This window comes from Cetorhinus maximus, chromosome 17 (assembly GCF_964194155.1).
Source record: "Cetorhinus maximus chromosome 17, sCetMax3.hap1.1, whole genome shotgun sequence".
NCBI lineage: Eukaryota > Metazoa > Chordata > Chondrichthyes > Lamniformes > Cetorhinidae > Cetorhinus > Cetorhinus maximus.
In genome coordinates this window covers 38,856,388-39,107,169 of record NC_135895.1, presented here as the reverse complement: position 1 = coordinate 39,107,169, position 250,782 = coordinate 38,856,388, and the positions used below count along the sequence as shown (strand labels likewise).

At 42.3% G+C, this 250,782-nt stretch overlaps 1 protein-coding gene and 1 long non-coding RNA gene across 3 annotated transcripts; one reads left to right on the top strand and one right to left on the bottom strand.

The window, feature by feature from the left end:
• Positions 1–15,499: 15,499 nt before the first annotated feature.
• plpp3 (phospholipid phosphatase 3) lies at positions 15,500–162,165 on the top strand. 2 transcript variants are annotated; one of them, XM_078561038.1, is made up of 6 exons: positions 15,500–16,292; positions 69,272–69,426; positions 103,318–103,598; positions 107,015–107,072; positions 146,237–146,413; positions 161,184–162,165. In XM_078561038.1, exons 1-6 carry the CDS (start codon positions 16,166–16,168, stop codon positions 161,301–161,303), a joined length of 918 nt encoding a protein of 305 aa, XP_078417164.1. In that variant the 5' UTR covers positions 15,500–16,165; the 3' UTR covers positions 161,304–162,165. The 2 variants fall into 2 exon arrangements, with proteins under 2 accessions (XP_078417164.1, XP_078417163.1); XM_078561037.1 differs by lacking the exon at positions 69,272–69,426 and adding an exon at positions 70,721–70,878 and having other exon boundaries at positions 15,778–16,292.
• A 22,256-nt stretch (positions 162,166–184,421) lies between these two features.
• Positions 184,422–233,153, bottom strand: LOC144692754 (uncharacterized). Its single transcript, XR_013579385.1, has 3 exons — positions 232,852–233,153; positions 228,548–228,683; positions 184,422–184,448 (listed from the first exon to the last, which is right to left on the bottom strand). It is a non-coding gene; the product is annotated as an uncharacterized LOC144692754 (long non-coding RNA).
• Between the last annotated feature and the right edge of the window lie 17,629 nt (positions 233,154–250,782).

Below are 250,782 nucleotides of genomic sequence, written 5' to 3'. Positions count from 1 at the left end.
ATTCAAATTACTACTATCATAACTTTTAACAAATTCCCAAACTAATCTCCATTAAGGCAACAGCAACCCATAGACTTAACCAAACACCAGACAAAGCATTTTCACCTTACAAATTCAAAATGAGGTTCTTTCACTTTGGTTGCTGTGGAGCCAGTTGGAGGCTTGCAGCTGCCTTTGGCTCTCACATTGCCTCTGCTCTGCACACGTGAAAACTACTGAAGTTATACCTACTAGCCCCATTGAATGTTAATTCTCATTGTATCAACGACCTCTGAACTAAACCTCTCTGACAATAAAACCCCTTTCATAGTACCAACTTTATTAGTAATATAAACATATTGCTTGGTAGCTGTTTTCACCCCACTTCCTGAATGCTCTATTCAAAAAATGCAAATGCACGCTATCTCTCTTGCATCTCAAAACTAGTACCCAGCAAAGCCACCAGACTAGCTGGCTTTAATCCAATTAAGACACACCCACAGACTAAACCTTTATTTTAAAAGAAAAATATTTTCTAAAATAATATCTACATTAATAGCTTGATGACAGAGGCAAGTGCTAGAGCACACACGCCTGTGGGTGTAAAGGTTATGCTGGCCCTCATCTATGCCACAGGCAGCAACAGGTGAGATAATATCAATCAATTTGTTGTTCGTATGGCCGTAAGGCAGATGATGGATGTCCTCTTGGCAAGGAGAGAGCAATATATAACCTTCCCAATTCAGTGAGAGCTCTTGTATTTGTCCACATTGCTGGAGTTCCTCTGGTGCAAATTCTTATTAACTGCACATATGTTTTGAATTCTCTTTTTCAAAAACCGTTGCTTTATAAAAGCAAGGGATTCTGACCTGAGACCACATGCATCGAATAATGGAGCTCTATATTTGGTTTCTGGGCAATAGCCATGATGGCTTCATATCACACAAATCCTCAATCCTTGCCATCCGAACCCAGACAAGCACACACCAGGCTAGCTCCTTGGAAATGGGGTATCTCCTTTAAATCTGGCTCATGACTTCTGTCAGGAGCGCACGCATTGATGTGGAGTGTCATTGCAAATCAGAGCTCTCATTGAGCAAATTATAGGCATTGTCAGAGAAAGATTCCAGTGCCTAGACCCTGTAGACCTGGAGCTCCACTGTGTACCCACTTTCTTCTGGGCTCCTGTACATGTGTATTTTTTTTCATTCATGGGATGTGGGTGTCCCTGGCAACATCAGCATTTATTGCCCATCCCTAATTGCCCTTGAGAAGGCGGTGGTAAACTGCCTTCTTGAACCGCTGTAGTTCATTGGTGTAGATACACCCACAGTGCTGTTAAGGAGGGAGTTCCAGGATTTTGACCCAGTGATAGCGAAGGAACAGCGATATATTTCCAAGTCAGGATGGTGTGTGGTTTGGAGGGGAACTTCCAGGTGGTGGTGTTCCCATGCATCTGCTGCCCTGCCCTTATAGATGGTAGCGGTCGTAGGTTTGGAAGGTGCTGTCTAAGGAGGCTTGGTGACTTTGTGCGGTGCATCTTGTTGATGGTACACTGCTGCCACTGTATGTCAGTGGTGGAGGGAGTGAATGTTTGTGAATAGGATGCCAATCAAGTGGACTGCTTTGTCCTGTATAACGTTGAGCCTCTTGAGTATTGTTGCAGCTGCACTCATCCAGGGAAGTGGAGCATTTCCATCACATTCCTGACTTGTGTCTTGTACATGGTGGACAGGTTTTGGGGATCAGGAGATGAGTTACTTGCTGCAGGATTCCTAGCCTCTGACCTACTCTTGTAGCCACGGTATTTATATGGCTAGACCGGTTCAGTTTCTGGTTGAAAATATTACGTATTTAGTGATTTTGTCTCTCCTACTAAAGTATGGTTACCATGGTGCCGCACAAAATAACTTACAGGTTATGATAGACTGCAGAATGATCAAATCACCCCTTAGCCTACATCTTTCTAAAGTGTAAAGTACCAGTTCTTTGAACCTAACCAGGTAATTAAGCTGTTTTAAACTGGGAATTAAATTTCTGGTCCCCTTCCGTATCCTTTCCAAAGTCTCAATATCACCCACCATTTGAGGAAACTAAAATTGAACACACTGTTCTAAATGATGTTTAACCAAGGTCTTGTACAAGACAAAATTATATGCTTATATTTTTGCAAAGCTGCCCTGTAAGTATACCCTATTTGCTTTAGTTATAGCTCATGATATTAGTCAAGAACTCTTAGCCATTTTTAGATTATGGAGCAGTAATTTAATGAGAGAGCCAATCCAAGATTTTTAACTGCTTTAGCACACTTTACAAAAACACCTGTTTCTATATACAAACTACATTCGATTTAGATGATTGGAAGACTTGGGTATGGGCTAAACCTCATGCAATCCCCCAGGGATTCATGGTTCACAGCAGTCTGTGTGTTGGCTTGTATTAAGATGTAATATTATAAAGAAGCAATGATTGTCAGCATGCCTCACTTGGCAGCTGTTTCAAAATCTATTCTTTGATCAAAATCAAATAAATTGATTACTAATTTCATTGATGTTTGTGGGATCTTGCTGAGTGCAAAGTATGTGATTCATTTCATATGAGGTGCTTCTAAGAAATAAGCTAAGGTGGTATCTAAGTACAAGTCTTTGAGGTTAAATTACAGTGATTTTTAATTTTGCTTGAACTTTGCAGTGTTCCTCCTGTAAAATTAAATTCTTCAAGATCAGTATTTTCCAAAGACAAAAAATTTTATTTTAGTATAGTTTCATTGTCTAAATAGTTACCTGTAAAATACATGTGGAAAATCAGTTTCTAATTCAGATGTCAGAGTACCAGAGTTATTCTCCTTTTCCACCAGTAGAGAGTGCTGCTGAACTGTGATTGTTGCTGAATGAATTCCTATTATTGAACTACAATAACAGTCTGATATTAGCTTCAGGATAAAGGCAGGACATTTCTTACTTTGACAAGATTGGGTTCCACAGTATTTGCTATCGTGGGAAGATGGCATGCCAATGTAACAACAGTCATTGCACCTCACATATTAATTTTGTGAAGCTCTTTGAAAACTATTGCATGTCTTAGGTGCTGTTGAAGTGCAGGTACATGCAAATGTTGTAGTCTTAATAGTACAAACCATTACATAGCTTCTTGAAAGGATATTGGCAGAGGTGAAATGGAGAAGGAGTTGGAAGGCTAAATTCTTGAAACATGCTATGCAAAAGACTTTTTGTTTGGTATACATTAAGATAATCTTTCACTATAACAGACACTAGATATGTGCATTGCAAACTTTTGTAAATAAAAAATAAAAAACAATTGAACCATTTGTCAGGGCAGTTAACACTGTTGTTGTGATGATGGATTATATCACCAGTCATATCTTAACTTTAATCTTTGTTTTCATACAGCTAAAGTATTTCTGAGACAATAGCTCTTTCGAGAGTTTTCATCATGTGATATCCCTTGCTCGGTGGCGCAGTGTGCTCTATAACCTTGCCCTTTCACATCTGTGGCCTGGTTTTGAATCAAACCTAGTCACTGGTCAGGTGACATTAAGTATGAGAGTGGTTTAAAGGCTATCCGAATCCCAGAAATTCTGTTAACGCTTTTAACTCATTCAATACCTAATTACTTTTAATCATATTATGATAAATATTATTTGACTTGTCTTAAATGCATTGTACATACTGAGCAAAAGTGGATGGCTCACACATCTGAAACTCAATAGTTTCTATATGTATATTTGTGGGTATATTTGAACACCAGATAAAAGCCGAATTTGTTCACAACTGCTACCATGTGACCACTATGTTTCTGCATCAAAAATATATGCACTGGAGATTAAAAATTCTCAATTATTTTCAGAGCCTCCTAAAATTATCAATTATGCAGGGCCTTGGGATAGAAACAAATATGCTATTGGTCATTAAAGCAAAATACTGCGAATGCTGGAAATCTGAAACAAAAACAGAAAATGCTGGAAGAACTCAGCAGGTCTGACAACATCTGCGGAGAGAGGAACAAAGTTGACGTTTTGAGTCATGCTAGCTCTGAAGAAGAATCATACAGACTCAAAACATCAGCTCTGTTTCCTAATCCACAGATGCTGTCAGACCTGATGAGTTCTTCCAGCATTTTCTGTTTTCTTTTCATGCTATTGATCATGATTGGTGGAACAGCTATGCAGTATATTTATTGTAGAGATATTATAGCTGAGTTACTAGCTTTGCTCCATGCCATGTAAATGCTGATTATGCAAATCAAAGACGATTCATTATATGCACGTTTATGCTATTTGTTTCTGTGGTATACATCATCTATATGAATACCATATTTATTTTAAATACTAAAAGAATATTGACTCTTATCAGCAATGCATCCTATCCTACTTTCAAAAATTAACATAGAAAAATACCAATTCACACAGCATATGTTGTTGATGCAGAAACATATAGTACACAGATACAAGGTAGCAGTTGTGAACAAATTCAGCTTTTATCTAGTGTGCAAATATACCTGCATAGAGACATATACAAACTATTGAGTTGCAGTTTGAGTGAACCATCCACTTTTGCTCAGCCTATACAGGAATTGAAAAATTATAAGTGCAGGCCAAAGCATATCAGATGTTACTAAATTCTCAGCTTTCATTCAATATGTATTGCATTGTTATAGATCAGTAATGTAAGCATCCCTGGACTAAAACAAATTAATTCACTTGCAGAAATCAAAATAATGCATGCACTTTCTGTAATATAACATCAGCATAAAGTAATAAAGCTATAATCAATTACCTAAATTTTATCCAGGAGTGGGGGCAGGAATTTTGCAGAGTACAGAAATCTTTGTATCCTCACTGGCTACGAGTGAGGTTCCAGAGGACTGGAGAATGGCCAATGTTGTTCCATTGTTTAAGAAGGGTAGCAGGGATAATCCAGGAAATTACAGGCCGGTGAGCCTTACGTCAGTGGTAGGGAAATTATTGGAGAAGATTCTTCGTGACAGGATTTACTACCATTTGAAGCAAATGGGCATATTAGTGAGAGGCAGCATGGTTTTGTGAAGGGGAGGTCGTGTCTCACTAACTTGATCGAGTTTTTCGAGGAAGTGACAAAGATGGTCGACGATGGAAGGGCAGTGGATGTTATATACATGGATTTCAGTAAGGCCTTTGACAAGATCCCTCATGGCAGACTGGTACAGAAGGTAAAGTCGCACGGAATCAGAGGTAAGCTGGCAGGATGGATACAGAATTGGGTTGGTCATAGAAGACAGAGGGTAGCAGTGGAAGGGTGCTTTTCTGAATGGAGAGCTGTGACTAGTGGAGTTCCGCAGGGATCAGTGCTGGGACCTTTGCTGTTTGTAGTATACATAAATGATTTGGAGGAAAATGTAACTGGGCTAATTAGTAAGTTTGCAGACGACACCAAGGTTGGAGGAGTTGCAGATAGTGAAGAGGATTGTCAAAGGGTACAACAGGATATAGATTGGTTGGAGACTTGGGCGGAGAAATGGCAGATGGAGTGTAATCCGGACAAATACGAGGTAATGCATTTTGGAAGGTCTAATACAGGCAGGAATTACACAGTAAAATGGCAGAATCCTTAAGTGCATCGACGGGCAGAGGGATCTGGGTGTACAGGTCCACAGGTCACTGAAAGTGGCAACGCAGGTGGATAAGGTAGTCAGGAAGGCATATGGCATGCTTGCCTTCATCGGCAGGGGTATTGAGTATAAAAGCTGGGAAGTCATGCTGCAGCTGTATAGAACCTTGGTTAGGCCACACTTGGAATATTGCGTGCAATTCTGGTCACCACATTACCAGAAGGATATGGAGGCATTGGAGAGGGTGCAGAGGAGGTTTACCAGGATGCTGCCTGGTCTGGAGGTTATTAGCTATGAGGAGAGGTTGGAGAAACTCGGATTGTTCTCACTAGAGCGATGGAGATTGAGGGGCGACTTGATAGAAGTTTACAAAATTATGAGTGGCATGGACAGAGTAGATAGTCAGAAGCTTTTTCCCAGGATGGAAGAGTCAATTACTAGGGGACATAGATTTAAGGTGAGAGGAGAAAACTATAAAGGTGATGTGCGGGGCAAGTTTTTTACATAGAGGGTAGTGAGTGTCTGGAATTCGCTGCCAGAGGAGGTGGTGGAAGCAGGTACGATAGTGGTGTTTAAGAGGCAGCTTGACAAATACATGAATAGGATGGGAATAGAGGGATAAGGACCCCGGAATTGCAAAATGTTTTAGTTGACGGGCAATATGATCGGTGCAGGCTTGGAGGGCTGAAGGGCCTGTTCCTGTGCTGTACTTTTCTTTGTTCTTTGTTCTTTGTACACTTGATGAGTTGACCACATGGATTCTCAATTTATTCAGCAGGACTTTATTACTTTGTTTTTTAGCTGTTAAGAAGAATGATATAATACATGATGAGTTTGTTTTTCTGATGTCTTTTTTCTGCTTGAATCTTTTAATGTTTAATAATAGGAATTTATTCTTAGAATGTTGATACATTTTCAGCCTATATTTCTTTACCAGGAACTTCTTTACCACACATACATTCTGTGTATTTTGTCCTAAATCAAGGTGAGCAGTATTAATGATATGGAAGGGGAAATGTTTTCACAGCTGGCATCCAGTGTCAGCATCAAATATCCCAGATTAGATAAAGAATGGATTAAACAAAGGGTCAAACTTTTTCTAGACTGCCTGATAATTGAGTGAGAATTACTTTGACCATTAAGTGGCATTGCAAATTTAAGTGTCTGTTATTTCTAGTGAGATCATAAATGTGTTCTTTCAGAATGTGTTTAGAATTTTCATACTATTTGTGAACAAAGAAAATGTTCATAAATGCATTTACTCTGTTGTACAGTGCGCAAAGGATTTCATATACCAGTGTGCTTTAACTCCAACTGCAGACCTGTCCTCTTGGACCAGGAGTGACATTTCCATTTCCTATACCGGATACTTTTAAGGTTCTCTAAGAAAACTGCCAGTTTAGGACTAATTATAGCACTCTTGTCCACTGGAGTAAGAATGGCTGAATTTATTTTCACTTAAGGCCTTGTCAGATAACAGTAATAAATTTTCACCCCATTAGTTGCATGCATTTGATTTCAGATGTTAAAGTAACCTCCAACTCAGTAGCACTCTGCCACACAATTAGAAAGTGAGGGCTCGAATCCCACTTTAGAACCTGAGCACTTAATCTACTTTGAAACTCCAGTAAATGTGCTGTTTGGTCAGAGATGCTATCTTTTGGATGAGATGTTAAACCCTTTTACTTGTGTAGGTGGTTCAGAAAAATTATGTAGATTCCAGACACTACTGAAAAGTAGGGAGTTTTCCTGGTGTGCTGGTCAACATTTCTCCCACAACCAATAAGAGATTAGCTATTCATTTATCTCATTCATTTGACTTTGCCATGTGCAAGATATTTGTTGTGTTTATCTATATAACAAAAGTCCATGCAGTTCAAAATAATTCATTATCTGTGAAATGCTTTGTGTCACTTATGAAAGATAAGGGGGCTGGATTTTACAAGGGGGGAGTGTACTGCTCCCTTCCCTGGAAGAAAAGTCTGTGTCTGAATGACTTTAAAAAAAGGCCACCCCGCCCCACACCCCGCGTAGTGATAATACGCTGTGGGTGGCCTTAGCAAGCTCCTTCTGACTTCTGCCCCTCAGTGGAAGAAAGTCCCACCCTCAAGAGCTGCTGGTCAATAAGATTGGCTGGCAGCTCTAGCAGCAACTTTTGTGAAGAAACAACCTTCCCACTCTTGTCCGCCTTCCACTACACAGCATATTATGGCAGTGGAGGCAGATTGAGGGCCTTAAGTTGCCATTAATTGGCTATTTGGGGCCTCATTGGGCCTAAGGGTGGGGGGGCTAGTGGGCACATTAACCACTCCCCGCCCTGTATTATGGGGACCGGGTCAGGGTGGGCAGGATGGTGGTAGGCTAGCCACCTGACATATTTTGCATGCTCCAACCCGTGCTGAAAACATGCCAGGCAGGGAGTTGTAAAATCCAGCCCATGAGAAAGTGCTATATAAATGTCTTATTTTATGATCTATTCCCAGGATCTTAGATTTTACATGACCGCTGAATAAACAAATACTGTGTCGAACATGGTGGTTCTTCAATTATTGGGAACTTTGAATTGTCATACCATGAAAGACAGTGAGTCAAGGATGTACAATGAAGGAGGTAAACTTCAATAAACATTCTGGGGTTTTCCTTGATTCATCTTTTGGTGCATGGAGAAATTTTGCAGAACTTTTCCTCCTAAGATGACCTAGTGTACCATACAGCAATTTTTTATGATCTGCAACTGGATTAGCTTAATGGATTAAATACTGTTCAATGTTCAAAGCTTGTTTTCATTTTTATCTACTTTGTTCCTATGTGTTGGTCAGAAACGACTAATTCCCTGCGAAGTCATATGTACAAAAATTCTAATTTATTAGTAACTCCCAACTTGATCAGGGGGTACTAAGATGGCTAGTCAATAAAGGATATAGCTTTTGAGTCCATTGGATCTTCCAGAGTAGGAAAACACGAGCTCAGGAAATTACTTGACAATTATTTCAATAATTAAACAGTTTTCCATGTCCTATTCCAGGCAAGAACCTGCATATTTTGCACTGGAACACAGCACAGCTTACTTAGAGTCAATTTGAGTCAAAGTTAAAATAACAACTTAGGTGTTGTGTACCAACGTCCGCCCAAGACACCGCCCCCCCAACCATCTCTGACTAAACACATGGGAACAAAGAGTTGTGTATGTTGTGCTCATTACGTATAAAAAAAATTGTAATATATTAAAATGTTGTAACAAAAGACAAAAATGGACACTAAGTAGTAGAGAAAGAAACAACTGGCATTAATATATGCCTTTCACAGACCCCAGGCTCTTCATTAGGACATCCCTAAGTGCTTTAAAGGAAATTAAGTACTTTTGAAGTGTAGTCACAGTTGCAATGTAGGGAAACATGGCAGCAATTTGCATAAGGCAAGATGTTGGCTGAAGGATAAGTACTGTAAGGCAGTAAACTGTGAAAATCCTGGCTTTCTTCTCAGTTTAAAACAGCGAGAGGAGAGCCGGGATTTAAAACAAAGCTAAAAGCTGAAATACTCACCAGCCAATCACCTGCCTGCTCTCCTGTGACATCACTCTTTGTTATCTCAGTGTTGGTTTGAATCGCTGTTTTAAACTGTGAAAACTTCGAGTCTCCTCTTGCTTTAAACTGTGAAAACTTCGAGTCTCCTCTTGTTTTAAACTATGAAAATCTCAGGTCTCCTCTCGCTGTTTTAAACTGAAAATCCCGGCTCACCTCGCGCTGTTTTAAACTGTGAAAATCTTGGGTCTCCTCTCATTGTTTTAAACTGTGAAAATCTCAGGTCTCCTCTCGCTGTTTTAAACTGTGAAAATCCCGGCTCACCTTGCGCTGGTTTAAACTGTGAAAATCTTGGCTCTCCTCTCGCTGTTTTAAACTGAAAATTGCAGCTCTCCAAGGAGACTCGAGATTTTCACAGTTCAAAACAGTGATTCAAACGAACAGTGAGATAACAAAGTGATGTCACAGGAGATCAGGTAAGTGATTGGCTGGTGAGTATTTCAGCTTTTAGCTTTGTTTTAGATTTAAATTAGCAGCTGAGTAACTATCACGTTGATTATTATTAAATTAGTAACTTAAGGATAGGGGGAAATTAAATAAATAATAAAGGTAAAACAACAAAAAAGAGTGGGAGCGGAGCGGCTGTATCAAGGGTGGGAGTTTACCTGTGAGGGAGCGGAGCGGCTGTATAAAAAGAGGAGTGGAGATTACCTGTGAGGGAACCGGTTCTCACCCAGAAACTCGGCAGTGCCTGAATTTGAAAGGAGTGATGTCAGGACAAGGCAGAAAGCTGATTGGTAGGTAGTGGGTAAGTTGGTTTTTTCACACTTTAAAGCGACATTACAGAAGGTAAGAGTCTCAGCATTTTTTTTAAGAAAAACTAAATAGGTTTCTACTTGGCTTAAATTTAAGAAAATAGTCTTTTCATTAAAAACAAACAAAAAGTATGGAAAGGGAGCTCAGTCCCGTGTGTTGTACGGCCGGCAGCATGTGGCAATTCTTAGACACTCCTAGCAGCCTGGATGTGCAGGAAGTACCACCGGCTTGGTCAGCTTGAGCAATGAGGTTCAGAGCTTGAGCGTCAGCTGGAGACACAGTGGTGCGTCCACAAGGCTGAGGGTTACATGGATAGCACGTTTTTAGATGTGGTCACTCCGCAGTTTAAGTAAGTGCAGTCAGAGAGGGAATGGGTGACCACCAGTCAGAAGAAGGGAGGCAGGCAGGTAGTCATGAAAGCCCCAGAGTGCATCTCACTCAAGAACCATTTTTCTGTGTTGGAAAACGGTGAGAGTGAAGGTTCCTCTGGAAAGTGCAGCCAGAGCCAAGTTCACAGCACTGTGGGTGGCTCAGCTGCACAAGGCGGGATGAGTAAGAGTGTGAGAGCAATAGTGGTAGGAGACTGACTAATGAGGGGTGCAGACAGGCACTTCTGCGGCCGTAGACGTGACTCCAGGATGGTGTGTTGCCTCCCTGGTGCCAGAGTCAAGGATGTCACAGAACGGCTGCAGGGCATTCTGAAGGGGGAGGGCGAACGGTCAGAGGTCGTGGTTCACATTGGTACCAATGACGTAGGTAGAAAGAGGGATGAGGTCCTGCAACAAGAATTTAGGGAGCTAGGTAGCAGATTAAAAAGCAGGACTTCGAAGGATTCCCTGGATTACTCCCTGTGCCGCGTGCTTGTGAGTATAGGAATAGGAGGACAGAGAGGACCATAACTCTGTAAGATTTAAGGTAGTTATGGATCGTGACCATAACTCTAAGATTTAAGGTAGTTATGGAGAAAGATAAATATGGACCGGAAATAAAGGTCCTGAATTGGGGGAAGGCTGATTTGCCTACATATCTGCTCGTCTATTTCCCCCTGACTGTTTGGAGGCCTATAGTACACTCCCAGCAAAGTGATTGCCCCCTTTTTGTTTTTAAGTTCTATCTATATGGCCTCATTTGAGGCTAAGAGATGGTGCTAGAGGGAGGGCTTTAGTTTCCTGGATCACTGGGTCTGTTTCTGGCGTAGGTGGGGCCTGTACAAGTTGGATGGGTTGCACCTGAACTGGAACGGGGCCAACATCCTTGCGGGGAGATTTGCTAGTGCTGTTGGTGGGGCGCGTTTAAACTAATTTGGCAGGGGACTAGGATACAGAGCGGAGGTACAGTAGGGGGTGATTCACAGCCAAATATAGAAGAGAAGCTAAGTCAGTCTGGAAGGCAGAGCAAATATAGACCTGTTAAGGCACAAGGGAATAATGCAAGGCTAGATTGCTTCTATTTTAACACAAGGAGACTTACAAGTAAGGCAGATGAATTGAGGGCATTGATTAACGCATGGGAATATGATATTGTTGCTATCACAGAGACATGGTTAGGGGAAGGATAGGACTGGCAGCTCAATATTCCAGGGTATAGAATCTTAAGGCATGATGGCGAGGTGCAAAAGAGGAGGTGGCATTGCACTATTGATCAAGGAGTCTATTACAGCAGTAAGGAGGGATGGCATCTTAGAAGGTTCCTCAAATGAGGCCATATGGGTAGAACTTAAAAACAAAAAGGGGGCAATCACTTTGCTGGGAGTGTACTATAGGCCTCCAAACAGTCAGGGGGAGATAGAGGAGCAGATATGTAGGCAAATCTCAGAGAAGCGTAAAAATAATAGGGTAATAATAGTAGGGGATTTCAACTTCCCCAATATTAACTGGGATAGTCTTAGTGTGAAAGGCTTAGAGGGGGGAAATTCTTAAAGTGCATCCAGGAGAGCTTTTTGAGCCAGCGAGTAGAAAGTCCTACAAGAGAAGGGCGGTACTGGACCTAATCATAGCGAATGAGGGTGGGCCAGTGGTAGAAGGGTCAGTGGGGGAGCATTTCAGGGATTGTGGCCAAAACTCTGTAAGATTTAAGGTAGTTATGGAAATGGACAGAGATGGACTGGAAATAAAGGTCCTGAATTGGGGGAAGGCTGATTTTAATATAAGACAGGACCTGGCCAATTTCCTACTTGTAGGAAAGTCTACATCAGACCTGTGGGAGTCATTCAAAAAGGAAATAGTGAGAGTTCAGAGCCAACATGTTCCTGTAAAGGTGAAGGGTAAGACCAACATGTCCAGGGAACCCTGGATGTCAAGGGATATAGAGGATTTGATAAGGGGAAACAAGGAGGCTTATGACTGATACAGAGGGCTGAAAATAGCTGAAGCCCTAGAGGAGTATGGAAAGGGGGGTACTTAAAAAAAATAATTAGGAGAGCGAAGAGGGGGCATGAAAAAACACTGGCGGGCAAGATAAAAGAAAATCCCAAGGCATTTTATAAATATATTAAGGATAACTAGTGAAAGAATAGGGCCCATTAGGGACCGAAGTGGCAATCGGTGCCAGAAGGACGTAGGTGAGGTTTTAAATGATTACTTTTCATCTGTGTTCGTTATGGAGAAGGACGATGAAGGTGTAGAAATCAGGGAGGGGGACTGTGATATACTTGAACAAATTTGCATTGAAAAGGAGGAGATATTAATGGTTTTAGCAGGCTTAGAAGTTTATAAATCCCCAGGCCCAGAAGAGATGTATCCAAGGCTGCTATGTGAGGCAAGGGAGGAGATTGCAGGGGCTCTGACACTCATTTTCAAATCCTCTCTGGCCACAGGAGAGGTGCCAGAGGACTGGAGGACAGTGAATATGGTACCATGATTCAAGAAGGGTAGTGGGGATAAATCAGGTAATTACAAGCCAGGGAGTCTAACATCAGTGGTAGGGAAACTATTGGAAAAAATTCTGAGGGACAGGATTAATCTCCACTTGGAGAGGCAGGGATTAATCATGGTTAGTCAACATGGCTTTGTCAGGGGGAGATCATGTCTAACAAATTTGATTGAACTTTTCAAGGAGGTGACTAGTTGTGTAGATGAAGGTAGTGTAGTTGATGTAGTCTACATGGACTTCAGTAAGGCTTGAACTTTTCAAGGAGGTGACTAGTTGTGTAGATGAAGGTAGTGTAGTTGATGTAGTCTACATGGACTTCAGTAAGGCTTTTGACAAGGTCCCACATGGGAGAATGATCAAAAAGGTAAGAGCCAATGGAATCTAGGGCAATTCGGCAAATTGGATCCAAAACTGGCTTAGTGGCAGGAGGCAGACAGTAATGGCCGAAGGTTGTTTTTGCAATTGGAAGCCTGTGACAAGTGGTGTACTGCAGGGATCGGTGCTGGGACCCTTGCTGTTTGTAGCATACATTAATGATTTAGACGTGAATATAGGAGGTATGATCAATAAGTTTGCAGATGACATGAAAATTGGTGGTGTCATAAATAGTGAGGAGGAAAGCCTTAGATTACAGGATGATATAGACGGACTGGTAAGATGGGCAGAGCAGTGGCAAATGGAATTTAATCCTGAGAAGTGCGAGGTGATGCATTTTGGGAGGACTAATACGGCAAGGGAATACATAATGAATGATTGGACCCTAAGAAGTACAGAGGATCAGAGGGTCCTTGGTGTACATGTCCATAGATCCCTGAAGGCAGCAGCACAGGTAGATAAGGTCCTTAAGAAGGCATATGGGATATTTGCCTTTATTAGCCAAGGCATAGAATATAAGAGCAGGGAGGTTATGTTGGAGCTGTATAAAAATGCTAGTTAGGCCACAGCAGGAGTACTGTGTGCAATCCTGGTTGCCACAGATGTGATTGTTCTGAAGAGGGTGCAGAGGAGTTCACCAGGATGTTGCCTGGGCTGGAGCGTTTCAGCTATGAAGAGAGACTGGATAGGCTAGGGTTGTTTTCCTTAGAGCAGAGAAGGTTGAGGGGAGGACCTGATAAAGGTATACAATAGATAGGGCATAGATAGGGTAGATGGGAAGAAACTTTTCCCTTTAGAGATGTCAATAACCAGGGGGCATAGATTTAAGGTAAGGGGTAGGAGGTTTAGAGGGGATTTGAGCAAAAATGTTCTCACCCAGAGGGTGTTTGGAATCTGGAACACACTGCCTGAGGGGGTGGTAGAGGCAGCAACTCTCGCAACATTTAAGAAGTATTTAGATGAGCACTTGAAACGCCATAGCATACAGGGCTACTGGCCAAGGGCTGGAAAATGGGATTAGAATAGATAGGTGTGTGATGGCTGGCACGGACACGATGGACTGAAAGGCCTGTTTCTGTGCTGTGTAACTCTATGACTCTATTGGCTAGGGCACTAAAGCAAACTCCCTTGCTCTTCAGTAGCATGGATATATGTCTGTAGTAAATCATTGAGGTAGAGTGGAGTGCAGCCATGGAAGGAATTGAAATGAAAACAAAAAAAAAAAAATCAATGTGCAGAGGCAATAGAAGCTCGTTGAGCTTTGTAAGCACAGGGATGATGAGAATTTGGGTCTTGGTACGAGTGAGGACATGAGCCGTGACATTCTACGTGAGCTGTAGTTGGCAGAGGCAGTGAGAAATTGAGCCTTGAGTTGATAAAGGCAAAGATAAGAATTTTAAATACTATGGGGAGAGACATGGAGTAAATGATGTTTAGAGTCGAGGTCAGATTGTTAGTGATTGCAATAGTGGCTTTTATTGATGGTTTGGAAGAGCAGCACCTGAAGTTCCATTAAATTTACTTGCAGTATTTCATTGGCATACAAATTACCAGAGAACGAGCTGTCGATGAGCTTACTGTGTCAGTTTACCTCACATTCTCTACTCCCACCACTCCACCATTGCTAGCTGTTCTTTCAGTTACAACAACATTTCCCTTTGGGATTTTTTCCCTAGATCCCTCCACCTTATCACTTCCCCCCTTGCTTTTAAAAGCTGCCTAGAAGCACTTCTCTTCCATATTGCTTGCATTCCACTCCAATCTTCTGTATTTTTCCTATTTGATATGTACCTTTCTTCTACTTTGAAAAGTGCTCTGTTTCTCCAGATGTGAGGAACTGCTGGCTACTAATATGTGGGCCTTACACAGCCAGTAATGCTGTAAAATTTAAAAAAAAATACTGTCAACCAGCAGAAATCTCAGTTACATGACTGTAGGTGACTAAAGGCCATGGTCACCTAAATCTTTGGATTTAAACCTACACTAGTGCATTATTGGTATAAATGCAGGAACATTGTTTGAGCTGGAATTTACCATGAAGTGGGGCTATTAAATGAGCAGCAGAGGGTTTTGATGGACCAATCTCAAATCTAGGGCAGTCTAGGAAATTAACGCTTATCGATGTTTGGGTGTAAAACCAGAATAAATCAGTCTTGCTTGGTCATGATGCCAAAAAGTTCAGGCCATATATCTCTTTTGCTTTGTTTTGACCAAAATGCCAAAACATTTATAAAGAAGTCTTGCCTGGTGATCTTAGGTGTCCTTATGTATGAAAATTATTAAAATGTCTTTTGTATAGTGCACATTTAATATTTCATTATATAATCCTTATCAGAATGTAATATATTAATTAGACACTTTTACATCACCACGGGGTTTGGATTTACAGATAGGGCCTCCTTGTGATACGGATATTCTGAATAAATATTCTAATATGATAAAAGTGTTTAAAAATAATGGGAAATCAAAGTCTCTTTCCATTTTAATATTTTCTGGCAGCACTAGGGGCGCTCTAAGCCTGACTGAGGGAGGACAATGTGTTTAGAAATCTGTAGGAAATTGTAATCATCATCAGGAAGGGGGCTGAGACTGACTGGCAACTGATCCAAGTGGGTTACGTTGAAGAGCAGTTCAGGAATAAAACAGGAGTCCAAAGCTTTTGCAAACACACGAAAGAAAGGAGCCGCATTCATCACATCAGTGCAGCGCTGCATTGTGTCCGCAAAGGAATTGTTTTCTTTTTAAAGCGAAACCTCTTCATTCATTCTTTTCGCAAATACAAAGAGAACCATAAATTTGTTACTTTCACAAGTTCCTTAGTTCACACATTCCACAACCAGCGCTTCCTTTCAGGACGAAGTTTTGTGCTGAAGTTGCTAAAACAAAAGTACAGAGTTAAGGAAAAGGTGGAACGTCCGATAGGGATAACGTAGGCGAGAGACTCAAAAAGAAGTTATTTTAACATTTCGGCTGCGGATTTTACAACAGTCCCACACATGCAGAGCTATAAATACGACAAAGCTATGCCTGCCGACAACCGAAATGGTGGGAATTCAACTCTGAATAATAAGGATCACAAGAAAGTCATGTTAATCTGCTTGGATCTGTTTTGCTTACTTCTTGGTGAGTACATTTTAAAAGCAACTATATTACAGTAGTACTCCATGCTGTGTTGTGTTTACATATTGTCGGGGCAGGCAGTAGGTGTTGCCACTGTTCTTTAAATATTGCTACAAAATAAAGCAAAGACGCAAACTTTAATATTGATACGTTTTTTGAAAATGATGACTAGCCCAAGCTAATATACATTCCACATGTAATTATGATCAGTCGCATTTAAGTAGATGCATTTTCACTTTTGGCTTAAGCTTCACTCACAACTTGTAGGTTTTCTAAGAACTTGTATAAGCACTAGTCGTCTTAAGGGGGAATCAGAAGCCAATAGAATGTTTGTACATTGCACTTAAACCAGTAGTTTAATCTGCGCGTGTTTTGAATTTGTGAGTATGCTGTGTACCTTTATTTATATATATATATACCTGATAATAGCATTTGTCTGTGTGATAGTCATTTCTATGCAGAATTTAATCATGCAGTGCACCCAGAAACAGATGTGACCTCGTTTTATTACATATTCATGCACAGTATTTCAGAGTTTTGTGTGTGTATATACAGAAGAGAGAAAAACAGCTAGAGAGGAATTCATATGAATAAATTTTATCGGTTAAGATTCCACTGATGTATTCACATATCCAAGTTTAACCCTTTAGGAAAATGCTATTATTTTCACAAAGTAGCACCATTAATATTGCTCGCAATGCTTTGCTTTATGTGGACTACCTGTGTGAGTGTAAAAAGATTACATGATTTAGCTGAGATTTAAAGTGGGTATGACATTACATGTGTTACCTCCATGCTACTGTAGGCTCTGATTATTTTGTCTACAACCAATCAAACATTTTATGCGAATTTGGATTATTCCAATTTGTGACTGTTTATAATAAATTTTAGAACATCAGAGGTCATGGTGAGAAATTAAAGTTGATTTTGCACTCTGCCAATATTTGGCTCTTTAAACTCCTATTTAATCACATTAGTGTCTGAACCTAAGTGGATAAGAGAGAGCTGACTGTAATATTTGGTAATAGCCTAACCTTGTAACCTGCATAAAGTTCCCCAGAAAGCTCAATTTTTTGGATTTTGCAGTTTTTCAGTGATAGTTGTCTTGAAATCATTGTGGTGCAGGTCTGTAGTTCTGAATGCATTGAATCATAGAATGCATTGGCTACTGCTGATAAAATGTATCTTTGGAATAAGCATCTGCTTTCCAGCAAAGGTCACTTTATCATAATAATTGATATGTAATTGAAACAAACAACTTCATGTATACAGCTGATATGAAGCTACATAAAGTTCCTGTTTATAAGCATATTTTAACCTTTTTGATAATGGTGCAGCCATTTATGGATCTAGTATTAAACAACTTCTTTACCAGACCCAAACGCCTGTTAGGCAGTACCAACATTCTATTACTTTTCTAAACATAAACAGAGGCCTGGAGGGCACCATCGTGAGTCTGTGTTTTGACAGTGTTTGGACACAATATGTTTCATGTGGTTAATGCAACAAGCCCAGAATTTTGTTTACTTTTGAAGGCGGTAAGTTTGTGGCACGAGCTCCAGTCACTTTTATATTCTGGTGATGATAAGGCAGTAAAAAAACTACAGTCAATTAGCATAGCCAATGAAACTAGTCTGATGTGTGAATTCTACTAATTGAACACTTAGTTGAGATTTGGGTGCATGCTCCAATCAAGAACATCTGTGTTTCATACTCATGAAAATGTTACAGGGTTTTGTTTTTGTGTGTGAACCTTCTATGCTGAGCAGTGCAATGTTGTGCTCTGGCAACTGCTGCAAGTCTTGGAAACTCTTTTACCACAACAATTGGGCTGTTCCCACATAATTTAAATCGGAAATTAAGAATGATTTCAGATTTGGGAACCATAAATCTCAGTGTGTGGACAATCCACCTGCTGTCACTCACCAAGTTGTTAGGTGTAATCAGTTTTTGCAATTGCACAGTTAGTTACCTGTTTTTATATGGTGCAATCTTTGTTATTGAGAACTGACTAGAAATAGGGTTGTCAGTTTATTTATAAACATTTGCAAATAATATAACTATTCAGCCTTTTTGATTGTTGAAGGAAGGAGACAGAGAGACACACACAAACTATTAACATAATTTTAACACTTAAAAACATCTAGGAGGAGCTTGACTATTTGGCACTGAATGGGTGCCTCACAGTTCTGCATTACTGTGGAATTCTTCAGATGATTCCATGTAAATGAAATAAAAGCTTCCAAATATACCTTGCATTTATAATAACTTGTGAGAAAGAGCAAAAGACCTAAAGATATATAAAGTCTGTGAAGGGTTTGCTTTAATATGGTCAGGACAGAATTATTTCTATGTGTTCTTGGAATAACCAGGTTCCATTGTGCTATAAGCAGAGACCCATTCCCTGTATCTTCTGCTTTGATTGGTGATACTCTAATTATTATTTTTGAAGATCTTTTCAAGAAGGGATCGAGAGAAGGCCTTGGAACTTTTACTTATAAACAATTGATGAAGAGTGCAGTATTTCTATTAAAATAATTACTGATAGATTGATCATGATAGAAGATTAACTTCTTAACCACTAACACAAACAGCTCTTGGTTCAGATTGTCACTGAGAGCTACCGTTTTTGTCCTCGGAGGAAGGATTGGCCATGATCGATCAACCAACTGAAAAAGACAGTATAGCTTCCAAGATCTACAACAATACAGTTTATCCTTAAACATGAGTCCTAAAACTGGTAGACATTGGGAATAGAAAGAAAGTTTCCATTACTTGGTTACCATTGCTGCCACTCTTTCAAACACTTTGAAGTGGTTTTTGTGTGGTGTCCACTTACTGAGCGTCAATCACTGATCTGATGAAATGTGGCATATTTCTTTAATTAAGTTGCTTAAGATATCCATTAAGTGAACTTCATCAAACCCTATGAACGTCTTGTAAAAAGGCTATTAGTCTTACAAACAATATAACAAGCTGAGGATATTTACTCAGATGTTTACATTGCAATGGCACCTCATCATTCTCTCTCTCAGATATAATAAGGCTCCATTATCAAATCAGAAATTCCTCTCTCCAATCAATTTGATGGCTTGATGCCATCAGATTGCTCCATGTGTTAGACAATAGCTCTGGAGGAATCAGGCTAAAATTGGTATGTGGCCACTGGCAGCATACTTGAAGCTGTCGCGTGGATATCATTACACAGAAATAGCCACACTGGTAATAGATAAACTGCTTTAACTATTGCGTTACTATCTCAAACTTCTCCCAATTTCATTAACTGATAGAACTCTTCTTATGATTAGGTTGTGTCAAATATCTTCAGGAATTTTGATATACAAGGGAGTCCAGGGTTATGGGGGCAGGTAGGAAAGTGGAATTAAGGCTACAATCAGATCAGCCATGATCTTAGTGCACAGCAGAGTAGGCTTGAGGGGCTGAATGGACTACTCTTGCTCCTATTGAATGATTCAGGACGTGCTGTTTTTGGGTAAGGTATTTTTGAAAAACGTTCCTCTAAGTGTTTACAGAGCTAATGTGTCTTTCTAATCCATTTCAGATTGACATTGCAGTTTTTATCTTAAAGAAATATGGATCCTGCAATCCCTAATGCCGCAATATAAAAGGCAAGCTCATAAAGCTTTGTTAGTTAACCTATTTTAGGCAAAAAGTAAACTTATCCTGGTCCAAAGATTCAGCTGTTTGTTTACTTTATTAAATGTTCTGCTTCTGACCTTTTCTATAAATCACTAGCAAAACTGATGTGCTTGTTACAAGTTTGATACTGATACCACATCGGGCAGGCTATAAATTAGTTTCTAATGTGAAAGACCCTGAATATGTTAAGCAGTAAGGCTTTCCAGCTGTGGTATGCTTAGGAGTAATGACAGCTGAAGTCATACATATCAATTACTCTATTCATTAGTCTAATTTCACTGTAATATGTTAGCACAAGTGAAAATGGAGTAACAGCAGTGAAGCTGATGGTGCTTATGGCATGATTCATGTGTGGGTATGAAAAGCTCCCAATCGCTATCACTACAGGTAGCAATGGTACTCTGTAATCGCTGTTTGGAAAAGCATGATATCAGCTAAGTTCAAGTAATTTGTTTTCTTTTGTTTATTTATTTATTCCCATCCTTCCAAGTGCCTTGCCTTTGCTTATCATGGGAAGAATTTTTGGGTCAGCGAGCGGGGGCGGGGCCTGTTCGCTGACGTGTAAAATGACACGCGGTGACATCGGGCATGCATCCTGATGTCACCGCGCGTCATTTAGATTGTCCGTTTGGCGGGCACGCAGCAGACCCGCCGAACTGTCAATGGCCTATTAAGGGCATTAAGAAAGTAATTAAAGTTGTTAAGAATGCTGCCCATCCAACCTTAAGGTTGGCGGGCAGGCGAAGAGCCCAGGCGGCCTTCACATTTTTCATGAAACCTCATCCACGGGTGGGATGAGGTTTCATGAAGGGTTTATTAATTAAATAAAAAATTTTGAAAAAATTAATGGACATGCCTCAGCTCATGTGACAGTTTCTCATGAGGGGACATGTCCTTAAATTTTATTTTTTACCTTTCTTCAATGTTTCATAAATGAAAGCAATCTCCCTGAGGCATGCATGCGCGCGAGAGAGCGCAGGCCCTTACTCAGGGAATCCCCCCCTGCCCGCACAGGGAGCGCACAGCGCTTCTGGGTGTGCATCATGCTGGGTGGGCCTTAATTGGCCTGCCCACGTAAAATAGCGGCGTGGCCTCGGTTGGGGGTGCCAATCGGGTTCACGCCCGCCCCCGCACAACCCCCCCCCCCGACAGGGGTAAATTTCTGCCCCATGTCTTTTTCCAGCTATCTCACTGAAAGGCTCCTTAAAGAGAGATTCCTTTCTTCAGGATAGCTTCCAAAAGTCAAAGGTGAAAAGGAATTTTGACAAATTCATTAACTTTGTTTTTCCTTTTATTAATCCCTCACCCCTAAATATCACTTATGAGTGACTGTCCATGACATAAGAACTGGATTTGAAGAGATGTTGAACCTGGTAGCACAAGAGTGCTAAACTAAGTATCCTAGGCTGACTCTAAATCTGCTCACTAAATTCTTTTAAGTCAATTCCCAGGTGATGCTATCAGTCCTTATCATTTATTGGAATCCATTTGTTTCACATAGAATAAAACAATGGCTGTTAAAAGTAATCAACTATTTAATTGGTATAAGGTTGTTTAAAATCAATTTTGAAGAAAATTTTGAATGTGAAGTTAAGAAAAACCTCTTTACTCAAAAAGTAGTTAGAATGTGGAGCTACTACTATAAGAAGTAGTTGACATGAATAGTATAGATGCAGTTAAGGGATGCTAGATAAACACATGAGGGAGAAAGGAATGTAAGTATATATTGGTAAGTTAGATAAGACCATAAGGCATAGGAGCAGAAATTAGGCCACCCATTGAGTCTGCTCTGCCATTCAATCATGGCTAATAAGTTTCTCAACCCCATTCTCCCGCCTTCTCCCCGTAACCTTTGATTCCCTTACCAATCAAGAACCTATCTATCTCGGTCTTAAATACACTGAATGACCTGGCCTCCACAGCCTTCTGTGGCAATGAATTCCATAGATTCACCACTCTCTGGCTAAAGAAGTTTCTCCTCATCTCTGGTCTAAAAGGTCTTCCCTTTACTCTGAGGCTGTGCCCTCGGGTCCTAGTCTCTCCTACTATGGAAACATCTTCCCCACGTCCACTCTATCCAGGCCTTTCAGTATTCAGTAAGTTTCAATCAGATCCCCCCTCATCCATCTAAACTCGAGTATAGACCCAGAGTCCTCAAACGTTCCTCATATGTTAAGCCTTTCATTCCTGGGATCGTTCTTGTGAACCTCTTCTGAACCCTCTCCAGGGCCAGCACATCATTCCTGAGATACAGGGCCCAAAATTGTTCACAATATTCTAAATGTGGTCTGACCAGAGCCTTATAAAGCCTCAGCAGCCTGCTTTTTATATTCTAGTCCTCTCGAAATAAATGCCAACATTGCATTCGCCTTCCTAACTACCGACTCAACCTGCAAGTTAACCTTAAGAGAATCCTGGACTAGGACTCCCAAGTCCCTTTGCACTCCAGATTTCTGAATTCTCTCCCCATTTAGAAAATAGTCTATGCCTCTATTCTTCCTACCAAAGTGCATGACCTCACACTTCCCCACGTTGTATTCCATCAGCCACTTCTTTGCCCATTCTCCTAACCTGTCCAAATCCTTCTGCAGCCTCCCCATCTCCTCAATACTACCTGTCCCTCCACCTATCTTTGTATCATCTGCAAACGTAGCCAGAATTCCCTCAGTTCCTTCATCTAGATCATTAATGTATAAAGTGAAAAGTTGTGGTCCCAACACTGACCCCATGCGGAACTCCACTAGTCACCGGCCACCATCCTGAGAAGGACCCCCTTATTCCCACTCTCTGCCTCCTGCCAGACAGCCAATCTTCTATCCATGCTAGTACCTTGCATCTAACAGCATGGGCTCTTATCTTACTGAGCAACCTCCTGTGCAGCACCTTGTCAAAGGCCTTCTGGAAGTCCAAGTAGATAACATCCCATGGCTCTCCTTTGTCTAACCTACTCGTTACCTCCTCAAAGAATTCTAACAGATTTGTCAGGCATGACCTCCCCTTGATGAAACCATGCTGACTTTGCCCTATTTTACCATGCACTTCCAAGTATTTTGAAATCTCATCCTTAATAATGGACTCTAAAACCTTACCAATGACTGAGGCCAGGCTAATCGGCCTGTAATTTCCTGTCTTTTGCCTCACTCCCTTCTTAAACAGGGGGGTTACATTAGCGATTTTCCAGTCCTCTGGGACCCTCCCTGACTCCAGTGATTCCTGAAAGATCACCACTAACGCCTCTACTATCTCTTCAGCTATCTCCTTCAGAACTCTGGGGTGTAATCCATCTGGTCCAGGTGATTTATCCACCTTCAGACCTTTCAGTTTTCCTAGCACCTTCTCCTTGGTAATGGCCACCATACTCACCTCTGCCCCCTGACTCTCTTGAACTTTGGGGATGTTACTCGTGTCTTCCACCATGAAGACTGACGCAAAGTACCTATTCAGTTCCTCTGCCATTTCTTTGTTCCCCACTACTACTTCTCCAGCGTCATTTTCCAGCGGCCCAATGTCCACTTTTGCCTCTCTCTTACCCTTTATATATCTAAAAAAACTCTTGCAATCTTTTATGAAGATGAAGATAGGAGGGAAGAGGCTTGTGTGGAGCATAAACACTTGCATGGACTTGTTGGGCCAAATGGCCTGTTTATGTGCTATAAACACTTTGTAATGCTTTGTACCTTTGTAAAAGGAAAATGACACCAACTCCAAACCAGAAACCACAATTTGCTACTTATAAAACAGTCCTTTTAGTGTTATATATTTTAGTAGATGCATATTGTTTCCAGTAGAAATTAACTTGCAGAAATGATTTTATGAAGATTCTTAGAAGCCTGCTATAGAATATCTCACATAACTGAAACATTCTTATATATGTGCAGTAAATTTCAGCGACTGATACAAGCATGAAAGTCAATTTTAAAGTCACTTATTTTCCTCCATCTCCTGCACAAGTTAAATTAAAATATTCATAAAGTATGTGAAACAGCTTTTATAAATGTACAAATTTCTGAAATCATTTTGTGTCTGCACAAAAAGTATGAAATAAATTGGTGAATGTCTCACATTCCATATTGTCTGTGGTTTAAGTCCAATGAGTGGCATCTGGAATTATTTTGAAAGGGGAGGCTTCACAATATTGGTTGTAGCTGGTGGAGTTATGCTGGCAATGAAATGCAGCCAGTCTTGCTCTGAAACGCAAAACTTTATTGCCCAGCCCATTTCTGTAGTATTCAGAGCTAATTGGTGAGTAATTATTTATGGCAGAGACTGTTTGGCAGAATTCTAGGGACCTGTTAATCCTGTAGTGGTCCCAATTGATTGCATTCAGTGACTCTGAAAATATTATCTCCTCTCTTGCGACCCCCTGAGTCACTAGCAACAAGCTAATGTTGTAGGCCCATAGAAATCAGTATTAAAGGATTGGTTTCTATCACTGTAAATCCTACCTTGATGCGATTTCAAAAGGCTGAAAACTACACATTGAATTTATCTACTATTTATGAAGAAACAGTTCCGAAGAAGAGTCATATTGGACTCAAAAAGGATCTGTTTCACTCTCCATAGATGCTGCCAAAACTGCTGAGCTTTTCTAGCACTTAAACTGCTGTTTTTCAGATTTCCAGTATCCACAGTACTTTGCTTTTATCTCAAAAGCATTAATGGGCTTTATGATCTGGTTCGGAGGAAGTGTTATTTTCAGCATTAGGATGCAATGTAATTTTTGTAAATAAATCTGGAATTAACATCGCTTTATTATGTATTGCCAATATAGTGCAGAACCTTTTTATTAATTTTACAGGGGTGATTCTGCGTCTTTAAAATTTGCAGTGTTACTGTTTCCTTATCATCGTTTTAAGATTAGAAGTCATTCAAAGAAGCAGTTGTTATGACATGGCAGATGATGTGTGCCAGGCAGATCAAATCCATGAGGGAAACTTGATCATGTGGTCACAACTGCTTTGCAATTTCTATTTTATTTTGAGATGTGCATCCTGAATTCAGCTGTAATAAGACTACAACAACTTCAGGGGTTTTTAGAAAACTAAATTAAAAATTTATTAACAAAAGAAAAGATTTCAAACACATACATGGGTCTACAAATAACTGCTACAATAACTCCTAAAACCTGTAATTAATCTGACTTCCAATTACACCCCCTTTAAGGCAACAGTAAAAACAAATAGAATTAAACAGACCCAGGTAAAGCCACACAATACCCTGGACAGTTGAATTCAAAGTGCTTTTTCTCAGCTTCAGTTCCTGTAGACGGCAACTTGATGCACAGATGCTGGAGGCTTTTCACCCTTATTTTAGATCTTAGAATGCCTTCCCCTTAACACAACCTCATTTCCTTTATACATTTATCTCCCTTTTTAATGCAAATTCCATTGTTCTGACATGTCTTTGGAACTTGACCTATCGCATAATATAAATCTTTTCATAGAGCATATTTTATTAGTAACCTTTGGGAAAAATAAAGACACTGTTTGGCTTAACTTCTTCTTGCTAGGAGTAACATCCTACCATCTGTTTGAAATTCAAACTAACCTAATTTATCTAAAAATGCAAATTTTCCTCACACCTCTCATTCTAAAACTTCAGCTATGTTTATGTATTCAGCATTTCAAACCTAGCTTCTCTTTGATGACTCAAAAGCCTCCAAACCAGCTGTCTCCAATTCTGTTAACCACACCCCCCCAACACACATACACACAGAGAAATTATCCAAACCCCACCATTATGAGAATTATTATATTTTCATGACACAATATCCTCTTAAAGGTATTTTTTCAAGCATAGTTTAATTATAAAGGCCTCAATGAAAGCTGAGTTGAGTTCTGTTTAAATACCACAACCATTTTGGGTAATGGGTATCAGTTGGTGAATCTTGTATTTTAAATAGCTGAGCTATGTGATCAATTGACTGTGTTGCTCCCCTCTGGAATTCCTTACCCTCTAGAATCAAATCCCACTTCAGGATTTGAGTGCATAATCTAGGCTGATACTTCATTGCAATACTGAGAGGCCACAGTAATATTGGAGGTGCAGTCTTTCAGATGAGATGATAATTTGAAGCCCTGAATATCTGCTTAGGTGTATGTAACTGACATCAGAGGACTTTCTGGAAATGTCCTAGCCAACTATCCTTCCTTAAACAATGTTACTGAAAATGGATTAACTGACCTAAATGCTGTTTCTGAGGCTTTGTTTTTTGCAAATTGTCTGCCACATTTGCTTGATTAGCTGCAGTGATTGCACTTTAAATCTCTTTTTCTATCCTTTCACGGGATGTGCGTATCATTGACAAAGCAAGCATTTATTTCCCATCCCTAACTGCCCTTGAATAGGTGCTAGGGAACTGGAATTGGAACTTGAACTGCTTCAGTCCATGTGTTATAGGTACCACTGTACTGTCTGGAAGGGAGATCCAGGATTTTGACCCAGTGACAGTGAAGAAATGGCGATACAGTTCCAAGTTGGGATGGTGTGTATCTTGGAGGAGAACTTGCAGTCCAATTTTGGGTCCAATATGACTCTTCTTCAGAACTGTTTCTACATAAATAGTAGATAAATTCAAATATAGTTTCCCATGCATCTACTGCCATTATCCTTCTAGGTGGTAGAGGTTGCGGGTTTGGAAGGTGTTGTTGAAGGAGCCTTGGTGAGACGTTGCAGTGCATCTTGTAGATGGTACACACTGCTGCCATTGTGTGTCGATGGTGCAGGGAGTGAATGTTGAAGGTAGTGGATGGGGTGCTAATCAAGCAGGCTGCTTTGCCCTGGATGGTGTTGAGCTTCTTGAGTGTTCTTGGAGCTGCATTCATCTAGGCAAGTGGAGAGTATTCCATCACACTCCTCACTTGTGCCTTGTAGATGTTGGACAGGCTTTGAGGAGACAGGAAGTGAGTTACTTGTGACTCTGATCTGATCTGACCTGATTGGTCCAGTTCAGTTCCTGGTCAATGGTAACCTCCAGGATGTTGATAGAGGGGGATTCAGTGATGGTATTGCCATTGAATGTCAAGGGGAGATGGTTGGATTTTCTCTTGTTGGAGATGGTCATTGCCTGGTACTTGTGTGGCACAAATGTTACTTGACACTTGTCAGCCCGAGCCTGAATGTTGTCCAGGTCGTGTACATATGGGCACAGACTGCTTCAGTATCTGAGGAGTCGTGAATGATGCTGTGTGCAATCTTCAGCAAACATCCCCACTTCTGACCTTATGATGGAGGGAAGGTCATTGAAGCAGCTGAAGATGGTTGGCCTAGGATACTACCCTGAGCAATTCCTGCAGCGATGTCTTGGGACTGAGGTGATAGACCTCCAACATCCACTACCATCTTCTTTTGTGCTAATTATGACTCCAATCAGTCGAGAATTTGCCCCCTTATTTCCATTGACTCCAGTTTTGCTAGGGCTCCTTGATGCCATACTTGGTAAAATGCTGCCTTGATGTCAAGGGCAGTGACTCTCACCTCACCTCCTGAGTGCAGCTGTTTTGTCCATGTTTGGATCAAGGCTGTAATGAGGTCAGGAGCTGAGCGGCCTTGCCGGAACCCAAATTGAGCAGCAGAGAGCAGGTTATTTTGAGTAAGTGCTGCTTGATAGCACTGTCAGTGACACCTGCCCATCACTTTAATGATCCCCAAGAGTAGACTGATGGGGCGGTAATTGACCGTGTTGGATTTTTCTGGCTTTTTGAGGATAGGACATACCTAGGCAATTTTCCACATTTCTGGGTATATGCCAGTGTTGTGGCTGTGCTGGAACAGCTTTCCTAGGGACACAATGGTTCTGGAGCATAAGTCTTCAGTACTGTTGCCAGAACGTTGTCACGGCCCATAGTCTTTACAGTACCCAGTGCCTCCAGCCGTTCCTTGATATCACGTGGAGCGCCTCATGGCTGCCTAGTCTTGAGTTGCTAGGTCTGTTCAAAATCTATCCCATTTAGCACGGTGGTAGTGCCACACAACATGATAGAGGGCATCCTTAATGTGAAGACGGGACTTCGCCTTCACAGAAGGACTGTGTGGTAGTCACTCCTACTGATACTGTCATGGAGAGATGCACCTGCAACAGGCAGGCTGGTGAGGATTAGGTCAACTAGGGTTTACCATCTTGTTGGTTACCTCACCACCTGCTGCAGACCCAGTCAAGCATCTATGTCCTTTAGGACTCGACCAGCTCGGTCAGTAGTGGTGCTACCGAGCCACTCTTGGTGATGGACATTAAAGCCCCCCTCACCAGAGTATATTCTGTGCCCTTGCCACCCTCAGTGTTTCTTCCAATTGTTGTTCAACATGGAGGAGCACTGTTTCACAGCTGAGCAGGGGGAGGTATGTGGTAACCAGTAGGAGGTTCTCTTGCCCATGTTTGACCTGATGCCATGAGACTTCTTGGAGTCTGGAGACAACGTTGAGGACTCCAAGCGCAACTCAGTGCTAAAGTGCTTTAAGATGTCTTAAGGATATGATAAGACACTATATAAAGTTTATTCTTTTTCCTTAAAGTTCCAAAGAACTGTCTGAGAGACAGTTTCAAACTCTCTAGGGGAGAAGCTTCTCCTGGCATTGCAGTCCTTGTTCCAGCTGCTGGTGAGTGGACTTTTTTGAACACAGATCAAGGTCATAGGAAGAGCTCAAGATGTGAGCATGTTAAGAATCAGGGCATTTTAAAATTAAACAATATCAAATTCATCCAGCAAATATCCAAAAGTGTTGCAAAGAATGGTTGAGTTTGACACTTCACTGGTTTAAAAACAGTTAGACTTGGTTTTGAGATCATTGTATATTTGTGAATAGGATGTTTAAAAATTTCAGCACAAGAAGACCTACATGGATGGTTACAGATAATGATGTATTTATGAGAACCAAAGTGTAGGTTTCCTGTGAAATTAGGAGGGCCTCTCATGTCAAACTCAATTATGTCTGAAAGCTTGATTATTTTTGACACTCCGTGTTCCCTGCTTGCTCTGCTTATTAGCAAGTTATTGTTTTGGCATAAGCTTACTATATATTTTTCCCTGCTCTTTAGTACAATCTTACTATTTACACTTGTCCTAGATTTAAAACAAATGTATCCCATTCCCATGTTTTCAGTTGTAATGGTGAGTTGCAATCTAATCCAATTAGATTGAATGCTGAAGAGGTCCTGTTCTAGTACATAATCTAGTTTGACTAACACACTATATGACTGGTTGCTGATTCGATGGTACTGCAAATCAAATCAACAATCCAACAGAAGAGGCCAAATTTTTGTCTGGGTGTGGAGGCTCATTTCAGTGCATGAATGGCCTCACTTTGATTTTTTTTTAAGAACATAAGAAATAGGAGCAGGGGCAGTAGGCCATTTGGCCTCTCAAGCCTGCTCCACCATTCAATAAGATCAAGGCTGATCTGATTATGGTCTTAACTCCACTTTCCTGCCTGTCCCCTATAACCGTTGACTCCTTATCAATCAAAAACCTTGCTAACTCAGCCTTGAATATATTCAATAACCTAGCCTCCATGCTCACTAGGGAAGAATACAAACTCTAACAATCCTCTTGAGAGACAAAATTCTTCCTCATCTCCATCCTGAATGGGAGACCCCTTTATTTTGAAGTTGTGCTCCCTAGTTCTAGATTCCCCCACAAGGGGAAACATAATTTCATCACCTACTCTGTCAAGCTCCCTCATTATGTTATATGTTTCAATAAGATCACTGCTCATTCTCCTAAACTCCAGTGAGCATCGGCCCAACCTGCTCAACCATTCCCCATAAGACAACCCCTTCATCCTGGGAATCAGCTTAGTGAACCTTCTCTGAATTTCTTCCGATGCAAGCAAGTCCCTTCTTAGGTAAGGTGACCAAAACTGTAACAGTACTCTAGGTGTGGGTTCACCAATGCCCTGTACAGTTGTAACAAGACTTCCCTACTTTGATACTCCATTCCCTTTGCAATAAAGGCCAGCATTCTGTTTGCCTTCCTAACTAAATGCTGTACTCGCATGCTGACCTTTTGTGATTCATTTATAAGGGTTTTAATTTGTTCATGGGATGTGGGCATTGCTGGCTAGGCCAGCATTTCTTGCCCATCCCTAAATTCTCTTTGAACAAGGGCATTTATAAGGGCTTTGGATGAAATTCGATTTTTCTCCACATTCCTGACCCCATGCCATTTTGTGGATTGAGACTGCCTAGTGTGCAAAATGCACACCCACCATTGCCGAGGTTGGGTTACTCATTTTAAATGGGAGTGAAAATAGGATTTGCTCCTGCATGCAATTTTCACCTGGTGGTACGGAGCTTTAGAAGTCCATTAAAAGCACTCCAGGTGTTAGTTTGTGAAGAAAATGGAAAGCTGCTGAGGAGCTGGGAACATTTGGAAAGGTAAGTGTAAAATGCCTTCACACCTTCTGTACTGTATTGTAATGTGGATATGTTTTTAATGCAGTGATTCATCTTAGGGATCTGTCCTGCAAAGATAAGTCCCTTATCAGTATTGTGTAACCGTTCACATGCATAACAGTACTTTTCCAATGGAGAAAGTACCATAATGTTTTTTTTAATTTGTTCATGGGATGTGGGCGTTGCTGGCTAGGCCAGCATTTATTGCCCATCCCTAAATACCCTCTGAACAAGGGCAATTAAGAGTCAACTGCATTGCTTTTGCTCTGGAGTCACATATAGGCTAGACCAGGTAAGGACAGCAGATTTCCTTCCCTAAAGAACATTAATGAATCAGATGAGCTTTTACCACAATTGGCAATAGTTTCATGGTCATCATCAGACTTTTAATTCCAGATTTTTTATTGAATTCAAATTTCACCATCTGCCATGGTGGGATTCAAACCTGGGTCCCCAGAGCTTACCCTGGATCTCTGGAATACTAGCCCAGTGCCAATACCACTATACCACCGCCTCCTCCCTCCACTGTCATATTTTTGTGCTCTGATTTACTGGAGTAGCATATCTGGCAGTGTTTTTTTTAAAATAAATCTGCTTCTGAAGGTAGAAAAAAATGGCCTGTACCTGCTTCCCTTCCATTGATTGAGAGGCACTCTAATTTGAAATGGAAATGGATTACTGTTCTGGCAACAGAGCTGGAAGCATTTGTTATGACAGTTGTTCCATTAGGAATGATTGGCTGGGTTTGAAAAGCTTCAGCTCATTAGATGGTTTTATTGATCCAAGCATTATTGAAACTTTTAGGAGCCTATAATAACAGAATATGTCTTTTTGTTTGTTTACAAACCTCGTGTGCACTTAAAGGATTATAACATTTTCCCCTTTTTTTGGTCCAGTATCAGTGATGGTGAGTTATGATTTTAAAATAATTTCCATTGCTATTTCATGGGCCCTGAGAACTGAGCATACTGGGTGAGTGGCTGTGGAGGAAATGGGAGCATAAAGGTGGTATGGTGGAATGTGAGCTGACATAGGTGGCATGGGGAATATGTGGGGGCATAAGATGGCATAGGGGAATATGAGTGGCATGGGCATGTAGGGAATGTGATGGGGCATAGAGATGGCATGGATTAGCATGGGGAATGTGAGGGGCATAGAGTGGTATAGGAAATTTAAGGGGACATAGGATGGCATGGGAGAATGTGAGGTGGTATGGGTGACACAGGAGAATATGAGGGGGCATGGAGTGGCATAGTGGAATGTGTGAGGGAATGGGGTGGCATACAGGAATGTGAGGATGCATGGGGTGGCATGACCAGCTCTTTATTTTGCCTTCTGTACCTGATTTGACATCAAATTAACTATTCTAACGGATACTCCCTGGTTAAGACTCTGCACTGCTCATTAAATACTCTTCAGTCTGATTGATTAAGTAGTTACACTTAAGGAGATGCTTGCCCTGTTCACACAGGTACCAGGTTCCCTGTAGAGGACGCTGCGCTGTTTTGATAGTTGGTTGACAGGAACTTCCAGTGCAAATGTAATGAGTGCTGGTGATGTTCATTCACCACTGATGGCAAGATCCAGACCATCATTCATTCTACTTATTTGGACTATGCTTTTTCTGTTGATTAATTAATCAATTTCAAGCTACTGATATCTCTCTGAACAACCCAAATCAGCAAATCAGAGCTGCCATTTGGACAAATCAGTTTGCCCTGTTTCTCTTATTTTGTATCTGGTGCTCTGTCTGGATGGCTTCCTGTGAGCCACCAGGAACAAGTAAATTAGAATGACCCTGTACAGTAGCCTCCTATCTTCTCTCTGGGAACCCAGATTGCTGGACTCACTGGCATACCACAGAATATTACAGCTTTAATGATTTATTTTGGCTGCAGTTTAAAAAAAAAGTCTAATATAAATCAGTTCAATTTCATATATAATGCCTATTTTCCTGATCAAGAGGCTTTTACTTTTCTCCCGTCCATTCTATCACTAGTTAAATATATTTTCCTCTTCCAGGTGAAAGCAAATTTTGAATTTCTGTGCAACTTATTTACACAAGCATTACATATCTGCCTTGTAAAATCCTTACTGCTGATTTTCTGCCATACCAATTCTCCTCTTGTTCTTGCCTTGATCCATATTCAGCAGATCATCACCCACCATTTCTGCCACCTCCGATGTGAAGCTACCACCAAACCCATCTTCCCTCCCAAGAGCCTTTTGGTAGTCTGAAGGGACTGTCCCTCAATCTACTTCTCAATCACTCCAACACATTGTCCTCTTTCTGCGGCACCTTCCTGTGCAAGCGCAGGCGATGCAACATCCCCCCTTTTTATCTCCACACTTCCCATTATCCAGGACCCCAAACATGGTTTCCAAATGAAAGTGATTTACTTGTATTTCTTTAAATTTAGCATACCGCATTTGCTGCTCACCATGTTCTACATTGGCAAGAGCAAATGTAGATAGGGTGATCACCTTGCAGAACACCTCCGTTTGATCCACAGGCATGATCCTGAGCTTCTAGTTGCTTGTTATTTTAATTCTCCACCCTATACACAGACTGATTTCTCTATCCTTGGCTTTTTTAAGCTTCAATGTAAGCTGGAGGATCTGCACTTTACCTTTTGATTAGGTACTTGCAGCCTTCCGGATTCAACATTGAGTTCAACAATTTATGATCATAACCATTTCTCCCAATTATGTGGACTGCAGCTGCTGGTAATGATTCTGCTATAGCCACTTGCACCTCCCCAAGACCATTTTCTATCTTTTTATTTGTTCCATTACCATCCATCCCCTTTTGCCTTGCATCATCATCCCTTTTTCATTTAATCCCTCCATCCTAACACAGACCATCCACTTTGTTCCTTCCCCTCCACCCCTGTCTCTGTACTTGCTTACAATCTATTATAGCTCTAACTATTTCTAATTCTGATGAAAGGTCACTGACTGAAACTTTTTGTTTTATTCATTCACGGGACTAGCTAGCATTTATTGCCCTTCCCTAGTTGCCCTTGAGAAGGTGGTAGTGAGCTGCCTTCTTGAACCACTGCAGCCCATAAGGTGTAGGTACACCCACAGTGCTGTTAGGGAGGGAGTTCAGGATTTTGACCCAGTGGCAGTGAAGGAACGGTGATATATTTCCAAGTTAAATGGTGAGTTGGCTTGGAGGGGAATTTCCAGGTGATGGTGTTCCCATGTGTCTTTTGCCTTTGTTCTTCCAGATGGTAGTGGTCATGGGTTTGGAACATGGAGGCTTGGTGAGTTCCTGCAGTGCATCTTGTAGATGGTACACACTGCTGCCATTGTATGTTGATGGTGGAGGGAATGTGTTTGTGGATGGGGTGCTAATCAAGCAGGTTGCTTTGTCCTGGATGGTGGCAAGCTTCTTGAGTGTTGTGGGAGCTGCACTCAGTCAGGCTTGTGGAGAGTATTCTATCACACTCCTGATTTGTGCCTTGTAGATTGTGGTCAGGCTTTGGGAAGTCAGGAGGTGAGTTACTTGCTGTAGGATTTCCAATTTCTGGCCTTAACTTTTATTCTCTCTCCGGAGATCCTCCCTGATCTGCTGAATATTTTAACCTTTTTGTTATATTATTGTTACGACTGGTCCCCGGGAGAGGCTCCTCCAATTTGTTGTGATCCTGGGCAAGGTACCCCAAATTGTTATGCTCCCAGGTGAGGAGGGATGATCTGGCTCTCCTTTATTCAACTCCCTTGGCTGGTCACAACAAGGTTAATTTAAACAGGATCCCTTTCCTCGTGGATACCTTTTCCCAGTCCAAATGTATTTATGTTTTAAAAGGAGCCAATTTAACCAGGCTTTCTTGAGTTAAAGAAAAAGTGAGTTTATTAGTTACTAAAATGCGAGAAAAAAATGCAACACACATACACACAGATTAGAAATGAGAAGTGAGTCCAGAAATAAAAGTTAAAAAGATATATGAATCAGTCTTTGGCTAGTCTTAAGGAGTAGATGATGAAACATTGTGGCCGTTAAGTTGGCTGATTCCAGTAGAGCTAACTTTGGGCAGTTGAGCAGTTGGTTTGGAGATTATTGGTTCTGCAGGTTAGCTGAAAGGAGTTGTCCTGTTTCCTTTTTGACTGTGATTTTGCTGACTTGTGACTTGCTTCCGGCAATCAGAGAGGAACTTTTTTACCTGCAATTGCAGGGATGCCTAGTTGATGTTCTTCAGCTGTGACCTTCAGAGCACACCCTCGCACACCAGGCCTGGAACACCAAAACTAGCACATACAACTAGGGTTGCAGTTGGCTTTTTAATCCCTTTTCTTGTGTATTCCTGGAAGGGAAAAAACAAACAAGTCTTTCACTCAGAACTGCTTTCTTTTCTAATCACATCGTGTCCACAGTCTGGGATATAACTCTCAGGTGCTGGCTTCTGCTGAGATGGTAATCAGCCTTCATTATCTCTGCAACCACAGGAGATTACAGTTCAGTTTTTGCATTGCATCTTTTCCTTTGAAATGTCTCTGCCTGAAGTAGGCCTTGACACCTTTTTAGGTGTGACATTTTGTTCTCTGGACTAGTTGGTCAAGTGTAATCTACATAGGGATTTTCCAACAAATGGTTACTTTACAATCTCAGCCAGCTTTTGCTTGTATATCCTTTTTTTAAAAACCACATGTCTTATTTAAAAGTTCAATATGTCCATAAGTAATTCGGGACTATGACCCGTTGCCTTGACATATATCTCTCGTTGTCTTTATCAGGTAACTCTTCAATCAGTGAAGTGGTAGATTTTTTATGGATGGTTTTCAGATGAGACCATAAAAAAACTATAGATAAAGTACTAAATAATACAGATGTTACTATATGAATCATGGCATGCTCCCCAGCATTCAAGCATATTTGCATCATGTGAAAATGGGAAGATTTACCATATCGATTTCACAGACTCATAATTTGTTATTTACACATTCCATATTTTCCCCACACGTCTGTGCCAACTTATATAGGATTGGAACATTCCCATATTTGCTGTTAATAGGATTCTCTGAATAGTTTGCAATATATTAGTTCATACTTGCAGCAGAGAGATGGTAAGAACACAGATGCCCAGTTTCATAAAGCATATAATAGCCACCAAATTAACCATCAAAATTGGCCAGTTCATCAATATGGAAAACAAATCTGTGTTGGTACTGAAACCTAGCGCTTTTACCCAGGGTATTTTAAAATCTATCCTTTGTGATTTAAAGTTTGGTACGCAGGTGATAGCACCAAAATAGAGTCCTGATCCATACTAGAACACATGCCAAACCTCAATGCAGGGTTACCCTCTTCTGAATTTGCCTGGTGTGCCTTTCAGCCAAGAGTCAATGGTAGCATTCTTGCCTTTGACTCAGTATGTGTGGGTTCAGGTCTCACTCCAGAGACTTCAGCACATCATCCAGGTTGATGCTGAAAGAGTGCTGCAGGTGCTGTCTTTTGGATGAGATGTTGAAACAAAGCCCTGTCTGCTGTATCAGGTACACGTGAAAGACCCTATGATAGTGTTGAAAAAGATCAGGGCAGATCTGTTGGAATTCTGGCCAACATTTTTCCTCAACCATCATTACTAAAATGGATTAGCTGGTCTTTGTTTTTTGTGGAATCTTGAGTGCAGGTTCATTGCTATATTTTCCTACTACAACAATGCTATACTTCAAAAAGCATTTCCGTAGCTGTGACACACCTTGCGACATTCTGAGTTCCTGAAAGCTGTTATATAAATTCAGGTCCTTTTCTTTTCTCCGTAATTCCTTCTGTAGTTAGATAATCTATACCTCCATTTATTTGATAATGTTTTATTTCAGGATTATTCATTGCATATTAATCTTTGGAAAATGAGCCTACATCTTTAGTTTTCTTTCAAAACGATAATGCATTGTTACATAAAACATGATTGCATTTTTATTTTATTTTACTCAGAATTATAACCATAGGCTCAGGACAGTGGGTGTGACACCCAAATTTGCTAAACTAAAATGTTTTCACAACATTCATTTTATTGGGAATACATCATGTTCATTGATTCCACAAGAAAGGAAATATTCTTATGTTAATGAATAACTAAGAATTTATGTAGCATTAATTACTGTGAGTCTTGGCTCAGTGGTAATACACTATAGGAGGTGATACCTTGTGGATGAGGCATTAAAACCCACGCCCCATCTGCCCCCTTAGCTGGATGGAAAAGATTTCAGTGAACTGTATGAGAAGAGCAGAGGAATTCTGGACAATACTTATCCCTTAATCAAAGTCTAAAACAAATGATCCAGTCATTTATTTGTTCACCATTTTGTGACACCTTGCGGTCAGCAATTTGGGTGCTGCATTTCCTACATGACAATAGTGAGTGCACTTCGAAATTACTTCACTGGCTGTAAAGTGCTTAAGGATGTTCTGAGGTTGTGAAAGGTGCTATATAAATGTGATTATTTTTATTTCTTGCCGGAATGATGCTTTAAGTTGAATGGAGGGGTAAAACAATAATATCCTCTTACATATTTTCCTGTATCGAATTCTAGTAAGAATATACCTTTTAAAATGCAGCAGGATTTAATGTCACAAACAAAATAATCATGAGCCGGAATTTTATGGCTCCATCGTAGCGGACACAGGCCGTCAAATATGGCAAGCCATTCTAAACTACTTTAACTTCGGCGGGACCATAAAATCCTGCTGGCGTAAAATTCCACCCATGATTATTTAGCCCTCTTTATGCTCATTATGCATGAATGGAAATTTATCTCTCTGTCTGTTGTCCAGGGAAACAATGACTCTTTTGATAATCTTCATATAGGTTTTGTTTAATGGTTCCTCTGTAGGTACATTGTCTTGCTCATAAGAGGCTTTTTTGAGACTAATGGCTAAAACTTGTCTTTGAGACTTAAGTTACACGTTACTTGGGGGCTGGAGAACACCAGATTATGAAGAAAGAACTATCATATATCAAAGCCTTTAGGTTTTTTTTTAGGGAAAAAAGATCTGATTTCTCTCCAGAAATGAAAGGGAATACTTAGCGTAAGCTGACAGAGCACTATCCACTTCTGTCTCCAGAATTTTCATGAGTAGGTTCTGCTGATTGCCTACCTCCGTATGTTACATTGTTCCTGACGCACAGTGATGTAGATATCAGCAGTAGGGTGGGATTATCACCGAAAATTAACAAATTTATCAGTTAATTCCTGGTAAATTGTTAAATTAATTCATTTTTAAAAACTCTTAAATGGGATGTGGGGGTCATTGACAAGGCCAGCATTTGTTACCCATCCCTAGTTGCCCTTGAACTGAGTGGCTTGCTAGGTCATTGCAGAGGGCATTTAAGAGTCAACCACATTGCTGTGGGTCTGGAGTCACATGTAGGCCAGACTGGGTAAGGGTGGCAGATTTTCTTCCCTAAAGGACATTAGTGAACCAGATGGCTTTTTACAACAATCGATTGGTCACTATTACTGAGACTAGCTTTTAATTGCAGATTTTATTAACTGAATTTAAATTCCACCAGCTGCCATGGTGGAATTTTGAATCCATGTCCTCAGGGCATTAGTCTGGGCCTCTAGATTATTACTCCAGTGATATTACCACTACACCACTGTCTCCCATGGTGATTTTAGGAGACATAATCAGTACTAATAAGGAGAAGGATGTCTGTGTAGGGTTATTTTAATTAAATAGACTGTCTTCCATTAGTGAAGATATTGAGAAAATCCTCTTTTTCCCATTATGATACTCTAATCTTCTTTGTGATGATATGTACCCTGTGTTTTAGAATCAAGCTACTGGATGTTAACTTTAGCCATCTTTTAATCTTGGTTGCAGATAGATACATTGTAGGGAAATTTCATTTTGGTTGAGTTCTAATCTCGTTAACATAGCTACATATCCTGTGCAAAGCACAGAGATCATTTTTCTTAACTACTGATTGACTGACTAATGCCTTCCTTACCATCTGATTGGTAGAATTGTGTCTGTAGGACAAGATAGCTTTTCCCAGTGGTAGAAAATTCCCCCAATTTATTTAAATAAACAGCATATATTATGTTTAATGTTTAATTAAGTCTATTACATTTATTCTATTAGGTGCAAATATGTACTCAGAACAGCAGTCTGGATTCAATTATATTAAGATAAGGAAAATAACCTTGGATGCGCAAGATTTAGGCAATCTTCTTAACAATTATTTCTTTTATCTTGAACATAAATTATGTGACTGCATATTATGCAGACAGGAGAGCACAGTAGCATATGTAGACATCACAATTATTTAATCTTACTTCCTACACAGCTTGGAATTCCTGGCAATGTTTGGCTGCCTCAGTTGGTCAATTTTCTTTTTAAAGATTTCAGCTCTAGCACTGCAATACTGGGACAAACTGATGGCAGGAGTAGCTTTATTGCTTTAATACAAACATTATGTGACAGTGTTCAACTTTTACTTTTAGATAAAGAATAAAGTTTTAAAGCATTTACTTCTGCTTTCCTTCTCGTCTTTTCCCTGTGTTTATCTTAGTCTCTTGTTTTCTATATCTTCACTGTATTTGACTTTAAATTATCATTGGGATCACATGAAATGGCTTTTATACAATACTCCCATGAGTTCAAGACTGATACAAGGCAGAAAGAGAGAAATGTTACATGTCATATCACTGATAGCTCTCCCTCTTAGCAAACCTTACCTCCCACGAGAAAACTCTTGTGTCTGGAATAGAATTGGCCATTACTGGTACTACACTTTCTTTATATTATGTACTTCCAGCTGACCCTGAAATTAGCTAAAGGTTCCATTTTACAAGTTAAGGTTAGTGAAAGTAGTATCTTTCACCATAATAGGCCTCTTTTATTTGCGAGTACAACATTCAGAAATTAAAGAAAAAAAAACTGAGCATCCACTGTGCATTTGCCAGCACTAGGACCAGAAGCACTGAAGATTACTGTGAAATCACTTAACCATCTAAAGTAGCAGAGCAGAGGTTTATGGAGGACAGCCAAAGCTTTTTTTTTCTTAGCGTAAGAGTATTTGATTCAAACTTTGTTTGAAAATGGCTAAAACTTGAATTGATTGCTGAATATTTACCTTTCTGTAGTCCTTCTTGGAGACAGTCCCTGAAGTATTTAATGTACTGATGGGCTGAAGGTCTGGTCTAATGTCTACAGCACTCTAGAACATGAAGCTCCAGGAAGTGTGCTTTATTTTGCATTGAGTCGCATTTGCTATAGTTCCTTTAGAATGATCTGACTGCCAGAAATACTAAAAATGGCTCTTGGCACTAATGATTTAGTTAGCAAATTCTTGAAAGGAACCAAATTGTAAAGCAGCACTACACCTTTAAAGGCAGGAGTGGGGAGAAGCAAAGTTATATTGCTTAACCAGTGTAAAATATAAATAATTGTGTGTGCATTTCTTGAGCTTAGCTTTAGCACTATATTCATCCTGATGCATGGCTTTTCGGTTGTACTGAAATTACCATTCAAACTGGTGTCAGAATTCATGATAAGGTGGAATTGTCCTATTAAAGTACACCTATCTTCTCAGGGACACACAGACACTTCTGCTCTTTGCACTAAGTCTAATAACACAAATGTAGAACTGTTGTACGTGCACACTTTCTAACTCTGCCAGTATTTGTATGCATTCAAACACTACACTTATTATTGGACGATCATATTTTGATGTTCTTGCATTGCCCTAAGTACTTAGAAATGTCAAGTAGGGAAGCTATGACAAAGTGGGTCAACAATTGTATGACAATCTGGAACTCAAATTGGAGCTGCACTGTGGCACCAGCAAACTCCAGGTACTGAGAGAGGGATTATCTTTTTTATCCCTATCATTTTAGTGTGGGCCAGAGTTGCCAGTTCAGGAAGATTTATATTGTGAAATGCATGCCTGGTCCAGCATGAATCAGTCAGTAAAAACTAAGCATTGACAGTGAAGATCCATTTAATGTGAGGAGTTATATTACAAATTGGGTGGTGAATTTCTGCACAAATATGGTTGGCTCAACTTTGAAACAAAATTAGAAGGAGCATTTATTCCTCTGGAGTACAAGAACACAAACATTCTGTATCTGGAGTTGTAACTTTCAAGAGAATATTTGATCACCCTCAATTTTACTGTTGAAATATTAATTCAATTTGCATGTTTGATTTAACCCAGTTTTATGAGCTATAGTTTTATCAACTATTGGCACTTATGTTAACAATTAATTGGAAAAAAATAACTATTGCAATTGAAACATTAACTAGAAACTGAAAACCCCTATACAACTAGTATTAAAAGCAGATTAGGTAGAAAACCTGTTGTTCACCTACATCCTGCAATAGATTTTCAGTATTAGAAAGGTTGAGGGGTTTAAATACAGGATATGGCAATCGAGAGAGTGTAAACAAAGACCTCATTCACTCAACCTGGTTTTTTTCTAACTGCACATGAGTTTAGGTTAGCTACAAGCTGACCAACTGGGACCATTTGAGGCACCGTCATGGGTGCAGGAATGTTCACTATATTTATAATGCTGTGATTTTTTCCCTCATTAGCTGGCAGCCTCTTGTAAAAGCTATGTTTAAGAATATGTATTAACTGCTCCCTAATTTAGCTACTCTAAGTATGTCTAACTTATCTGACAGTTGTGTCTGATAAACATATTTCTCCCCAAACTACTATATTCACAGTTATTGTATGCTTTCCTGTTTACTGAAGATTTAATGTGAATCTTTATTTTAGATTATTTTGTTTAAATTACATATTTTCACCATCAACAAAATCTTGAATTACCCAGACAGTTAAATCAAATTGTATAATTGGGCTGTGGTTTAAATAATTGATCAGATTGGCACTTCCTGTGTTCAACTGGAGCTTTATTTAGTTAATCTGGCTCCTAAATTCTGCATATCCCAGAGTCCTTTGGGCCCTTGCACTTCAGTCCTCCTCATTCAACCTTTTAGTGGGGTTATATATTATCTGGAGTTGTCCTGTTATGATTTATTTGTCCTGGTGATTTTGCTTAGAATTATTCATTTACACTTTTATTTACCAGTACAATTTAGATATACACAGGAAGGGAGGAAATTCAGAGTTCTTAGCATACTAACTGGCTTTAGCTTGATGCTGTATTACCCAGAGTATGGTACCAGAATAAAGCAGTATCATTTAGTGATGTGTGGTTAAAACACTGCCATATGGTACTGTTACATATTTAAAAGAGGAAATGTAGCAACTGAAGTTTGAGACCTGTAACTAAGAGTTCCATATAGGATTGTTGCTTGTTTCATTCAGGAGAGAGCTATCTTCTTCGAGAGAAATTTTACCAGGCACCAAAAATCTGTTCTTAAAAAAAATCAGATTTCTTGAAGCATCATCCCACCTTTAGATTTCCTGCATCTTTCTCGTTGATTTGGCTGGTGATAAATCTGCAAACTGTTAATTCAGGGAATCTTTAGTTGAGGGTAATGGCTAGCTTCTATATAGCTAAGTAGCACAAAGTCCAGCTCAGTGGAATACTGATAAACAGAGTACTTAACTTGGGGAATTTGGTGAATGTGGAAATTCAGTACAGGGAGGGAAGAGGTGCTCTTCTGGTCTTTTATAGAACAAGGGATGGTCCGAGAGAGGGAATGAGAAACAGCTAGGCCTGAGAGCTGAAGTCCAGAAGCATTAACTAGATAAGCAAGTAAATGGTTGGTAATTTTTAAGGTTTTTTCTTTTTCTCAACTGGAGTAATGGTTTAAACCAGTACTGGGGTGATATAAGTACTGTATTAAATTTATAGCTTAGCTAGTTAAACCAGCTGATATAACTTAAACAATTGTTCAGTAATATTTCTAAACTTAAAACCCTAATTTATCAAACAAAATACAAAATAGATGGCAGGGCAGCTGATGTGTTGCAGAGGACACCAGTGATCCACTGCAACCACAACAACAGTAAGTGTCTGCAGCTCAAGGAATTTTGGCTCCGAGTCAAATACCTGGAGTCTAAACTTCAGAGGCTGCGATGCATTAGGGAAGGGGAAAGATTACTGGACACTTCGTTCCAGGAGAAGGTTACACACCTTAGTTTTGGTTCATGGATAGGGACAGGAAGATGTAACTACGAGTGAGGCAGGTATGGGGATCCAGAAGGTAGCACAGGAGGAGCCCTAGCTCTTTCAATTGACCAACAGGTTAGAGGTTCTTGGAGCTCGTATGGCTTAGAGCAGGGACTACAGGGAGGATGAGCCAACTGACCACATATGACATTTTAAGTAGGGAGGGTAAAAAGGAATGTAGTAGTAGGGGACAGTAAAGTTGGGGGGATAGATATTGTTCTCTGCAGCTGAGAGCGTGAATCCTGAAGGCTGTGTTGGCTGCCAGATGCGAGGGTTAAGGACATCTCTTTGGGGCTGGAAAGGAACTTGAAGTGGGAGGGGAAAGGTCTAGTTGTCGTGGTCCACAGGGCTACCAAAGACATAAGTAGGATTAGAAAGAGATTCTGCTGAGGGAGTATGAGCAGCTAGGAGCTAAGTTTAAAAAACCGAACCACAAAGGTATTAATTTCTGGATTTACAACCTGAGCCACGAGCAAATTGGCATAAGGTAAAAAAGATCAGAGAGTTGATTGTGTGGCCCAAAGATTGGTGTTGGGAAATGGGTTTCAATTCATGGGGCAATTGCCCCAGTACTGGGGAAAGGGGGAAGTTTCACCACTGGGATACCCTCACTTGAACCCAATGGGGCCAGTGTCCTGGTGAATTGTATAACTAGGGCTGTAGAGAGGGCTTTAAACTAAATAATGAGGAGAAGAGTTATGTGAGGGGTGATTTAGAAAGTTAATGATGATGGGCAAGGCAGTAGTTTAGGATGGTGAAACCGGTACTGATAAACAGTGTGACAGAACATACAAACATAAAAGTGCACCATGAAATAGGATTAGAGTAGGGAAAAATGGTAAAAACACAGAATAAAAGGTTCTTTATCTGAATGTATGCATCTTTGTAACAAGATGGATGAATTGATAGCACAAATTGAAATAAATGGATATGATATTTACTGAGACGCTGTTGTAAGGTGATCAAGGCTGGGAGCTGAATATTCAAGGATTTTTCAGAAAGTTAGGATGAAAGGAAAAGGAGGTGGCTAGCTCTGTTAATAAAGGATCAGATCAGTACAGCATTGAGAAATGATCTTGGTTCAGAACATCATGGTGTCGAATCAGTTTGGGTGGGAATAAGAAATAGCAAGGGAAAGAAATCACTAGTGGGAGTAGCTTATAGGCCCGCTAACAGTAACTGTACTGTATGGGGGCATGTAAGAAAGCTGCTGCAGTAATCATGGGAGATTTTAATCTTCATATAGATTGGACAAATCAAATTAGCAAAGTACCAGGTCATAGAATATATTTGGGACAGTTTCCTAGAATAATACAGTCTGGAACCAATCAGGGAATAGACTATTTTAGACCTGGTAATGTGTAATGAAACAGTATTAATTACTTTTTAAAGTTATTATTTGTTGGGATGTGGGTGTCACTGGCAAGGCCAGCATTTGTTGCCCATCCCTATTTTCCCTTGAATTGAGTGGCTTGCTAGGCCAACTCAGCAGGCAGTTAAGAGTCAGCCACATTGCTGTGGATCTGGACTCACACGTAGGCCAGCCAGACCAGGTAAGGGTGGCAGATTTCCTTCCCTAAAGGACATTAGTGAACCAGATACAACAATCAATCAAATTCCACCATCTACCATGGTGGGATTCGAACCAGGTCCCCAGCGCATGAACCTGGTCTCTAGATTACTAGTCCAGTGACAATGCCAGTAGGCCACTACTTCCCCAGTAAAGGATTCTCTAGACAAGAGTGGTCATAACATGATAGAATTTCACATTCAGTTTGATGGTCAGAAACTTGGGTCTAAGACAAGTAGAAGACACATAAAGCAACCCAATAATAGAAAATCAAGGGGCAAAAGAGGGTGAGGAACTTAGAACTATCACTAGCACTATAGAGTAACGTACCAGAAAAACTAATGGGGCTAAAGGTGGACCTGATGGCCTGCATCCTAGGATCTTAAAAGTGTTCGCAGAGATCACGAATACATTGGTTGTAATCTTTCCAAATTCTGAAGATTCTGAAAAGGATCCTGTGGATTGGAAAACTGCAAATATAACACCTCTATTTCGGAAAAGAGGGAGACAGAAAGCAGGAATCTGTAGGCCAGTCCAGTTAGCCTAACATCAGTCATTTGAAAAATGCTGGAAACAATTATTAAGAACGCAGTAAGCAGGACATTCAGAAAATCAAAATGCAATCAAACAGTGTCAATGTGGTTTTGTGAAAGGGAAATAGTGTTTGACAAATTTATTATAGTTCTTTGAGAATGTAGCAAGCAGGGTGGATAAAGGAGAGCCAGTAGATGTAGTGTATTTGGATTTCCAAAAAGCATTCGATAAGGTGCCACATAAAAGGTTACTACACAAGGTAAGAGCACATGGTGTAGGGGGTAATATATTAGCATGGACAAAGAATTGGCTAATTAATAGGAAGCAGAGAGTTCGGATAAACGGGTAATTTTCACATTGGCAAACTTTAACTCGTGGATTACCACTAGAATCAGTGCTGGGCGTTAGCTATTTACATTCTACATAAATGACTTTGATGAAGTGAGTGATGAGTGTATTGCAGCCAATTTTAAAAAACAATATTCATTAACAGGATATTGCTGTTGCTGGCTAGGCTAGAATTAATTGCCTTCGAGAAGGTGGTGCTGAGCTACCTTCTTGAACCGTAGCAGTACATGTAGTGCAGGCACAACCACAGGGCTGTTAGGAAGAAAGATCCAGGATTTTGACCCAGCAGCAGTGAAGGAACGGCAATATAGTTCCAAGTCAGGATGGTGTGTGGCTTGGAGGGGGAGCTTGCAGCTTTTGGTGTTCTAATGCATCTGCTGCCTTTGTGCTCCTAGGTGGTAGATGTCACAGGTTTGGAAGGTGCTGCCAAAGGAGCCTTGGTGAGTTGCTGTAGTTCATCTTGTAAATGGTACACACTGCTGCCACTGTGCATCGGTGGTGGAGGGAGTGAATGTTGAAGGTGGTGGATTGGGTGTCAATCAAGTGGGCTGCTTTGTCTGGATGGTGTCGAGCTTCTTGAGTGTTGTGGGAGCTGTACTCCTCCAGGCAAGTGGAGAATATTTCACCACACTCCTCACTTGTGCCTTGCCAGATGATGGGCAGGCTTTGGGGAGACAGGAGGTGAGTTACTTGCTGCAGAATTCCTAGCCTCTGATCTGATCTGCTCTTGTAGCCACAGTATTTATATGGCTGGTCCAGTTCAGTTTCTGGTCAATGGTAACTCCCAGGATGTTGATAGTGGGGGATTCAGCGATGGCGATGCCATTGAATGTCAAAGGCAGATGGTTAGATTCTCCCTTGCTGGACATGGTCATTGCCTGGCACTTGTATGTCGCAAATGCCACTTATCAGCCCAAGCCTGGATGTTGCCCGGTTTTGCTGCATTTGGACATGGACAGTTTCATATCTGAGGAGTCGCGAATGGTGCTGAATATTGAAGAGTCATCAGTGAACATCCGCACTTCTGACCTTACGATAGAAAGAAGGTCCTGATAAAGCAGCTGAAGATGGTTGGGCTGAGGACACTACCCTGAGGAACTCCTGCAATGATGTCCTGGGGCTGAGATGATTGACCTCCAACAACCACAACTATCTTCCTTTGTGCTAGGTATGATTCCAACCATTGGAGAGTTTTTCCCTGATTCCCATTGACTTCAGTTTTGCTAGGGCTCCTTGATGCCACACTTGGTCATATGTTGCCTTGATGCCAAAGGCAGTCACTCTCACCTCACCTCTTGAGTTCAGCTCTTTTGTTCATGTTTGGACCAGGCTGTAATGGATATATATTTCCTATCATGGGGGAATCTACAATTAGGAGGCACAGTTACAAAATAAGGGATCTCCCATTTAAGATGGGAAGAAGAGCAATTTCTTCTCTTGGGATCGTTAATCTTTGGAATTCTCTTCCACAGAGAGCAGTGAGAGCTGGGTCATTGAATACATTCAAGGCTGAATTTAGACAGTTTCTTGATTGACATCGGATTCAAGGGTTAAGGCCACAATCAGATCAGTCACAATCTTATTGAGTGACAGAGCAGGGTTGAGGGGCCAAATGATCCACTCTTCTTATTTCTTATGTTCTTTTACAAGTTGCTTGCTGTAATTTCTTTAGTTACTGTAACATAGAACAAGATTTTAGCAATTTTTGTGTACTTAATTTACCCTACTGCAAAATCCCTGCCGAAGTAGGATTCTGAATTTTACTTCCGAAACTAGTCATGTAAACTGCGAATAAATAATGTGGTTCGAGTACACTGGTGTGTGTTTGTGTATATATGTAGTTGATCTCCAGACTATGCCAAGATGTAAGAAGAATGGGCCATCTAACCTGGAATAGAACATGATGATAGAGAAATACCCTTTCATCTCTAGGGGCGTAGTTCAAATTCATCTGACTGGTATGATCCAAGTACATTTGGCTCTGCTGCCAATAAAAGTCCTGGATGAAATGAATTTGCATCCAGTTCCTCATGGGAGCATATCATTTATGATTTTGATTTTGGCTGCAGATGTTGACTGATGTTAGGACAGGATGGGTCTGCAATGCGAAATTGCTAAACTGTGCTGGTGGAATGCCTGTGGTGTCGTTCCGGAGCAAAGTGCCATGTTAGCCCAGTGATAGCTCCTGAGACTCTGCCCTTGAGGAAGGGAACAAAAGCTTGTGAGTTAGAGTTCCCTAGCTTTAAAATCATTACATTATTGAATTTAAATTACAATGTGACCTCCAAAGGTGGTGAATTAAGTCTTTTTCTGCAAACAAGCCTTCTTGGATATGGTAATTGGCCAATTGTGTCCATCATCAGCAAGTAATTGTTCCTGCAAAATATCTTGCTTCCATAAAGTATTGTTCATAATGTAAAACTGTGATGAGATCCAATGAGATACAGAAAATTAGATCTGAAAATATAAAAATATTCTTACAGATACAAAATTGATCAATAAAACAGAGAAGGTGTGAATGTTTAAAACTGCTTTTTAAAACCACACCCATGTTTGTTTTGTTTTGGTGTGATGAGCCAAGTGCTACACAGTCACTAGGACAGAAAAATCACTGCCCACTGTTCACACACCTAGGGCAGAATTTTCTGCCTTCCGGGCAGGCAGCCCGACCCAATCTCCGGCGGGCGGGGAGCCGATCCCCGCCGGAGAACTGGGCCCAGCCGCCATTTTACGTGGCCAGGCCAATTAAGGCCCGCCCAGCGTGACGTCCGGCAGGAAGCACTATGCACTTCCTGTGCGGGCGGGTGGGGCATTCCCCAAATGCGAGAGTGCACTCTTTCGCGCATGCGCACGAAAGAGCGCACATCTCCCTGAGGCTAAGTGCTGCCTCAGGGAGAGCGCTGACAGTTTTGAAAACATTAAAAATAGAGGAAAAAAAAATCCTTAACATGTCCCCCTCATGTGACAATGTCACATGAGATGAGACATGTTCATAAATTGCACTGAAACTTTATTGAACTTTTAAAATCCCTACATCCCACCGGTGGATGAGGTTTCACATTTTTTCTATTCCACGCCAGGGCTCCTGGCCTGCCCGCCAACCTTAAAGTTTGATGGGCAGGCCCTTTAATTGTTTTAATGATCCTGTAAATGGCCTCAATTGGCCATTGACAGGTTGGCGGGCATGCAGCTGATTTTGCTGTGGGCCCGCCTTCTTGAAGATTTAAATAGGGCAGGATGACATCGGGGTTCCCCTTGACATCATCCCGTGTCATTTTGCACGTCGGTGAGCGGGCCCCGCTCCCTGCTTGCCGATGGCAAAATTCAGCCTCTCGTCTGTTTATTTAGGAAGGAACATTTTACAATTAGAAGAAATATTATCACATTGCTGTGAATGTGGGTAAATAACAGGTCTCACAGGCAGTACAGGTTGCAGAATTGTGCTATAATTTTTGAATGGATTGTAGGTTGTTGGCACAGCTCCAATTCCTGCTCCTGTTACAGAGAAACATGATTGATGGCATGACAGAACATAACTGGTGATAGTCTATGTTGACCGTACTACTTCCTTTTTGCAAGTGCCATTGCATCTAACAGGATATGGCTCCTAGTCCAGTGGCAAAGATATTTAATGACATATGGTGTCACAGATAAATGGGGCAAATGTTCTTCTACATATTCAGCTAGACATTATTCATTGGATCTAAATAGGTCTTCCATGTCTCGATTCTCCCACTTAAATTTAGAGGGAACTATGATCACAACACTTCATTTTAATTAGTATTAGTTTTGGTTGTTTTGGGTTAAAATCAATCACATCAGTATGTTCCACTAAATTGTGTTCAGAGAAGGAATCCTGGTTAATTTACCCCTCCTTTTCCAGCACACTTAGACTGGAAAAATACAATTTTGTGCTTTACTACTGTCTTAGCAGCAGAGCATTGATTGAAACTGGGACATTTCTGATCTGTAAATTTCAGTACATTATTAGGCAGCACTTTTACTGAGTACCGTACAGACTGCTTTATGCTGTATGCATAATGATTTTCCTCCTCAGTGTGACCAATATTGAAGGGGCCTCTCTTCACTTAATACAAATGGAGGAAAAAACAGCAACCATTATGGCATGTTCAGGTTATAATTTAACTTTTTAAAAAAAAAAAAATCTTGTATAAGATGAGTTCTATTTCTCCTTTCAGTGGATTCTGAATAATTTAGGCTGTTTGAGCATGGAATATTGTTAGGAAATAGAGCCAGTTCAAGTAAGTTAATTGTATTTGTAGGTGTTAGGAATGAGTTTTAGCTTTAAAGTTTAAGCTTGATTTGTATCTCTGTATCTGTGTGTAAAGAAGAGGTCAAATTGAGTTTTAGTTTCACTTCAAAAAGGTGCTTGCATTTTTAATGAGAGTTTTACGACCTAAGTTGTTAAGCAAACACAACAGTAGAAGATAAAAGCAAAATACTGTGGATGCTGGAAATCTGAAACAAAAACAGGAAATGCTGGAAAAACTCAGCAGGCCTAACAGCATCTTTGGAAAGAAAAACACAGTTAATGTTTCGAGTCCGTATGGCTCTTCTTCAGAGCTATAAAAACAGACAAAGAATAAAATGAAGCTGGGGACAAGGAGTAGCTCTGAAGAAGAGTCAACAAGAGTAGAAGAACTGGGCCGTTGCCTAGCAACAGGTGTCTAGAGAAGTAGGTCCCTCCCACAGACACACACTCAAGAAGAAAAACAGTAGTTTGTTCTGGAAGCGGTTGGACTTCAGCTGGTTTTGAAGATAGCTGCCAGAGAAACCTGCTAGAAGGGACAGATAGCAAGCCCCAAGCTAAAGAAAAAACCCCAACATCCAGGGGAGTGGAACAGGGGAAAGTCTCCAGCAGACCTTCTAGTCAAAGGAAGGACAAGAGCCTGGAAAAGACCCTGTTAAGTGAAGTTAAGAGTGAGGGGCAGAGAAAGACTTCAAGCTTAAACAGAAAAAGGCTTCAGAAGAGGAAAGAAGGTCCAAAGGGACAACTGAAGGTCTGTAACTCTTTGCTATGGGCATGTGATGCAGTGGTGTCCTGTTAACACTGAGTCAGTGAGAGAGAGTGCATGGAAGACAGCTTGAATGCATGTGGTAACCCAAGGAAGAGGAGCATTGGAAGGAGAGTTCGAAACCCTGGAGGTGAACCCTTGTGGAAGGCGCCTGAGAGAAAGTGTCGGTTTGGGAGAAGATTCTAAGGTGAGGTCTTGGAGAATGGAGTTTGGAAACCGTTGTATGAAAGACGGAGTGCAATGAGACCGGTTGGCTCATGGTGCGACAAGCATCTGGTGGGGAGTTGAGGAGAGATCCATAGCATCTGGTGAGGTGGCATCTGTCACTTGGTTTCAGAGTGTGGTGTGTCTGATCAGAGGGTGCTTATTGGTTTACATGGACTGTGTACTTTGGACATTAGAGCATAAGATAGTTTTTGTAACTTGCGTTATCCTTACAAATCTGTATGTATCTGTAAAAGTATAGTTGTGGGTGAAGGAGTTTTGTAATATAGCTCATCTTTTCTTGTTAAATAAATGTTTTATTATTTTGTTAAAAGTTCATCAGCTGACTTCTGTGTCTCTGTTCAGTAGCTACCCTCCATGTATCTGAACAAACAAATAAAGGTTAGGATCCATCAGGCTGGGTTCCACCCTGGGATCAGGCTTGTCCAGGGGTAATCTCAGCTGGGATCATAACAATATCAGTAATGTCGTTTGAAAGTCATAAATTCCTGATCATAAACAAGAAAGCATCAGTTTGATTATATAGTACCTAAGATTGGTGAAAGTATATTTCTACAGGGACAGTTCTGGCCATATCCTTTCAAGTAAGAAAATATAGACCTTTAGCCTCACCATGGCACCTTCCTTGTGTGCCTGCTGATTAATGTGTGATGTGACCTTGGAACATTGACATTACAGAAATGGCTTGGGTTGTGTCAGAAATCCACATGTCTCAATTCTCCCACTTAAAGTTTTCTGGTGTGACCATGAACTCTTTTCAAGATTGAAACTTTTAAGTTGGGAAGAACTATATATAAATTGAAACGTGTGCATCTACATGCAGCACAAGACTAGCATCAGTTTGAATAACCCAGAGGGTAAATCTGGGTGAAAGTGGACTGTCAACAACTATAAAAAATGAACTGAGGTCAAGTAAATTAAGTTATTAATGAGGGTAGGGTGAGGGGTGGGTGAAACCATTAACCTCCAGACCACAGTGTGAAAAACGAGAGGTCATATTTTCCTCTAATGTATCTTCAGCTCAGGGCAACATTTCCTAAAACAAAAGAGTCTGACCTGACATACCTAAGTAGTAATGTCTGGGGAGGAGGGTGCGGTCTGATGCACTTCCACAGCCACTGTAATGAGAACAGACGTCTGTTGCCTGTTAAGCAAAATCTAATTTGTTACCACAGACCCTTGCCACTACATACCACACCCAGTCACCCAATAGGAAAGTGTTGACAGAAGTGGCCATTATCGGCCAGGCAGACATTCATCTGTGGCCATTTCTCTGTGCTGAAATGGTGCGGGTCCATAGCGAGCAGTGAGACAAACTGAACTGAGTGCAATCAACAAAGACAGAGAAATTAGAACCTGTAAACAAATAGGTATCAGTGGTGCTAAGGTTCTGGTATTTGCCTTTTTTGATTAAGGGTGAAATGTTTTAATAACATGCGGGCAAAGTGTATCGAGGAGATCACTCAGCTCAACAGGAGTGTTGTGATTCACTTAACATAACTCATCTTGTATTGGCGTTTTAAAAGAAGCTAACAGTAATGTCACTGTCAAAGTGAATTTAGGCAAACACATGATGCTAATTAGGTCATCTGTTGTCTTTTCTAACCTTTTTATATATTTCTGATTTTTTACTCTAGCTTGTGATTTATTGCTGTCTGGAAACCCTACATCAACTAAAGTCTTTTAGAATTGCTATTTTTCACACTTACAAGCTAATGTGTTTTTAAAATGAGAAGTAAACTTGAAGACTGTATGATAGAAACCTAGTAAACAGCAGTTAACATGGATGCAGAAGGAAACCTTTGATTTTTTTTTGAGAAGCGACATTCTAAATGGGCGGAACAACATGGTCTACCTAAACTTCTAAAAGGCTTTTGATGTAATTCCACATGAAAGAAAAAAATAGTTAAACTCAATGCTGTGGGGATTCAGTGAGAGCTAGGAATGGAATAGAAATTGGACAAAGGATAGAAAACAACAGGTACATACTTGTTAGAGGAATTACATTGGGATAAAGGAAGTGCTCCATGGATTTGTGCAGGGACCACTAATATTTCTAATCTACACCAATGATTTGCATTCAAAGCAGAATGCAAATTGCAAAATTTACAGATGATACCAAACTAGGAGAGATAGTGAATTTGAAGAGGTAGCTCAATTGCAGAATGAATCAGACAAAATGAGTAGCTGAGTGCAACAATGCTGGTTGAAATAAGTGTAAAGTACCGCACATAGGAAAATTAGGAGACACAGGAAACCCAGTAACACTGTTGAAATAGATAAAGGTGAAGTTGAAAGAAACAAAAACCTGTTATATACTTGATGCTTAACCTGTCCAATCAGCGCACAGCAACAATCAATAGATCTAATAGAATGCTGAATTATGCAGTCAAATAGTAGAATGCAATTCATTTAAAATTATGCACACATGTAAACTTTTCTGGTCAGACTATCTCCCTGTTAGAGTCACTGAAATAAAGGTGGGATATCAAGTACTGAAGGTCGTCGTAGTCCAGAGAAGTGGCACAGGAGTGACCCCAAATGTCAGAGATCTGAGCTATCTGAAAAGACTGGGTTTTTACAGTCTCAGAAGGAGATGTCTGAGAGAGAGTTTTACTTGGGTATGTGAGATAGTAAATAGTATGATACAGGTAAACTGAGAAAGTTGCAGGAGTAAGGCAAGGGGGCTTGAGTTTAAACTAGTAAAAAGGCAAATTTTGGACTGATATCAGAAGTTTTTTCACACAAAGAGCAATCAGTGCATGGGATGGACTTCTGACTAGAGCAATGAATCTGAAAATCCTGGAATATTATAAGAAGCAATTGGATACTGCAACTGGAAGGACAGTCTTGGATGGATGAACTAAGATTAGTCAAATGACCTTCCTTATCCACAATTATCCTGTGGTCTTCACAAGGCCATCAACAATCTTCTTTTCCATGATTTCTTTACTCATAAAGATAGCTAGTGTAGAAGTCCATGTATAATTTTGAAACTTAAGTTTAAAACCTGAGTTGCTAACCGAGTATCATAGTGACCAGGCTACCATATCCATTTACTGTGTGTGCACATATATTGATTGAATAATTCTGAATGTAGAATGAACTCATTTTAAATCTTCACACCCTTGACAACCTTTTTGTTTTGTTTGCAGCTGGGTAGATAGAAAGTATATTAATATAATGCTAAATTATTCTTTACCTTTCCAATTATTGAGGTATGGCAATGTAATTTGTTTGTTATTTGTTTACCTTTAAAGCCATCAGTCAGCCATATGGGTGGAACTAAAGAGCAGAAATTCCTTTCAAACTGGAACCTGAGGCCTAAGTCACACCTATCTGATTTGACAACTGTAAACATACACAAATACACCAAAACTGAGAGCAATTACAGGGAATTAGAGAGTTGTTTTTTCAACTTCTGGGATTATTTGAAGAAGTGTCCTTGAATTAAAGAACAAATATTGTAGCATCCTATACACATCTGTCAGCCTGATCTATGATGATCTTATAGTCAGTTCTGCTGTATTATGTTTCTATTTTGGGGACCAGAAAAACTTATTCTGGGTCACCTGATGACTCAACAGGCTGGATTTTGTGGTCAGCAGTAAGGAAGTCGTGCGAGCTTGGTCATCGGGTGTGGGGCACTCTCGGTGTTGCTGTGCATGGCGCGGATCTGGCCCATTCCTCACTCCTGCGCGGGGGCGATCACCCGAGCCACCTTTCGCTTTATCTGGAGGTCGAGGAAGGATCATCTTCGCAGGGACATGATGTACAAGCCTCTAGATAAAGGGGGAAAAAACGTGCCTGGCATCGCCCTCACCCTGATGGCCACCTTTTGTGTGCGGCTGCATCAAGCTGTGCATAGACCCTCGGTACGCAAACAGCAAGTGTCACTACTTGCTGAGGTTCTACCTGTCCCTGGTGTTGTAAAGGATTGGTCTGGCCATGCTGCATGGAACACTCCATATAGTTGGACCGTGCCATACCACCTGTCCCTCATGGAAAAATATTTGCAAAGAAACACCTTTGACCACAAGTCCATCAGGCAGTGGTTTGCATGTAACGTCCTAGAGGCCCTGTGGAAAAAGGAGATGGTGGATCCTGTCAGATGGTTCCTCGAGCAGACTGTCAAAGTCATTTGGCAGAATGCCTCATCACCAGAACTTTCCAACAGGCACCAAGATGTGGCTTGGCTGGAGGTGAGATGGGTCCTCGTCGCTGGATCATTCCAACACACCAGGAGTCTCGCCTCCTCTGCACACTGCCCTCGGGGTGGCTGTGGTGGGGAAGAGACCGTTGTTCACCTCCTTGTGGAGTGTGCCTTTGCGGGGAGGGTCTAGAGAGAGATGCATTGGTTTTTGTCAGTGTTCATCCCGAGCAGCTCTATGACACGGGACTCTGTGTTCTGCGGGCTGTTTCCAGGGACGCACACCGAGACGGACATCGGCTGCAGCTGGAGGATCATCAACTCGGAGGAGGACGATCTTTGGTCTGCCCGAGGCTTGTTGGTCTTCCGGTGCGGGGAGTTATCCCCGACTGAGTGTTGCAGACCAGTGCTTTTCAGGGTCTGGGGCTGCGTGCTGGGGCATGTGTTGGAGCTTGGGGCAGCCGCCGTGGGGGTACGGTGGGGGAGGGTCGATGTCTGGGACCTTTCTGCCGTGGTGCACCGAGGGGTTGGAGGTTGTATGGATCCCTCGGGCTGTGTGACTCGGAGGGAGTTTGTGCGGTGAATGCTGACTGTCGTGGTTGTGTTGAGGCACCTCGGTGCAGCATGATTTGTGTCGGTGGCTCGGGTGCCATTGCACTGTCTGGCTGTCTGTGGTGACCATGTTGGGATGTCAGTGACGTTCATTGATTGTGTGGAGGCACCTCATGATATATGTGGAAAGGTTGAATGTGGTTGCACGTTTTGTGATGGCCATTTTGAAATGTTTTGTGGTATTCTTTTGGATATTTTGTGAATAGAGTATATTTTTCCAAACAAAAAAGGAAGTGGTGCTCGCTGCTGTCAGCAAAGAAAGCTACCCACAAAGATCTAGCGATCTCTGTAGCGTAGCCTTCCCTTTTCTCGACAGCAGTTCAAATCTGGAGCAAAGTCAAGGGGATCTCTTGGCGTGCAGCAGCAGTGATGTCGGCAAGCAGGTAAACTGCCAGTTAACATCAAAGTAATTTCACGCACAGCAAACCAGGAAATTAAAAGCATTTAATACTCATTACTTTTAATTTAAATTTTCAGAGAACAAAATAAATGATTATGATTGGATTTAGATAGAAGCAGAAATAGCAATATAAACAAATTTGGTTTTTTTGTTATTTTAAAACTATGTGGAATTTTTAAATCATTTTCGAGAAATTTGACATTCTTTTGGCCAGAAAGGGTAATTAGCAGTAATTATGAAGTTAGTTAGAAACTCTGTTATAACTCATTCAACAAGCTTTTTGAAGCGTTTTTACAGCAAGCCTGGAAGTTCTTGTCAATCCATATATTTTCCATTGATTGTTATCCCAGTTGCCTCAACAGCCTAACCTATAGAGAAGCGTTGATCACTGACGGCAACACCTGGATTTCTGTATTATTCTGACAGTGTTTTTTTTATTCGTTCATGGGATGTGGGTGTTGCTGGCTAGGCCAGCATTTATTGCCAATCCCCAATTGCCCTGTTCAGAGGGCATTTAAGAGTCAACCACATTGCTGTGGGTCTGGAGTCACGTGTAGGCCAGACCAGGTAAGGGCAGCAGATCATAAAAATGACAGCCGTCAGATTGGTCATCATCAGACTTTTAATTCCAAATTTTTATTGATTTCAAATTTCACCATCTGCCATGGTGGGATTTGAACCTGGGACTGCAGAGAATTACAATGGGTCTTTTGGAACACTAGTCCAGTGACAATACCACTATGCCACCACCTCCCCCATGTGTAGCAATCCAGAATTTGCTGTCAGTTTCAGTGGAATGCTGACAGTTTCACTGTCTTTATCATCACTACAAATATCAGGAAAGTGTGTTTATCCAGTAACTGAGCCATCCAGATTAGGAATGTCCCTGGTTTAGTTTTCGCCTGTGGCAGTAAATGGGGGCATTACCTAGGTTCATTCCAGTACCCTGGATTATGGAAAGGAAGAGCATCCAGGGCTCCCACTAATCACTATCCAGTACCTGTTGAATGTATGTGTGTGTGTGTGTGTGTGTGTGGTCAGAATTATCCACCTCATGGGAGCATAAAATGCATAATTTTGGATTGTCACACGCCCAGCCTTTTCATTGTGATCAATGGATGGGGCGTAAAACGGGCAGCTGATCTGATAATGTGTATTTTATTTTAGACTTCCATCAAAGTTGAAAGATTCACCCTGTGGGCAGAATTTAATGTTGGTGATGGGGGTCTTGCCCAAAGTCTGGAAAACTAACGGGAGCCCTGCTTCACCTCCATTAGGGAAGGGCCGCTGGCAATTAAGGCAGTGCCAGGCAATTAAGGCAGCCCCCCCCCACCCCCGGCCGATCCCCCTCACCCGTTTAGAGGCCGGCAGTTCTCTATTTCCCATCAGCGCCACAGGGAGCAGTGACTGATGCTGTAAATGCACCAACCACAGGTCTAGGTTCAATGAGGGATCCAAGCCACACTGCAAACAAGCAAGGACTGGGGACTTGTGGGAAATCAGCTGGAGACTTGTGGGAGATCAGGGGGAAGGCAGCAGCAGCAGGATAATGGTAATCTATTCCAGGGTCTGAACTCCTGTGAGGTGAAGCATATGTTCATGCTCATGGCCTATGCTTCTGAGGACCCTGTAGGTTACGATCTGATCAGTGACCCGCATAATCTGTCATTGTATTCTGAAGAACTGAATTGAAAGGGTTGCATTGAATTCTGGGCTAGGAAATTTTTAACTGCTTAATTTGTGATTGTACAGCTTGTTGACTTTTCCAGTCTGTAGTTAGAAGGGAAATCGTCTTTATTTTCTTGCAAACAACAGAAAGTGAAGCAGGCTACACTTATACTATATTTAAATGTATTCCTCATCCCTGTTTCTTCCCATTTTTTTTACAATGAAAGGATGTGAACAGAGGGGGTGGAGAGTCACCTCATCTAATTTCATACTGTCGGCATTGGAATTCTTTGTGAAAATTGCACATGGCCCGTCATGCACCCCTCCACCCCCGCCAAGGTATGGCCCAAGTAACCCCTATGGTCTTTCATGCTCTCCATGCCAAGGTATGGCCCCCAAACAACCCCTATGGCCTTTCATGTCCCCATGCCTAGGTATGCAACAAGCAGCCCCTGTGCCTCCATGCCAATGTGTGCCCCCCCAAAAACACCAGGTGGCATCTTATGCCCTCCATGTCAAGTTATGACTCTTCCATGCCCCATTAACCCACAGTACAGAGCCAATGAACCTTATAGTGATAGTAGGGCGTGTAAAAAAAGCTTTAACAAAACACCCATTCATTGATAACTTTCTACATTCTTGAAATAAACTCCTTTTTACTACAGTCCAATAAATGTTTCAATCATTCAGACCCTGTAAAGTATCATTAGCTGAAACTGCAAGTATTCGAAACTTCTTTATTTTGTGTGATTGTGAAATTGACAGCTTAAATCAGAGAGCTGGAGCTGTCGATCAAGCAATGTTTTCTCTGGAGTTCAGGTGTTTCAACAGGCTAATGAATTTCCGGGCTTTCGGCCAAACCTTATTATGTATTCTTGGCTGAGACACCAGACATTGATTAAAGTACTAAAACACCTGAACCCAGAGAGAACTTTGCCATATGGATGAGGTTTCTGTAATCTGACTTTTTTTTCAATGGAACTAAAATCATGCAGGTTCAATGATGTCTACAATCTGCTCTGTCAGATTACCAGCCATGCGGGACGAACAAAATATACTGCTATATATCATTTTATTGGGAACAGAACTGCTGATGCTGCTGCAGCATAGTAAATGTCTTTGTTGTTGGGGTGACGCAAGGTAAGGGAGTGGAGCTGGGAGTGGGAAAAGGACAAATATAATGTGAGAGAAAGAAAGCAAGAATGGATCACTACAGAGAAGGTCCCAGTATGGATTGTTGCTAACCCATCTTGTTTACTTTAATTTTTTTTATTAGTTTGAAGATAATAGTCGTTCCAGGATGGCAAATTTCTCAAAACTCTTTTGAGTCCACACTTAGTAAGACTTTGTATTTCTCTTGTTCTAGTGAATCACATGAGTTTTAGTACACCACAATTTCAGGCCCACATTTAAGCTTTTCATTAGATCCAATGAAGTTGCTGAAAGACAACATCCTACTGAGTAGAAAAATATTCTCTCTATCCATTCATTCTTGCAAAGTAAACACTGTAGATTTTGAGGAGAATGCATAAATCAAATGTCCCTTTCAGTAATTGTTTTTTTCCTTTCATTTTATTATATTATGATCTCCATTTTTGCATAATTCCAGGGAACTGGGGGAAGGGTTTACTCTGATGAATGTAAAAAAAAAGATCTAGTCTTCATTTCAAATGTGCTGCATGTGCCTAGTATGCATTCTGTAAGGTTTTGCCTCTTGTTCCATTTTGTGTTTTTTTTCTCTTTAATTATTTGTACAAACAAAGAAGGTTGTTGTTGAGAAGCGACTTAATCTCCTACGCCCATTGGAGATTTGAGGCAGGCATACCACAGTGCACCCGGCCAGCGCCATGGTGAATGGTACAATGTAGGCTGGCATTGGGAGCTCAGCTGAGTGGGCAAGAAGAACAGTGGATTCTTTGTGAATCCTAGCACAATGATCTTTTTTTTTAAAAGGCTCTATTCCCCTTAGGCTGTTATGACCCTTTTTAGTATTTTGTTCACACATTGCCAGTCTTTTTTTTGTAAAAGGACCTGAAGTGGAAATTGTCCTTATTCATTGTAAGTTTATCATTGCATTGGCTTGAAACCTGAATGGTGCACATCTTATCGGTATATAATTGAGCTATAAAGAGCAAAGCACAGTCTGGCTTTTTTCTGTCCCATTCTGTCTACTAATCTCTTGTTGTCTGCAGCTTTTTCCCATGTTCCAATTCCTTTACAGAAATGAGCAGTCAGTCCCAAACAAATTTGGCTGTGAGTTTACTTTGTACAGTTTAATGTTTTCTATTGCTTTTGCATACATGAAGGCTGTGCTATACCTACCTCAGGGAATACAAACTTGCCAGTAAGATTTATTTGTATAGATTTCTACATGTTAACAAATGTCCAACTCATTGCTCATGGTAAGTTAGATGATACATTGGGTAGATGTTGATGTTTGGGTGGAGTGCCTTACCAGCTGCCCAGTGAGCCACAGTCATTCGGCTTATGGGGAAAATTCAACTGACCTGGGCACTGAGCTGGCTGGCAAGCTGGGGTTGGGGGGGTGCTGGTTTTGGGGGGAAGGAGTAGCTATGGCAGTAGGGGCAGTGACTCACAGTGTTCTCCTGGAGCCTAGAGGAGTACTTCTGCTCCTCCTGTATTTGCCAAAATGAAATTAGTGAAGATTTGAGGCCATTCATTGAAATTGTCTCTTCCAGCCACTACCACTTTGTTTATTCTAGGCAGGCAGCTTAAAATCGGGTCCAATGTTTTATACCATGTATGGCACAATGTTATCCCAGTCAAGTGGGACTGTTCATCTTTTAAGGGACACAAAATCTAGTTGTTAGCAAGTAAACAAGGGCTAATGTCATTGTGAGATTAATTGCTTGGTCAGTGAACTTTGCAGGTTGGAAAGTGTCATGTTTTAGGCTACAGGTCAAAACACTCAGCATTTTAACAAAATGAGACCTGGAGTTTGGAGCGTGACATCTGTGCTCAGTGACACATCTTTTAAAAAAAATATATTGATAGATTTATTTGAGACAGAGCGTATTTATTTATCATTTGTAATAATAGCATAGGAGCATTATTCAAATCACTTGATTGAAACACTGGTTTTAAAGCAGAGACAGGAAAGTAATGTGTGCATTCAGGGACCGAGTCTGATTTGAATACATCTTCTTGGACTCCTGCCTGAACCCAGTTGTGAGCATGGGGGTTCTGTGGCAGGATGCCCTGGGAATGGCCCCTGGTTGTCAGTTGTGGAGTGGGTGCCCTGGAGTCGATTTGAGGCTCCGATCACAGGGGTGGATATGGGGGGATTAAGTGAAGCCAAGTATTCTTTGTGAGGCTGGCAGGAGCAAAGGTGTCACACTGCTCCCCTTCCGCCGCTCAGGTCTCCAATTAATATTGCCCGGTTGGGCCCGATGATGTTACTTAAAGGACTCCCTCTTCCTTCCAGCAGATGTCAAAAGAGCAGGCTATATTCGGGACATGTTGGGAAGGCGGTAGGATGAGAGGGGGTAAATGAGTGGCCAACCTGGCACGGAACTGGGAAGGGGATGTTAAAATTAGGGTCTGTGGTCTTTTTAATTCCCTTTGCCTGATGGAGACCGGTACAAGTGGAACAAAGGAACTACCCTTTTCTTTCTCTCCCCAACCAATATTAAGCTGCCGTCAGCAAGGACACCTGTCTGAAGTGGGCAGTGTCCTCTTTAATTATGCTGATCAGGCTTCACTCTGCAATTTCTACCTGAGGCTTGAGTAGGCTAAACTTGCCAGGAATAGCACATAGGACCAGAAGAGGCCCAGCAAGGTACACTTTTATATATTCTTTTTACCTTTGGCCTACAAGTAAAACTATCAGGAGTGTTCCTCTGTGCCTCATGAGGAAATGTTGGGTCTCCCCTGCCCTGGGTTTCTCCACTCTCCCCAGATTGTGATTCCCCTCCTGGAACACTCACCTTGTGTTGGTGACTCTTCCTGTGGGCACAGGGCTGTGGACTCCTACCCCATGAATTTAATGACAGGAAAGCAGCGTTCTGCCAAAGTTGCGGCTCTTTTTGTCGGGATGTTGGCGTGTGGCATGCTTGAGGCCTGGCTGTTAACATCATCGAGACCTGCCCACTACTGCTGCTCCTGGGCATGCATGAAGCTCGCTTTGGCCATGTTCTAGTCTGGGAGTTAAAATTGAGCTTTATTTATCATGAATTCTGCCTCAGCTTGCAAGTCCTTGTGGTTCACATGTGATCTGTTGCTGAACTTTTTTACTGCTGTTCTCATTCTATTACTTGTCATGCGATAGATTTTAATTTTAAAGCAATTAGTGCACTCCAAATTGACATGACGTACAGAGTGACTATAATGCGTATCAGGAAATCTCCCCAGGTCTCCGAGCAGCTCTTCAGTTACAGGGTCTCATCTGTACAGTATTTTTGCAGCTGGCAAATCTTAAAGTCAAAGAGACTTTTGCATATTTACCTTATGGAGCAGAATTGATGGGAATTGCTTTGAAAGTCAGGGAGAAACATTAACCATCCGATGCATGAACAAAAGGTGATCCAAAGTCTAAAGTACTTTTCACAGCTCCAAACCATCAGAAAAGCACTTTTGCTTTTTGAAGTCAGTGAGCTAAGAAGTAATAATAAACACCACCACCTTACCATAGGCCTTCGTCTTTCTTTAAATCAACTTCATTAGCGTTTTACAAACATCAATTCATTTTCTGTGGTGGGAAGAACTCGTATTGATTCATGTTTTGACATCTGAAGGTCGAGATTAGTGGGGGTGAAATTGATCTCCAGCGATGCTGCAAGCTGGGCAATAGCGAATTGCCTGCCCTTTTTATACGCTGCTCTCTCTTCCTTTCCAGTGCCTTCAATGTGAATGAAAATTGGTGGCATGTGAAATGAGTGGCTGATTCGCTAATGCCTGTTTTGTGCTACTGCAGGAGGTCAAATTAACCCCCAGTGGGTTTTTTTTCTCCCTCTGGTTTTGCACCAATGATTAAAGTCATTTTATCCCCTGATACCCACCGCTCAGGTGACCTGCTTTACAACCGGCAGTTTATTCACTGCAGTACTGCAGTGCTGAGGGAGCACTACATTGTCAAGTATGCTGTCCTTTGGTCCATGCCTTAAATCAGCCAGCTAAGGTAGATGGTAAAGATTCCGTGGTGCTGTTCAAAGAAAACTAGGCAGCTCTCCTAGCGATAAGTTTAAAACACTTTACTTTAAAACACAACCCTCACATGTAACTTCCTTTTTTGTTCTGAATCGCTTTCATGCAAAAACAATCATGAAGAAAATGCCAAAATATGACGGTAAAATATAGACTGCAAAATCTAGAATGGTGTTGTCGTGGTAATGGCAAAAGCCTACAAGCAGTGGTTGAGAAACTGCAATTGGAATAATTATGTTAATGGGGGACCATGTGATTCTCATAATTGAAACTTTCAAAAAAAAATCATCAAAGCTTCAGATGGGAAAATTTGAAAACTGTTTTAGTATTTAGCATTAGTAGCAACTTTTTGAAATGTGTCTCAGAATTCTTTAAAAAGCCACCTAAAAGTAGCAATAAAGCCTCATTTAAATAGAACAACAAACTGGATCATAACAAAATCTGCAAAAGCTCAATTCACACAGCAGGCATGTTAGCATCTGCGGAGCTAACAGGCAGTGCTAATTTTTTTGGGTGCAGACCCTTCAGCAAAACATAGCATGATCCTTATGTGTTGTCACAGCTGCCAATTATTTTTATATCTGTTGGTGTAAAAAGGGTGGGCCTTATTTTCTTTGGCTTTAAATTTCAATTCATACACAAAGTGAATAGTGCTGTGATCTAACTGGGATATATCTTATGCATATTCCTTAGAATGCATCACCTACCTATCAGCCATCCTGAAAAAAAGATGCTTGAAACGCTCAACCGGTCAGACAGCTCCGGTGGAGGGAGGGGTAATGGCTGGAATCTTGTGCCCTCACTGGTGGTGAGTTGGAGGTGGGAAGGACATTTACTTAAATGGGATGATGGCATACCGGAACCCCATTGCCTTCCTGCCTCTGCCAGAATTAGGTTCTTGGCGGGAAGGCCCCTGTCTGCCACCAATTGAGGCCATTAAGTAGCCAATTAATGAGCACTTAAGGGCCCCATTCCACTGCTGCTTGTATTAACCCAGTGCCTGATCAAGGGACTGGACCAGGGAGAGGTGGGAGTCCGCTGATGGCCACACCTGCCCTTGCTGCTGACGCCCCTATACCCTTCTCTGAGCAACGCCCACCCCACAAAACCCCCGCTCAACCTTGCCCCCCATCTCCCCAATTTACTTACCTGTGACCTCGATTGCTCTGCAATCTTGGGACTCCAGTGCCTGCCCTTCCAACAGTAGGCATAACCTCCCCGGTGGCACTGCTTAGCACAAGAGCAGCTGGCCTCTCATTGGCCGGCAGCTTTCAGTAGGTGAGACTTCTGCCCCTAGGGCCTTGATTCCAGGAAAAGCCCTGTCACTGGTCTCAACACTGCCTAATTGGCTTATGGTTTCGTGGGCCTTCTCAGTAAGAGGCAGTGCGGGTCTCTCACCAGCTCTCCAGCCATCAACACCTCAACAAGGTTCTGCCCAATGTGTTGGGGTCAATGACCTTTCATCAGACCCAGTGCCATCATTCTCCACAGGCCATCTTGAATCTTACTGAAATAATTTGTTCTCCATCAATTGAATTATTCACTGTAGATCTACCTGCAGAAATGAATATTAATAACATGCACAAACTTGTTCCCTGGGTTCCGATCAAAAATATCATGTGTAGAATGCTCCCTCCTTGCTGGAATTTTCTGAGGAAACCAGAAAAATTGGCAATTGATTTAGTTTTACTTTTGGTGGCAAAATAGTCCTGTAGTTATGCAAGGGTTGAAACCTTTGGTGAACTAAATACATTAGCAGTACTGTAGGTGTAAAAGGGTTAAATTGTTTTTTTTTGCCTTCCTCCCCAGCCAAAATGGACCAGCTGAGATGAGGAATTCCAACATGACACAAACCCATGCCTATACCTTGCCTATATGGGCTTTACTTATACCAAAGTACTGGATTTATGCGTTTTTAGTATTTCCATTTTATTCCTCTGAAATATTAAGTTGGTTTAAGTAGCTTAGTGTGTTGAAGAAGTTACATGCACTTGAAATTATGTTGGGAGTTAATTTTAGCTTTGGTCAACATTGCAATATAGATGATATTGGATCAGCTGCCTGTAATGTATCATCTTGGATGTCATTTCCAAAGCCAAAATGATCCTCACCCCATTGTATTCATATGTAAATTAATAAAATATTTGTTTGATATTGAGAGATGGTAATGGATTGGCATCACTGAAGACCGGGGAATCTACAAATCAGAGACACTATGCTAAACTTTCATTTGCAGAGTGCTATTTCAAAGTGATGCTCTGTAGACAATTTGCTTCAGTTATACGGGGTCAGACAGTGCTATGGGCAATTACGGCACTCTGCGTGGCATTCTTTATTCATATCATTGAAGCAAGGCACCTGAGCCATGACCCAAGGTCTGCTTCCAGGGAATCAACCCAGTCTACGTTACACCATTTGAAGCAGCACTACATGCAGGTATTTTTAGTCCACTAAATTTTCAAGATGCAATTGTGGGCCACTCTGTAATCTCTGCCTAGCCCTTATGAGACAAATGTTCCTGGGAGTGGAGTTGGGGTAAGGACTCCCTGCGCCAGGTGTTCCCATTTTTCTGGCTAAAGGGCCCAATGGGATTACTGGTCTCCAGGTGAGTGTAAATTGGCTCACAGGGATGCCCAGGCAATGCAAGTACTATGAAATCTTGAAAAATGCCAATTTAAAAAATTTTTTTCATTTGGCTTCTTGCAAAGAAAACCAAAGAGGCATGGTTAAGGTCTGGGTGGGGGAGGCGAGAATGGGCGCGCTCCTGGCAACCCTCTCACGCTGGGCAGGTGCCAGATTTTCCAGCTGCATCAGGTAAATGGGAACTGGAGATGTGCTCATGGTGGCACAGATGTCCATCTGCCCTGTCCACATTAGGTACTTTACGACTGGCCCCGTGAACTCTAGTGGGATGAGTGCTGACCAAAGGGGCCAAAGGTTTTTCGGGACTTGAATCTTCATCGTTTACTCTCACGTCCCTCCTCGCTCCCCCACAGACAAATCCAGTTGGGTGAATAAGGTATCATAGAGAGCAAGAGATAATTAGGTTGGCTCTAGTTTTTTCAATAACTGCTTTATGTGTGGGAAATATTCATTTTGAAATTCTGATTCTTTTTTAATAAGGAGAACTACAAAGTTGAAATATGTTTATTTGCTTCCTGAGGTAAAAGCCTGGATCTAAGACTGAGAGGCAGACACAGGCCACTTCAGTTATGTTCACCACATGAGTGTAAGCTCAGCACACAGTGTCCTCTGCTTTCCCTCAGGCGGTCCTCGAAAGTCAATCCCTGTTTTTCTAAAGTGGTCTTAAGTATTAAAATCTGAGGGAGTAAAGTTTCAAAGAATTTTGACACAATGCTGACTTCTTTTTGAGGCCCTTGGTTTTTTTTTCTCTTTTAACACTACAAATTGATCAAACTGACTGAATAGGTTTTAAAAACCACTCCCTTCCTTCCTCCTTAAACCAAAACAGTCTTTGAAATGAACACAGGTCTGTGCGAATGGAAGCCCTTTTGTTTAATCGTAGAGAGTGAAGTGAAGTTAGCAGCACATCATTGACCTATCACTCATGTTGGCGTTTAGGATATTCCTTTCACTAATACTTTTCAAGCAAGAAAGTGACCTTAACTGAAATTGCCAGGGAATTGAGGCTGAAACCTGTCGTAGGGGTGCCACCTGTATGAAATTGATCCGGAAAGTCTAGATTTTTAAACAGACTATCTGGAAATTTCTAAAATGTAAGCCAGATGCCAAAAGTCCGTTTATTAAAATAGATGGGAAATTTCTCACCTACTTCTATTTCTTAAATGAAAGCTTTGGTTTATGCTTAAATATTTTGATGACTTTTCATCAGCAAGGAAGAAAACAACAGATCTGAAGCTGTGATCTTACCCCCACCTGGCAGTGTTCGGCAATTCCCTGTTTTATGACTGTGGAGTGATAGGATGCTGGCGCTTTCTTTGTGACTTTACTCACATGTTAGGCCTGATCTTTCAATCAGTATGAGAGGTGTCACTAGCTAGAGGAGAGGCCCTTACATGGAGTGAGGGATAACAAAACATTGAGGATTAATCTCATTCAGTTAACCCATGAGTTTTTGTCCTAACGTAATCAACTTGCCAAAAAGTTAGAGTAGGGCATTACTTAAAACCAGCACTTTCTGGAGGGGGTTTTGGATGTTGGGGTACTTGAGTGGTTAAGGCCTGGAATGCACTGCCTGACAGTGTGGTGGAGGCAGGTTCATTTGAAGCATTCAAAAGGGAATTTGACTGTTATCTGAAAAGGAAGAATGTGCAGGGTTACGGGGAGAAGGCAGGAGAATGGCACTAAATGAATTGCTCATTCAGAGAGCCAGTGCAGACATAATGGGCCGAATGGCCGCCTTCTGGGCGTAACAATTCTGTGATTCTGTGACCCAATATTATCAAGCTGCTTTAAAGCTAACTCCTAATTTGAACAGAAATCCTTTGATTCAGAGACAAACAAGAACATAAAAATCTCCAGAACATACAACTGGGACAATTACTATCTATCTATCATGTAACTAGGGATAATGGAAAGTTTTATTAATGATTATAAATGACTGAAATGTTAGAAACAAACAATACAATTCACAGCCTACAGTTGGAAGGTTTAATTGTACTGGAATTTGGTGAGTAGCATTTCACATAAATGACCTCCTATCCCTCGTCCAAAACTCTCAGATAACAGGAGATCGGAGCTGAAGACTGGGACAGTCATTCTACCTTACGATCCCATTGTTAGCATTAGGAACTCCTAGGTCAGTTAGATGTGCCTGAACCCCAACATCAGAACAGCACCTCCTACTGCATTGGGCCATTTTCTAAACTTTCAATTCTATGGTGTCTCATGGCAATTAATGTCATGTTTAAAGCTGTTGCCCTGTGCAGGAACTGGTTTGAGACAAGATGGAACCTTGCAGCAAAAAGAGATTTTCATCCCATCATTCCTAGCTGGATTTAAACCCAGGGCCCAAAGGTAAAATTCTCATTGAACCCCCTGAAACCTACTTATATTAGTGTTGGAAGAGCAGGCTATGCTCAATCTAAGCTTACCAGCCATTGGTGACCCATTTGTCTGTGTTTGCAGCTAAGTGGTGGTTTCAAGTTCCTCATACTCCAAACAGCTGGTTCATCAGTCGCTGAGGTTCCATGAAGAATGAGCAATTTGAATTCGCTGATTTACTTGCAAACACAGACCAACCAGATGGCAAGTTATGATGATAACAAGCCTGCCCTGAGTGAAGTGAAGGTTTAAGAATGCTTATCTTTACTGCTTTGTTGGAACCTGGTGCCTCACTACCTGTACTTAAATCAGAAAATTAACATTTCTTATGGTTTGGGGAGTTGACCCATCAGACAAGATGGCTCCCCAGAATTTGATCTGCAGTTGCTTTGCATGTAATGTAATTAATGGGGAAGGAACAGTTAGCTTCTCCATCCCAGTTCCCTGGAAGTGAACCAGAGTAAATATTAAAATAGATTTTTTTTGGTAAAGATCTGCACTTGAGTGATGAGGCATAAGATGTCATGAAAAGATTCATTGCGGAAAAAGAAGTAATGTTTGGAGATTGAGGTTTTTAACATTAAGATGTTACCTCTAAGGTGCTGACTTGTTTCAGCTCTGTTAAAGCTGTGAGGTTAGTTCTTTATGGAGTGTTGGCCTGTTTGACTTGGAAAACAAACACAAGGGTGAGGAGTACAGCAAGATGAGATCTGCTAGTATGCGATTACCAGAGAAAGGTCATGCCGTCTAAAATTTAAGTAAAAGATAAAACATGGCCTATTTGTAATCAAACTGTTCTTTTTATGTTACAGGTTTCTCATCTAGAGATTTATTAACCTTTAAAAGCGATGTTCAAAGAGTTTTTGCATTTGAATTACGGTGTATGGTTCATAGGCATTTTTCCTGAAATGTCAAATCTAAACACTCACTGATTGAAAGTTCGGAGGTCACTGAAGGTCAGATGCTACATAAACCTGTGTTTTCAGGAAGATATTTCTAAGATTGTGTAGGACTGAATTGGCTGAGGTTACCAAGTGTTAATTTTTATCAAATTTTATAAACTTGCTAGTCAGATCTGCTTGTATTTGCCACTTCAGTGTATAAATCCTCAGGTCAATCATTCCTGATCACTTAGGAGAATTGGTTAATGTATATTTGGAGCTTAACCATATGCACTTTTGTTTAGCATGACTGTAAGCAAATTTCCCACGAAGGAACAATACATTTGTATACTATTGATTTATTGTTCAAATAAAAAGAAAAAAGATGTATGTTATTGGTTAGATTAAAGCACTTGAAGACTTCTAAATTTCTTAATGGCATATTTGCACTGTTGATATAACTATACAAAAAACTCAAATGTGATTACCTGTGGTATTTCTTTCCAATTTGTAGAAGTTTAATAAATTGTAGGCAATCAGGCATAGATACTACTCTGCTACAATTTGCCATTACTATGGTACAGTTTAATTTTGGTTCACTCTGCTGTGCTGACTGATATGTAATGGATTAAATATGTAACATCCACAACAAAATACATGATTCAGCATTTTATTGGTTTTTAACTCATTTATAAAGGTTTTTTTTGGTGGAACAGTGGCAACCCCTGTTGTTTTTATAGACCCTGCTGGACAATCGACAACAGGGATGATTGGTAATATGAGGATAGCAGTGGATGTATAACAGGAATGTTTCTTGAAAAGGCACAGCACCATCACGCTATCCTTTCTTGGGAAGAGCATTCACCTGATTTGTGGAATACCCTATTACCATAGCTATTGATATCGGTTGATATGACAATATTATTACACAGCAATGGCATTATCCCACTATGCAGTTTAACTGTTCAATTCAAATTTGTAAAAATTCTGGTGATGCTGGGCCTTTATTATATGTTGTCTCCTGCATTAGGTTAAAATTAACCTGATTCATTGTCAGCAATGGAAGTTCATTGTTTTGTTACCAGGTATAATATCACAGCTTTAATTTAAAAAAAAACCATATAGTAGTTACAAATCCAACCTGAACGGGTCTTTTTATTGGTTTGGAATCTGATCAGCAGATTTGTAACATTTACATTTATTTCTTTATCTGTTCAGTTATTCTTCCAGCTGCAGTTATAAATGTTGCAGGCATCTCTCCCTATCAAAGAGGGTTTTACTGCGATGACGACAGCATCAAGTACAGCTATAAGAAAAGTGTGGTACCCAATCTCCTGCTCTTAGCAGTGGGAACACTACTGCCAATTGCTTGTGTAAGTTTATATCTGCTGGTGCATGGCCAAGCCAAGACAAAGTGAAATGTGGCACTTCCTGACAGTAATTCTTTCCTTGATGGGAGTTCTGATTCTTGGCAGTTCACCACTCCACATAGGCTGTGCTCCATATATTTTAAGGAGTATCTCAGAAGCTCTTTTAATTGAGCAACTTGAGGTGGTGGGCAAGCCTAATTCCTGTAAGCCTTTATAGCATTCAGTAATTTCTATAGTTTCTTGTTAATACTCCTGGGGAATCAATAACACAATTTTTGTCAGCAACAATCATGCACAAACTAAAAATATTTGGGAACCCCTGTCTCAGAAGTGTGCTTGTTACAGTATCTGTGGAATATTTTTAATCTCCTACACCAGTTATGATTTTTGGACTCATCTGAGTGAGGGGAGGCTTATATCATCTTTGTATCTGGGTTGAACCCATGTCCCAAGATGAAAGAGTAATGCTCTTTCCTGTCATACATACGACATTAAGCAGAATTTTATATACAAAAAAAGTGGAGCCAAAGAGAAATGTGCTAAATGTCTAATTAAAAGGAAGTGTCAAGAAAATAAGGGGGGGGTGGGGATAAAATGGAGAAGTGAAGAAATGAAGAACTGTGGAGATGTTTCAAAGAGTTATGAAGAGATTAGAGGATTAACTTTGTAGTCAGGGCTGCTCGTACACTAATGACCCTTGTAGATCAATGGGATTAATTATAATACTAATTACAAAATAAGAACTATTATACCAAGATAATAACTATGAAAACATTTCTTTTTGTTTACACATTAATTTCTGTCAGCTGGGATTCTTCAGTCTGTAATTAAATGTATGACAAACTAGCCTTGTTAGAATCGAAACAGAATAAACTCCATTGAAATGACTTTATGTATATTTTTTATAATAAGAATTATTTTACAAATAGTATGAAAATAAAAATATGAATGACGGAGATTAATCTTTTGTCCGAGCATCAAACTTTAGGCGGCTTGACCATCCACCATTCAAGTGAAGCACAGTGCATTTTGGGAGTAATTGTAACAATTTCTGCTATCTAAATTTCATTATAATGCACGGTTTATAATTGAATTATTGCACCATATGATTTGGAGGAGTAAGTGGTGTGAGGGGAGAGGTGTGGAAGGTGGGGCTGGAAATAGTGAATGGAGTGTTTTTGCATTTGTCCTGCAATGCCACATTTTACTCTGTTGAAGCAGTTGTGCCCCTAAGCTGTTTGTCGTCTCTGTTACTTACTCTTGCTTTGTCTGTATCTGTTGTCATCCTTTCTATTAGCTGGCCTCCCTTTCCTGGTTATCGAAACTAGCACCATCAAACCTTATAAGCGTGGATTTTACTGCAATGACGAAAGCATCAAGTATCCCTATAAGAATGGAGAAACAATCAGTGATGCTGTGCTTTGTGCTGCTGGTATTCTAATCACCATCCTCTCTGTAAGTCTCCAATCACTTTGATCAAATCAATTGTGCCATTTTGTCTGCTAGCTGAAAGCAAGCCATAAATCTGCAGAATTCCTTCACAAAGTTTACTTCCTTCATTGTGCCATTTCAAAACTTATGAACATTACACCAAAAGGTTTCAACAGGAAGCAAGGAATTGTAAAAATCTAATTTTATTTTTTCTGGCCAAAATTTCTAGTGAGTGTAATTAGTTTTATACAGAGGGCCTGAAATTCTGCATTCTTTTTGGCGCAAAAAAGGCATCGTTGTGGCATATGGAAGTGGAATGTCAGATATTCCCGAGTTTCACCTATTTTAAAATATTCACTAAATTCGGCAAAAGATACACCTACCTCCCAAGTGGTAAATGTGTTCAAATAACAGGATAATGAGAACAAAACCATCTGCCCCAGGCATTGCTCCATTTATACCAGAAATGGTTTTGCCTTAACTTAAACTTGTAGTAGAGAGGAAAGTTATCTTCAAGACTTTTCAAATCAGGAATTGGTTGAGCTTGCAGGCTTTTAAAATCCACAAACTTTGTCTGAAACATCAGCTTTGATTAGAGTGATTAGAGAAATCTATTCTCAGTTGTGCTGCTATGAGAGAATTCTGCAAATTCCCTTTCATAAGTTTCAGGCAAGGAAATTGTTCTGGTCCCACACTTCTGTCATGCAGCCCTGACTATGGGCTTTTCAGATACGACCATATGATGGAGACAGAACAGGGGGAGGAAATGTGAGAGTTTCACTGGATAAGGTTGCATCAAAAGAGAAGACTAACTAGGAAGCAGTCTTCTATCAGACCATGTGCTCACCGTCCAAAATGTATCAGAAATCTGTTTAAGGAGCTGATGGGTCACTAAGGAGGTATAATAAGAACTTTGTGACTCATTTAAAACTGAGGCCCAAACACTCTTTCAGCGCAAATGCCGGCAAAAAATAGACTTATCCTGGAGCACTTCCATTTTGATCAGATTCATTCACTTGGTTCACCGGGATCACCAGACTCTCTCTCAGTGGGGCCATCTCACACCCATGTCATGGGATTGCTGGTGGTTATGGGCCACTTCTCCCATGAAAGAGTTGAGTATTGCAGTGAAGATTGGCTCGAGGCTTTTGTTACAACATTTTCAAACATCAGGCTACCTTAGGGGCAGCAATCAGAAAAGGATTGATGTGGTGAGGTAGGGAGGGTAGCACATATTAAAGGAAGGTGCATATGTAGTCGAGGAGGTGATAATAGGATCAGAGCCCAAAGGACATGCTCAGGCCACCATGAAGATGATGAATGAAGGAATGCAACACGTTCAAAGAGACTAGAAGTAAATGTCAGAAGGATTGGACAAAGTCATTAAACCTTTTTCTCCTATGCAGGAGTGAAGGAGGTGGCACACTGCCACGGTCACCTCGCCCACAAAGTGTGGATGATGAGAATCATGGGTTTCTTGTCCCAACATGAAACAGCCGGCCTTTCTGTTCCACTCCTCTGTTAGGAGAAGATCAAAGTCAGGTTCCCTGGCCCCTGCTTCCATTCTTCTCAAACAGGTTCCCAGGTTCTCCAGCACTGCCCTTTAAGCAGCAGATTTTCTATCCTGTTGCTGCACCCGATCCCAAGCTCACCCTCTCCACTGTGCAGACACTCGAGACCTAATTCCATCTCTACATGTTTGATTGAAGCTGCTCTCTCCAGCATTGTAGGCATATTTACAAGTTGACATGCCTTTGCATATTTACTTGTCCCCACAATTTATGGATGTTTCACTCTACCTCAGTACCAGCAGTGCAATGATGATGTTGGGATATTGGACCTAATGTGTACAAAATAAGAGTGAAGTTGCTGAAAATGCCAATGTTTAAAAAAATGCATGGATCTGCCTGAATAGACTTTGAGCAAATTGACACTGAGGATTATAACCCTGGATACGATGTTAATGATTTAGCTTAAGTAAAAAGCAAAATAGATGAGTTTGGCACACAGTCTGTATGACCACATTTGCAGAAATGTGAAAAGGAATCTTGTTATGGGATTGTTCACATTTAAACCAATGAAAATGCAGGAAATATCCGTTTTTACTAATAAATTACATGTATTCACATGTTTAGTGGTGAAAATGAGCTGATTTCCAAGGATAGAACATATTCCACTGAATCACTCTTAGGAAATGTGTTCATAAGACAACACGCTCTGTCCTGTAAAAGACAGCCTTCTCCTTACACATTCTTTTATTAGCTTAATGAAGTACTGCATGCTTTATTTCACTTGGAAGTGCTGCAAATTCTGGGATTAAGTGAGCAGTTCAGCTATTCCATTCTGTTTTCACATTTAAATAATTCGTCTACTTTCATCTGTAAAGTGGTTTTAATTTTTTTGTTTGAACATAGTCCCTTGATGAGGGAAAACCACAACTAAAATTTCATTAAATAAAAATGACCAGCCCCAAACCTTTTCACCTTGAAGTCAGTGCCAGGAATATCTCCTTACTACAGTGGCTAAGTTTCAAAAATAGCTTTTTCTGGTGAGTTTGCTACATTTTTGGTATCTATAGCAACACCATCACTATGCGAATTGGCTGTTCTTGTAAAGCATATGTCAGGGTGTTTATCTACATGGCGGTTCTCGTTTTGAGGTAGTGGTATGTTAAAGAGGCCCTCAGGATTCAGAAATACTAAATTAACCAATCAAGCTAAAAAGTAAAGAAAAATGGTTATGATTGAGAAAATTTTAAAAAAAGTTTTAAAAATTAAAACAGCTACAACCTTGGAAGGCCTGGGATAACATAAATTTTCCAAAAGGCTTTGAAACTGGGAAAATTAATTGCTTTGGCAAAATGCCGTTAAGCTTAGATTGTTGAAATGTATGCAATAGATTCTGCAGATTCCATAAAGAGTTTAGTGATTCTTTTCCTCCTTCCAGTCTGCAGTGATCCAGCTGCGGCTGTACCATTGTGCCTCAGCCTCCAGGGTCGTTTCAATTGCTATTTAGAATGCATGTCTGAGAGCAAGGCATGAATGATTGGAATAGTTCCTAGGTGATTTCTTGCCCAGCCCACTTGTATCTGCATGGGCTAAACATTTCTTTTGTAGTATGCAACAACAAAAATTACTTTGTTGCCTGAATTCTGCCACTGAGTGTGCTGTCACCAAGGTAGATGGTGAGCAAGTGAAGCAGCTGATCAGGAACATTGCAAGAAGATTTCAGAGATTGAGTCCTGTGATCTATTTACCAGAACTTCTATCAAGAAATAGACTGGATGGCATTGTGGATTATACATTGCCCTTTGGGATCTGGGTTCAAAGTTATCCCAGATTGATGGGATGAAACATCCCATCCTGCTGGCTAAACCTGTTGGCTTAGGATCAGGTATGAAATGAGGTTGAACAGTCTTGAACCACTTCATATTGGGCAGAGCAGAAAACTTGCTGTATTGGTGCTTTTGAACTTGGAGTTGAGGCACATTGTCAGGGGAGAGTAGAAGGAGATTGACTCCTAGCCTTGCATGTGCTTATTCAATGTTCGATGCCTGAAATGAAGAGCATTCTATTATTGACCACTAAGACCCTCACCCTGTTGAGCAGAAAATTGACAAAAACAGTTTTAAAAAACTAAGTAAAGGGAAAACTTTTTTATAGGTACAAGTGAACCCAGTTTCTAGTATCATCTTTGATTATAGCTGCTGTAGAAAAGTATAGTTGGCTGCCTCCCATCCCCAGTGCTTCAAAAGGAAGGCAAAATGTTCTCATTTAATTTGCCTGTTTCCAAAATTGTATCTGTTACTGGCAAGTGATTGATGACGAAAGAGATTAATTTGTTAGATGCAACAACGCACAGAAAATACATGTATTGTAAACAGGGAGAGCCTTAGCAATTTGCAACCCTATCTTACTATCCTGACTTATTTATTCTAGCATTGGTATTAACTCTGTTTGATTGTGATTTATATTTCTTAATCCCCTGCAACTATTCTATCTTTGTTCTGCGTCAGCTCTGCATTTTAAATTGCTGTAAGAATCTTACTTTAAACTGATCTGTGTGCTCTCAATTAGTTTTCTAATAGGTACAGGCCCACAGCACGAATTTGCCTGAATCTCAATTTAGGCTTAACTTAGCATTAAACTGACGATCTCATTCAGAAAAGCTATAAAAATGCATAGCATGAGAAATGGCAGAAAGTACATTGCACAGGATTAAGTGCACTTTAAAGGCTTGGGGATTGGTATATTTTTGAGCAATCACAGATAACTTTACTCTGTGTCTATTCTGTGCCATATCTAACCCAGAAGTCCTTGACGCTGGTGCTGGGCATTCAAAGTGGATAATTGTTTCAATCAGAGCCACTGGCATTTTTGCTCAATAAGCAAAAAACTAACCAAGTTCTATAAACTTTAATTCTGAGTACAAATGGACAGAACTATTACATGTGATTGATCCTTTTAATGGATATTTTCTCTGTAATTTTATGGACCAAGGATAATAAAACCGTATGTTCTTGCTTTTGAATGTTTTGTTAAATATTGTTTTGCTGACGCCTATGTCACGGAGTATTCCTCAGTTATGAGGGTGGGTTCCTCAGTGTGTCACTGTGTGTTGGGATGGCTTGTTGTCCCCCTATAGATTTTCCCTTGCTTCCCCATGATGAAGAGTTTGATTTCTCTTTGTTGCCTCTTCTGACAGAATGGTTGATTTCAAGAGGTTTCTGCATGGTAAGATCACATGGGTGATCATTGTGGCAAAGGATAAAGATCGATGAATGCACTGTGCCACCAAACTGACTTTCTCTACCTGTTCTAGCGAATTACTTCTAAGTGAAGAAACATGATAAAACCTAAAATACTTCAAGAAAGATTAAAAGTCAAGAGCCCAATGTCTTAGTACATCACAATATTAAAAAGTAAATGGCTTTTGACAGTGACAATTCAGAACTGAGATAACCTCTGGACTAATCACAGTATTCACCTCAGTCCTGTTCCATACAGTTTAGATGGGACCCTTCTCTTTATATGGAACATCCTTGCTCGGCAATGCATTGACATTTCTTAATCATCTGACATCCCACTCATGGGTTTGTCCTAGGGCTGTGCACTAAATCAAAAATGTCATTCAAGGTAGCAGTTTTTTGATCAAAGGTACTTAACCAATGTAGCCCAAGGAGACTACACATTTGCACGAGGGAATCAAGCTACTATTAGAAATTGTTAACCAGCGCTGTCACTGCCCCATAGCATTATCTTTTACTCTTCGGGGCTAATTTCCTTTGGTAGTGCATCGGTTAACATAAACCCCTTTATATTTAGCCTCATTGAAACTATATCATTTAACCGGCTATTGTCCTGACACCCTGTCCCCTCCAAAAAAAGCAGGTCAAATTCATGATGAACATGTCGCCTGAATAATGTAATGACTCTTTAACACTCCACTAGGGTGTTTGAGTATGAACTCAAATCGTCCAGGCAAGGCTTTGCCAACACCAGAGATGTCATTATTACCAACTGAGCCAAAGGATACTTACTTTCCTTGAATTATATGAAACCTAATTTAATGCTGATGTCCATGAAGCAACAATATGGTTTATTTGTCTGTGCTCCCATGCGCTGCAGTAAGTCATGACTGTAAATGTAAAATGTTTTTTCGAAGGACAAGGGCAGCAGATGCATGGGGATACCACCATCTGTAAGCTTCTCTCCAAGCCACACACCATCCTGACTTGGAACTATTCCGTCACTGTCACTGGGTCAAAATCCTGGAACTTCCTCCCAAGCAGCACTGTGGGTGTACCCACACCACATGGACTGTAGCAGATCAAGAAGGCAGCTCACCAGCACCTTCTCAAGGGCAGTTAGGGATGGGCAATAAAAGATGCCCATGTCCCATGAATGAATAAAAAGAATTCATCACGGATTTCCTTGGACCCAGTATACCAGCCAAAGTTATTGGCCAGAATTTTCTGGCCCATCCCGCTGGCGGGATCTTCCGTTTCAACCGAAGTGAATGGACATTTAAGTAGCTCTCCGCATTTTCTGGACCTGCCACGACAGGGCTGGAAAATTCTGCCCATTATATGAATAAACTATCATTCCAAGGGACTTGAAAAAGGAAGATGAAAAGACAACTAACAACCAAAGCTACTTAAATTTAAATCTAATCAATGCTTTTATTTTGACCTAATGTAGTGATAAATGTACTATAAAAAGGAAATGATTTTGAATTCTTTTGTTTACTAAGGGAATATGGTGTAAAATGTTCTGACACCTAGGTAAGTGAAAATCATGACTCATCCATAAAAGATAATCAATTTGCATTATATTCAAAAGTGCACAAACCAAATTTTTCAATTGGCAAAATGCATTTTATTTTTAAATATAAGGCACACACATATAGTAATTTTGCTCCTTAATTTTATTCTAAAGAAACAACAAGAACTTTTCTGAAGGCTGCTGCTGATTCTATTTGAAAACCAATAAATAATTGAGACCTCGGAGGCCCACAGGGTTGCTATGGAGAATGTAAAGCTTTGACAGTAGTAGAATCTATAAAAAAAAATTAAGAAATGTTAATGGGATGCTCAATCAAAGGAATAAAGATGTTATAAACAACAAGAGTACTACAAGATAAATGTTTTTAAGCTGAAGAGCATTTGCTACAATTCACAAAAACCTATAACATGTTTATGTAGAGTTTATTAAAAACATATCACTGCTGTAAATGGGTCCTTTGAGTTCTGAGACTGAAACTCCAGTTTTATTCCAGCTGTAGTGAATTACAGCGTTCCAATTCCTCTGACATTTGAGATGTTGCTGTAAATTTTTGGCCCTCATTAGGGTCCTGTATGTTCTCAATTAAGACAGTGGTGGACTACACACGCACCTGTGGTCTTTTGGGTAAACTGTTGCCTGATGATGAGATATAATTCGCTTAGTGAGATCTCCCAGGTCCAGAAAATTGCAAAAACCATGTGTAGATAATATAACCTGCATAAGTGCTGGCTTATTATCCATTTAAATGTTATACTGTCAAATTTTACACATCTGTAGGGGATACTACGGAATCGACATCACTATACTTGTCTGCGACAGGATATTCTGACGCAGCATTTCTTTCTCTTGCTCTTTGGCAAAGTCATCAAACAATTCCCTCCAGCAGTGATGGCAGGACACTCTGGAATATGCACTTCCTTCCCCTGTCTGAATCCCATTCTGTGGTTGTCCAGCAGGAGGCAACATTCAAGCTGAAAAAAATTGCATGTTTTTCTGATTCTTTGCTTGAAATGCAATTATTTTTTCAACCTGATGTTCTATTTAAAAACACATCTGATAAGTGCAGTCAGTTTTGTGTCTCCCCTGCTTTTTTATTTCCATTGAAGTCGATAGAAATAGAAATCAGGAAAGATGTAAAGTGGGCGGCCAGTTTGCTATGATACATTTTACAGTATTATGCAAAGTCAAAATCTACCCCTTTCAGATGAGAAATTGGGCTTGTTAGCACTCGTTTGAATAGCATACAAGCAATGAAAACCAAGCTGTCCCATGAAATGTGATAGGACAGATCATGAGTGTGCTTGAACACTTCTGCTGCCTGGACCACTCTGGAGGACCCCTGCAGTTCTCGGCAGAGTGGGAGTCGAGATGTGTGGTAGTTTGCTGCATACTGCACAACTTCGTCAACACGAAGGCATAACCCTTGACACCAGCTATACTGCAAGCAGCTGAGAAGCAGAATCATTAGGAGGAGGGGGAAGGGAAAGGAGGAGGTAATCTAGTCAGCCCCTTATGCCGGGGCAGTCCTTGAAGTTCTAACTTGAGTACAATACCAGCAACTGCAATCCCAATTCCCATTCACCAACAGTGTTGCACCTTCCCTTTCCTCAGTCACTGTCCATCACTGTGTTCACTTGGCAGCAATGCAGAAATAAGTGTCCCCAAAATAAACATACCAAAACATATTTATAAATGAAACCATGCCATGTTGCATACAAATGTCAACTAATCACCCTTGTGTGCTCCCATGTGCCTGTCTTCTATGCACCTTTGCATGTGGCTGCAGCAAAGCTGATGGAGCACTGCTGAATTTCACTGGAGGAGACTGCAAATGGCCTTGGAGAATGACCTCAAGCAGCTCTGGATCTGGAAGGCCTGATTGTGGATGGCACCCGTCTGGACTTACTGGCTGGTAGGGAATGGCAACGCTTCTGGCAGAGTGACAATGGTGCTCCATGGAACCATTGCCACTCCCCTAGGGTGGCACCTCAGCAATCCTAGCAAACTGATGACAGATACTAGACCACTGTAACATGCTGCACATGGGATTGCAGCCCCTTTGCACACTGTGGTCCACAGTCATGATGGCAATGGTCCGAGCTTATTGGACAGTAGTCTGAGCATCCACTGCAGCACTCAGATTTTGGGTGGCTGCAACTTTGGCCATCAGAGGCTGCATTGTGGTTGCACAAATGTGAAAATGGAGTTGACCACCAATTCCACGCTGGAAATTTCGGGCTCCAAGTTCTACATAAAGCTGTCTCAAGTTGATGCTGGTGTCCTCCATGCTCCTTGACCTTGACTGCAAGTTTCCTGGTAGGTTTCCAATGTACAAACCATTTTTTGTGCCTATCCATCAGCATTCCTCTGTAAGCTGCTCCATTGAAGTTCTTATCTGAGGTCTCTGCAGCAGGATCCATGTGTGATCACGCCCTCTGGTGAACTGACACCTCCACTACCCTTGCCCTTTGCCCTAGCTATAGTCCAAATGTGCCCAGTAAATCACCACATTGCAGATTCTAGGCTGAATTTTAGTCTGGGTGCGGAAGTACATTCTGGTGTGCAAATGGCCGTACTTAGTATCTTTTTGGAGGAAATCTGACTTTCCTTCGCATTCAGGATCCCACATCATTTCTCTCTATCCATTTTGTGGGTCAGGAATGCCCCAGCGTGCAAGACGCACACCTGCCCCTGTTGAAGTCAGATTCCTAATTTCAAATGGGACGAAAATTGAGTTTCCTCGCACATTTTCATCCGGTGGTGCGGGGTTTTGGAAGACCATTTAAAAGCATGCCAGGTTTGAGAGTTCGTGAAGCAAATGGAAAGCTTGTTGAGGAGTCTGGAACATTCTGAAAGGTAAGTGTAAAGTGTTTTCACACCTTCAAATGTCACTATTAGATAATGTATTGTAATGTAGATGTGCTTTTAAGGCAGTGATTCATCATAGGGATCAGCCCTTTAAAGGTAAGTTGACCCGTATATTGGCCAGCTTTGTGTAGTTTTACAAATGCATTACAGTGCTTTTCCAATGGAGAAAGCACCATAATGCGGTGAAAAATGTAACAAAATGACCTATCAGACTGTGTTGTCATCTATTCTACTATAATTTAAATGGCCCTGGCTGATTTAAAAGAAAAGTTTAATACTTTTTTTAAAAATCGAACCACCTGCACCCCTATATTGATTGACAGGCAGCCTGTTTTGAAATTGAAATGGGCACCTTCTGTTCTTTCCCTCCCAGATTGCATTGTATAGTTTGGACAGCTGTGGCCATTCTGAATGCCTGGCTGGGTTTCAAGTGCAAATGGGTTTCTGCACAGGAGTTCCATTAACCTGAGAATGTGTGACAATTTCAGGAAGTTGTAATAAAAGATCGTGCATTTGATGTAGCTTCAGTTTTGTTGACACAAGCTAAAAGGCTTGCAAGAGTTACAAGTATTTTTTCTACGTGGTAGAATGAATTTTCCCTACAGTGTCAATGATAGCCTATTTGATGGAGGCTTTTATTCGATGTTGAGGGAAGTTTTTCCACAAGGGGTGTAAAATATTTTCCATTGATATTGTATGGAATTTGAGGACTATGTAGCGCATATTGAATGAGTGAATATGGAGGATATATGGGGGACTTGGTGGTGGCATGGGTGATCTGAGGGGGCATGGAGGATACATGGAGGACATAGCGGCGGCCTGGGGTGATAAGGATGATCTGAGGGGGCATGGAGTATACATAGGGAGAATAAACATGACTATGGAGGATATATGGGGGATTTGGTGGTGGCATGGATGACCTGAGGGGGCATGGAGTATACATAGGGAGAATAAACATGACTATGGAGGATATATGGGGGACTTGGTGGTAGCATGGGTGATCTGAGGGGGCATGGAGGATACATGGAGGACATAGGGGTGGCCTGGGGTGGCTCGATGATCTGAGAGGGCATGAAAGATACCTGGGGGAATAAAGGTGATGTGGGGTGGCATGGGTGATCTGAGGAGGCATGGAGGATACATTGCAGGATAAAGGTGGCATAGGAGATCTGAGGGGCAACGGGTTGCATTATGGGTTGGTAGGGGGTGAGGAAAGTGAGGAGTGAAGTTTAAGGGGTTTTTAAAAACTGGAATACTCTGTTGGAGAACTAAGGCGGGTCTTCCAACCTGCCTGCCTCTGCGCCCACACTCCTCACACACTCCAGCACAGCTTGCAAATTGTGCTGTGAACATGACCCCTGTGTGAAAGGACAAAAAAGGCATGTGAAGTCACACATGGTGCTGTTTGCAAGCCACAGTTGGGTTTTCCTGAGTCCAGTGGAAGATTCGGCCCTCTGACTTTAATCTTTCCTGTAAGATAAGTGCAATGTCAGTATCTGAGCTGGTGGCTGTGAGTGTGAAGTCAAGTGATGGTCCTGTGCCTTCATCATCATTCTCTTCTTTGTGATCTGCACTGTCTGGCTAGGTTGTAGCTCTTGGGTATCTAAAAAGAAAAAGACACGAGGGTAAGTTGTGACAAGGCAAGCGGGATGGGGGAGGGGGGAATGAAGTTTTGCTTACATAGCAGATACAGAACATTGCTCCTACTTTCCAACTTCTCCAATAAAAGGGCAGAGCCCACTCTCTCCCATTTTGTGCCTTTTGTTATTGGCTCCCAGGTCAGATTCATTTCCTGACAACGGTCAGCACCTGCTCTAGCCACAATGCACCTTCTCTTTAAGAGGTGCCAGCTAGCTTTAAGCAGTGCAGGCTAGCTTTAACTGATTCCAGGAAGTTAGAATTTTAGGCCCTCCACTGATTTGTACAGCCAGTAAACAGGGTGGTTAGTGCTGGCTGCACTCAGCAATCATTCAAATTAGCAGGTGGGATGAAGTTGGCATGATGCCAGCATTACTTTGGGCGTAGATTAATCACACATCACCATCCCTATGCCCATTTTGAGGGTCTATCCAATTTAGCTCCTTTTGTCTTTATCTGAAGTGAACAACTGACTGATAGGGAACCAGTAGCTTGATCTAACAGGTGAACCAGAATTCAAAATATGATTATTTTTGCTCCTGAACATATAAGGGGTAATTTTCTGACTTTGCAATGCTACTGGGGAGTCTTGCCCACTGAAAGCATGCGTTGGAAATTCAGGCTTGTACTGTGCATAATTTTCAAACTTTAGGTGTCTAAATTACTAATATACACCCTCATTGAATGACTTCTTATGAACTGTGTGAAGTGAGAAAGTTAATGTTCACTTTTTTTCAAAAAAGGTTACTTTCAGTCTTACCAAGTTATTTATCAACTCTTATAATATTTAGCATAACATAAATATTCTTTTGCAAGGGAGGATAGAACAAAAGAATTACACAGAACCCTCAATTTACCTGTCTCCGCTGTATAATTTTGAACAATAGCTTTCAACCCGCATTTTATGCAACAATGGTGCACCTCCCCCCGCCCAGCCCCAGGCAGTACCATTTTCTGTAACATGTTATGGTTCAGACAGTGCTTACTGCATTAAAACTCGGGTTTTTCTCTTGCAGACTCATCCGCCAAGGAAGAATTTTTCTGTTAAGTTTACATTAAAGCCCCTATTTGTTACTTGGACGCAGCACATTACACTGACTTTAGTTGGCCTGCCCAACCCACTCATCTTTAGAAGAAGCTACTTGTCCAGGAAATTTTGCCCAGAGACCTCAGGCTGTCGGACATTTGGCTGAGGAGTGTGAGACAGCAGCTCTTAGAGTTGTAGCTAGTGGAAGTTGTGCTGTGGCACAAAAGGGGAAATCATTGAACACAGCAGCATAATAGAGATTCGTGAGCAACACTGCACTATTTGATGCTGGGAAATTGGAGGTGGCCAGAAGGAATGTGACCTATTGGGAGCTGAAGGCCACCCTCCAATATAAGCACAGATGTCAATTGCATAGCGAGAGGTTTCTGCTGATAAAAACACCCGATCACCCAGCTTCTTCCACATCTCTTTAAATCACAGAATCACACAGTGCAGAAGAGGCCCTTCGGCCCATCGAGTCTGCACCGACACGTGAGAAACACCTGACCTAGCTCCCTAACCTCATTTACTAGCACTTGGCCCGTGGCCTTGAATGTTATGACGTGCAACTGTTCATCCAGGTACTTTTTAAACGATCTGAGGCAACCCGCCTCCACCACCCTCCCAGGCAGCGCATTCCAGCCCGTCACCACCCTCTGGGTAAAAAGGTTTTTCCTCACATCCCTCCTAAACCTCCTGCCCTTCACCTTGAACTTGTGTCTCCTCGTGACTGACCCTTCAACCAAGGGGAATAGCTGCTCCCTATCCACCCTGTCCATGCCCCTCATAATCTTGCACACCTTGATCAGGTCGCCCCTTCGTCTTCTCTGCTCCAATGAAAACAACCCAAGTCTATCCAACCTCTCTTCATAACTTAAATGTTTCATCCCAGGCAACATCCTGGTGAATCTCCTCTGCACCCCCTCCAGTGCAATCACATCCTTCCTATAATGTGGCGACCAGAATTGAACACAGTACTCCAGCTGTGGCCTCACCAAGATTCTATACAACTCCCTACTTTTGTAATCTGCAAGTGTCCCATATGCCTTTTTCACCACCCCACCAACATACCCCTCTGCCTTCAGGGATCGATGGACACACACGCCAAGGCCCCTTTGTTCCTCAGAACTTCCTAGTGCCATGCCGTTCATTGAATACTTCCTTGTCAAATTACTACTTCCAAAGTGTATCACCTCACACTTTTCAGGGTTAAATTCCATCTGCCACTTATCTGCCCATTTGACCATCCCCTTTATACCTTCCTGTATCCCAAGACACTCAACCTCACTGTTAACCACCCAGCCAATCTTTGTGTCATCCGCAAACTTACTAATCCTACCCCCCACATAGTCATCTATGTCATTTATATAAATGACAAATAATAGGGGACCCAGCACAGATCTCTGTGGTACGCCACTGGACTCTGGCTTCCAGTCACTAAAGCATCCTTCTATCATCATCCTCTGTCTCTTACAACTAAGTCAAAATTTTGAATCCACCTTATCAAATTACCCTGTATCCCATGTGCCTTCTTTATAAGTCTCCCACGTGGGACCTTGTCAAAGGCTTTGCTGAAATCCATATAAACTACATCAACTGCACTACCCTCAACTACACACCTGGTCACCTCCTCAAAAAATTTAATCAAATTTGTTAGGCATGATCTCCCTCTGACAAAGCCATGCTGACTATCTCTGATCAAACCTTGCCTCTCCAAGTGGAGATAGATTCTCTCCTTCAGAATTTTCTCCAATAGTTTCCCTACCATTGACGTGAGACTCACTGGTCTGTAGTTCCCTGGCTTATCTCTACAACCGTTCTTAAATAGCGGAACCACATTAGCTGTTCTCCAGTCCTCTGGCACCTCCCTGTGGCCAGAGAGGAATTAAAAATTTGGGTCAGATCCCCTGCGATCTCCTCCCTTGCCTCCCTCAGCAGCCTGGGACACAAATCATCCGGAGCTGCAGATTTGTCCACACCTGCAATACCTTGTCACTCCCTTTATCAATTTGCTCAAGAACCTCGTAGTCTCTCCCCCCGAGTTCCATACCTTCACCCTCATTCTCTTGGGTGAAGACGGATGTGAAATATTCCTTCAACGCTCTACCGATGCCCTCCACCCATAGAATGCCCCCTTGGTCCCTACTTTTTCCCTGGTTATCCTCTTCCCATTGATATACTTATAGAATATCTTGGGATTTCCCCTACTTTTACCAGCCAGAGCTTTCTCATATCCCCTCTTTGCTCTCCTAATTGCTTTCGTAAGCTCCACCCTGCACTTTCTGTACTCCACTAATGCCTCCTCTGATTTGCTCCCCTTGTACCTGCTAAAAGCCTCTGTTTTCCTTCTCATCATTTCCTGAATATCTCTGGTCATCCATGGTTCTCTGGGCTTGTTAGTGCTTCCTATTACCCTAGGGAACAGGTTGAGCCCGTACCCTCCCCATTTCCTTTTTGAAGGCCCACCACTGCTCTTCTGTAAATTTCCCCACAAGTAGCTGTTCCCAGTCTATGTTGGCCAGATCTTGCCTTATTTTACTAAAATCCGCTCTCCCCCAATCCAAAACATTTTTTTGCAACTTGTCTATTTCTTTGTCCATAACCAGCTTAAATTGTACCATGTTGTGGTCGCTATCATTAAAATGCTTCCTCACCATCACCTCAGTCTGGCTTCATTCCCCAGAATTAGGTCCAGCACTGCGCTGTCCCTTTTTGGACCCTCTACATATTGACCTAAAAAGTTCTCCTGTACACATTTCAAGAAATCCACTCCATCCAAGCCCTTAACACTATGTCTATCCCAACTAATGTTGGGAAAGTTGAAATCACCTTATATAATTACCCTATATAACCTATATTATCCTACATAATTACCAAATGGGAGGGAATGCACTGGCATTATGAATTAGGCAGAGGTAAATGGTCCCCTCGCTGTTGCACATGTTTCTTGAGGAGCATATCACATGACACAGTATACTTGTATTCACTGTCATTTGTACCGAGGTTGGAGAGGAATTCTGAACTCAGATTATCCAATTTGGGACAAGTTAGCAAAATCCAAATTCTAATCCAGTGTTGATAACTTTGGGTTCAACATTTTTTATGAAAGAAAAATACAACAATTGGCCTCTTTCTGTGGCATCATTTGTGTCAAGAATCTGATAACTCAGCAACAGTGGAGGAATCATGAGAGGTGGTGAAGTAGAGCTGGATGTCATCAGTGTACATATGAAAATTAACACTGTTTTCGGATGATGTCGCCAAGGGGATGCAAATTCATCACATACAGATTTACCTTCACAAGCGCAAGAAGATCATGGTCTTCTTTGCCACTAAGACTGATACCATCCAATCAGCTGTCCCTCCCTTCCTCTGGCACTTCCTATAAAGTTTCTCCCTACCCTAGCTCTGAACTCACATCATTCTCTTGTTTCCCTCCTACCACTCATCTTGACCACACGACCCCCCCTTCTGCTCCCTCAACCCTATTCCCACTAAACTGCTGACCATGCAGCTTCCCTTTCTGGTTGCTATGTTATCTGATATTGTTAATGGTTCTCTTTCTGCAGATACTGTCCCTCTCCTCTGTATTTGTTGTCATCACCCCTTTCTCCAAATACTCTCCCTCTTGTGTATCTGTTGTCATCACCCCTCTCCTCAAATAAACAGAATCACAGAATTTTAACTGCACAGAAGGAGGCCATTCAGCCCATCATGTCTGCACAACCCTTGACCCCACCATCCTTGCACACTACCATCCTATCTCTAGCCATTCTTTCCTCTCCAAAATCTTTAAAGATATTATTGCCGACTCCATACCCATCATTACTGGAACTCTATGTTTTAAGTCCTCTGCCCCTGCCAAAGTACCGAAATGGTTTTTATCAAAGTCAAGTTATCCCTCCTCATCTTTCTCAACCTGTCTGCTGCCTTTTACAAGGCTGACCTCACTGTCCTCTTCCCACGCTTTTCCCCGTTTACCATCTGAGTGGGGCTATGCTCACATGGTTCCACTCTTATTTAAAAGCAAAACACTGTGGATACTGGAGATCTGAAATAGAAAAAGTGCTGAAAAAACTCAGCAGGTATGGCAGCACCTGTGGAGAGGGAAACAGAGTTAATGTTTCAAGTCCAATAACTCCTCTTTGGAACATGTTTTTTTCTATCCTATTGTAGCCCGAGTATCACTTGCAATGTTTTCTCTTCCCACTCCTGCATCATTACATTTGGTGTCCCCCAAGAATCCATCCTTTGGCCCCTCCTATTTCTCATCTACATGCTGCCCCTTGGCAACATCATCAGAAAACAGTGTTAATTTTCACATGTACGCTGATGGCACCCATCTCTACCTCATCGTCACGTCTCATGACTCCTCCGCTGTTGGTAGATTATCAGATTCTTAACTGTATCCAGTACTGCATGAGCAGAAATTTCCTCCAATTAAATATTAGGAAGACCAAAACCATTAGCTCTTGACTCCCTCACTTTTGTTGGCAACTTTCTGAGACTGAATCAGGCTGTGGTTTCTGTTAAAACAACAGCTCACTTTTAAAATTCTGTGCCTTTTTTTTCAGATCCTTCCATGATCTTGCCCTTCCCTATTTCTGCAATCCCCTTCAGTCCCACAACCCTCAGAGCTCATTTAATTCTGGCGTCTTGAGCATCCTGGATTTTAATTGCTCCAACATTGGTTGTTGTGCCCTCAGTTGTCTAGGCCCTAAGCTCTGGAATTCCCTCCATAAACCTCTTTGTGTCTCTACCTCACTTTCCTCCTTTTGAGACACTTCTTAAAACCTACCTCTTTGACCAACCTATAGACTTCCCTAATATCACCTATGGAGCTCAGTGTCAAAATTTGCTTTATTATGCTCCTGTGAAGTGCCTTGTAACGTTTTACTACATTAACGAGGCAAGTTGTTGTTGTTTGTTTATACAAATGGTAAACTGGCTTGGAAGGCAATTTGTTCAATCCATGCACTCTCAAAATTGTAACCTTTTTAAATAGTGGAAAGTAAATGATTATAGTCCCCATAAAGGCAAAGGCTTCAGTTTTCCAGATTTCGGACCTCTAAATTGACTTGATATTTCTTCCAGCTTTGTCCTTCATTAAGAAAGGTGCAAACGATTTGTGATTCTAAATCACATTTATGAATATTTCAGAAGTTTATAATATTTAAGAAATGAAAGCAGTGTCTATTCATTTAGTGTCCTTTCTCGAAAAGAAGCCACTTAAAAATATTCCAGTTTATAATAAAAACCTCTATGTGGATAATATGTTACAGAACATTTGGCATGAAAGAAAATCCTGAATGTTTTAAATTGTAATACGCGAATCATACTTGAATGTGATCCTCCAGCTGCTGCAAACAGCATCTAGTTAATTGAAATGTTTCTAGATATTTTGATGAGTATGATCTACAGCTTTTAAGTGAAACACATTTTTCACTTAGTTTGGCTTAAAAACAAATTTTAATACAGAAAATAAAAATGATACTTTAACTTATGTATTTTCTCAGTGCATTGTCTTCACACTGCTTGGCCACATATTGAACCCACTGCAGGGAAGGCTGGTGAGGTGAGGAACAGGCAATAGCTTCTCCATAATATTTTGTTATGGTATTGTCCAATAGGAGATCCACAAACAAGGTCACAAAGTGGTTATTCTTCTTAGCTCATAATCTATGGTTCAATCTTATAAACAGAGGATCATATTTTATCAGTGATCAGGTCAAGCAGTGAAATTGGTTTTGAAAAAATGCAGTTAGAAATATTAAATCTGGATTGTCAATGGTTGCACTGCAACATCTGCAAAATGTCTGAGGCAACACAAAGTTGCATGGGGCCAAAATGGTGATTTGCCAAGTAAGATCTCTGAGCCAGATATGTTGGGAACTGAGAGTTCTCCAAAACTTTCTCTGATGTAATAGCACCCGTTCAACATCACCAGTAACGAATGTTCTGGGTAATTAGATTAAACTTTCTTTTTGATGAGAACTGAAGTGATCACATAGTTTTGTAATTTGTCATACGAAATGGCTATTTGTTAATGCCTCGCTAGGATCCAATTGTCCAGGTAGTTAGTAAACATCCCTAATTTGCTGCTCCATGAGATTAGTTAGGTAAAACAGCCAGTCCAGCTGAGTTAAATAATCGAAGCTGGTGCAGGAATAGGGTCTCAGTCTCCTTGGTTTAGGGAGAGGAAAACTGACCAGGAATCCCATTGCTGATCACTAGCCAGCAATCTTGTATGACCTGATGTGGGTGAAGATCAGGTTTGTTTTCATGGTTGCATTGACAATGGCCAATATATACTGTGAAGATTCATGAATGACCATGAATAATGGTCATTCAGATAATTTATCTGTGGACATCCAAAGCTCATGGAATAAGATTTTTAGAAAGGAATCAATGTTTTCAGGAGGCCAGGAAGAGGATATGAAAAAATTGTTTTTTTTCCTCCAGTTTTCCTAACATAAGCACAACTTGCATTAAACTAGCATATTTTATGTAGAAAAAATGTCTTGAGGTGCTTCACAGAAGTTTACTCAGACATAATCAACACTGAGTCAAAGTGGAGGCATTAGGAAAGGTAACTAAAAGTTTGGTCAAGGAGATGAGTTTTAAGGATGGTCTTAAAGGAGGAAAGAGAATTGGTGGATCAGCGAAGTGCAAGGGTGAAACTCCGAAGCTTAGGGTCCGGATGCCTGAAGGCACATTTGTCAATGGTGGGGAATGGTGATTTTGGGATACAAACGAGGCCAGATTTTGAAAAATACAGGGTGTTTACATTTTCTTCAGGAAGAAGATGTGGCCTCATCACAATGCAAAGGCTCTTCTTTTAAAAAAAATCACAATGCTACAAAATTTGTTCACATAGTGCATGTACTTTTGGTGTTATGGGTGCCATTTCAGATCCAAAATGGTATCCATGGCACCATGTGCACATCTGGCACTTAGTGCACCAGATGCCAATTTTGTAAGGGTGTTAGCATGGGCACAGGAAGTGTTTCAGTTATGATGTTTATAAAATTGTTATGTTTTGGACTGTCTTTAATTTGGGATAAAAATGAAGGGGTCATGTGACCTGTTCTGAAGTCTGCCTGACAACAAACCTGGTTGATGTGACCGTTAAAAATTAAAGGGAGGCCTAGGTCGTTTTGTTCGAAAGAAGGTGTGTTCACACTTGAAGGCAATGGCAGCAGCATCTGTGTTTACAATGGTTAGAATGCTAGTCTCCAAAGCCCCAGGAAAGTGTTGGGAATGTTGGGTTATAAACAATTATGTTTTAAACTGTTCATTTACTTCCAAGATAAAGGAGAGTTGTGGTCCCAAAGATAGCTAATCAACATTTCTACCTGGATACAAGGCCCATTTGACTCACGTTGCCATGGAGATGGGTTTTGAGGGGGCAAGGGTTTCTAAGATATCCATGAAAAACTCACAGACACAGGTAGTCTGCCAGGATCCGGGAGAGAGAGAACAGCTAGAGGCCGAAAGCTTCTATGGTTTACCATACAGGAATGCATGTGGGAGCTTGTGCTTGAATTGAAAAGACCAAATTTGTGAGGAATTGAAATAAGCCTGGGAGATTTGTCAAGCCTGTGCTAAAGGGAGAATCGCCAGGAAAATCCCTCACCTTGAAAGAGAGTTTTGGGGTTAAAAGTTACCAGTCAGGAAAAGAAAAGGAATGGAAGTAAACCCTCGGCAACTAAGGGCGGCAATTTCCATGCCTGTTAGCGTTGGGCGTCATGGTGGGAAGGCCAAAAATCGGTTTCACAACGTCGTGAGACCAGTTTGCAATCATCTGCTTGGCCGCCAATGGCGGGCTGCCTTTCCTGCCACCGGATATCGGGTACTTCATTTTAATACATCTGCATATTATTGTAAGCCCTCACCAGAATCATCCCCTGTGCTGGATCATCCGGGCAATCATGCCGACGTGTTTCACAACTGTACATCAGTGCATCTGGCGAGCTGCACTTCACTCAGGACTTTGAGACTTGTTTGCCAACCTTGCTTTGGGCAGCACTCATGGTCATCAGCGCCAGGCTTCACAGGCAGCACCACATAATTATTAACGGGGCTTACGGGCAGGTCCCTACTTATGAGACCAGCTGTAAGGCGGAGGTAGCTTTTCAGTGGCTGTTGGGCTATGGCTTTCTTGGGTAAGGGGGAGAAGCGGCCTCAGGCAAGGGAAGAGACTGCACGGCTAGGGCATTACTGGGGAAGTCGGGGGGTATCTCAGGGTGTGTGTAGGGACACGTGTCGGTCTGTGCAAGTGGCCTCAAGAGAGTGAGGGCTGAGAATGCAGTTTCCAGAGGAGATTAGGCCAGTTGGAGATGTGAGGGTTTGTGTGTTAAGTGAGTGGTGATGTCCCTTGAGCTGGCAGCAAGTGAAATGCCAGTGAATGTGTGATGGGCTTGTGAGTTTAGGTTGATGAGACACTTGCCTTACCCTGATGGCACAGATGAGATCATTCACCCTTTTTCTGCACTGGATGGCCAACCTCTTCTGTGCAGCATTGGCACTGACCACCACTGCCACGCCGTCCCCCCAAGCCAGAATGGTGACACTGATGGACCTCCTGTGGCCAGAGCCGGGGTAAAGGAATTTGTGGCGGGCTTCAACAATGTCCAAAAGGTGTTCCAGGGATGCATCACTGAATCGGGTGCTGCAGCCTTCTTGCCTTTCGGGGCCATGTCTTCTGTGCAGCAGTCCTCGGCTGGAAGCACTGAGGAGTGTGCACATGGCTACACTTTAAATAAGGCACCCGGTATGAGGAAGCATTGAGGTGACGACGTGGCTGGCGAATCAGAGGCCACCCAACAGTGAAATGGCGTGTTTCCTGGGAATGCACGATTAATGAGGTGGGATTGGGACAAAAACCCACCACTGCGGCCACTGGATAAAATGTCACTTTTCCCACCCAGTACTGCACTTAGTGCAAATGTGGGATGATTCCGCCCTTGGAATCACTTTTGACTGGCTCTGGAAAAATCAAATGACTAATTAAGGGACAGTGTAAACTGTAAACTGGGTTTTTTGGTTGTGTTAAAAGTGAAGGGAAAGTTCTGTTCTGTATTTTAAAGTATAAGTTGTCCACAAAAATAATGTTTAGTCAATCTTGCTTTTAATCTGTTTGTTACAGTAAAAGTCTTAAAACATGAAATCTTGTCATGTCACCCTTTCAGCTATCAACTCGAAGTCCGGATTTCTCCTTTAAAAGTTATCAGTCCCTATGGGAATTGTAACAGGGAGCATGCACCAGAATTATGCAAAGTAGGCAGATTGTGATGACAATCACGGTCTAAAGCTGATTTGACAACAATGGTGCAGTTTTCAACCTCAAAGTTCCAGCAAATGTCTTCCCTTAACCTCATAGCTGAACATGCATTCATCAGCAGGAAGGACCCCTCACTAATTAAAGCGATCATCAAATACTTTTGGATGAATTGCTGATTTCTACTGGCTGCTGCTGGGTTTTTTGAAGATTTTGGAGGTGTGTGCTGCTGCTTAAAGTTGGCAAAGTCTACAGGTAGCGGTGTAATGCATGCTGAAGGCTTTGCTTCTGACTTGAAAGATTCTGCTCAGACCACTCGCTTCCAGACGTGGGTGCAATAGTTTGTATCCCACTTGGCCTGCAGGCTGATGGGGAGAATTAGTAGAGGCAACTCGGGAAGACAAGCTACTTGAAAATGAGAGATGGGCTTACAGCAAGTGACCAAATCTACCCTGGGTCTTCAGGGAGCAATTATTCTACCCAACCTCAGTGCGAAACAGTGCATCATGTATCTGTGCTTCACCTTGGATGTGCTCAATGTAATGGCCTAGCCATCATGAGTGAAGGAACAAAAGAGGCAACCAACACATCCCCGTTCTGGGCTGTGCTGTCCACAATCATCTCATCTGACTGCATTACCAGCGAACACAAGTCCAATTCCCATTTGCATTTGTACGCCCTTATATTCCCTGTTTTACTGATCATCACAGCGTCCTCTTGGCTATAATGCTGAATAGGGTGTTTCAGTGAGTGTGGTGTAATGTAATTGGGTGATGTGCCTGCCATAGTTGAATATCTGGCAGTGTGTGCAAACTCTGAGTTGTAGATCTGAGACTTGCAGCAGTGCCTATTTTGTGAGAGTGAGCTGAGGCTATGAATGTGAGGTGTGAGATATAATTGATAGAGAACGTTGGCAGGTGAGTGGAGGACTGGTGGTGAATGGAGCATTGTCAGACACCAGTAGTTCAGTTGAAAGAATATGGCGTTTAAGAATGAACTCACTGACCTTAATCACTCCTGTGAGGCCTTTAAACTTCTTGTGGCACTGCATCCTGATCCTTGGGGCAGTACTTCATTGATCGTGTTGGTTATCTGCTCCCATTGCCTTCTCAGAATTTGTTTGGAGCACTCCCTGGGCCCCTGTAGGTGGAGGTCATCTCTCCCCTTGTCCATCTCAAGTAGCAGGGTCTCCGGTGCTGTGTCTGAGAACTCGGAAGCATGCTGTAAGTCATGTTGAACTATTAGTCAATGTTCTTCCTGCTCTGGAAGTCTTCCTCAGCCACTTCCAGCACCTATTCCAGCCAGAATGCACCTCCCATTTAAGAGTCGCAGGTTAACTTTATGTAGTGCATGCTAGCTTTAACTTTGCATGAACTTCAGCCCCCTGCTAAGGCTTACAGCCACTCAGCAATGCGTTTAGCACTGGGCTGGCATACCCATCAGGTAAATGCAGGAAGGAATGGGTGCAAGGTAATTGTGCATCTTGGTCCTTGTGTTAATTTCACCTAACAAAACAAACAGTAATGGTGGTGTAGTAAAAATTCTAGTCCCTTGCTATTTGTTTTGATTGGCAACAAATATTTTACTCCGGAAAATACAGAGATTGGGAAATAGGACAAAAAGAAATGACGTGGACAGGGTGAGACTTTAATGCTCTGTGGATTGAATGTTTGGATTCAATTGGGAAAAATCTGATTTTCATTAGATTGTCTTTAAAGATTGCCAGATAAATTGGCTTCAGGCCAGGATGTGACTAGACTGATTATAATAGATACTGAAGTCTGTCATAGAAAGGTATACAAAGAAGGAAAAAGACACAGATATACACATATACCAAAGAGAACTACAAATTTTTAAAAATGTGTTTCAGATAGAATAAATAATTCTCTGTCCATGTGGTAGCAAATTATCTTGTAATCCTAACTCACACCAATCTCCATTTGTTCATCGCCCCTGTGCTCGCTGACCTATGATAGCTTTGGGTTAAGCAAAGCTTTGATTTTAAAGTTCTCATCCTTGTTTTCAAGTCCTCCATGACCTTGTCCCCTCCCAATCTCTGTAATCTCCTCTAGCCCTACAACTTTGCAAGGTATCTACTCTCCTCCAATTCTGGCCTCTTGAGCATCCCTTGTTTTAATTGTTCACTGTTGGTGGCCGTGCCTTCAGCTGCCAAGGGCTCAAGCTATGGAATTTCCTCCCTAAACCTCTCCGCCTCCCTAGCTCTCTTTCCTTCTATTAAACGCTCTTTAAAACCTACATCTTTGACCAACATTTTGGTATCCCCTTATGCCCCTCAGTATCAAATTCGTTTGATACAACACTCCTGTGAAGTGCCTTGGGATGTGTTTTATTACTTTAAAGGGGCTATATAAATATAAATCTTTGTTGTTTGTGTTAATTGTTCAACAGGTTTAAATCCTTTCATATCTAGTAGACAGCACTGAGTTAAAGAATATGATTGAGTCATGTTTCCCAAGGTAGATATTTTTTTCTTTTTGAAACAATGAGAAGTTGAGCCATTGGCTTGGAAAATATGTAATTAGGTGTAGTCTTTTAAGTGAATAACTCACTTTATACAAGTTTAAAAGCATACAAAAATGATTTAAAACTTAATCTTTTTAATTGTACACTTTGAATAAGTATGATATATGGTGTGTTATAAACACCAATGTACTGGTAAACATGGTGTGCACTTTTGTCATTACAGAGGTTGAAGTATGGTTTGCGGCAGGCACCACACTTGTAGGTGTATTATCTGAGACAGCAGCTTTGATATTCAGCTCCCTACCCAGTACTGTGTAGTCTTAAAAGGAAGCATGGAATCACCAAAGTTTCTGTAGGCTCAACTGTTTGGCTACCAGTGTTGCCTTACCCTTTAACCATCAACTTTCAAATCTATAGATAGTTCTGTTGGTGTGAGGCCAGTCATATCTAAATATTCTTATATAAATACAATTTTTGGTAGTGAGGGTAGTCTTGATCTAGGACCCATAATATGATAAGAAAGTTGACGTTTCAAGTATAAAACCTTTCCTCGGAACTGTGTTTTCAAGGAAGGGTCTTATACCTGAAACGTCCAACTGTGGTGTTTTTTTGACAGATGCTGACTTACCTGGTGACTACATGCACTTTGTTAATAGATTCAGATTTCCACCATCAGCAGTGTTTTACTTTTTAACCAACCTTACTTGCCTCACTTACTACGTTAACATTTTTGGCATTGATTATGTCATGGAACACAACCCTTTTTCTGTGTAATTTAAATGTGTTCTTGATTTAGACATTTCCAAATCAGTACCCCTAAAATGAGATGTTCGAAAAAGTAGAATTAAGTCAACAAACTGGTTAACAATTTTAAGCTTGACTTTTTGTCTAATTTGTTATATACTTCCATGGCAATTGGTTTTAAGAGCTAATGTAAGTTATTTCTTGATCACCTTCCTTTCTGCCCACCACATAACTGCAGTGAGTTGTATGCTAAAAAACATATCCTGATTTAGTTCTCAACGTGGAGTGTCAAACCTTTGACATAATCTAATATATTAGGATATTGGTGTCAGACTAGAGTTTTGACCTGGCATCAACAAAGGGCAACAATGAAGATAATCAGGTTACTGTACTGCTATCCAAACTGAAGTATAACTGCTACTGGAATACCCTCAGGTCACCAGTGTGAACCTAGTTGTATTGCCACAAAATCCAGTAAAGCATTGGGTAACAACACTGTATTTTGTTGCCCTCTCAGTGGATTATGGTGTAACCATTATAAACGATGGGAAATTTTTTATTTGCCTTGCTTAAAACACTGTCATAGAATAGGCTACCTTCAAGAGATATGCCTATTGCAAGACATAGAGTGCACTATGGCAAAGCCCTTAGCTTACTAGGGGTTTTTTTTGTGTTCATTCATGGGATGTAACCATCGTTGACAAGACCAGCATTTATGCCCATCCCTAATTTCCCTTGAGAAGATGAGCCACCCCCTTGAACTGCTGCAGTCCCATGTGGCATAGCATATGGTGTTGGGTGCTTTACAAGAGCTAAATATCCTGTTCCTTATATCTTGGGGTGGATTTCAGTGCAGTATTAATTAATTGAAACAATTCCAATTTCCATAGCAAGAGGGTGGACATTATTCCTGGAATGACAGCCCTCTTCTCCATCTGCAAACAATCAAAGGGGTGAAATTACTGCTGTCAATAATTTGACTGAAAAAGTCAGTTTGAAAACAAGACTATGAATCATGTTTTGTAGTCACACCAGCTTTTTTTGCTAAAATTATCAATGCCAGAATTGTTTGGCTGAGAATTGATGAAGATCGCAATGCATATTTTCTAGGGGGGCAGTGCAGTGGAACCAATGTAATGCCTATTAACCGAGGCACCTTGGCTTTGTGTGATGATCCAGGCCCCACATATTCTGGAACTCTATATATCTCCTCCAAACCAATTCCCCAAAATTTTGTCATCAGGATCATTTACTTGAATTTGATAATCAGTTTCTGTTGGCCAAATGTACAAAATTATTATTCCACACTGTTACTTATAACTAATATTTTGTGCCAGCAACACTTTTGTAATAACTCTAAATTAATGTCTGGTTATGGAATTTTCTGCTGGTGTACACATCAAAGAACTAGTGAGAAACAAGGTCTGTTAATTAGTTTAATGATTAGGTTCCATGAGTGGGGATACTATGTGAATATAAATGGCCATTTCCTGATCAATCTGAATACCTACTTTCAAGGTACTTTCACCTATTTCCAAATCCATGGATCTTCCTGTAGATATGAGCTAGCTGCAGCGGTTCAAGAAGGCAGCTCATTACCATCTTCTGAAGGGCAATTAGGGATGGGCAATAAATGTTGGCCTAGCTAGCAATTCCCACTAATGAATAAAAAAAAAGCTTCAACCAAGCTTTGTATGGTCAACTCAACCAGGTGTTAAAGCTGCAAAACCAGCCAACTACTAGTCAATGAAAAAACTGTTGCTACACCATAACTTTGTTTCATTAGGTTAACTATACAGTAAAAATTTTAAGAGTAAGAAGTTCATGGTAATTCTTCGGAGCTGTTTCATTTGTCTCAAGGAAAGTGAGCAATGATAGCATTACCCACTTTACAGCTGTATGTTACAAGATGTTTTAAGCTTTGCCTGCTCTTGAGGGCATTTTTACCTTATATGTGTTGGTTATACAGACGATAAAGTGAATGGTCGAGCCAGTTAACAGGCAGACCATGGATGATTGCTTTTAGAAATGATATTACCTAAAGGGAAAGATTGGACATGCAAAGCTCACATTCCAGCAGTGATGTTGATTACATTATGAGCTGCTGCATTTCTAGGGGGAGGGGTTGCACTCCTGGTTGAAGCTTGCAGGAAAACTCTCAGTAAGCAATGTACAATTTCCTCCAGGCCATTTCTTTTCAATTCTATCAAGCTAAATTTAAAGCAGGGTAACTTAATCTGAAAGCTGGTAGTAATTACATCAGTGTTTATTTTGCATATATATTTTTTTCCCTTTGGAGTTTCTCCACAACACTCAGCATTCTTGGATGAGAGCTCGGCCTGGGGACCTGTCCTGCTGCAGGCCTCTGCTAATGGTGCTTTACAGAAAGCTGCTGGGACACTTGCAAGGGCACTTTGGGAGGACTGGTTGTCCTCCCTGTCAGGAAGCACCTGGCCTCCACATTGGCCCAGCTGAGGTCATTAGCTCTGCTTGCTAATTTTTGCGAAAAAGATATGTGCAAGCCCTTGCTGAGCAGTGTTGGTAGAAATCATAAAAGGACTACCTGACTGCATTTATTTCAACTCTTAAGTATTCCTCCCTCTCCAAAATTAGTGAAATTACTGAAAACGTAGGAAAATCTTTCCCTAACTTTTGGGATTACAACACTAGCAACAGCTTGAATTTATATAGCGCCTATAATGTGAAAAATTATTCCACACAGTTTAATAAAGATGTAGTCAGGTATAAAATGGACATTCAGTCATATGGAGATATAGGAGAGGTGAAAATGGTGGGTTTTAAGGGTCTTTAAAAGAAGAGAGAGGGTGGAGGGGCAGAAGAGTTTAGGGAGGGAATAACATTGGGCTGGATTTAATGCAACCCATTGTGGAACCATGGCAGCTGGGCCCACTTAATTGCAGGAGAGGCCTGGTGTCAGTCTCATGGTGGTGGCAAAATTTCCCCCAATTAAGTTAGAAGGTGGAAGGATTCCTGGCTGCTGGCGGTGGGATGTCAATTTGGCTCATTAATGAGCCAGTTGACACCCATTATCCTGAACCCATCACAATTCAGTGGTGGCTCAGGGATTAAATTGGAGCTGCATGACTTTCCCACCCTTCCTGAAGGTCACCCTGTCAGGTTTGCCACCAGCCTCCTAGTGGGACTCCTTCATGATCAGGCACTCAGTGCCTGAACGAAGCACCCAGCATTGGGAAGTGGGGGAGCCTCTGAAAGCAACCCTCACTGTCCTTGCCTCCAAACCCAATCCCTCCTCTCCTATGAACCCCGCCCTGCAATACCCATCCCACATTCTCGCACCTTTTGTCTGCAGTCCTCAGTGATCTTGAGCCTCTGATGGATGCATTGCTGGCAACTGCCACTGCTCCTAGTAGTGCTCATGAGCAATGGAGGAACAGGGTCCTGAATCCTGGGAAAAGCCCGATGGTGGCCACTTAAGTGGCTGAAGAACACTTAATACCATTGGGCCCTCCCCCATGGAACTGACAGAGGTTCACGGCCAGTTCTCCAATCAATGGGCAAGAGCCCTGTCAGTCAAACTAAATCCAGCCTCTTGTGTGGGACCTAGACACTGAAGGCGTGACCGCTAATGATGGAGTGAAGGAGTGGGGGATGTGTGCATGAGAGGCCAGAATCGGCAGACTGAAGAGCTCTGTGTTACCTGGCTTATTTTCTTTCCACTGTTGTATTCAGTGAAGTAAGTGACTCATCATTCTAGACCTGCTGCCGCCTAATTTAGTGCCTACTATCTGCATTTACCTACAACTCAGGATGGGGGACATAACAAACACATTGTGTCTTGTTAAAAACAAAAAGCTAAAAGCTACTGCGGATGCTGGAAATCCAAAACAAAATAAAAACAGAATTACCTGGAAAAACTCAGCAAGTCTGGCAGCATCGGCGGAGAAGAAATCAGTCAACGTTTCGAGCCCTCATGGCCCTTCAGCAGAACTGAAGCATAGTTTCAACAAGGGAGAAATATAAATTGGTTTAAGGTGGGTGGGGGGGAAGAGACACATTGAGGGTGTGGTGTGAGCAGATAATCAAAAGATGTCAGAGACAAAAGGGTCAAAGAGGTGTTGAAGGTGGTGGTCTTTGTCTGAGAAAAGTGCTAATTAAGAATGCAAGACAGGATATTCAAAGTACAGCTCTAGTGGGGGTGGGGTGGAAAGACTAAAGGTTTTAGTTTTAGATTTAAAAATAATGGAAATAGGTGGGGAAAGAAGAATCTATATAGATTATTGAAAAAAAAGGTGGGTGGGGGGGGGAAAAGAAACGGGGTGGGGATGGGGGGAGGGGGAGTTTAAGATCTAAAGTTGTTGAATTCAATATTCAGCCCAGAAGGCTGTAAAGTGCCTAGTCGGAAGATGAGGTGCTGTTCCTCCAGTTTGCGTTGGGCTTCACTGGAACAATGCAGCAAGCCAAGGACAGACATGTGGGCAAGAGAACAGGGTGGAGTGTTAAAATGGCAAGCGACAGGGAGGTTTGGGTCTTTCTTGCGGACAGACCGCAGGTGTTCCGCAAAACGGTCGCCCAGTTTGCGTTTGGTCTCTCCAATGTAGAGGAGACCGCATTGGGAGCAACGAATGCAGTAGACTAAGTTAGGGGAAATGCAAGTGAAATGCTGCTTCACTTGAAAGGAGTGTTTGGGCCCTTGGACGGTGAGGAGAGAGGAAGTGAAGGGGCAGGTGTTGCATCTTCTGCGTGGGCATGGGGAGGTGCCATAAGTGGGGGTTGAGGAGTAGGGGGTGATGGAGGAGTGGACCAGGGTGTCCCGGAGGGAACGATCCCTACGGAATGCTGTCAAGGGGGGTGAAGGGAAGATGTGTTTGGTGGTGGCATCATGCTGGAGTTGGCCCGCATGGGCCCCAGCTATGCCTGTCTCTTTATGGGGTATGTGGAACATTCCTTGTTCCAGTCCTACTCCGGCCCCCTCCCACAACTCTTTCTCCGGTACATCGATGATTACTTCGGTGCTGCTTCATGCTCTCGTCGGGATCTGGAAAAATTTATTAATTTTGCTTCCAATCTCCACCCCTCCATCATCTTCACATGGTCCATCTCTGACACTTCTCTTCCCTTCCTTGACCTCTCTGTCTCAATTTCTGATGATAGACTGTCCACCAATATCCATTACAAGCCTACCGACTCCCACAGCTACCTCGACTACAGCTCCTCACACCCCGCTTCCTGTAAAGACTCCATCCCATTCTCTCAGTTCCTTCGCCTCCGTCGCATCTGTTCTGATGACGCTACCTTCAAAAACAGCTCCTCGGACATGTCCTCCTTCTTCCTTAACCGAGGTTTTCCATCCACGGTCGTTGACAGGGCCCTCAACCGTGTCCGGCCCATATCCCACGCATCCTCCCTCACGCCTTCTCCTCCTTCCCAGAAACATGATAGGGTCCCCCTTGTCCTCACTTATCACCCCACCAGCCTCCGCATTCAAAGGATCATCCTCCGCCATTTCCGCCAACTCCAGCATGATGCCACCACCAAACACATCTTCCCTTCACCCCCCTTGACAGCATTCCGTAGGGATCGTTCCCTCCGGGACACCCTGGTCCACTCCTCCATCACCCCCTACTCCTCAACCCCCACTTATGGCACCTCCCCATGCCCACGCAGAAGATGCAACACCTGCCCCTTCACTTCCTCTCTCCTCACCGTCCAAGGGCCCAAACACTCCTTTCAAGTGAAGCAGCATTTCACTTGCATTTCCCCTAACTTAGTCTACTGCATTCGTTGCTCCCAATGCGGTCTCCTCTACATTGGAGAGACCAAACGCAAACTGGGCGACCGTTTTGCGGAACACCTGCGGTCTGTCCGCAAGAAAGACCCAAACCTCCCTGTCGCTTGCCATTTTAACACTCCACCCTGTTCTCTTGCCCACATGTCTGTCCTTGGCTTGCTGCATTGTTCCAGTGAAGCCCAACGCAAACTGGAGGAACAGCACCTCATCTTCCGACTAGGCACTTTACAGCCTTCTGGGCTGAATATTGAATTCAACAACTTTAGATCTTAAACTCCCCCTCCCCCCATCCCCACCCCGTTTCTTTTCCCCCCCCCACCCACCTTTTTTTTCAATAATCTATATAGATTCTTCTTTCCCCACCTATTTCCATTATTTTTAAATCTAAAACTAAAACCTTTAGTCTTTCCACCCCACCCCCACTAGAGCTGTACTTTGAATATCCTGTCTTGCATTCTTAATTAGCACTTTTCTCAGACAAAGACCACCACCTTCAACACCTCTTTGACCCTTTTGTCTCTGACATCTTTTGATTATCTGCTCACACCACACCCTCAATGTGTCTCTTCCCCCCCACCCACCTTAAACCAATTTATATTTCTCCCTTGTTGAAACTATGCTTCAGTTCTGCTGAAGGGCCATGAGGGCTCGAAACGTTGACTGATTTCTTCTCCGCCGATGCTGCCAGACTTGCTGAGTTTTTCCAGGTAATTCTGTTTTTATTTTGTCATTGTGTCTTGTCCTGTATCAGCTATCCCTCTTCTGCCACCACCACTTGTCTTCCTCATTAGCACTTGTGACTCACCCTTTCCATTTAACCTCACTATTATAATCTCCTACAGTATGCGTAGCTGGGGGTGAAGTTGTTTGGCAGCTTCTGGTTTGGTTAAACGATAAATCGATTCTTTTTGTTTTGTGAAGAAAGCAGGTGACTAAATAACCATATTTAATAATTTGGGGCTACATTATCATTAAATTCATGATTGTTTCCTTGAGCATAAGCACAGGGTGAGGACACATTGATATAACATCATGTAAATCAGAATATCAATGTACAATATATTATACTCTGTACTGTCGGCTGTCTTTCATCTCCAAAAGTCACATGTCTGTAAGCTATTTTATTTGTGGGACCCCCACCGCCTTTTGTATGTTGTGTCTTTCAGGTACACACAAGTTTAGCCTGTGAACATAACAGCAATTAATTTCACATGGAATGACTTAGTTCATGAAAATTGTTTTCTGCAGTCCATTCTCTTTGCCGTAATGGCACACACAATTTACGTTGGCTTTCCATCTTTGCTTCAGCTATCTTATTTGTTGCATCCTTTGTGTTGGTGCCATGTTTGTATTTGAAAATGCCTTTCACAAATCCTACTTTTCTTCATGTCCACGTATGCCCCATGCTGTTACTTAGTGGTAAAATTAATGTCTTATGTTTTGTGGCATTTTTCTAAACTGTAGTCAAGATCATGTTGACTCCTTTGCATTGTTGGGGTTGTCTAGCCTATCAAAATCTTGTCACATTGCTTGAATACAGCAACAATCATTGCCTCCAGGGCATGATCTGTGGGGGTGGGGAGGGGAGATTTTGTAAAAATTTGTTATCGATGAATTTCTCTCAGAAACTGCACAGTCCGCGGCTGGAAGAAAGAATTTTTGAAGTTATACTACTTAAGTGGCTTCTTTGTTGCTTGAGAAATGTTAAAGGGTCTTTATTGGGTATCGTGACTGTCGTTTTCTTGTTCTTGCGGACAGATTGAATTCTCAGGAATCATGTAAGTCAAAATGGCGTGAAGCCATGATTCTGTTAGAAAATTGTAAACTTTGGCAAAAAGTGCGCATTTCTTTTGTTTTTCATGAACAGAGAAATGGCAGACTGACAGCCATGTCTTATTGCCTTGTGGTGGCATATTTCTGTGGCATTACTAATCATGCCTCCTATTTAGGTTTGCTTTATTTTCAATCATTTCATACACACAGGCACCCTACATATTTACATACGTACATAGCAACTTGTGAGCACATATATTGAGAAATCCTGCAACATCTTAAATACAAAACCAAAAAATACAATTATATTTTGCTATTAGTGTCTTAGCTCAAATACTAACACCATGTGAGAATTTGACAAGCTTCCCTTGCTTAATTAATATTCTCCTTTCAGACTTGTTTTCTGCTGCTGTGAGAAACATTTGTCTTGACAGACTAATAAATACCCTCTCCCCTGATCCTCTCTCTTTACAAACAAGTTATCAGTCACTAAATTGCTAATTAAAATGCTGCCTATCTCAGTTTCATAAGGTATTGTTTATACACAGGAAACACTATATGACCTCAGGAATAATTTTGTGTTTTTTTTAAACAGATAATATCAGGAGAGTGCTACCGGATCCATTACATGAAGGAACGTTCCAAGTCCTTTATCCGCAACCCATATGTAGCTGCTCTGTATAGACAAGTTGGCTGCTTCATCTTTGGCTGTGCCATAAGCCAGTCCTTCACTGACATTGCAAAAGTGTCTGTCGGTCGTTTAAGGCCACACTTTCTAGATATCTGCAATCCAAACTTTTCAACTATCAACTGCTCGCTTGGTTACATTGTGGACTTTGAATGCAGAGGCAATGAAAGTAAAGTTCAAGAAGCAAGGTAGGGATTGTTACCTAATATGAAATGAAATAGAACGTCATTTGAATATGGTTAATGTTTCAGGTCAATGGCCATTTTTTTCCTGATAAAAGATCATCGATCCGAAATGTTATCTCTGTTTCATTCTCCACAGATGCTGCCAGACCTGCTGAGTATTTCCAGGATTTTCTGTTTTTATTTCAAATTCCCAGTGTCCACAGTATTTTGCTGTTGTGCTATTTAGCTATGGCTGCAGTTACACTGCCCAAGGCAGTGTACATCCCCACCCCAAGAAAATACGAGGGTACTCTTCTTTGGAGATAATGCAAAATGGCTAATACTGAATCTGCAGCCCATTTTACATCATGGCCGATAAGTGTTCATCGAAGTCAAAGAAAAGGAAACTCGGGCGAAGAGTAAAATAGACTACAGAAACTACAGCCTACTTTTTACATTAATTACACACAATTCTCTTAGGTTTTGTGACACAATTTTATATAAAGTTTAGGAACACTGTATGGCTTCATGAACTGTGTTGTTTATAAGAAGCGGTGGTATCAGCTGACTATAATTCAGTGATTCAGCTACTCCCACATCTCAATGAAACATGAATTCTTATGTATTTTTATTTCAAAGCTTTATACCTAAATTAAATGAAAGTTGCAGCTGTTTGTGATTGGTGTCACATTTTTTTCCAGTTTGTCAAAACCACCCACACTTTTCCACTGCCTCTGGCCTCCTCTGCTTGCTGGGCGGAAACTTGTGGTGGTGAAGGGGATCTTGGCCTCTTGCTGGAAAGCTGGCAAGAGCCCTGCATCACCTGTTTTTGAGAATGCTTTCCACATCTTGTTCCTCTCAGGCACTTTACAGGCCAGCAGCAGGCCTTTCTCCAGGATCAAGGACCCCGTGGGCAGAAGCCCCGGCCGCCAAGAGCTGCTAGCCAATCAGAGGCTGACAACTCTATTGAATGGCAGCGCTACTGGAGAGACATTGGCTTTTTCCAGTGTGATACCCACCTGAGGCTGAGGATTGTCACAGGCCAAAATTGAGTGATGGCAGCAGGGGAGTTGTTGGGGAGGAGCGTCAGCAGCAAGGGCAGGGGGTGGCAGGGTTCCTCAATCAGGTATTCTTGACTTTGAACAAGGAAACTCCTTCCCCCCACCCCTCGGAACTCTTAAGCAATCCCGACAGGGTTTACTTTTTTGAGCTTCCCACATGACAAGCCCATGTGGTCCTTACCAGTGGTGACAGGACGAGGCCCTTAAGATGGCATGAATTGCCCACTTAAGGTCTTCCTTTGGTGGCGGGACAGGAAGGCCATCCACAGTCTTTCCTTCCACAGAATTGATCTGGATTGGAGGCAGAAAAGTGGTGGGTACCCAGCAACACCCTCCCCCCAGATCAAATGCACCCCTGTTGAGCCACAAAACTCGTCATGGGGGAGGGCACAAGATTCTGTCTGCTGTGCCCCCTTTCACCCCATCATTGGCGGAAATGCATTTAGCCACCTAGGTTCTATGCTCTGTAATTCCTCTCCTAAGCTCCAAAATAAATATGCTCACCTGCACTTGGAGGACAGCTAGAGTCAGTGTGAGAAAGTTGCAGGTGTACACTGGCAATTTTCCATCTATTACTGTGCATGGATGAAATATTATAGCAAGTACACCAGGTGCCTCCGCTGTATTTGGGGAAGAAATTGCCCTGGCATGCACAGTGTCATGACACACCGATGCATCCTAGGCCCTGATTATCGCTCCCAAGGCGGGTACGCGGAGTCGGGGAAAATCCCTAGCTGAGCACACTTGCCTTTGGTGAATCAGCCCCGACCGGCCATATTTTCAGTCCAGGAGGGCGGGTGGTTCTGGAGTCAGGCCTGCTGCCCCCACCGGAAACAGTGCAGAGGCAGCTACAGGAACTGCCGAGTGCCGAGGTGGGCTGTTTAACAGGTCTGTCTTGGGGTTCTGAGACTTTGTCCCAATTGTAATAAAAATAAGTTGGCTCTCTAGCCCTCATCCCTCACAGCCCCTCACCCCACCCACCCACTCCCCATGCCCTATCCATGCCAATGTATGCTTCAACCCATCCCCCATGGCCCCTCATGCCTTCCATGCCAACCTATCCCCCTCTACCCATGCTATTTATAGCCCCTATGCCAACTAATGTCAACACGTGACCTCCTACTTATCCCCATGGCCCCTTATAGCCCCATGTCAACTTAGTGCCAACTTATGACAACCCATGCCTCCACCCACTACCCTTTTCTCTTGCACCCCACTCCCATGACAATTCACCCAGTATCCACCAAAGGCAGACTCCAGGAGCCATGCTGATGAAATAAAATAATGTTGTAAGTGTCTTTTACAGACTTCACTATGTAAAAACCTTTCACTGGTAAAAGCCCATTCAGTACATTTAAATCCCTTCAAGTACTTAGTCCCTTATAAAAACAAGCATTTGTATTCATAGCCCCACATCAAAGACAGCTAATCCTTTAATAACCTCTTGGAGCTGTCATTCAAACTGAATTTACAGGCTTCCCACTGTGATTACGATAGCTTGGGGAAGCAGTACTAATACTGCAGTGATAGCCCTCAGGCTTATGTCAACAAACAGGTATTGAAATTGCAAGCACCGATTTTTTTTCCCCAACTCGGAGACACAGTGGGCTGTTTCTTTCTGAAATGAAAGAGCGGGTGATTTTAATAACTTGATAGTTTGATAGTTCCACAGTCTTTTTCCACCTTTTATGCACATTCACATCTACACTTAAAAATCGCACTACTGTGAGAAATGGACCTCGCTCCAGCTAAAATTGAGTCTGTTTGAACTCAGCACTGAGTTCAAATGGCTCTGCTAGGTTCAGTTTCCCCCACTCCTTTTCCATGCCCCCCGACCCCCGCCTTGGGGAAAATAAAATCTGTTGGAAATGGGGGTTGGACTTTCAGATCTGGGGTCCTGGCGCCATTTTGGGTATATCAATGCAACCATGTCATCGTGGAGTGTTTACATATTTCACAGCTGTACCTAATGTTTATCCAAACTATGATTTTATTTCTCTGGTTTCTTCTCTTAGCTTTGTGCAGTACACTAAAAGATTCAATACAAATTACATCCAGAGAGTACTGTGCACATTGTGGGTACATGCGCGTTGTGAATATAATAATGTTAAATTCACATAGTGTTTAATGTCATAACATCTTAAAGCACTTCACAAAAGAGTTGCTTTTATGCATGCAAATGTATGGAGAGTGGGAGTTTATGCATTTGTTCCATCATGCATAGAGTGCAATTAATCTAATTAGATTGGCCTTTCCCAGAATGGGTTTACCTCTCTGTGTAATTTGAACTTCAGGTGGGTGGAAATTTGGCAAGATAAACGTGTTTAGCTTAGCCCAAATTGCTGTAAAAGAACTTAATTATTTTGGTTTGTTTTCCAGGAAGTCGTTCTTTTCGGGACATGCTTCCTTCTCATTGTACACCATGTTGTACTTGGCGGTAAGTGACATAATGTTTCATTTGTCTTTCTGTAATTTGTACCCAGGAATTTGAATTTTTTTAGGCCATCATTTTGTTGAAGGTGTAATGCTTTCAAATTGAGGTTGTTTCTTGATTACAATATATTCACAGTGTAGAGGGTATGTTACATTGGGATCATTAAGTTTCACTGGATGGCTGGGGATTGTAGATGGTCACTGTGACATACTCCAGGCAATGGCAGTGATGCTAGTATGTATTACAAAATATGGCAAAAGGATTTACAGCACAAAAACAGGCCATTAGGCCCGACTGGTCCATGCCACTGTTATGCTTCACATGAAACCCCTCTCACCCTTCTTCATTTACTCCCATCAATATATCCTTTAATTCCTTTCCTCCTTGTGTGCTTATCTACCCTCCCGTAGATGCATCTAATCTATTTGCCCGAGGTAATGAATTCCACATTCAAACTGCTCTTTAGGGGAAGAGGTTTCTCTTGAATTCCCTATTGGATTTATTAGGACTATCTTATCTTCATGGTACTTATTTCTGGCCTTGCATGTGTGTGCCTGCTGGGTTTTTGATTGTGTCACCAGAATGTTGACATTTACCAGACTTTGATGAGCTTGGTATAGCCTGAATTTTCCGCGAAGCAGCAATCACTGTCAGATTATTGCTCTGACCGTACTTCTCTGTGTCCGGACGCAGCTCCTCATTTCTGGCTGGGTCTTCTGAGCCTGGTTTCTCTCGAAATGCGGAGTGTACAATCCCTAGGAGAACTCCATCACAGTGGAGTAGTATCACGGAGGCGTGGAAAGACTGGACACAACCCCTTTTTACGGCACTAGCTGCCATAAGTTAAGTTTGAATGTCTAGTGTGAATGTTAGCGAATGTGTGAGTGGATGAATGAACAAATGGGTAGGTTGGGAGGTGGGTGAGTAAATGGTTAGAGTGGGTGAGGTAAGCGGGTAAGGTGGGTAGGTGGGTGAGTTGGTAGGGAGTAGTCTGGTCGGATTGGGGGGGTAGTCAGGTTGGGGGCTAGTCAGGCCTGGTTGGGGGATGGTTAGTCAGGTGATGTGGGTAGTCAGGTCTGGTTGGGGGTTAACGTGGTCTGGAGGGGTAGTCTGGTTGGGCAGTGAGGGGTGGTCTGGCCGGGGGTTCTAGGGGGCTAGTGGGGGGTCTGTGGGGTGCATTGGGGGTCAGTGTGAGTGATTGGGTGGGATTAGTTCTGTAGTTATTCAAGAGTTGGACTAATATTTTTCTGTCTAATATTTCCTAGGTAACAGGCTGTGGAACTGTCTGAAGTCTCCGACTCCAACTCAGAGTCAGAGGCTTGCGGAGGGTCCTAGGGAACAGGGAATTGTTGTCGGAAGTTCAGACTTCTCAGATAATTCTTTGGATGTCAGTGTGTCAGGACTTCTGTGGGGTCCCGATGCACGTATCCGGTCTCTGACGATTAGAGACTGGAAGACCTGGGCCTACATTTCCTCCCCTGTTTTTACTTCTCATGACATACTCTCCTTCTGGAGCAGTCAAAACATGAGTGTCAGGCAAGAGTATGCAATGGAACATTCTTTTTAACTAGCTATGGTCTTAATTCCATTGGGACTTTTTCCTGGATAGATTTGGTAACAGACCATTCAAGAGGAGTACAGTGCTACATTTTGTATCCTACTGCACAAATTCATGGTCATGTGCCTTTGTTTCATGTTTTGCTATGCTAAAATTTGCATGTTTAAAGTTTGCTGCGATTGGTCAGTTCAGATTTAACACCAGTGTCTCCAGTACTGGCACCCCAGGATGTCCTGTACTTTTATCAGCTAGTGAACAAAAGTGACACTTCACACCTTGTTACTTTAACAAATTATGCCACGCCATTTTTTTCTGACTTTTAAGTGTTGTGGATAACACGTAGGAGTCATAGGGTGATTTCTTTGTGTATATAATCAGCAGTACATAGCATAATAAACAGATACCATAGAGACGGATAGACTGCATAGGTCACAGAGAGATACATTGTGGGGGTTCCAGTGTAGACACAGCCCGAACTACAAAGGCCAAAAAAGCATTAACTTTATTACTGAGTGGAAAACAAGCCATAAATGAACCTGGAGAAGTCACTGAGGTTTCTGGATTCACAATCGTCTCTTAATCCTCAAAAGCACATTTATCTCCAGAATTTGGAAGCTTGGGAAATAATAAATGTAATTAAAATCTTCATGTGCATTCCAAACTATATAACTGGTCAAAAACAGGACATTTTTCTGAGTAACTTTGTGTTCCTTCTGTAGCATGACTGACTAATCTGTCCTAATAGGTTTTGTTTCCATGAGCTGCCTTTGAGCTTCACTGGTTCTCAATGCGTTTTACATTCCTCACTGCCACCAGTGTACTTGTTCAGATCTGTCTTTGTATTGTTAGCCAGAAGAATGTCTTTGAGTGCTGCCACTTTCTAAATCATGTCTATGATCCCATACACCTGTTGGATAAGAGCTTTAATCCATTGCATAAGAAATGAGACCAAACATCTTCTCGAGCACTGAGTTCAGATAACAATGGTCCTACAATTCTTTTCACAACGTTTTAGCCATGTTCTTTGTTCCTTACATTGTTATAAATAGTATGCAAATCCCAGTTTTATTTCAAGTTTAGTGCAGATAATTGACAAACCCTATTTCCTGTAAGCATGAAATACGACTCATTAAAGTGAGGGAACTGATTTTAAACTTATTTTGGCTTGTTTGTCTTATGCCATTGCTGTGAATATTCTGATGTCCATATGCTTACAGTTAGTTCTACAGTTTAGAGATTCCTAATCTATCTCAGCAAACAAACATTCATAACTATAACTCACACATTGTCTCTCTGAACTCTTATCTAAACCACTGCAGGAACAAATAACACAAACGTTCATACATCGTGTACCATTTGCATTCAGTTGTTCCGAAACTGCAACCTAGAGTGCCAAATGGAACTGCAGATCACAAATGTAAATTATTTATTAGAATTGTACATGGACAGATATGCATAATATATGCATATACACACACACACACTCGCTCCTCTATATATAAAACATCTATTTATGGAGGGAGTCATTATTTGGAAATAAAGCATCTTTAAATAACTAAAAGTTTAATGTTTCTTTAAATGTGAACCAACATTTCTGTGTGGCATTCACTTGAATCTTCTGAATGAATGTTTTTGTTTTTTTATTTTCAAAAGATCCATCCACAGAAATGCTCCCTCAAGACAAAAACTGTGGAATAGAATTAGCAATATACAGTTGTAAGCTTAACTGATTTCCCTATATGATATGAGGTTAAAGATCATTGGAATGCAGAATAAAAATTTGACCCTACCACCGGATTAGGCCAGACACTAGACTTCACATGGTTTGATTTATGAAGCTTCTCAAATCGGGGTCAGACTCCTACCAGCTCAGAGCAATGGTATTGCAATAATTCAAATGCTTTTTCTCTTTATAATACATTTTACTGGATAGTAGCATAGAGATTTTAAGCAATAGCAGCATTCTTCCAAGGCCATAGTAATAAAATGGTCAATTGTTCTTGTAAATCCTAAACATTACAAAGGGCTTTTGCAACCAATTCCAAACATAATGTTCTTTGTCTGCGGATATTCTATTGTGACTCTGATATTAATAATAATAGGCCATAGTGAGAACCTAAGTTGCATTGAGAGCAAAATACTGAATGACATTCAGCATTCAATTGACAGGTTTCAAAACAAGGGCAAGAGTTCCTAGGCAAATATACAAAGAATTGTTATAGAGAGGTACTGAATACCAAACTGGGACTTGAATTACTTTCGTAAGGATTTGCTTTGATTTAAAAACAGTTAATTCCCAGAATGCAAAATTGCAATTTTTAAGAAGTTCCCATGTCCTCAATGTTGGTCAGATCTCAGAATTGAAGAAATGTTGTAGTTTTTACTGTACCAGATTTTACCAGAGTGGGGCATCTTGTGATGTGCCCCTCATTTGATCATGCACATTTGGGTTTTAAAATCACTTGCCCACAAGGTTGCTGGAAGTGCAAGCTGATAATAGCAGTGCCCAGAACTGAACACAGTACTCCAGATAGGGTCCAACCAGTGCTATGTACAGCTTTTGTATAACATCCAGGTTCAAAATGCAATGTAGATCAAATCTTTGAGACTTGTCAAATGATGACCATGCAGCTGACTACATGAATACTATATCTGGTAACAGTATAGGGCAGGATTTTCCCCTTGTTGGGCAGGTGCGGCAGGCGGGCCCAGGAAGAGACTTGACTGCTACCCGTGATCAGGGTCCAACTGCGATTTCATGCTGGCGGGCCAATTAACGGCCAACCAGCGTTAACGCGCACTAAGAGCCTCAGTGCTGCTGGGGTGGGGGCGGGAGGAGCGCGAGCACTGAAGTCTACGCATGCGTGGGGGAACCTGCACTGATAGCTCCCTGAAGGCACAGAGCTGCCTCAGGGAGCTGAAGAATTTTAAATACAAAAAAAAAACATTTTACAAATGATATAAACATGTCCCCACATGTGACTCAGTCACATGAAGAGGGACATGTTAAAAATGTTTTTACTGCTTTTTCAGTAACTGTTGGAAACCTCATCCCATGCGTGGATGAGGTTTCGTGAAAAATACAAAGGCTGCCTGGCCTATTTGTTCGCCCACCAACCGAATGGTTGAGCAGGCAGCAAAAATGCAACTTAATTAATTGCTTGAGGGCCTTAATGGGCCTCTTAATTGTCGGCAGGCACACTGCTGCCTTGCGTGCACCCGCCAACTGAAAGATCACGAGAATGCGCGATGACGTCGAGACGCTCGGCCTATGTCATCACGCACCATTTCACCCCCGTTCGAGTTGGGAGTGCGCCCGCCTGCAGGACGAAAAATTCTGACCGTAGAATTGGTGCCATTCAAAACATTTTATTTCAAGTAAATGGTTAATTATCTACATAATATATTAGGATCAATAAATGTGTTGCACTCTTCATTTTAGTGAAAATTGCCCCCCCCCCGCCTCCCCCCCACTCCCGCCCCCATCCATTAATACTAATCATTTCCGTGGTTTCCCTGGTAACTTACCCACAGATCACTTAAACCTTTGTGTAAATACCAGCTCTTCTTGTTTCTAATATGCTCATTTTTAAACTGTGTTTTGTAGTATCTAAACCCTGAACATCAAAGGGCGGAACAGTAGAACCAGTGAATGGAATTAATTCAAAATAAACGTTATTTTATTTTCTGGAAGGCTGGCATTTCAAAAATGTAAGATGACTTAGAATGATTCCCCCATACCTACGTATTCATAGAAAAGTACTCACAAAATGTTTTGAAAATAATTTACTGTGTAATTAATGTCCCAGCAGTGTTGATCCTTTGTATTACACTTAGTGATGCCAAATAGCTCTGGTCTCCAGTGAATACTTTACATGGTTTGGCACATGTACAACAGTTGCTGTGTATTAGGCCTGGCACATTTGTTTGAACCTTGCTCTCTATTTACAGGAGATACCATCAGCTACCACAGTTGTGTACACTGCCCTCCATATGGAAGCATTCTCATATCAGTCAGCATGCTGTCCCAGATCCTGAGTTTCCATGATAAGAAAACACTGGAAATTAAGAGTTTTCATAGCCTCTAATGTGCTGTGAAGTTTATCATTGTTTTTATCTTTCAATGGCTTTTTACAGGCAAATGTATTTTCCACTTGAACCTAGACCAACACAATAACTTGCCTTTAGGAATTGCTGCTCTTACTGTGATCTCTGCACCAGTTTCCATGAGTATCCTGTTCTTTGCAACACAGTATTGTTCTGAATGTGCAAAAGTGTCGTGGAATTTTAATTAGAATATACCAGTTTTCAAAGTTGAATTGTGCTCATCTTAGGCAGCAACTTATACCAGTAAGCATCTTTAGACTTAGCCTATTTTATCATACATTTAAAAATTCTAGTTACGAAGAGAGATTCTCCCTGACCTCTTGACATCATATTCTGCTAAATCTGCACTACAAATTGAAACAGGCTGTGGACAGCAATTTCATTTTGTGATAATGCATAGAAAGAAAGAATTTGCGTTTATAGAACACCTTTGGATGTCTCAAAGTGCTTCACTGTCAATGTAGGCAAATGTGGTAGACAACTTGTGTCCAAGTTCCACAAATAACAGTGAGATAAATGACCAGATAGTCTGCTTTAGTGATATTGACTGAGGGATAAATATTACCCTGGGCACCTGGAGAAATCCCTACTTTTCTTTAAGTAGCACCACGGGACCTTTTACATCCATCTAAGAGGCCAATGAGACCTTGATTTAATGTCTCATCCCAAGAGACGGCACCTCTAGCAGTGCAGTACTCAGTCAATATTGCAGTAAAGTGTCAGCTTAGATTATGTGCTCAAGTCTCTAGGCTATAACATTTAGAATAATATGGCAATCTAGCTAAAAAAAGATTTGTTTGATTTATGCAAGACATCATATTATTACCATATTAAAATTAAAAAGTATTGAAGTAAAATACAATATTAACTAAATATAAACATGTCAATATGAGTCAAAAAAAGATCTTTTGGCTGCCCTCTTCCAAAAATACATGTATAATTTTGATCAGTACAGATTCTAATAGTTTATTTTATCAGCCCCCTTCAGCAGATTAATCACTACTAAAACTTCCAAGAAGGCAAAAAAAAAGCGCATGGGGTTTCTTCCCAACATCCACATATAATTTAGCAATGCTCTAAAGTATTTGTTTACAATCAGGATCCATTATTGTTTTCATTCCTTTAACCTCTTACACACTCTCTCTCTCACACTCTCTCTCACACGCACATGCACACACACACACACACATGGGTGTCTTAATTGTGGTGTTATTTGGGTTTTTTTCCCTCACATTTCCCATGAAGATATTCCTTAAAATTTGAATTGACAAACTGCTGAAAAGTGACTTTAATTCTAGGTCGCCACCTTTGCCTCCTTTTATTTTTAAGTTCACCCCAAGAATTTTCTTTAAAGGGTTTTCTTTTAGTAATGTGTGGGTGAAATTTGACCCCATTCGTAAATAAATGACATGAAAACCACCTCTTCGTGATGATAGAGTTAGATGCTAAAACAGCCTCGGTTTACAGGGCAGTATTCCAGCTAAGTGCAGGGAATATTTCAAACCTTCTGGACCCTCGTGTTCATTTATCAAGCCTCCTGATAATTCATACATAAGTTAGAACATTTACTTTGTTTGAGCATGAAGGGAAGGGGCAGAAGAGGGAGGGGCAGTCTTTCACCCCATAAAGGGACTAGAAATATGAAACTGCAGTATTTCATTCATGGCTATATCGCTAAGGGATGTTGGAAAACCATACTCCTATTCTGCTGCGAGTTTTTCAGAGACTCGGTCAGAGTACAGGTTTTCCCTGAAACAAATGATGATTGTGAGAGACTGGCAGTATGTTTTCATTCAATTTCTTTGTGCATTCTGTTGCAAAGTGTCACAGTTGATTATTAATTGCTTATTAGAAAAAAATCACTGCATTAGTTGAAAAGAGCAACATTGAGTCTGTGGGTCATGTAAAGGTAAATCCAATTATTAAAGCGTTAGTAACACAAATGCTGGCCTGGCCAGTGACACCCATATCCCATGAACAAATAAAAAAAAAACTGTTGTGAAACCTTTCACTTAAACATCATTTCAAAGGGACAGTGTTCCTTTCTCTTGGCTATTTGGAGCCTTAAAATGTCAAAAAAATGAACCTTTTCAGTACACTTGGGCCAAGCGATTTAGGATGACACAATAAATCTCACGAATCTGTACACTTAATATGTCATAGAAATGTCCCGAGTAACATCCATTTTATATAAAGGTTCCAGAGGCTGACCAATTCCTGAGCAATAACAGATCACTATCCTTAACCCTACTTTATTGAGCAACATAGGCTTGGACTTTTGCTTCCGAGTTGGGAGCGCAGAGTCGGGACGATTCTCGGCTCCACAAACTTGACCCGGAAAAAGTGCCCTGCAAGTTCCAATTTTTGTTCCGGGGGGCTGGGATTAAATGGGGGAGTCATGCCCACCGCTCCCAGAAACAGTTTGGAGGCAGCACTGCGGCTGCAGGGTGCAGAGGTGAGCTGGGCTGAAAGGCTTTCCTTGATGCTCTGGCACTGTCGGGGAAAGAAAAGGAACAAAAGCACAATCAGCCCTCCTGTCCTCACCCCTCAACCCTGTCCATGCCAACCCATGCTCCCCACCCACCCATCTCATGGCCCTTTGTACCCTCTATGCTAACCTATGCCCCCTACCAACTCCCATGCCCTTTAAACCCTCCATGTCAACCACTCTACCCACCCCCATGGCCCTTCATACCCTTCATGCCAACCTATGCACCTCCACCCATCCTATGGCCCTTCATACCATCCGTGCCAAGTTATGACCCTCCACCCACCCCCATGGCTCTTTATGGCCCCTGTGCCAACTTAGTGCCAAACTCAAGCTAATCCATGACCCTACCCGCCACTCTTTTCCCTTACAACCTTCCTGCCAACTCAACCAGTATTCACCATGGGCAAACCTCAAGACCCATGCTGAGATTGAATAAAGTTCTTAAGTGCCTGTTGATGAATTCATTATTTAAAATAAAACACCCTCATTGAAATAAGTCTATTCACTACATTTAACTTCCTTTAGTCCCTTATTAGAACAAGCATTTATATTCATTATCCCATTTTAAAGACTTTATAAATACTTGGAGCTGTCAGTCAAACTGTGAGCTGACTGGTACCCCACTGTGATAATTATAGGTTGTGAAATTAATCATGCAGAACTAATCCTGTAATGGTAGTCCTCAGGTTTATGTCAACACGCAGAGGGAAATAGCAAGCACTGACTTTTTTAACACTGCAGGCAGTTTTAAAAAATATTTACTTAAATGCCATGAAAGGTCCCTTGACAATTCCAATGAGCTTGATAGTTTCAATGATTAATCCACTTTTTATGCACATTTATGTCCACTTTTAACAATCTCAAAGGGCACTTGACCTCTCCCAAAGGGTACCTGACCTCTCCCAAAGGCGTCCGGGACCATATCCAAAAGGGTAACTTACCTCTCCAAAAGGGTACCCTACTTCGCTAAAGAACTCTGGTAAGCCTGGACCTTCTCCTATCAAGTGCATATGTTGTATTTCCCACTCCCTCCTTGTGAAAATCAGATCTGACTGAAGGCAGCTGCACTTTAACATGTGTAGCTGTGTCCATGAACCACAAATGTGCAAAGTTTGATCCACCCCTGTTTCCTCCCCTGCCCCCTTGAAAATGGTGGGGGCTGGGTTCACAGGCAGGACTTCCAGATTCGAGCCTCTGGAGCCATTTTTGCAAAGGCGGAGAGCCTCTCCGTCTGCACAAAAATTCTGGCCATAATGTTTCGAAGTTGTTTGGAAAGTGCTTTCCAATACTAGTGCTGTTGACTAGTATTTTCTTTAAACAATTTAAAAAAAGACACTGATGTGGTTGTACAATGCATTTTTTTTAATACTCTTTTGCTGAACAAAGAGCAGGCTGGAAGAGTCCAGCTTTCATTTTATCCCTCAATTATACAGTTTTAGAAACTTATTTAATGATATATGATGTCACATAAATAACTGAAATTGATGTGATCTAATTGTCAGTGTCTTATGAGAGTAACACATTTTTGATTGTGTCTGTTAACCTGCTGGACATGCAAGACAAGTACATCTCTAAAATGAAAAATCTTAGACTACGGAGAGTGGTCAAGATTTGTAATGGCTATCTGAGAAGAGTGGTGGTGGACAATCAAAAATGTATGTACTACCAATTATCAGCACTTGGCTGCGAATCACTTATTTTAGTTTATTTGCAGCTACTAGATGGAGAATGAGAAAGAAATCTAAATAAATAAAACCACCAGAATCAGTCTTTATCAAGCACTACCTGCAGTAATTTTGAATGATAGTCTGTGATGTAAAGCCCTTGTCCTTGTCATTGCATTTGATGTTACAGTAAGTGGCTAATCTCTGGAGATGACATAAAAATATTGTTAAAACAGCATCTTTGATATTACCTTAAATCAAGGAAAAGGTTCATGTGCAAATCATGACCATATTTTAATTGTTCTTGGAATGTTGTTGGTGAAACCACATGTATTTCTAGTTGACCTGAGAAGGAGCTGGTGTGCCTTTTCCTTGAATCAGTGAAGTCTATGTGCTGGTAGCACTCTCATGATGGTCATTTTTTTTAAATTAATGCAATGTAGGCATCACTGGTAAGGCCAACATTTATTGCCCATCCCTAATTGCCCTTGTGATGGCGGTGATGAGCCATCTTGTGAGATAGGAAATTTTAGGATTTAAAATCTGGCAATGATAAAGGAATGGCGATTCATGTTATATAAAATGATTTGTGACTTTGAGGAAACTTGCAGGTGATGGTCATCCCATTAGATTGCAACTGTTGTCTATCTTGGTGGGAGAAATTGTGCAACTGGGAATTAGTGTTGAAATTACTTTGGTGGGTTGCTACAGTGCATCCTATAGAAACGCTACACTGCAGGCATTGTGCCCTGCTGGTGGAGGGATGTATAATAAGTCAAATGATAGCGGTTTCAATGAAGCACATTCCTCAGTTATGATTAATGTTGAATTTCTTCTTTCAGCTGATTGGCAAGCATTTAATTACATTCCCAACTTGTACCTTGTATAAGGTGGAGAGACATTGAGGGGTCAGGAGTTAATAAGCCATTCATCATAGATGCCGCCATGTTCTAGCTGAGATGATATGGAAGGCCCACTTAAGCTTCTAGTCAATAGTGACCCCATCCCCTCCAGGGTGAAAGTGTGAGACACCACAATGGCAATGCTGTTGAAAATCAGAGGGAGGTGGATAGAACTTTAATTGCTGCTGATGGCTAGTACTTATGAATGGTTCCTGCCACTTGGCAGCCCATTGTTATCTAGGTTCTCTCGTAGGGTAGCATGGGCTCCTTCATAATCTGAGAAGATGTGAATGGAGCTGAACATTGTGGAATTGTTAGCAAGCTGCCCTCTTCTGATGGAATATAAGTCATTAGTGAAGCAGATGAAGATAGTGGACTGTGAAGGGTCCCTTAAGGAGTTCCTGTAATGATGTCTGGGACTGTATTGTTAGCTCCCATCAATCAAAACCATCTTTCTTTGCACCAGGTATTAAAAGTTTTTTCCTTTTGATCCCGTCGACCAGTTTTGCTAGGGCTCCTTGGAGCCAATCTTGGATGAATGCTGCTTAATGTCAGAGGTAACTGTCAACTTTTCCTCTTGCATTCAGCTCTGTTACCCATGTGCAGACAAAGGCTGTGACAAGATTCGAAGTCAAATAGTTTTCGAAGAACCTGAATTGAGCATTGGTGAGCAGCTTATTTGTGAGTGATTGTTGCTTGATGGCAAAATTTACGATTCCTTCCATTACCTCACAGATGGTTGGGAGGCGTATGCATGGAAAAACTTGCCAGGTTAGATTTTTCATGCTTTTCTATAGCTGGGATAGAGCTGGGCAATTTTCTACATTATTGGCTCAATACTAATGTGAGAATTACACTGCAACAACTTGGCTAGGGAGGAGTTGAGACAGGATTGGATAGTTCTAGTTGAACTTCAACGCTCCAGCCAGAATGTTGTCAGGGTATATTGTATTCACTGGGTTCATTGCACTCACCTGCTGCTTAATGTCATGTGGTATGAGCCAAATTGGTTTGACTGGCATCTATGATGGTGGAGGGGTATGAGAGAATGCAGATGTTGAAGGACATTTGGTGCTTTTGGCTGAATATGTTTGCATACCCTTCAGCCTTGTACTCATGTGCTGGATTCCGTCATTGTTGGGGGCGATCACTTACTTGACTGTCCACTATCATTCTTAATTGGATGTGGTAGGACTACAGAGCGTTGTTGTGAGCTATTGGTTTTGAGATTGCTTTGCTCTGTTTTCAGCCTTTTGTGTTTGGTCTTTACATGCAAGCGGACGTATGTTGTGCATCGTTGTATTGACTTTGAAAGTCCTCGTAGTGCTATGTAAAAAGTCAAATTGAGCCATATAGTGTTTAGAGATAGGATAACATGTAAACAACATGTTCTCAGAGAAGGAAACAGACATTTTGAATGAAACATAAGACTTGCTGCAAACACTACTCTGAGTGTTGTGGTTCACATAGGCTACAAGCCTTTATGTGGTGTCAGAACTGGGACGGAAATGCCAGGTTCAAAGCTCCCAGATTACGAGGCTAGAAAGAAATGTCACAAACATGTGGTGAAAATGAAAACAACACTTTGAAAGTTATATAACAGTAACAGCCATAGGAATTCAGAAAAATAAGCCATGTCTTGGGATTCAAACACACCATATTATCATCAAGCTCCTGCAGTCCAATGGGTGACGCAAGACAGCTGCTCTGGTTGCAGAAAAACTTGATGCAATGACCAAAAGGTCAAGACATTGTTGTAGACCAGTTCGACTTTCATAAAATGCCTGGATAACAGGGCTGACATAATTGTCGATGGGCCAGAGAACAAAAACATCTCCAGCTCAGACAACTGCTAAAGTCAAAATTGTCAAAAGATTTTCACAAATCTCAAATACAAAAATAAACATAAAATGTATTATAAGTGAGAATCTTATCCTTTAAAACCACTGCTATCAGAAGACACAATGATGGTATATGCACCTGAGCCAAATGAATGGAAACTAGAAATATCACCAAAACATTTAAATTGTTGAAGCCAAAACCTTAAGATCAGAACAAGAAACTGAACGTAAGTTAGTCAAAGTGATCTAGAATGGAGATATCCAACAAGACTCTAGAACCACCTGATAGTATAGATAATAGTTTACTTCTTTGATATTCCAACTGTATTATTATAAAAATCATTCCCATGTACAGATTAGAGTCTTTGTGAATATTGGGGCTAGTTGAAAAAGGCTTCCAAAGAGATTGGGAGCTTTCATTACAATAAAATATTGTAAGGAGTAAATGTGGGGCTGATTGTAACTTGTTCCACTTGTTGTAAACAGAGTGATGGAATGGCACCATGTTATTTACTAGCCCATTTACACTGATAAACCACATACCATCATTTCAATTAAGATCATGAGGTGGGTGACCGAAGCACCCATCTGTTTTAGGTGAGAGATCACTTGCAATGTCTATGTTGAGGTCTTATAGGATATAAGGTGATGGAAGGGGTCATCAACAGTGCTATCCAGCAGCACTTGCTTAGCAATAACCTGCTTGCTGATGCTCAGTTTGGGTTCCGCCAGGGCCACTCAGCTCCTGACCTCATTACAGCCTTGGTTCAAACATGGACAAAAGAGCTGAGCTCCCAAGGTGAGAGTGATTGCCCTTGACACCAAAGTAGCATTTGACCGAGTGTGGCATCAAGGAGCTAGCAAAACTGGAGTCAATGGGAATCGGGGAAAAGTCTCTGCTGGTTGGAGTTAAACCTAGCAGAAAGAAAGATAGTTATGGTTGTTGGAGGTCAATCATCTCTGTTCCAGGATACTGCTTCAGGAGTTCCTCAGGGTAGTGTCCTCGGCCCAATCATCTTCAGCTGCTTCATCAATGACCTTCCCTCCATCATAAGGTCAGAAGTGAGAGTGTTCGATGATGATTGCACAATGTTCAGCACCATTTGTGACTCCTCAGATACTGAGGCAGTCAGTGTCCAAATATAGCAAAACCTGGACAATACCCAGGCTTGGGCTGACAAGTGGAAAGTAACATTCATGCCACACAACTGTCAGGCAATGACCATCCCCAACAAGAGAAAATCTAACCATCGCCCCTTGACATTCAATGGCATTACCATCGCTTGCAGCGAGGAACTCACCTCCTGCCTCCCCAAAGCCTGTCCACCATATACAAGGCACAATTCAGGAGTGTGATGGAATACTCTCCACTTGCCTGGATGAGTACAGCTCTCCCAACACTCGAAGATTGACAGCATCTAGGACAAAGCAGCCCGCTTGATTGGCACCCCATCCACAAACATTCACTCCCTCCTCCACCACCAACATACAGTGGCAGCAGTGTGTACCATCTACAAGATGCACTGCAGGAACTCACCAAGCCTCCTTCCAAACCCACGACCGCGACAAGGGCAACAGACACATGGGGACACCACCACTTGGAAGATTCCCTCCCTCCAAGCCACTCAACATCGGTGTTCCTTCACTGTCATGGAGTCAAAATCCTGGAATTCCCTCCCTAATAGCACTGTTGGGTGTACCTACACCACATAGGCTGAAGTGGTTCAAGAAGGCAGCTCACCACAACCTTCTCCAGGGCAATTAGGGTTGAGGAATAAATGCTGGCCTAGCCAGCGATGTCCACACCCCATGAATGAATAAAAAGTAAATGCAGCAGATGTAATATATCTGGAGTTTCAAAAGACTTTTGATAAGCTGCCCCTTAATAGATTAGTGAATAAGGTCAGAGAATGTAGAACCTGGGAACAAGTGTAAAATGGATTACTAGCTGGCTTCAGAAAGCAGAGAGTGGGAGTTAAGAGTAGTTACTCAGAGGTGTGGCAAAAGGTGGGAAGTGGTGTTCCATAAGGATCAGTGCTGGGACCACTGCTGCCCCCAATTACATTCATGCTTTGGACTTTGGAATCAAAAACATCATTTCGAAACATGCAGATGACACTAAATTGGGGGGATAGTCAATACTGAGGAGGACTACAACAAACTACAGGAGGATGTTAATAAACTTAATGAATGGACAAATAGTTGGCAAATGAAGTTCAACACAGATAAATGTGTGGTAGTACACTTTGGTAAAAAGAACAGGGAGATCACTTACTATTTGAAAGATGCAAGTCTAGATGGGATAAAGGAACATAGGGATCTCAGTCACCAAAAGTTGTGCCACAGGTTAGCAAGACCATAAAAAAGCAAACCAAGCTCTAGGTTTTATTTCTAGAGGGATAGAATGGAAAAGTTGGGAAGTTATGCTAAACCTGTGTTGGACCTTGATCAGACCACACTTAAGGCTGGATTTTTAGGTTGGTATGTGGGCGTAATCGGCAGGCCCAAAAGCGGCCAGGGAACGGACCGCTGCCCGTGATCAGCCCTGATCGTGATTTCACACTGGCTGGCCAATTAATGCGGCCAGCCCAGTGCTGCTGGGGTGGCAGCGGGAGAAAGACGGGCGCTGACGTAAATGCGGGCACGGGGGAGCATGGAATGAAAGCCCCCTAAAGGCAGAGAGCTGCCTCAGGAAGCTGAATAATTTAAAACCAATAAATAAAGATTTTAAAATCAGGAAAAAAGTGTCCACATATCAAAATCAGGCATCTGAACATGTACATGATGAAAATTCTGTCCATACATTTTTAAAAATTTAATAATGGAAACCTCATCCCACCCTTGGATGAGGTTCATCAAAAATGCAACGTCTGCCTGGCAGATTCGCCTGTCCGCCAACCACAAAAAATCAGGGACATTTGGAACTTTAATGGGCTTCATTGCCCTCCTAATTGTCGGTAGGATTGTCTGACTTCTGCGCACACCCGCTGACCGAAATATCACACAGGCACGGGATGATGTCGGGATGCTCGCCAATGTCATCACACACTATTTTACGCTCGAGCGGGTCGGGCGCATATCCGCACGCCGACGCAAAAATTCTGCCCTTAGAGTACTGCGTTCAGTTCTGGCCTTCATATTATAAAAGGATATAGAAGGACTGGCGAGGGTGCAGGGAACATTTACAAGGATGATAGCAGAAGTGCATGGGTATGCATATCAGGAAAGGATTTACAGGCTGAGTCTCTCCCCTCTTGAAAAAGATGGCTAAGAGGTGACCTAATAGAGATCTTTAAAATTAAGAAAGGTTTTGATAGAGTGGATACAGAGAGAATGTTTCCTCTTAAGCATAACTACAAGCCATCAATAGAAGGGAGTTACCAAGAAATCCAATAGGAAATTCAGAAGAAATCTCTTCATCCCAAGAGTGGTAAGAATGTGGAACTTGCTACCACAGGGAATGGTTGAAGTAAATAGTAGAGATGAATTTAAGCGGAAGCCAGACAAGCTTATGTGGGAGAAGGGAATAGATGGTTATGATGGTAGATTTAGATGAAAAAAAATAGGTGGAGGCTCAAGTGGAGCAACATGGAACGGCTGGGCTGACCTGTTTCTGTGCCGTATTTCCTACATAATCCTATGTAACTTTTCAAAACCATTGCTACTTTTAGAGGAAGCAAACGGAGTTTTCAGGGTGTCAGCTGGAAGAGAATCCGAACGAAATCACCAACTGCATTGATCTGTGTGAAAATTTAAACAAATCTAGGTTAGGAAAGATGTAACCATGTCTAATTTGGCGGTATAATGTATGGAGTAATTTTTCACAATTTCTTTGGACAATTTGTTTCAGTTATAGAATTAGAATGGGCTGATTTGGTGATTATACGATGCATAGTTTTTGTTTCTGTACAATAATGTCTGTAAAGTTCAGTTTTTCAGAAGCTGAGATGTGGTTATCTCAGCTATTTTATAGAAACAGCTGTCAAGAGATGAAGCCAAATCTTTGACTTCTAATAATTTCAGAATATAAATGGAAGATTGATTGTTTATTCTGTATGAATAGCACACTGCCACTTTTACCTGAAAGGGGAGGAATAATTGTTTTGTTTTTATTGGAAGACTGAGTACATAAAATGTGCTTAGACTGAAGAGGTCATTATGAAGGCCATTGTTCAATTCAGTGTAAATGGGATATTGGTGTGATATTGGTCTCTGTGCATCTATTTTGTGCTGGATAGATTCCTTCAGCCACCTGGCCTACGGATGATTTTTTTATTCCTTCATGAGGGCTGGCACTTGTCTTGGGCAGCAGTAGTAAATCGGCAGCTCGTTTTACACTCTGCCAGATTATTTCTATTGAAGTCAGTGGATAAAATAATCAGTGCAGTGTAAAGGAGCTGCTGATTCACTATTGTCTGTCTTGCGCTGCTGCCCAAGACCAATTTCACCCCTCGTGTACCTGCAGTTGAAAATTCGGGTGCAAATGAATAAGTGATTTAAGAATAATGAGGCTAGTCAGCTTGTTCCTTTCAGACAATAATCAAATAAAACCTGATTTGGATGAACCCCTGGGATTTGTGCACTGAGTTTTCTACTCATTGTTTCAGATAGATCCCTCTATTTCAAAGACCTTAATTGTGCACTTTGTTTTGACCACAATACTTTATAAATTGTTTAAACAAAATAGATTTCTTTAGCTTTATTATGACCAGAAGCACCTCAAAGTACAATTAAGTAGTTAATTGTTGATGGTATACTTGAAATGGGTTCTTCCTCATGTGACAACCAGCTTGGATCATGTGTAGCTTGGATGATATGAATCTGGGATCATGTTTAGATCAGTGTGAAACAATTAAAAAGAGCAAACATCGAAACGCATGAGTGATTTAAAACCGGTAAAACCAATTGGGATTATTCCTTTAGGACAGTAGTTACTGAATTTCTGTGTCCCTCTGGTGTAATAACGCCTGACTTGGAGGAACCCATATGAGTAATGCAATGGCTTTCTACTTAATATTCTTCAGAAACCCAACTCAGTGTACAAGCTCAAGATGCTTCACATTAATCACAGCAATAAATTAAGATTCCACTGCTTATAATGGCATCCAGTTGCGCAAACATAGCCTTTCAACCAATGTAAAGAAGAAGCAAACAACAGTGCAGCAATATTCCTTCCAGAATAACTACTGCACTTGCCAGGAGCGAAACTGGCAGTGCAGTCTTCCCAGAGACGAGCTCCTAATTGGACACCTCTGAGCTCGCCATCTTATTAAAGATGACTGGTGGGCTCACAATGCTGCAGGCCCAGTCAGAGAGAGAAGTGGGCGCTGCTGAGTTAGGGCAGACTGCGCGGGTGTCTTAACACGAAGGCACCCCCTCTGGGCTGCATATTGGGAAGTGAAAAAATGGGATCTAGACTGGTAGTCAGCTAGTTTGGTGGGTACGCTCCTTTGATGGATCGCTGCTGGCTGTAATTATTGCCTATTATAAACACAACCATCTCTTAGCATACAGAGCCTCCAGTTCTGATGCCCTCCGCTAGGCCTACCACAGGGAGGACACCTATATTGAACTGGCAGCCTCTGTACATGGTGGGGGGAGGGGGGGGTGCTTCGCCACTGGAAAAGTGGTGGAGAGGCCACAAAATTTATCCTAAATGGGGCTTTAACAATGCAAATTGGTTGCCTGCCTCCATGGAGTGGGCAGCAGATCTGCTTGTCAGTCCAGCCCTGAGAAAGCTCCCCAGTTGCAGGAATGCTTTGAGGAACTGTCCTGATGCATCTTCCCACTATTTTCCAGGCTTCCTTGGCCTCCAAGCCCACCAGCACGGGACCAGGAAAATTCAGCCCACAGGGGCAGTTTTCACACGCATGATCTGAGAACATCTCGTGCAGTAGCCAATTAAAAAGTTGTCTGTCACCACGCAGTGTATTTTATTTGATTGGTCTGATGACAAAAGCTTTATTGGGTTCTTTCCTAGTAATCCAGTGAGATTTGAGGAATCCTCTTGTACTCAACAACATAGTTTGCAAAGAGATCCCAGAGGGGCCATTTGGACCCGATTTTAATAATTAACTGCTGCAATTGAAGTAAATCCTATCCAAAACATTTTTAAAGTATAAAAACTTGCAAAAAGTGTAAATATGAAATAAAAACAGAATGCTGAAAGCAGACAGCTGTTCAGTTAGTGACTATTAAGAGGCATGTTAAACTTTCAGGTACAAGACTCTACCTTAGATCAGAAACAAATCCTCATATTTGGACGAAAGTACATTAGTGGCACAATTATTTAAGTTGAAGAAATATTTCAAGCTGTGAGTTCAATGTAGACATCTTTTCTCTTCTAAAGCAACTGAACACTGCAATGTGTATACAACTTCCAAATAGAACTTTTTCAATTCCCTCCACTTTGTCTACTTATTGAATGGTAATGGCCAGGGTTCGTAGGTGGTTCTGTGTTGCAGTCTTATCCACAGCTTGGTGATGATTTAATGATTACTGAATGTAAACAGCCTAATTGAATCAAATTAGAGCAGAGGATGAGGATGAGATCCTCATATAGCATTGTTATACTTTTTAACCCTATGCGTGTTAAGCAGTTCTGGAATTTCCAAAGAGGTACACCGTGATTTAAGTTTGTACGCAGCAAAACTTTATATTGATATTATTGTTCAATAAATGTTTATGCCTTTTACAAAAGTAAATTTTCTTTTCCTAAATTGCACTAAAACAATATTTTCTTCTATATCCTGTTATCTGTCTGGCTATCTTTATCAGTCAGGAGCGGTAGACAGCCGAGTCCACAGGCTGCTCCAATGAGTAATGTCAGCACTGCTCACTGGCCAACCCATTAGGAAGTGTGTAGAGCATTATGTTTTTGTACAGATTCAAGTACAATCCTTTGTCATCAGATTGGTATAAATTCTACTTCATGAAGGCTCACATTTGAAGAGTGAGGTTGGTGAGGAAGTTGCATAATTATGGTAACCGCTTAGAAGAGCAAACAGAAGAGGATAATCAAAGATGGCAGCATAAAACTGACATTCTTGAAATCTGAGCTATATAAGAATATTTTTGGAGAGCTCAAAAGAATCACTTCCCCCTCTGCGAAGCATGCTATTCTAATATTTAATCATTTCAAAGATACTAACTGAACTTCATTCCTTCCACCATTTCAGATTTTTAAAAGTTAGTACACTAGAACCTGTTTCTCGCTGACTAGAGATTTAATTCGATTTGAACTTTTTGCAATTGGCATAGGCACGTTGCTTTCCATTTTATGGGCAGGACTTTCCCTCCGGGGGTGGGAAACAGAGGTCAGGACTGTTTCCCGGTCCTGAACCATGGTGGACCATGGTGGGGATGGGAGGGGGGTAGGGCCTGGAAACAGTCACCCCAGCCCCAAATTTCACAGGAGCGCCTGCTTAATTAGCCTGGAGACAGGCTTGTTGTCCAACTAAGGAAGTCAGATGGGCTCTTTAAACTGAAGGGCCAATCAAATTTGAAAGGGGCAGCAGGCTGCAATAAAGAGTAAGTAAGGGAGAGAGCTTCAAAATGGAGGCACCCTCCCTCCAACGTTTTAAAAGCTTAATATAAAAATGGAACTTGCAGCCAGGCCACATCAGGTTGGGGGGCGGTGTGCCGAGTTGAGGTGGGAGTCCCTCTAGAGCGGCGTCCGGATGCTGTTGCATCCCGGCAGGCAGGAAGGGCTGCTACTGATTTGCCACCAAGTGCCTGCCCTCAGAAACTTACTGTTCCATGCTAGATCTCACTACATCTCCTTTAATTGATTTCAATAGTCTACCCACCACGGCCCCATTGTGCCTCCGCAAAAATGGCTATGAGGCAGGATGGAGCACGCAGGCAAACAGTGCTATTTTTAGCTCCCATCTATGTTTCCAGCCCTGGCAGGGGCTCAAAATTGTTGTTTTTTGCCACCCTCAGTATTGAAGGAAGGCTACGTTTGCTGACACTGCAACTGCCGAGTGCACTCGCTGCACGTGCAGTCGTCACTGCCAGCGACGCCACAGGAAGCTGCCTGCCTGAAAGAATAGAATCACCCAAAATACTGAACAGTGTAAAGATATTTTAACAATGCAGCACCAATAAAATGTGCTTTATTCGAATGTTTTACCGATGTGCAGTCTTAGATGATGTATGATCTCACTCTGACAGCCTAATGCCACGGTTAAAAATTACAGTTTTCACAGAATATTGATCCCCAAAACCAGTTAAAAATCCTGGGATCTCATGTAATAAGATCACGAGTTGACTTCGCTGCCTTGCTTGCTGCACTGCTCGCCATTTGACTGGCCACCCAGCTCCCGAACCCTCATTGCCTCCCGCTTGCTGCCCCACTCCCAACGCTTAGCCGCTTCATTCGCCACTCCTTTCCTGAGCCCTCAGCCTACTGTTCACCGTGAGTGAGGGAACGGCTCGGGATGGGATGAGCAGTGAGGCCGTATGTGTTACCATCTGAAGTGGTAGGCAGGGCGGCGAATGAACCAGTGAGTGGGGTGGTGACGGGGAGACATCTAGGGATCAGAAGTGGGAGACAAAAAGTGGGTGGCAAGCGTTCAATGGGCGCACAACAGTGATGTCAGCGGTGGGAGGAATCACACATGTGCCAGTGTCGGATGTGTGCCAACTCCTTGTTCCAGTCAGTGTCGGGAAATACAGTGTTAAAGGAAAGCAGCCATAAAGGTAAGCTGAAATGAGATCATAGTTCTGCAAATAAGTTCAGCCAAGCCTTACTTGTTATGCAAACTTATCTCAAATAGCAGAAATCATTTTTCTGTGTAAAGCTCAACTGGAATAACAATAGTTGTTTCCTGGAGCAACAGTTTAGTTCTCTGTAATTATATTGGTCATGTAAGCAGGATAGGCCATTACAGTAAAGTCCTGCAGTTTGTGAGGATGACTTTCGTGATTTCTTTTACCCAGGCGAAAGTCCTTGTTCACATGATCGCCCATTGTGGCTCCAAATCTTCACATATCCATGATTTAAACAAACTAAAAACAAGAAGTTCTTGTAACAAGCCAGTTCTGTGTGGTGTGTGTGTGTGTGTGAGAGACAGACAGAGTGACTGAGTGAAGGGAGATGCAGATTAGCTGTGTATGCACATACATTTATATAGAGATTTTTTTATAAGTGAGAAAAGGTTAGTTAAACAGTGTATGGTTCTCCCGGTTGTCACCATCTGTTTCTTTAGTTGCTGTTGCTCGGGTCTGGCAACCAGTGAGGGTCCCTGTTGTAGTGGCAGATTCTCACCTTTGTTCAAACAGGTGAGAGAGAGAGGGCCAGCAGCAGCAGCATCTTTTCCTTCAATCTTCCTGACTGCCACTTGCACAACAACAAGCAGCAGCTTTTTAAACATACAACTTCTCTCACCTAATGCCAACTCAAGCCAGCATGGGGAGAAGAGAGTACTCATTAAAGAGAGAAAGAGAGAGAGGTTTTGAAAGGGCCATTGGACGCAACCCTGGCATTTGGCCATAGTTAAATGTTGGGGAGATGAGGAGTAAGAGGGTTGAATGTCAGAATTACAGGCGGTGAGCTGTCTCCATGCTGGGCAATAATGTGATGCTGTCAATAACAGGAGGAAGTGTGGGGGGGTGGGATCTGGAACCGTGTGTAATGGCGAAAGGATCAACTGGTGCCTTCAGCACAGCAAAGTGTCTCAGTGAAAGCGAAAAAACCTGATTAACATTCAAACATTGGGCTGGCTGGTACCTATCTAATTCACTCCCATTATAAAGTATGTTCGTCATTCGCAATTTTGCCCTTTGTGAGAATTCATAGGAACGTAATTCCCGCGAATGGCGGGACTTTATAGCACATATAACTCTACGCCTGCAATCTGATTTGAAGACTTAAGTTGATTGTTATAGAAATTGTTGTGTGAGCTTCATTCAGTTCCTTTTGCTATATAATGATAAAGGTTAAACTAACAGCATTCTTTGAGATGACCTTAGCTGTAAAGTGATTAAACAGTAAAATCCTCTCAATCTACTGTAGCCCTTGTGGAGTTTATTACTCAGTTGTTTAGGATTAAAGAATTAGCTCAGTCAGTGACATTTAGTTTCGGATCCTTGCACAAGTTATGTATAAAAAATGGTGAATGATTAATGTGTATAAAAGGTTGTGAATACATGCAGTTTACTAAGAATATGGAACAATAGTGACAAGATTTGAACAAATTTGTGAAAGAGATGCCAACACTGTCATCATCAAAGACTTTTATGGGGTGACCTATCAGCTGCTATCTTTTCAATTTATCATAAAAGATTCAGCATAGGGGCTCGCATCGAAATGCAACAACCACAGAGAGCATCTACTCCAGGGGAAGAATTTTCTCCCTGTCGGGGGGCGCGGGCGGGAGTGGGTGTGGGTGGGCGCACAGCCGATCGCCGCCCGTGATCGGCTGCGTGCCGCCATTTTAGGTGGGCTGGCCAATTAAGGCCCACCCAGCGTGACACGCACCTGGAAGCACTGAGCACTCCCTGTGCAGGTAGGGGGAGTAGGCTGAGTCGGGGCCTGCGCTCTTTCGCACGTGAAAGAGTGCAGAAATCTCCCTGAGGCACAGAGCTGCCTCAGGGAGATCAGTTTGATATTTAAAAATTTAAATAAAGGGAAAAAAATATTTTTAAGACATGTCCCCTCATGTGACGGTGCCACATGAGCTGGGACATGTCTATGAATTTTATTGAAAATTTTAATTAAAGTTTAAAAACCTTCATGAAACCTCATCACGCCCATGGATGAAGTTTCATGATAAATGCAAAGGCCGCCTGGGCTCTTCGCCTGCCTGCCAACCTTAAGGTTGGACGGGCAGCTCAGTTAATTATTCTAATTGCTGTTTAAATGGCCTTAATAGGCCTTTGACAGTTCGGTGGGTGCTCAGCTGACTCCGGTGCATGCCCGCCAAACTCGAGATCTGAATGAAGCGCGGTGACGTCGGGACGCACACCCGATGTCACCACACATAATTTTATGCGTCAACGAGCAGGGCTGCCCCCACTCGCTGACCCAGCGATTCTGGTTCAGTGGCAGGGATTAAACTGAGTTTCTGAACCAGAAACAGATTTCCTGAAAGCTTTCTGCACCCTTGTTACATTCCCGTAAACAGGCAGGGCAAAAAAGGCTTAGTTTTCAAGGTGGTTTTTAACCATGAGCTAATTGTGACATGGAAAGGCAACATCACTATATTCCTTTGTTTTCAGAGCCTTTGGCAGTGGAACATTTACAGGCAGCTCTGACAGTGGATGATATCCATTACTTACCTATGTTAATAGCTGATTTGATATATTCTGCAAAGCATTTAACTGATTATTCTCTGTAGCTGTGAACTCCATTTGCTGTAAATTGACAACGTTTTTACTAAATAATTCAGACTGTAAAGTCCCCATTTAAGCTCAGTAAAAGATACATTTAGGTTTGTAACAGGGATTGAATTAAATATGATTTTTTATATTGCAAGCCAGGTTTTTGGAGACTGGCATGCAAAACACCCAGCTACAGCTGATGGCTCTACCAGAAACACTGGTCTTAAAAAATCCAGTGAGCTTAGCTTTCAGATGCTGCTGGCTTTGTGAGGTTTGCACTTTGACTCAAGGGCAATATAAAAACAAATTTACCTCCAACATTGGAGTTCTGCCTACACTCTTGATATTGCTGTTTAATTTGGATTCATTGTGCTGGGATAACCACAGGTTCCATTTTCCAGTTCCCTTGTCCTTTTGCTTCTTCTTTCATGGGATGTGGGTGTTGCTTTTCCAAACTGCCCCTGAGAAGGTGATGGTGAGCTGCCTTCTTGAACCGCTGCAGTCCGTGTGGTGTAGGTACACCCACAATGCTGTTAGGGAGGGAGTTCCAGGATTTTGACCCAGTGATGGAGAAGGAACAGCAATATATTCCCAAGTCAGGATTGGGTATGGAGGGCACTTTGCAAGTGGGGATTTTCCTATGTGTCTGCTGCCCTTGTCCTTCTAGGTGGTGGAGGTCGCAGGTTTGAGAGGTGCTGTTGAAGGAGCCTTGGTGAGTTGCTGCAGTGCATCTTGTATATAGTACAAATTGCTGCCATGGTGCATTGGCAGTAAAGGGAGTGAATGTTTAAGGTGGTGGATGGGGTGCTGATCAAGCGGGCTGCTTTGCCCTGGATGGTGTCAAACTTCTTGAGTGTTTTTGGAACCGCACCCATCCAGGCAAGTGCAGAGTATTGCATTGCACTCTTGACATGTGTCTTGTAGATGGTGGATAGGCTTTTGGGAGTCAGGAGGTTAGTTACTCGCTGCAGAATCCCCAACCTACTTTTGTAGCCACACTATTTATATTGCTAGCCCTGTTCAGTTTCTAGTCAATGGTAACCCCCAGGATGTTGATAGTGGGGGGATTCTGCGATGGACTGAATGACATTGAATGTCAACAGACGATGGTTAGATTATCTCTTGTTGGAGATGGTCATTGTCTGGCATTTGTGTGGCGTGAATGTTACTTGCCACTTTTCAGCCAAAGCCTGAATGTTATCCAGGTCTTGCTGCATACAGACATGGACTGCTTAAGCATCTGAGGAGTCACAAATCGTGCTGAACATTGTGCAGTCATCAGCGAACATCCCCACTTCTGACCTTCTGATGGAGGGAAGGTCATTGCTGAAGCAGCTGAAGATGGTTGGACCTAGGACACTACCCTGAGGAAGTCCTGCAGCGATGTCTTGGGACTGAGTTGATTGACCTCCAACAGCCATAACCATCTTCCTTTGTGCTAGGTGTGACTCCAACCAGTAGAGAATTTTCACCCTAATTTCCATTGAGTATTGCTGAAAAAAGAGACAAGCTGTCGAAGGTTCTTGTCTTCCACTCATCAGTACCTTGGAGAATGCAATATCTCGACCATTCAGAGTTGACTTGTCGACCAACCTTTTGTCATGCAGTATAAATTGTTGCGCCCTTTGAAATTTGGTATTCTTAGAACCGTAGAAAAGTTATGGTGCAGAAGGAGGCCATTCAGCCCATCGTGTCAGGGCCGGCCAAAAAGAGAAAAAAGAAACTAGCCGCTCATTTTAATCCCACTTCCAGCACCTGGTCCGTAACTTTACAGGTTACAGCACTTCAGATGCAGATTCAGATTCTTGTGTCTGTCCTGGTGAGTGCCAGATGAAAAGCTTTGACAGCATGTGTCTTTTTTTTCAGCAATGCTCAAGGCCTGTATGACCAGTGACAATTCACATTGACTGCGGTTTTGCCAGAGCTACTTGAAGCCATATTCGGTCAAACGCTGTCTTGATGTGAACTGCAGTTGCTCTCACCTCACTCTAGTGGCAGACCATGAAGAACAAGATCCACAAATTTACCATTTGGATAAGGGAACTGGATTCAGAAGCTTAAATGCTGATCTTCTGAAATCCGATTTCGCATCAATGTAAAAGCAGGTTTAGCCTCTTAGTTTCAGTATCCGAGACCAAATTGGACGATCGTTCTAATTTGTAGGATTGCAGGATGAGATTCAAAAAGACAGTGAAAAAGATACACTTTCCTTGTCTATCACTTTGATGCGTTACACTCTTTACTAAAATGTATTGTTATCAATGCTACTGTCACCTTTTATAATTTAGACAGCTTTTGATTTTTTCCATTATATCCGATTGGTTGTTAAGCCATTGATTGGTTACTTTGGTGCCTAAGATGCAGGAGATTCAGTTGCAAGTTTTAATCTATACCCAAGTTTCCTCAATCTTTCACACCGTTTCACAAAACCTCTGCTGAAACTGTCTGCTACTGTTAACATAGCTCTTCCCACATGCAACTGTGCAGCTGAAGGAAATTTCCAGAATTTATGCCAGCTTGAAAGGACTGTAAATTTATGCCTAAAATTTTATGTGTGACAGGACCAAAGTTATACTTGTGGTCTTTTATGACAATTTGTTTAAGTTACTTAACTCAGTTTTCTGTGGATGTGAATTCATCTTTATGGCATTAGAATGATTTGCATTTTCTTAAACATGCAGTGCTTAGTCTGCACCAGTGTTGCTTTAAACTATTTATTTTCATGCATAAAGAGATTTCTAGAATAAATATGGTGCACCTTTGATGCTTTCCTCAGGTCACGGTTGTTTACATGGTTTTTGTGTTCTAGCATATACCATACAGATTTTCAGGCAATTCCTGTATCATATGCCAGCGGGATGATTGGGGTAAATTTCAGTGCAAATTGTATCCAGTTTCAGAAAATTCTAGGCTGATACATTGCCTTAATTCTAGCTTTTAGCACTCATTAATTAAAATTCATAGAATGCTTATTTTTACAGACTTTTTATGTGGAAAAATATAACCAAGGTTTGAAAATTAAATTAATTTAATTTACTAAATTAAAAATTAGCTGAAAAAACTAAGGGTTCTGACTGTTGCACACTCAGGTTTGATTTGGAGCTGATGTAAGTTAGTGAATTACATTTCACCCTGATGAAAATCTCCTAGCTTCCATTCCAGGACCAACTCTTAATCCTGTGATGAAAGTTTTCATTGCAAAATATGACTGGATTGAATAACTCAGCATTGTTCTCATAAGACAGCTGCTGCAAATTCGGTGGGTGCAAACCAGTCTAGAGTTGTTTGCTGTGGACAACATACGCTGAACATAGGTATATAATTTATGTCATAATAGTCTATCCCCTGTGGCATTACACATGGGAAGTCAAAACCAAATATAGTCTCCATGTGAAACTAAGTTAGGGAGCAGGCAATATTTAAGCAGGGTATACAGATGTAAATCAGTTAAAAGTCATATATTATCTCTTTTTTATGCCATACTTTGATTTGATTTTACTTGTTATAGTTAAGTAGCAAATTACATCGCCATATGGGAAACCATTGATTGAAGTATAGGAGTTTTTTTGTAGTGCAGGCTGAGGAGCTGGAAGACTGAGGTGGTTTGCTGACAGGAGGGTGTAATTGAAGTTTTTATAGGCAGTTTCCATTATAAATAGAGACATAGGAACTTATAATAGAAAAGATGACACGATATTCTTGTAGATGTAGGATTTCTATTTTGTCATAGACAAGTGAATTGATATTCTAACTTTCCATTGGGAGCATTCCGAATTTAAAAGTTGTCATTTTATGAAACTTTGGGCAGGATTCTGATGCCAATATAGGGAGGCAGGAATGGAGGCAGGCAGATGAGGAACTTCCAAGTGCCAGCTGGTATGCCAGTTCCCCACCATGGTGCGACTCATGCTATTGTCCTGACGCCTGGATATTTTCCAGGAGGCTGGGTCAGGTGTGGAGCTGCTACGTACCCACAAGCGGTGGGTAACTTGTCAACCCAATTAAGAGGCCAATTAAGGCCGTTGATCAGAGGCCGACTGGAATTTTCTAGTTGGCCTGTGGGCCCCCTTCAAGGTACCAGGAGCATGGCTGGTGCCTGGAGGTTCCTCCCAGTAGCAGACTTGATGGGGGGTGGGGGTGGTTAGTGCTCCATGATCACTTTGATCCCAACCTCCATCTAGCGGCCATCATGCCTACCTGGCATAGCTGTGATTGCAGGTACCCTGTGGAGGGGTTTCCCCTCCCCAGTGGTGGCCCAGCAACTGTGGCCATTTCTTTCTTCAGCTTTGTAAAATGCACTGAGAGGGTGCCTCAAGTTGGAGGTACTCCCTCTCTCTCCCTCTCTCTCTCTCTCTCTCTCTCACCTGCAACGGCAGGCTGCAGCTCCTTTAGTGGTGGGTGGGCCTTCTATTGCCCCTCCAGCTTCGAGAACCCACCCGCCATCCTTAATTGGATGGCGAGTGCAACTTTTGGCCAATCCTACAAACCACCTTCTCAAGGGCAATAGGAATGAGCTTTAAATGCTGGTCTAGTCAGCAATGCCCAGATCCCATGAATGAATAAAAAAATAAGCCCAGCTAAAGGATGAAGAGAAGAAGGAAAATTAGAAAGCTTGTCACTTAAGGGCACTCTTGTTCAGTTCCTAATGTTTCCATCCCTCAGGGTTACTTTCAATCGTGAAGGGTAGTACATTGACTATGGTAAGATGGGTTTTATGGGTATTCTTGGTCCCTCTTTTTTTTGCAGTTCCTATGTTTGTCTGAGGGAAGATTAAAGATGAATTGGGAAAATGACGACTTAATGATCTTAGTTCCTTTAAGATACAATACATTTGTTGAAAGTAGCTGATGGGATAACATAGAGATTTCACATTGTCATAGTGTGTGTTTGCTTCCAACGCCATTCAGACATAAAAACCAACAAGTCCTGATGTGAGACAGCCTAGTTGTGAGAACCTGCTGTATATTTGATATGTAATTCCCCATTATCCTTCTGAAATCCTTATTAATTGCCATTATGTGGTTGTGTGGAATGTCTAAAGTTGGAAAATAAGCCATGGGAACTCTCAAGTGCATTCCTAGGGATAGCTTACTGTGAATCAGCTGGAGCATTTACTGGAACAATCATGCAGTTCTGATTTAAAGGCTTAATAAAAACAGCTCACATTAAATAATACAGCTTATAAACTGAAGAGTCATTGAAAACATAGAAAATAGGAGCAGGAGTAGGTCATTTGGCCCTTCGAGCCTGCTGCGCCATTCATATGATCATTACTGATCCTCTATCTCAATGCCATACTCCCACTCTCACTCCCTACCCTTTGACGCCTTTTGAGCCCAGAAATCTATCTATTTCCTTCTTAAATATATTGAGTGACTTGGCTCCACAACCTTCTGTGGTAGAGAATTCCACAGGTTCACCACCATCTGAGTGAAAAAGTTTTTCCTCATCTCAGTCCTAAATGGTCTACCCTGTATCCTGAGACTGTGACTCCTCATTCTAAACCCACCAGCCAGAGGAAACATCATCGCTGCATCAAGTCTGTTCATCCCTGTCAGAATTTTATGTTTCAATGAGATCCCCTCTCATTCTTCTAAACTCCAGTGAATACAGGCCCAGTCAGCCCAATCTCTCCTCATACGACAATCCTGCCATCCCAGGAATTAATCTAGTGAGCCTTCGCTAAATCGCACCCCCATGGCAAGTACATCCTTCCTTGGGTAAGGAGACCAAAACTGCACACAATATTCCAAGTATGGTTTGACGAAGGCCCTGCAGTAAGACACCCGTGCTCCTGTACTCGTCCTCTTGCAATGAAGGCAAACATACCATTTGCCTTCTTAACTGCGTGCTGCACCTGCATGCTTGCTTTCAGTGGCTGGTGTACAAGGATACCTAGGTCCCTTTGTACAACAACATTTCCCAATCTATCACCATTTAAATAATACTCTGCCATTCTGTTTTTCCTACTGAAGTGGATAACTTCACACTTATCTACGCTATACTGCATCTGTCATGTATTTGCCCCTCACTCAACCTGTCTAAATCGCCTTGAAGCCTCTGAACACCCTCCTCATCACTCTCATTCCCACCATATTCAATGTCATCAGTAAACTTGGAAATATTACATTTGGTTCCCTCATCCAAATCATTGATATATATTGTGAATAGCTGGGGTCCAAGCACTGATCCCTGCGGTACCCCACTAGTCACCACCTGCCATTCTGAAAAAGACCCATTTATTCCTACTCTGTTTCCTGGCTGCTGACCAATTGCCAATCCATGCCAATATATTACCCCCAATTCCAAATGCTTTAATTTTACACACTAACCTCTTACGTGGGACTTTATCAAAGGCTTTCTCCCACTCATTGGAGCAAAATGCGATGGCTTCATGAGTTTGGGAATTCAGCAGCAGGTTTTCACAGAATACCATTTCCAAGTCCCCTAGCCTCCTGTTTTTAAAACATAAAACATGTGAATTAATGATTCTTGAGATGTCAGCAAGCGTATAGACACCCTCTTAACCTTAAGAAGCGATAAATGTGACTTTAACACCACAGAACTGTGTTATTGCAGCTGCTGTTGCCAGCAATTTTGGCCACTCTTTAAACTCTATACCTTGTTATGCTTTCCTGGATGGCGATGTAGTTTAGAATTTAAACTTATTCAGGAATAAATTATCATTTGTGACACATTTTTTCTTTCAATAGTTTATGGCCTACATATTCAGCCTGCTGTTAACTGTTAATAATGGTGTTCAAATAACGCCAATCAAAAAATCTAGACTTATTTATTCAGTGAGAACTTGGTGCTAAATATTGAAGACCAGAAGAAATATTTGCATGCTTTTGAAATAATTGTACTTTGGGACTGAGCAACATATTCCTTCTCCCCTGAAATTTGTATTTACTTTCAATACAGAATGATGTCTTGAATAATGCCTTCTCTATCTTTGAGCTGTAGGGGTTAAATGTGGAATCAGTTTGACTGCTGTGAACCCAGTTTCTAGTGGACATGAACCCATCACACAAAACTGGTAACATTCAGCACTAGTTGACAGTCATCTACAGAGCAAGTACAAGGATGGTTGGTGGCAGAATAGAGATGTTGCACGACTGCAGTAGAAGGTTCTCAAATGCAGTTGGAGTTCAGGGAGTCTTGCAGAAACTGTATAGTACATTAAAACCGTGCATTATCTGGCAGTAGAATTTGGACTGAATTATACGAAGCGCAGGATTCCTCGCGCCCCCTGACTATAACATTGGTGGGAAAGAGTCTGCTGAGGGGAGCACTGGCTGCCCGGCAGCCATTTAGCAGCCAATTGGCCACTAATAGACTGGAGGCGGGATTGCTGCCCCTTAGGGAAGGAATGAAAGGCTGGCAGCTCTCCAATATTTGAGGTGTGTAATGCTGGATCATTTAGGTGAGGGGCGGTGGCGGAGGTGGGGGGGGAGTTGTAGGGGTTTCCGAGACTATGGCAGGAGGACAAGCTGAGGGGAAACATGACAGCCTTGTGGTTTCCTTTTACTCCTTGTGATTCTTGTGACCTACATGGTTCCCAGTCTGGCAACGCGTCGGTTTTAAAATTCTCATCCTTGTTTTCAAATTCTTTCATGACCTCATCACCAACTGCACACACACACACACACACACACACCCCCGCCCCACCCCCCTGCCATCTCTGTAATCTCTTCCAGCCCTATAACCATTCGAGATTTCCAAGTTCTTCCAATTCTAGCCTCTTTCACATCTCTTTTAGAGTTCCATCATTGACAGTTTGGATTGTAGCCGCTGCAGTGTTTTGCTTTTTTCAAGTGATGGTTAGATCAAATGATAGAGCACAGAAGGAGGCAATTTCCATATCATGCCAATGTTGGTTTTTTGAAAGAACTATCCGATTAGTTCCACTTCGTGCCCACTCACTATTGCCTGAGCCGCAGCCATTATGTTACAGTGCTGAAAGGTCAGCAGTGAGGCTGGTGGTGGAGATGAGAAGATGGCAAGACAGAGAGAAAGTCTAAAACTGTGAGTAAGACTTTGGCCTGGGAAGAGAAAGTGCAGGCCTGTTGGCCAGTACCTTTGGAGTGAGAGACTGCAGCGGTGGTGGAGGCTCTTGAAGTAAATGGGGGTGGGGAGTGTGGTGCGTTGCTGCTTCTGGCCTGTCTGAGTTTTGGACTGAAGTAGAAGCTTGTCCGAGGAATTGTAGCCCAGGTTCAGCTGCTGGTATTGGAGAGAGAAGACTTCATATTAGTGGGAGTTCTGCTTAAAGAGACCGAGGCCCACTTAATCCCATGGAGCTGGGCTTATTTTAAGGAACGGGATTCATCAACACAGTGGAATTAGTGAGATTCATTGAGTCTGGAGTATTTCACCTTCCCTAGTTCAGGTGCAATTTTGGGAACTTACGCTCAGACGGTTATGTATTTAAAGTGCAAGAGGTGGCTAGATGTTTCGTGCAATGGGTTAGGCTTTGAACCTAGGCTTCAATCCCATCTAGATATAATCGCCTTGGGGCTCCTAGGGTGTTGGTTACGAGTAGGGCTGGACACACATCACAAGACTGACATTAATTGGCAACTTAACTCTGTTGGTTGGTATGGGAGATGATGGAGTCACATGTGGGGTTAACAGGATTTTTAAAAAGTTTTTTGTAAAGCATTTTCAGATTCAGTAATATAGCTTTTGTGAAGAGTTCTGACCTGTTAGAGATTAAATAAACCATGAATGAGGTTTACAAGCTGTCAATCTATATTGATTTATGTTTGAGAAAAATAGCAACTCTTGATTTTTATATAAATCTCCTGATGTTAGCTTGTCGGACAGAGATGAGCCCTCCCTCCAACACTAAGGTCCTATGTGAAATTGTTGCTTTGTTCTTGGAGCCGATTGGCATTGCAGGTGAGAGATTTTGATCTGTTATAATGTCAGGAATTCTCATATGCAGCTCACAACACACAGACTATTTAGAATAAAGTAATAGTATTAACTATGAGCTGATGAGACAATGTGCAGGGGTACGGGGAAAATGCAGGGCAATGACACTAGGTCATAATGCTCATTTGGAGAGCCGGTGCAGACACGATGGGTTGAATGGCCTCCTTCTGTGTCATTAAAATTCTGTAATTCTGTGAAGTGGACACTGATTTATTGCTTGGGAAGGGATATGGATAAATGGAGCGCCCTGTGCATATGTTGGGAATTAGTGGGTCCACGCTACAGTACAATGTATATCCTCTGGCTCATGATGAGCAAAACCCAGGGAGATTCACTCATGATGCATATCCTAAATACTTATAAATATTTTTAGGATTTGTAAGGAATGTATAATATTTAGAGGTTCCATAAAAAGATATTGTACAGGTTGTTCCATAGAAAAATATAATATAAAATTGTAGATGATGCTAGGCTTCACGTGTCTGTTATGATTTTTCCATGTCAGAAATTTTGCTTAACTAACTACTGGCAGATTGCGTGGAATGCAAGCAGCTGTAAAGAAAGTTAAGTCACTGAGAATTTGTTGATTGTTCGTGGAACAAATATGAAGGATTAACCACAAATTCTTTAGACATGCATAGTACTTTTGTAGGATACCCATTAAATGATGGCAAAAACTCTCAATGTTTTGGGATAGGAGGTTTCTTTTTTTAACTCGGCTTATTTACTGAACCAACAATCTTTCCCATTGTGGGTAGGGACACCTAAAATATACTGAGCTCAGTTCTATGTCTGCCTCTTCCGCCAGCTTGTACAGGAAAGCAGCAATTTGCTGGAGTGGTTTCCAGTGCTTGTGGTCTCCTCTTGCCTATATCTTCGCTAACTCACTGTTGTTCCCTTGATTTGTGGGAAGAGTGGTGTGCTTCCTGTTACCACTTCCCATTGTGTCCCTGCATTTCGACAGGAACTGGCAGGGGGATCTGCTCTGCAGCTTATGAGAAAACAGCCGTGAGATAAATTCTTTAGGGGCAGAACCTCTGCCCGCCTCCAGCTGAACTGTAAATAGCTCTATCTCAATAGCAGGATTATTGCTTGGTTTAATCTTTACTTAAAGTCAGAGTATATACTCAAGCTTTCAGTTGAGTAACCATCAGCTGTTGCTGCAGCATGCCTTGTCTATTTCTGGTTGCTATTACCATGTATTAACAGCATGAAAGGCTAACCATTTGTGGATTGCAGCAGTATTTGGGCTCATAGTTGTCTACTTTTGCGAACTGTGGAACTCTGCCCCCACAAAGAATTCCACATGGGTGTTCCTTCACTGTAAATGTAAAACAAACAAAAAGAGAAATAAAATTCATGTGCGCAAGCCCAACCCCGAGTGGCCCGCAGCTGGCCCAAAATTGGGTCTTGAGTCTCATTTCAATAATTTAAGTGAGAATCCAGTGCCTCTTGCGGCCAGGAAACCCTGTGTAGAGCAGATCCAGCACCTGTTTGCTCAGGTCAGCCCAATTTTAGAGGAGCCCTAAAATAGGCATTGAGATCCTCGTTAGCATATGCAATGGGCCTGAAAAATCACCCAAAGCCATTATAGCATTAGACAGTTTTTTTAAGGCTTCCTTGAAGCGTAAGGCATTTATTTGTGAAACTGGTCATTTTTGCTGCATTTTAAAATTTTGGCCCATTATTTGTTCTATCATGGGTGGGTTTTATCAGTAACTTTACTGGGAGACACCATATAATTGAGAGACCATTGATTCCATAAAGCTTGGGACATAGGTAAATCTGAGAATGAAATTGGAAATGATTTTCGATTTTTTAATAAAAAATCAGTGCTGAAATTGGAGCTAAGTCAAATTTTCACAAGTTCTTTGAGTTCAACTACTGCAGAGAACAGAATGTTCCCCTCACTCCCCTCAACTGCAATCTGCAGTCAAAGCCAAGGAAGTTAATGATGGCGGGTGGCTCATGTTCTATTGTAAACTGGCAACTTTAAGACAATAATTGGCCTTGTGTTAAGTAATAATGTTGCCTTAAAGGAATGCTCCAAGATAATGATTTATGAATGAACACTTACTTCAAAATTCATCTGCAAAACTATGCTCCTGAACTGATGTAAGGAAAACTGTACAAGACTGGTTTCCTGACTGGGGCCACCAGCATCATAATAATCTATCTGTGGAAGCTTGATGTTTCCTTATGTAGTCTTAGCTTTCACGACTACCCCTCTTACCTTTCTCCTGAGCAACATACCTAGAAGAAAGGTACATTGGTTCCAGGCCTCGACCACTGCTGTCCTGACCTGCCAGCTCGGAGGTTTATGATATGCCGTGGGGACAATTATCCCTCCGGTTTTTGCATTGTCATTGGCTTGCCTGATTTCCACCAAGCTTCAACCCACGACCACATGGCTGAAATCTGGAAATATCAGAAATTGAACCTATCGTACATTTCTATTGCATTATTTCTTGATGTTCCAAGATGCCAACCATCTAAGAATTAATTAAAGCAAATTAGCATGTAGAGGAGTTTGCAAATAATCGCTGCCTATGAAGGTCAGAATGAGGTGTTTTCTTGAGCGCTACCCTGAGTAGATCCTACTTTGAATAAGTGAATATCCATTCTAATTTCAATGTTTTAAGTTCAAATTTCCAGTTCATTCAACTATTCAAATCGCAAATGGCCATTTCTTAATTGTTTACCCTGCTATGTTTTACAATTTCTTTAGCTGTCCCTTTTCATGTGTTCAAGTCTAATTGCCATAAAATAAAATGCTCTAGTGTTAATCAGTTCTTAAGGATCATATAAAAAATACATAGCTTTTTCTTGTAATGTATCCTTTAAGTGGACACTCTTGTTAAAACATCCCAATGCGCTTCATAGGAGTGTTATCATGTTATAGGTGTTGTATAAGTACAAGCTGTTATTGTTTTATGTGTGTAGCAGTGGGTAGGAAGCTACACACGAGAGAGGCATGCACTTCAGATGTCTGGATGCGTGCAGTTGCCATGGTGTTTATAATTTTGTGTGCGGTCCACGTTATTTTCTTTCTAATTAGATCTCATTTATTTTATATGCAGTTAAAACACACCACAGGTATAAACAGGAATTGACTGCACAAACCATATTGTAGGAAGATGACGGAACTATTTGTTGCAGTTCGCGCAAATGTTTTTAATTTGCTTATTACACATTGTTACAGTGGTTATACCCACTAATATCAACTGTCTTCTTGGGCTGTTCAATTTGGATTCATGTTAAATGCTATCCTCAGTGTTTATTGAGTTAAATCTGAACATCTGCTTCGAGTAATAAACATTTTTGTACCATTGATTATTAGTAATTCAAAGTGCAGTTACACTGATTGAGACTTTCTGTTGGATTTATGATTATTTAATGACTTGCATGGATACTAAGGCCTGGCAGTTCTCGGTTTACTTTGATTAACTTGTTACCAGCACAATAATTAATCCAACCAATGTATTATAATACATCAAGGCCAGGTTTCTAGTTTTAGGCGGCATTTGAACTGTATCTGAGCATAATTTGGAGAGGGTTATTGATTGCATAGGAATGAAGCAATCTGTCTCCAGGGTGAAAATTTTTTGGAATCAGAAAAACCAATCATGCCATTTACAAGTGTATCCTGTCAGTCAGCCATGGAACTGATTAATGGAGCTAAGAGGCCTTGGCCAAGAAAAATGAACAATTGACAGGAAGGGTGATGAGGAGAAATTAAAATATATCGTCAAATAAAATGTGATATGAATTATCCTGATGCTGACGAGAATTGTAGAGACTGTGCCCAGAACTAAACTGCAGATTTTTAAAAATATTCTTTCATGGGATATGGGACATGGTACACCAACAGTGCTGTTAGGACGGGGGTCCCAGGATTTTGACCCAGCGACAGTGAAGGAACGGCGATATATTTCCAAGTCAGATTGGTGAGTGGTGTGGAGGGGAACTTGCAGATGGTGGTGTTCCCATGCATCTGCTGCCCTTGTCCTTCTAGATGGTAGTGGTCATGCATCTGGGAGGTGCTGTCGAAGGAGTCTTGGTGAGTTGCTACAGTGCACCTTGTAGATGGTACATACTGGCTGCCATTGTGTGTCAGTTCTGAAGGGAGTGAGTTTTTAAGGTGGTGTAGGTGGTGCCAGTCATCAGGCTTCTTTGTCCTGTATAGAGTCGAGCTTCTTGAGTGCTGTTGGAGCTGCACTCATCCAGGCAAGTGGGACGTATTCCACCACACTCTTGACTTGTGCCTTGTAAATGGTGGACAGGCTTTGGGGAGTCAGGACGTGAGTTACACGCTGCAGAATTCCAAGCTTCTGACCTGCTCTTGTAGCCACAGTATTTATATGACTGGTTCAGGTCAGTTTCTAGTCAATGGTAATCCCCAAGATTTTGATAGTAGGGATTCAGCAATAGTAATGCCATTGAATGTCATGGGGAGATAGTTGTATTCTATTTTGGAGATGGTCATTGCCTGGCACTCGTGTGTTGTGAATGTAACTTGCTACATATCAATGCAAGCTGATGCGTATTCAAATCTAGGATCATTAAATGTTCCAACAAATTGAACATTGGACAATTTGTCTGGAATGGGGAGTTATTACTTTGTGGTCTCACTTCTGTTAACCTTCATATCATTTCCATAATGGTGCAAGATTCAAGGCATGAATGTGATTGAGTTCAGTATAAGACATTTGTGATCTTGGTGACTGTAGCTGGAGGCAGAAATGGCTGAATTAAGAAAATTTAATTTAAAAAAAGTGACTTTAAAAAAAAATTCAAACGGCTGAGGGTAAATAAAAACAAATGTGTACCTGATGACACTAAACTAGGAGGCACAGTAAATAGTGTAGATGGGATAGTATGAGGTCATCCACTTTCGACCCAAGAAAGATAGATCAGAATATTTCCCGAATGGTCATGCTTGAATGGCTGGAATTTTGTGCCAGCTGAGATGTGGATGTGATGCTTGCAGCATTGCTAAATGTGTGAGGTTGAGATAAAGCTATGAATGTGCAGTATGAGTTGTGATCGATAGAGATCGTTGGTAAGTGAGTGAAGCAGTGGTGATGAATTGAACTATGTGTGAGGTTAGTGGTTCATTTGTAAGGAAATGCCACTCATCTTGACTACTCGTGTGAGGTCAGTGAACTTCTTGTGGCACCGTAGCCAGGTCCTCAGGGCTACATTGCAGGCATTGACCATGATAATCTGCTCCACTGCCTTCTCAGGGCAGAATCTATGCCCTCCCCATAACGAATTTTGTGGTGGGGGGCATTATTTTGGTGGGAGGTAGCAGGTGGGGACCCTGTCACCTTCCCAATTAAGTTCATGATGGGAAGGCTGGTGGATGGCCTTTCTGCTGCAATGCCATTTGAAGCCCTTATGTGGCTAATTAATGCCCACTTTCGGGCCTTATTCCTCTGCCACTGGTATTAACCCAGTGATGGGCAGAGGGTTTGCCATGTGGGAGCATGACAAGCAAATGCTGGGCTGTTTGCTTGTGGGTTCCCAAGAAGATCTCTGGTTCAAAGGCACTCAGTGCCTGATTGAGGGATCCAGCATTTGGAAGGGTGGGGCCTGCTGAGAGCCAGGCCCCTGCCCTTGCTGTCAAGCCCCTCCCCTGGGGCTTCCTCCTTCCCGTGAACACTCACCTGTGCCTAGGACCTTCCTTGATGCAAGGCCTCAACTAGGAGCAGTACTGGAAGCAGTCACTGCCTCCCTGGTGAAACTGCTGAGTGCAGAAGAGCTACCGGCCTCTGAATGACTGACAGGTCCTGGTGGGCGTGACTTCCATTCCCAAGACCTTTGATCCTGTAGGAAGGTACAAGATGTGGCGGGCCATCCCGAAAAGAAGCAACGTGGGGCTCTTGCCAGTTCTCTGGCCAGCTGCCCAGACCCCCGCCACCTTCACAAGATTCTGCCCTCAGTGTATGTCTGGAGGGCCCTCTGGTTCTCTGTTGATAGAACCTCCCTCGTCTCCTGTCTATCTTCTGGTTCCCTGTTGCTAGAGAACCTCTCTCCTTCTGTCCACCTTCTGCCCCAAGTGAACCTTGGAGTATGCATTCTGCCTTATTACGGCAGCTTTAAGTGCTCTTCCCGCATGGACACTTTTCCCCAGCCATTTCATTGAAGGAACAGGTGTGGGTTAATCGTGCCTTATCCAATTTCATGGCATTTGTGTCTCAACACCACAAGTGATAGGTGGTGCCGTTTTGGAACTTCGTTGGTATATTGTCCATTTTTATGATGACATTAGAAAGTGTGACATTTGGAAAAAGTAATATTAATTTTAGAAACTAAATCTCCCTCTCTTTATCTCTTCAGTTTTACTTACAGGCCCGGTTCACGTGGAGAGGAGGCAGGCTCCTTCGACCCCTGCTCCAGTTCACGTTGGTGATGATGGCTTTTTACACTGGGCTGTCTCGTGTCTCAGACCATAAGCATCATCCCACAGACGTTTTGGCTGGCTTTGTGCAGGGAGCCCTGGTGGCTTATTTCATAGTAAGTATTATGTCATTGTATTTTGCAATCCTTTCTTAGAAGAATCAGCTTTTGAGAGTCTAAAACAGTTCCTCAGTGGCCATGAATCACACTTCAAATCTGACTCCACACTTAGCAATCACAGCTCCCTGAGAACGGAGAACAGAGGGAATGTGGAGAGTGGAAATGATTACCTACTTTTGTTATACCTGCCAATTTTTTTCTGTGAGAAAATACTATTGGCTCAAGAATCTGTGCTCATCATGCTTGGGGAACAGTTGATTACAGCTTCTCTTAGTTGAGGTCAGCATTACATTTGGAGGATATGTCTATACTCATTCTGCTGCGGGACTATAATTTATACCACAGAAAAGAGAAAGGCAGTCCGGAAAAGAAATCATGCGGCATGGATTAAAACTTGTTGGCTGCGTTTTACTTTGGTTCAGTGACCAAAATCACAGCAGCAAACTTTTGGTTTTGTTGATGTCAATTTAAATTTTGCTTTAGCTCTCTAGCAAAGAAGCTGAAAAGGTTTGAGCGTCAGATATTACCAACAAGTACACCAAACAACAGACACTTTGATGTGGTTTAAGTTGAGTCCACACATCCGTGTGAACTAATAATATTTACTTAGAACCAATAAGTCATCTTACCGCAATTAAAGAAGTGTATGGATATTTTACTGTACACTGTTGGCTACAGTGGAAAAACTGCAGTTTGTCCATTTAGCCGTTTATTCGTTGAGTTTGATTGTTTTGATTAGAATATCTCAATTCAATGATCAGATATTTGAACACTTATTGCGAGGCTAAGAAGCTGTGTGGTAGATAGTGATAAACACAGACTGTATGAAATTCGATAATGATTAACAAGCCACTGTCCTTAGATGTTGTTCTCTGGGCTACCTGCAATGCTCAGGAAATGACAATAGTTTAATGCAAAAGAAAAGTTTTGGGTATAAAAAGGTGATGAATTTACGTAGACATGTATACTTCACAACTACATTTTAGGCCCACTTTCTATATACACCTGCTAATACTGTAGTTGAGCTTAACCTTGAAGCTTTTGCACAGATTTCATCATTGGGTCCATTTCATCATTGGATTTAGCTATCGTAAGGAAACGTACCCTCTTTAAAACTGAACCTAGGAGTGATTCTGAATCTTGATGCATACCAAGCGAGACGTTGCAATTCATGAGCCATATTTATCCTGAAATGAAGACTTTTGTCTCCTGACAAAACATCATTCTACCTCTTTGACTCTTAAAGACAGATAATGTATTTAACTGGAAATAAGGAATGACAGCATGAGGCATTGTTTGGTTATTTTTATCTGATGGAGTCTTTTTTCCTTCTTTCCTGGGATGTGAGCATTATTGACAAGGCCAACATTTATTGTGCATCCCTAATTGCTCTTAGGAAGGGAATAGTTTGCTGTCTTCTTAAACCATTGCAGTCCACCTAGTGAAGTACTCCCACAGTGCTGGAAGGAGTGAGTTCCAGGTTTTTGATCCAATGACAGTGAAGGAATGATGATACCATTCCACATGAGGATGGTGTATGGCTTGGAGGGGAACTTACAGGTGGAAGTGTTCTCATGTGCCTGCTGCTCTTGTCCTTCAAGGCAGCAGAGTCCGTGGATTTGGAAGATGCTGTTGAAAGGCTTGATGGGTGGTTGAGTAAATAATGATGTGTCTGTTGAGATGTATATAACTGTTGATTTTATAACATTTCCTACTATGTGCAGATCTGGATATGTACTCGTAACCAAGAATTCAGTATCATTGTGCAGCCAGAGTACAGTTTATCAATAATATTTTCCACAGAATATAATGTAATGTAAAGAAAACTAATATGCAGTCAAATCCAATCCACATCCATTTGTTAATAACGTTTTCCTTTGCAGTTATGAATGTTGTTCCTCCCACAATATTTCTAAGAAGGATTAGTTTTGGCTTTGTTCAGTATCCTTCTGTGAAATATCTTGCAAAATAATTGTTAGATGACAGTGCAAACAGTTGAATGCAGTCACATGATTGATGGTGCAAAGAAATCTTTTTCGTTTTAGTTTTAGGTTATAACTTCCGGGAAAGTCTGCACAAAATTGCAAACTTTGCCACCACAGTATAAATGATTATAGTATTAAATTCAAAGTCTTCGCACTGGAATCCAATAATGTAGTATGCCACAAAAGTCCATATACCAATGCCATTAAAAGGTGTTTAAAAAATTATCCTAGCGAACTATCTCCATAATTTTCAAATACTTCCTGTGACATTAAAAATGGTTTTTCCCTTTTGTGTTTTTGATAGAGCAGCAGCTCCCAATAATGAAGGAGAAAAGTTAATTTTAATCCCAAAATATCAAATGATTGGTATAAACAAACAATCCAGTGCCTCAGAATTAGAGGGCTATGCTTTAAAGGTAGCATCACGCAGTGTTATAATCCATATTACATTATACCATAAAGCAACAGGTTAATGGATCCAACCTTAAGGATGGCAGGCAGGCCAGGAGCCCCAGTGGGCTTCTGATAAAACATGAAACTTCATCCACTGGCGGGATGAGGTTTCATGTTCGTTTTTAAAAACTTTAATAAAGTTTATGTGAGATTTATTAACATGTCCTATCACATGTGACATTGTCACATGAGGGGGACAAGTTAATAATTTTTTTATTTTTCTATTTTTCATGATTTTAAGTTGTCACTAATCTCCCTGAGACAGCACTTAGTCTCAGGGAGCAGTGCGCTCTTTCGCGCGCATGTGCGAAAGAGCGCACTTTGACAGATGGGGAATCCCTCTCCCCCCCGCACAGGAAGCGCATAGTGCTTCCTGTCAGGCAGGCTGCTGGGTGGGCCCCGTTTTGGCAGCGGAGTTCGGCTGCCCACCCGCCAACTGAGGACAAAATTCTGCCCAATGTTTCGAGTCCGTATGACTCTTTAGAGTCTGAAGAAGAGCCATACAGACTTGAAACGTTATCTCTGCCTTTCTCTCCACAGATGCTGTCAGATCTACTGAGTTTTTCCAGCATTTTTTGTTTTTGTTTCGGATTTCCAGCATCCGCAGTATTTTGCCTTTATCATTAACAAATCAATTTGAATCACTCTTACTCTGAACTCTTGGTTTGATAGTGTTACAATCCCCGTAGAGACCAATAACTTTTAAAAAAGAGATATAAACTTCCCAGTGACCAACGCAAAAGAATCACGTGACAAGATTTCAAGTTTGAAGACTTTTACTGTAACAAACAAACTAAAGTCGACATTGACTAACATTACTTATTAGGCAACGAATACACTAAAATACAGAAAGGGTTCCTATTTTTTGCTCGTTCATGGGATGTGGGCATCGATGGCTAGGCCAGCATTTATTTCCCATCCCTAATTGCCCTTGTTCAGAGGGCATTTTAAGAGTCAACCACATTGCTGTGGGTCTGGAGTCACATGTAGGCCATACCAGGTAAGGACAGTAGATTTCCTTCCCTAAAGGGTGTTAGTGAACCAGATGGGTTTTTACATCAATCGGCAATGGCTTTGCGGTCATCATCAGGCTTTTAATTCCAGATTTTTATTGAATTCAAATGTCACCATCTGTCATGGTGGGATTCGAACCCAAGTCACCAGAGCCCTGCGTCTCTGGAATACTAGTCCAGTGACTGTACTGCTATGCCACAGCCTCCCCCTCAGTAATTTCTTAACACAACTGCAAACTGCATGCCATGTTTATACATTATGGCACATTCTCAGCAGATACATAGCCTTGTGTTTAAAGTCACAAATGTCTCTCGGCGATTCAACAGGCTGTTTCTCCCTGCCCGACCAGGGTGAACCTGCCAGTGTCCTTTTAAACAAAATCCCCTTCACTCAATCTTCTGAGCATATTTGAATGGGCTTCAAGCAGCAAGGTACCCACTGGCGCCTTTGGTTTTCAACTCTCCACAACAAGCTCCATTCCTTCAGACGGGTTCCATTTTTACCAACAGTCCGCTTGTTGAATAACCGAAGAACATTCCTTTTCGTTTGCCTGACATAGCAGCGCCTGCTTTTGGTCTGGCTGCCTCTGAGAGTCCGTGAGTGTGCAAGCAGCAAGAACAGTTGGCTCCTCCTTCATGTCCAGATATTAAAGTTTGCACCTGACTTTCAATAGGACTGGACCTGGGCCTCCTATCCCCATGACTATCCGATCCTATGGGCTGTCACTGGGCAGAGTACAGTACAACTTCACACCATTCCCTATTCCAAGACACTTTGTTTTACCTTAAATTAAAAGAGACCATTTAAAACACAACTATCATATCAAGTCTGGCGGTCGTAACAATAGTTTTCTGCAATTCTTGGTTATTTATGGTTAAGATGTAGCTATTGACAAGTTAATGTTAATCTCACTAAAGTGCACAGCTATTAGGTGTATGATCTATTTTATATGCATTGAGGCCCCGATTATGTTGCTAGGTGGCTCTCACATTAGGACTGAATAAAAAGAGTAAAAAAACTGCATTTATATTGTACCTTTCATAACCTCAGGATGTCCCAAAGTGCCCTACAGCCAATTAAGTATCTTATTTTGGCTTTTAAAAAAAAATATAGGCAATGTTTTAAGGCAGATAAAGCGGCAGCTAATTTGCACACATTTGTGATAATGATGAGATAATCTGTTTATAATCAACATCACCGAAGCAGATTATTCACTCGTTATCCCATAGTTTACACCAAGGTCCCACAAAAAACAATTTGGCTATATTATAACAGTGACTACATTTCAAAAGTACTTTATTGGCTGTAAAGTACTTTGGGATGTCCTGAGGTCATGAAAAGTGTGATATAAACACTAAGTCTTTCCTTATTCTTTTCTAAGCTACAAACATTTTTATGATCAGATAACTTAGATAAGAAGGGTATATGAAAAGTGGGTGGCAATTTTAATGGGAGATTTCAGCCAATGACCTTCAAATTGGGAATCCCTGAGGGGCTTAGGTCCTAATTAGCAGATATACTGTTTGCTGCTTTGTGATCCAATGTACGAAGTAAGCCCCAAGAGGTAATAAACAGCTTGACTTGATAATAGTAAGTGCCTCAGGTAACATATAGAGATCACAAATGGTGGCACACATAGAAAAATTAAGCTCAGTGTGATCTGATATTGAGCTTCTCAGGGCCAACAGCTAATTTTAAAAAGACATTTTCAATGGAATGAGAAAACAGCTCTATTATAATTAACCAGAGTGGGTGGAGGGAGAGGGAAGAAGGGAATGAGTTAACATCTCAGCTGAGTATAAAAGGAATATTTCTAAAGTCATACTGCAGAACTTGGAGATAAATACAAATTTAAGTGTAGCAAACATAATCTAAATAAACATAATCTGAAATGGATTAATAAATAATCCAGTGTGAAATAAGTAAGAAAAACTAAATTTTAAACTTACATAGGGAGAAAGGAGAGGGGCAGTACTGGAATGAATATATCTTCAATGATCACTAAATCACACAGGGGCAAAGGAAATCTGGTCATGGGTTTGGCTGCAAAAGCTAAACAGAAGAACAATAAATGCTTTTGTGCTTTTGCAATTAGTCAGAATCGAAGACGAGGGGGACCCTAAAGGACGCAAACATGATTGAAATAAAGATGAGCATAAAATAGTTTCAAAAACCAATAATTACTCCTTGAAGTGTTTGCTAGGGAAGGCGCCGATAACATGCCCCTACAATCTGAGATAATTAATGTACAACTCCAATATGAACAAAATGGATAAAAGCAAAATATCGTGGATGCTGGAAATCTAGAACAAAAACAAAAATACCTGGAAAAACTCAGCATGAACAAAATGGAGTTATGTTAAAAGGAGTCTGAGCAAACAAAGCCTCAGGGATGGATTGTATTATTATAGAGTATTAAAAGAGACAAGGGTGAGATTTATACGGGGCTGCTAGCTAACCTGTGGAAGTGGTTGGATGCTGGAGAAGCCCCATTAGATTGGAAAACAATGGGCCGTAACCTCCGACTAGCATCGGAAAGTGCTAGCCTGCAGAAATGAGAAGAAATAAATGCAGATTTACCTGGTCTTGAAAGTAACGTGACACTTCCATTTACCGGAGCTGCTTGGGGCCTGCAGGGTTAGGGTTAGGGTTAGACTCCTTGCAGGCCCCAGTGAAGTCTACATCCAGCGCATTCAAGGAAGTTACGCCCCTTTTTTTATAGCACCAGCTTCTGTAAAGCAGGTATGTTTAAAAGGCCAGGGAAATTGACAGGCCAGGGGAAGGTAAGGGTCTAAGGTAAGTAGATAGGGCTTGGGGGTGTCTGGGGTGGTTGCAGGTGTCTGGGGGATTGGTGGGGGGGGGGGGGGGGGGGGGTGGCGTGCTTCAGGGGTTGGTGGGAGGGTGGTCCGGGGGTTCTAGGGCGGGGGGTGTCGGTCGGAGGCCCAGGGAGGAGTGGGGGAGTTGGAAGCCTTGGGGGGAGGTGTCTGAGGTCCAGCGGTGGGAAGTTCAGGAGTCCGAGGTCAGGGGGGGAGGTGGGAGCATGTCAGAGACCAGGGTTGGGGGGGAGATGGGGGCAGTCCCGTTGGTTGGGGGGAGGTATCAAGGGTGTGGGGGAGTCCCATGGGATCAGTCTAGGTTGTAATAATAGTTACTCAGAAGTTAGAAGAGGTTTTAATTCTTCTAACTTTTCTGGGTAACCATTGGTATAACCCTGGTGGAACCATCTGAAGTTTGCGATTTAAATCGCATTTTCGGATGGTTCCCAGTGCAGCGCAATTGTCCAGTGGAAGTGTGCACTTCTGGGCAATTCTGCAAACCCTTACCTGGGAACTTGTCAGAGAGATTCCCCAGTGCATCTTTGGGGTACCCCCCAAATCCGACACGGGGATCGTGGAAGTTACGGGCCAGTGTGTTGATTCAAACTAAGGAACTGTAATTCACCTCTAAGGACCCTGTTGCACAGTGTTACTGGCCTGGGAATACATTAGCTTTAGCTACCCAAGTTGGTCTAATGTGAAGGTATGTGATGCAGACAGGCTTAACAATAGGTAAAAATAATCTTTAGGATTAAAGAAGGAAGAGCAAAGACAACGGCCTGTACAGTATATTTTAAAAGAAGTCAAAGAAAGTGGACCCTGAATACACCAAATGTTCTAGTATTTTTATCACAAGTTTAAGATTTTGAATTTAGTGGAAAATTGGTATTTGCAAACCTTGCTTAGACTGGCAATAGGGTTAACAATTTATTGAAAAACAAGTTTATAAGAATCCTGGGCGCAACCTATTTAAAACAAAGTAATATCTGTAACAGTTAGTGATTAGCATTTAAATAATTTACCAGTGCACATGTTTTAAATATTAAAACTATTTTCTGTGTATTTCTGATGAGATAAATGAATGAAACAGTTTACTCAACTTATTCTGTTTTCAAAGATCTGTGTTTCTATTTAAAATGTTTCTTTGTTTTTTTAAGAAACCTATGTTGTATGTTACAATTTCCTTCAGATATTTTTTGTGACATTTTTACCATAAATAGATGGAGGCATCTCTTTTAAGAAAAAAAGCACCAATGTTTGCTTTTAAGTCTAAACTATCAGTTTTAAATATATTACACTTTATTGCAGTGGGGTCGGTTTTTCTAATGTTACATTCACTGCATGGTTTCCCTTCTCAACCCTGGAAACAGTTATGAGACAGAGAGAGAGAGAGAATGGCGGCAGTGTAAATATATGGTATTGATGCACATTTCAGCAGTTAGGAAAAGGGGGAAATAATTTTTAAACTGATGGTGCGGTGAACCAAATGTTGTCATGGATAGGATTCTCTAGCTCAAAGGCATTCTTCAAAATGATATAAATTCAGGGGCTTGGCTGCTTCACTTCATTATTTGAGGATTCAGTGTCATTCAAAGAATCAAGGAGTGGCCAGACTATGAAATAGCTAGTTTTTAAATTCTCGAGGGCTTGTGAGTGCCCATTCTAGTTCTCTCTTCTAGCATCTTGTAGTTACTTAGAATCACTTAAATTTAAGGCAACAGTTACTAAGAATAGCTCCAAAAACTTTTTGGGAACCAGAAATATTGCTCATGCCAAATTACTCTAGGCTTTACGAACCAAAAAAGTGTTATGTGACCTGGGGAGGGGATAATTTGAAGATATTTATAATATATACATAAATGAACCCAAGCCATAATATGTATTTTATATAATATTGTTTTGATTGGAGATTGTTAACTTGGATTACCCATATAGTCAAATTGAGTAGGGTTAAAAAAGTATAAATGAAAGACTTATATTTATATAGTGCCTTTCATGACCTTAGGAGATCCCAATGTGCTTTACAGCCAATGAAGGACTTCTGATGTATAGTCATTTTGTAACACAACAGCCAATCTTCACATTGTAGGTTCCCACAAAAAGTAATATAATAATGACCAGTTTTGTTTTTGTGATGTTGATTGAGGGATAAACACTGGCTAGGACATTGGGGATAACTCTCCTGTTTTACTTTGAAATAGTGTCATGGGTTCTTTCTGTTCAACTGAGAGAACAGATGGGACCTTGGTTTCATGCCTCATACAAAAGATAGCACCTCTGACAGTCCCTCAGTACTGCAGTGTCAGCTGGGACTTGTGTGCTCAGACCTCTGCAGGTGGACTTGAACCCACAGCCTTCTGACTCAGGAGCAAGAGTGCTGCTCACTGAGCCATGGTTTAAAATATTATAGTACATAAATTTCTACTGTTAGTTATTCCTTGATATTGGTCCCTTTGTTTCAGTTTTCATAAATGAGAGTCTCTGATTTACAAGCCGTAATTTTTTACTGAGATGTGGGATGGGTCTGCTGCTCCTGTCCATGAATGGACACAAGTAATTGCAGGCTACTGATCACATAAGTAGAAGATTCCAACATAACCTTTAAGTAGGCAGTAAAATATGCATTGATTGTTAGGACAGGTCTCAGCTTTTCTGCTTGTATAATAGACTGAAATAGGACCCAATGACTGAAGGGAGCTTGGCGGAGAGGGGGAACCAACCTAATTTCAACCCACCACAGCAGCACATGTACGACTGTATTATTCATACTGTTAGAGAGCTACTTTGCTTCAATATACTAAAATATAGTTTAAAAAAACTGAAACATTACGAACCTACAGATATGCAGGTATTTCAGTTCTTTCAGGAAGCAGTGTGATTGCGATTTTTCTTCCTTTCTCAACTCTGACCTAGATAAATATGAGGCATAAATGACAGATCATTTATTTCTCATAATTAATTCCCAAATGTCAAAGTCCAAAGTTTCAACGCCAACTAAATTATGTCATTTCTGGGCATAATATACTGTCTGTAGAAAGGTCAAAACCTCATTATTTTAATAAATATCTGATTAATAGTAGGGTTCACTTAAAGAAATCTGAATATTTTCATTTGTAGCTCATCATATCCTGACTAAAAGGCACATGCTTCCTGAACTCATTGTGGCTGCTTAATAATGCAGTAGTAAACTCTGACTTTTACCCTCTTGTCTATCTCTGTTACACGACACTGTATTGTTCTGCCAGAGCTGAGATTGTAAAGGCTGACTCATGCATTTCTACCACCCAGATGTTGGAAGGGAGCTCCATTACTCATGGCTGGTTGTAATGACCACTTGACATTGATTATGAAGACGGTTATCACTGGTACTTTACAGTAGAAAACAACTAATTGCACTTCAATCCGAAACTGCTCTAAATGCACCTTTTGTCTTGTGTGAAAATTGTTTTTCAAAAGCAGCTTGTTTCATACAAAAGAAACCTTTGAATTGGATGGCACAATCAGTCTGATTGCTCAGTAATCCAGCCTTCTTAGTCTGCTTCGCTGTTCAGAACTCCAAATTTCATGAGAACATTACATTTGTAAAAAAGAAAGAAAAATGAATCAGTAAATGCAAACTATTACATATTAGTGGTGTTCCAGAAGTACTTGTGAAGGTGCGTCTGCCAATGTGCAAGGCAATGAGCTTTTTGGGTTATAGGAAAGGACACTCATTTCATTGGCAAGAGTTAAAACTGAACCAGGCTGCTGCCAACTGCATGGTAGATTTTCCACATTCTCACCATAAAGCAAGGTATCTGGCCCACCACCAATAAAAACTAGAAAATTCCGAGCAGGTTGTCCACGCTATTTCAATCTGTGTTCATGTGCACCAATTACCTTGCTTTGGGGCAGAACTTGGAATTACTACTCTTTTGTGTGAACATTACAATGGCATGCATGTGAGTGAAGATGGGCTTTGAAGGCACAGTAATAATTTTCCAATATACTGAATTATGTATCATATAAAAGGTGACCATTGATTCATTACCTGTTCTGTACAGTTGGTACATTATTTCTGTCTCCTTCTGTACATAATGAATATTGGGTAAAAGTTAGCAATGTGCAGTACACAAGCAGGTGCAAGCTGACCATTTATCTCTGTATAGTACTTGCAGATTCATTATAGCCCAGGGACTGCTGTATCTGAATAGCGACAGCTGTTTTCCAGATGGAAGAGTTGGTACTTGTTAGTCCAGCATCTCAATTAAGTAAAGGAGTAGCAAAAATTGTAATCTCTTGGCAGGACAAACTATATGTCTTCTGTACGAAAAGTGATCAACTTACTATATTATACAGTAAGTCTATTCTAAGCCATTATTATTATGGGCAGGATTTTGTGCTCGGCGCATGCCCGACACGCCCGACACACCCGACACGCCCGAGCGTAAAATGATGCACAATAACGTCGAGCATGCGTCCCGACGCCATTGTGCACTTGCGCGATATTTCGTTCGGTGGGCATGCACCGGAGTTGGCTGCACACCCGCCGATAATTAAAAGGCCTATTAAGGCCGTTATAAACTAATTAAATTCAATTCTACGCTGCCCGTCCAACCTTATGGTTGGCGGGCGGGTGAAAAGGCCAAGCAGCCTTTACATTTTTTAGGAAACCTCATCCATGAGCGGGATGAGGTTTCCTAAAGCAATAAACATTAAATATAAAAATTTTAATTTGGAATTAAAAACATGCCCGATCTCATGTGACAGAGTCACATGAGGAGACATGTTTTATTAAATTTTTACTGTCTTTATTAATTTTTTATAAAAGCGCTTCAGTCTCCCTGAGGCAGCTTTGTGCCTCAGGGAGATTGAAGCGCTCTTTTGCGTGCATGTGCGAACTGCACACTGGGCTCAGCTCTCCCTCCTCCCCCCCCCTGCCTGTACAGGCTGCGCTCAGTGCGGCCGCTCGCAATCCGCGCAGGGCGGGCCTTAATTGGCCTGCCCATGTGAAATCGTGGTGCAAAGCCGATCGTGGGAGGAGATCGGCTGCCTGACCACCCCTGCCCACCCTCGCTGAGTACCTCCGCCAAGGGCATAATCCTGCCCCATGAAATGTTGACATGTTTTTGGATTTATATCCTGGAACTTTGAGATTCAGTTTGTAAGTGTAGTGCTTCATACTGCTATTGCATTCTATATTTCATTTTTAAAATGTACAGTGTGCATTTGTTTTCCAAAAAAAAATCTGTATGCTGCATGCAACAGTTTTAACAGTATTGCAGTCTGTGTCCTGCACCAGTAAGGTTTAATATAGAAGTCCTGACCACCAAAGGAGAAAGGAGAGATACCTTAGAATGGGGTGGTGTGAGATGACATATCTGTTAGTGGTTGGCTATCCTCATGTGCAGTATACAATTGATAGTCTATGATCCAGAGTTTTCACAGAGTGGAAGAGGGAGGAGGGATGGATTTACTAGGATAAGAATGTCTGACTTTTGTCCCATTTAGACTGGCTTTTGAATCATTTTCATAAATATTGCTACATAACCAACCATCTCTCTTTACCAAACACCCACCCCTGCCCCCACCGCCATTATAAAAGCAATATTTTCTTTCCTGTGATATTGTGAGAAATATTTAAAAATTCTATTGCAAATTTCTGTTGAGTGCCAATAAAGCTGACAACAGTTATAAAATACATGGTCAGCCTGACTTGGCCTGAATTTTACTTTCCAGAGATTGACAAAAAAAATGCGAATGTCTTTTGAGATAAGAAGCTCTGAACACATTCATGTCTGCTAAAAGGGGGAGAAATGATGGCTATGTACAATTCATTGTAATTGGAATGTGAAATGTGGGAACAGTTATATTTTCCTCCTTATCCCCTTGAGTTTATTTTATGGGTGTGGCTTGTTAATTATAGGATTCAGAATGTGCCTAAAATAGTGTAAGGCCATTTCAAGCCCATTTATTGTACTTAATAGAGAAAGCAGGCATGTCCTCTGTCCAGGATATTGTATGCTAATATATATGCTAATAACACCTGAACAGCAGGGCACTTGTCACTTGCAGGTCAGAAACTCCTGTTTCCCTGCACATTCCATAGAAAATCTGGTTTAAAGGTTGTTCTGTTCTTTTAAGTGTGTGAGTGGATTCAGCAGACAAGAAAGAAATAACTTGTGTTAGTATCTTTTATGCGCTAAATATGCCCCAAATCAATTGACAGCCAAGTAATTATTTTTGCAGTATACTTACTGTTGTTATGTAGGCAAATGCTGTAGCTAATCTGTACACAGCAAGGTTCTCCAAACAGCAATGAGATAAAGCTAATCTGTTTTGATGATGTTGCTTGAGGGATCAATGTTGGGCAAGATACTGGCTCTCTGCTTTTTGAATAGTGCCATGGAATCTTTTATCTCCATCTGAACAGGTGAGTGAAGGCTTGGTATAATGTCTCTTCTAAAACAGAGAACTTCCGACAATACGGTATTTCCTCAGTACTTAAAGTTAGACCTCATAATCTTCTTAGTCGGACAGAAGAGTGCTGTGCCGTACTGAAGTATAGTGTCTTTGTGATGGAGAGGATATCGGGTCAGAGGTTCAGCTTGGGGTCAGATAGAATGCAATGTTATGAATAGTCTGGTTCAGCCTGAGATAATAGCTAGGGAGGGGAATAGAATCAGTTGAAGTGAATGGAGTTTTTGATGGGGGGTCAGAGATAGTGACTTCAATCTTCCCAACCTTTAGCTGGAGGAGAAATGTTAATATATGTTAAAAATAAAATTGCAACATGTGCAATAAGACAAAGATACATTCTGGTAATTTAGAGTGTATGCATGTAACAGTTGTGGTCTTACTAAGAAATGGTTTTGCTTTGCACCTTAAAGTAAATGTCTTGTGTACAAAGCTTTAACATTTACCTTTGGGGCAAAGTAATGCAAGGTGGTTATTAATAGAACGTCCCATATTTTTCCAAATATGCTACATGTGAACTTTGATTACTGAAAATAATTTATTAATATGGTATTGTTTAGAAAGATTTTAACAAAACAAATAAATGAAAGGAAAATGGGGGAGGGGATTACACAAACCTGGGTTTTAAATTTCTGATGGTCTGTTGGGAACTGTAAAAGCTTCCTGTCAGGCCTGTGCTCTTCTGCAATGTCCTGTTCCCTGGCTGCCTCCTGGGATTGACAGGTGTTGTCTTTTTCACACTACTCTGTTTGCTGATGTAACTGGGCAGTCAGGAAGTTAATTTAATATTACATCCGTTCATTGACTGTCTCTGGCAGCTTGCCTCAGTGCCACAACCCGTGGTTCGAACTGGGAAAATGGATTCAATCTAGATCTCCAGAAGGACGTGTCAGCTGCTCAAGTTTTATATGTATGTAACTGAAAGGAAATGCAGAAACCTGATCTATTGCTTTTCTCTATTGAACATATTGAAGAAAATATAATATCCCTAAATGATTTGTTATGCAGTAGTACTGCAATGTCCAAAATTGTTGCACTCCAAGTTAAAATGACAGGAAACAATGTTAACTGAAATACATAAATACACTGTGCTACATTGTTATCTCATATCTTACAACAAATGATATATACTTCTGCTGAGTGTCCAGCTGACCTTCCAGTTAAAGGGTAGATTTCTATGCTGTTGTCAAGGTTAATCCAATTCTATACATGGGCAAAATTGCCTCCTGATTTCAATGCATTTGGGGAAAGTTCTGCCTATGTGGCACCATATATCTACAATGATAGATTATGACAATGTGCAGAGCTTTTGGTTTGTTAAGCACAGTGTCTGCACTCTAACAATAGGCAGACAATTAATGAGCAGCTTGTGTAATGATGGGAATGGAGCTGTGGTTAGTAGAGGATAGTTGGGATGGTAAGATTCCCCACAGGGCCACTTCATGCTTTTATACCAAAACATAACAATCAACAGAAAACTACCCTTACAGAATGTGTCTTCACAGAAGTGCATAGGAGGTAGCAGTTACTTATAAGAGCTAGCCAGTGCACTCATAATTATGATCGCCAGTTTTCACACTTTTGCTGAGGTAACAACAGTAATTGGACTTCAGAGATAATACATTGTGTAAAATGTCAGGCATGTTTCTGAGAAGTATGTGAATACAACTCTTTCCTTTCTGATGAGTTAATTGGGGAAATTGACAGGGAGAAACCAGAGTTGGCTGAATTAGGCTGAAATGCAGTGGAAATGCCACACTCCCTGATCACCCATGTAGGTAATGTCTGCGTCTCTCTCTGTTGTGGCAACTAGCTCCCAACAGATTTCTTCCCATCATGTCATTAGTATTCTCGGTTTTAAAGAGAATTCAAAGAAAAATTAATAGATTGGGCAGGAAAAGACCAAATGTGGTTAAAGTTATTTATAAATTTTAATTTCCTTAGAATTATACTGCTGGTCTTTAAGTATAATAGCCTGTAGATTAATAGTGTTTCACCATTACATCTCTAACCATCTAACCTATAACATTTTTAACACCACAGGCCTTCTACGTGTCCAATCTTTTCAAACCCAAGATGAAAATCCCCCCTCCACCAGTGAGAAGAGAGATAATTACACCCGTGGACATCATTGACAGGAACAACCATCACGGAATGTGCTAATCACCTTATTTGCAATAAGGAACCAACAACAACAACAGCAACAAAAATCAGAATGGACAGAAGCTGATACAAAAATCAAAAAGTAAAATAGTGACTGCTGAACAGCAAGTTTGCTGCTCTCTAATCTCATCAGACAGTAGAATGTAGGGAGAAAGACATTTTACCCACAGTCCTGTGGGTGTGTACCATAGCAGCATTTCTAATCAAACCACAAAAACCGCACAGAAGACATGAAAACTCCAAGCTTGTGAATTTGTTTTGAACTGGTCAAGGCTGACCACCAATGAATGAATGCATTTGATCAACAAAAGGAAAAAAACTTTATAAATAGTACCATGTGCAAAAACATAATGGTGGCTGCCTCATTGTAAATGAGGACCACGGCAGTAAACTTTCATATTTTATATATAAATATATAAAAAAACTAAAACAAGATAACTATGTAAAATATTATTTCTGAAGCAACTTTTTTTTTAGATATTTTATCCTCTGCAATTAAAACTGTTTATATGTGTTTCGACCTGTGTTATTTACAAAGTGCTGCTTAAAAAATAGCATTGATTTTTTAAAAGAACATATTTTGTATGTAGTCAACTAAAGTATTGTAAGCTTTTGTCTGGGGGGATGGGGAAATGATTTTTGATAAAACTACAGCTAGAACCACTTGCATCAATAATAAACATCACAATAAGTCATTTGTTAGTACTTTATATTTTTATGTTTTTGTAAAAAAAATTCTTTAGCTTCAACTCATTTGTCCTTTGTAGAATTTAAATGTTAACATTTGACTATTTTTCTGATGTAATTAGCTGTATGTTTTGTCTATGCGCTTTTAAAATAAAAACTCCTAATGGAAAATACATTATTGTATAGAATTTCTGACTACTAATTCTTCCAGCCGCCACCCTAACCAAGTCATATTCAATTAAATTAAGTATATATTCATCTTGATGTTATCCTCCTCTGTTGAAGATAGGGGCAATGTAATTTTACTAACTCCATTTAAGTGTTATTTTTATTTGTTTGGGAAAATTAAGCATATAGCTTCCTCTACTTTATGCCAACAATGGACAATGATCTCCTGTTGTAGATTCACGTCTTACTCAGTGTGATATTTCCATTTCTTTAACAGATCCTATTGTGGTATTTAAAGAGAGGGGGAGCATTCATGATGTGCTGGGCAACATTCCTACCTCGAACAACACCACCAGAATAGATTAACTGCTCAATTCTCTCATTGCATTTGTAGATCTTGCTGTGCAAAAATCGGCTACTGTGTTTGCAGTGACTGCTCTTCAACTTTAACTAACAGCTTCACTTGTCTGTGGCTTCACCTCAAGCTCCTGATGTTCAAGGGAACCTTCCCAGTCTACACCACTCGTAGGGGTAGCAAACTAGGAGCTCAAACAGTTAACTAACACAAAAAAGGGCTATGTTGTGAAGAAATAGTTGTTGACAGGTTGAATAGATTATTGGACACCTATTGATGAATATTGTTCTACAAACTAAACATAGCTTGACCGCATTGCTCTCAGTTTATGTTTGTCTTCCATGATGGGTCTTGGGTCATTTTTCTGCTGACAGTTTTATACAAGGGCAAGTTGTTTTTGTTGTTGCATTCTCTAGGATGCAGGTAGCAGTAATGGTGCATGCAAACAAGAGTGAATTGAGGCCCTGTCTTGTTTTGTGCTGCCGGCAATCCTATTAGATGGTTCCTCCATGCCTAAAATTACTGTAAAAGAACAAATGGCTCCAAAAAACACCTTTGTTGCTAATTGTTTGAGATATTTGACAGTGTAAGAAAGGGATGCCAGACTTCGGGCTGAATGACACTAACCTTGAATTTTGGGAGACCCAAGGTTTCATCTTTCCTGAGTCTTTCCATGTTCTCTTACAAAAGAATGTCCATTAAAACAGTCACCCAAGGGAATCCCAGACTTGTAATTTCTGAGGATTTCTCCAGCACAGTCCTATTCCCTTGTATTATTTATTATCATGCAAGCAGTTTTCAGCTGCTGTAAGCTGTTGGACAACATACAGCAGATAGATGTTTGTCTATTGTGATTTGGGATTTCAGACATACTGCTGCCATGGGAGCTGCCAGGTGTATTATAACCTGCTAAAAATAGTACCATTGTTATAAAATTAGATCCTAAGTAGTTAAACACACAGTTCAGGAGAACTGGTAGGTATAGATTAGATTTCACACGGGGCATCCCTAAAGATGCTGAATCAAAGTTAACTTGACATTGTAGTATTTTTTCATACTCATTCCTATTGACTCAACTTTATTCATTTGAACTCAGCAGAATCCTTTACCAAGTTTCTGGTGAATTTTGCTCTTCGGCGTAAATTATCGGTTATTTTATCTTATTAAAAGTTGAGGCTGGAGTTAGATTTTTAAAATAGAATGCTGTCGAAGCAGTCAAAAAGAAACGGGGTAGGCTCAGTAAATCAAGCAAAGCTACAGGGAAAAGAGGTTATAGCCCAGCTGTAACAGAATGCAGAAGAGTTATTAATGGTCTAGAAACTCAGTCTGCCCAAAGCAGACAGCCGTGAGGGAGCACGAGGAAAAATCTGTGCTCCTGAATGTGAGGCCCGAGGTGCCCCACCATTAGGTCTCATTTCCAGTGAGCCAGCAAGCTGCAGAGAGTTACAGACAGATTACCTGCAGTTTGGTTTTACAGTTGGGCTGATATTGTGGTCCTAGTGGCCCTAAAGTAAGTGAAGAATGGATGGGGATGTGGGCAGCTTGGAAGCATTGGTCGGGGTGAAAGGAGGGAGTGGGAGTGGCAGTGACTGGGGTGGGAAAAACAGCTGACAACAGACCACGCTCTTTTAATATGAGGACGAGTATTCCTGCTGTGCCGAATTCCACATTCAGGTAAGTATATTTAAGAAAAGCACCATGTTGGGCAGGGCCTAACAGGTTGTTAGGCTGCTCCCAGCTCTAATTTCCCTGAGAGCAGCCAGCTTGCGGTGGGGGTGAGGTCACAAACAGGTATTAGGCAGCTTAGTTGCACTTGCAAAAGTACCTAGCGCCAGTTTCAGGTGTGCCCGCGCTGTGCCGATATGGTGGGAAGCCCGCTTCCAGCTTGTGCTTTCTCTCCTAGGGGACTTAGGAGGCCCTTTAGTGCAGGTACCGTACAGCCTAACTTCCAATGAAGCTCAATATAAGCTTGAGGGAACAGCATCTGAATGTTTGATTAGGCATTTTCCAGCCTTCCAGACTTAGTGTTGAGTTCAACAATTTCAGGTCATAACCAATGCCTGCTCTTTTGAGATTTTTTTTGCTTTTGGGTGGCTGCTGTTGGTAATGATTCTGCTTTTCCTATTTACACCACCTCCGGACATATCTTTTGTTTCTTTGCTTTGCCCCATTTCCACCTCATTTTGCCTTGCACCACCATCTTTTGTCATTTAATGTCTCCTGCCTTCCAACAGTTCACAGACCTTTCCTTTTATTCCCTAACCTGCATTCCTCTGCTCTGTTCTTGCTTTAAACCTGTTTCAACTCTAACTTTTCCAGAGATGATGAACGGTCACATACCTGAAACGTTAGCTCTGTTTCTCTCCCGATAGATGCTGCCAGCCCTGCTGAGTATTTCCAGGATTTTCTGTTTTTATCTCAAATTCCCAGCATCTGCAGCATTCTGCTTTTGTATTAGAAGTCACCAAATTTGGGCTTTACAAGAATGTAGATCGTTGGAAGGGAAGATATTGTTACATGAACAGTTGTTTAGTTTGAATTGCTGAAGACTGTCCTGATAATGAAGTTGCAGAGGATCTTACATGTTAGAAATTATATCAAAATAAAGATTAGCTGAGCATCACTCGTGTAAATTTTATTGTGCACTCATCTGTATACAAGCACTGTAAAGCAATGATGATTCCCTTTCTGTGTGAATATTTTGCTTAATGTCTATACTTCATAGCACTAAATATTTGCTATCGCTTGTTTCTGTTAGGGAAGCTCCAACAGGTTCAGAGGGTAAAAGACAAAATTGCTATGGTATGATGAGCGGAATGCAAAACTGAAGTTGTCACATAATAGAAATTGGCAGAGTAAGTAATTAATTCCAAGGGAATGATGGTAACTCATTACCCACAGGATTGAATTTCCCAACACTGAAGATGAAAAAGCCAATACACTTACTTGCAAAGGTCCATGAACCATTCAAAGGCCTTTTAAAAGGGCAGCGTCAATACAGTTAAGTCCATCTTTAATATTGTTATCAGTATCTCCCACTGTTTAAATGGTAATTTGAAGAAAACTTATGAAAAAAAATACTTAAACAGCTCTGAGAACATATGCATCCCAGCATGGTGCAGGACAAACAATTTGCATCTTCCAACACAGCTGCTCTGTAATGGAGTTTCCACTACAATCTGTTCTAGAATTTAAGCTTGGGAATTCCCTCCTTAAACATTTCTGCCTCTCTACCAGGCTTTACTCATTTTGGGGCAACCAGTGGTTGTGAAAGATGCTATATAAATGCAAGTCTTTCTTTCTTTAAAATGTTCCCTAAAACCTACCTCTTTGATCAAGCTTTTGGTCATTTTTAAAATATTGATTCAAGGGATGCAGGCAGTGCTGGCTAGACCATCCCTAATTGCCCTTCAGAAGGTGGTGGCAAGCTGCCTCCTTGAACCGCTGCAGTCGTAGGTGTAGGTACACCACAGTACTGTTAGGGTGGGAGTTCCAGGATTTTGACCCAGTGACATTGAAGAAGCGGCGATATATTTCCAAGTCAGGTTGGTGTGTGGTTTGGAGGGAAACTTCCAGATGGTGGTGTTCCAATGTGTCTGCTGCCCTTGTCCTTCTAGATAGTAGCGTTTGTGGGTTTGGAAGGCGCTGCCTAAGGAGCCTTGGTGAGTTCCTGCAGTTCATCTTGTAGATGGTACACACTGCTGCTACTGTGCATTGGTGGTAGTGGGAGTGAATGTTTGTGGATGGGTTGCCAATTAAGTGGGCTGCTTTGTCCTGGATGGTGTTGAGCTTCTTGAGTGTTGTTGGAGCTGCACCCTTCTACGCAAGTGGAAAGTATTCCACCACACTCCTGACTTGTGCCTTGTAGATGGTGGACACGCTTTGGGGAGATAGGAGGTGAGTTACTTGCCACAGGATTCCTAGCATCCGACCTGCTCTTGTAGCCACAGCATTTATATGGCTGGTCCATTTCAGCTTCTGCTCAATGGTAACCCCCAGGATGTTGTTAGAGGGGATTCAGTGATTATAATGCCATTGACTGTTAAGGGGCGATGGTTGGATTCTTTTTTGTTGGAGATGGTCATTGTCTGGCACTTGTGTGGCATGAATGTCGCTTGCCACTTGTCAGCCCAAGCTTGGATATTGTCCAGGTCTTCCTGCATTTGGACATGGACTGCTTCAGTACCTGAGGAGTCACGAATGATGTTGAGCATAATGCAATCATCAGTAAACATTCCCAGTTCTGACCTTATGATGGAAGGAAGGTCATTGATGAAGTAGCTGAAGATGGTTGGGCCGAGGACACTACCCTCAGGAACTCCTGCAGTGATGTCCTGGAGCTGAAATGAATGACCTCCAACAACCGCAACCATCTTCCTTTGTGCTCAGTATGACTCCAACCAGCGGAGAGTTTTCCCCCTGATTCCCATTGACTCCAGTTTTGCTAGGGCTCCTTGATGCCACACTCGATCAAATGCTGCCTTGATGTCAAGGGCAGTCACTCTCATCTCACCTTGGGAGTTCAGCTCTTTTGTCCATGTTTGAACCAAGGCTGTAATGAGGTCAGGAGTTGAATGGCCCTGGCAGAACCCAAACTGGGTGTTAGTGAGCAGGTTATTGCTAAGCAAGTGCTGCTTGATAGCACTGTTGATGACCCCTTCCATTACTTTACTGATGATCGAGAGTAGACTGATGGGTGGTAATTGGCTGGGTTGGATTTGTCCTGCTTTTTGTGCACAGGACATACCTGGGCAATTTTCCATATTGCCAGGTAGATGCCAGTTTTGTAGCTGTACTGGAACAGCTTGGCTAAGGGCACAGCAAGTTCTGGAGCACAAGTCTTCAGTATTATTGCTGGAGGCCCGTTGCCTCTGCACTACCCAGTGCCTTCAGCCATTTCTTGATATCACATGGAGTGAATTGAATTGGTTGGAGATTGGCATCTGTGATGCTGGGGACCTCCGGAGAAGGCCAAGTTAGATCATCCACTCGGCACTTCTGGCTGAAGATTGTAGCAAATGCTTCAGCCTTATCTTTTGCACTGATGTGCTGGGCTCCACCATCATTGAGGATGGGGATATTTGTGGAGCCTCCTCCTCCACTGAGTTGTTTAATTGTCCACCACCATTCACGACTGGATATGGCAAAACTGCAGATCTTAGATCTGATCCGTTGGTTGTGGAATCACTAAGCCCTGTCTATCACCTGCTGCTTATGTTGTTTGGCACACAAGTAGTCCTGTGTTATAGCTTCACCAGGTTGACACCTCATTTTTAGGTATGCCTGGTGCTGCTCCTGGCATGCCCTCCTGCACTCTTCATTGAACCAGGGTTGACCCCCGGCTTGATGGTAATGGTAGAGTGGGGGATATGCCGGACCATGAGGTTATGGATTGTGTTCTAGTACAATTCTGCTGCTGCTGATGGCCCACAGTGCCTCATGGATTCCCAGTCATGAGTTGCTAGATCTGTTTGAAACCTATCCCATTTAGCATGGTGGTAGTGCCACACCACACGATGAAGGGTATCCTCAATGTGAAGGCGGGACTTTGTCTCCACAACGACTGTGTGGTGGTCATTCCTACTGATACTGTCATGGACAGATGCATCTGCGGCAGGAAGGTTGGTGAGTATGAAGGTCAAGTATGTTTTTCCTTCTTGTTGGTTCCCTCACCACCTGCCGCAGATCCTGTCTAGCAGCTATGTCATTTAGGACTCAGTCAGTAGTGGCACTACCGAGCCACTCTTGATGATGGACATTGAAGTCCCCCACCCAGAGTACATTCTGTGCCCTTGCCACCCTCAGTGTTTCCTCCAAGTGGTGTTCAACATGGAGGAGCAGTGATTCATCAGCTGAGGGAGGGCGGTACGTGGTAATCAGCAGGAGGTTTCCTTGCCCATGTTTGACCTGATGCCATGAGACTTCATGGGGTTTGGAGTCGATATTGAGGACTCCCAGGGCAACTCCCTCCCCACTGCACCACCACCTCTGCTGGGCCTGTCCTGCCTGTGGGATAGGACATACCCAGGGGTGGTGATGGTCTTGTCTGGGACATTATCTGTAAGTTATGATCTTTAAAGTTCAACCAAGAGCTGTGCAGACCTTGAATAACCAGGACCTAGGGCGGAATTGTCCCAGGTTTGCAGTAAGTGTGATAACGGGGATGAAAAATGTTGTTTTACCTGCTGGCCATGATGTCAATGATGCACTGGCGTGTTGTCAATAAGGGGTGTGCGAGGAGACAGGTGACTACGCTTGAGTGAGACGGAGACTGAGTAGTGATTTAGGTAAATGTAGGAATTTGGTGCCTGGCGGAAAGAGGTGTAGTATACATAAGAATTATTCAAAGTTAATTAAGAAAATAATTAAATTAAGCTAACTAAACATCGATAACTTACAGATAATGTCCCAGACAAGACCATCACCATCCCTGGATATGTCATGTCCCACAGGCAGGACAGGCCCAGCAGAGGTGGTGGTACAGTGGTATACAGTCGGGAGGGAGTTGCCCTGGGAGTACTCAATATCACCAGTTTGTGGCTCAAATTTGCCCGTGAAGCCCTGACTTCAGCGCTTCCTCAGTTCAAGCAACATGTTTAAAGTGCATCAGAGTGCAGCCTACTTCGTGTCTCCAGACCAGGACTGCTCCAGGCAACGGATGGCCCCAAAAGCAAAGAAGATGGCAGCCCCCAAATTTAGTGATACCCCACTGGGGTGCCTGCTGAATGCAGTGGAAGGCCACTGTGATGTCCTCTACTCTAGCCCTGGCTGCACGAGGTCCACCAGAATCACCAAGCTGACCTGGGAGGTGGTCGTAGCGGTGGTCAGTGCCACCGGAGCACAGGGGAGGTCAGCCATCCATTGAAGGAAAAGGATGAATGATCTCATCCGTTCCACCAGAGTAAGTCAATCACCTCATCATTCTCGATTCACACACTCACAAACCCATCACACATTCACAGGGATCTCACACCTCAAGGGACAACACCACTAACTCTCACACACGCCCTCACATCTCCATCAGGCTCATATCCTCTGGAGCTCGCATGCTCATCCCGTCCATGGCTCCGCTCACCACACAAACACTCCACGCAGTGCCATGTGTCCTGCTCACACTCTCTCCATCAGTTTCATGCAGGAGAAGCTGGCTCACAACAGCAGGGAGAGATCCCAGACTGGGGGTAGATTAGCCCACATCAGGCCCTTACTCACTTTGAGGAGCGTGCCATTGAAATAACTGGTGAGGGCGTGGACCATCCCTGTGGCAAGGGCGAGGTTGGCGGCGAATGCCCTCGTGAGGATCCTACACCACATCATCCCTCTCTCAATGCAACTGTAGGTGCTCTCTGTCCTGCTTTTGACCCTGCTGCCATGCACTAACTATCTCTGCTTTCGTTCACGGGGAGCTCTGCCAAGCGAGCCAGTCCCTCAGCTCCATCCAGGTCCTCACCTCCAGCCAAGAGGACACTTCCTTCATTGAAGAGCTGGAAATAAGTAGCCTGGAAGACCCATCACAGTGCTTATCCACACCCTCCACCAGCGCAGAGACATACACCTAGGTGGGACCTAGATCTAGAGCTGGCTCAGATTCACAATCTGTGGTCACCATGCAGACACATGTCCAGAGCAGGAGGAGGCAGGTTCAGCCGAGCTCTCTGGCACTCAGGGGACTGCTGGGGAACAGGTATCTATAAGGTCCAAGTCAGATGATGATCCTCTGGACTCCGTCTTCTGTCTCATTGTGGAGAGTCAGCAGAAGGTGGGGAACATTAGGCAGAGCTGCTGGAAGCCCTCAACTGATTGGCATGCAAGGAGTGCATCCGCCTGCTCTCTGATGAAGTGGTGGCCATATGTGCGCACAATTATATCTCCTTGGGAAGGATGGTGGATGCTATGCAGAATGCAGAGATGTGCGCAGACCTCCACTCCATTGCAGTAGCCATGGGTGAGCTCCTGCAGTGGCAACCCCAGATGGAAATGGGCATCTTGCCATCCCCCCAGGTGCTCCTTCCCCTCAAGGAGTCAGGCTGGAGCCCCCGGATGCCCGAAGGGAGAAGCAGTGGCAGCTGGACACCCCTGGATCATCCACTCAGGAATCTCAGAAGCTGTCCTCTCCCTCCGAATCCTCTTTGCCTGTGACCCCCTCAACCTTGTCCTCTGTCACTGCAGAGGGTGCAGCTGGCCCACAGGAAGACAGCCGAAGCAAGCGGTGGCCCTCAAAGCTTCAGCTCTTCAGAGGACATACGGCGAAGTCATCAGAGGCAAACATTGCACAGGCTGACTGCACTCCTACTGCGGATGTCAGGGCAGCACCTAGAAGAGCTGGTAAACCTAGAAAAGTTAAAAAAATTCTGATCACAATTGGTTGCATGGGTAAACACGTTTTGTCACTTCATAATCCGAAAATATGTTCACTTTCACTGAATAATGTGTAATGTTGTCTTTCAGTTTCAGTGACAAGCTTTGCGAGTCCTCCCGCTGCATCCATTCCCCCCACCAGCAGTTCTGCTACAGGCAGTCAGTCCACAGTGATTTTGTAGGGAGAAGTGTGCGTGGCAGGGCCTTTCGGAGCCTCACACAAGCACTCTCCCAAGGACGGGAAGCCTTTATCCATCATACTCATCTCACTGAATTGAGCTTTATCAATGCTGCCTGCTGAGGTTCTCCTTCAGTTGTCCATCTGAGCTGACCTGCATCTCCGTCCACCCACTGATCACACTCCCATACAGCACCTGTGCCTGTCCAACACGAGACTCCGCTCACTTTTGATTTTGACAACCATGGTAGTAGTGAAGTATACTGTTACCTCCCCCATCCTTTACCCTCCCTCAGTCACCCATGTCCTTTCCCCCATTACTGTTGACCCATTGGGCATCACCTTCCACCTCCCCATTGTCACCTACCAACCTGAACCCTTGCCTTTCCAGGGTGTCCAGGTGAACATGTGCATTCCCTACCTGCCTAAGAATCCCACCCCCATCCACATTGACCTCCCCAACCTCCTCCTTCCCATCCCCAAGGTCTGCCTTTGCCTCTGGGTCCCCACCAACCACCCTCGCCGCCCCTTCTATTGCTACCATCGCACCCTCACCCTCCTGCCCTCTGCCATGGCTCCCTCTGCCCCCTCTGCCCACTCTCATACTCACCATTCCCTCCCATCATGCCCACCCTCAGTTCGCTCCCCAGGTGGCAGTCATTGACTCCAAAGACCACTCCCTTACATGTTCACCTTATTCCCTCCTCCACCCTTGCTCCCTCCTTCCCTTGGACACCATCCCCCCCACCTCCGAACTCCTTCCTCACTCTGAACTCCTTACCTTACACCTTCCTCCTACCTTACTCTTACCTCCCCACGCTGTATTCTTCCCCATTACACCCTCCTACCTCCATACACCCTCCTCCCCACTCCCAACCTCACCCACCCCAGCACCTTCGTTCCCCACCCCACTTCATCCCCTGAAAACTTTCTCTGCTCCCTCCCAACCTCAGCCCCTATCCCTGGTACATATTCCTCTCCTAGTCAAACCTAGCCCTTCCTCCCCCACCTCCCCCTGCCCCCGGTACATTTTCCTTTTCCACACAGCTAGACCTTCCTCTCCTCTTCCTCCCTCGCCAATCAGCCATAGCAGCCCATGACCAAGACTGCAACATTCTGAAGCAGACCCGAAGCATCAACGGAGACCTCCCATCTTCTGTGAACTGCTTGGGGGGGGAGTCATGTCCATGAGGATCCACCCAACATGTGATACACGTGTTCCTCCAGGGTCTGGTAGCTGTAGGGCTCCCAGCATCATCTTCTCCTCAGATGTCCATGATCTGAGCAAGGCCCTAACAGTCAGTCCCAACTTCTGCACGTTCACTTGTCCAGACGTGTTCTGGGCCGATGTGTTTTCCCGCTGTGTAACGGTAAAGCGGGTGTGGCGGGATTAGCGGGATGCAAATCGGGTTCACGCAGGCCTCCAGTGGGATTTCCATCATGGCAGACCGGATACTATCCAATGCTCCCATTGTGCTTTCACGCTGGTGCGAAACTGATTTCTGCCTCTCACGCCGAATTGTACTCCCCCACCCGCCATGACACCTGCCGCCAACGAGACCAGACGATTCCACCCGTTGAAGCAGCAGCAGGTAGTTGAGGGGGGAAATGGTTCTCAACATTCAAAAATATCAATGCTCTTTAGTTTTAATATCAACAGTAGTGATGTAGCCAGTAATTCATAACCTGACTTTCTCCCTTGACTACCAACATTCCTAAATGTGATTCATTCATATAAAATTGCACTCTGCGCTATTTTAACGGAGACTTTCATCTGTGAAAAATGAATAGAGGGTCACAATGATAAGTATTTGCATTCCATTACCACATAGAATTAGAAGTTCTTATTTCCAAATAAAATTGAGCTGGCAGTGTCTGGCACAAATACCTCTTTAAACACTTAGAAAACTTGAAGCTTTTGTATTAAAATTAAGACTGAGGCCCCATAATTTGCATGGGATCTACTGATTTCCCATTGTGACTTTGGAAGAATACCAGATGAACTCCAAAAGAAATGGGAGATCCTGTTACTTAGGTCTTTATTGCTTCTGTGCTCCTTACAAGGCACACAACAAGCCAGGATCTGGGACACCATAAGGCAGGAACTTCTGTTCCTGACCATGGATGGTGACCTGGTGCATTACTGGTGGCTGGTAGAGAGAGATGAGACTTACTCAGCCTTTACAAAGGTGAATGTGCGCCTTACTGGTCAGGTGCAAGCCTGACAAGTGGAAAAGGATGGCATTTTAAACATTTCTGCATTAGCTTCCTTACTTAGGGTGACAGAAAGGGGGAGGGGTGGGTGGCTGATTGAAGTAGTGGCAGGGTCTGAGGTCAGTTGGATGCCTCAGTTTACAAAATTAAAGGGCCGGTGGGCATTGAAGTATCGCATGTGACCCTTCGGGAGTCCTATGCAATAAGCTGTCCTTCCAATGATCCCACTAACCCTGTTGGAGGTCAGTGTTGGGGGTATCTATGGGCATGATCCTTTGCAACCAATAGGATTTCAACTTGTGGAATTTTAGACATTCCAAGAATTCTTTTTTAAAATTCATTTCTTATTATCTTGTTTCCTTGAATTATTACATTATCCTACTAATGCGCATAATATTAGCCTGGATTCTGCAGTCAGTGGTGAAGGAAGGGTGCTTACCACTGATCTCAAAGAAAACTGTTGCAGTCTCTGTGGTGAGAGTTCCCCCTTTCCCGAAGGCAGTTTAAATCTGGCACTAAGCTAAGGAGATGTCTTGGCACAGAGCAACAAAGCTGTCAATAAGCAGGTAGGTTACCAATCATATTGAAGTAATCACGCACAGCAAACAAGGAACTTAAAAGCACTTAAAATCCTTCCTTCCCTTTTAATTTAAATTTTCAGATCAACAAGCAAAAATAAAGGTCATCTGATTTTTAAAGAAAAAAATAATTTTTTTATGTTTTAAAAAATATTTTATCATTGTGAGAAGTTGACACACCACAAATATAAAATAAGCCCACCAGTGCCTGTGAGGGTGATTAACAGTAAATAGGAACTAATTGCACCATTTAAAACCTGATTGCCCCTCATTCAACAAGGTGGATCTTTTCCCAAGATTTTTTTTTACAGTGAGACTAACAGGGTAGAAATGGAAATTCTTTTCAAATCATGATTGCAAGGGAGATTGCACTTGTGGGCACCTCTGTAGCTCATCCTATGGAGAACATAGACTCATTGACAGCAACTTCTGGATCTCCACGTTATTCTGCGCATGTCCAAATTCCTGAAGTTGCTGTCAGTTTCAGTGGAGCAATGATTGCAAACTCTGACAGCTTTGCCGTTGTTAGCACAGCAAAATCTGGGCCATTATCCTCAGGGCTCTCATTGTCAGAGCAAGAGGGAGAGAGAGAGTTTTTGTGCATTGTGAAGACTGCAGCTCCATATCGCTAACCTAAACCTTGTGTACCTTCCAAAGGCAATCGACTATGGTATGTTGTATTCCCCTTTTTTGAATGATCTCGTAACTCTTGGGTGGCTGAAAAATGCACATCAAATAGTATCAAGAATTCCAGCCCCCTCCTCTATACAACACTCATGCTATTGTTTCTTTGCAATGATGGGTTCCAATCCAAAGCAGGAGGACATGACTATCTTGGACTAGTTATTATGATGAACAATATAGGAACAAGTTCAATTACAATATGTACTTGACCAGAGATATTCAGGTTACGATGAGAAGGAAAAGAGAGGCTTTTAGCAGGTACAAGGGAAGCAAATCAGCAGAGGCATTAGTGGAGTACAGACAGTGCACGGTGGAGCTTAAGAAAGCAATTAGGAGAGCAAAGAGGGGATATGAGAAAGCTCTGGCTGGTAAAAGTAGGGAAAATCCCAAGATATTCTATAAGTATATCAATGGGAAGAGGATAACCAGGGAAAGAGTAGGGTCCATAAGGGACCAAGGGGGAAATCTATGGGTGGAGCCAGAGGACATTGCTAGAGTGTTGAATGAATACTTCACATCCGTCTTCACCCAAGAGAATGAGGATGAAGGTATCGGACTCGGGGAGAGAGACTGCGAGACTCTTAAGCAAATTGATATAGGGAGAGACAAGGTATTGGAGGTGTTGGCAGGCTTAAAAGTGGACAAATCTCCAGCTCCGGATGATTTGTGTCCCAGACTGCTGAGGGAGGCATGGGAGGAGATCGCAGGGGCTCTGACCCAAATTTTTAATTCCTCTCTGGCCACGGGGAGGTGCCAGAGGACTGGAGAACAGCTAATGTGGTTCTGCTATTTAAGAAGGGTTGTAGAGATAAGCCAGGGAACTACAGGCCAGTGAGTCTCACGTCAGTGGTAGGGAAACTATTGGAGAAAGTTCTGAAGGAGAGTATCTATCTCCACTTGGAGAGGCAAGGTTTGATCAGGGATAGTCAGCATGGCTTTGTCAGAGGGAAGTCATGCCTAACAAATTTGAATGCATTTTTTGAGGAGGTGACTAGGTGTGTGGATGAGAGTAGTGCAGTTGATGTAGTTTATATGGATTTCAGCAAAGCCTTTGACAAGGTCCCACATGGGAGACTTATAAAGAAGGCAAAAGCACATGGGATACAGGGTAATTTGATAAGGTGGATTCAAAATTGGCTTACTTGTAGGAGGCAGAGGGTGATGGCAGAAGGATGCATACTGACTGGAAGCCAGCGTCCAGTGGCGTACCACAGGGATCTGTGCTCAGTCCCCTATTATTTGTCATTTATATAAACGACATAGATGACTATGTGGGGGGTAGGATTAGTAAGTTTGCGGATGACACAAAGATTGGCCGGGTGGTTAACAGTGAGGTTGAGTGTCTTGGGCTACAGGAAGATATAGATGGGATGGTCAAATGGGCAGATAAGTGGCAGATGGAATTTAACCCTGAAAAGTGTGAGGTGATACACTTTGGAAGGAGTAATTTGACAAGGAAGTATTCAATGAACGGCATGACACTAGGAAGTTCTGAGGAACAAAGGGACCTTGGTGTGTGTGTCCATAGATCTCTGAAGGCAGAGGGGCATGTTAGTGGGGTGGTGAAAAAGGCATATGAGACACTTGCCTTTATCAATTGAGGCATAGATTACACAAGTAGGGAGGTCATGTTGGAGTTGTATAGAACCTTGGTGAGGCCACAGCTGGAGTACTGTGTGCAGTTCTGGTCACCACATTATAGGAAGGATGTGATTGCACTGGAGGGGGTGCAGAGGAGATTCACCAGGATGTTGCCTGGGATGTAACATTAAAGTTATGAAGAGAGGTTGGATAGACTTGGGTTGTTTTTGTTGGAGCAGAGAAGACTGAGGGGCGACCTGATTGAGGTGTACAAGATTATGAGGGGCATGGACAGGGTGGACAGGGAACAGCTGTTGCCCTTAGTTGAAGGGTCAGTCACAAGGGGACATAAGTTCAAGGTGAGGGGCAGGAGGTTTGGGGGGGTGGTGGGAGGAAAAACTTTTTACCCAGAGCGTGGTGACGGTCTGGAATGCACTGCCTGGGAGGGTGGTGGAGGCTGGTTGCCTCACATCCTTTAAAAAGTACCTGGATGAGCACTTGGCACATCATAACATTCAAGGCTATGGGCCAAGTGCTGGTAAATGGGATTAGGTAGATAGTTAGGTGTTTCTCACGTGTTGGTGCAGACTCGATGGGCTGAAGGGCCTCTTCTGCACTGTGATTCTGTAATATGCTATAGAAATTTAGAAGAATGAGCGATAGTAGCGCTTTATTTTTTATAATAGTGATTAATTGCAGCCCTTTGGCCAAGGTAATACTGCTTCCCAGCCTCTTGCCTACTCCTCCAGCCATGGTTTTACATGGTTAGTCCAGTTCAGTTTCTGGTCAATGGTAATCAGGGCCCGGGGGAGGGGAGGGGGGTTGGGGGAGGTGGGGATGGAAGTGGGGTGCAGGCGGTGCCAAACACTGGGATCTTGGGGCTGGGGTAGCCCGGGCTCTGTGTTGTAAACCGAGTTTCTTATGGCCCAGATTGATCAGCCAGAGCTGCAGACCACAGACCAGCTTAAAAAAATGCGTTTGTCAGGCTGAAGATTCTGATTTTTAAAAATCTGGTCTGTCAGGGTGAATTTCACTAGTTGCTGCACCGCTGCCTCTGACCTTTGGGCAGCTTTGTGGTTCCAATTGTTTTTGAAAAGGCCATCGGAAATCTACAAAGCTGTCTGAAGGTCAACAGCAGCACAGCAACTGTCAGGAGAAAGCTTTGCTTGAAAAAATGGTGAGTCAAATTCCAGTAATTTTAGAACCAATTGGATGCTCTGTGTGTGTGTGTGTGTGTGTCTGTGTGTGCATATTTGGGCATGTGTATGTGGCGGGGGGGGTGGGGTGTGGTGTGAGGGGTGTTGGGGAGTGGGTTAGAGGGGGTGTTGGGGGAGATTGGAGAGGATGTTGGGGGGGACATTAGAGGTGGGTTTAGGGGAAGTTTAAGTGGAGATTGGGAGGAGGTTGGGGGGGTGGAGTTGCAGGGGGCTTTGAGGGGATTTTGGAGGGGGTTGGTGGGAGGTTAGCGACAGAGTTGAATTGCTTTCGTAAGTGTAGTGATTTCTTTGTAGCCACTTTCCTAACATCAGTAGATTGTTCTATGATTAATTAGCCTTGGAGAATCAGCATTGGGCCTCCAATTTCACCATTGCTGCAGTCACCCCGCCTTCTGCATGCAGGTGTAATGAAAGAAAGACAATGCCTATATTGATACAGCACTTTTCGTGTTCCAAATCGCTTTACAGCCAATTAAGTACTTTTGAGTTGTAATCACCGGTATAATGTAGGCAATGTTATCAAATGGCGAAGCAGTCTCAAGGGGCTGAATGGCCTATTCCTGCTGTTCTTATGTATGTTCAAATGTCATTCTGGATAGATGAGGTGAACTGGGCTAGATGGCTTTTGTCATTCATAATTATCTTGCAAACAGGGTGGAATCATGGCTGGAGTTCTGTTTATTTTGTTGCTAATGCTAAGTTTACGATGAATGGGTTTTGTGGGGTGAGATTGCCAGGACAGAAGTGCATAATGGACTCATAGTGAACCAGTGACCTGTTTTACACTGCACAAGATTCTCAATAGTCTTTTCCATTGACTTCAGTCTTATCCTTTTGTCTACTTACCTATTATCCTGCTTTATCTTGGTGTTTTTTATTGAAATATCATGATAGAGTTGTGTTGCATAGTAGATATTGAAAATATATTGTAGGGAGAAGCAGCAATCAGTAGAGTAATTGTGAACCATTCAGTTTTTGCCCTTTGGCCTCTTAAACACCTGAGGGCTCCAATGCTTCTCACTGACAGTGACGACCTATATTGTTCAATCATTCCACTTTGTTGTTCAGGAGTCATTTGATCTTTCTACCTTGTGACATTACTGATAAAATAGAATCCAATTACACCCCTTGTATGAAATAATTATATTGAATGACATTTTAAATAATATCATGCGCCCAGGCAGGAGATAATCTTCTTACACTCCTTCAGAATAGAAAATATCTTGTACAGTTTATCTGGGTTGCAAGTATTGAATCTTACCTCCAAATATGAATTTACTGTCACCGTGTCCATATGGTGCAATGTGCAGAATATGTTAATGAGGGCTGAGGCAGTCACCGAAATCAGTGTTATTGTCTGCGTTATGTTATTATTAACAATGGAATATTTTCCTGTCAAATTAACAATATTGCACAATTCTGTTAAAGTAAAATTTGTACTTTCTGGTTTGTTTAATAGTCATGGTGGGGGTTACCTATAGGGCGCACACAAACTAACACAGCATTATATCATTGCCGCTCTATATATTAATGACTCATGCTGCAACCTTTCTGTGATTGTTTGGTGAATTGATAAGTGAATCTTGGAAGGGGGAAAAATATCATGCATAATTGAGGATGATGGTTAAAGTCAGGGGGTGGGGAGGTGGGTGGGCGGAAGAATAAGGGGCTCGGAAAAGGGAGAAGCAGCAGGGCCCATGATTTCTCTGCCTGGCTCTGATGGTAACCCCCGGATGTTGATAGTGGGGGATTCAGCAATGGTAATGCCGTCGAATGTCAAGGGGAGTTGGTTAGATTCTCTCTTGTTGAAGATGGCCATTGCCTGGCACTTGTGTGGTGTGAACATTACTTGCCACTTGTCAGCCCAAGCCTGGATATTGTCTAGGTCTTACTGCATATGGACACAGACTGCTTCAGCACCTGAGGAGTTGCGAACGGTGCTGAACATTGTGCAATCATCAGCGAACATCCCCACTTCTGACCTTATGATGAAGGGAAGGTCATTGATGAAGCAGCTGAAGATGGTTGGGCCTAGGAAACTAACTTGAGAAACTCCTGCAGTGATGTCCTGGAGCTGAGATGACTGACCTCCAACAACCACAACCATCTTCCTTTATACTAGGTATGATTCCAACCAGTGGAGAGTTTTCCTTTTGATTCCCATTGACTCCAGTTTTGCTAGGGCTCCTTGATGCCACACTTGGTCAAATGCTGCCTTACTGCCAAGGGCAGTCACTCTCACCTCACTTCTTGAGTTCAACTCTTTTGACCATGTTTGAACCAAGGCTGTAATGAGGTCAGGAGCTGAGTGGCCCTGGTGGAATCCAAACTGACCTTCAGTGAGCAGGTTATTGCTGTGTGAGTGCGGCTTGATAGCACTGTCAACGACACCTTCCATCACTTTGCTGACGATCGAGAATATACTGATGGGGCGGTAATTGGCCGGGTTGGATCTGTCCTGCTTTTTGTGTACAGGACATACCTGGGCAATTTTCCACATAGCTGGGCAGATGCCAGTGTTGTAGCTGTACTGGAACAGTTTGGCTAAGGGCGTGGCTAGTTCCAGAGCACATGTCTTCATTACTACGAATCTTACCATGGCAGATGGTGGAATTTAAATTCAATAAAAACCTGGAATTAAAAGTCTAATGATGACCATGAAACCATAGAAACCCATCTGGTTCACTAATGTCCTTTAAGGAAGAAAACCTGTCGTACTTACCTGGTCTGGCCTACATGCGACTCCAGACCCACAGCAATGTGGTTGACTCTTAAATGCCCTCTGAACAAGGGCAATTAGGGATGGGTAATAAGTGCTGACCTAACCGGCGACACCCATGAACGAATAAAAAGAAATCCTCCGACTGCTGGTGCCCTGGGGACTCTCTGCCTCCACCAGCTCCTTGGTGAGTGTGACGTGCCTTCGCCATCGTGCACTACCATCTGCTCTGAAACGCATATGCCCATTGATGTGCCCCTATCTGCACTGGAGCATGGCACAGGGGGAGGACGAGACATGGTTGCATCTGGCTGCTGGTCTTCCTTGGGGGTCAAGGGAGGGTCATTAGGGTCCTTCTGGGGTCATGATGTTCCATTTGAGGGAGGAAGAAAAAATGTCAGTCTCGAGCAGCCTTATGAACTCAGAATGCATGCAGTCTGGTAGCTTCTACCACCTGGCTGAGCAAAGACATTTGAATGGACGAGCAACGGGGATTAGTGGTTTTCACCTGTCAGTCTTACAAATACTGCCCTTCATTCCTCATATCCTCCACCAATCTCTTCCCTCTCCACTGGACTCTCACCCTGCTTGGAGACCTCTGCCTCTCCGGTGGATGTTCCATGTTCGCAGGCCATCTCCAGTACTTTCTCCTCTGCCTGACTTAAGAGTAGAATATTAGGGACACCACCACTAGTTCATCCTCACTCCTGCGCATTGTGACTCCTCTTTTCCTGTAAGGACAAAAGTGCTTTCATTAGTCCCCCCTTTACATGCCACAACATACTAGCCTCCTCCCTGTAAAGACTCAAGTTCAGGTGCCCATCACATCGCCACACCTGACCCTTACATTCATGTCAGTCATCTGACCTAATCACATATAGTATTTCAAGGCATGTGTGCCAACTTACACTCTGCATTTCATGCCCGTGAGCGCCAACAAGTGCTGCCACTCACAAAAACATCTATCCATGGTTCCAACTGGATTCAGTACTCACTCTGGCAGAGTGCAGGAAGTCACTGAACCTTTTCCTGCACTGGATCCAGTCCTTTGCACAACATCCTGTCCGCTGACCTGATCTGCCACCTCCATCCATGCCTTCTTTGTTAAGTGAGGTGGCTTCCTTTTTCTGTCTCATGGCAGCAAGATGCTACATTGGGCACTGACTGCCTCCAGCAGAACCCGCAGGCACTTATCAGAAAAGCGGGGAGCAGACTGCCTCTGGGCTTGGGCTCCGGGTGTGGATGACAAACTGCAGATACTAACAGCACAATAACTGAGAAAAGTAGAGAGACCCCCTGGAAATTCAAAGCAGCCCCCTGAGGCTGTTGAAAAACGATTGTCAGCCTTCAGGCAGCTCCATTTAAAGCCCCTGCCTGCACCCTTATTCCTCCCGGCATCTGCCCTTGTCTTACCCTCGCCGACAGCACAGAGCCTGTTTCAGCATGCGTTTCATGCTGGCTGACAGTTAATTGACCAGCCGCCGTGAAATTGACGTTGGGGGCTGGTCGTGGGCGGGAGCGGATTTCACATCTGCTTCTGGTCCTGCTGATTGCTGGCAAAACCAAATTACTCTGTTCATGAAAGTTATGAAATTACAGCTAGGAGTGTCTGCTTTCTCAAAACTTAAAATAATTAAAAAATACATTTATAAAGTCCCTAGTCAGTTTAATGGTCCCTGGGGCAGGATTTTACATCCCGCAGGCGGGTGCATGCCTGACTCGATCAGGTGTAAAATAGTGCATGATGATGTCGGCCAAGCGTCCCGATGTCATCGGGCACATGCGCCATATTTCAGCGGGCGAGCGCAAGAGTTGGCAGCACGCCCGCCAACAATTAAGAGGTCCATTAGGCACTTAATCAATTAATTTAAACATATTTTTCGCTGCCGGTCCAACCTTACGGTTGCAGGAGAGCGAATCAGCCAGGTGGCCTTTCGATCTTTTAGCAAACCGCATCCACGAGTGGGATGAGTTTTCCACAATTAAAGAAAAAATAAATGTAAATTTTTGGGCAGAGTTTTTATTCTGTTCATGTTATTGTGAGTTAGTCCCATGTCGGGGCATTTTTTTCAGATTTTAAAATTGTTCAGCTCCCGGAGGCAGCTTCCTGCCTTCAGGGAGCTTTCACGCGCTCCCCTGCTCATGTGCAGACTTTTGTGCTTGTACTCCTCCCGCCCCCATCCCAGCAGCACTGAGCCTTTCAGCGCACCTTTTACGCTGGCTGGCCGTTAAATGGCCTGCCAGTGCGAAATCATGGCTGGGGGCCTATCGAGGGCCGCGGACCGTTTCCTGGCCGCTAACGGGTCCGCCCACCGCGCCCGTCTGATGACCCAAAATCCTGTCCCTGGTTACTTTTAGTATGGTTTAAGGCTCCTTTTCTTCTCCTATCTGACTGTTTGCCCAACTTCAATCGGTAGTACTTTCAACTTACTGCTCATATATAAAGCTGACATTGCAAACAGCCACCTGTTATGGAAACTGCCTGATTTTTATTGGCTGTATGCCTGGGTGGCATACCCTAGTCTTGAATGGATAAGAACTTTGTTCAACTCAATACAGGAAATTTGTTCGGCTGCTGCCAGAAACTCAAGATTCCATGTACTGATTCCATCTGCCCCAACTACTCAGTCATACTCATCACACTGATATTCAGTCTTGATCTGCTGTTGAATCCAGAGCTGACTTCAAACCCACGTCTGGCCAGTTACTGCCGCTGCAGCATTGCTTGTGTGTGCCTCTATCTCATTCCCACTATCGTTCACCATTCAGCCATGTTAAGCCTAAAGCTTTATTTTCCCAATGTTTCTCAGTTTCATGCTACAGCTCCTCCAAATAATCTAGGGCTTCATGACCCATTTCCTATGCTGAACAAAGCCCTGCACATTCTGCATCTCTATCCTTACTGACCTACGTCTCTTTCCAGCTTCAAAAGTTTCCTTGAAACTTGCCTCTTTGATCATTTTTTGTCACGTTCCTAATTTTGCTCACATGTTTTCATGCTGTCCATCCCTCCGCTTGTGATGTGATTTGGAATGTGTTGTTGCATATAAGTACTACATATACTACATAACCTATTGTCAATTGAGAAAGTTAATCATAAAAATGTAATAAAATATTTCTTTAGTAGAAGGAGTCAATACTTTGGAGAGTTCAAAAAAGAAAGAAAAACAGTGGAAGATTGTGGGTTATAAAATAAACATACTGATAGCACTTGTGGGTTAGTTTGTTTTTTCAGCTCATCAAAACTGGAAAATAATTTATGACTGATCATTTTGTGCTACTGAGTGAAATATTACAACTCTGAGTTTTTTAGGGAGTTTTGTATAACATTTTTACCTTAAGACTATTGCTGCTGGAATTGTTAAAGTGAAGGCAACATCAAAAAGGAAAAGCTTTACACTACAAACAGCAGTTCGCAACAACATACATCCACAATAATTATCCCACAATAGATCATTCTTTACAACTCAGGAAGATTAAATAAATGTTTTGATGGCAAGAAAAATAAACATTTATTAGAAATCAGAATGCATTAGTTGTCCCGACGCAATTAGAAGATACATTATGGACCAACTGGCCTCTAACTGCTCTGCTGCTTAAGTTAAGAACAGCCACTTAGAATGCCATCATGTGGTGTCTTGTGGAAGCTACAGTTTGATAAACAATGTGTAAGAAGGATTTAATTATAGGAAATGTCTGACAAGCAGGTAAATGTTAACACAGGTGATGATATCTATGTGGTTGATACTTAGTTTCTTCCTGTTGATTAGAATGGTAATACTCAGTGATCCCCTGTACGGATGTAAATGCTCTGTTTATGACATTGCAATTCCACTCCACAATGGAACTCCTCAAACCTTGATCTCACTCAAAAGAGGAATGTCAAGTTTACAGACATATCCGATAACAATTTTTCAGCAATCAACTGCAGATTATGTCTATGCAATTGCAGTGGTGATATTACAATTGTGAGTCCCTTTACAAGGTTATTCTTTTGAAATATGAAAAGAATATTACAAAACACAGTTGAAACTGAATAAAAACTGCCGCCGATAATTAAAACAACAAAACTATTATTGGCTTTAAAAGATACCAAAAAGTTATTTCAAAGGTGTAATCAAATTTCAAGGCTCATACGATGATTACAAACCACTTGAGATTTGCTATTACTGTATATATGTTTGATTAGATTACTCCCTTTATCCTCTATATATTCTATGCTGGAAGGCTCCATCGTTGTGGCCGCATACATTTTGTTGTTGCAAAAAAATGTCTTTGTTTTCCACTTGTTGTAGTATAACTCTGCTCAAGCAGCACAATTTTATAAAGAAATCCACTTCTTGCCACATAATGCAAGGAACAAACAGCTGTGAGTTCAAACAGCCTTCTTTAATATAGAAAAGAAACTAAGAGAAATAGAAAAAGTAAGCATGAACGGTTATAATGCAGCAAGAAACAGTTGAGATTTTCCCCTCAGTTTTTGGATTCAAAAATGGTTTTGAGTAATAAAATAAGGGCTGGTGACAGTTGTTATCACATTATCCTTTCAACGCAATTCAAATCCAGCTCACTCAGCTGGGGGTCAAAATCTGTTCTTTCTTTCAGATTTAAGGTTCCTTTGTGAATTAAGTTGGCCAGTTTCATCTCAGTTCCAAGTAGCCAGTTGTGCAACAACTAGCCAGATTCTGGCACTTATTGGCAATATCACTGGTAGGCTGTGAGAATCATTCCCACAGGGAATGGATCAATTCATATTGTGTAATGGTGGTTGTTTATCTGAGATTGGGGCCAAGGCATATTGCTGAAACTGTGTAGTTGTGCTTTCCCTTGCCACCATGAGTGGGATAAATGTTCTGTTTCTCAACAAAGACATCCCTCACCTTGATGAGGACAATAAGTGTCTCTGAGAAAGAAAACATATTTAGGAAGGCTGAAGGAAAGCAGTTCCGTCTCCCATTCTCACGCTAGAAGTAAGCAACCACCCATTTGGCACCAGTTCTGGCAATAATAAAAGTGTAACTAATTATTATGAGGCATATGTAATTAACAATCTTGAAAAAAGGTAAGTCCTTTGAAAGGGAGTTTAAATATGTAATTGAACTGTATTTTGCTGATTGTTTTGAGACCTATGAGTTTCTTCAGTTTAAAAATATTAAAGGAACAACATTGGCACTGACATCAGACCATGAAAATGATAGAATCACTCCAAAGAATAGGATCTACTCATAGAGTGGCTGTAACATTTCCTTCTGTCTGATCAGCTGTGTTATTACAGTCTGTAGGTTGATGATGTGCAGGTCTCGACATGTTTTATATTGCAGTCTAACCAGTTCAGAGGGAAGTGTTAAGATGGTGCTTCTCTCAACTCCCCCTGAACTGTCAGTGATAACTAAAAATAAGTATCTGCCATAAAATCCAAGATCAAAATAGCACTAAAATCCAAATCACTATTCTATTTGTACAATTCTGATTTTGACAGAAATCACTATTAAAAAAGTAGGTGAATGTTCCATTCCTTTGCACTGCCAATTCTCTCTAGCCCCAAGTCTGATGAGCACAACATTTCACAAAAACAAATCTGGATTTTCGGTTGGTTCTCTTTCTTGTAGTAGAAAGATCTGGTACCTAAAGAGTTAACATGAGACTGAGTACAGTACAGCCCATACGGTGATGTAAGAATGCACATGACCTAGAGCTAGGGCCAGTCTAGGGATGAGTAGCAATGTGTAAGGACCTCTTCGTACACACTGCAAATATGCACATAGTTCAGTATTGTTAATAAAGACTCCCTTGTAACTTATACAAGACTACTTCATATGTCCAAGCAGTATCCTACAACAGAATATATCATGATAACAGCAGTAGAATCCATCATGGTGGCAGCAAGGGATAAAAAAATCCACATCTTCACTACATTGCTGAAGAACTAAAGAAAAGGACACCTCCAATGGTTTCTGCACTGAAGAAACCTCACTGCAGAAGCACAGATGCTAAGAAAACTCACCAGAGAAGTTCCAGAGACACGAGAGTCTGGAAGCGGGAAAAAGGTAGACGTTTACACTCAGGCAGAAAACTCCACTGAATCCCCTGTGGAAGTTCAGCTTCAACCAAGCAGAGCTAGCGGCCTGCAGGGCGAGAGAAAATTATTTTAAACTTCCAAGCTACCCAGTCTTGTGAATATGCTCTGTCATCGCATCAGGCTGCCACCATGATGGATTCTACTGCTGTTGCTAATTTCAGTCGCTACCCCGAACCCTGTCTCGGCTTCCTCCCCACGCGGCGTCTGAGCTCAGAATGGAACAGAAGAAAAAATCAAGAAGATGGGGAAAATTTTTTTCCCACAAAGTTGAGTACCTTGCAATTCTTCGGCCTCCTGGCCAGCGAGAATTCCATCCTCCCGACCTGCTCTGGACCTGCAACATGCTGTCACAGAGCGAGAAGTCCCTTGGTAGACCACCGACCCTGCAGCCATTTTGGGTTCTCCTTCTTCATTGGTGTACCCCAATCATTTTGAAATTGATGCCAAAATTTGGGAAGCACGAGAAAATCCCTTCTTCATTGATAACCAGTGATGCCATCTTGAAACCCTCTTCTCTCTTAAAAGCTACACCTATGCTTTAAGAATTTTAAAGATGGATCACAATTCTTCGCTCCCACATCCAATGGGTTTCGCCCTTGACCCAGATTAGCCACAGAATTGAGCCGTTGCACAAAAATGTACTTAAGGGACATCATTACTTCAGACCTCGGCACAAAGGCTGCAAGCCTGCTAGCCACAGGCTTCTTTACCCTGGACAAGGCCTTCCAGCTGAATAGGCTGTTGGAGCTGAACGAACAGGATGTGACCATCTTACGGGGAGTCAACATTTCATGGGGCAGAAGCCACAACCCAGTCCACCATATCAAACCACAGAAGTGCCGGGACCGCCCAAGTCAGTCTAAGTTACCCCTGAACCACCATGCCAAACAATCTTGCCAGCGCTGTGGTGCGAAGCACCCTCACAGGAAAGACCAATTTCCTGCGAGTATTGCCACAGACAGGGACATTTCGGTAAACTGTGCAAGTTGAGACCCCAGGACCGCACAGACAACCCAAAAGCCACCCACGAGGTCGAGGCCAGCGACCCAGAAGACACAAAGCCTCTCTCCTTGGGAAACATCTGATGGTGTGGCTTTTCATCCTGGAACACAGAAATCATGATGAACGGCCATCTAATCAATTTTAAGTTAGATTCAGGTGCCGGAGTGATGGTCCTATCTAACGATGAACAATGGATCAAAGGCCTCTGGGTCTGAATGATGGACATGTCACTTTACGGCGCAGGGGGAGTCTAACTCCTGGTCCTTGGCATGATATAGGAACCCTTGAGGTACAGCAACAAACAGATCACGGAGCTGATGTATGTTATGTGAAATCAACTCTTCTCTCTCCTCAGCAGGGATGTCTGCATAGCTCTCGACCATCTCCAGCCAGCAGAAGAGGGAAAGACAACCACGGTCCTCACCCAGCTGGAACAGCATCCTCCCAAAGGTTCAGACATAAAACAGCATTCAAATGTTGACTGCATTTGTAACCTCTCTTCTCTTTTCGCAGAGCAAGTATGTTCTTCTCTATTCTAGGCCCCCCCGAACTTTCCTAAGGGCCAAACCAACCTACTGCACATGAGGCTACCATAGGACCCCTGGTGAGAGTGATGCCAGAGCGGAATGACCTTTAGAGAAGTCTCTGCCTCCACTAGGCAACAGTAGACACGCCAACCACCACACAAACCCAACAGCCTCCAGCCAGCATGCCGAAACCATAGCATCTGCTGCAACCAGGTAGCAGGCTCACACAACCTACACAAATAAATAAAGGTGAGCTACCTACCCAGTCATCTTCTACCCACAAAAAGGCTCTCCCTCAATGCAAAGAACTACAAGATACCCGAAAAGGTGAAAGAAGAAGAAAAATACTAACAACCTGACGAACACCAGTTTCATCCATCCACAAAGAAACAATCACGACAGACTACAACTCATCACCACCAAACCACCCAGACTGACCAGGCATGGGGAACCATTCGTCAATGGAAGAAGCGAATGAAGCCATGCCTACATCCCAGTATGACCACCAAACCACTGCCAACAGCAAGTACCTCTAGAACCTACCACTCTCCCGACTGGACGGCAAACGAGACATGGCAGGGGTACAAGACCGCCAGACAGCTCGGATCTCTGATGTCACAGATTTGAAGGGGGCAGATGGGGTAGTAAGAACATTGTGAATGCATGCCGTTAATGTTGTTAATGTTTATAGTGAAATAGCGTAGGGTTAGAATAGTTTATAGTTGTAATATTAAAGCTGATACAAAAGATTTATCATAATGTAAGACTTGAAGCAAACTGAAAGTAAACTAATGTCAGTCTCTATCCAGGGGATAAAGACTCAAGGGGAGGTATAGTAAAAGAATCTGGTACCTAAAGGGTTAACATGAGACTGAGTACAGTACAGCTCAGCCGTGATGTAAAAAGGCACATGACTTAGAGTTAGGGCCAGTTTAGAGATGAGTAGCAATGTGTAAGGACCTAGTATACCTCTCCATACCTAGTATAAATATGTACATAGTTCAATATTGTTAATAAAGACTTCCTAGTAACTTATACAAGACTGCTTCATGGTGCCCAAGCAGCATTGTCCAAGCGTAGCAACAACAGAATATATCATGGTAACAGTGGTATAATCCACCACCTCACTTATAGCTTATTGCTCATTAGCAAATTGGAAGCTTGAGCTTGTGAACAAATTCTGAATATACATCAACAAAATAGCCATTTAGGTTTGCCAACAGAAACGAGCTCCATACTGCATATAGACGGTGCCAAAAATCATGGAAATTGTTTGCTATATTGCCAAATATTATTTGTGGCTTTACTTTTTTGTCTTGCTTTCCTTCTTTAAAGCTTGATAATCTTGCCAAAGGAGCTGTCTCCAGAACACCACTTCATTATACCATATGATTGACACTCAGTTTTACCTCTGTTATGTTGATTAGATCTTTATTTATCTTGCCCTCTGGCAGACCTCTGATCCTGATGCTCCCATTGTCCTCCAGATGTGTGCTTCTGAACTCATCATATGTATGTGCCTTTTCCTACCCCCAGTCCATGTTTTCTTGTCCTTGCCAATTTCCTTATGTTCATCATAGCTTTATGAAAGTTATTCAATTTTAGCCTTCCAGCAACTGTTCATATATTTATCCCTTATAAAGTTATTGAAGTTATTGTTAACTCTCAAATTATCCATTACACAAAAACTACTTCATATGGAATATGGAATGATACACCAAAGAGGAAAGCCAATAAGGTCATCATGCCTGTGCCAGCTCTTTAGAAGAGCATTCCAATTAGTTTTATTCCCCTCTCCTTGGCCCATAGCCCTGCTAATTCTCCTCCCTCAAGTATTTATCCAATTCCCTTTTGAAAGTTATCCCACCACCCTGTTAGGTGGCTACACACTGCCTAAAATAATTCTCCTCATCTTGCCTCTTGTTCTTTTGGCAACCATTTTAAATCTCTGTCCCCTTCTGCCACTTAAAATATTTCCCCTCATTTACTCTGTCAACATCCTCCATAGTTTTGAACAACATTATTAAATCTTTTCTTAACATTCTCTGCTTTAAGAAGTACAACTTTATCTAGTTGCTCCATGCAACTGAAAGTCCTGTATCCCTGGTACTGTTCTTATAAATCACCTCTGCGCCCTCCCAAAAGCTTTGACATCATTCTGCAATGGCCCATGTGCTTTTGGGAAAGATATATTTTATGTTGGGGTGATGGTCCCTTTAAGAACTAAGTTTCTTTGAAAAATGATTTCTTATAAAAAGCAACTTGCTTTCAGCCACTGATCATGTTACCAAGCTGTCTGGAAATAAACAATAGTAAAGAAGGATCAACAAGAAGTTCATTTCAGGGGAGAACACATTCCTGGGTGTGGTTCTTTTTTCAAGCAGGTTTAGTTTTAGTTTAGAACAAGCTGACTGCAGGAAACATCTCTTTCGAGCAAAATTTAGCAGAAATTCTATGTGCTGGCTAAAAGGGTTTAAAATTCTTGATAATTGAAGGACTCAACTAAAAGTGAGTTGAACTTCTGGAATAGCCAGGCTGAGAAGAGAGAGGGAGAGAGATAGAGAGTTCTTAGATACAAGACTCCAAAGTTCAATAACATTAGAACCAAGAGAGTTCTGACTTGAGGTTAGCTATGCTTAAGATGTTAGTGACGTCCGTGATGAACTGGGAGTCTACAACAGTAGGCTGGTTGGAGGAAATCTGAAGAGAATTTGAAGGGGGAATTTGCTGAAAATAAACAGAAGGCCCAATAAATATCAACACTTATATGTATTTTTGAAACAGTACTCAGATCAAGTGGTTAATCTTCCAATTTCTGATAAGTACCTGATTTGAGTTTTTGAGGGTGTAAGTCAAATGGGAGCAGAAGGAAATTTGAGCTAAGAAGTTCGGTTTAGAGTATAAGTAACTGTGTTCATTGTACTTACAATATCATTATCGTAACTGACTATTTAAGATAGAGTGTAGTTATTAGTATTCGTGTCCTTTGATGTTTGTGCATTAAGGCTCTTTTGTTTCAAACTGTGAACCTTGTGGCTTCACTCATTTAGTAAATATCTAGGCATTTGGATTTCCAAAAAAAAAACGTTACTGGTCTCCACGAGATCATAACACTTCCTAAATTGTGATGCCCTGAATTGGTCACAATTCTCCAGCTGGGGCCTTGTCAGTAATTTACATAATCTCTGTGGTTCTAAGGAAAGGTTATCAACCTGAAAGGTCCACTCTGTTTATTTCTCCACAGATGCTGCTAGGCCTGCTGAGTATTTCCTGCATCCGCAGTATTTTGCTTTTGTTTTAGCATAACATCCTTGCTTTTGTATTCCACGCCTGTTTATAAACCCATGGATACTGTGCGCTTTTTAAAAAGACTTCTCAACTTGCCCTGCCATCTTCAAACGTTAGTGAACATACAAACCAGTTTTTCTGTTCCTGCATTCCTTTTAAAATTATATGATTTCATTTATATTGACTCTCCTTTTAATTCCTCCTAAAATGCATCATTTCACATTTCTCCTCATTAAATTAAATCTTCCCATTCCACCAATGTTCTCTGAAGTCTGTTACTGCCCTTTTCACTATTTACTGCATTTCAGAGTTTCCTGTCATCTGCAAACTTTGAAATTATGCCCCGTATACCAATGACCATCTTGAAGATGAGATTGGTAACTTGAAGCTTGAGATTGCTTGTCCCTTGCAAGTATACCAGGAGTTACTGACTGTAAGGATGGCTCTAGATATTGAGATTGACTGAGGTACCAGCTAGCAAGCCCCAGCGATTGAGGCTGCCCCTGCAGGTGGGGCAAGCTGTGGCAGTGCCCCCACTGATACCCCAACACTGTGGATGGGTGTCCCCAGCTACAGGCACAGACATGTGAGTAGCTTGTCTCTACATCAGCCTCAAGGGGGAGCACCCCATAGGAGTGGCCAGATGTGGAAGGTGTCACATTCACTTTATGGTTCAGCTGAATGATTTAGGCTGTGGATGTGTTCAGTGATAACAACTCAATATAATAAAATGGGTGATGTTTGAATCCAGACGTCTGTGTTTCCAATGTTTTGTTTGTATTAAGTCACCAGAATAATGAAGCGGGTGTGTGATGCAAAGACATGGTCAGACATTGTGTGGCTGGTGGTGACTTGTCTTCCAGGCATTGTAGGGAAAAAGGAGCACTTCACTGTGTCATATGCATCTTGGATACCCTTGCTGCTTGTGAGGAAGGTGAGCTTGTGAGCTAAATGCAATCCAGAATGTGCCCTCCTCAGGAGAAGTGTGCTTATATCAGTGCAGCTTGATCTTCCCTGCCATCCTGATCAATGGTTTAACATTTTAGCTGGACCTCTGGAAGAACTTGCAGTGGAGGGTAACCATGCTCCACCTCATCGTCCTTCTCCCCTCCCTCCTCCTCAGAAAAGATGTGCCGCTACTCAGCACCTGCCTTCTCAAGATCCACAGCTCTCTATAGGGCCATGTTGTGCATAGGGCAGCGGACCACCACCATGCGAAAAACCCAGAGGGAGTGTACTGGAGGGCATCTCACTGATTGGTCAAGGCACCAGAGCCGCATATTCAGGAGTCCAATGGCCTGCTCTATGGTGGTTTTTGTACTGAGATGGCAGTGGTTATAGTGCCTCTGTTATAGGGTTGCATACAGGTGTCAGCAGTCACTTCTTCAATGGATAATCTTTGTCCTCTAGCAGCCATCCACGTAGCCTCCCAGGTGGTACGAACAGCTGTGGCACTTGTGATTGCTTCAGAATGAAGGTGTCATGGCAGCTGCTAGTAAACAATGCACAGACCTGGAGGAAATAATTGTGGTGGTTGCACACCAAATGCTTTCTGAGAGAGAGGAATCCCTTCCTATGGATAAATGCCCTTGGTTGCTCCACCCAGACTTTGATTGTCACATGGGTGCAGTTGATCATGCTCTGCCCCTGAGGGAAACCAGGGATGGAGGAAAATCCCACCACTCCCTGTTCCTGTCTGGTCCAATCTGTATGGAACTCCGATGCCCTCTCAAACAGGGCATCTGTCATCTACCTGACCCTATGATGGTCTTGCGATGTACCACTCAGGTCTGCTGCTGCCTCTTGAAACGACGCAGAGGCAAAGAAGCTCAAGGCCACTGTCAATTTCTTGGCTACTGACATGACTGGTGAGGTTTGAGTTGCACCTCTACAAGGGCCCACAAGTCACCAACCAACTACCTTGATGGTACAGCCTCCAGTGGCACTGCTAATCCGTCATGCGCAGGAAGCTGTTCTTTGCTAGTAGATTCCACGGTGACGGTATCGCCTTCATGCCCTCCCTGTCCCTCAGGCAGCACCACTGCGCTCCTTTGCATCATCTGGCTGCATTTGTTGTTGGAGTGGCTGCTTCTCATCGCTTCTCATCACCAACTCTGAGTAACTGAGCCCCATGCCCAGGGATGATCTTACTTGTCACCATCTGCACTATAACAGCTGCCTGGACCCCTGCTGTTCCTCACTAATCCCTGGAGGTGCCCCAGAGCCTACATATTAAACTCTCTGCAAGCTCTGTTCCTGCAATAGCCACGGTGTGCCAATGCATGAATGGCTCTCTGCTTCTTCCTTCTTTTATTAGTTGTTAAGAATTGCTCCAGCCTCTATGGCTGGCTCCCCAATGTGCTGCCACCTCTGCTCCATGGATGTACTTGTGTGACCCTGTGTGTTTCTCATGCAAAATTCCCCTCCAAAATCTCATTCTGCCTTTCAACAAGTTCTCAATTGACTCTTTTGCATCCTCAACTGCTGACCATCATTTTCGGCTGGGTTGCTGCTACTCACTTCACGCGCCTCAAGCAAAATTGCTGGGAGGTGAGATTGGGAAGCCAGCATGTATATTTTGGTCCTGCCTCTGCTGTGCTATGAAAATTCATCCCAGTTTTTCTGATGATGGGCTCCCGTTATCATTGTAAAGACCTCATTTATAAGATAGAAATAAAAGTGCATGGAATTGGAGGTAACCTTGGTTGGGAGGAGGAAACAAAGAGTAGAGATAAAGGATGGGATTTTCCAGCCCCACCAGTGGTGGGTCCGTAAAATCCCAGCCAAAGGGCAGAACCTTCTGCTCTCTCTGGTGGTGAGCTTGAAGGCGGGAAAGACATTTAATTAGGCAGGATAGTGGCGTACCACAACCCCCCTGCCTTCCTGCCTCTGTCAGAATCAAGTTCTGGGTGGGAAGGCCCCTGGTTGACCCTCCCAGCCTGCTGACAATTGAGGCCCTGAAGAGGCCAATTAATGACCACTTAAGGGCCTCATCCCGCCGCTGCTGGGATTAACCCATTTAGTGTGCATGGCATCTAAAACTGTGCGGTCAGCTTATCACCTCAGAGTGGGGAGGGCAGGGGGGTGTGGTGTGTGGGTCCCTCGATCAAAGACACTTAATGTCTGATTGAGGGACTGGACATTGGGAAGGGAGGCTGTTGAGAACCACCCCCTCTCACCCTTGTTGCTGACCCCTTTACACCTCTCTCCCTATGCCCCCCATCCTGCAAACTCCTCCCCCCAACATTACTTACCTATGGCCTGGGTCTCTCTGTGATCCTGGGACTCCAGTGCCTGTCCTTCCGATAGCAGCCACAGCCTTCCCAGTGGCGCTGCTGAGTACAAGAGCTGCTGGCCTCTGAATGGCCAACAGCTCTCAGTGGGTGAGACTGCCGCCCTAGGGGAAGGCCCGCCGCTGGCCTCACCACTGCCTGATTGGCTTGTGGTTTGGCAGGCCTTCTCAAAAAGTGGCAGCGCTGGTCTCGCCGGCAGACCTGCTTCCACAAGATTCTGTCCAAAGGAATTGTTCTCTGATTAACAGGATCATGAACAAGGGGTCAATAGTGGAGCCTCAGCTTTTCACCATGCATATCAATGACTTTGATGAAGGAATGCAGATTTGTATATCTATATTTTCAGGTGACATTAAGCTAGAAGATGCAATAAATTTACTTTGAGGAAGTTCCACTGCTTTCGGAAAAGATGTTAAGCTGCAGCTTATACATTGGATTTTATAACACTAATCATACCAAAATAGCCTACCTAGAATGTTGCCTTAATTATTGTGATGTGATCAGTTGACAAAATGAAAGTTTCACTAAAAAAGGCTTCTCTGCCAGCAAATAAGCATGAGCTGATGCAACAGTCTATCGTTATACACATTCTCCCAAGTCACGTTCTCAACTTGATGGAATCTGTTCTCACCAGACTTGGGCAGCCAAGCAGAGACAGACAGGGGATTTTCCACCCAGTCTCCCGCGTACAATGCACGTAGGTGAATGTCAGCTAAGCTCCTTCCTTAAAGGAAATTATCTGGATTCCAAGTGGGCCCAGGGTGTGGGTTTATGTTAGCTGCGGTAGAGGTGGGGCTGGAAGGATGCTGAATACATTCACATTTAGAAAAAATGCACCAAGGAAAGGAAGCAGTGTTTATTCAATGCAGGGAAGAACAATGACTTCACCTTATGCAGGAAACAGAAATTATGAGAATACCTTAATAAATGTCATGCTGATAAACATGGGAAAGGAATCAGCCCCTTCAGCTCTATTTACTAAGAAAAACTAATTGTGCTTTCATTCCTTGATTTACTATTTGCAGTCAATGGTTTATTTTGCTGTTTACTGAAATGGTATTTCATTTTATCATAAACCCCCATCCATTGACACCTTTCGTCACAAAATATTTGCAAAAGAGCTCTAATAAGAAATGAGAAAAAACCTGCTGAAAACACAGCACTTCCATCTTACCACATTCCAACTTTACCCACTAACACAGTGGCAGCTGTGCCTGACCAAGATATTCCCTAAAATTATTTTCTCATCTCTTCTGAGGGGATCAACTCATTTTAAATGGTCGTTCCATTGCTGCCCGTAGCCATTCTTCATGTGCAAGTCTAGACAATGAGTGTCGGTTGGCTATTTAGCTGTGTGGTTCTGTGGTGGGTGGTTAGGGGGGGTGGGGTGGCAGAAGGGTGTCTCAGCCAAGCTTGACCCTGGAACCCCACCCCCAGACATTTAACACAGATGCTTTTCGGCAGGAGTCAACTGACAGCAATTTTGATGGACAATTGCAGGATTATGCAGCAGAGAATCAACCCCTCCCCTTATCTGTGCCGATTTATCTGAATTCAGGTGGGGCAGCAGGAGGATTAGTGCCCTGCCTCGAGATAAATAAGTTAAGGTTGCTGCGTGCTGTCCACTGATGCCTGCTAGAAAGTGCATACATGCGGATTTGGGTGAGCAGAAGTTCAGGCTTGGTTATGACGTTTGCTATCGAGATGGCAGCCTTGGCTCACATATGAAGAATGCCCATTTGAGCTGGCAGCACCATGAAACCATGCCCAAGCATGAGACAACGATTTTAGGAGAGGAGAAAATGAGAGAGATTTAAGTAAAGGGGGAAAAAATACAATTGAACAGAAACTTCTATAACTTGAGGACAGAGATCTTAATTAGTCACAAATGCAATCATAGTACAGAAAGAAGCCCATTATGTCTGTGTCATTTCTTTGCTGGAGCAATTTAAAACAAACTCCACTGCGCTCTCATTTCTGCAGAGCACCAGATCATCCTCTAATTCATTTTGAAACTCCAGGGACTAGAGCATAAAAATCCATCTCAACGCACCAGCCTAGTACTGAGGGAGTGCTGTACAGTCGGATGGTCTTTCAACTAAGACATCAAACAGACATCAAACCTTCTGTTTTTTTAATTTGTTCATGGGATGTGAGCATTGCTTGCAAGTTGTTGCCCATCCCTAATTGCCCATGAGAAGGTTGTAGTGAGTCACCTTCTTGAACTGCTGCAGTCCATGAGATGTAGATACACCCACAGTGCTGTTAGGGAGGGTGTTTTAGGGTTTTGACCCAGTGACAGTGAAGGAATGGCGATATAATTCCAAGTCATGACGGTGTGTGGCTTGGAGGGAAACTTTCTGGTGGTGATGTTTCAATGCAGCTGCTGCCCTTGTCCTAAGTGTAGAGGTCACGGGCTTGAAAGGTCCTGTCGAAAGGGGCTTAGCGAGTTGCTGCAGCACATCTTGTAGATGTAACACACTTCCATCACTGTGCTCTGGTGGTGGAGGGAGTGAATGTTTAAGGTGGTCAATGGGGTGCAAATCAACTGGGCCTGGATGGTGTTGTGCTTTTTGAGTGTTATTGAAACTGCACTCATCGAGACAAGTGGAGAGAATTCCATTGCACTGCTGACTTGTGCCTTGTAGATGATGGATGGGCTTTGGGGAAGCCAGGAAGTGAATTCCCAACCTCTGATCTGCTGTTGTAGTGACAGTATTTACATGGCTGATCCAATTAATTTTCTGGTCAATGGTATTGATGGTGGCTAATGATAATTGTATTGAACATCAAGGGGAGATGGTTAGATCCTTTATTTTTGGAAATGATTATTGTCTGGCACTTGTGTCACATGAGTAACTTATCAATTATCAGCCCAAGCCCAAATGTTGTCCTGGCCTTATTGCATGTGGGCATGGACTTCATTAAAAGAATAACTACATTTCAAAAGTTCTCAATTGGTTATAAAGCACTTTGAGATGTGCTGAGATTGTGATAAGCGTTACATAAACCCATCTTCATTTTCTCCAAATATTTGCTCACTTTTCATTTTTAAAAAACACAATGTCTCTTTCCCCAAAGGAAAACATTTCATGCTACATCATCTCGCTGAGTAATGAAAGTTTTCCTAAATGTTCTCCTTGTCTCAGGAACAGTTTTAGATTGAAGACTACTGACTCCCCAGCTGAATAAAATAATCTTTACCTTTTCCCCCAAGCTTAGATTTCTTTGCTGTGGTTGAAATATTTCAAGTGTACATTAGTCTAAGATGGTAAGGGAGAAATGCTCAATGCTGAAATGTTTGTGGTCTCCAGTTTCTTACATAGGATGTTTATAATTGCATACGCTCACTCTATAAATTTCCATACCAGGATAATACAAGTCCTGTCTGCTTTTTCTAAATAAAGTGATACAAATAAAATCACTGTAAGGTTGCTCTGGTAGTCACTACTGAAAGGGATCAATGTGTTTGGAATGGGATTTGGGGCTCATTGGGTTAACATATTAGGGAAGGTTTACTTGTGGTTATTTGGGTGTGATAAGGTGAGAAAGAGACTTGGGAAAGAAGCAAAGTGAATGAAAATTTGTGAAGTTTATAACACCTCAAAGCAAATTTAAAAAACATTGAAACTGTACAAACAAAACTTAAGAAAAATGTTTCCCACAGCCTTGTTCAAACACCAAGTCTGTATACATAATTTCTGATTAGTCAGCCTCAATATTAATTAAGTCCAGCTGCTGATGCATGTGCAATTGGCTGAATTAATTCAATATTTTGTTCGAGCAAGTAATTGCCCTTTTTAAAAGAAACAGCTTTTTATTTGAAAAATAATCACTGGGGAATTTGATGAGTGACAGGCCGGTCAGTGACCTTTGATTCTGAGAAAAGTCCTTTAGAAACAATCCACTGAAATCTCAGGGGGCATTTCATAATCGTGTTTCATGATGTTTTTGATTACTTCAATCTTACCATTCCGAATAATGTTGCAACAAAATAATGATTGCAATAATCATTGTAATCAATCAACTCATCATCAATCATTATCCCTGTGCTGGAGTGGGATTTCCTGAATAAGGATGTGTAGATGATTTTAAGTCACCTTCATCACAAGTTTGTTTGATGCATGATTCTTCAAATTGTTTCACTTTCCAAAACAGTGATGGACCCCTCTGCTACCCCTGTCATTCACCTGGTTCATATATTTGTATTACTGTTATATTTTACTTAAGAAAAGTGTTATTGCAAATTAGTAAAAATAACTATCATTCTCTCCTAGATTGATTGCAAGAATTGGAAACATTAAATTACAGGATAAGGAAAAAATAAGTATAGTAAAAGGAACAAGGAGAGACAGATAAGTAGAAGTGAGAGACAAAACATCAAAATGAGGAGAGCAAAAATAGAAACGTAGCAAAAATGTAAAAATGAACATAAACATGGAAATATACTTAAACAAAATTGTAATAACTTGTGGGAGGATACGGTTTAGTACAGAAAAACTTAAACTTTTTTTGAGGGCACATATTACGATGCTTACACGCTCATCACCATCTTTCTAATGGAAGCCCCTCCCTCTGCATTGACCTCTAGTTGATTGACAGGAGAGAGGGACAACTAATCCAATTACTACATTTCCTCCCCCTTTAAGCTCCTTATAAGTTTACTACAGGAACATGTCTGAAAACTAACAAAACGTTTGTAATGTCTCCTGTCTTTGACTTCCCTTGTAATCAAAGAACGGTAGACTGCCCAAACTCCAAGTGATCACTAGGGGATTATTCTGCCCCTTAGTGTCCTTGGCAATCACCTCTGGGCTATGACTACAAATTAAGTCTCTGAGGTGCTCTGCAGGAATAGTCAGAGCAACGCCGCCCTTCTGAGGGAGATTCCGGAACAGGAACAATGGGGTCTTGAGCTGCACAAAAAGGTGTGTCACTGGAACTGGGTGGTTCTGTATTCAACAGCTCATTGGATGTGTCAGGAATAGCAGCTGTAGGGTGACCACACACTTCAGAGGTCGGCAGTGAAACATCAATCACAGGTTGATCTTACGTCCGTTGAGATGTTTCTCTTGTTTGAATGTGATCCACATGTTTGCGCACTACTTTGTTCTCAACTTGAACTCAAAATGACAATGGACCAGTTTCTGAAATGATGGCTCCTGGAGTCCAGCCTGATCCACTTCCAAAGTTACGCACGTACACAGGATCGCCTGCTTTGAACGTACGAGTACTGCCGTGTAGGTCGTGGTTCAGTTTTTGAGTGGTTTGTTTCTGTCTCAACTTCCCCTCCAAATTGGGAAATACCAAATCCAGACATGTGCGCAAGGGGCGCTTCATCAGCAGCTCTGATGGTGTGGAGCCTGCAGTAATCTGTGGTGGTGTGCGGTAACTCAGAAGGAATCTGAGGAATTCAAAGTACCTCCAGACACCTTCTTCATACCGGCTTTAAGGTCTGGACAGCTCTTTCAGCTAGTCCATTTGACTAATGATGCCAGGGAGCAGTCTTTATGTGTCAGATGCTGTTCAGGTCTGTGAACCTCTGAAATTCTACACTGGTGAAAGCTGTTCCATTGTCAGAGACAATAATCTCAGGCATACCATGTATACGAAGGGAGTGACGCAGCTTCTCAATAGTTGCAGCTGAAGTTGGCATTTTTACCTTGTAGACATCAAGCCACTTTGAATGTGCACCGATGAGTAACAGGAACATAGTGCCTAGAAACGGTCCCACATAGTTAATATGCATTCTGACCCAAGTACAGCCAGGTCATTCCCATGGGTGAAGAGGAGATGAAACAGGTAGCTTCTGATGTTGCTGACAAAGGGAACAGTGTTTAACCATGCTCTAGATGTCACTGTCTATTCCTGGCCACCAGACATAACTACATGCCAACATCTTCATCCTTGATGTGCCTGGGTGTGTGCTGCGGATTTCTGCCAAGAGTGACTCTCTGCCCTGGGAAGGGACCACGGCTCTGGAACCCCACAGCAAGATTTCGTCCTGACCACTCAGTTCAGTGATTCTGGAATAAAAGGGGTGCAGGTCATCTGACACAAGGTCTCTTGGCCAGCCTTGTAAAATGAAGTCATTAACTTTTGACAGTACTGGGTCTCTGCTCGTCCAATTCTTGATCTGCTTAGCACATACAGGTAATGAATCCAAGAAATTTAACAACAGTGCTAACTCTTGTGGAACGGGTGTGTTGACAGGACTGCCCAATAATGGAAGATGACTAAATATGTTTGCATTGGCTATATGCGAGCCAGGGCGGGACATGAATGTGTACTCATAAGCTGCTAGCGTCAGGGCCCAATGCTGGATTCTTGCTGAAGTTAGAGGTAGAATAGCTTTGTTTTGGCCGAACAAGCTTGTCAGCGGCTTATGGTCAGACACAATTGCGAAATGTTGCCTGTGCAGGTATTGGTGAAACTTCTTGGCACCAAACACAACCGACAGCCCTTCTTCCTCCAGCTGGGAGTGGCCCTTTTCAGCCTGGGAGAGTGTTCTTGAAACGTAGCCGATGGACCTTTCTGACCTGTCCTCCATTTGATGTAACAGTATGGCTCCTGTGCCATAGGGAGAAGCATCATACGTCAGGACTAGCTCTTTAGCTGCATCATAATGTACCACCAAGCATGATGAATGAAGCAGTTTCTTTGCTGCTACAAGTCTTTTTCTTGCTGTGAACCACATGACCAGTGGTGGTTCTTCCTCAGCAACAGGTGGACTGGTGCAAGCACAGTGAACAGATTAGGTAAGAAACAGTTGTAATAATTTATCGTTCCTAGGGATGACTTAAGTTCTGTCACATTACAGGGTGATGGTGCATCTGTAATGGCTTGGATCTTGTCTTCAACAGGATGCAACCCCATAGCGTCCACTCTGGCCCAGGTAGGTTACCTCAGATGCCTGGAATGTGCATTTTCCTTACTTCAAATGCACAGCTGCTTCCATAAATCTTTTCAGCACTTCCTCAAGGTTGGCTAACTGTTCAACTTTGGTCAGTCTAGTGAACAGGATGTCATCTAAGTACACAACCACAAGGAGAAGTCCCTGCAGGAGACTCTCCGTGGTTTGCTGAAAAATGGCACATGCAGATGTAACTCCCAAAGGGTGTACTGGTAAAGACCTTTGTGAGCGTTGATTATCAAATACTCTCTTGACGTACTGTCCAATTCCAACTGCTGATAGGCATGACTCTTGTCTAGCTTTGTGTATGACTTGCCTCCTGCTAAGTTGGCATACTAGTCATCAATTTTTGGAATTGGATATTTGTCAAGCTTTGCTGCTCTCTTGACTGTCAGTTTGTAGTAATCGCATAAATGTAAGGTCTGGTCTAGCTTGACCACTGGGCCGATGTTTGCGGCCCACTCAGAAAACTGGACAGGCTGAACTATTCCCAGGTTTTCCAACATACACAACTCTGCTTCCACTTTTTCTTTTAGCGAGTAAGGCAGCAGTCTGGCCTTGAAGAAGCATGGTGTTGCTTGGGGGTCAATGTATATTTTAGCTTTCAAGCCCTTCAGTTTTCTCAATTCGTCTTGCAAAACAGTGTCATATTTCTTCAAGAGCTCTGGAATTCCATCAGACTTCAAATGGAATATTTCTGACGAGTCAAGTTTTATTTTTTGTAGCCAATCTTGACCCAGCAAGCTGGGCTCCTCCCACTGTATGACTAGCATAGAAATCTTGGCCGTCTGCTGTTTGTAGCAGACTGGAACAGCAGCAATGCCTCTGACATGAATGGGCTCTCCAGTGTAGGTTCTCAGTTTGGCGGATGTGTGCTGACTCCCCTCACTGAGGTACTTGAACGTGTGCTCCCCAACAACAGTAGCTGAAGCACTGGTGTCCACCTCCATCTGCCGTTGCTTGCCATCCACCTGCACTGTCACTGCAATGGGCTCAGATTTAACAGCAATCACATGATACAGAGAGTATACATCAGCAGCATCAGCTTCTGCAGTGTCAGTTGCCTCAATCAGATTTGTTCACTGCTTTGCTATTTGTTAATTTTTGTTCTGCACTGTCTAGCCAGGTGTCCTTTCTTGTTGCAATTGTTGCACTCTGCCTCTCTTAATCTGCATACGTCTGCTCCATGATTCCTGTCACATCTATAGCAAATGCGTACCTTGTCAGCTGATGCATCGTAATTAGGCTTCCTGACTTGTTGCTTGGTAGACAGGGAATCGTGCTGACAATCTGCTGTGCCACTTTTTGCGCTATGCTCAGGGGCAGGCTTATGCCTAACATGGTGCACTGCTCTAGTATTCACGTACTGCAAATCCTGAGAGTCTTTTGCAGCACTTTCCATAGCGAGGGAAAGTTCCAGAGCGCGCTTGAAATCAATATCTGATTTAGCAAGCAAACAGCACTGTATGGCATTGTTATTCACCCTGCATACAAGTCTTTCCCACAGCATCTCATTCAAGGCATCCCCGAACGCACAGCACTTGGTCAGCAGTTTCAGGTTTGCCACAAAGGCAACAATAGATTCCCCCGGAGAACCAACTCTCATGTTGAACTTGAAGTGCTGCATAATTACAGACGGTTTTGGCTGAAAATGCCACTACACAAGCTCCACTGACTCATTGTATGGCGTAGTACTGGGTGCATTCGGGGCAGTCAGGTTTCTGATAAGATTATACGTTTTGCTTCCACACACACTCAGCAGGGTAGCTCTATGTTTATCTTCACCATTCACAATGAAATAGAAACCGAGTTTCTCGACATACTGACTCTGATCCTCTCCATCTGCATTGTACGGATCAATCCTCCCGAAAACAGCATGATCGGTAAGTATTTCTCAATGTTGTGTTACTCACAGCAACCAAGGTGAAGTATGCAGCATAAGTTGGTTTTATCCTCGTCGTCAACTGTAATAACCTGTGGGAGGAGCTGGTTCAGTGCAGAAAATCTTAACTTTTATTGAGGGCACATGTTACGATGCTTATATGCTCGTCGCCATCTTTCTACTGGAAGCCCCTCCCCCGTGTTGACCTCTAGTTGATTGATAGGAGGGAGGGACAACTAATCCAATTACTACAAGAAACAATAAACGAATGAGCCAACTAACAGCCAAAAGTTTTTTGTATTGGTGTCCATTCACACTTTCAGGTCTGAAAATGTAACTTGCTTGAACTCGAAGAGTACCCCCAAAATATGAAAGCTGATAAAAAAATTAAGTATATTAATTTGTTGCATTCGTCTTTACACATTACGCATGCACACACTTTCTGTCAACGATTTTTGCAATTTATAATGGCAAATTGCCTAATTGTCACAAGTAATTACACCCTCCCACCAGTGATGGCACTGTGACACATTAGTTTTGCATCACCCAACGTTGCAGAAAAACACCAAGTGCTACAATCAACAAAAACTCCTCTGATTTCCAAACTTCCATAAATTTTGATATTTTAAATCAAACTTTAAATAAAAATAAGGCCCGAATGTATGATTTTGACATTCTGGTCCAATTAACCTTGCCCTCCAAGCCATGTCATCAGAAAACCTTACTTGGCCTTGACACTCCCTGCACAACACCATGGGAGATCATCTAATATTTTTATAATTAATTCTAAGTAATTCTGAAAGGATTTTTCAATTAGTTTCCTGCAGAATGAATGGACATAGAGGCAGATTAAGCTAGTGAATTTGGTCACTTTGAACTGATACTGAGAAGAACCTTTTTGTGACAGAATAGCACAGCTTGAAATCTTTAGATGTCGAAACCAAGTGAAAACCTACAAACGTGAAGAAAAATTGCTGGTTACATCCATCACTATCCTACTTACGGGATGCTGTTCATTGAAATAAGAAAGCATTTTTACTCAACAAAGGAGGTATTAGATGCAGAGCATGGGATAAAGTTAACAGTTGTGTCTCTGTCCGGGCCAGTGCTTATTATGTCGTTATAATAATTAAAAGGGCAGCTGGAAGAGCTATCATGGGATGTTACATTAACAGGTCACCACAGACCAAACAACACAGACATTTCCACACTGTTGTCGTTTGTTGAAGTGAGACGCTAAGAACCCCAGATACTAGTGCGACTGCCAGATGTGGGCTCACTGTAGACTATTTTAGGTTTACAAGTTGTGTAATGAAAATCTGGAAGCTTTCCACATTTGGCAAATACTTCTGGGCTATTAAATCACGCGAAGCACGAAGGATCATGCTAGTGAGAAAGGGATATTCTGGCAAGTGTTTTGTGTTAAACTGACCCAGATTAGGTTGCATATTTAAGGATTCTAGTCAAAACTATTACAAGACCGATAAGGTGCGGAATCCTCTTTTTACACTGTATCTGTAATGGCAAAAAAAGTTAAAAAGTTAATTGTTGATTTTCTGAACTTTTTGAAATAACTCTGTCCAACTCACATGAGTAAAATGAGAACCACCTTTCACAGTTAGAAAGGATAGAATTTTGATACAATCCGTTTTAACAGTATCAAAACTGGCCCTGTAGGTGAAACTGCAGTGTAAAGATTATAGACTGCTTTCTCCCACACAAATCTAACCATGTTATATGGCTAGGTTGCATCAGAATAATGCAGTTGGAAGATGGTCTGTCTTTCCTGCAAGCATGTGTCAGCAGGAGGTATCACTGACATTGTACTTTATTACATGGTTTCTATAACTATTGCTAGACCGGTGATAGCAAGCCTGGAACTAACTAAGCTAACTAAAGCGATGCTAAATAAAAAAAAACCAGCAACCATAAAGAAGATTTACCCCTCTCCTAATTATGTAAATAAAAGCTTGGATACACCAGAATTGGGTAGATATTAACTTTGGGGGTCCAGACAGAAAATAATTTTAGATAAGTGTTTGGAAGACTAATTGAGTAAAGTTTGGTATGAGGTGCATGGACTGATGATAGGAAAATGAGGCTAATAGCTGGAAGATTATAAGGTGGAAAACTCTGGCTGGCACTTCACATTTTGAGATCCATGAAATCACACTAAATGTATAAGGTTAATAAAGTTAAGGTTGATAAAGTTATGCAACATATAGAATAACTATACCTAATACTACAATAATCTGAAAGCATTACCAACAGGAATGTTTGATTACATGATGTCATTATTGCTGACGCCTCTTAAGCCAGTACAATTCAAATCCTTAAACCCACCATATATGTTGGATGTTGACAGTTACTAGGCTGCACTTGTATAAAACATTTGTTAAAAGTGACAGCCAGTAACTTACACCTGCAATCGCATTGTGTTTCTTGGACCACCTACACATACTTTGAAACATTTTTTCCATTCTGCTCAACAGTGCGCTTCAAGGGTTTAGGACAGCTTTGGATTATAGAAACAGGAACAGGCCATTCAGCCTCTGCAATTTGTTCCACATTCAATTGGATCGTGGCTGACCTGTATCTCAACTCTATCTACCTGCTTTAGATCTGTAACCCTTAATGCCGTGCCTAAAAATAATCTCTCGGTTTGACATTTTCAATTTATCTAATCACAATTTTTGGGGGAAAGAAATTCCAAATTTCCACTACCCTTTATATGAAAAAATTCTTTCTGATATAACCGCCTGCACAGCCTAACTTTAATTTTAATATTATGCTCCTTGTTCTGGACTACCTGAGTATATTGAGTTGATAGAGAGAAACTATTAACCTTTGACATCTTGAATACCTCTCGTAGTCTCATTGACGTCCACGGCACAGAAGGTGGCCATTCGGCCCATTGTGTCCATGCCAGTCAATAAAGATCTCACTACACTAATCCCATTTTTCAGTGTTTGGCCCATAGCCCTGGAGGCTATGGCAATGCAAGTGAATATCTAAATACTTCTTAAATGTTATGAGAGTTTCTGACTCAACCACCCTTTCAGGCAGTGAGTTCCAGACACCCACCACCCTCTGGGTGAAAAATTTCTCCTCAACTCCCCTCTTAGCTTTCTACCTCTTAAGTTAAATCTATGCCCCCTGGTTGTTGAGCCCTCTACTAATGGAAAAAGTGCCTTCCTATCCACCCTATCTATGCCCCTCATAATCTTATACACCTCTATCAGGTCCCCTCTCAATCTTCGTTGCTCCAAGGAAAACAACCCCAGCCTATCCAATCTTTCCTCATAGCTCAGACCCTCCAGCCCAGGCAGCATCCTGGTAAATCTCCTCTGCACCCTCTCCAGTGCAATCACATCCTTCCCATGATGTGGTGACCAGAACTGCACGCTCCAGTTGTGGCCGAAACAGCATTTTATAGTTCCAGCATAACCTCCCTGCTCTTCTGTTCCATGCCTCGGCTAATAAAGGCAAATATCCCATATGCCTTCTTAACCACCTTATCTACTTGCCCTGCTACCTTCAGGGATCTATGGATATGCACACCAAGGTCCCTCTGATCTTCAGTACTTTCCGGGGTCCTACTATTCATAGTGTAATCCTTTGCCTTGTTAGCCCTCCCCAAGTGCATTACCTCACATGTTTCCAGGTTGAATTCCATTTGGCACTGCTCTACCCAACTGACCAGTCCATTGATATCCTCCTGCATTTTACGGCTATCCTCTTCACTTATTTACCACCCTACCAATTTTCATGTAATCTGTGAACTTCTTGATCATACCCCCTACATTTAAGTCCAAATCATTTATGTACACCACAAACAGCAAGGCCCCAGCACCGAGCCCTGGAAACAGACTTCCAGTCGCAGAAACATCCCTCTACCATTGCCCTCTGCTTCCTGCCTCTCAGCCAATTTTGGATCCAACGTGCCACTTTGCCTCGGATCCCATGGGCTCCTACTTTCTTGACCAGTCTGCCACGAGGGGCCTTATCAAAAGCCTTGCTAAAGTCCATGTAGAGCACATCAAATGCATTACCCTCATCAACACTCTTGGTTACCTCCTTGAAAAATTTGATCAAATTTGTCAAACAGAACCTTCCCTTAACAAATCCATGCTGACTATCCCTGATTAACCCATGTCTCTCCAAGTGCAGATATATTCTGTCCCTCAGAATTCTTTCTAGTAATTTCCCCACCACCAAGGTTAGACTGACTGGCCTGTAATTTCCTGGTCTATCCCTTCCTCCCTTTTTTAGTAATGGGACAATGTTAGCAGTCCTCCAGTCCTGTACCTCACCTGTGGCCAGACAGGATTTAAAAATTACTGCCAGGGCCTCTGATATCTCTTCCCTTGCCTCCCTCAACAGCCTAGGATACATCTCATCTGGGCCTGCGGATTTATCCACTTTTAAGGCTGCTAAACCTGCTAGTACCTCCTCTCTCTCAATGTTAATTTCCTCTAATACTTCACAGTCCTCCACCCTGATGTCTATATCTTCGTTGTACTTTTCCATTGTGAAGACTGACGCAAAGTTTTCATTGAGGACTGCACCCACGTCTTCCGGGTCCACACACAGATTACCTCCATGGTCCCTAACTGGCCCTACCCTTTCCATAGTTATTCTCTTGCTCTTTATATATTTAAAAAACCCCCTTTGGGTTTTCCTTTATTCTACCCACCAATGCTTTCTCATGCATTCTCTTAGCTTTCTTAAGTTCCCCTCTGCACTAATAATACTCTCTAAGGACTCTGCTGTACTGAGCCCTTGGTATCTGTCATAAGCTTCTCTTTTTTCCTTAATCCTAACCTTTATCTCTCTTGACATCCAGGGTCTCCGGACTTAGTTCCCCGCTTTGTCTTTTCGGGAACATATTTTCCCTGTGCTCTTGCTATTTCCTCCTTGAATGCCTCCCACTGCTCTGATACACTTTTATCGGCAAGTAGCTGCTCCCAGTCCACTTGTGCCGAATCGCATTTCATCTTAGTAAAATTAGCCTTTCCTCAGTTTAGAACTTTTATTCCCAGCCCAACCTTATCTTTTTCCATAACTATCCTAAATCTAACTGAGTTATGGTCACTATCTCCAAAATGCTCCCCTACTGATACATCTTCCATATGCCCGGGCTCATTTCCGAATATTAGATTCAGAACTGCCCCCTCCCTTCTTGGGCTCTCTATGTACTGGCTAAAAAAGTTCTCTTGGATGCAATTTAAGAATTTAGCTCCCTCCCTACCTTGCACACTAAAACTGTCCCAGTTAATAGTTGGGTAGTTAAAATACCCTACTATTACTGCCCTATTGTTCTTACACTTCTCTGAAATTTGATTACATATTTGATCCTCCCTGACTGTTTGGGGGCCTATAGTACACACCCAACAGTGTGTTTGCCCCTTTTGGTGTTTTTTACTTCTACCCATATGGCTTCATTTGATGACCTTTCCAAGATATCATCACTCCTCACTGCTATAATTGATTCCATGATCAATATTGCAACCCCCCCACTCCACTTCTATCCCCCTCTCTCTATCTTGCCTGAATACCCTATAACCAGGAATATTGAGATGCCAACCCTGCCCTTCTTTTAGCCAAGTCTCAGTCATAGCTATGATATCATAGTCCTACATGCCTACCTGTGCCCTCAGCTCATCTGTCTTATTCCTCAGGCTCCTTGCATTAAAATATATTCCACTTACCCTTACTAAACTCACTTCTTTCTTATCTAGCCTATGTTTCCTCTGCCTTCCAGACTCACTTACTAGTGTTTTAACTTCTAATTCCATCTCCGCTTCTCTCCCCTCTGACCTACTTTTCAGGATCCCATCCCCTGCCAATTTAGTTTCAATCCATCCCAACAGCATTGGCAAACCTCCCCACAAGGATGTTGGGCCCGCTCCTGTTCAGATGTGACCTGTCCAACTTGTACAGGTCCCACCTCCCCCAGAAACGGTCCCAATGCTCCAGGAATCTAAAGCCCTCTCTCCAGCCACGCATTCATCTGCTCTATCCTTCTGTTCCTATACACACTACTGCGTTGCACTGGGAGTAATCTGGAGGTTACTACCTTTGAAGTCCTGCTTTTCAATTTCCCATCTAACTCCATAAAGTCTGCATGCAGGACCTCGTTTCTCTTTCTTCCTATGTCATTGGTCCCAACATGGACCATGACCTCTGGCTGCTCCCCCTCCCCCTTCAGAATTTCCTGCAGCTGTTCCATAACATCCTTGACCCTGGCACCCGGGAGGCAACATACCATTCTGGAATCACATCTATGGCTGCAGAAGCGCCTATTTACTCCCCTCACTAATGAATCCCCTGCCACTATTGCCCTTCCACACTTCTTGCTCCTGCCCTGAGCAGCTGGACCATCCACAGTGCCATGGTCTTTGCTCTAGTTGGCGTCCACAGTCACTCTCACCAAATTCTAAGACCAAAAAACAGTTTGCGAGCGAGATGCGCTCGGGGGGGATTCCTTCACTACCTGCCTGGTCCCCTCCTTCTGTATGGCAGTCACCCATTCCCTCTCTGCTTGCACTTTCTTTCACAGTCTCTTCTAGGTTCTGCTGACTGCCTGTCCCAGGGTCTTCCTCTCGCCCTCTCCCCTAAGTGCTGCTGACTGCCTGTCCCAGGGTCCCCCTCCCGCACTCTCCTCAATTAGATAACTCAGATAGATAACTCCTTAATCTTCTGTATTCAAGCTGAATACAAACCTAATCTATGCAATTTGCCCTCAATTTAACTTTTAGCTCCAGTATCATTCTGGTGAATCTGTGTTGCACCCACTTATATTCTTCCTGTGGACCAGGGCTGAAGACAAGCTCTACATGGGGTCTAACCAGAGCTCTGTACAATGGTAACAGAACTTCCACTCTCTTGTTCTCCTCCTCTCAAGATAAACATTCCATTTGCTTTTTAAATCATCATTTGTTTTGTACCTGTCCTCTTTTGTTTAGTAATTTCTGTTCTTGGATCCCAAAATCTCTCTGCTCATCTGCACTCCCGAGGATAGATCTGAAAAGATCTATCTTTATCAGGTTGAAATGAATGTTCTCATACTTATCCGCAATAAATTCCAGTTTAGCTCATGAACCTAACCTGCTTATATTTATATTATTTACTATGCTGCCTAACTTTGTGTCATCAGCAAACTTAGATAAACAGCTCTCTATTCCTTCATCCATGTCATTTAAAAATAGTGAAAAGCTGAGGAGCTACTACATACCTCTGTGGAAACCATTAGTCATATCCTTCCAATTTGAGTGCATACTCATTAATCCTTCTCTATCTCCTATCAATTCCTTTTCCAAGCTGCTAGGTTTTCTCCAATTCTGTGAGCTACCATTTTTGTTAATAGTCTCTAGTGTAGGGATCATCATTGTTACTCTCATCTGGCCTCTTTGCAGAATGACTGTCTGGGAATTGCCTTTGACTTGTGTTACTTGGAGAAAGAAAACGATGCTTTCTAGAGAAGCTGGATTACACTACAGGAGACAAGCTTCTACTTGCCATTACTCTTCCAAGCAAATCCATTTATCTACACTCGCCCAGGAAAAATGCCTGTAAAATCTTAGATTCACCAAGAGGGCACTGACAGAGTTGCGCCATGTGCTTCAAGATAGCCACAATCCAAACTTCAGGGCAGGCATGGCACTGCCATTGGATGTCAAGGTCAATTTAATGCAGAATATTTTCACTTCTGGCTCTTTCCATGCTGTCACAAAGAACATCAATCAGTCTGCATTCCACAGATGCAGTCATCAGGTGAATCTTGCACTGCTTACAAGAGCAAACAATTTTATCACTTTCCCTACGGACAACTGGCAAAAGCATGAGAGTGTTAGGATCATTGATTTTACACATGCAACCCTATATACTCCCCCACACAATAGTGGCCATTCATGAACTGAAAGGACTATCATTCAGTCAATGTGCAGGTAATCTGTAATCACATGCACCAAAATCACAAAGAACTTGAAAACGCTTGTGGTTGCCAATGTAGCTTCTGAACTGCTAAGAGTCTTCTGGTATGGCAGTTGTTTTGTGATGGTGGCTTTTCTAGGAGTTCCACTTTGGAAGAAGGAGATGGAATAAGCTGGGAAAGTAAGTGGAAGGAGCAAGTAGAAGCAGACCTGCTTGGAGAAATTCCTATCCCTCCCAGCAGAGTTTATAAACCCAGAACATGCCTGCAATCTCAAAAGAGCATTCCTCAAGGAAGCTTTAATTCTCCAGGGAGACAGAGACAGATTTTCCATATCCTGCAAGAAGGCCTGCAGCCAACAGGTACAGCTAGTCCAGCATTCCCTCTTGATGTTTGATCCACTGTGGCCCTGAACTTCATTGTCTCTGCTCCTTCTAGGCTGCCAAAGGGAATATCAGCAATATCAATCAGTCTGCAATCCTATAAGCATGAAACAGGTGAGGAGTGCCTTGTTTGCTAAATACGTTTGTCACTTTTCCCATAGACATAAAGAGCACAGGAAAAGTAATGAATACATTTGCTTTCAGGCACTGGGTTTCTTACAGGTTGCAGGATTTGCTGAAGTCCAGGGTAGCATTCACTGCATCAATGCTCTCCTTCACATAATGCAGCTACCTTCTTGAAGCACAAAAGATTACACTCTATTAATCTGCAACTAATCTGACCCACCACACATCATACAAGTTGTGCTTACCTTCATAACAACTGCCAAGCAATGTTCCTTCGAACTTCTGTATCCTATGCAAGGCTGGCTAGTTGCACTGTGCAGTCCCTTTAGGGTTAATAGTGTAACTGCACATGTGTGCATCTTAAAAGGAATTTGCATGTGTGTGGCCTGTTTGTTCACTGCATGGTATAGTGATGCACCCACGCAACTTAGAGGGAACCTTGTTGCCAAGATGCTTTTATATTTTCTAAATCATCCAATTCTCACTATTTGCCCCCGCAATGTGAGTGAGAGTGGCTGCTTAAAGAAAGGAGCTATCAACTGCACACGTGGTTGGGGATCTCCTCTACAATCAGATACAAGTATCGGCCATGGTTCAGTGGTAGCATTCTTGTCTCAAAGTCAGAAGATTATGGGTTTATGTCCCACTCCAGGGACTTGAGCACTTAATGTGGGCTGACATTTCACTGCAGTACTGAACTGTTTTGTTGGAGGTGCTGTCTTTCTGATAAATAGGGGGCGCAAGATTTGCTACTGTGGTGCTGGTAGTTTTGGTGATATGGATGCCAGTTAAAGTGTAAAATGGTGGAGGGAGGGATGGGGTGGGGTGCTGCTCCTGACTACTTAATCCAGTGTGGCCCATATCAATTGGCATGTTGCTGAGGAATGTAGCATGGGTGATATGTATACGCACTGGAAGTATGTGGAACAGGCAGATCATGAAGTTTGTCAATACCTTAACTCTGAATTGACACATGTCCTATTTTCAACCTTGTTGTTTTAGTTAACACCCTCTCAAACATGTGCAGCTGAATATGAATTCAGCTGCATGAGGGACACCCCCTACAACAGCGCTATTTAAATGTATGCATCTAACTTGCTCATTACTATCTGTTAAGCATTTGTAGGAGCACTTGTTGAAAGATTTCTGAAAAGGTGGTAAAGTTTGCAGGGGGTGGTGCTGGATGTTGGTTGTTACTGGAAAGCCTCTCAGTACACCAACTGTTTCCAGTCATGGGGGCTATAGTTACAGTCCCTCTTGGATTTCTGAATCAGACGGGGATGGTGCAGAGGCAGCAAAGAAGACAAGTTGCTCACAGAGGGATGGGGATAGGGCTCTCAGCAGGAGGCCATACCAACCTAGGGACTTCAGTGCCCGGAGCACTTCTCCTACCTGCACCTCAGTCAGGAGCGGTGTGTTCAGTGGCTGTGCTTCACTAAGGAGGTGGTTACAGAACTGTGCCACTTCTTGGAACCAGACTTACAGCCTCACAGCAGGGCAAGGACAACAGTGACGGTGGCCATATAGCACTGAATTTTTTTACCAGGGCTGGAACATGTGAGATATAAACATTTTGAAGATCATCATTTATTTCTGCATCTGGGAGGTTGCAGAGGCTCTGTATGCCAGGAATGGGGACTTCATTGTCTTCTCTCTGAGCAGAGAGAACAGCAGAATCACATATGTGCCTTTGCCAGGATAGTGAGTGTCCTCTTGGCGCATTGTGCCATCAGCTTGGGCGCCACATCTCAATGGTGAGATATACCATAGTTGAACATGAGTACTGTTCACTTAATGTGCATTTGGTGTGTGACCATACCTGGCACATAATTCTGGGGATTGCTAGCTATCCTGGCTATCCTGTCATGATGTATTAATCCTGCGCCAGTCCACTTTTCCAACAACATTCGAGCCCCCATATTGGGGCAGACAGGCAGGTAGAATGGAGACCACAGTCAGATCAGCCATAATCTTATCAAATGGCAGAGCAGGTTTGAAGGGTTGAATGGGCTACTCCCGCTCCTAAGTCCTATGTTCTTATATACCATGTTGATTCTGAGGGTGGCTGTTCAGCGAAAAGGGCTATCTGTTTTACACCTGGCTGATGACTCCTCTCTGCCACTCAGCCATCTGTAGCCAGTGCTAATACAATGAGAATCATGCTGCCATGAACAATAGCATCAAGTTGACCATTGGGATACTGAAGCAATGATTCTGCTGACTGGACTGCTCAGGAGGAGCTCGGCAGAGTATGTGGCCCAATTCATAGTGCTCTGCTGCATCCTCCACAACTTGACCCATCATGAAGGTATAGACCCTACACCACAGGTTCAGTGACAGGAAGAGGAAGAGGGACATCCAGATTCTAGAGCAACTGCCCGTGAGCACATTCAATGGACTCTGGTTCCCCTGCACAAATCCCTAGATCCCCATTGTTCAACACTTCCCCACCTTCGCATCCCTCTGTTACAGACTATCACAATGTCCTCTTCACTGAAATCCTAAAATAAAGGATACTACATAATGACAGTTCCATATCGACTTTATCCAACAATGCATCCAATATTCCAAACAATACTCAGCTAATCACTCCTGTGGATTTCTTTAATGCCTATATTTTGGGTGCTTTTGCCAGTCCTAGTGCTCCTAAGCAGTGCTACACCAGTGATTTGTGGAAGATTGCTGACTTTCACTGGGGGAAACTGTAGATGGCCTTGCTGGGCAATCTCAGCAAACTGGGCCATGAAGCCCTGGCTTTGGATTGCACCACTTTGACATTGGCAGTACCAGTTTGGGCTGAAAGGCACTAGTGCAAGGATAGTGTTGGGAACATGAATGCTGTCACCATAAAGGAGGATAGCAAGCTTATGCTCCATGGAATCACTGTCACTGCCTCAGGGCAGTACCTCAGCAATCCTAGAAATCTGCTGGAGAACTCATTGTTGGATGCCAAGAGACTCTGCAAGCCCCTTTGAACACTGGTCCCCAACCAAGATGGCAGCAGTCTGAGCTTACCTGGCATTAAATTGGGCTTGCATGTCAAGAAGCAGAGATTTCATAATCTCAGTCTGAGCTTCCTTGCTGGAAAGGATGGACTCCAAGCTCTGTGCAAAGCCCTATTTCAAACTGACTCAACACTTGCAGATCCCATCTCTATACAACCTGCTAAAGTTTGTGCAGTGTCATAATTTCAGCTAGTGGCAGATTGTGATGGTGTTTCTTCCTCCTTAATTTGCTCTCCTTCTAGGCCTTCAGTCTTAGGCAATTTGGCAATTTGTTGGCAATTCTCGGGTATCTGAAAGCATAAATACACAAGGGGAGGTTTGGGGTGGGGAGGGTTGGGGAAGCAAGAGGTGCATAGTTACGCCATATGCAGCTTGTACATTATAACAGATGGTAGGGTGAAATGAAGTCGCATTTGATGAAAAGTTCATAAGAATCTAGTTACTTTGGAAAAATCTACACTGGAGCTCCACTACCCAGTACAAAGGATTGATAGAGTTTTTACACTTGAGCTCCAATGTAGTGCGTAGCTAATTGCTTCTGTTATTGGAAGGCTCAGAGTAAACAGCAGGAAGAGAAAAATCTGAGAACTTGTCACTCAGGGCTGATCGTGGAATCTGGTTGTACAGCGGCAGCAGTAGAGATCCAAGAACAGGCCTCAGGCTATCTATCCTCTTAGGTCAGGAAAAGTGCACACTCTGTTAAGACCTCAGGAGAAGAGAGGAGAGAAAATAGCTTTCAAAAAGAATAATGATGAATGCCAAAGTAAACCAAACTAAAATTTAACGTGATAGTGTCTTTACATTGAACTCTCAATGTACATTTGAGCATTGTTATGCTGAAATATACAGGTAATTAATTATCTATTACTTTTAAGTCAATTATCTTCTGCACATCTGCTTCAGGATATCTTTATGTTATCTGATATTGCATTTTCATGTGAAAACATGCAGACCTATCATACATTTTAAAGGTATCTAACTATTGCTGTTATCCTAGATTGGCTTGTTGCTTCTGGAAGGAAGGATTATTATTATGATAGTATTATTAACAATACTGTACCAGAAGACTTGGAACAAGTCAGTGTTAATCCCTGTTGTTTTGTCATGATTGAGTATTTTCAGATTCTTTTAAATGACTGAGGTTCTTCAAAATTACATCCTTGGTAAGATACAGATGTTCTGAGAATTGCTTAAGCCACACAGACCAGCCACACCATTGTCCTGCCAGGAAATATTGACTCCAGTGTCTATTAACTGTCTGTGTTTCTATGTAGTAAATATCTGTTGACATGAGTGTAGCATTCAATTGTTTGGTGTTTGTTTATGTGTGTCTGTTATCTATTTTTTGTGCTATTAGTAAAGCCTGGGTGTGGTCACAGAGAAGCAAACAAAACTGAGAGAAGCAGCTGAAAGCATTAACAAGCAGACATTTTAAAAGCACTCTGAATAAAGCTCCTGTTTTGACATAGAAGTTGGTGTGTCATCTCTGCATATCTTCATGGCATAAAACTCAGAAAAGAGCACTGCATCAAAAGCAATTTATGTATGATTTATGTATGTAAACAAATAAATAAACCATTAATGCCCAACGTCTGCAGTCTTCAATGATGCATTCATTCCAATGTCACACAGTCTAGTGTATAAATCTACCAAATGTATCCTTTTTGGGTTTTTTTGGTGGATTTTTATTGTCATTGAGGCGAGGCCTGCAAAAACTGGGGAACGGAACTTTCCTTTTTTTACTGTTTTGGGCAATGAAGATCAGCAACAAACAGTCCCTTCACAGGGGTTATGTTAGTAGAGAGCCAGGTGCAGGGCTGTTCTAAATGTTGAAAGAACACCTGCAGTAACCATGCACCATAGGGCCAGTACAATGGGTGATTGTAACGGTCAACTATGACCTAAAACTTGGTTCCACCTCCTTACAGGCATGTTGCAAAGGGGATGATATAGTGAATTGGAATAAAGTGCAAACCTCCTCACATTCACCTCATGCCACACCAACTTCACTTCAGCAGCCATCAAACGCGTATTTGCACATGAGGCTGTTCACACACCTACTCGTAAGCTCATGTGCACCTTGTGTTTCCTTTCCCTTTGTTATGGCTTTTCCTTCCTACTCACCTACGCCTTCAGCATTGGGTTATATGGTTAGTGATTTGTGATGCCTTCCAACAATCCAATGACTTTCAGAATGTTTGTATCCCTTATCGTGGCACTCTCTTTAGATCCGTAGAGATGTTTACAGCACAGAAGGAGGCCTTCTGGTCCAACAAGTCCATGCTGGGTCCCTGCGGAGCAATCCAGTCAGTCCCATTCCCCTGCTTGAGCCCCAAAGCCCTGCACGTTTATTTCATTCAAGTGCCCATTCACCACCCTTATGGGCAGCACGTTACAGGTCATTACCACTTACGGCTTAAGAAAGTTCTTCCTCACTTTTCACCTGCATCTCTTGTCCAAAATCTTGTATCTGTGGCCCTTAGTCCTTGTACCACCAGCTAATGGGAAGTTTTTCCTTGTCTACCTTATCTCAGTCTGTCATAATCTTGTACCTCTATCAAATCTCCCATCAATCTCCTTAGCTCCAAGGAGGACAGCTCCAGCTTTTCCTACCTAACATTGTAATTAATACCCCCCACCCCTGGAACCATTCTGGTAAATCTCCTCTGCACCCTCTCAATGACCTTCACATCTTTCCTAAAGTGTGGTGATCAGAAATGGATGCAATACTCTAGTTGGTGCCTAGCCAGAGCTTTATGAATGTTCAGCATAACAATGTAATTGTTCTTATCTATTTAAGTTTTTCTTGCATGTAATTTCCCTCTCACACTATTAGTTCACTCACTACATCTGCCTGAATCTCCACCTTTGGCTGTCTTAATGAGCAGATTCAGGGACAATGCCTTCAAAGAGTGCATTTCTATTCCAGTTTGCCTAAAACCCACCAATACCTATCTGGCATAAATTGCAGCAAATGAGAAAAATTCAAGCTACCTGGCTTCAATTTATGCCACAAAATTTTCTAACTGGCCAGATGTAAAGTGCAGCATAAAGGCCAGACCCTTGCGTTTAATCCCATGTAGGTACAGGAGGTTATCGGAAAGAAATTCTAAGAGGCAACTGGGGTTTTAGAGCAATCAGTGTGATTAAAAAAAACCCTATAATAGACTGAAGGGATGGGTACTGGCTTTTTAAAAGAGAAGACAGAAAACACATCCCTGGTGGGAAGAAGGGCTTTATTTTTCCTCTTGCCAACGTGTCCTTGACTGCACCGTACTTGTTGTTTGTTTTTGGAATAGCACAACATGCACTAATATATGAAGCATATACACATTAATACAGCCAATTCTTTTATAAGACAGTGGAATAAATCCAGAACTGTGATGCTGCATATTGTAAATACAGTACCATAAATCAACCTTCTATGGTTTCTCTGGCAGAGTATTCATCATAGATTTTAACCCTGAAGCATAGTATAGCCTTTTAGAATATTATTTATAGCATCTCTGTTCACTGTGTAAATTTAGTAAAGAAATTAATCATTATGGTACACTGGCACACTTGTTATAAAAGCGAAAGTTGCCTAGGCATTGCTGTGTGAAAAGATACAGGGATTCAATCTTTTCTTGATGGAATACATTTTTCCTATTCTTGCCATCCTATCCAGATTTCATTCTTAAATTGCCATAACAGCAGCAATTCTCTTGGGTAACAGTGTTCTGCTCTGGGAGGCACCAGAACAAAGTCTGTTTACAAATATGAACCTGAATTTGGCAGTGTGGCTTTAGATAGGATTCTTGAAGAGGTTTTGGAATCATCCGACTTGCGGTCCTCTTATCACGATGCCCAGATGTCTTTCCTATTTTTCTCCACTTCTCTTCTGATAACTTTGATCAAGTGGACATGATCATGTTTGAGGCATGACGGTGAGTGCCACCCAGAATATTTATTGTTGGGTTTTGGTGGAGGGGTGAGGAGGTAATGAAATTACAGACAGCTGGATCCCATCCTCACCAAATTTCAGATCTAATCAGACCAGGTTTTATTACTGTATCCCATGCAACATCCAGACCATGAAATTCATTATTTAACAATCAGGACTGAGAATTCTGGATTTGTTTCTTTTTCCCTGTTCTCCCTCCTGCTGTAAGCCAGTTGTGCCACTTGCCTTGGCTGAGAACAGCTAACTCAAGACAGAGTGGGCATCAAAGATTGGATGTTCCTAGTCCATGTGCCTTACCTACTTGTTGGATAAACTTCCTGAACCATTGTGGGAACTCATTGTTTTAAAATCTGGTATATGTATGTCTAAACTGGGCACATGCAGGAAGGTTTTGTTTTTTCCATACAAATAAACAAGGGATGGATAATTTAGATTTGTGGAGATTCAGCCAAAACCAAGATTTCCAGCCAATTTTCCTTTCCTTCATGGCAGTACAAGGAGATTTATTGACATTGCAATATTTTCCAACCCAAAGTTATAATTTATACATTGGATTTCTTGGCCTGTATGACAATTATTTTACTTAGTAGCTTGGTAGTAGAAAAATATTTGGTTCACACGATTACGGTTTTACTTGTAGTCGTCTCCTATTAACATGGTGATTCATCAACTAGCCATTTCTCTTGTAGACCTGGTTAATTCTGTATTATTATATATTTACACATTACAGAACAATAGACTAATATATATAAGTCCATCATGTCTTCACCAGTTGCTTCCTAGGACAATCCCAAGCAAGCCTTACTGCCTTGCTCTCTCCCCATACCATGTATCTTCCTCTGCTTCAGATATTTATCCAATTAAAAAATACAGCTTTTTAACTTGTTAAGGAATTGTTAAATGCCAATCAAGAGCAATTTAGGGTGGGGGTGGGGGGAGGATGTGGGAACAAATGATTGGAAATATGCCTTATAAATGCAAATAGAGAATCAAAGGACCTTTAAGTGCAAATACATAGCTCAATAGAGAAGATAGTGCAAGCGAGTAAGTAAGGCCATTTAAAAATAGGCAAATTAAAGGACCATAAAAGAGAAAGGTAAGGAGGAAGGTAATGTTTAACATTAGATCATAGCTGGAATAGTATGCACAGTTCTAGACATATCATTATAGAAAGGATGTAAACACAATGGAAGTGGAATAGTTTAGATTCACTTGGACATTCCCAGGCATGAGAAATTGCAGTTGTGATAAGGGACATGAGGGGCAGGATTTTCTGGTTGAACAAAACCCTAAGCAGTAAAATGGTGGAACAGATTCCCATTCACTGAAGGAGAAGTGAGCTGATCCCCAAACATTTTCCAGAGTCAAATGAAGTTTTTATTGCAGGTCAGTTTTTGATGGTAATACTCCCTTTAATTGCAGGCTTCCTATTTGAAAGAAAGAAAAGTATGCACTGTGGTGGGTTTTTGGGTAAGTTCTTAAGAGGAGGTCCCGCCTGCCAGCTCAATTGGATGTAAAAGGTCCAACAACTCTTTTCAAAGAAGTACAGTGTCCTGTCCAACAGTTATGCCTCAACCAACAAAAACAATTTAAGAGCAGCATTTGTGTCATTGCTATTGCTGCTGAGTGCAGTTGCCTACATTCCAGCATTACAATCAGGTGAGGGGGGGCGGTTTCAAATGACTCTCCACTTTTCCCACTCCTCATTTGTAATGGTTTTTTTTGTGAAAAGGATGCACTTCCCAATTAAGTGAGTGTTTGACTGTTTACGTGTTGTGATCATAGAAGACATAATCAGGCACGTTTTCTTGAGTTTAAGTAAAAAGAGGTTAGCTTTATAGTATTTAACCCAGTCCAAGCAAAAATAATAAAATATGCTCTGGCTTTTGCACACACACAAACACACACTTGAAGCACACGCACAGACTTGAAGTTCACACACACAAACACACACACACACCCTTGAAGTTCACACACACAAACACACACACACACACATGCACACACACAAACACACACACACACACACATGCACACACACAAACACACACATGCACACACATACACGCACACACACACCCTTGAAGTTCACACACACACACCCTTGAAGTTCACACACACAAACACACACAAACACACACACACACACGCACACACATATACGCACACACACACCCTTGAAGTTCACACACACACACATGCACACACACACACACACACACACACACCCTTGAAGTTCACACACACAAACACACACACACGCACATGCACACACACAAACACACATACATGCACACATATACACGCACACACACACACCCTTGAAGTTCACACACACACACACACACATGCACACACACACACACACACACACATATGCACACACACACACACACACACACACACCCTTGAAGTTCACACAAATACACAACCTTGAATTTCTCACACACACACACGCCCTTGAAGTTCACACAAAGATACACACACAACCTTGAATTTCGCACACACACACATGCACACACACACACAGGCACGCACACACACACAGATTGCAGAGTGGGTAAAGTTAGATTAATCAAATTAGAGTCCAGAGAAATAACAGGGGGATACGGTCTATGGATTTTGGCTATTTGGTTGGTTTCAGACTGAATTTGGTGGTCTTGCAACATTCCCTCAGTGGTCCCAATGCTCCCAGTATCATAGTGATTTAAAGATGTGGACCGCTGATTTGGCTGTCCTTCTGGGGACAGCAGTGCGGGGTTGATTTCCTTCAAGAAGTCTCTGCCTGCAGCAGTGGTGTCCCTGGGTGGTCATGGTCAGAAAATAGGATTTGAAAGGTTGTAAGTTGGGTTGGGGAGAGATGGAGGAAGGAGGGACCCCACTCAGGTCTTCTCTTGTCAGCATCTCAGAAGCTTGTCCTCAGTGCAGAGAAAGCAGAAGCTTAAAAACACAAAGGGTGGGCCTGTCACATGACCATCACCCAGTGATTCAAGCATGGCTGTTACTAGCGTATTCCCGCTTCACAGAATCACTGAATTTTAACAATACAGAAGGAGGCCACTTGGCCTATCATGCCTGTACCAGCTCTCCAAATGAGCATCATGACCTAATGTCATTGCCCTGCCTTTTCCCTGTACTCTTGCACCTTGTTTTTATTCCAATAATCATCTAATGCCCTCTTGACTGCCTCGATTGAACCTGCCTCTACCACACATCCAGGCAGTGCTTTCCTGACCCGAACCACTCATTGTGTGAAAACATTTTTTCTCATGTCTTTTAACTTAATGAGTTCATATATGGGGATATCCCTCTGTCAGCCAGATTTCCATTGTTCAGGTGATTGGTTTTACAGTTTACTTCCATTGCAGCTTGATGAGTTGGCGCCTGGGAATCCCCTGTTGAATGCCTCAGCCTTGATGCCTTGCTAATGGGGATAGGATATGTGGCTTACTCACATACTCCTGAGGTCATTGTCCTTGTGGGTCTTTGCAGATAAGGTGGCTCCATCTCAGTGGATTGGAATGTGGAGGGTACAGCGATGCAAACTGAGTAGTCATCTTTGGCTCTGAACTTAAGTCACACAGTCTTTGTTTTTTAAAAAGTCTCTGTGTGATATGAATGCTATTTATTTTAAAGACCTGTATTGGCAGTGATATTTCCATTTAACTTCCATAAGGACATGTATTGTCTGCAGGAAGATTGAGGGACACCAATTCAGTGTGGAAACTATGGATGTGCTTTTGAATAATTTTGATAGTCTCATACCAGGATTCTCATCCGTGCTGAAGAACCTGCCTGAGGGAGAGGCATGACATCAGGTACCTGCAGCAAGAGAGGGATCAAATTATTTTAGAAAAGTAAACAATTGCATAATTGTAGAGGGAAAATTCAAATCTCCTAACACACCATGGCAATGCTGGGTGTCAAAGATTTCCTGGCGTTCCGTGTATCAAGTATCGCTATTGTTGTAATGCCAGGGAATGTGATATGCATTGTCACAGTGCAAGCTGGATGTATCTGCTCAACTTTGGGCCAATGTAATCAATGGTAGCTATTACTTCTGGTGGAAAATTCTGGAAGTAATAGTAATTGGTGGGAAGCTGGCACCTAGCCAAGATCTGCCAGAAATCAGACAGAAAGCCAACAAAAAATTCCAAATGTGGCTTTACCAATAATCTGAACAAAGTTTTAATCTTGCTTTGACATAATTAAATAAGTTCAAAACACATTAATGACAGTTAATTATCATGGTTAGCAAAGGCTTCACATTGACAGGAGACTTTCAGTGAATGGTCAACAATAAGATTCCAAAGCTGCCCTGTCTGCCTTTGCTAATCGTTGGCCTTTTGTTGTATATATTGCCCTTTGAAAATTACCTCTTACTTAACCAAATAAATTGGTGTTGTTAGATATTCAAACTGAGAAATAGTAAGAGAATCCATTTACATCTCATATTTTAGATTATTTCTGTAGTTAAAAAACCTAAAATTGAAAGACTGCAAAAAGATGGCTGGCAAAATTACTAGAATACTCTAAGGTCAGCTGGCACATGTTCACATATAGATTTGTTTTATCAACCTCAGCTAGAGACTCAGTTCTCGCTTTACGCTTCTCTAACCCAAGCATTGACGCTTTCTGTGCAACTTTGGGAGCATAATATTTAGCAGGCCTAGAAACATCTGGATAGGGACTGATATTGAAAGTGGGTAAAGGGTTATGGAATACAGAATGCCTCTGGAGTAGTGCAGCTAGAAATGGTAAATGTGGTAAAATTGTAGCCTTAGGTTGGGAAATATATAAAGGAGTCATCTGGAGGGTTAACCTCAATTTCCTGTCATTTTTGTATCTTCTCCAACAGCATCTTGCATTATTTCAATACTGGCTCATTTAACTTTTAATAAACCTTTAATGGTTTGACTGTATATTGAATTCATTCTTGGCACCTAGGTACAGGACCATAATCTTTTGCCTTAAATACTATAGATTTAAAAGAAGTACGTTGTTGTAAACAGCAAAGCACCTAAAACAGTTCCCTGTAGAACTTCTGCAGTCACAATACTTCCAGTAAAAAACGCTTTCTATTTATCATCACTTTCCAATTTCTATTGCAAGTCGGTTTTCAGTTCCGCTGGTTGACACATTATTAATTATCTTTAAGAAAGTTTTGAACATCCAAGCAAATTACAATTTAGGAGGGAGAGAATTATTGTTTTTCTGACCTAGTCTTCTCCAGGTCTTATACTGGTCTTGCATGGGAACACAGAAGTTGTAACATGGAACAGCCCATTCGGTCCAACCAGTCCAATCAGCATTTAGCTTTCTTGCAAGCAAATAGTTCTACTCATTTTTATTGACCCTGTTCCTATTTTCTTTTAACCCTTTCTCCTTCATCTGCCTTTCCAATATAACCTTGATTGTCACTGGCAAATGGGGTTAAAAAAGAACCCTTTTGTGTAACATCAGCCAGCATAAACATAACAGATGACAGTGAGCTGCATGTTCCAAGCTATTGGAGGGTTTATTTTCCATAATGCATTGCTCAGCGTTTCTGTAATACATTCTACACATGGTTTCCATTGGTGTGGAATCATTAATGAGACCCAATTATACTAATGAAAGTTTTGTGCATTTTGGCTGCACTGACCAAAATAGGCTTGAATGAAGAGTGTGCTGGTTCCCCTTAATGAAAAAAATACTACTGCCAGTGCTGTATATCATGCTTAAAATCACAGATTACAAGTTAACATCTGGAATCCTATGCTTGGATTATAAAGCAGAACTTCATGAGAAATGCATTGCCCTAGTCCATATCCCGCACATTTATGATAAAGTGCAAGATCCTTAATTTTTAAAAATTTATTCGTTCACGGGACATGGGTGTTGCTGGTTATGCCCAGCCCTAATTGCCCATGAGAAGGTGGTGGTGAGCCATTTTCTTGAACCGCTGTAGTGTCTCTGGTGTAGGTACACCACAGTACAACTAGGAAGAGAGTTCCAAAAGTTTGACCCAGCATAGCGAAGGATTGATGATATAGTTCCAAATTAGAATGGTGTGTGGTTTGGAGGGGAACTTGCAGGTGGTGGTGTTCCTATGCATCTGCTGACCTTGTCCTTCTAGGTGGTAGAGGTTGTGGGTTTGGAAGGTGGTGTTGGAGGAGCCTTGATGAGTTGCTGCAATGCATCTTGTAGATGGTACACACTGCTGCCACTGTGAACTGGTGGTGGAGGGAGTGAATGTGTAAGGTGCTGGATTTGGTGCTGATCAACCAGTCCTGGATGTAGTAGGGGGATCAGTGCTGGTGATGCCATTAAATGGCATGGGGAGATGGCTATATTCTCTCTTGCTGGGGATGGTCAATTGCCTGGCACTTGTGTGGCACAAATGTTACTGTTCACTTATCCACCCAAGCCTGAATGTTGTCCAGGTCTTGCCGCATATGGACATGGACTACTTCAGTATCTGAGGAGTTGTGAATGGTGCTGAACACTGTGCAATCATCAGTGTATATTCCCACCTCTGACCTTATGATGGAGGGAATGTCATTGATGATGCAGCTGAAGATGGTTAGGCCTAGGACACTACTCTGAGAGATTCCTGAAGCGATGTCCTGGGACTGAGATGATTGACTTCCAACAACCACAACCATCTTCCTTAATGCTCAGTATGACGCCAGCCAGTGGAGAGCTTTCCCCCTTGATTCCCAATGACTTCAGTTTTGTAAGGGCTCCTTGATGCCACACTTGGTCAAGTGCCGCCTTGACATCAAGGGCAGTCACTCTCACCTCACCTCTTGAGTTCAGCTTTTTTGTCCATGTTTGGACCAAAGCTGTAATGAGGTTAAGATCTGAGTGGCCCTGGAAAAACCCAAACTGAGCATCAGTGAGTAGGTTATTGCTGAGTAAGTGCTGCTTGATAGCACTGCCAATGACCCCTCACATCACTTTGTTGATGATTGAGAGTAGACAGATGGGGCGGTATTTGACCAGTTTGGATTTGTCCTGCTGTTTATGGACAGGACATACTTGGGCAGTTTTTCACATTGCTGGAAGATGTCAGTGTTGTAGCTGTACTGGAACAACTTGGCTTGGGGCTTGGCTATTTCTGGAGCACAAGTCTTCAGTACTATTGCCGAAATATTGTAAGGGCCCATAGCCTTACACTATTATCTAGTGCCTTCACCTGTTTCTTGATATCAAGTGGAGTGAATCCGATTGGCTGAAGACTAGCATCTATGATGCTGGGGACCTCCAGAGGAGGCCGAGATGGATCACCCACTCAGCACTTCTGGCTGAACATTGTTGCAAATGCTTCAGCCTTGTCATTTGCACTGATCTGCTGGGCTCCCCCACCACTGAGGATAGGGATATTTGTGGAGCATCCTCCTCTAGTGAGTTGTTTAATTGTCCACCACCATTCATGACTGGTTGTGGCAGGACTGCAGAGCTTAGATCTGATCTTCACTAGAGGTTCGCTAGATTGATTCCAGGGATGCGGGGCTTGTCTTATGAGGAGAGATTGAGCAGTTTAGGCCTATACTCACTAGAGTTTAGAAGGATGAGTGGAGATCTAATTGAGGTATATAAGATGCTAAAGGGGATAGACAAAGTAGACGTGGAGCAGATGTTTCCCCTTGTGGGGCACTCTAGAACGAGAGGCCATAGCTTTAGGCTAAGGGGTGGTAGATTTAAATCAGAAATGAGGAGGAATTACTTTTCTCAAAGGGTCGCGAATCTGTGGAATTCACTACCTCAGAGTGCAGTGGATGCTGGGACTCTGAATAAATTTAAGGAGGAAATAGACAGATTTTTAATTAGTACCTGGTTGAAAGGTTATGGGGAGAGGGCGGGAAATTGGAGTACATTCTGTGCCCTTGCCACCCTCAGTACTTCTTCCAACTGGTGTTCAACATGGAGGAGTACTGATTCATCAGCTGAAGGGACATGGTGTGTTGTAATCAGCTGAAGGCTTCCTTGAATGTTTGAGTTGATGTCATGAGACTTCATGGTATCTGGAGATAAGCCATAGAGGTTGTGTATGGAGATTGCATTGCTGAAACATAAGTTGTTGGCTTTTGTAATTATAGCCATTAACTTATTTTTCAGTCATGTGCTGGATAATGCTACAGAGGAGCTGTATTATTTCTATCAGGAACCTCTGGCTTGCAAGCTAAAACTTCCTGATAGTTGTGTTTAAAAAAAAACACAAGTGGCATAGTTAGAATACAGGACTTAAGCATGGAAAAATAATTTACTTGTAATATGGCTGTAAAAAATACTTTTCTTTGTCCTACATGAGGAATAAATCACAATACATCTCATATGTTTTCGTTTAAAACAATTGTGACAAAGTCCAACATGCTCCAAGCTGGAAGATCATCAGGAATGCATCCTCGTTTTCTCAACGTGCTGGAGATGCATCAATGGTGGTCATTTACAACAAGTGCAGAGATAGGATAATAAGAATCATCCACCAGAATCAGAGCCTTTTGTTAAGTTGATGTTCTTGTGTGCCTGAAATGGCACTCCTTAACCTTAACAGAAAAACATGGTGGAAACAGTGGGTAAGCAAATTTCACAAGCGGTATTTAAAAGGAGACACCTCCATCAAGGCATGTATCTGGTTAGTCATTTTAAGCTACCTGGGTACTTTGGGGCCAGATTGTTTGCCAAGCTGACAAGCGTTCTCTGTTTAATACTTTTGCAGAATGAGTTTGTGGAGGGCAAGAACAGTTCTGCAGGATTTGTTTGTTCTGAATTGCTCAACAAGGGAATGCCGCTGGGCTGACCATTAGTATTCCAAAATAAGGAGGAGCATCAGCAATAGACAGCAAAGAAAGAAAAGACCAAGACAGACAGCAAGAAAAGGACACAAGGGCTCATAGGGTGTGCCACTGTTCAGGAAATCATACTTGGACCTTACAGAAAAGCAATGTTTAAGGCTGTTGCATTTCAACAGGGGGGGGAAGTCATGTAACTGTGCTATCTGTTGCAGTGAGAAATGGAGCCCAAAACCAGGACGTGCACTGCACTGCCTGTGACAGTGAAGATTTTAATGCCACTGGCTCTTCCCATTGTACTTGTGGCGATATCAATGGCTGAAGACAGGTCTCCTTCAACATGCACAGAAAGGACTACCTAGGCCAGCAAATAGTAAAAACGGAAGTATACATAATTAGTATAAACCTGTTCTTTCTTGTCCTCAAAATCTATTCCTCTGGTTCCAAGTCTAGGAATGCCATTGATATGTAATGGAATTCCTATCCTTACATAAAAGCAAAATACTGCGGATGCTGGAAATCTATCCTTCTTACTTTGATTGTGCTAGTGCAATTGAAGCTGGAAGCAGCTTTGTGGTGTGCTCCTCCCAATTACACATTCAGGTAATTTATATAAAAAAATCTTTTTCGTGGCATCCTTTAGAGGTTGCAGCATATATAGGCCTGATTATCCTGGATGCAGAATTCAGGGTAAACCAGGTTCAAGTTTGGGTCTTAAAAAAGGCATTAGGTCCCTTATTAACATACCTCAAGAAGCCTAATGCCTGTTTTAGGTAGCCACGAAGAATGTCTCTATAGTGCCCAAACCAATATGGTACTGGATATGTAGCATTGTTCAAGTGTGGAAGGTTGGCCCCCTAAATGGAGCCTCTGCATCCTTTTCCTGCCTGGTAAGCAGGCACAGCAAGGCTTAGTTTTATACCCTATATATTCTATCAGCTGTCAGCATTTTGCGGTGCCCTTAGTGCTGTGCCGAAGGGCTGATAATACTCGGGCATCTCATGCTGGACTCATAATCAAGCCATTACATTATTTTGTGCTGCTTGTTATTGACTCACACTAGGCTGACCTTTTGAAGCTCTGTGTATTCTGGCGATGTATTGTGGTCCATATTTTAAATAGCCAGGCCATTTTAAAAAGTAATTACTCTATTTTTTTTGTCCGACACTTTGAACTTCAGGTTCATTTTCTTTATAAATGTAAGAGCAAAAAATTGTGCAGTGCATCTGTGTTCCTCAATGAAAAATGCTGCTTGTGGTTTAGCACATTAAAGCAGAAAATGTTGTTTCATTATTATCCAAAAACAGTCACAACCTCTACTTTTGAACCTGATCAGACAAAAAAATAGACATACTTAACTTCCTCCAATTTTTCAGAGCAATCTTCTGATGGAGGATGCTCAGAGCTCAGCCAGCACAGGAAGCAAGGTAGCGGCGGGGAGGAGCCGTGCAGAAGTCACACCCCCTTTTTTCAGAACCAGCTGCTGTATTCTGTTAAGTGAAGAGTTTGAATGTCCCAAACATTATTTGAAAAGCTATGGAGAGAAGGTTAGTGGGTAAGGGGATAATGTGGGCAAGTTATGTGGGAAAGTGGATAGGCTGCATAAGGTAAGGTGGCAGGGTGGTTCAGGGGTATGGTAGGTAAGGTAAGTGGGCACGGTGGGTAAGGTAAGTGGGTAAGGGGGTTGGGTGGGTGAGGGGGTAGGGTGGGTGAGGGGGTAGGGTGGGTAAGGGGGTAGTGTAGGTAAGGGGGTTCGATGGGTGAGGAGGTAGGGTTAGTTGTTCAGGGGGTAGGGTAGGTAAGGGAGTAGGGTGGATAAAGATGGGTAAGTAGGTGGGATGGGTAAGGTAAGTGAGTAAGTGAACAAGGTAAATGGATAAGGGGCTAGGATCATAGGTGGGTAGGGTTGTGAGGCCGGGGGATTTGGCGGGGTCGGGGCGGTTGTTGGGTGGTGGGGTTAGTCACGTCAGGTTGTGGGGGAGTCAGGGATTTGGTGGAGCTGGGAGAGATGGGTGGAGACGGAAATCAAAGGGGGAGTTGGGGGTTGGGGGGAGTCAGGGGGTTGAGGAGGGGTCAGTATGAGTGCTTGGGGAGGTCAGTTCTATAGTTACCCAAGTGCTGGACGAGGTTTTAATCCGTCTAACATTTTCTGGGTGCTTATCCAGGTAAGTGCATCAGAACTCTCCGACTCTAACTCAGAGTTAGAGGTTTTTTTGGAGGGTCCTGGTTAGCAGGGCAATTGCCCACCGAGAGTTCAAACATCCAGGCAATCTCCATGAAGGCAGTGCGATGGGACTTTTGAGGGATCCTGTAATGTACATCCAGTCTCCGACTATCCAAGACCGAAAGATCTGGGCTAAGCAATCTCCGTTGATGTAATTAAATCTTAACTTCCAACATTGTCACATGACCTTACAAATCCATTTATGCAAAATCACCCTGTACAAATGTTTACTGCATTTCTAAGAAATAGACATGTACCTTAACTTGTGTTGGGCTAAAGCCCCTGTTAAACTAAAGGACATGGGAATATGGATGGGTTACACATTCATTCCCTAGCCTTTGGTAGTCCAGGCAACTGACCTGGCTTGGGCTCCCTTCCTGGTGTGAGCCAATTCTTCACATCTGAAGTCTTGTATGCATGTCCTTCTCTCCAGTCCTACATTTGGTCCCAACTGAGCCAGGGAAATGGGACCCACTAGTGTTGGAGTTCCTGCCATTGGTTGCACTCTCAGGCCTTGCCCTTGACATCATTGGCCTTGTAAGGAGTAGATGGACATTCCCCCTCTTACACAGTGGCCCAGAAAAGCTTGGAACTGTTTAGGACTTTGCACAAGCAGTTCCCTGCTGTTTTTCTTGCTGGAAAGCCATCTGAATGGCAGTGGGAGGACTGTGCTAATCAAGGAAATCTGGGTCCAATATAAATATAACTGATAAACTAATATATTCTACTTCCACTATATAATGGTGCTCACAAATCAAGCATTTTGCTTCTTATAGCAAGGACTATGCTATATTTTTTGAACACACCTTAATGGTAACAGAAAACACATTATGATTAAAACTAGGAGGCAAAGTTCAGTGATTTATAATAGAGGAAGTACTATTTTATAAGGAGAGTGGGCAGTCTTTTAAATGGTGTGCAAGTCCAATTACTGTTATGCATTTTGTATATTTGAAATAAACCAAACTTGATGTGCAAGAAAAATCATGGTTGCAGCCACAAACTGGTAGCACCTTTCACTTCAAGAGTCTGCACTCATTTTACAATAATTTTGCTCCAAGCTATTTCCCACTAATTTATTTAGTGCAGTAATTTGAAGCTAAGAGCATGACCAATATCTCAACACTACATTTTACTGACCATGCCTGCTGTTAGTTACAGTAGTCCTTAGATTAGAAGGACCATTTATTAAACAGATTAGCTTGAGTTCTTTCAGTTTGAAAAAGGAAGTGAGGTTTAGCTCTGAGGCATTGGCCTTGGGTTTTCTCCAGGAGTCATAAACATAATTTCTGCGTCAGCTTCACTTGCCCAATTGGATTCAATTTTCTAATCTGCTAATGGGAACCTCAGTATTCCTGCTTACTGGTATAGAAAATAAATATGTGACTTTTAACTACTAAATGGGTCCAATCACACAGCACCTGAGTGAATAATTCATATTATTGTGCCTGGTTCAATCCTTCAGTTGATTAAATATGGTATCCACACATTGGAGCTGTGTGGTATTCAATTATTGTAATGACTTGACGTACTGGACAGGTTTCAACTTGAAACAGATAACTTTATTAAAGAGAGCTTTTCAGATACTACATGCTAGAAGAAAGCACCCCCCCGCCTCCTCCCCCCGGATTACTCATGCTTAGGACTTATTGGTCGGAGCCTCCAAGGACAATCACGTGACACCTGATAGGCAGCAGGAGAGGCTATACCTTCAGTTACCACAATTATGGAGTCCGTGGAGTTTCCTTGGAGCTGCTCCCACTTTGGCACCATAACTTTGCTTGAAAGTGCAGCAGTTAATCACGTGCAGTCAGTGAATGACAGCAACTCCAAGGAAATTTCCATCAATAAGTAACATTTGTTGCTTTATTCTAACATCAGGAAATAAAAGAAGAAATTGTACAAAGGCCCATTGTCAACAAGGATAACAGCAGCTCATGCAGACTGGGTGGCCTTGTTGCACTTGTTTTACGGATGTAAAATGCATGCAGTAATGCTCAATTTCATCATTCAATGCCCTGTGGCCCAAGATTATCTGAGAAATATTTGGATTGAAATTGGGCTGGGTCATTTTTCAAGCATACCTGAAGGCTACTGCTGAGGGCAGTCAAATTTCTAGCCCAGGATGTTCAGAACATATAGTTAGTTGATGGAATGCATCTGGTAAAGGGGTTATTTTTAATTCACTGTTATTTTGAGGGACTTCAAAAAGTATTGGTGCATGCTTATGTTTATTACCTGTAAGCTCCTTCTTTAACATTTACTAAGTTTTTTTTTACAAAATTTGAATGGAGTCACAGCAGCATGTTGATGATGCCTGGAAAAACTCAGCAGGTCTGGCAGCATCTGCGGAGAGGAACACAGTTAACATTTCGAGTCCGTATGACTCTTACTTAGTTCTGTTGAACGGACTCGAAACGTTAACTGTGTTCCTCTCCGCAGATGCTGCCAGACCTGCTGAGTTTTTCCAGGTATTTTTATTTTTGTTTTGGATTCCCAGCATCCGCAGTTTATTGCTTTTATGTTGATGGTGCCTGGTCTGGTAGCACTGTCATAATGGTTGAAGATGACCCATGACAAAGTGGACTGTCAGCTTTCACACACGGTATCTGAATCACATGTACTGTATTAATAGCTCTTAACAGAAAATCAAGTTTCATTTAGTTTAAATTTGGTAAAATTGTGGATAGATATTTTGTTCCTGGCACTAAAGTGGCGACTTCACCAAATGTTCTGTGGTCACTACATTCAAGGTATTTAAATGTATTCTGGTGACCTACTTGCCAATATTGAAACTGTTGGAGGGAATACAATGGCTGATGCAGGATAATGGATGAATATTTCAAATGCATAATTTAGATTTTCCAAAGTCCTAAGTCAATGGAACTGAAAAAAAATCAGGCTCAGTGTATTACAGATTGACAATCCACCATGGGCTCATTGCGTGCTACTTGCAAAGCCCTATTTCACCCACATGGTCTATCCTTTCTTGTTTTCTTAAAGCATATCATCTCATTCCCATGTTTCTCTTAATGTTAGGATTTCTACGGGAATCTGTAGCTCCATTCTTTGAACTGCACAAAGAGCAGAAGATCTGCTCTATTAATCCTCTCAAATTGATTCACTACACGGTCAAATGTATCTCATGGAGAAGAACAAAGGTTGATTTAGAAGCTTTAATTTTGGCTCATATACTCTCTGGGGAGTTGATCCCATTAACATTCCAAGATATTCCACTGAACATCCAAAAGCAGTATTTTAAGTAGCAGAGGGTATATAAGCATTAACTTATTAAGTGATATAGTTGAATGGTAGTGGCTGCCTACTGCTAGCTCTCAGTCACAGTTGTTATTAATTACTCTAGCTGGAAGACACTAGCATTTGCAGAGTACATATTGCAGTCATCAAATAAGCATAGCTCAAAGTGTTATTACCCTCAAACAGCAAAGACCTTTCCCCATCTTCATTTTGCACTTACAGACCACCCATTTTGTATCACTTGGGAATGCTGGGGTGAGAAGAGGCACTAGAAGCAAGAACTGGATAATACCTTTTACTCTTCCCTCTTTACAATAGAGTTATGAAAAGACTCCAAAAAAAAACTAGTGTGTAGAGCATGGATCAGCATCTTTATCTCATCCCCACTGTGCTTGAAGAATGCGGGTTAAGCCAACAATGAAAACCAACAGCATAATAAGCTAATTAGATAGATGGAGCGAGGAAGTAACAATTGAAGCCACAGCTATGCCAAGCATATGAATGTGCTTCTAGCTAAATTGCTAAAAATCTTATTTTCTTTGTTACGCACGAAACATTGACTCAGTCGTTGCAACATATTGCTTTAGGCCTCCAGTACTGCCCTCAGTGTTGAACTTTCGTTGTTCCAGGAGCACAAATTTTGATGCTGCATCATCTAATCAGTGGCCTGTGTTCGCTAACAAAGCACAGATTTTCTTTATTTTTCTAGCTGACCTTCTCCCATCGGTTCCCAGCCATATTATTTAGGACAGAATGTGACGGTGTTGCTGCATATGGGATAGGTTACTGATAGCTGTGAGTAGTGGATTGAGAGGTTTAAAAAACAAAAACTAATCAATTTTGCTCAGCAAATTTGTATTTGTTTGTCATTAAAAGATCCATCTAAAAATAACAAAAATATTCATTTTATTGCCCCCATATATCCCATACTTCATTATGGTAATGCATGTTTACCTCTAGTTAGGAATGCATTCGATAACCTTCTATGAATGTTTATAATGAGAAATGTACAAAACGTATAAAATGTATTGGGAACAGTGCAGGGGAGTGAGGCAAGTGGCCATGCACTTGGAAAAGTTTGTCAGAAGTGATAATTCTTCTGCAGCCGAGACTGTTCAGCAGCAGCTCCATTGACATGCTTGGAGCCGGGCCTCTGAAGCTTTTATGCCCCCTCAAGAAATGCAAGAGCCTGAAAATGCCGCCAAATACTCCAGAACCTTTCACCCCTCAGGCACAGACTGCAAATTAATGGGGACAGCAGAACAATTGGCTGACTGGACAAATTGTAGAGGCCCCTTGCGAAAGGTGCCCATGGCGCAGTCACTGGTGGAGGTGCTCACAGCCCCTTGCAATGTCTGTATTGAAGTTTGGACCAGTATCCATCATGGTTCAAGCTAACAGTGCAGCCTTACAGTGTGGGTTAGGAGAATGGCTGCACTTGAGTTGAGAGCACAGCATACAGTCCAGTGGGCGAATCTGCTGCCGACTGGTCAAGTGGAGCAGGGAGGAGGTGGGTGGGGTTTCGGACAGCCATGTCCGAATCATACTACACACTGGCCATCTAAGTGGTGGCCAGCACTCTCAGACATGTGTGAAGGGGCCTTCAGACTTAACCAGGCGAGGTTTTTAGGACACATATGCTAACGCTGCAGGGTCTTTGATCCTGTAGCAGGAGAACATCAGGATCATGGAGACTGGTGATTTAGCGGTGTGCCTCATGGTTTACAGGGAGCAGAGGAAGAGAAGAAGAATGTGGCAGAAGCACCAGTCTCGGCAAAGGGAGGACCATCTCCCTCAAGATGAAGGGCAGCAGGGCCTCCTGTGCACAATATGAAGGTCCACAGAGAGCCGTCGCTCGAAGGCGCTTTGTTAAACCCAGCATCTATAGACAGTGCTTGTCATTCCTGAAGATGACTGAGAACCAGTGTCACCGAAGACTGTGCCTGCCCAGGGAACTGGTCGGTCACATATGCCACCTACTGTAGGATTTGACGCCATGGGGACATAGAGGGCACCCACAGCCAGTGGTTGTGAAAATCACGATGGCGCTTAGTTTTTACACCAGTGGCTCCTTCCAGGGCTCCACAGGTGACTTGTGTGGGATCTCGCAAGCCTCCACACACAAGTGTATCCAGGAGGTCAAGGATGCCATCTTTGCGAAGGCACAAACTCTGTGCATTTCGACCCTGATCAGGAAAGCCAGGAAGCAAGAGCGCTAGTATTTGTACAGATCTCAGATTTCCCAAAAGTGCAGGGTGCCATCGACCGCACTCACATGGTGCTTAGATCTCCATGGCAACAAGCAGTCAACTACATCAACCACAAGGACTCGCTGAATGTTCAGCTGGTATGCAACCACCGCAAATGTATCCTACAGGTCTGCGAATGCTTCCCAGGGAGTGTCACGACTCCTACATCCTGGTTCTCAGAGCCCAGACACCTTCCAGTGTCCACACAGGCTGCAGGGTTGGCTTCTCGGGGACAAGGACTACCTGCAGAGGGCGTGGTTGATGATGCCCATGTGGCGGCCTCAGACTGCAGCAGAGCGAAGGTACAACGAGGCTCATGCTGCGACTCAGACTTTAAGAACATAAGAACATAGGAACTAGGAACAGGAGTAAACCATTCGGCCCCTTGAGCCTGCTCCACCATTCAATAAAATCATGGCTGATCTTCTTGCGTGTCAATTTCCACATTCCCATCTAACCCCAATAACCTTTGATTCCCTTGCCTAACAAGAATCTATCTACCTCTGCCTTAAAAATATTCAATGACCCCGACTCCACCACCTTCTGAGGCAGAGAGCTCCAAAGTTGCACAACCCTCTGAGAGAAAAAATTTCTCCTCATCTCTGTTCTAAAAGGGCGACCCCTAACTTTAAAACAGTGCCCCCTAGTTCTGGACTCATCCACAAGAGGAAACATCCTTTTGACGTCCACCTTGTCAAGGCCGTTCAGGTTCTTGTATACTTCAATCAAATCACCCTTCACTCTTCTAAACTCCAGTGGAAACGAGGCCAGTAAGTCTAGCCTTTCCTCATAAGACAACCCACTCATTCCAGGTACCAATATAGTAAACCTCCTTTGAACCACCTCCAATACATTTATATCCTTCCTTAAATAAGGAGACCAAAACTGCACACAGTATTCAAGGTGCGGTTTAACCAATGCCCTGCATAACTGAAGCATAACATCCTTACCTTTATGTTCAATCCCGCTCATAATAAAGGATAGCATTCCATTAGCCTTCTTAATTACTTGCTGTACCTGCATACTAACTTTTTGTGACTCATGTACTAGATCCCTCTGCACCTCAGAATTATGCAGCTGTTCTCCATTTAAGTAACACCCTCTTTTTTTGTTCTTCCTGCCAAAGTGAACAATTTCACATTTTCCCACATTAAACTCCATTTGCCAGATCTTTGTCCACTCACTCAACCTATCTATATCCATCTGCAACCTTCTCATGTCCTCTTCACAACATACTTTCCTACCTATCTTTGTGTCATCTGCAAATTTAGCTATCATGTTTTCACTCACCTCATCTAAGACGTTGATGTAAATCGTAATAAATTGAGGCCCCAATACAGATCCCTGTGGGACTCCACTCGTCACATCCTGCCAATCAGAAAAAGACCCATTTATGCATACTCTCTGCTTTCTGCCAGCCAGCCAATCTTCTGTCCATGCTAATATGTTACCCTCTACACTGTGCGCTTTTATTTTCTGTAATAATCTTTGATGTGGCACCTTATCAAATGCCTTCTGGAAATCCAAGTACAGTATATCTATAGGCTATTATCTATTAACTATTATCTACTGCGCATGTTACTCCTTCAAAAAACTCCAGTAAATTGGCTAAACATTATTTTCCTTTCACAAAACCATGCTGACTCTTCTCAATTGTTTTGAGCTCTTCTAAGTGCCCAGCTATAACCTCTTTAATGATCGATTCTAATAACTTCCCCACGACAGCCTTCAAGCTAACTGACCTATAGTTTCCTGTTTTCTGTCTCCCTCCCTTCTTGAATAGATATTAATTATAATTATAATTAATTATATTAGCTACTTTCCAATCTGATGGAACCTTTCCAGAATCTAGCGAATTTTGGAAAATTAACACTGGTGCATCAACCACCTCATTAGCCATCTCTTTTAGGACCCTAGGCTGTAGTCCATCGGGACCTGGAGACTTGCCAGCCCACAGCTCCATCAATTTGCTCAGTACCATTTCCCTCGTGATTTCAATTTCACCAAGCTCCTTTCTCCTGTTCACCTCCTGATTTACAGCTATTACTGGAATGCTTTTTGTATCTTCTACAGTGAACATAGAAGCAAAATATTTGTTCATTTCTTCCAACATTTCCTTATTATCTACTATTAACTCCCCACTGTCGCTCTCTAGAGGACCAACACTCACTTTACTTACTCTTTTCTTTTTTGCCTGTAGAAACTCTTGCTATCCATTTTTACATTTCTAGCTAGCTGATTAACCCTTTAGTCATTCTCTGCTGTTCTTTATATTCTGTCCATTGATTTGTCCTGCCACTCATCTTTGCGGAGTTGTATTCTTTCTTTGGTGGAGCAAATGATAGGCATCTTGAAAATGAGGTTTCCGTGCCTCGACAGGTCCAGTGGAGCATTGCAATACAGCCCACCGAGGTTGTTGTGCATCATCTTAGCTTGCTGTGTGCTACACTAGTGCTGCAACGAGGGGAGGACCTGACTGAGAAGCAGATGGAAGAGCTGCACATCTTCTCCGAAGAGGAGGACGTTGAAGGGGATGATGGTGATGAAGTTCTCGATGGTGAGGATGCTGGCGATGAGGCCATTGCATTGGCCAGAAGAGGCAAGTGCGCTTGGGAGGCTCTCATAGCTGCAAGATTCATGGAGGATGATAATGACATGCAGTGAGGAAGTCCGGACATCCTCACCTTGCATCTATGAACGTTTGACCCCTGTGTGGCTGATGGCACAAACCCTCAGTGCTCAGGCTCATGTCATGAAGACGCAGTGGAGGCCTTAATAGTCACTAGATTCTGGGAGGATGATGACAACATGCAGTGAGGGCATTCCATAGATCTTCATATAGCCTCTGTGAATGTCTGACTCCAGTCTGGTTAAGGGCAGCTCACTTGCGCTCTGTGATCAGGGTCATATCATGGAGATGCAGCTGTGAAACTTTAAATGCACCTGATCCTTTGTCAGCCTTCAGCACTTGCCCCCTTCAGGAGCACAACATCATCAGTCACAGATGCTGAAGGGATGGGGGACCAGCCCCACTTCAAAGCTGCTGAGAGCACACAGAGAGAATGATGGAACTCTGTGACACCTGCCCATGACATTCTGGAAACAATGATAAGCACCATCGAGGTGCAGGCATCCTAATGTGTCCAGTGAGTGTGAAGCCATGATGGGTCTTCAACGGTGATGCCTTCAGGCTCCTCATCCGAGGTGCTCTTAGCGCTGGAGTCGGGGTCAAGGTTGCCTGAGGGTGAAGTGCCAGATGTGTCTAGGAGAGAAAGTGGAGATTATTAGTGCTTGGCAACCACGTTGAACACAGAACAATGGAATCAGAGTAGCGTTGAGAGAAGAATGATGTGGTGCAGGATCCTTATATGGGCGTTTGCCTCCGACCTCACCGTCGCCACAGGCACGGTAAATGTCCTCTCTGGCCAGCTCTAACACGTGACTCTTGAATGGAGTGAGGACCTTTTAAGTTCGGCCACCCACGGCCTGGGACCTCTCCTGGCGATTGTGTATGATGTTGTCCTGCATAAAGACAGATGGAGAGAGTGTGAGCCAAGATGCATACCAGACCAAATGAGAAGGGATGCTGGCGTGCGTGTGTGCTGATTGGAGCCATCGACAGGATGAGGAGGCTATCTTCAGAAGAGATGAGGCCAGATGGAGATGTGAGGGTGTGTGTGTAAGAGTGAGTGATGATATCCCTTGAGCTGGCAGTGAGTGAGATGCCAGTGAATGTGTGATGGGCTTGTGAGTGGGTGAATTGAGATTGATGAGGTGGTTGACTTAGCCTGGTGGCACAGATGAAATTGTTCATCCATTTTCTGCACCAAATGGCTGACCTCTTGTGTTCAGCATTGGCACTGACTGCCTCTAACACCACCTCCCAAGTGGAGACTGATGGGCCTCCTGCATCCAGAGTTGGGGTCGAGGACATCGCGGCGGGCCTGCACAGTGTCTAGAAGGCGTCCCAGGGATGCATCACTGAATTTGGGGGTCTGCAATCTTCCTGGCTTTTGGAGCCATATCTTTAGCAGAGCAGTCTTGGGCTGCAAGTATTTAGAAAGGTGCGCGCGGCTGCATTTTAAATATGGTGCCCAGTGCGAGGAAGCGTCAAGGTAATGGTGTGGCGGGCCAATCGTAGGCCACCCACCAGCAACCTGGGGTGTTTCCTGTGACTGCATAAATTATGAGGCGGGAAAGGGATATGGCGCGAAAACCCGCCATTGTGGCCTCTGGGTAAAACGTCTTCTTTCACGCTCATTACTGTACTTAGTGCAAATATGGGATGATTATGCCCTGTGTCTTTAACTTAAGGTAGAATGAAGGGGGTCATATGACCTGTTCTGAAGTCTACCTGACAACAGGCCTGGTTGACATGGAAGATGAAAGAGAGGCCCAGATTGTTTTGCTGTAAAGGATGTGCAAGGTGTTCACACTCGGAGACAATAGCAGCAGCATTTGTATTTATAGTGGTTAGACTGCTAGCCTCAAAAGTCCCAGGAAAGTATTGAGAATGCCAGGCTGTAAACAATTACGCTTTAAACTGTCCATTTAGTTCTAAGACAAAAGAGCGTTGGGGTTGCAAGGGTAGCTAATCAGCATTTTTACCTGGATACAATGGCCATGTGATTCATGTTGCCATGGAGATGGGCTTTCAGAGAGAAACTCATAGACATAGGCAGACTGCCAGTATCTGGGATAGAAGGAGCACACAAGGGCCGAAAGTCTCCATGGGTCACCACACAGGAATGCAACTGGAAACTTGTGCTTGAATTGAAAAGACCAAACTCATCAGGACTTGAAACGAAGCTGGTTTCTGCTAGAGGAAGAATTGCCAGGAAATCCATCACTGAGAAAGACAGTTCTCAGGTTAGAAGTTACCCAGCTGGAGAAAGGAAAGCAAAGGAAGTAAATGCTCAGCAGCCAAGAATCATGTTGGACTTGATCTGGGGGTAAACTGAATGACTACTAAAAGAACAGTGTAAAGTATACCTGTGCAATGGGTTTTTCTGTCATATAAAAAGTAAAAGGGGAAATTTCTGTTGTGTAGTTTAAAATATAAGTTGCCAACGAAAATAGTGTTTAGTCAAGAGTGATTTGAGTCTGTTTGTTACAGTAAAAGTCTTAAAATGTGAAATCTTGTGATGTCATCCTTTTAGCCATCAACTGGAAGTTTGAATTTCTTGTTTTTAAAGTTATCAGACTCTACAGGGCTTGTAACAGTTTTTATAATATTTCCATTTATTCCCCTGCAGTTTTTATAAGGGTATAGATTTTGTGGTTAGGGGCATTCACCGCTGACCTTGAAGAAAGCTCCCCCAAAGTTCTAGCTGTCCCTTTGACATGGACTTCTACTTCTTCAATATTAGTTTGAATCCGGGCATTAAGTCAAGGGGATCTTCACATGTCCAGCAACAGTGATGTCATCAAACAGTAAGCAGCATAAATCACATTGAAGTATTCTCATAGACAGCAAACCAGGAAGTAAGATGCACTGGTATCCTTCATTTTTAATATGTTTTACATGGGATTAAGTTAGGAGTTGAAATGTCATAAGTAAACTTTTAAAAACAATTATTATTTTAAAAATGATGTTTTTTTTATCTTAATGGAGAACTTTGTCATTTTGTGAATATAAAATCAGTTGTCCAGGGCTAGAGAGGTTTTTCAGCAGTAATTATGAACTTACTATGCTATTAAAAACTCAGTTGTACCTCATTTAATTAGTTCTAACTTTCATAAGGTTTTTATAGCAAGATTAATAGGTAAATGCACAAGTTCTCAACAGTTCAGTGATTTCTACTTGATTGCATCCTGGTGTGGCGGGGGAGGTGGGAGAGTGGAGGGGTGTGGGTCATCAACAGTGCAACTTCTGAAGAAGCATAGAATTACTGACAGCACTTTCTGGATTTTTACTGTGCTTGTGTGCCTTCAGAAGTTTCTGCCAGTTTCAGAGGGTTATTGACGGTGATTGCTGACAGTCTCATTGTCCTTATCGCAAAATCCAGCACAATATTTCCCCCTCTTTCTCTGTTGTCTGTTCCTATCATAGTTCCTTTGTTTCTCCTCTCTTGGAATTCTTTACAATTTTTTCTCACTTCACTTCCCCCTTTTTTTCTATTATGTATGATTTCTGTATATCTTGGTAGGTGTTGTTTTTATGTCATGCTGCACTTCTGTAAATTCTTCCTTCTCTTTGCTTTTTCTCTTGTTCTCTAATATTTAATCATTCTTATTCTGTGTGTTTTGTTCCCTGTATTTCCTTATTTCAACAGCCTTTCTCTGCCTCTAATTTTCTACTACTATTTCTCTGAGTTTGACTCTTTCCCTCAGGCTTTGTTGCTTAAGTCTAATTATATTAAAACAACACAAAATAATTCTGTTGTCTCCAGTGGCCATCTGCCATTTTTGTTTTCCAATTATCAGTCAACTGCTTTCATCTCTTCAAGACCCCTCTGCCTTAAATAAATAAAACCAGGAATGTGTTCATCAAAGGCAGTCCCAAATGTGTATATATCAAGACATTGTTGATTTTGTCAAAGGCTCTTAAATGTTTTAGCCTAGACCCCACCTTTCTTGATGATTGACACTTTGGTGTGACATAAATGTCTCCACTCACTATTTGTATGTTCACATCATGATATTGTTTTAAAACTGGAAAGTAAATTAATTCGATGAAGATGTGCAATCAATGATGGCTAGGGATTTGTGAAAATTAGTGATGAGAAGATTTTACTCTATTTGTTCTTGATCATCTGGTTTGCAAGGGATGTAATATAGCTTCTGAACGTGACATCAATAAAGCTGTCAATTCAACTAAATCTAATGGATTGGTTGACACTTAGATTCTTTTGCTGAGGACTGAAGTAGATGCAAACTAGATGTATGACTGGAGAGAAATAATGTTTGAAGCATGTAATGTGGGCTGATGTCTCCTGTCAAACTGAAGTTCACATCTGCCAGATTGAGTTTACAACAGGGGTGTAAAAAAACATGGGCCAGAATTTTGCCCTCATTGGGCGGGCTTGGCGGGGGTGAGCGGGAGTGGTCGGGAAGCCGACCGCCACCCGTGATTGGGCCGTGACCACGATTTCACGCCGGTGGGCCAATTAATGCTGTGGAGGGTGAGCGGGGGACTTTGCGCATACGCGCGAGTGCGCGCAGGAAAAGCTCCCTGAGGCACATGATTTAAAAAATTAAAAATAAAGAATTTTAAAATGTCAAAAAAATGCCCCCTCATGTGACTTTGTCACTTGTCACATGAGCAAGGACAAGTTACTATTGAAGTGTTAAATTTTTAATTTAATTTTTAATAGCTGTTGGAAACCTCATCCTGCCTGTGGATGAGGTTTCCTAAAAAATCCAAAGGCCACTTGGCTTTTTTGCCTGCCCACCAACCGTAAGGTTTGATGGGCAGTGAAAAATTTAATTCAACTGGTACTTTATTGGCCTTAATAGGCCTGTTATGTGCGCGCCCACTGACCGAAATGTCGCGTGAGTGTGCGATGATGTCGGGACGCTCACATGACGTCATCGCGCATCATTTTACCCTCGCTTGGGCTGGGCGCATGCCTGCCCGATGAGTGAAAAATTCTGGCCATGAGAAAATAATCTTGATCTCATCCTCACCAATTCAATTGTCGCAGATGAATCTGTCCATGAAGTTAATTGTAGAAGTGAACACCATACAGACTTAATAGAAATCAAGTCCTGTCTTCACACTGAGGATGCCCTGTGTTGTGGGATAGTGCCAAGTGGGATAGATTAAGAACAAATCTAGCAGCTCAAAATTAGGTATCCATTAGGTTCTGTGGAGCAACAACGCAAATAAAATTATATTTCACCACAATGTGTAACCTCATAGCCCAATATATCCCTACTCATCCATCACAATCAAGCCAAATGACCAACCCTGGTTCAACGAAGAGTGCTGAAGAGCATGCCAGGAGAAGCACCAGGCACATCTGAAATTGGGGGGGCCAACCTGATGAAGCCACATCATAGCTGTGCTAAGCGGAGAAACAACATGACATTGACAGAGTTAAGCAAACCTACCACCAATAGATCAGGTCAAAGCTCTGCAGTCCTGCCACATCCACTCACTTTCCAATCACTCGGTTTACAATATTGCACATTGTGAAAATAACCCCCTATTTGTAACAAGATCGTAAACTTGTTTATGAAGAACAGGTTTATGATTATGTTACAGAGGGAATCTTCTCTAACTGTTTGTAGCCAATTTTTTCTTTGTAAAACATAATCCTATAAATTAAGTTGCTCATAAGTGAGAATTATACCTTTGGGGGAAAACTTTACACAGAATCTCTGAGTCTTTTGCAACTGTTGGCTGCAGCTTGGGATTAATTGCCTTATTTAATTGGATCCAAACACTGTAACTGGAGCTATTTTTTCTTCAGTTTAGGATCTTAGCTTGGACAGAATTCCTCTTGTTGTTAGCACTGTCTTCACTGTGGAAGGGCCAGTTGAAAAATTTTCCAATTGTTTGATTTGTACAAAACAGGGGAGGAACTTTGTGCATGTACCCATGATGCAATTTACCCTTAGGTTTTAGTAGGAGCAAAGGAAATAAAAGCAATCCAGGTGGCCTAAGTTATTGAGCGTAAAGTATTCTGACCACAAGAATACAAAACTGTTGAGAAACATCCCTAGTAATAAAATGGAGAGAAAAATGAGTAATATAATGAAAGGGATGACTTCACCACTGAGGATTTGTTTCCCTTTAAAAGTTTTTTACTCTCAATACCATATGGTACCAATAAGTCTCCATCTTATAAAATCCTGGAGAGCCTGTCACTTTTTAAAGTGTACACTGGGAGCTTTTTATTTCATTCAAATCCTGTGAATTACAAACAAAGAAAATTGGAATTCCTCCAAATGACAAGTCCGAACCAGGATTACTTACGTTCTGCAACTACCAGATTTACTGATGCCTTTTCAAAGGTTCCAACATTTTAGGAAATCACAGTTTTAAGTGACTGCCTTTAAAATAGCCAAAATTTCATTAGAACAATAATCATACTGGTCATCCTAACTTCCTCTCAGGATGCAGTGTTCCTCTTTTTCAGTTCCAGTAGTTAAAACAGCTACAGATCAAAGCAACCACAGAAGTCGTATTGGATTAGTAATGTATGATCCATCTTGTATGGATTGCCAATGCATCAGGGTCAGTTAAGTGACCAATATGCTCAAGTGGAAGGCACTGATGCATAATATTCCGCTTGAGAGTTTTCCCAGAAGAGGCCTTAACCCAGATCTGCAGTTGCTCTCATTTCCTCTAAACAAGATGTCTCAAGCCCAATCTCCTACAATAGGACATCACAGTCTGATGAAAGACTAATCTGTGTGGGGCATTGGGTAACATTCAAGCTAGTTCACACAAAGTCAATCAGAAATCCGATATGCAGAAAGCTACCAGTTCAGGGAGTATTAAGAATTGTGATGATGATGTGAACATATCATTGGCTGAGGTTTTCTTAAAAAGTCCAAATGTGCAAATCCCAAAATTTGGTTGTGTAGCACCTGTTTTCAATGCTACGAGTGCCATTGTTGCTCCAAAATGTGAAGCATGCGCACACTTCTGGTGCAGGCCGTGTTGGATGCCATCTTTGGTAGGGTATTAGAGTGAATGGAAATATGAGATTGGGTGAATTGTGGTGTTAATCAATGTGCAATGGCTGGAATTTTATGCCCTCCCTGGGAGTAGGCTGGTAGGCTGTGGGGATGGGGCTTAAAATAGGGTGGCGTGACAAAGGGGACACTGTGCCTGTTGCCAACTTGCCTCTACTGGATCTTTACCAGTGGCTGTCCAGGTGTTAGGCAGCCCAACCCTGGGCCAATCGAAGCCCTTAAATGGCCAAATAATATGCACTTGAAGGCCTCCTCCCGCCACCACTGCTATTTCACCAGCATTGGGGGTTGCCCTGATGGCCTGGCTGAAGGTTTGGGGGCATGGTCCCTCGTGCTTGGGCACCCTGTGCCCAATGGAGGACCCCCACAATGGCGATCGCAGACCCGCTTGTTTCCTGCCATGACACGTGCTTGCAGCTCCCCTCTCTGGGGTTAGCCTGACTGGCTTCAGCAAAGCCACTCCTAACTCGTCATTGAATGTGGCCTCCATGCTGCTCCTCATGGTGAACTGCTGCAGCAATGGCTACTGCTCCTGGTGGTGCTGTTGGGATTGGAGAGCTGCCGCCACTCTGATTGGATGGCAGCTCGTGGAGATGACCTTAGGCAATTGACAGCCTGAGGGCTGTAAAATCAAGTCATGGCTTCCCAGTCTGGTGGAAGCAGGCTTTGCCAACTTTTCAGCTGGTGGCAGGGCCCTCACCTCAGTGGAAAATTCCAGCCTATGACTTTGTGGCTACACTGCTTGTATTGACTGGGATGGCTCTCTGACCCCATTGCCTGCTCAAAGTTTGTCTGAAGGGACTCCTGGACCACTAAGAATGGACAATCCCTCTTATCCTGTCGACCTCCTGCACCAAGGCCTCCAGTGCACATTTGTGAACGTTGGAGCACCTCGCTGCACTGTCAGAGTCCTTCCTGCTCACAATGTCTCGCCCGACCTCTTCCAGCACTTACTCCAGCCAGAATGCACCTCCACTTTGAGAGGTGTAAACTGATTTTAAATGTAGAGGAAGCTAGTTTGAAGTAGTGCTAGCCTCACATGAGCTTGGGCCCTTTGCTATGATGTGCAGCTACTCAGCAGCACATTTTACTGCCGGGCTGCATGTAGCAATTTTGAAAATCAGCAGGCAGCACAAAATATGTGTGCTGCCTGCATAGGAATGAATAGACCTGGGTTAATTGCAAAGAAAGATCCTTGTGCCCGTTTTCTCGCCCTGTCCAATTTTGCCCCTGCTGGCTTCAAAGACATTTACCTGGAATTGTTATGTTGCTGCAAACTTAGCATCCACCAGTTTTACTCTATTGACATCAATTAGTTCAATAGATCATGCAGAACCAGAATGTAGGATTGAACCCTCATTTCGCTAAGAAATTCTAAAAACTAGTCAAAAATCTGTCTACGTTGACAAAGGGGTCTCCCATTTAAATCTTGTCCACAAATCGTGGAAATCTGCAGCTGAGCTAATCAACAGATTTTGCTTGTGGCAGGTATTAGGGTTTTATAATTTCTGGCTTTGCGTATACAAAAGCTGTTGAAAAGTTGCAGAATTACGGTAAAATCTGGGGCTGAATTTTATGCTGATTGGGTGGGCGCACACCTGACCCGATTGGGTGGGAACTTGCGCAAGATGATGTCGGGCAAGTGTCCCGGCGTCATCCTGCGCTCGCACGATATTTCGATCGGCGGGCATGTGCAAAAGTTGGAAGTATGTCTGCCAACAATTAAGAGGGCAATTAAGCCCATTAATGGCGCAATTGTCTGTCATTTTACGTAGCCTGTCCAGCTCTACGGTTGGCAGACAGGTGAATCGGCCAGGTGGCCTTTACATTTTTCATCAAAACTCATCCAAGGGCAGGATGAGGTTTCCGCTATTAAATAAAATAAAAATAGAAATCTGTGAACAGCATTTTTATAATCTACATGTTCAGGTGCCTGATTGTGATGCTTGGACATTTTTTCCCTGATTTTAAAAACTTCATTTCCTGGGTTTTGGGTCTCCAGCTCCCTGAGGAAGCTATCTGCCTTTAGGGAGCTTTCTGTCAGTGCTTGCCTGTGCCTGTGTGGACGCCATCATCTGCCCTCCTCCCGCCCCCAGGTTTTCAGCGCACGCTTCACACTGGCTGGTTGTCGGTTGGCCAACCAGCGTGAAATCGTGGTTGGGGGCTGCTTGCGGTCGGCAGTCCATTTCATAACCACTCCCGGACCTGCCGATCCTGCCCGCCCGCCAAGCTGAAAGTTCAAGCCGTGGTGTGTAAGTTGCACTTTCATTCATAACTCCTGTTTGTTGACATGCATTTAGGGCAGAGGTTGCTGAATTTTTGGGTTACCTTTTCCTTCCCTAATCTAGAGGACTATGGTCAATTGTAGCATTCCTAATATTGTTCCAGGTAGTGTCAGCGAACTCAGTATAGCAAGGGAATTGAACCTCGGTCCATCCTAGCCTGATTGGGTTGGATTTTCCTGTCCTGATGTGGAGCCAACCTTTTGTTGGGAGGGCTTTAAAAAATGGCGGGCAGAACCCAATTTAAGGATTCCGCCCTCTTTCCCATTTTTGATCGGCGTGGGATAAGGAGCCGGGTTGTGAGCCAGCGTTGCCGGCTCTATTGTGGAAGTGGTCAGTTCAGACGCCTTACGCCTTATGCCTCACCCACCAACCTTTACCCCTTTCAGCTTTGGAGGTTCTGTGGAGCCAGTTGTTCAAAGGAATCTCAATATAACGCTTGACAGGGTTCCAAACCCACTAATGGATTCAGCTCAGCTGGGGTTGCTTATACAGTTGTGCAATTGAACTGTGAGCTTGGTTAAGTTAAAAACAGAAATTGCTGGAAAAACTCAACAGGTCTGGCAGCATCTTTGGAGAGAGAAACAAAGTTGAGGTTGAGTTGAAAATTTCTCTGCTTCAAAATGTTCCAAATGAGAATGCTTCAGTACTCTAATAGATGTCTGGGTTCTCAGCCAAGAATACGTAATGAGGCTTGGCTGAGAGCCTAGAAATCCATTAGACTATTGAAACACCTGAGTTCCAGGGAAAGCATTGCTTGATTGACAGCTCTGGATCTCTGATCTATACTGTAAATTTTTCAATGTTTATTTACACAAGATAAAGAGAGTTCTAATGCTTGCAGTTTCTGCTATTGATGCTTTAAAGAGTTTGGATTGACACTTTTATTGGCCTGTAGTAAAAAGGAGTTTTTTTTTTAAAGTGAAAAGTTATCAAATTTTTTTTAAAGTCTTTATAACAAATCCTATTGTCATTATAGTGTTCATTGGTTCTATGTAGTTTATCATAGGTGAGTGGGCATGGAAATGCCAAAGCTTGGCATGAGGGTGCATGAGGGTTCATAGGGGTTGCTTGGAGGGCATACTTTGGTATAGGGGCATGAGGGGGAAAGGGGTTGTCTGGGGTCAAAGCTTGACATGGTGGGGAGGTGGGGGGGCAGTTGCATGAGGAGATCCTTCTGAATTTAATTTTCAAAACGTTCCCTCATGCAAACTATGTTTCACGACACCTCTGAGACGTGGAGTATGACAACTCCTTGAAAATCTGGCCCACTCCATGAAAGTTGTAGAGGACTAGGAAATGCCCACCCCCGCAGTGGAGCTAGCCAGGTTGGGAATGCAGGATGTGGGCTCGTGACCTGAGCCAGCACCCTTAAAAGGCACTCCTAAAAATCGCAAGGTCCAAGAATGGGGTCAGGAATCTCAGAATCAGGACAGCCCCCACCATTTTTAAAGGGATCCTGAGTCAGCCAGACTCGATTATCATTGAGCCCAAAGTTTCAGGTCAATGACCTTCCATTAGAACTATAAGCCAGGGTTTTCTGTTCGGAGTGCAGGGGCGGGCCCCCAAGCTGACGCATAAAATGACGTGCGGTGACGTCGGGCATGCGTCCTGACATCACCGCGCATCATTCCGATCTTTCGTTCGGCGGGCGTGCAACGGAGTCGGCTGCACCCCTGCCGAACTGTCAAAGGCCAGTTAAGGCCATTAAAAAAATAATGAACCAATTTGACAGGGCTGCCCGTCCAACCTTAAGGTTGGCGGGGGGCAGGTGAAGAGCCCAGGCAGCCTTTGCATTTTTCATGAAACCTCATCCGTGGTTGGCATGAGGTTTCATGAAGGGTTTATTAAATTAATAAATATTTTTTAAACATTTGATAAATATGTCCCAGCTCATGTGACGCTGTCATGAGGGGCCAAGTACAAATGATTTTTACCTTTCTTACTTTGAATTTTGAAACTGAACTTAATCTCCCTGAGGCACAGAGCTGTCTCAGGGAAATTTCTGTGCTCTTATGTGTGCAAGTGCGAAAGAGCGCAGTCTTCAGCGACACTGGTTCTTGGTCATCTGCAGGAATAAAAGGCGGCATCTACAGACCTTGGGTCTAGCTAAGCTCTTTCCAGCAGGAGCCCCAGCCACCCCTTCTTCCAGAGAGTGCTGCTCCTCCCTCTGCTCAGCCAGGCATCCCTGTTGCCCTCTTCTCCTTCATCTCTGCTCTCCGTACGCCATGAGGCATACAGCTAGGTCACCAGTCTCCATGCTCCTTATGTACTCCTGCTGCAGAATGAAAGAGAGTGACGTGTGGGTTAGCATGGGTGTTCTAAGAACCTCTCTTGATTAAGTCTGAAGGCTCCTTAACGCATCCAGGAGAGTGCTGGCAACCACTTGAATGGCCAGAGTTTAGTGCGCTGCATGGCTGCCTGAGACACCACCCACCTGCTCTCCATTCCACCAGACCGATTGGCAGCAGCTTTGCCCATTGGGCTGCATGTTGTGCTCTCAGCTCAGATGCAGGCATTCTCCTAACCCACACTGCGCTATTTGTTTGAGCCACGGGGGAGACCGGTCCAAACCTGAACAATGACATTACAAAGGGCTGTGAGCGCCTTCATCAGTGACTGCTCCATGGCCAGCTTTCCCAAGAAGATTGCGGAACATGTACAGTCAACCAATTGTTCTGCAGCCCACTAAAACGCTCATTAGTTTGCAGTCTGTGCCCTAGGGGTGAAAAGCTCTGGAGCACTTGGTATTTTCATGCCTCTGCATTGATTGAATGGGCAGATAAGCTAGAGGCCCAACTCCAAGAATGTCAACGTGGCTGTGCCTGAACTGTCTTAGCTGCGGAGGAATGGTCACTTCATACAAGGTTTCCCTAATGCGTGGCTGCTTCCCTCCCCGCAACATGCTTGTGCGCTCCCATCAACCTGGGTGCAGCCCTTGCCACCCAACCCACCCAACTAGCCTCAACAACAGTGTTTCCCTTGCACCTGCACCCCCCTCAGCACCCCTGCCCCCTCCCCCCACAACTCAACTCAACTGTAGTGCTGCCCTTGGCCACCCCCCCCAACCCATATCAACTGGAGTACTGCATGAAACCGATTTTTGGCTTTCCTGCCATACTGTCCGCTCACGCCCACCATGATGCCTGCCGCCAGCGGACACGGATGATTCCGACCATGGAACGGAATTTTACGCCGGTCCCACCGAAGTCAATGGACTTTTGAATGGCTCGGTGCATTTTACGGCCCTGACCCCATTGTGATGGGGCTGTATAACTCTGCCCATGGCAGTTAGGAAGCTCTAGAAAGAATTTATTGCAGGATTAACACTTCGCCATTTCTCTTATTCCCTTTCTGAAGCTCTGAGGTTGCAGGAACATAACTCACATGATTTTAAAGGTCTTTACATTGGGAAGAATTTTCTCCCCGTCGGGCGCACGGTTTGGGAGGGGCGCGGGCGGGCACGTAGCCCATCGCCGCCCACAATCAGCTTTGCGCCGCCATTTTGCGTGGGCGGGCCAATTAAGGCTTGCCCAGCGTGACATGCACCTGGAAGCGCTTAGTGCTACCTGTGCAGGCGGGGGGAAGGAGGGAGAGTCGGGGCCTGTTGCTCTTTTGCGCATGCATGCGAAAGAGTGCAGAAATCCCCCGAGACGTGGAGCTGCCTCAGGGAGATGAGTTTAATAGTAAAGCATCGCTAAAAAAAGAATTACTCAGCCACGTCCCATCATGTGACATTGTCACATGAGCTGGGACATGTTTATGACTTTTCAGAACATATTTTATTTAATTAATAAACACCTCATGAGACCTCATCCCGCCCATAGATGAGGTTTCATGAAAAGTGCAAAGGCTACCTGGGCTCTTTGCCTGCCCGCCAACCTTAAGGTTGGATGGGCAGCCCTGAGAATCAGTTTAATTCATTAAT

Excerpts from the sequence above, each read along its gene's own strand:
- plpp3 (XM_078561037.1), top strand. The coding sequence starts at position 16,166 with ATGCAGAGCTATAAATACGACAAAGCTATGCCTGCCGACAACCGAAAT. Across the intron at positions 16,293-70,720 it reads TCTGTTTTGCTTACTTCTTG|CTGGCCTCCCTTTCCTGGTT; the intron begins GTGAGTACATTT and ends CCTTTCTATTAG. Across the intron at positions 70,879-103,317 it reads TTCTAATCACCATCCTCTCT|ATAATATCAGGAGAGTGCTA; the intron begins GTAAGTCTCCAA and ends TTTTTTAAACAG.